The sequence below is a fragment of the Rhinoraja longicauda genome, chromosome 3, assembly GCF_053455715.1.
Source record: "Rhinoraja longicauda isolate Sanriku21f chromosome 3, sRhiLon1.1, whole genome shotgun sequence".
NCBI lineage: Eukaryota > Metazoa > Chordata > Chondrichthyes > Rajiformes > Arhynchobatidae > Rhinoraja > Rhinoraja longicauda.
In genome coordinates, this window is record NC_135955.1 from 20,765,401 (window position 1) to 21,018,293 (window position 252,893).

A 252,893-nucleotide genomic window follows, 5' to 3' on the forward strand; every position below is an offset into this window, starting at 1 on the left:
GCAGCTCGTCCCCTTCAGTTTTATCTTCAGCATATAAAAGGCATGCTCAATTGGGTTCAGATCGGGTGATTGACTTGGCCACTCAAGAAATGACCATTTTTTAGCTTTGAAAGACTCCTTTGTTGTTTTAGCAATATGTTTGGGATCATTATCTTGCTGTAGAATGAACCGCTAGCCAATGCGTTTTGAGGCATTTGTTTGAACTTGAGCAGATAGGATATGTCTATACACTTCAGAATTCATTATGCTACTACCATCAGCAGTTGTATCATCAATGAAGATCAGTGAGCCAGTACCTTCAGCAGCCATACATGCCCAGGCCATAACTCCCCCACCACCGTGTTTCACAGATGAGGTGGTATGCTTTGGATCTTAAACAGTTCCTTCTCTCCTCCATACTTTTCTCTTGCCATCACTCTGATATACAGTAAGTCAACCTTTGTCTCATCTGTCCACAAGACCCTTTTCCAGAACTGTGGTTGCTCTTTTAAGTACTTGGCAAACTATAACCCAGCCATCCTATTTTTGCGGCTAACCAGTGGTTTGCATCTTGCAGTGCAGCCTCTGTACTCCTGTTCATCGTCTTCTGCAGACAGTGGTCATTGACAAATCCACACCAGACTCCTGAAGGGTGTTTCTGATCTGTCAGACAGGTGTTTGGGCATTTTTCTTTATGAAAAGAGAGAAGTCTTCTGTCATCAGCTGTGGAGGTCTTCCTTGGCCTGCCAGTCCTTTTGCAATTATTAAGCTCACCAGTGCTCTCTTTCTTCTTCATGATGTTCCAAACAGTTGATTTTGGTTTGGCTGATGTCTCTAACAGTTTTATTCATGTTTCTCACTCATAACGGCTTCTTTGACTTTCATTGGCCCAACTTTGGTCCTCGTGTTGATAAACAGCAATAAAAGTTTCCAAAGCTGATGGAAAGACTGGAGGAAAGACTAGGTGCTGAAAGCTCTCTTACACCTGCATTAAGAAGGCAATTAAACACACCTGAGCAATTACAAATGCCTGTGAAGCCATGTGTCCCAAACATTATGGTGCCCTGAAATGGGGGGACTATGTAAAAACACAGCTGTAATTTCTACATGGTGAAACCAAAATGTATAAAAATACCCTTTAATAAAATCTGACAATGTACACTTTAACCACATTTTTTTTTCTATTACAAATCTCAAATTGTGGAGTAGAGCAGCAAATAAATAAATTATGGCATATGAAGGTAGATAAATCTGGGCCTGGTCAGATCTATCCGAGGATACTGTGGGAACCCAGAGAAGAGATTTCAGGCACTCTGCCTGATATACATGAATCATCATTAGATATGAGTGAGGTGCCAGAAGACTGGAGGGTGGTTAACGTGTCTCTATTTAAAAAAGGCTGCAAGGAAAAGCCTGGGAACTATAGATCAGTGAGCCTGACATATGTGGTAGGCAAGGTACTGGAGAGGGATAAAGTATATATGCATTTTGACAGATAGGGGTGGATTAGGAATAGTCAGCATGGTTTTGTACGCGGGAGATTATGTCTTAGGAATCTATCTCTACAAATAAGGTTCCCTAAACCTCCCAGCCTTACCCTTCCGAAAAAGAACGTGCTACTTGTTGCAGGGTGAAAAAGATACTGTACTCTTGCTTTCTCACTTTTGAAAGTCGCCGATCTGCCTCTCATCCCCTTACCTGCAAAACAGAATCTCCCAGTTGACCTCTGCTAGTTCCCACCTCATGCCTCTAAAATAGGCCTTGCCCCATTTTAGAATCTAACATGGGTCAGTCACATCTTTCTCCATAATTACTTTAATGCGAAAAGAATTATGGTCACTTCTCGCAAAGTGCTCTCCACTGACACCTCGGTTACTTGTCCAACCTTGATCCCCAAGAGGAGATTCGGTGTTGCACCCTCTCTAGTTATATATTGATTTATGAAGCTTTCTTGGGCACATTTGTCAAATTCCATCATTTTCAAGCCCTTTACACTACGGGAGACCCCCATAGTGTATCTAGTATTTTATATAATATTTTTCTTGTATTTTTCCAGACATAAATGTCTAGCTTTTTCCACATTCACATTAATAAATCGGCAATAGAAGAAGTTCACACAACAATGATAGATTTTCATTATGGCTTGTGTTTCTCAATTCTTAAACTATGTTTGTAAAATAATTTGTCGTACATTTCACACAATGTCACTTCTATATTTGATAAATCATTTTTACTTTTACTATCTTGTTAAATATGAATTCTGCAGACAATCAATTCTTCCAGAAAATGTACACAGCCTGGGATTAAGCAAGCAACACTTTGTCCGCTTGGAGGAATTGGCTTGAAATATATCGTTAATTAAATTAATGAAGCATAATTTTACCATTGTAAAATCATAACCACTGGGTGGCGCCTGCAATGGTTGCCTTGTCAACAGTCTGTCTGTCCCTTCCTTCTTTGTTGTTTCATAGTATGTGTTAAATGTATGTTTTTGGTGTTCTTTAGCTTGTTTTATGTGGAGGTTGTGAGGGAGGGGTTGGGGGAATTTTTTTTACCTCGACGGAGATGCGATTCTTTTCCATATCGTATCTCCGTCCGCACTGCGACCTAATATCGGGGAGTTGGCAGCCTTTGCCGGAGACCGACTTCGGGAGTTCCAACCGCAGGAGCTTGCAGGACTTATCAATAGACAATAGGTGCAGGAGTAGGCCATTCGGCCCTTCGAGCCAGAACCGCCATTCAATGTGATCATGGCTGATCATTCTCAATCAATACCCCGTTCCTGCTTTCTCCCCATACCCCCTGACTCCGCTATCCTTAAGAGCTCTATCTAACTCTCTCTTGAATGTATTCAGAGAATTGGCCTCCACTGCCCTCTGAGGCAGAGAATTCCACAGATTCACAACTCTCTGACTAAAAAAGTTTTTCCTCATCTCTGTTCTAAATGGCCTACCCCTTATTCTTAAACTGTGGCCCCTGGTTCTGGACTCCCCCAACATTGGGAACATGTTTCCTGCCTCTAACATGTCCAACCCCTTAATAATCTTATACGTTTCGATAAGATCCCCTCTCATCCTTCTAAATTCCAGTGTATACAAACCTAGTCGCTCCAGTCTTTCAACATATGACAGTCCCGCCATTCCGGGAATTAACCTAGTAAACCTACGCTGCATGCCCTCAATAGCAAGAATATCCTTCCTCAAATTTGGAGACCAAAACTGCACACAGTACTCCAGGTGCGGTCTCACTAGGGCCCTGTACAACTGCAGAAGGACCTCTTTGCTCCTATACTGAACTCCTCTTGTTATGAATGCCAACATTCCATTGGCTTTCTTCACTGCCCGCTGTACCTGCATGCTTCCTTTCAGTGACTGATGCACGTCCCCTTTTCCTAACTTGACACCATTCAAATAATAATCTGCCTTCCTATTCTTACCACCAAAGTGGATAACCTCACACTTATCCACATTAAACTGCATCTGCTATGCATCCGCCCACCCACACAACCTGTCCAAGTCACCCTGCAACCTCAAAGCATCTTCCTCACAGTTCACACTGCCACCTAGCTTTGTATCATCAGCAAATTTGCTAAAGGTACTTTTAATCCCTTCATCCAAGTCATTGATGTGTATTGTAAATAGCTGCGGTCCCAACACCGAGCCTTGCGGTACCCCACTAGTCACTGCCTGCCATTCTGAAAGGGACCCATTTATCCCCACTCTTTGCTTTCTGTTTGTCAACCAACTTTCTATCCATGTCAGTACCCTACCTCCAATACCATGTGCTCTAATTTTGCCCACCAATCTCCTATGTGGGACCTTGTCGTGGAGCTTGCGATTCCTGTCAGGGGATTGACTTTGGAGCTCCAACCGCGGGAGCCTGCGGACTTTAACATCGTGGAGCTCGTGGTCCCTGGTTAGAGACCGACTTGGGGAGCTCCAAGCTGCAGGGGCTTCGACCGCCCTCGACGCAGGAGCTTCGATCACCCCGACTGTGGATGGTTCGACTGCCCCCGACTGCGGGAGAATAAAGAGGAAGATTAGACTTTATTGCGTTCCATCACAGTGAGGAACGTGAGGAATCCGCTGTGGTGGATGTTTATGTTTACCTTTATGTAGTTGTGTGTCTTGGTGCTTTCTTTTTAGTATGGCTGTATGGTAATTCGAATTTCACTGTACCTTAATTGGTACATGTGACAATAAACTGACCTTGAAACCTTGAAAAGCTGTGGGATATTACATGCACCGATGAACTAATTTATTATGGGTTCCTAGAACTCTCAGAATTCATGTCCAATGAGATTCCCAATGGCTGTGTCCTGCATCCTAATACCGACCTAAACTTTTATTTGATGCCTGGACATTAAGCAACTAAAGTGGATTATTATTTGGTTTTTATTTGCAAAGAAACTCCAAGCAGGCTATGAGTGCATACTCTTGCAAACTTTAATTAAATATTGAAACAATGACATACTAGATACAAATGAAATTTACAACTACTTTTAGCTTTTACTTGATGGATGAGGCACTCATCAAATATTGGAAATCCCTTGTCAGACACAACAGCCAGTCTTTTTTAAAAGTCTACCTGAGACTTAGTGAAAACTTTAAGTGTATTTTTAATTATAATACCAGCATAATGCATGAACGTACATTTTTAAAGCCAAGTAATATGGATAGAAACAAAGACCAACAAGCATTAATTATGCACATATTTACAGTCAGCTAGTTTATCAAATATAACCTTTGCATATACGGTCATGTTAATTGATAAGGTGGACAGAAGGACATCTCCAAGTACATGTAAACTCCAGTAAATTACCAGAACTTCAAACAACACCAACGATTATGCAGTTCATTTTGAGTTAATCAACGGTATAGAAGATAAGCATTAAAGAAAGTGAAATCTCACTTCTGGGTTAGGCTGGGGCGATGGACACAATGAGTAAAAATTTCTAAAGATAAGGAACAGTAGATGACAACACAATTTCAGAAGCTACTTTGTGCTAAAGTCATTCTTAGTTCCAGTGCAAGATTTACTACGAAATGAATGAACACTAAAGGATTCCTAGTGCATTGTTTCTTTGGGCCATTTCATGGAATCAATGCACTTTACAGGAGAACCCCATTTTAATACTTTGTAACAGAATGGATTGTGACAGGTGTGAGACTAAGCTAGATGAATTACTGAAGTAATAACAGGTTGATTGATCAGTGGCCTGAACAGGGAACTTGTTTCGTGTATTCTTTCATGAAAACATCAAAATGTTAATTCATTCTTATGGAAGCATCATGGTTGCAGAATTCCCCAAATTGGTGTCATTGCACCACAAATTAGCTTCAAGATCAGTTGCTATTAATCAGGGTTGGAAAAAAAATTCTGCAACCAGAAAGGGGCTAGCTGTAAGAACTAATATAATGTGCCTTTATAGTCCCTTACATGTGCCCATTTATTTCATTCATCTGTAACGAAGGCACGTTCTTTTCTTTTAATAAGTTGCAGTGTCTTAGAAAGACACAAAAGAACCAATTTGTAGGTTCAATGCAGAAATTGAAAAAGGAGAATAGGTGCATATAATTGTTCAAATTAAGCAGTATAACGTTTTATGCAGAAGATGTGTAGAATGTGGAATTTGCTATGCATGCACTTGTTAAGATGAATAACAGATACCCTGAGCATGAGGGAAAAGTGAGATATGCAATTAGAGATAAATGGAGGAAAGTCTCATGTCGAGCAGAAACACCAACAAGGAGTAGTTAAGACAAATGCTCTGTTTCCATGCTATAAATTCTACTTAATGATAAAAAGAGGAGGATGAATACTTTCATTTATATGGAGCCTCTCAGGATGCATTAGTCAAAAAGCTACCACTGCTGGAAATCTGAAATTAAAACAAAAACAAAGCTGGAGACATTCACCCAGTTTATTCACCCAGAACACTTACTTTCCACAGATACTGCCTGGCCCTGTGTAAATTGCCAATACGTTCTGTTTTTATTTCCTGATTTATTAACATTTGCTACAACAAAAGTAGTTTTTTGTTTAAATGCAGCCTTTCCTGCAACGTTGGAAGCATATATACAGTATATGAACAGCTTTAAAATAGATTATCAGCTAATGTTTTTGTGATTTGGCAATTTATTCCTCGTTGAAAACTGTTGTAATACAGCTTGGGGTGGACATCTCACGATATGTACATGAATTGAATGGATGTCCAAATTGCATTTCTATTCGATCATCAATTGATTTGACCTTTTACAGATTATTTGCCAGTGCTTATAGATTCTTTCTCTGTAAGATTATTCTAATCTAGTCACTCATTTCAATAGCAACATTCTTAACAGTCACATTAACCTAACAGTAGCTGAAACAGATCTGCAACTTTGTTACACAGCTGATCCATATGCATGTATTTAAAATAAATATTAAACAATGGATTAGGAAAAGTATAATCTGTGAATGATTGATCATTTACAAAGGAAAGATATCTTGGGAATTTGTAACTATATATTAGAGAGTGCCATGTGCAATTATTGTACATCATAAGTGCTGACTTTAAAAAGAAATGCAAAATATTTTGGTGATCATATTAAAAAACAATATGACAGGTAAAAAAGCAATATATGTTCAATAAAAAAGCAATACACTGGAATTTAGAAGGATGAGGGGGGATCTTATTGAAACATATAAGATAATTAGGGGATTGGACACATTAGAGGCAGGAAACATGTTCCCAATGTTGGGGGAGTCCAGAACAAGGGGCCACAGTTTAAGAATAAGGGGTAGGCCATTTAGAACGGAGATGAGGAAGAACTTTTTCAGTCAGAGAGTGGTGAAGGTGTGGAATTCTCTGCCTCAGAAGGCAGTGGAGGCCAGTTCGTTGGATGCTTTCAAGAGAGAGCTGGATAGAGCTCTTAAGGATAGCGGAGTGAGGGGGTATGGGGAGAAGGCAGGAACGGGGTACTGATTGAGAATGATCAGCCATGATCGCATTGAATGGCGGTGCTGGCTCGAAGGGCTGAATGGCCTACTCCTGCACCTATTGTCTATTGTCTATGTTGGGTTTTGTGTTGAATGACTTTCCTTTGCATCCATTGATCAGTAAGGGTTACCCAGCTTTACATTTTTGTAAGTTTCACCTTAGCTGACCTGTGATAATTTGCTGAGAAACGCTCACTGATACAAATCAAGTTTCATGCAAAATCTTTAGAAATAGCTTCTATGAAATTGGGAGCAGACATCAAAATGGCAAATGTACAAACTATAGAAAAGACAGTGAAGGCTACCAGGCAGAGTCTGTCAACCACCGCGGCAGCAAACTTCCATTCACTGCAGATGGCTTCACCCTCATCATGGTCCCTGAAGCGCCTGGTGATGAACTGCAGCTCCTCCAGAATCTTGCTCATCTCAGGGGGGCTGCCAACCAGGAGCCCATTCTGTGCATTGTCCTCAGTGGGCGAGCAAGTGATCCGACCACACATTACGCCCGAGTCATTGCATGGAGGGCAGCAGGGGTTCTCCACGGTGTGATAGCCAAGGTAGATCATGCTACCATTGCTGGAACGCTGCCTGGGTATTCTGTTCATCTCCACACTGCTGATGATGTCCTGCCGCTGTTGATTGTACCTGTAAGGTATGCCGGTCTTTCCGTCCCCGGGCTTCTTCATTCGGAGAAACCATGCACACCAGTTCAACAGTACCACTCGCACCTGTCAGAAAGTTGGGAGAAATATATTTCAGAAGGAGAAACAAATTTACATTTAGATAGAGCCTTTCACAACCACACTAGAGGAAAACTCTGATTATCTGACACACTCAGTGCCTTGGTAGGCCAACATATGTTCTGTTGGATATTACTTCTTTTAATAACTCACCCCACTTTTAATTCATTTTTTGAACTTGTTACACAGTGGTCTGAACAAGGGTCTCGACCCGAAACGTCACCCATTCCTTCTCTCAGCTGCCTGTACCCGCTGAGTTACTCCAGCATTTTGTGTCTAATATTTTTTTCAGTGAACCAAACAAATTTAAAGAGAACACAGGATACAAGACCCAGTGAGTGTGAAGGGAGCAGGGGAAATGGGGGCCTAGTGAGCTCTTAAGGAGTGCAACCGACGGTGTGCATATTACAGCACCAAAGTACCTACCCATTGGCACCTCCTTCAAGAACAGAAATGGATGTTGTTGATAACTCTGTAAATTCTCAATAATAAAATTTATGACTTGATGCAATGAAGGATATCTTTGTATTTACCATAATTCATTTACTATATCTCAAAACAGGAACCCAGCAGTGTTTCATAAGTTACAATATCTAGGCATATGGATGTCATCGTTCCAGAAACTCTTTTCTTTTCTCCACAGCTGCTGCCTGGCCTTTTGAGTACTCACAACATTCCCTTTGTTCATTTAGTTTGATCAAGGGGGGCAACTGACATAGATGGGCCTAAGACACAATGCCAGCTCTCCATCATCAGTTGTTGGAAGTATCCAGAGGAAAGAAGAAGCCGAAGGTTTCCAAAACTCTGCATCATTCAAGATTCGTCAACAGCATTCATTTCTGTTCATGAAAAATGTGACAATAGGTGCTGTGATACACACACCGTTGGTTCATCTGCTGCATTGATGTGACAACATTATGAAAAAGATGAGACATGTTGCTGCAGAATTGATATAAATATTTCTAAAGTTCTCGTCCAAGGATTTCGGATGGAAGTGAAGCTTGGATTTAGAATTTATGCTTGTGGAGTCTCGGGAATGCTGACAGTTGAATCGACTGTTTACCAATCCATGCCGAGCCTTACAAATGGACTTAGCAAATCCTATTGGTCACTGAAAAAGCTGCATTGATGAGGATGGGATCACAATAAACAATGCCTATTGGCAATTTCCAAGTTCCTGGATGCAGAGTAGGGCTACTTTCTGATTAACTGATGAATTAACTCATTTTGAAAAAGTAATGAATTATTAATTAATTGCTTTGTCCCTGATTAAAATGATTACATTTCAAAAAACTGATTTTTGTGATTTTTAAATTAAAACTCATTCTTTCACAGCAAATTTACCTTTATTTCACAAACGTAAACTTACTTTGGACTGTCATTAGGTGAGATCTTAAAAAAATATGAGGTATCAATGGTCTCATCACTCAATGAGGTGTGCAATTTTGTGACAAAGAGGCCAGCAGCACTAAAACATCTTTCAAGTTCAACTGTGCGAGGAGGAATTGTCCCGAGAGCTGTGTACACTTCTTCCAGTGTGTTTGGCCATTTCAACATGCTTTCCAGGAATAATATCTTCAAAATGTCTTGCTGGTTTGAATATGACTCCATTGGCTTTGGCTTCTTGCCATTCTTTGTCGAGAGAATGGCATCGAGCTCTTCTGATTTATTTTGCTTCGCAGTGGGCTCAAATTAATCATTTTCTTCTTGACCATTGTCAACAAATAATTCATCGTTGTGGTTTGAGAAAAGTCGCATGCAAACCTCTCTCACAATTTTGGCAAGATCATTTGTCGGTCGGAATGCAAGTCGGGAGTTCCAGTCAAAGTCATAATCTATTGGATCATCCAAGTACCTGAGGAGTCCTGAAATGTGCAGGAAAGAACTGCAGATGCTGGTTTAAATCGAAGGAAGACACAAAATGCTGGAGTAACTCAGCGGGACAGGCAGCGTGTCTGGAGAGAAGGAATGGTGATGTTTCCGATCGAGTCTGAAGAAGGGTCTCGACCCGAAAGTCACCCATTCCTTCTCCCCAGAGATGCTGCCTGTCCCACTGAGTCCTGAAATGCCTGGTTTCTTCTCAGCTCAATCCTGGCGCAGCTTCATACAGTTTTCTGCCGATATCACCAGGTTGCTGCTCCAGATAGGTCAGCATGACAAAATGTCTGGATGAAAGCCCACTATGACATCTTTCAGTTCCAAAAACCACCTCGGTATAGGCAGCATTAAATTCCAATGTGTTTTGCAGTCAAGGATTGATGCCATTGCATTTTCTGTTTCACGTTTGTGTCGAATTTGCAGTATATCATTTCTCACCGGTGATTTGTGGAAAAACTCAACACTTTTTAGGATTTTTCAAACCAATTCAGCAATGTTGATAGAATAGTGAAAGGCTTGAATAGAGTGGATGTGGAAAGGATGTTTCCACTAGAGGGAGAGTCGAAGACTAAAGGTCATAGCCTCAGAATTAAAGGACGTTCTTTTAGGAAGGAGATGAGGAGGAATTTCTTTAGTCAGATGGTGGTGAATCTGTGGAATTCTTTGCCACGGAAGACATTGGAAGCAAAATCAGTGGATATAGTCTGGGGTGATGGGGAGAAGGCAGGAGAATGGGGTTAGGAGGGAGAGATAGATCAGCCATTACTGAATGGTGGAGTAGACTTGATGGACCAAATGGCCTAATTCTGCTCCTATCAGGTGCTCTTATGATCTTATGTTGTCTGCAAGTTTAACATCAGCGTCCATGGACTGATCTTCAACGCCTTCGCCTGAGTCATCATCACCTTTGTCCTCATCATCGGACTCTTCAATCTTCTTTTCATAGAAATTGCCCTCTTCATTTCCATCTTCATCACCATCATCAGACATGTTACGCAGTCACTAGTACTACACATGAGCCACGGCTAAGTGAATGCCATGCAAATTACACAATTGCTGGAAAATGCCTGGTTTTTGAACAAGCTTCTTCGTGACACAGGCTCCATCAGTGGTCATCCTGATTACGTTTCTTCAAATCAATGTCAAAAGTTTCAAGTTTATCAATGATCAGTTTTAGTCCTTTTTCGGCAGGTGTTTTGGCATGGTTTGGCATCGAACCATTGATTCGTATCATCCCGAGGCCAAAGAGCTTGTCAGCGTGATGTAAACTGAGACACATGTAGCGTTGATTTCTCTTTGAGGTCCACTTGTTTAAACTGAGTGAAAAGCAGTCACCAGATTCCAGTATTTCCTTCAGTTCTTGCTTCACTTCCTCCTGCATTTTTGATCCAAACTTCGTGACCATATCACAAATTCCCTTTCAAACTGAAATTTGAAACTCCAAACCTTGGGCACTCCAGCCATTTTTGATGCAACACTTTTGGTGAAAGTTGCAAATGAAATTCTGTCTAAAGCTGTCAAACGTGCAATAACAAACTCAGGTACTTCTGAGGATTTCTTCTTGAAATGTGAAAGAATTGTCCCTGGAATGGAATGCCAACTGACTTGTTTGAAGACACTGGGTCAAATTTGAAGCTATGTTTGTGTTCCAGATGATATTTGAATGACAACAAGGATGGCTGATATTTGAACGTTTTTTTCACAATGCTTGCACTTCACTAAATTCCTATTGTTTTTGATGATAAGAAAGTTGTGCCAAACATCCGACTTCTTGGCTTGAAAATCAATCCAGTTATTCAACATGTTGCTGATCGATATTTTCTGTATGCATTTAACTGCATGATAATGTTTACATTTTTGCTTAGCTTTACTGGATCGACTGGCTGAAAAGTTACCATTTATTTACAAAACAAGGCACTCTCGTACCATCCTATTCTACCATTAGCTTTCGAGAAGAGAGAGTTTAGAAATTTAATCACTTTAATCGATTAATCATGATTAATCATGGGTGATTAATTGTTCATCTTTTTTTTCCAAAAACTGCTTAATCAGAGCAGCATTAGTGCAGAGCAGAAGAGCTTTGAGTTGACTCCCAGGAGATCTGCCTCTGCCATCTATCATTGCACTGCACCTGTATTAGATTCCCCTCAAATATGCTTCCTGCTTCAAGTGCAGTTTTTTAAAAATTTATGAATAAAACACTGCACAGTGGTGTATTGGGGAACTATGGTTGGCGTGAAATATTAATGCTCTGGTCAGGAAAAAAAGGGGCAGATATCAAACACAGCCAGCTGGGATAAGGCAAATTTGACAGAATCCTTAGAGAAAATCTTTAGAGTTTTTAGAAGTATATTAAGAGCAAATGTGGTCATCTACATGTAGAGCCATGGTTCTTAAATTAATGTTGAGTTTGAGTTTAGTTTATTATCACGTGTACCCTAGGTACAGTGAAAGGCTTTTGTTGTGTGTTAACCAGTCAGTAGAAAGACAATACATGATTACAATCTAGCCATCCACAGTGTACAGATACATGATAAAGGGAATAACGTGAATAACATTTAGTGCAAGAAAAAGTCCAGTAAAGTCTGATCAAAGGTAGTCTGAGGGTCTCCACTGAGGTAGATAGTAGCTCAGGACTGCTCTCTAGTTGGTGGTAGGATGGTTCAGTTACCTGATAACAGCTGGGAAGTAACAGTCCCTGAACCTGGATGTGTGCGTTTTCACACTTCTATATCTCTTACCTTATGGGAAAGAGGAGGAGGAAGTGGCCGAGGTGCGACTTGTCCTTGATTATGCTGGGGTATCAAGCTAGCATGAGGTTTAAATGGAGTCTCATCTGTATTTACCACAGAGGAGATCATGGAAGCTGGGGGTTCACGGAAGAGAACAGTGAAATACTGAAACTTACCAACATTGTGAAACAGGTTGATGGTGGTTTTAAACTGTCTAACAATAGATACATTCACAGGGCCTGATCAAGTGTATCCTCGAATGTTGGGGGAAGCTGGGGAAAAAAGTGCTGGAGCTCTGGTGGAGATTTTTATATCTCCTTAGCTATGGGTAGTGTATCTGAAGACTGGAGAATGTCTCATGTTGTGCCTTTATTTAATAAGAGCTGTGAGGACCAGCCAGTAATCTACAGGCCAGTGAGCATAAGATCAGTGGTGGGAAAGTTATTGGAGAGGATTCAATGGGACAGGATTTATCTGCATTTGGAAAGGCAAAGAGTGAATAGAGATAATTAGCATGTTTGTGAATGGTATGTTGGCATTCATAGCAAGAGGATTTGAGTTTAGGAGCAGGGAGGTTCTGCTGCAGTTGTACAGGGCCTTGGTGAGACCGCACCTGGAGTATTGTGTGCAGTTTTGGTCTCCTAACCTGAGGAAAGACGTTCTTGCCTTAGAGGGAGTACAGAGAAGGTTCACCAGATTGATCCCTGGGATGGAGGGACTTTCATATGAGGAAAGACTGGATAGACTGGGCTTGTACTCGCTGGAATTTAGAAGACAGGGGGGATCTTATAGAAACATATAAAATTCTTAAGGGGTTGGAGAGGCTAGATGCGGGAAGATTGTTCCCGATGTTGGGGGAGTCCAGAACCAGGGGTCACAGCTTAAGGATAAGGGGGAAGTCTTTTAGGACCGAGATGAGAAAACATTTCTTCACACAGAGAGTGGTGAGTCTGTGGAATTCTCTGCCACAGAAGGTAGTTGAGGCCAGTTAATTGGCTATATTTAAGAGGGAGTTAGATGTGGCCCTTTTTGCTAAAGGGATCAGGGGGTATGGAGAGAAGGCAGGTACAGGCTACTGAGCTGGATGATCAGCCATGATCATATTGAATGGCGGTGCAGGCTCGAAGGGCCGAATGGCCTACTCCTGCACCTATTTTCTATGTTTCTATGTTTGTGCTTGGGAATCTTATCTCACTAAATTGATTGAGTCTAAGTGAACTTTACAATGTCTTTGACAAGTTCGCAGGTAGTAGGCTGGTCCATAAGTTTAGATTACAGAGGATCCAGGGTGAGCTGGCTAATTTGATTCAAAATTGGCTGGGTGGAAACAGTTAGAATGGGGTGGTGGAGTGTTGGTCTTCTGACCATTGGTATTCCACATGGATCAGTGCTGGGTACGCTATTGATTGCCATAGAGTTGTAGAATCATACTGCATGCAAACAAGTCCTTCAGCCCAACTTGTCGATGCCACTGTGATGCCCCATCTAATCTAATCCCATTTGTTCACATTTGGCACATAACCTTCTAAACCTTTCCAATCCATGTTCCTATCCATGGGATAGGATATCATATCCATATATTAATATATATTAATGATGTAGATGAGCATGTAGATGGCACGATTAGTAACTTTGTGGATGACACCAAAATTGGTGGTGTGAAGGACAGTGAAGGTTGACTAAGGTTATAATATGATCTAGAACAAACGGAGAAATTGGGCAAAGGAATGGCAGATGTAATTTAACTTTGGCAATTGCGAGGTATTGCATATTGGTAGATTAAACCAGGGCAGGACTTAGACAGTAAATAGAAAGGACCTTGTTGTGTGTTGTAGAACAGAGGGACATAGGGGTACAAGTATCTGGTTTTCTAAACGTAACCACATAGGTAGACAGTTTGATGAAGAAGACTTGTGGCATGCTTATCTTCGTTGGTCAGGGCACTGAGTACAAGAATTGTGCAATCATGTTGCATTTGTACAAGAGACTGGTGACACCACCTGGAGTATTGTGTGCACTTCTGGTCATCGCACCACAGGAAAGATATGATTAAACTGGAGAGACTGCAGAAAAGATCCACAAGGATGTTGCCAGGATTGCGGGGACATGAGTAGTAAGGTGGGACTAGATAGGCTCGGAATGTTTTGCCTGCAGTGAAGGAGGCTGAGGAGTGAACTTATAGAGGGATATAATATCACGAGGGGCATAGGTAAGAATGGATGGTCATAGGCTTTCCTCGACATTCTCAGTACATACAGGGACTCAGCCTGAAACATCATCCCTTTGCCTCCACAGATACTGCTTGAACCATTGAGTTCCTCCAGCAGTTTATTTCCACTGAGTTACTCCAGCATTTTGTGTCCATCTTCGGTTTAAACCAGCAACTGCAGTTCCTTCCTACACAGTTATAATTGTTTGCTCCAGGTTCCAGCACATGCAATCACTTATGCTTCTTTATTGAAGGGCTTATTATTTTCTTGTGAGCAAACTCTCTGGTGCCTTTCTTTTGACAAGAGCTGTCAAAGTGATATCAGCGTCCATTGCAAAAACTGAACAACTTAAAATGAAAACCTATGAGAATCACCTTGAAGAATCAATCATTCATGTTGGTCCACTAAGTTTGGTTTTGGTAATTTATGGTTCAGTAATAGGGAATGAACTGGCTGGATTAGCTACAATTTATGAACATTTACCCTTAGGTAAAGCAGCTGCAGGAAAATTTCATAGCCCACTGAACAATTCAATATTTAAGGCTGAAAATAGTTTGAAGCACATTATTTTATGAAAATAACGCAAACTACATTATACCTGTATGTGTGTAATCCGATTTAATGTACTGTATAATAATTTCCATGGTATTTTACAGGGAGAATAATTTTTTCGTGTTGCTTTTTTCCCTGTGGGAAATTTCTACACATAGTATTTTCTGGTACAAATCCAGCTTTAATCTGTTGGCTTGCAAGTGTTCCATTATCTTCCCCACCTACATTTGTGCTATTGAAAATATTGAAAATATTGAAAAAGAACAAAACATAACCTTCATATCTGATGAGCTGTGTTCAAATGTGTTACCGATGCATTGAAATAGAAACATTACGTTGTTTTTCAATTCAGGTCAGTTAACCCACGGCAGAATAATTAGTAATGAAATATCTCACCAGACAAATGTTAAATAAGGAAATGAGAAAACAATGACAGATCATTTCTGTGAAATTCTATGATACATAGACTTGAAATGACATTGCAATGAAAATACCTCAAATTGAAGATGATGGAACTACTGCTCTGATAATATATAGAAAGGGCTAACTACAATTATATATTCAAATTACTATGTAAAATTATATCGTTACAAGCCTAAATGATGAGAAAGCCCTGGCAGCTAAACCCCAAAACTAAATACACAATCTAAATGCAAAAGACCGATTGAGCACTGATGGCAAAAACCTGTATTGATACAAATCAGGAACAGTATCAAGCTATTTTGCCGGTTTTGTCTGTTCTGCCATTCAGTAAGATAATGGAGATTGTGATTGTAACCTCAATACTACATTCCACCTTATTCTCACTAAGCAATCACCCTCTTTCTGATAAACTATTTATTTCTGCTTTATAAATATTTATTTATTTATATATATATATATTATAAATATATATCTCGACCCTCCATTTGAGGAGGAGGAAGTAAGGCCTTGAGGTGTTAATGACATTAGCAGCTCCTAGTGGTGGCGAGTTATAAAAGGAGTGCCAGTGAGAGTGGGAGTGGCCATCTTGGGAGCTGCCATTTTGAGAGGGGCTGTAAGGTTGAAATGCTGCCCTTGAAAGTGCTTTGAGGAGCATCAGGTTCCCACGAGGAGGGTGAATAGTGACCAGATAAGTTACCGATAGAGTCAAACAGTGAGGAAAAAGGCCCATTGGCCCAACTTGCACACACCAACCACCATGTCTTATCGACACTAGTCCCACCTGCCTGCGTTTGGCCCATATCCCTCTAAACCCATCCTATCCATATACCTATCTAAATGTTTCTTAAACATTGCGATAGTACTGCCTCAACTACCTCCTCCGGCAGCTTGTTCCATTTGCCCACCATCCTTTGTTTAAAAAAAGTTACCCCTCAGATTCATATTAAATCTTTTCCTCCTGAAACTTAAACCTCTGGTTCTTGATTCCCCTGCTCTGCGCAAAAGACTTTGTATTTAACTGATCTATTCCTCTCATGGTTTTGTACACTTCTATAAGACCATCCTCATCCTCCTGCGCTCCAAGGAATAGAGTTCTAGCCTGCTCAACCGCTCCCTATAGCTCAGGCCCTTGAGACCTGGCAACATTCTCGTAAATCTCTGTACCCTTTTCAGCTTGACAACATCTTTCTCACAACAAAACTTAACACAATGCTCTAAATGAGGCCTTACCAACATCTTTATTAATAATAATAATAATAATAATAATAATAATAATGCATTACATTTATATAGCGCTTTTCTAAACACTCAAAGACGCTTTACAGGGTTTACTAAAACATAGAAAATAAAATAAATAGATAAATAAGTAAACGAACAGAAAAGGAGACAGAAGGTGAGGTGACGGTCAGTGGTTGAAGGCAGTGCTGAACAGATGAGACTTCAGTGATGTTTTGAATGTGGTGAGTGAGGAGGAGTCTCTGACGGTTTGGGATAGTGAGTTCAAGAGTGTGGGAGCAGCGATGGAGAAAGCCCTGTCCCCCAGGATCTGAGTTTGGTCTGGATTGGGGGGGACAGGAGGTTAGCAGCAGCAGAGCGGAGGGTACAGGTTGGAGTGTGTCTGTGGAGGAGGTCGTCAGGTAGTCAAGTCAAGTCAAGTCAATTTATTTGCATAGCACATTTAAAAACAACCCACGTTGACCAAAGTGCTGCACATCTGACTAGGAAAAAAAAAGAAACATACAGTGGCAGGCAGCCAAACACAACGGCGCGGCCATCTTGAACAAAATGTTAATTCAATCACCCACAGTCCAAGAACAAAAGCATTAAATAAGCATCAAAATTACACCCCCAAAAAACCCCCAAAAACACAGTCCAACAATAAAAGCACTAAACAGGCACCCAAATTACCCAACCCCAAAAACCCCCAAAACACAGTCCAACAATAAAAGCATTAAATAGGCATTCAAATCACACAACCCCAAAACCCCCAAAAACACAGTCCAACAATAAAAGCGCTAAACAGGCATTCAAATTACACAACCCCAAAACCCCCAAAAACACAGTCCAACAATAAAAGCATCAAACAGGCACTCAAACCACCCAACCCCAAAAACACACAAAAAAAGAAACATCCATCAAAGAAACATCCATCACAGTGAATCTCCTCCAGTCCTCTCCTCACTGTGATGGAAGGCCACAATGTCTTTCCCTTCTCCCGCTGTCCGGGCTTTGTAGGTCATGAGGAGGATTTTGTACTGGATTCTCTGGGGGATGGGGAGCCAGTGGAGCTTGTAAAGGACGGGGGTGATATGGTCACGGATCGGGGAGTGGGTGAGTAGACGGGCAGCGGAGTTCTGGATGTATTGGAGTTTATTGATGATTTTTGAGGGTGATCCATAGAGGAGGCTGTTGCAGTAGTCCAGACGGGAGGTGATGAAGGCATGGATGAGGGTTTCTGCAGCTGTGGAGGAGAGGGATGGACGGAGACGGGCGATGTTTTTGAGGTGGAAGAAGGCTGTCTTGGTGATGTGTTTGATGTGTTTGTCGAAGGAGAGGGTTTGATCAAAGATGATTCCAAGATTCCGGATGTGAGGGGAGGTGGATACTGGGAAACCATCAATATTGAGGGTGAAGTTGTGGGTGGATTTGGTGAGCGTTTTTGGACCAATGATGATGATTTCAGATTTGTCACAGTTGAGTTTGAGGAAATTGAATTGAAGCCAAGATTTTATTTCAGTGATGCAGTTTGTCAGGGTAGAGTGTGTGGTGGTGGAGATTGACTTGGTGGAGATGAGGAGCTGGATATCATCGGCGAAGCAGTGGAACTTGAGACCATGACGGCGGATTAATTGACCAAGGGGGAACAGGTAGAGGATGAAGAGGAGGGGGCCGAGAACTGAACCTTGGGGGACACCTTGGGGGAGGGGAGCGGTGGGGGATTTGCAGTTATTAATGGAGATGAACTGGTGCCTGTCGGAGAGGTATGATTTGATCCAGGATAGGGCTGTGCCGGTGATGTTAAAGGTGGTTTCAAGTCGGGTAAGGAGGATGGAGTGATTTATGGTGTCAAAGGCGGCGCTGAGGTCGAGTAGGATGAGAATGTTGAGGTTGCCAGCGTCAGAGGAGAGGAAAAAGTCGTTGGTGATTTTGAGGAGTGCAGTTTCAGTACAGTGGTTGGAGCGGAATCCGGATTGGAATGTTTCATACAGGTTATTTGTAGAGAGATGATATTTGAGTTGAGAAGCTACAGCACGTTCCAAAACTTTGGACAGAAAGGGTAGGTTGGAGATTGGTCTGAAGTTGTTTGGGGTGTCAGGGTTGAGTCCAGGTTTTTTCAGAATAGGAGTGACAGCAATATAATCCCCCTCCTCCCTCTCCCCAACTTCTATACTCAATATGCTGACTGATGAAGGCCATAGTGCCAAAAGCCTTTTTGACCACCCTATCTACCTGAGATGCCACTTTCAAAGACCTATGTACCTGCACTCCTAGATCCCTCTCCTCTCTAATGCTCTCCTGAGCCCCACCATTCACTGCATAGGCCCTGCCCAAGTTGGACTTTCTAAAATGAAACACCTGACATTTCTCTGTATTAAATCCCATCAGCCATTCCTCAGCCCACCTGTCCAACAGATCAAGATCCTGCTGCAATTGTTGACAATCATCTTCACTAGTGTATCTACAATACCACCCATTTTGTGTCAAGTTTTTTTTCTCTTCTTAGCAGTGGGAACTGGGGAAAATGGATATGGAAGCTTACGCAATGATATGGCTTTCCTTCAAGATGTTGGAGGTCAGAGATTATACCTGTGGGAAGTGTGCCAAGCTGAAGCTCCTGGCAGGCTGCACATGGCAGATGGATGGACTCACTATGGAGAACTTTGGATGTAGAATTCGGCTTGTCACAGTTAGGAGAATGTGGGTGAACATCAGAAAAGGCACTAAGGGCAGCTAGGTAATGCCCAGAGGAGTCTATCAGTGAGGTGCTGTGTGAGGAGGGCTTCATTTTGCAGGCTCCTTTAAATCTTCAGTGTTGATTTTTACATGGTATAGTTTCTGTAATTGTTGTTTTGGGGACAGGTAACTGAAGATAATATATTATAGTATATATACACTGAAGTGAAAACAATCAAGAATGTTTAATTGCCATATATACTGTCAACAGAACAATGAAATTCTTACTTGCCAGTAAACATGGTATTTTTTGTAAACACTTTTTGTAATCTCCCTCACTCCTGGGCATTCAAGTCGCCAAACCAGGCTACAATGTAACCAACAATCTGCTCTCCACCGTACATCTTTTGAAGTTCAAGAGAGTATTCGAACTTTCCAAACCAATCCATTTGTTCAAGCAAACTCATTATACCTAATATTCTCCAATTCAGACAAAATCTTGGTGAACCTCTTCTGCGCTGTCTCAAAGACACCTATGGTGTGGTGAACAGAATTGCATTCAATACCCCAAATGTGGCCAAACTAAAGTTTTATACACCTGCATCATAACTTCATGACTTTTATACACAATCAACGTAAGCAAGAATGGTATACGCCTTCTTTACCACCCTATCCATTTGTGTTGCCCTTGTCATTAGACTTGCACCCCAAGATTCACCTGTACAATACTGTACTGTAATATAGTATACAATACAATAGCCATCTGGAAATTTCTCAATCTACTGGACCAGTTGGGGGGAACTGTGGCGCAGTGGTAGAGTTGCTGCCTTACCCGCGTTCAATCCTGACTACGGGTGCTGTCAGTACAGAGTTTGTACATTCTCCCCTTGACCTGCATGGGTTTTCTGTGGGAGCTCCGGTTTCCTCCCACACTCCAAAGGCGTACAGATTTGTGGGTTTGTTGGTTTGGTAAAATTGTAAATTCCCCCTCGTGTGTGTAGGGTAGTGTTGGTGTGTGGGGATTGCTGGTTGGCACGGACACGGTGGTCCGAAGGGCCTGTTGCCACGCTGTATCTCTGAACTAAACTAAACAGTCAGATAAAAACAAACTATCCTTAAAAAAAAAGCCATTGTGACACCCAGCTGCGATGATTAGTTTCAAGCCTGGAGGTGGAGTAGCGCAGCAGCGGGAAGGTTTAAGAAAGAGCCATTAGGTTGGTTCATTGAGAGGTACAGCAGCCAATAAGAAGTGATGGTGTAGTAACGCCGCTGTGTATTGAAGGTGAGTGGCTTCGGCAAGGAGGCTGAGGGTAAAATAACCTGAGGTATTTTATTTTTGCTGAACATGATATCAAGTTAAAATAAAATAAAATATATTTCTTTTTGAAAAATACCAAGTTAAATTATTCTCCTCTTCCTACATGTGATCCACATCCTGCATTCACAACATGTCCATATCCCAATCTAAAAACACCTTATATGCCACTATTGCATCTGCCTCCACCACCTACTCTGCAAGGTCATTCCAGGCACCCACCAGTCTAAAAATAAAGTGCCCCCACAGCTCTTTTAAACTTTGTCCCTCTCACCTTCAAGTCAAGTCAAGTCAAGTCAAGTCAAGTCAAGTTTATTTGTCACATACACATGCAAGATGTGCAGTGAAATGAAACGTCACCCACAGTCCAGCAATAGAGCAATAAAAATAAACAATTTCACACACAATGACGAACCAACACAAAACAAAACAAAAAGAAACATCCATCACAGTGAGTCTCCTCCAGTCACCTCCTCACGGTGATGGAAGGCCAGAATGTCTTTTCTCTTCCCCTGCCGTCTTCTCCTGCGGTCAGGCTGTTGAAGTTGCCACGTTCCAGGCCTGCCCTCTAGTCTTTGACAATTTCTTCCTGGGAAAAACGTTATGACTGTCTATCTATGCCTTTCATAGTTGTATCTACATCTATCAGAGCTCTCCCTATGTTCCAGAGAAAACAATCCAACTTTGTCCAACCTCTCCTTACAGCTAATACCCTCTATTCCAGGCATTATTCTGGTAAAACTCCTACACCTTTTCCAAAGCCTCCATATCCTTCCTGTAAATGGGTAACCAGAACTGCATACAATAACTGCTCTGTCTAAATATTTAGTTTAAGTTAGTGTTAAGTGACTTAGGGAATAGAAATGTATTCAAGGTTTTAGCTGAATAGTTTGGTCCAGTGGTGGCATATGAGTTACCTGATTTGAAGATGATTCTCCAGCATTATGGGCCAAAGATTTTGTTTCTGTGCTGCATTGTTCTTTGCACTATGCGCATCGGTGCAGACCCAGTTTAAGAGAAAATTAGAAAAAGGATTCTAAACCTGAATATGCAACTGCCTTGAAGGGTTTAAAGCAAAACAAGATTCAAATAACCCAGAGCTGCAAGGGTAAGTTCAAGACTTCAGAAAACTGTGTCCTTGCCTACACCCCATCCTAACATTTGCCCAGCTCTTGCCATGAACAATTGTCCAATTGACTTAGCAGGTCTGGCAGCATCTATTGAAGGAGAAACAGAGTTCTTGTTTAATATCTAATACCTGAAATATTAGCTGTCTGTTTATCTGCAGAGTCTGCCTGACCTACTAAGTATTTCCAGCATTTGATAATAACGATAATGAATAATAATGAATGATAATGATAATGATAATGAATATGTTTATTGGCCAAGTATGTGCATATAAAAGGAATGTGCCTTGATGCTCCGCTCACAAATGACAACACAAACACAGTTAACATTTAAGAATAAAGCATAAGCACATCATGCTTTATTCTTAATTGTTAACTATATGTTTGTGTTTACTGTTACTATATTTACTGTTTTGATTTAAGTCTTTCAGCATCTTCCTTTTTAAAAATTTAAGATATAATTAATGTATGCATGTAGGAGCTAAGTTTCTTCTTTTGGTGCCATAGTTCAAGTCACCACATGTATTTAAGTTGATGCCTGTATTAAACTGGGTTGCACTATTATTACAGGAGTGAGACAGCTGATCTTGGCTTGAAGCAGTTTGCTCATAATCCCACAGATGGTGGTTTTGAACCATGTCTCCTCAGCAAAACACATACATCTGCTGTTTACTGGTGCAAAATGTAAAATGCCAGGACCATAATAAGTACTCTCTAAGTTCACTTTCATGGAGAATGAAAAACATCTGAGGTTGATAAAATACCTGACTCATGATAAGTATAGAAGGCAAGAGTCAGGTAGAAAAGGTGCTGGAGCTGGAGAATCAGCATCAAATCAGCTACCTCATGATATCATTGGACCAGACTATTATGTATTAGCTGAAACCTTCTTGAATACATTTCTGTGCCCCAACTTACCAAACACTAACTTATACTAAACTTTCAAACAGACCTGTTCCAACTGAGTGAATCAACATATTTCTATGATTGGTAACAAATTGTGCTTTAGGTTAAATTAGATTCTATGGTCAGTGTAGAATTGATATACCATTATACTATGGCATGGACGTCTCTCTAGTAGATTGCTAATAAATGTTAGTTCAGAGGGCCTCTGGTACCCGTTCACGATGAACTCACCATGCAGGCAAAGCATGAATCAAACTATATCGATCTCATATTAAGTAGGCTACTGAGTAAAAAGCACAAGATTTAAAAACAATAACAAAAACATGTAAGGAGAGACTTTAAATGTACACATATAGTAATACACATTGTTGATTTTTTGTATAAGGTACATGGTTTCTCACCCCACAACAGTTAACCATAGTGGGGTGGGGGGTTGAATTAAATAATCTGGTTACTCAGGATTAATTATTTGACAGAATGACTTGCCTTTTCATGAGGTACTTATCGCTGTCAAAATACCAAGACAACCTTCTATTCTTTGTGATTGCATTGCGAATGAATGTAGATATTCCTTTTGATTGATTAAATCCTCAACAAATTCCAGCTGCTACCTGCTTATCTGCAGAGAAGCATTATGATGCAGATGGAATTGTGGTTGCTTATTATCAGAATTCTCTCTTCACTACAGCCAAGAGATTTAGAAATATTGGAAACCAAGGTAATAGGCAGCAGTTTTAGATTTAACATAAATAAGAATGTTCATAGTAATCTCGGTGGCTCTCCCATATTCTGTATCATTGCCATACAACCAGAATCCCAACACCAAATCTATTACTGAGCTCAAACATAATACAAATCTTTGAAGCTACTAATCAATGATCAATTAATCTACCTTCAAATCAGAGACCCGGTGGCCATTTTAGCAATCCAAATGCAGCAAAAGTATTGAAATTAGATTTTTTTTTCTCTGGTAATCAATGATCACTTTTATCCGAAAGTCTAGAATTTCACCATATATCATAGAGTGCAGAAGGCGGATTACTGATATGTCTTAACATAGATTATAGAACAGCGCAGGACCGGAGCAGGCCCTTGGCCCACAATATTTGTGCCGAACATGATGCCAAATTAAACTAATCTCATTGGCCTCCACATATCCCTCTATTCCCTGCACTTCTATCTATCTATCTAAAAGCCTCATGTCAGCCATTATCATATTGGCCTCCACCACCACCCTGGGCAATGTGATCCAGCCCCACTACTTTCTGTGTAAAAAAAAGATTTGTCCCACACATCTCCATTAAACTTTCTCCCTCTCACCTTAGAGCTATGCCCTCTAGTGTTGGACATTCCCATCCTGGGAAAAAGTTTCTAATTGTCTACCATATCTATCTCTCATAATTTTATATATTTCTATCATTTCCCCTCAACCTCTGATATTCCAGTGGAAACAACCCATATCTATCCAATCTCTCCCTGTAGCAGAAACTCTCTAATCCAGGCAGCTTTCTGACAAGCCTCTTCTGCACCCACTCCAAAGCCTTCACATCTTTCCTGTAATGGGGTGACCAGAACTGCACACAATAGTCCAAATGAAGCCTAACCAAAGTCTAAAGAGCTGCATCATGACTTCCTGACACTTATATTCGATCTCCCTGGCAAAGAAGGCAAGCATACCTTCCGTCAGATCCCCCAATGTGAATATAATTTTATAATTTTAAACAAATAATTTTCTTTAAATAGTATGAATTGTGCAAAGTATTGTAATGTGCACCTAGTTGTACTAAGACAGTTCCATGTTGGTTGCATGCTCCACCACCCAGTTACAATTTATCTTGTTAACTCAGAAAATGAGGATTGTGTAAATGGCATAGGACTGAGGTGTCTATTTGTTGCTGGGTAGTCATCTGAAATTTGCACAGTTGTGTCTGGTCCAACTTAACAATGTGTACAGGCTCACAGGAAAATCGTCACTAGTGCAACATTGAGCAAATTAAATTGATACTTGTAAATGTTGGAATAAATAATTGATCCGATTTCGAGGTTAATAGATTTGAAAAATATAATCCTGAAGACAAGAGTCTGCCGAAACAGGGACGTTTTCCTGGAACAAAAACAGAACGCTGGAAAAATCCATGGGTCAGACAGCATTTGTGAAGATAACAGGTGTGAGTTGATGCTTCAGGTTGCAACCCTGCGCCAGGACTCTTCCCACACACACTCCCTGTCCACCTAGTTTATTCCTTCCTTTATTCATCCCACCCATCCCCTCCTCCCACCTGATTACATCAACCTACCATCTCATCCCCATCTGGCTTCACCTATCACCTACCAGTCTCTGTCCCAACACTCCCCCTCCCCATTAGGCTCTTACCCACCCCCTTTCATATGGAGGTATCACAAAATGCTGGAGTAACCCAGCGGGTCAGGCAGCATCTCTGGAGAGAAGGAATGCCCTCCCTTTCATATGGATATTTACTGGCAATTTCCCTCAGTCCTCATGAATATCCAAAACGTTGACTTGAATGTTTTGCCTGCACAGGTGCTGCTTGACCCATTGAGTTCTTAGAGTTTTCTGTTTCTGAAAATAGTACTGCTTTGACTTTTCAACGGATTTTACATCGTATCCCTATGTTCTGATCTTCAGTACAAATGTGTTAGCTAAAATGTTTAAAACAGTAGCTGCTTCTACAGTAGAAACACTAGCTTTCTTCAAGGTCAGAGAAGAGTGCCCTCACTTCATCACTGACAGTAAAATTTAGGCCTCTGTAATTATTTTGAAGACGATAGTAGAAACCAAAGGGACGCTGATAAGAATGAAAGAGACTAAAATGGTTTCAAATGGAATTTATTGCCTGTGAATGCCATTGTCTCTTGCATGGAAGCAAGTACTTATGGGATTTGCGATGAAGGGTTTACAGCCCATTAAAAGTAATTCTTCTAATCGATAAAGTTGTAAAATAAAGCTGATGGAATTCTAGGTTTTATTACAACAGTTATAGAATCTAAATCCAATTGCAATGGTAATCCCACAATTGCAGGGTGTTCTTAGTGCTTTGCAACCAAATAAGTATTTCAAGGCTAGACGTTTAACGGGGAAAAAAACAGATGGACTGGGCATAGATTTTTGCAGAGAACTTGGATGTTGTAGCCATAACTGAAATACAGATGAGAGAACGACAGCACCGGCAGCTCAGTGTTCCATGGCGAACAGGCGTCATGGAAATGCATGTAAGAGAGGTGGGGGATTGTCTTTTTGATCAGGGCGACAGTGCTCAAAGAGGCTATTCTTGGGGAATCATTGAGTGAGGCTTAAAAACAGGAAAGGAATGATAAAAGATCACAAAGACCCGGTTTCGATCCCGACTATGGGTGCTATCTGTACGGGGTTTATACGTTCTCCCCATGACTGCGTGGGTTTTCTCCGAGATCTTTGGTTTCCTCCCACACTCTAAAGACATACAGGTTTGTAAGTTAATCGGCTTGATATAAGTGTAAATTGTCCCTAGTGTGTGTAAGATGGTGTTAACGTGCGGAGATCGCTGGTCAGTGCGGACGCGGTGGGCCGAAGGACCTGTTTCCTGCACTGTATCTCTAAACTAAACAACAGATAATGCAATACTCATTCGTTTTTACCATGAATTTAAGCATTGAAGTGGGGAATGGACCCATATATTCCAGTCCCAGAGTCCAGAGCTGACACTGAGGGTGATTAAAACAAAGGAGTTGACTTTGGAAGTTGTTATGTCAGCACAATGGAGTTTATTCTAAGGATGTTGCCGACAGTGCTCGAAGCAATATTTAACAGGGAAAGTACACTAAAATAGATTATCTGGTCATTATCAATCTTCTATTTCTGGCCGCGTCATTGAGTGCGTCATGAAGGGATCTCTGATCATTAATATGCAGTTGACTGGCAGAAGATTTATGAGACCTCTGGTTTAAGCAGTCAATATTGTAATGGAGCTTAATGATTTTTATCAAGTCTCACCTCACTTGTTGTGCCTCTAAAGTTACATCAGGAGATTAAGAAATTCATAAACGTTTCAACCTCCACTTCATTAAATTTAAGAGCCTAGGAATGTTCCCATGACAGGTCACGCGTATTAAACACACAATGAATGTCACCCAACATATGTTTTGGGCAATGACCTCTTACTACAAAACATGCAGAGAGATCTGGAATCTAAAGCATGGTTAGCTGAAAGTGGGTCAGATGGACAGGATGGTGAAGTAGGCTTTTGGCACGTTTGTCTTCATTGGGATGGGAATTGAGTATTAAAGTTGGGACATCATGCCACAGCTACACAAATCATTGGTGAGATCACACTTGCGGTACTGTGTGCAGTTTTGGTTGCCCTGCTCTCTGGAAGGATGCCATTAATTTGGAACGGATTTAGAAGAATTAAACAGATAGGCTGGGGCGTAGGAGGTTCTGGGGTGACTATTGTGTAGAAAATCCGAGAGGCATAGAAAAAGTGAATGCTCCTAAACTTCTTCACAGGGTAGAGGATTCAAAAATTAGAAGACATGGGCTTAAGGGCAGAGGGGAGAGACTTAAGAGAGAACTCAGTGCCAACTTTATCCCTTGGAGAGTAGTCTGTATCTGTAATGAGTGCCAGACAAAGCTATTGGATACAATTACCATTTGCAAAAGACATTTGGACAGATATATGGACAGGCAGGGTTTAGAACGATATGGGCCAAATGCAAATGACATGACTTGCCCAGAATGCCAAATTAGTCGGCATGGACCAGTGGGCCGAAAGGCCTGTTTCTGCGCCAAGAGGAAGCTAGTAGTCAATTTGAAAAGTTCGGGAGCAGAGCAAGGACGCCCGTTGGCTGAGCAGAAAAGTAAGTGCTAGTTTAAGTGAGAAGTCAGGTAAATTGGACAATCAGGCAATTTAATTGGTGATATAAGCAAGGCTTACAAAAGGGTGCAGCCCTGTTCAGGTGCAGCCCAGTGAGAAAAGTGCGAGTCTTTGGCTGCGAGTCTTCAGCGAGGAGGCTGAGGTGAGGAGGCTGAGGTGAGGAGGCTGAGGTGAGGAGGATACAATTGTTTTAAGCCAGAGCTGGTTATAGGCACAAGGTGATGGTGGAAAAGTTGGTGCAGTGTGTTTCCTGCAGGATGTGGGAAGACAGGGACGTCGCTAGAGCTTCTGGGAGCTACACCTGCAAGAACTGTGTCCAGGTGCAGCTCCTGAAGGGACGTGTGGTGAAGTTGGAGAGGCAGTTGGATGACCTCAGGGCCATCCGGGAATGCGAGAGTTTCCTCGACAGGACCTATTGTGAGGCTGTCACGCCAAGGGTCCAGGTCGAGCGAAGGTGGGAGACTGTTTCAGGGGGGAGTGGACGAGGACTACAGGAGACCCCAGTGGCTGTGCCTATTGCAAATAGGTATACCCTCTTGGGAACTGTCGGGGCAGAAGACGTTTCCAGTCCGAGTGGCGAACCTGTTGGCAAGGATACTCGACAGGGGAGACCGAAGTCTGGAAGAGCCGTAGTGGTCGGTGACTCCATAGTCCGAGGGACGGACAGAAGATTCTGTGGCAGCAGGAGGGACTTGAGGATGGTCTGTTGCCTCCCTGGTGCCAGGGTTCAACACATCACAGACCGGCTTCAGAAAATCCTAGTGAGGGAAGGCGATCAACCTGAAGTCGTTGTGCACGTGGGCACGAATGACGTCGGGCGGAAGAGGAAGGAGGTGCTACAGCGGGAGTTTAGAGAGTTGGGAAAAACACTGAGAAGTAGGACGTCGAAGGTGGTTATCTCTGGACTGCTACCGGTACCTCGTGCTGGTGAGACCAGGAACAGAGAGATAGAGGGTATGAATTTATGGCTGAGGGACTGGTGCAGAGAGCAGGGATTTAGATTTCTGGACCACTGGGATCTCTTCTGGGCTAGGGGTGACTTGTACAAAAGGGACGGGTTGCATCTTAACAGCAGGGGGACAAACATTCTGGCAGGCAGGTTTGCTAGTGTGACACCTGTGGCTTTAAACTAAGTAGTGGGGGGGAGGGGTTAACAAATTGTGAATATGAAGATGAGGTAAAAGGGAATACAGGAGATATTGCAAAAGACTCTCGGAAGAATGGGAACAGAAGTTCTAGAGGGGAAAAGAAATTAAGGGCAGGGCCAATTGTGACTGATGTGAGAGGGGAGGTAAATACAGAAGTTAAAGTGTTGTACTTAAATGCGCGTAGTATAAAAAATAAAGTGGATGAGCTTGAGGCTCAGTTAGTCATGGGCAAGTATGATGTTGTAGGGATCACTGAGGCATGGCTACAAGAGGACCAGGGCTGGGAACTGAATATTCAGGGGTGCACAACGTATAGAAAAGACAGACAGGTGGGCAGAGGAGGTGGGGTTGCTCTGATGGTAAGGAATGATATTCATTCCCTTGCAAGGGGTGACATAGAATCAGGAGATGTTGAATCAGTATGGATAGAAATGAGGAATTGTAAGGGTAAAAAGACCCTAATGGGAGTTATCTACAGGCCCCCAAACAGTAGCCTCGACATAGGGTGCAAGTTGAATCAGGAGATAAAATTGGCGTGTCAAAAATGTAATGCTACGGTTGTTATGGGAGATTTCAACATGCAGGTAGACTGGGAAAATCAGGTTGGAAATGGATCCCAGGAAAGAGAGTTTGTAGAGTGCCTTCGAGATGGATTCTTAGAACAGCTTGTACTGGAGCCTACCAGGGAGAAGGCAATTCTGGATTTAGTGTTGTGTAATGATCCTGATCTGATAAGGGGACTAGAGGTAAAGGAGCCATTAGGAGGCAGTGATCACAACATGATAAGTTTTACTCTGCAAATGGAAAGGCAGAAGGGAAAATCGGAAGTGTCAGTATTACAGTATAGCAAAGGGGATTACAGAGGCATGAGGCAGGAGCTGGCCAAAATTGACTGGAAGGAGGCCCTAGCAGGGAAGACGGTAGAACAGCAATGGCAGGTATTCCTGGGAATAATGCAGAGGTTGCAGGATCAATTTATTCCAAAGAGGTGGAAAGACTCTAAGGGGAGTAAGAGACACCTGTGGCTGACAAGGGAAGTCAGGGACAGCATAAAAATTAAGGAGAGGAAGTATAACATAGCAAAGAAGAGTGGGAAGACAGAGGATTGGGACTCTTTTAAAGAGCAACAAAAGTTAACTAAAAAGGCAATACGGGGAGGAAAGATGAGGTGCGAGGGTAAACTAGCCAATAATATAAAGGAGGATAGCAAAAGTTTTTTTAGGTACGTGAAGAGGAAAAAGATAGTCAAGGCAAATGAGGGTCCCTTGAAGACAGAAGCAGGGGAATTTATTATGGGGAACAAAGAAATGGCAGACGAGTTAAACCGTTACTTTGGATCTGTCTTCACTGAGGAAGATACACACAATCTCCCAAATGTTCTAGGGGCCGGAGAACCTAGGGTGATGGAGGAACTGAAGGAAATCCACATTAGGCAGGAAATGGTTTTGGGTAGACTGATGGGACTGAAGGCTGATAAATCCCCAGGGCCTGATGGTCTGCATCCCAGAGTACTTAAGGAGGTGGCTCTAGAAATAGTGGAGCATTGGAGATCATTTTTCAATGTTTTATAGATTCAGGATCAGTTACTGTGGATTGGAGGATAGCAAATGTTATCCCACTTTTTAAGAAAGGAGGGAGAGAGAAAACGGGTAATTATAGACCAGTTAGTCTGACATCAGTGGTGGGGAAGATGCTGGAGTCAATTATAAAAGACAAAATTGCTGAGCATTTGGATAGCAGTAACGGGATCATTCCGAGTCAGCATGGATTTACGAAGGGGAAATCATGCTTGACAAATCTACTGGAATTGTTTGAGGATGTAACTAGGAAAATTGACAAGGGAGAGTCAGTGGATGTGGTGTACCTCGACTTTCAGAAAGCCTTCGACAAGGTCCCACATAGGAGATTAGTGGGCAAAATTAGGGCACATGGTATTGGGGGTAGGGTACTGACATGGATAGAAAATTGGTTGACAGACAGAAAGCAAAGAGTGGGGATAAATGGGTCCCTTTCGGAATGGCAGGCAGTGACCAGTGGGGTACCGCAAGGTTCGGTGCTGGGACCCCAGCTATTTACGATATACATTAATGACTTAGACGAAGGGATTAAAAGTACCATTAGCAAATTTGCAGATGATACTAAGTTGGGGGATAGTGTGAATTGTGAGGAAGATGCAATAAGGCTGCAGGGTGACTTGGACAGGTTGTGTGAGTGGGCGGATACATGGCAGATGCAGTTTAATGTAGATAAGTGTGAGGTTATTCACTTTGGAAGTAAGAATAGAAAGGCAGATTATTATCTGAATGGTGTCAAGTTAGGAGGAGGGGGAGTTCAACGAGATCTGGGTGTCCTAGTGCATCAGTCAATGAAAGGAAGCATGCAGGTACAGCAGGCAGTGAAGAAAGCCAATGGAATGTTGGCCTTCGTAACAAGAGGAGTTGAGTATAGGAGCAAAGAGGTCCTTCTACAGTTGTACCGGGCCCTGGTGAGACCGCACCTGGAGTACTGTGTGCAGTTTTGGTCTCCAAATTTGAGGAAGGATATTCTTGCTATGGAGGGCGTGCAGCGTAGGTTCACTAGGTTAATTCCCGGAATGGCGGGACTGTCGTATGTTGAAAGGCTGGAGCGATTGGGCTTGTATACACTGGAATTTAGAAGGATGAGGGGGGATCTTATTGAAACATATAAGATAATTAGGGGATTGGACACATTAGAGGCAGATAACATGTTCCCAATGTTGGGGGAGTCCAGAACAAGGGGCCACAGTTTAAGAATAAGGGGTAGGCCATTTAGAACGGAGATGAGGAAGAACTTTTTCAGTCAGAGAGTGGTGAAGGTGTGGAATTCTCTGCCTCAGAAGGCAGTGGAGGCCAGTTCGTTGGATGCTTTCAAGAGAGAGCTGGATAGAGCTCTTAAGGATAGCGGAGTGAGGGGGTATGGGGAGAAGGCAGGAACGGGGTACTGATTGAGAGTGATCAGCCATGATCGCATTGAATGGCGGTGCTGGCTCGAAGGGCTGAATGGCCTACTCCTGCACCTATTGTCTATTGTCTATTGTCATGACTATGCATCTTGCATGATCAATCATGATTTGCATATTTAACATCCTTGCACCATTCTATTGCAGGAAATAGGTTGCAAGTCAGTGGGCTGATCGTTGAAGATCTGGACAACTGTGTACAATTGTGCAGAATGCAAGAGTGCTGGAGTAACCCATCGGGTCAGGCAGAGTCCCGAAAGGACATGGATAGGTGTGAATAGAGGCATTTGCAGTTAGGTGAACAGGACTCCGAGGGTTGGGTTGAGACAATGTTGCAGAGGGGGAATGAGGAGAGGAATATTGGGGTTAGGTGGTAGGGTGAAGTGGAAATTGGGATCTCATGGCAGGGGGTGGGTGGGGGGGGGGGAGATTGTTGGGGTCACAGTCAAAAGGAGAAGGATAGGTACTCAAGGATGAGCAACAGTAGGTGTAACCTCTTATACAATCTTTAAACACTAAAAGATAAACCACATGCAGTGAGTTTCCAGTGCTGGGCTACTGCCAATGAAGCTCAGCCTCTGGGTGAGTGACCCAGGTTGCCTGCAGGTCAGTCATCTGTTATAAGATAGGCAGAAGCACCACCCAGCCTTGGCACAGCACACATGTGGACAAACCGTGTACAATGGTGTAGAACGCAAGAGTGCTGGAATAACTCATCGGGTCAGGCAGGGTCCCCAAAGGACATGGATAGGTGACATTATAAGTCGGACCCTTCTTCAGACTGTATAATTGTGTGTTTGGAATACACAGCAGGAAAATCACAAACCGAGATAAATTATGTAATCATTCAACAATTGGTTTACAATAAATGTCTATCATCTAACACAAGAACATTAATAACGGTTGTAGTAGGAGGCCATTCATGCCTTGAACCTGCTCTGCCATTCACTGGAATCATAGCTCATCATTCCACCACAAACATTTTCCTGTCTTATACCCATGTTCTTTGATTCATCCAATCTACAATAATTTACTGCCCTCTGGGAGGAAGGATTATGAAGATTCGCCATCATCTGCATGAAGAAATGTCTCCTCAGCTCAATCCTACAGGAGTTGCCCCATATTTTGAGACCATAACTGTGGGCTCCTCAGCAAGGGAAATTTCCTCCTTTTATCCACCCTCACTGAACCCACTGAGAATTTTGTGAATTTATATGAGATCACCTCTCATTCTTCTATTCACGAGAGGACAAATACCTAACATATATGGGAGTTGTGAAATGTAGACGCATTTCTTGGTAATGGAGTGGGCGGATGCATGGCAGATGCAGTTTAATGTGGATAAATGTGAGGTTATCCACTTTGGTCGTAAGAATAGGAAGGCAGATTATTAGCTGAATGGTGTCAACTTAGGAAAAGGGGACGTACAAGGTGATCTGGGTGTCCTAGTGCATCAGTCACTGAAAGGAAGCAGCAGGTACTGCAGGCAGTGAAGAAAGCCAATGGAATGTTGGCCTTCATAAAAAAAGGAGTTGAGTATAGGAGCAAAGAGGTCCTTCTGCAGTTGTACAGGGCCCTAGTGAGACTGCATCTGGAGTATTGGGTGCAGTTTTGGTCTCCAAATTTGAGGAAGGATATTCTTTGGTATTGAGGGCATGCAGCGTAGGTTCACTAGGTTAATTCCAGGAATAGCAGGACTGTCGTATGTTGAAAGACTGGAGCGACTGGGCTTGTATACAATGGAATTTAGAAGGATGAGAGGGGATCTTATTGAAACATATAAGATTATTAAGGGATTAGAGACGTTAGACGCAGGAAACATGTTCCCGATGTTGGGGGAGTCCAGAACCAGGGGCCACAGTTTAAGAAGAAGGGCTAGGCCATTTAGAACGGAGATGAGGAAAAAAAAATTCAGTCAGAGAGTTGTGAATCTGTGGAATTCTCTGCCTCAGAAGGTAGTGGAGGCCAATTCTCTGGATGCTTTAAAGAGAGAGCTAGATAGAGCTCTTAAAGATAGCGGAGTCAGGGGGTATGGGGAGAAGGCAGGAACGGGGTACTGATTGTGAATGATCAGCCATGATGACATTGAATGGCGGTGCTGGCTCGAAGGGCCGAATGGCCTACTTCTGCACCTATTGTCTATTGTCTATTGTAACATTTTTTTGTCACATCGTTTTTGTGGAAGAATAGTTAGAACATTCTGCCGACTGACAGTGGGCAGTGTTGTTCATCGCCTTTCACTTCTGCACCTCACTTTATTGGAGGAAGATCATCCTTGAGAAGGAGCTATTACGCATTAAGGTTCCTTTGCACAATAAAATACCACGCACGTTTTAAAGGTAATCAAGCAGCCTTTAATAACTGCAGGTGTTCAGGATGAGGTTCTCTGGGACCCTGCCAACTGATCATGAATTATTGACTGATGTCAACTATTTGGCACAATAATAAATCAAAGTTACTGACTCCACTGTAGCAAACAGAAAACAATACACATGCAGACAGGAGCTTTTCAGATTACATACAAAGTGCGACAATTTAGCAATGATTTTTACTTAAGACATATTTATTTTTACAATTTGATTACTTAGTCTCAGTTTTGAACAAGTTAACACTCATGAGAACTATTAATACTTCTGCATCTTCCATTTCCTTCTTATTTCCCAAAGCTGAATGCATCAACATATTTGCTCTTGTGGTAGTAAACAGACCACAGCACTGATCCTAGAAGAATATCAGCGTAGATATTCACAAAGCCACAATCTGCTGTTTTGCACGTCATTATATTAAATATTATGGTATCAATACTGTCTATCTTGTGAGCCACAAAGCAGATAGCATATGTGCAATAGTGATAAATTGTATCATTTTATTACTGTGTATATACTATCCATTGGTATAAGACCCTCGATGTATATGACAACAAAATAATCCACATCTAAAAAAACCTTCACAGAGACGTACAACATGGAAACAAGCCTGACTTGCCCACTGTATCCACTCCAACCTCGAACTACCCATGTACAAATGCACATCCCATTTTATTCTTCGTCCATCCCCTCAGCTTGCCTCCCATCCCTCCAGGTATAGCACTTACTCAAACATGAGGGGCAATTTACATTGGCCAATTAACCTACCAACCTTTCCCACTTTCCCAATTCTGACATTAGCAAGATGCTAAGTTATCTGTAAACTAATCTCCTCTGCCTGAAAACAACCCATATCCCTCCATTCCCTGCCTGTCCATGTGGCCATCTAAAAGCCCCCAAAATGCCACTATCGTATCTGTCTCCATCACTACCCCAAGCAGCATGGTTAAAGCACCCGCAGTCTTTGTGTGAATAACTTTTCCTTGGCCCTTTGCCTTAAAGCTATGCCCTCAAACGCAGGAATGTAGGACTAAAGTTTATGAGGCATCTTGTTTAGCATGGGCAAGTTTGGGTGAACAGCTTCCTTCCACGCTGTTTGGCTCTATGACTCTATTTCCACTCAGGGAAAAAGGTTCTGACTATCAACCCTATCTATGCCTCGACCCAAAACGTCACCCATTCCTTCTCTCCTGAGATGCAGCCTGACCTGCTGAGTTACTCCAGCATGTTGTGAAATAAATACCTTCAGATCTGTACCAACATCTGCAGTTATTTTCTTACACTATCTATGCCTCAAATCATTTTATATACTCCAATCAAGTGTCCCCTCAGCCTCCAATGCTCCAGACAAAGTGATCCAAGTTTGTCCACCCTCTCCTTATAGATAATTCACTCTAATCCAGGCAACAATCTGGTGAACCTCTTCTGCACTCTCTCCAAACCCCACACATCCATCCTGTAATGAGGCAACAAGAATACCATGATACTGCACAAAATATTCCAAATGCGGCCTAACCAAAGCTGCAACCTTACTTTTATACTCAATGCTTGACTGATGACGGCAAGGTTACCATATGCCTTCTTTACCATACTATGAACTGCCATTTCTCCGCCCATCTCTACAGCTGATCTATACACCGCTGTATACTTTGACAGCCTTGCTCGCTGTTTGAAACTCCTCCAATTTAAGTGTCATCTGCAAACTTACTAACCAACCCATCTACATTTAAGTACAAGTTGTCATATATCACAAACAAAACAGTTTGTACCACAGAACCCTGCAGAATTTCACTAGTCACAGATCTCTTGTGAGTATAGTAACCTTCCACCACAACTACCTGTTGTCTTTGAATAAGCCAGTTCTGAATCCAACTAGCCAAATTCAAACAAGTCACCAAGGATCCTAGGTACCTCATCTTCTGGATCAGCTACCATGAAGGATTTTGTCATTTGTCTCTATAAAAATCCATGTAGACAATATCCACTGCCCGACCCTCATCATTCACCCTCTTCATCTCCTCAAATAACTCTGTCAAGTTCGTAAGGCATGATCTGCCATGGACAAAGCAATGCTGAATGTCCCTAATTAGCCCATTCTCTTCCATTTATTATATTAATTTGAGTTTAGGAGCAGGGAGGTTCTGCTGCAGTTGTACAGGGCCTTGGTGAGACCGCACCTGGAGTATTGTGAGCAGTTTTGGTCTCCTAACCTGAGGAAAGACGTTCTTGCCTTAGAGGGAGTACAGACAAGGTTCACCAGATTTATTCCTGGGATGGCGGGACTTTCATATGAGGAAAGACTGGATAGACTGGGCTTGTACTCGCTGGAATTTAGAAGACTGAGGGGGGATCTTATAGAAACATATAAAATTCTTAAGGGGTTGGAGAGGCTAGATGCAGGAAGATTGTTCCCGATGTTGGGGGAGTCCAGAACCAGGGGTCACAGCTTAAGGATATGGGGGAAGTCTTTTAGGATCGAGATGAGAAAACATTTCTTCACACAGAGAGTGGTGAGTCTGTGGAATTCTCTGCCACAGAAGGTAGTTGAGGCCAGTTCATTGGCTATATTTAAGAGGGAGTTAGATGTGGCCCTTTTTGCTAAAGGGATCAGGGGGTATGGAGAGAAGGCAGGTACAGGCTACTGAGCTGGATGATCAGCCATGATCATATTGAATGGCGGTGCAGGCTCGAAGGGCCGAATGGCCTACTCCTGCACCTATTTTCTATGTTTCTATGTAATTGGCTGGGCTAGGATGGTGTTGTTGGGGAGTGCAGGAAGGCTAATCAAGCTGGTCTCCTTTAATGCATCGGTCTTGCCATCTCAGAAACCTTTGCTGTACTTTCTCCATAACAAGACCATCTTTCCTCAGGTGATGTGGCAGAAACTGCTCACAGTACTCAAGGTGTGGTCTCACCAAGGCCTTGTCAGATTTCTGGACCTACATTTTTTTTTAATACTTTTTAATTTCCTGAATAAAAACCACAGGACATTGCTGCTCCTCAACATGAATCCTCTCATTACAAAGGTTAACATGTGACTTCTCTTCTTAGCTGCCTGCTGCATTTCTATGCTTACTTTCAGTGAATGGTTGGTTTTCCCTCTTTCCCAATCTATCATCATTCAGAAAATAATTTGTCTTCCTCTTGTTGCCTCTGAATTGGATAACCACATTTATCCACATTGTACTGCATCTGCCATGCTTTTTTTTCCAACGCACTAACCTGTGCAAATCATAGTGGAGTTCATATCATATATATACAGCGCGGAAACAGGCCTTTTCAGCCCACCAAGTCCGCGCCGCCCAGCGATCCCCGCACACTAACACTATTAACACTATCCTACACACACTAGGGACAATTTTTACATTTACCCGGCCAATTAACCTACATACCTGTACGTCTTTGGAGTGTGGGAGGAAACCGAAGATCTCGGAGAAAACCCACGCAGGTTACGGGGAGAACATACAAACTCCTTACAGTACAGCACCCGTAGTCAGGATCGAACCTGAGTCTCCGGCGCTGCATTCGCTGTAAAGCAGCAACTCTACCGCTGCGCTACCGTGCCGCCCCTGTGTTCGTCTGTATTCTCCACAAGGCTCACACCACCACCCAGTCACGTGTCATGTGCAAACCTGAAAATTTTACATCTAATTCTCCCATCCAAATCATTAGTATTGCGAGTGACTCACTATCGTTGATCTTTGTGATGATGCTGTTAACTTACCCACTTGGGCATTTTTCCTGCATGAGGGTCATGGTGATGAAACTGAAGAACCAGCACAGTGATGACCACAGACAGACCCACGATGAACATTGTGCTTGCAAAGTACTGAGCTGAAACAATAACACAATGTACATCAGCGTCATACTAATTTTATTGCTTCAATTGTTCATTCCCCAACTCCTTCCTCCCTCCCCTCCTGAAAGGTTTGCCTTGCCTTGCAGTGCAGGGCGGTCAAGGCTCTAATTACAACATCGATTCACTCAGTGGTATCATGTGAGATCTTATAGAAACTTACAAAATTCTTAAGGGGTTGGAGAGGCTAGATGCAGGAAGATTGTTCCCGATGTTGGGGAAGTCCAGAACAAGGGGTCACAGTTTAAGGATAAGGGGGAAGTCTTTTAGGACCGAGATGAGAACGTTTTTTTTCACACAGAGTGGTGAGTCTGTGGAATTCTCTGCCACAGAAGGTAGTTGAGGCCAGTTCATTGGCTATATTTAAGAGGGAGTTAGATGTGGCCCTTGTGGCTAAAGGGATCAGGGGGTATGGAGAGAAGGCAGGTACAGGATACTGAGTTGGATGATTAGCCATGATCATATTGAATGGCGGTGCAGGCTCAAAGGGCCGAATGGCCTACTCCTGCACCTATTTTCTATGTTTCTATGAGATGCTGAACAGATCATTCAACATATAAACGAAATTACAGCCAAGCCCAGGCCTATTCTTGCTGAATCAGGATTTCCAAAAGGAGTCATGAGATATTGATCCATGGACTGAGCTCCAAAGGATGGTTTCATTTAATTTAGTTTATTATTGTCACATGCACTGAGGTACAGTGAAAAGCTTTTTTGTTGTGTGCTTTCCAGTCAGCAAAATGACTATACATGTTTACAATCAAATTGTCCACAGTGTACAGATTGAGGATAAAGGGAATAATGTTTAGTGCAAGATAAAGTCCAGTAAAGTCCCATTAAACATAGTTTAAAGTCTCCAACGAGGGAGGTGGTAGGTCAAAACTGCTGTCTAGTAGTTGATTGGATTGCTCAGTTGCCTGATAGCAGCTGGGAAGAAACTGGCCCTCAATCTGGAGATATGGGTTTTCAATCTTCTATAACTTGTGCCTGATGGGAGAGGGGAGAAGAGGGAGTGACCGTGGTGAGGTGTCCTTTATTATGCTGCTGGCCTTCCCCTGGAGAGTGAAGTGTAGATGGAGTCAAAGGAGGGAAGGTTGGTTTGTGTGATGGTCTGGGCTACGTCCACACACTCTGCAATTTCTTGTGGTCTTGAATGGAGCTGTTCCCAAACCATGCTGTGATGCATCCTCCTAAAATGCTTTCTATGGCGCATCTGTAGAAGTTATTGAGGGTTGCTGTCAGTTACTTGTCAGAAAACATAAACCTCAATTTAATACATGTTTACATCCTACTGCACTTATATTGCTTAACATTTGCTAAACTTATTACATGTTACACCCGACCGCACCTTATATTTAATTACATTATTTCTTTTATTTAAAAAAAGAAAGGGCACTACCGATGCATTTGCAATATGTTAGCTCTCTTGCTGTGCAATAACTTGCTGTCTTGATTGCACTGTACACTGCCTTGACCGTATTGTAATTGTTTTGTCTATATTGTATTAGAGGTCAGTTTGTTTAATTTAGTAGATTAGGTTTAGCTTGTTATGGATAAAGGTTTATCCTTTGTACTGTCTGCTGTGTGTGATTGCATCATCTGGACTGCTTTAATTTCGCTGCACTTTATGTAGTGACAATAAAGGGTTTTTACATTTTACATTTGTTGAGGACATGCTAAACTTCCTAAGCCTTCTAAGGAAGTTGAGGTGTTGGTGTGCTTTCTTGGCCATTGCTTTGATATGACTGGTCCAGGAAAAAATTCTGGTGATATTTACTCCCATGAACTTGAAGCTTTCAATCATTTCCACTTCAGCCTGTCAATCTATATAAGGATATATGTACCGTATCACTTCATGAAGTCTCATTCTTAAGCCTTGGGTGTTTATTGCCTTACCATCCAATCAATCTACTAACTAAAGGCCAGCAACTGAATTGAAAGTGTTCTAGTTTGTATGTCTGAATATTATTCTATGTGAAGCCATTACCAACTCAGCAACATGAGGTGAAGTTAGTCATTCTGGTCTTTGCTAAAAAGTACTTGTATCTCACTGAACTACCATGCAAGCATGATCTTGATTATTAACCAGTGAGCATTGTACATTTATTCATTTCCAAAGCAATGATAATGAAAAACATGTTTCCCCATTCCCCTTTAACAGCGCTGCAGTGGAGAAAGGAGTACTTAAGGACCTGTCCCACTTAGGCGATTTTTTAGGCAACTGCCAGCGACTGTCATAGTCATAGCAGGTTGCCGAAAAACCGGCGACTGGACCCACCCCTACGACAATGTCTATGACAAGCTACAACAATCTACCACCTAGTCGACATCAAGCTATGGCAAGCTACCGACAACCGATGACCCAATCATCGCGAGTAGGACGTCCACCTACCACCGCACCTACGACCACACAGCCGACAACTTACGACAACCGAAGTCCACCTACATCCACCCGCGACGAGCTACGACAAGGTACCACCCTGTCAACGAAAAAAGAAGACAATTCATGTCATGTTGGCCTCCGGTTTTGATGCCGGTCGGTACCTGTCGCCGGTTGATGTAGGTAGTCGCCAATGGAATTCACTGAAGTCAGCTCCGACGACAACCTACGTCACCTGGCGACAACCTGGCGACCACCTATGACAGCACCTACGTCAGGATACGTCAAGCTACGCTCATTACCTTCAAACCCACTGTCGCCGAAATTTTTTCAACATTCTGAAAATCCAGCAGCGACCAGAAAGACTCTATGACTCTTTGGAGACTACTCACGACCATACAGGTGATGCACCGGTGACCATGAGGCGACAGCCTAGTCACCTGTAGTCGCCTAAAAAATCGCCTAAGTGGGACAGGCCCTTTAGTAAGAAGCAGCATGGGCACATTCAGCCAAGAACTGGGAGGACTTACTGTTCCCATAGCATTTATTTAGTGGGTGTGTTCATTGCCTGATGCTTGGGTCTTATGTAGACTAATTGGATAATCAGTAGACAACAGCTGCATCCAGGCAGTTCCTTTCCATTGCCTTCAGATTTGTAATGCAGCAGAAAATACAAGCTTTTGTGTTTTGGATTACATGATCAAAGAGTCCTCGATCATCTTGAGCTCCACTCCTGTGTAAATGCCATAAATATAGTTGAAAATATTTATGTATATGGCACCAGAGCATGGTGACTCTTAGTGTGCTGGTCCCAGAGGATGTTAAACTATCATCCAATACAACTGCCTTCTTTTTAAAATCTCTTTTCTAGCTGTAAATCTATACAGTGTTGAGACCTATATTCTGCACTCTGTATCTTTCCCTTCACTCTATTTACTACACTTGAGTTCAGTCTGATTGTATTTTATTGTATTATTTGATTTGATTCAATAGCATGCAAAACAAAGGTTTTCACTGTATCTTGGTGCAAATGACAATAATAAACCTAAACCTAAAATCCAGGTTAGCTTCAAGCATAATAGCTACTTAGTTCCACTCAATTAAGCATTGACTTTGATCAGGCCAAATCTACAAGTGGTTCTCAATTTTTTTGCCATAATGGACCATGCTTGTAGATCTCTTCATGCTGTGTGGGTCAGATCGATGTAACTCACTGCCCACCCATCCATTTAAAATACATTTTGTGGAGATGTTCCATGGGCTGCAGCAGTGTGCTTCCCAGAGGCTATGATTTCAAGGTCGTTGTTCTACATTATGCAGTTTTTCCATTAACATAGTTAACACCCCATACAAATGCATCCTCGTATAATTTGCTTATTCAAAAAATGGTTAATTTATATTGGTCAATAATTTTTTTCCATGGATTTGCATAAGTATGAAAGTGAAATTATTATTAATGCAAACGTTAATAAAATATGCGATTTTGCAATTATTTCAGGAAGTATGTTCTTTCAAGGCTCTTGTTATCACAGCAGCTGAACAAACATGGACTCTATAGTGAGGGGGTCAGATAGGCGATTCTGTGGACGCAGTCGGGAGACCCGGATGGTGGTTTGCCTCCCTGGTGCCAGTGTCCGGGATGTGTCTGAGCGTGTCCAGGATATCCTGAAAGGGGAGGGAGAGGAGCCAGAGGTCGTGGTACATATAGGTATCAACAATATAGGTAGGATAAGGGAAGAGGTCCTGAAAGGAGAATTTAGGGGGCTAGGAAGAGAGTTAAAAAAGGACTAGGTAGAGGATTGAAGTGTAGGACATCTAAGGTTGTAATCTCTGGATTACTCCCTGTGCCACGAGCTAGTGAGTATAAAAATAGGAGGATAGAGCAGTTTAATGTGTGGTTCAGGAGTTGGAGCAGGGGGGAGGGATTCGTTTTTCTGGATAATTGGGCCTGTTTCTGGGAAAGGTGGGAACTGTATAGGCCGGACGGTCTCCACCTTAACCAGAGGGGGACCAATATCCTGGCGGGGAGGTTTGCTAGCACTGTTGGGGAGGGTTTAAACTAATTTGGCAGGGGGTTGGGATACAGCATGGAGCTAGTATAAGGGGTGAGGAGAAGGAAAATATAGAGGAAAAAACTGGTCAGATTGGGAGGCAGAACAAGAATGCCCCAGCACAATGGGGTAGGGCAAGTCTGAACGGCATTTATTTTAATGCAAGGAGTATTGGAAGCAAGGGGGATAAATTGAAGGTGTTACTGAACACATGGGAGTACGACATTGTTGCCATTACGGAAACATGGTTGAAGGAAGGGCAGGACTGGCAGCTCAATATTCCAGGATATAGAATCTTCAGGAGAGACAGAGAGCAGGGAAAAAGGGGAGGGGGTGTTGCAGTATTAATCAAAGAATCTATTTCTGCTGTAAGAAGGGATGACATATTAGCGGGTTCCTCAAATGAGGCTATTTGGGTGGAATTGAGAAATAGAAAAGGGGCATGCACCTTACTGGGTGTATACTACAGACCCCCAAACAGTCAGAGGGAAATAGAAGAACATATTTGTAGGCAAATCTCGGGGGTGTGTGAAAACAACAGGGTAGTAATAGTAGGGGATTTCAACTTCCCGAATATTGATTGGGATAGCCAAAGTGTCAAGGGCCCTGAAGGTGCAGAGTTCCTAAGGGTCATCCAGGAGGGCTTTTTGAGCCAATATGTTGAAAGTCCAACAAGGGAGGGGGCAGTATTGGACTTAATCTTGGGAAATGAGGCCGGACAGGTGGCTGAAGTGTCAGTGGCAGAGCATTTTGGTGACAGTGATCACAATTCAGTGATATTTAAGGTGGTAATGGAAAAGGATAAAGAGGGACCAGAGGAAAGAGGAAATTTTCTAAATTGGGGCAAGGCCGATTTTAATCTGATAAGGCAGAAATTGGCCCTGGTGGACTGGGATCAGCTTCTCGTGGGGAGGACCGCATCAGAACAGTGGGAGTCATTCAAAGGAATAATTGAAAAAGTACAGAGGAAGCATGTTCCCCTAAAGTTCAAGGGTGGGACAAACAAGTCCAAAGAACCTTGGATGTCGAACGATATAGTAGGATTGATTCAAAAAAAAAGGGGGGCTTTTGGAAGGCATAAAGAACTTAAAGCACAGGCATCATTAGAGGAATACAGAAGGTGTAGGGCGGTTCTTAAAAAGAAATTAGGAGAGCAAAAAGGGGCCATGAGATAGCACTAGCGGGCAAAATAAAAGAAAACCCCAAAGTGTTCTATAAGTATATCAAGGGTAAGAGGATAACGAGGGAAAGAGTGGGGCCCATCAGGGACCATAGTGGAAAGCTGTGTGTGGAGCCAGAGGATGTAGGAGATGTTTAAAATGATTTTTTTGCATCTGTTTTTACGAGGGAGGAGGGCGATGCGGACTTAGAAATGGAGCAGGAGGGTTGTGATGTTCTTGAGCATATTGCTATTGACAGGGAGGCGGTCGGTGCTGGAGGCTCTGGCAGGCTTAAAAGTGGAGAAGTCTCCGGGCCCTGACGAGATGTATCCCAGGATGCTGAGAGAGGCAAGGGAGGAGATTGCGGGGGCTCTGGCACAAATTTTCAGAGCCTCTCTTGCAACAGGGGATGTACCGGAGGACTGGAGGATAGCTAATGTGGTGCCATTATTTAAAAAGGGCAGTAGGGATAAACCTGGGAACTACAGGCCGGTGAGTCTGACATCGGTGGTGGGGAAGCTGCTAGAAAAGATTCTGAGGGACAGAATCAGTCTTCACTTGGAGGAGCGAGGGTTAATTAAGGATAGTCAACATGGCTTTGTTAAGGGAAGGTCGTGTCTGACTAACTTGATTGAATTTTTTGAAGGGGTGACCAAGGAGGTAGATGGGGGTAGTGCAGTGGATGTGGTATACATGGATTTCAGTAAGGCTTTTGACAAGGTCCCACACAGGAGACTAGTCAAGAAGGTAAGAGCCCATGGGATCCAGGGCACCTTGGCAAAATGGATAAAAAACTGGCTTAGTGACAGAAGGCAGAGGGTGATGGTAGAAGGGTGCTTCTGTGACTGGAGGCCGGTGTCCAGTGGGGTGCCGCAGGGATCGGTGTTGGGTCCCTTACTGTTTGTAATCTACATAAATGATCTGGATGTCAATGTACAGGGCATGATCAGCAAGTTTGCAGATGACACAAAGGTAGGGGGGGTGGTGAATAGCGAGGAAGGAGTCTGCAAGCTGCAGGAAGATATAGATGAGATGGTCAGATGGGCGGAGCAGTGGCAGATGGAATTTAATCCTGAAAAGGGCGAGGTGATGCACTTTGGCAGAAATAACTTGGAGAGGGAGTACACCATGAATGGAAGGACCCTAGGGAAGACAGGGGTACAGAGGGACCTTGGAGTACAGGTACACAAGTCCTTGAAGGCAGCAGGACAGGTGGACAGGGTGGTCAAAAAGGCATATGGGTTACTGGCCTTCATTAGCCGGGGCATCGAATATAAAAGTAGGGGGGTAATGATGGAATTGTACAGAACACTGGTGAGGCCACAGCTGGAGTATTGTGTACAGTTCTGGTCACCACATTATAGAAAGGATGTGATAGCTTTGGAGAGGGTGTAGAGGAGATTCACCAGGATGCTGCCAGGGATGAAGGGCCTCGGCTATGAGGAGAGATTGAGCAGACTGGGGTTGTTTTCCCTGGAGCAGAGAAGGCTGAGAGGGGACATGATCGAGGTGTACAAGATCATGAGGGGCATGGATAAGGTAGATGGCGGGGAACTTCTTCCACTGGTGGAAGGTTCAACAACGAGGGGACATAGATACAGGGTAAGGGGAAGGAGGTTTCGGGGGGATGTGAGAAATAACTTTTTCACCCAGAGGGTGGTTGGAGTCTGGAACTCGCTGCCTGGGGTGGTGGTGGAGGCGGGAACACTCACAACGTTTAAGAGGCATTTGGATGGGCACTTGAAATGCTACAACATTCAGGGCTATGGTCCAAATGCGGGAAAATGGGATTAAAATTAGACTGTGTTTGGTAATGGGTGGCACGGACACGATGGGCCGAAGGGCCTCTTTCTGTGCTGTGGGACTCTATGACTCTATGACTCTATGAGAAGACTGTTCAAAATTTATTACAATGTACCTTTTTCAGAGGCAACAGGACAAATTCTTCAATTAATGCTCTGATAAAAAAAATCATTTAAACATTGAATTAGGATTAAAATAGACACTTAGCAGGGCAATTTACTATAAAATATGATGCAGTGAAATAAGTTGTTAGCCAATCCACAGAAGAAAAATATGACTGTCCTTTGTTAAAGAGAGATCACTGCTGTTTTGGACTTTTGTAAATAACCATAGGATTCAATGGGATTGTATATCAATTTGAACCCAAGTTATATTGCTTTTCAGATTAAATAATCATGGTCGCTTTTTGTATTCTCTCATGGGATGAGGAGTCCTTGACAAAACCAGCATTTACTTCCCTGCTCTAGTTCCCCTTGAGATTGGCACAGATTGTGACAGGAATCGCCTACCAGGGAATGTCTGTTGACAGTCGCTGTTGCAAAAGTGGTTGCAGCCACATTTGGTGACGAGAATGGAGGCAGCAACAGAGAGCAACATATATGCTACTGATATATAACAAATACATTAAGCGTGAGCTACATCATTGTCAACATAAAATAAATTTGGCAATTGAGCTTCCTAGTAGAAAGAAATCTCTTCATATTTAGAATATGAATTTATACTGAGCAGCAATAGTTCATCACCATGGAAACAGAACAACTCAAATGTAAATGTTCTATTTATTTAGCATAGTGGAAACACATGGACAATTAAAACAAGGCACTTCGTATCCAAATATTCTCAAGGCACACATTTATGGAAAGGCTTTGAGTAAACTCTTAGTGTAAGAAAATAACTGCAGATGCTGGTTCAAATCGAAGGTATTTATTTCACAAAATGCTGGAGTAACTCAGCAGGTCAGACAGCATCTCAGGAGAGAAGGAACAGGTGACGTTTCGGGTCGAGACCCTGGTCTGAAGAAGGGTCTCGACCCGAAACGTCACCCGTCCCTTCTCTCCTGAGATGCTGTCTGACCTGCTGAGTTACTCTAGCATTTTGTGAAATAAATACCTTTGAGTAAACTCTTATTTGTTTTCTAGCATTGCTTATGTGTAACTGCCTGCAGCTGGAGAAACAATGTGTTCAGAAGAAATAAAGTGTTCAGCTTTACTTATGTGGAACAATAGCCTCTCTCTCTCTTACATACAGTAACTGTAAGAGAACTTTAAGGGCAGCATGGTGGTATGGGGTTGCCAACAGTTGCTAACTTACAGCGCTAGACACCTGGGTTCGATCCTGACTATGGGTGCTTGTCCGCAAGGAGTTTGTGTGTCCTCCCCATGACCAGCTTTGGTTTTCTCCGGGATCTCCAGTTTCCTCCCACACCACCAAAGATGCACATTTTTTTAATGCTAATTGGCTTGGTATAATTGTAATTTGTCCCTACTGTGCGGGGATTACTCATCAGCGTGGACTTGGTGGGCCAAAAGACCTGTTTCCGCGCTGTATCTCTAAATATAAAACATAACTAAACTGCCAAGAAATTGGAGATGCTTTATAAATGGCCTGGACATTTCCTTCCATCTCTTTACATGCAGCCTCCAGGAGAGGCTTCTTTGCATTCTACAGTCTCACAAACAGCTTCACAATACAAGCAAACAAGCAGCAATGATTGCTCCGATGTTGTACTGTGATGCCGTATTCGATCACGGGCTGAAGATTATTTGTAGTATTTAATTACTTATCGTGATGATTACTTTTCTTTTATATATCTAATAAAAATTATATATCCAATAAAATTTGATGAATCATTTTAGGCTCTTTTAATAAATTTGTCATAAAGTCAAAGCAAACCATTGCAGGTGAAATTCCAGGAAATGCGGAATGGGTCAGGTAGCACCTGTGGACAAGATTAACTTTGCAGATCAACGTCCTTACATCATAAATATTGCAGCCACTTTACCAGTTCTGATGAAAAATCTACTAAATTGAAGCATTAATTGTTGTTCTCATCTCTGTCTACTCTGCTGAGAACTATTGTAAATATCCATTTTCATGTATTTTTTAGGACTGATAATAAAAGCTCTGGTCAAAGGATAAATTTTAAGAGAGAGCTATATCAAAAAGAAGGGAGGTTTAAGAACGGAATTCTTGAGCTCAGGGCACTGGCCTCACAAGACAACAACCTGGTGACTGTTTTCTAATTGGTTGTCTAATATTGCTCAGCTAGTTATTACAGGAATAATCTAGGCTGCCCTATCATCGACACACACACACACACACACACACACACACACACACACACACACACACATATATGTATACATGTATGTATATATATATATATATATATATATATATATATATATATATGTGTGTATATATGTATATATGTGTATATATAATATATATATATATGTGTGTGTGTGGAAGGACCAGTTTTAGTGTATAAGACAATTGAATTAAGAAAGTAGGTAACACCACATTCAGGTATTAAACATTTAGAGATTTTTGGATGGAAGGATTGACTAAGAGAAATTCTGCTCTGCTTGATAGCACTAAACATTTGTGAGAGGACAGACTGTTGATTATTCTCGCCTCTGTGCAGTCAGTTCAACTGAGTGAATTTAAATTTTCATATTCCTTCCTGACCTCTTCTGTCCTAATGTATGGTGTAGCACGTCACCAGATAGTGTTAGTAGGTTGACTGAGGGCATCTGTGCATTACAGCCAGACTAATCCAACCAACTCAGTCTCCTCACACTTTGGATTAGTGAAAGGAGTCAATCTTATTTTTTCTCTCGTCTAGTCCAAGAGAGGTCAGTCAGAAGTTCCATGGATTTAGTTATTTTATGGACCTCCAAATCACGTGGGACTGCAGTGGAAGCGGCTGGGGAAACTGGGAAGGGAAGCCCACTGCTAGATTCCCACCCAGCTTAAACAGGATGACAGCAGCATGCATTCCTTCATTTCACTGGCATACTTCAATGATGCTTGCAATCTGCACGGTTGCCAGCACTAAAGTGTTCAGCCTCAAAGACCATCACGTGAAAGGTAGTAGTATCTTAGTAACAAAGACAATGGTAGTTATGCAATCATGCCCCAGGACAATGCTAGGCAGCAACAATCGACCCAATTTTAACCAGAGTATTAGCTGCCCCCACCTCCACCCACCCCCACCCCCCTCCCCTCCACCATATACTCAAGCCCTAGTCAGTTACCTCTGAGGGACTATGATTTAGTTTGTGATGTTTAGTGAAGAGAATGATTTACTCTTCTGTGTGTTTCTCTTCCTTTCAATTGATCCTCCTCTCCTGCCACTTCATAAGTCAAGTCCAAGGAGTGGACATCATAGTGAAGCTAAACTGACTTCACCATCTTATATTAGAGTCCTGCTCTCTGCACCAGCTCAATCCATTTGACAACTTTGGAACGATCGACACATCATGAGAGGTTCCATTCATCGTCTCCACTTGCTACACTGCACTTTTAGGACAGATTCTAACTGAATTGTAGCCAAGACACATAACAAATAAGTCAATATACTTTCATTAGTACATTAGTTTCTCATTTACATGGCACCATGGGAAGTAACGAGCAGACTGCTGAAAGCAGAGAAGTATTCACTGGATTACTAGGCAATATGATCTATGGAAAATCACCCACAATAGAAATTGAGAGTCTTTGCAATGTGATGTCCATCATATATTCTTTTTCATAAGTTCCATGTAGCTTCAACTGTTAGAGCCTTTATATATTATATATATCAATCCCATGAAGTTGGATTTGGTTCATTACTGGCATATCTTCAGCATTATGGGCACCTAAGCAACATATTGCTTTTCACTGTATTGACATTCCAAGATCTTTTTAGCTGGAATAGCATTTTAATGCAGTAGTTTCATAAGAACTTCCAATTAAATAAAGTTTATATCCAGCTGCACTGCATCAAAACATAAGTGAACTATTCCCATCAATTGATTTAATTTAATAATATTAACAATAATAATAATAATCATCACAATCATGTTAATCATATTAGCTATTGACTAATAATAATAACAATAATAATAACTATGATGATGACGATGATGATTATTATTAGTAGTAGTACTAGTAGTAGTAGTAGTAATAGTAGTAATAGTAGTATACTAACATCCAGGTGAATAATGTAGTCATTGGAACAAATATGTCTGGAATAGAAGCAGGAGTAAGACACTCATATTTTAATTTATTTAAGTTGAAGATTTAATAGGAACCTGAGGGGGGGGAACCTTTTCACACAAAGGGTAGTAGGTATATGGAATGAGCTACTGGAGAAGGTAGTTGAGACAGGTACTATCACAATGTTTAAAAAACATTTAGACAAGTACGTGGTTAGGATAGGTTTAGAGGGATATGGGCCAAACACAGGCAAGTGGGATGAATGTGAATGGGCCATATTGGTCTGCATGGGCAAGTTGGGCTGAAGGGCCTGTTTCCATGCAATATGACTCTATGATTCTATATACCTGCTGCCCTTAAAACCATTATTTTTATGCCAGTTCTCAGAGCAATCCTATGAATCACATTTCCCACTAATTTCTCTGTAACCTATTCTCTCACACATGCCCATTAACACGCCACTCATTCTGCTATCATCCATTTAGGGTTAAACTTGGCAAAACTTTTACCTCTATCATTCACTAATCCTATATTGCCTCACTCACTTGATACTTAATCACAAAATGCTGGAGTAACTCAGCAGGTCAGGCAGCATCTCGGGAGAGAAGGAATGGGTGACGTTTCAGGTCGAGACCCTTCTTCAGACTGATGTCAGAGGGGCGGGACAAAGGAAGGATATAGGTGGAGACAGGAATATAGAGGGAGATCTGGGAAGGAGGGACAGAGGAACTATCTAAAGTTGGAGAAGTCGATGTTCATACCACTGGGCTGCAAGCTGCCCAGGCGAAATATGAGCTGCTGTTCCTCTAATTTCCGGTGGGCCTCACTATGGCACTGGAGGAGGCCCATGACAGAAAGGTCAGACTGGGAATGGGAGGGGGAGTTGAAGTGCTCGGCCACCGGGAGATCAGTTTGGTCAATGTGGACCGAGCGCAGGTGTTGAGCGAAACGATTGCCGAGCCTGCACTTGGTTTCACCAATGTAAATAAGTTGACATCTAGAGCAGCGGATGCAATAGATGAGGTTGGAGGAGGTGCAGGTGAACCTTTGTCTCACCTGGAAAGACTGTTTAGGTCCTTGGATGGAGCTGAGGGGGGAGGTAAAGGGACAGGTGTTGCATCTCGTGCGGTTGCAGGGGAAAGTGCCCGGGGATGGGGTGGTTTTGGTAGAAAGGGACGAGTGGACCAGGGAGTTACGGAGGGAACGGTCTCTGCGGAACGCAGAGATGGGAGGGGATGGGAAGATATGGCCAGTGGTGGGGTCCCGTTGTTGGTGACGGAAATGTTGGCGGATGATTTGTTGGATCCGCTGGCTGGTGGGGTGGAAGGTGAGAACGAGGGGAATTTTGTCCTTGTTGCGAGTGGGGGGAGGGGGAGCAAGAGCGGAGCTGCGGGATGTAGAAGAGACCCTAGTGAGTGCCTCATCTATAATGGAGGAGGGGAAGCCCCGTTTCCTGAAGAATGAGGACATCTCTGACGCCCTAGTGTGAAACACCTCATCCTGGGCGCAGATGCGGCGTAGACGGAGGAATTGGGAGTAGGGGGATAGACGTTTTGCAGGGGACCGGGTGGGAAGAAGTGTAGTCCAGATAGCTGTGCAAGTCAGTGGGTTTATAGTAAATGTCCGTCACTAGTCTGTCTCCTGTGATGAAGATGGTGAGGTCCAGAAACGGGAGGGAGATGTCAGAGATAGTCCAGGTATATTTAAGGGCAGGATGGAAATTGGAAGTGAAGTGTATGAAGTCAGTGAGTTCTGCATGGGTACAAGAGGTAGCACCAATGCAGTCGTCGATGTAGCGGAGGTAGAGTTCGGGGATGGGGCCGGTGTATGTCCGGAACAGGTACTTGATACCTAAGAACCTATCAAGCCCTTTCTCGAACATGCTCAGTGACTGAGACTCCACAACCTATGTAGGTTCACGAGGTTAATTCCCGGAATGGCGGGACTGTCATATGTTGAAAGACTGGAGAGACAGGGCTTGTATACACTGGAATTTAGAAGGATGAGAGGGGATCTTATTGAAACATAAGATTATTAAGGGATTAGACACGTTGGGGGAGTCCAGAACCAGGGGCCACAGTTTAAGAATAAGTGGTAGGCCATTTAGAATGCAGATGAGAAAAAACTTTTTCACTCAGTAAATCTGTGGAATTCTCTGCCTCAGAAGGCAGTGGAGGCCAATTCTCTGAATGCTTTCAAGAGAGAGTTGGAGAGTGCTCTTAATGATAGCGGAGACAAGGGGTAGGGGGAGAGGGCAGGAACAGGATATTAATTGTGAATGATCAGTCATGATCACATTGAATGGCAGTTCTGGCTCGAAGGGCCGAATGGCCTACTCCTGCACCAATTGTCTATTGTCTATTGTTTATAATCCTTTAGGTTGAATTCCCAGGATTCACTACCCTCATTGAAATATGCCAGTGAAATGAAGGAATGCGTTTAAGCTGGGTGGGAAAACTTGCAGTGGGCTTCATTTCCCACTTATCTCAGTCCTGAAAGGCCAATCTCTTACTTTGAATCAGTGACTCTTTCCTCTATAATCACCAGCCATACGAAACACCAACTTAATACTGACCCTACCAACTTCATAAGAATATTGTAAATTGTAATGTGATCACCCATATTCCTCTTCCCTTCCAGGTTAACTATTTATTCTCACATTGTAATGGACCTGTGATTACTAATCCTCTTATTCCAGTTCATTAAGAACATTGGATAAATCGATTAACAGTCCTCCAAATTCTCTTTCTCTTGGCAGAAAAGAGACTGAATTAGACTTATATATCTACTTCCCACTGTGTCCTTCAATTGCCTCTCCTGAAATTTATCGAATTACCATGAAACCAATTACATTAAATACCTCAGTGGTTTTTTGCTGTTACCTTATTCTGCCAGTGAAAGGTTCCATCAAATCTCTAAGGCCAATAGAAAAAGATTAATCAAGAAATGGGAAACTGTTCAACCCCTTGCAGCTCTTTTGAACAGAAACATGGTAGCTCTCATCCTCACTTTTTTTCTTTAATTGCATTTCTTTCCTACAATTATTTACTCGGGTCCTATGGAATGTAATTGTCATTTATGTGATCTTACTGTTTGTAAAAATGCTCTTGTGTTTCTGCAAGTGACAAGGAAAAATGTGATTTGCTTCAAATGGTTTCAAGTGCGTTCCTTAATTATCTTTTAGCATATGAATTGGTCAAAATAGTGTACCTTCGTTGTTCTTTATCTGTTATCACTTACTAAATGGAAATTCCTGAAAATCCCTTCTTAAATAATTTAATATCACCAGATCCAGTGTTACCTGCAGATGACATTTGTAAGAAGGGGTAATTTTGTACTGTCAAATTTTTTAAAGTACAATTCATCGATGGTAAATCTTTACAGATAAATATGCACATGATCGATGTTTGGCATTTTAATACATACTTCCTTCCCCCCCCCCCCCCCCTCTCCTGTAGCCAACTGTCCACAGACTGGCACTTCCAAAGGAAACTCCAGGAAGGATTCAACTAAAGCAGCCCATTTTATTCCATGAGGGAAAATCCCCTGGTCCCATCTTCTCTATGGAAACAGTGCTTAAAGCTGGTGGGATGATACCAGAGGTGGGATGATGTGAACATGGAACTTATTCTTCAGTTCATTCTAGTGCATTCTAGTACATTCTCTTATTATTTTTCATACAAACCACTCCTTAGAAGTCTGGGATTGGGAGATTTACTCTTACAGTTTCAATTTATTTCTCCATCTCCATCTACCCTCTGATCAAAGAAAATTGGAGTTTGAATATTTGTTTTTGTTTTAAAGGCTTTGGTGGCAATATTAGACCAAGCTGCCTCTTGGGAACTGAAGCTTCATGACAATGCATGCATGCTACATTTCCGATGTAAATTATACCACGTTCCCTGGTAAATAGCAAGCAAAGGGTGCCCTTTATCCAAGTCTTAAACCAATATTCATTATGTTAGCAACCTGCTAATGTTTCACTTTGAATGGCCCTAGGATGTTTATCACCAATGCTCATACCCTCCGAGGAAACCCAAATCCCACTTTCATAAAATTGGGAAGTATTTACTGTAAAAAAACTGCTTCGATTCTTGAAACCACCAAGTGCACTCCCAACCTTTATCCAAACCCACACCTACTAGCCTGGCTCCTAAACAGCCTGGCAGTGCTTCTGACCTGGCAATAATACTCATGAGAACTGAGATTCTCCTGCCCGACCTCTCAATCAAATTTCCGAATCTTGTGACTTTTCTATTTGCCGATAATTCTCTCAGGCCTGTAATATTCCTATCTAGGCTCAGCAATCCTGAGGACCCGAGCCACATGATTTTTCTACCCTTTTCCCCTCTTCCACCCTCACAATTTGGTCCTATGATCTTCCTACTTGTGCTCACACCAGTGGCAATTTCTTCTCTGACCTTTAAACATGTCACAAGACCTAGTTAACCCCCTTAAAATATTTCTGAAGCCCACAATCTTCTTACCTGTGTCCGCAATATGCTTAGAATTAGATAAAATAAACAGAAATGGTGTTACTGGACCCTGAATATGAAGTGCATATGACTATATTTTAATTGCCATTATTTCATGTGCTGGGCAAATATACTGCAGGAGAATCTTTTCAAGTTTCAGAAATCTGTTCCAAATGCTGTAAAGACTATGCAACAGCTGAACTGAAGATGAAAATTGACTGTGCAGGAAAATAGCTGCAGATGCTGGTACAAATCACAAAATGCTGGAGTAACTCAGCAGGTCAGGCAGCATCTAGGAGAGAAGGAATGGGTGACGTTTCAGGTTGACTGATTGTATAATCATTGTATGACTGTGTCATCAATCAGTGCATAAACAGACCCCAACTAATGGTTGGATTAGGTGTTCTGAGCTGTGTGCATATTTCATCTGTGATACGTGTTTTCTAGCTCAGTGAACATTTTAAACTTTCTTGTTCAATGAATGTAAAAAATATCAACACATCACTTTAATGCTCACAGAGAGACTATGGGGGTTGAGGTTAAGGGCTATATGGACTACAAGGGCTCTGCACAATATCCAACCATTTTATCTATTACATTTTATAAGGATGTACAGAAAGTAATTGAATAGAACCACTGCTGCTCATGCCCTGCTTAACTCATGCCAAGTCATGCACACGCACTATTGCTGTGCCCTCTTGACCTACACTGAATTCTGGAGCAGCACTGCCTCGATTTTAAATTTCTCATCAGTGCTCTCAATCTTCCATCACCTCATACCCCCACCCCCAGCTTTGCAATCTTCTTATAAACTGAGAATTATGCACTCTTTCAATTCCTACTTCTTCCTTAATTATCATTGGACTACCATCAACAGCTGGTTGTTTCCCAACTCATGCTCTTTTCCAGTGCAAACAAATCTTTAGTGTCAAATATTGATTAAATAAATGCTCCTCTTAAATGCCTTGTCATATTTTTGGCACATTGAAGGCACTATGTAAATGCAAGTTTTTATTGTCTTGGTCAACATAATTGGGTTAATCCTGAATTCAATTAAATGCTGAAACAATTTCAAAAGGTACACTGATAAAAGGATTCAAATATAGCCTAACAACCTCTCGATATTACTGAAAACAATTGTAAACTGAGTTTAATTGAGTTTCTTAAAAACTGTCTGATGCTCTTATCCCCTCTCAGCTTCAGTTCCTGGAAGCTTCCCTCAATAAATTCCAGTTGTTTTTACTTAATTGGGGAGCTTGTGTGCCAAGTTTTGAAATTATATTACACATTTCAAGCATAGGCCAAGTTTTCACGCTGAATCTTTCGTGTTATTTTATTAATTAATAGATCTCCCATTCCACAAATCATATTGGCAACTGTGCCTCAATTGAAAGTTGTGGGTTTAAATTCCAAGATAGGGACTTAAACAAAGAATTGGGGCTAACAAACCAGTGCCGTGCCAATGGAGCATTTTGCTTTTAGTGGTATCAGCTTTTGGATGGCATCTATCTTTTGAATGCCACCTGACCTTTCAAATGAATGTAAAAGATCCTGTGATCCTGTGAATTTATTTTGAAATGGAGACAGAATAGATTGTTAACCCCAGTGCTGTAGAATTCCATTAATCAAACAGCCTGCTATTCAATCAATGTCGCAAACAGACTATCTAGGCATAATCATAAGTGTTTTATGGCTGTCTGCCACATTTCCCACATTATGAAATTGACTATGCTTCAAGAAGTGGATTGATCTGTGCATATAAAAAAGTCATAGCATGGCCTGACCAGACAGGCATTTTATCCAACACAGCATTTCACTACCTTTATATTCCCCTCTAGAGGGATAATTGGAACTGACAGTTGAGGCCAACATAGATTGACTGTGATCATACCGAATGGTGGATCAGGCTTGAGGGGTCTGATGGCCTACTCCTGCTCCAATTTTCTTGTGATTTCTTCTTGTATAGATTCTCTCTCCATCTGAGTAGTTCTCTGGACTCAATGTTGAATTCAATGGCTTCAAATAACACACTTTTGCTATTTACGTATGAAATGGCCAGTTCTGCTGAAGGTCATTCATCTGTAATATTGACTCACTTTCTCTTTCCACTAGCATAGCCTGACCTGCTGAGCATTTTCCTGAGCTCTGTATGTTTTAGCTTGTTCATCTTTACTCTCTCCAATCTCCCTCATTAATCCCTCAAGCAAATCACTTCATTAAAAACATATTACCATAGCAACACAGATCTCACCTGATCAGAAATATTCCCTTTTCCCCAGCCATCTCTTCCCCCACCCTATCTGCAAGTTAAAATAAACGTGTTTTCTTATTCCCAGTTATCAATGTAATCTTTGATCTGAAATGTTAATTCTTTTTGCTTCCAGTGTTTTCGAACAACGATTCATGAAAAAAAACGAAACAATTGTAAATCCTTTTTCCCCTAACATAGATTGAATCAAACTTCAAATTCATTGAAGTTTGATTTCAAATCCTGCTGCAGACGAAACACACGAGTAGTTTGCTCATTGTTAAAATGCAGTAATTTAATTGAAATAAATGTATCTGGCAATGAACAGAAATTAAGTGCAGTCTCGCAAAACACAGATTTCACAAATGACATTTGAAATAATAATGTCCAAAAGATAATAGCTCAGTTACAATAGACAATAGACAATAGACAATAGGTGCAGGAGTAGGCCATTCAGCCCTTCGAGCCAGCACCGCCATTCAATGCGATCATGGCTGATCACTCTCAATCAGTACCCCGTTCCTGCCTTCTCCCCATACCCCCTCACTCCGCTATCCTTAAGAGCTCTATCCAGCTCTCTCTTGAAAGCATCCAACGAACTGGCCTCCACTGCCTTCTGAGGCAGAGAATTCCACACCTTCACCACTCTCTGACTGAAAAAGTTCTTCCTCATCTCCGTTCTAAATGGCCTACCCCTTATTCTTAAACTGTGGCCCCTTGTTCTGGACTCCCCCAACATTGGGAACATGTTTCCTGCCTCTAATGTGTCCAATCCCCTAATTATCTTATATGTTTCAATAAGATCCCCCCTCATCCTTCTAAATTCCAGTGTATACAAGCCCAATCGCTCCAGCCTTTCAACATACGACAGTCCCGCCATTCCGGGAATCAACCTAGTGAACCTACGCTGCACGCCCTCCATAGCAAGAATATCCTTCCTCAAATTTGGAGACCAAAACTGCACACAGTACTCCAGGTGCGGTCTCACCAGGGCCCGGTACAACTGTAGAAGGACCTCTTTGCTCCTTACGACTCAGTTCATGTCCATCTTGCTTTCGATCAGATGTTTCACCCCAGAGGCTTAAGTACAAATTCTGCAGTCACCATCCCTTACGATTTTCAAGGGACACAATCGTGTCAGTGTTGGTGGCCTGGGAGCTGTAGCCTGCCCACAAAAATGCAGGAAAGCAGGACTAAATGGCACACTTTTTAATTTCCAAAATGTTCAATCGTACAGTTCACCCAAACATTGGGAAAGAAATAGCTTTTGGAGAGGATGCGATTGTTGGGAATTGAAGTAAAGGTATGAGGAGGCCACATGGTTGATCACATCTATGTTGGTTAAAGAGGAGCTTTACAGGTCAGGTCCACCTTAACCCTAAAGATCATAGCTCTGCAAATATCTTTTATCTGGGATTGGTGAAATTGTCATTACCACAGGCAATGAGTTCCAGAACCAATACAACTCTCAGGTGAAAATAAATTCCTTGATGTTCGGACTCTGGATTGGATAAAATTTGAACAAGTGGGGGTATTAGAAAGATTAAGATGGAATGCATCCCATGTGGCCGAGAGAAGCAAGGGAGACAATTACAGTGGCCTTGAATGCAATCTTTCAAAATCTGTAGATTACAGGCAATGTTGCACTCTTGTTTTAAAAATCACATTGATTTAAATCCAATAAGTTAGTTTAACCCTGGTTGTGGGGAAAGTTCAAGAAGCAATTATCAGAGTCAGAATTATCAGTCAATTGAATGACTGTGGATAGATTATAGACACCAATGTGGATTTGTTAAAGGCATCATTTCCATCCAAACTGATAGTGGTTTTGATGTATAACAGAGGAAGTTGATAAGGAAATATGGTTAACACTATAAATGTGGATTTAGAAAGACGTACAGTAAGACATACATGTAATAACGTTGATGTTGTGATTAAAAGCATGGAACAAAAGATGCTGCAGCAAAATGAGCTACTGGCGGGACATCTACAGTGGAGTTCCGGGCATCAATGCTAGGTCATAAGAAATAGTAGAATTAGGCCATTCAGCCCATCAAGTCTACTCCGACATTCAATCATGACTGATCTATTTCTCCCTCCTAACCCCAATCTTCTGCCTTCTCCCCATAACCTCCTGTACTAATCAAGAATCTATCTATCCATCTCTGCCTTAAACATATCCACTGACGGACTCTACAGCCTTCTGTGGCAAAGAATCCCACAGATTCACCATCCTCTGACTAAAGAATTTCTCCTCAGCTCCTTTCTAAACAAATATCCTTTAATTCTTAGGCTATGACCTCTAGTTCTAGATTCTCCCATTAATGGAAACATCCTCTTCACATCTGCTTTATCCAAGCCTTTCACTATTCTGTATGTTTCAATGTGGTCCCTCCTCATTCATCTAAATGCCAGCGAGTACAGGCCCAGTGCCAATGGACACTCATCATAGGTTAACCTACTCATCCCTGGGATCATTCTTGTAAACCTTCTATGGACCAGCACATCCTTCCTCAGATATGGTGACCAAAATTGATCACAATATTTCAAATGCGGCTTTACCAGCGCCTTAGAGCCTCAACATTACATCTCTATTTTTGTATACAGGCCCTCTTGAAATAAATGCTAGGACCTCCACCTTTCTTCATATATAACCATGATTTCGGTTTCAGTTTAGTTTATTGCAGGTGCAGTGAAAGGTTTTTGTTGCGTGCTATCCAGTCAGTGGAAAGACAATACATGATACAATCAAGCCATTTATAGTGTCTAGATATATGATAAGGGAATAATGTTTAGTGCAAGGTAAAGCCAGCAGAGTCCGATCAAGGATAGTCTGAGGGTCACCAATGAGGTAGATGGACGTTCAGGACTGTTCTCTGGTTGTGGTAGGAAAATAACTGCAGGTGCTGGCACTGATCAAAGGTACCACAAAATGCTGGAGCAACTCAGCAAGTCAGGCAGCATCCAGGAGAGAGGGAATGGGTGACCCTCCTGGATGCTGCCTGACCTGCTGAGTTGATCCAGCATTTTGTGGTGCCTTCTGGTGCATTCTTCAGACTGATGTCAGGGGGGCGGGACAAAGGAAGGATATAGGTGGAGACAGGAAGATAGAGGGAGATCTGGGAAGGAGGAGGGGAAGAGAGGGACAGTTTAAGAATAAGAGGTAGGCCATTTAGAACTGAGATGAGGAAAAACTTTTTCAGTCAGAGAGTGGTGAATCTGTGGAATTCTCTGCCTCAGAAGGAAGTGGAGGCCAATTATCTTAATGCATTCAAGAGAGAGCTAGATAGAGCTCTTAAGGATAGCAGAGTCAGGGGGTATGGGGAGAAGGCAGGAACGGGGTACTGATTGAGAATGATCAGCCATGATCTCATTGAATGGCGGTGCTGGCTCGAAGGGCCAAATGGCCTACTCCTGCACCTATTGTCTATTGTCTATTGTGACCTGTTTCTATGTTTTACGACTGACTTTTTGATCAACAATGATCCTATTGAATAGCGCAGGCTCAAAGGACAATTATCTGCGTATTTAATGAATTAATCAGTATATTTTAAATTCTTTTCCACACTGCCTGAACTATGTACATTTTATCTGCTCATATGTGACAAGATGTACCCTGGGAATTGTAGTTTCATATCAGCAAATTTAAAACTCTCAGATGCTATGATGCATCTCCCTACCTACGTCCTTGTTCTGTCACCCGCTCACTCACAAGTACCCAGACATACATGTAAACACACACACACACACAAACACACACAGATCTATTTTTACCATTGATGAGATATGCAACGAAAATAATCATTACAAGTTTCTTAGGAACCGCTCTTTTGTGTATCTGTTTTGGAACGCTTTTACATTCACTGCGATTTGATTTCTAATCCAACCTCAGATTATTTTCATGTTATTTATTTTAAACTTCCACTACTTATTGTGATGATTTGTTTTATGGGTAACTCTGGCTTTCAAAATGCTGGCAATCTTGACAGATGAACATTAGCTTCAGAAGACAAAGATCCTGCTCAAACATTTTCCCATGGGCGCACAATCCCTGGAATTTCACGCATGCTCTTTATTTAGCCATAAATTATGTACAGGGACTATCTTCCTTTATCAGGGCATTGGTGAGTCACAATTTTCAACTACACATGCAGTCTATTATATCAAATGCACAAATTCCACTAGACATAAGTGAGGGCCCACTTACCAATCAATGGGACTGAGTCAGAAGTTGCTGGCATTATCTCAGCCACTAGCAGCATGAATACAGTTAGGGACAACAGCACAGTGATCCCTGTAAGAGATTGAAAGAGATAAAATAGCACAAGGTACGAAAGTTACACATTACACTCCAAAACCTAGCATTAGCAGTGTTTGATTAAAATAACAACTGAACCAAAAACTTATTTGGTTATACTTTTATGCCAAATCGACTCGGGTCAATGTAATCTGAGAACTTTTCAACGGGGCACAGGACTTCAGTACTTCCAGGCTACTAGTGTTTTGTATGTGATATTTCTGGACTGGCGTTGGTCTTCTCTGGGAGAACCAAGTTAGGCCAACTCTCTACCAAATGATACAAACCAGGTTTTGCCTCAACTGCCATAATGTAATCTCAATGTGCATCCATGAACTGATCCTGGAACCATGTTTATACTCCATACACATTCAATTTCACTCCTTGAACTGTGTAGACTCCAGCTCAAAAGTCAACATTGAAAACTGTAGGACAGAGTGGATAAGGGAAGAGAAGTCTGCTGTTCAGTTCAAGGTAATTCTTTGGCGAGAATTATCATTCTGGCCACTGAATAGGAAATAATTAAGATTGGATTAGCAGTTACACATCACCGGAATTCCATTTCCATTGTCAAGTCAAGTCAAGTCAATTTTATTTGTATAGCACATTTAAAAACAACCCACGTTGACCAAAGTGCTGCACATCTGATTAGGAAAAAAAAAAAGAAACATACAGTGGCAGGCAGCCAAACACAACGGCGCGGCCATCTTGAACAAAATGTTTAACTAAAGCAGAATGGTGTGTTCTGACTTTTCCTGATAGTTCTCTGAGGAAAGGTTGAGCAAGGTTGGGAGTTTGGAAGATTGAAATGTGATCTTCCTGAAACATATAAGACATTAAAAGGTTTAATAGGGTATGGAGAATGTTTTGTTTTCCCTTGAGAAGGAATCTAGAACCTAGGGTGTAGTTTCAGGATAAGAGGTGACCCACTTTGGACTGGGATGAGGCAGATTTTCTTCACACGGAGTGCTTTGAATCAGTAATCTTGGTAATTTTCTGTCACAGAGAGCTATGGAAGTAGAATAATTAGTATATTGAAGACAGAAACAGATAGTATTTTGGTCCAAAGGTGGTTAAAATTGGTTGGATTCAGGCAGGAAGTTGAGCCTCAACTCCTCAGTGAAGTTTAGTCTTATAAATGGTAGTCCAAACATCAAATGGTTTACTCTGATCCTTTTATTTTTAAATATTCTAGTGTGTTGGACCGTTTAGAACGAGAGAATGATAGAGCAGAAAATAAAGCTATTTTGTCCATTATATCTTTATAATAATAATAATAATAAACATTTATTTTAAATAGCGCTTTTCAAAATACTCAGACGCTTTACAAAACAGTCAGGACATAAAAACAAACAAACAAACAAAAGATTTGTCCTAACGGAGAAGCGGCGAACAAATAGCACCAGCGTCCTCTCACGTCAGGGTCCGGCAGTAAACAATAAAGAACACAAGACACACAATTACAATTTAACACAAACAGCCATCACAGTGATTGCTCCAGGCACACCCTCACTGTGATGGAAGGCAAAGGAAAGTCTTATCTCCTTTAAACTAGTTAGCCCAAGGTCCCTGATCTTTCCCCACTACCCTGCTATTTTCTTCCCCACAAATATTTATGCTGTTTGAAATGTGGCAACAGGCAGCCAGGGCAACACTTGTTGCTCAGTTCCAATATAATCTGCACAGTTGGTGGTGTTCCTATGTGTCTACTGTCTATGGAAAGTTTGTCTTGAATCTGATTCCACTGCATGTTCATATAATGCAACCAGCTCAAAGCCTGCTGTGTAATTGTTTTATTATTTTCTATCTATTTGTTTAGTCCATTAGTTCTAATTGCCTACCTCCTGTGCAGGAGATGGTTTCACTCTGCTTATTATCACCTCTCATAATTTTCAACCTTCATGACCTTCTTCTGCTCCAAGGAGCATAATCTCACTTGCCCTCGAGTCACTGCATTGCGTTGTGAAGTTACTTACAGCAATTCATACAAGGGCACTGCTGTACATTCCCAATGTACATCATATTATACGTAAGCAGGAACTGCAGATACTGGTTTACACCGAACATAGGCACAAAATGCTGGAGTAACTCAGCGGGTTAGGCAGCTTCTCTGGAGAAAAGGAATAGGTAATGCTTTGGATCGAGCCACTAGGACACCATATTAACAAAGTGCAAGGGGCAGGAGTTACAGGAAGCACACACCAAGTAATTGCAGGAAGTTTGTACATTGAGTAGACTTCCTGAATGTTAGTAATGCCGTAAAACATAAGAGCAGAATTACATCATTGAGTCTACTGTGCACAAAAGCTACAACACAAATACTGCTCTACTGAATTAAATCATAAAATAGTTGGAATCCCAAACAGAACAACTAATATAATCTACCTTTGTTTAATATGTGAATTGAATACAGAAAGGATTGAACAAGTACGAAGTATACACTGGAATTTAGAAGGATGAGAGGAGATCTTATCGAAATGTATAAGTTTATTAAGGGGTTGGACATGTTAGAGGCAGGAAACATGTTCCCAATGTTGGGGGAGTCCAGAACAAGGGGCCACAGTTTAAGAATAAGGGGTAGGCCATTTAGAACTGAGATGAGGAAAAACTTTTTCAGTCAGAGAGTTGTGAATCTGTGGAATTCTCTGCCTCAGAAGGCAGTGGAGGCCAATTCTCTGAATGCATTCAAGAGAGAGCTGGATAGAGCTCTTAAGGATAGCGGAGTCAGGGGGTATGGGGAGAAGGCAGGAATGGGGTACTGATTGAGAATGATCAGCCATGATCACATTGAATGGCGGTGCTGGCTCGAAGGGCCGAATGGCCTCCTCCTGCACCTATTGTCTATTGTCTATTGTCTATTGCGTGTTGCTCGATCAATAGTGCATGACCCATTTGATCATAGTCTCCCAATCCAAAATGAAGAAAGGTCTCAACCCAAATCATCTCTTATCCATGTTCTCCAGAGATGCTGGCTGCCCTGCTGATTTACGCCAACACTTTGTGTCCTTTTGCGTATAAACCAGCATCTGCAGTTCTTTGTTTCTACTGTTTCTTTTTTGGGGAAGGTATTAAGTATAAAGGCTAGGACATAATGATGCAGCTGTACACATCATTGATGAGATTATACTTGAAGCATAGTGTGCATGTTTAGTTGCCCAGCGACAGGAAGAATGTCATTCAGTTGGAATGGGTGAAGAAGAGATTCATTAGGACAGATATATGGGTAGGAAGGGTTGAGAGGTTATGTGTCAAATGGAACTAACCCAGCATGGATAAGGTGAATCAAAGGGCCTGTTTCCGTACTGTGTCACTTTATGACGCTGACTTACCAGAATTTCAAAGGTATCTGATGTAGTAGGGCCACTAGTTTTATTCTCCAGATCTCATTAAGGTGGAGAAGAACAATGGGGGGTAATAAATTAAAATTCTAAAACAATGTTGCACATAAAAACCTGAGCCTATGCAATCCTCTTCAGCAATTTCTTTGTACATTAAACTTGTATAGTATAAAAAGAATAAGTTATGCACAAAAGGAGATCTGAGACAATACACAGGAGCGCTGAAACAGTGAAAAAATTATTTCAAGTCATTCTCCCCTTTATTCTGCATTTGGCTGCAATATTCTTTTGATTTGAATAAAACTCTGATTCCTTGCTTCCATTGTCTCTTCTTCTTGAAGACTGTTCCCACTGATCAGATACACCCCTCGAGAGCTAAAGTTAACCCTCCAGTCTATGACTTAACTATTGAAATTGCCCTTATTGATGCTGTGTTCAAGTCCACGCGAAGAGCTGCACAGGAATACCTATTTTAAATAATGTTTTTTTTTTCTTTTTAGCATCTTAGAGATATGCTAGAAACAGAGCGGCTTTTACTGATATCATGCAGTGTAATCATTTGATTTGAAGATGATATATCTGCAATGACTAAATGCCCCTGGAGAAACTGATGTGCTCATTAAAATCTCGTCTGGTGTCTTTGCCTGAACATACGAAACATTACTCCTGAAGGCCTGCTGTAATTTATTTTTAATGTGGTAATATTTCAGAAAAGTTAAGGCAAAGCTTTTCCCTTTCGAGAGCCAAAAAGGATGAGATCTATTTAATTGCAAAATGAGCATTTGTGAACCAGTGTATCTTTTGATGTGTGTATTTTGCCCATTTAAACAACATTACTTATCAGCAAGCTGAATGTTACTATTGCTTTGGTAAAGCTGCACTGATGAGCAGGAAAGGTAGTGAAGAAGTATTGAAGATTTTTGCTCATGAATAGCATGTGGCAGCCACACAAGCAACCATGTCACTGGCTGAAGGAATGTGGTGAATTTACAGTGGAAAATAACAGTCAAATTAACTGAACGGATATGATTTTTTCAAAAAGAGAAATCGTGCCAAAAAAATGGAGTGTTAATGATGCCAAGCAATAGTAATGTGCAAATTAGCGAGTGGGTTTTGAATAGTAAAAGAACCATTTTCAAGTTCTGAATCTCCAAATCCTTATGCAATAAGTGACTGTGTCACTTGTGCAATACCCTACAGTTGTAGCCTCCCTGTTTCTTCAAAAATAATCTGAATTTTTAATCAAATTAAAAATCCATAAATTATGGAGAGGACAATTATGAATCAAGTCTGTTTTTGTAGACCTACAAAAATAGACTTGATTCATATGTCACATTCAATAAAATCCACAAACTTGCCATTAAAATAAATCCATGTTATATTAAATAGAGAATTAGGAATAACTCATTTCATATTTAAGTACCTTATGAGTCAAGATCAACTGGACTTTATTTCAGATTACATCCAGTAAAACGTTGAAATAAACTGAAATACTATTTATCAGTGTATGACATGATCATCCTTGGTGCACTTTATGCTTTAGAGCATTTATGATCATCCTTTTAGGTATGGAATTGCATTTCATAATTCTGTTGAAGTTGTATTCGTGAGTTGTTGTCATTAAATAGCACATATCTATTCAAGGCTATGATGTAGGAACATTTGCCTAAATCTATGTTTTCTTGGGTCCCAGTGTGATATGATATACATTGAATGATTTACACAATATGGGGGAGGGATTATTTTATTTATTGTATTTATTGATCATTCTCAATTGCTTTTAAAATGGGAGGGCAATGATAAATTAAGTCTATTGTTGTAAATCCAAAGTCACATGTTGATAATATTCCATAAGGATGGCTAAGCATGGGTTTCATGTGAAAGTCAGAATTAGTAAATGAATTGTGTAGGAAGAAACTGCAGATGCTGGTTTACACCAAAAATAGACACAAAGTGCTGGAACAATTCAACGGGTCAGGCAACATCTCTGGAGTAAAGGAACAAGTGGCATTTTGGGTCGGAACCCTTCTTCGAATTGAAAGTAGAATTGAGGAAACTGGAGGTCGGAAAAGGTCAGAACAAATCAGGGCTGACAACAGATGACCAAGGAAGGGTGGAGCTCATAATTGCCCATGGAAGGGTGGAGCCCATAATTGCCCATTGTTGACTGGGGAAGAGGTAAATACGAAGGGATACAGGGATGTGAACAGGGAAACTGGTAGGGCAACTCGGGTGAGGGTTGGGGATGGGGGTGGGTGGGGGGGGTGGGGGGGGTGGGTGGGGGGGGTGGGGGGGGTGGGGGGGGTGGGGGGGGTGGGGGGGGTGGGGGGGATGGGGGGGATGGGGGGGATGGGGATGGGGGATGGGGGTGGGGGGAGGGGGGGTGGGGGTATGGGGGTGGGGGGGAGGGGGGTGGGGGGGAGGGGGGTGGGGGGGAGGGGGGATGGGGGTGGGGGGGAGGGGGGATGGGGGTGGGGGGGAGGGGGGATGGGGGTGGGGGGGAGGGGGGATGGGGGTGGGGGGGAGGGGGGATGGGGGAGGGGGGATGGGGGTGGGGGGGGATGGGGGTGGGGGGGGATGGGGGTGGGGGGGGATGGGGGAGGGGGGAGGAGAGAGGGAATGCAGTGGTTACTTGAAATTATATAAATCAATGTTCATACAGCTGGGTTGTAAGCTGCCAAAGCAAAATATGAGGTGCTGTTCCTCCAATTTGTGTGTGGCCTCACTCTGACAGTGGAGGAGGCCCAGGACAGAAATGCCAGTGTGGGAATGGGAAGGGGAATTAAAATGTTTGGGAACCAGGATATTGCAGAGGCCAAGGCCGACTGAGCATAAGTGTTCAGTGAAACGATCTCCCAGTCTGTGCTTGGACTTGCCTATATATATAGGAGCCCACACCCAGAACAACGGATACAGTAGATGAGGTTGGAGGAGGTGCAAGTGATCCTCTGCCTCACCTGAAAGGACTGTCGGGATCCCTGGATGGAGTCAAGGGAGGAGATATAAAGTTCCTGGGGCGGGGGTGGTTTGTGTGGGAAGGGATGAGTGCCAGGGAGTTGAATAGAGGAAAGGGAACTGGAGTCCCAGTGAGTAGAAATGGTGCACATGAACCTGGGTTCTGGTAAGTCAGAAAGGAGCCCAGGAACTGGGGTCCCAGGCAGTCAGAAGGATGTGTGTGAAACAGTAGCCTAATGAGCCAAATGCTGAACCATTGAGATTTCAGAACAGTCAGGTTGCAAATTATCAGTTTTACATTAGGTCTCCTCCTGTAGAAACCTGCTCAGGTCATTCTGTAAAACACATTCTCCCACTGTCTTCACCTATATCCTTCCTTTGTCCCGCCCCCCCTGACATCAGTCTGAAGAAGGATCTCGACCCGAAACGTCGCCCATTCCTTCTCTCCTGAGATGCAGCCTGACCTGCTGAGTTACCCCAGCATTTTGTGAATAAATACCTTCATTCTGTAAAAAATGGTCAGCAATATGAGAAATATACAAGGTGGAATTGGGAAGTGAGTGAATGTCCCTGAGGATAGGACCAGAGTAAATTACTTGGTTGGAATATAGTCAGCCTCTTTCTGCATTGATCAGTGTTGTGACTGATACGGTATAGTTTAATTTAGACCGTTGTATTAGAAATGGAAAGTATCGATATGCCAATACGAATACAATTGCTTCGTGAAGTGCAAAAGTTCACAAGAAAATGAAAAAGAGTGCACTGCACATAGAATATCACCACTGCTATTTATAAAGGGCTTCTGTTAAGCCTTTTAATTACTCTCACTGGTTTATGTCCAAATGCCTCAAAATATCAACAAATAACAGCAGAATAGAACACATAAAATAATAAATATTAATTCACACTCTACCTAATGAAATTTTCTCTCCTGAATCCGCTGGCAATATGAATACCAGAAGTGCCAGCCCAGAGATTAGGACACATGGAACCAGAAGATTTAGTCCGTAATAGAGTGTACGTCTGCGCATCATCACAGTGTAGGTGACGTCAGGATAGGGTTCATCACAGCACTCATAGTGGAGCTCGTTCCTTTTCCCTGGTACTCCTGCAATAAAATAATAACAGGCATTTTGTTAAGGTGCAATACTTGATCAAGGAAATTATCATTGCTACAAATGATTTCTTCAGATCAAATTCAACTCATGTAGAATCGAAGAATCATAGACTTGTTACAATGCAGTTTGCCATTGAGCCTATGCCAGCTCCTAATAATCAATCTCATTAATCCTGATCTCCCACTTTTTCACCAGAGTGGCCTTGATGTTGAAATCTCTTGCCCGTGCAGCCATTCTAGTAAATCTCTCTAGAACCTTTGCATCATTCTTGAAGTGTGGTGACCAGAATTGGATTTAATATTCCAGTTGCAAACAGGTTCAACTTAATTTTCCTGTTTTTGAACATAGTGCCTTTATGAATCCTGGTTTCCCAAATATTTTCATCACTGCTTTCCTAATATGTGCGTCCACTTTCAAGGATTTATGAACATTGGCATTTGGGTCCCACTTTAGGAAAATGCTACTTAGTCCATATGGTCTTTTATTCTTTCTGCCAAAGTGCATCACTTCAGTGTTCTCTGCGTTAAATTTCAATTGTTGTGATGATCCACTCACCCAGCTTTTCATATCTTCTTCCAGTTTATTAACATCCTCTTCACAAAATGCTGGAGTAACTCAGCAGGTCAGGCGGCATCTCAGGAGAGAAGGAATGGGTGACGTTTTGGGTCGAGACCCTTCTTCAGACTTTTGCACCGGCATCTGCAGTTATTTCCTTACACCATCCTCTTCACTGTCATCACACTTCCTATCCCTCTAAACCTATCCTATCCATGTACCTGTCTAACGTTGCGATAGTTCCTGATTCAACTACCTCCTCCAGTAGCTTGTTCCATACACCCACCACCCTTTCTGTAAAAAAAGTTACCACTCAGGTTTCCATTCAATCTTTCCCCCCCTCACATTAAACGTATGTCCTCCGGTTCTTGATCCCCCTGCTCTGGGCTAAGGACTCTGTGCGTTTATCCGATCTATTCCTCTCGTGATTTTGTACACCTCTATAAGATCATCCATTATCCACTTGTCCACCAAGGAATAAAGCCCTAGTCTTCTCAGCCCCTCCCTATAGCTCAGTCCCTCAAGTCCTGACAATATTCAGGTAAATCTTCTGAACCGTTTCAAGCTTGACAACATCTCTCTTATAACATGGTGACCAAAACTGAACACAATATTCTAAATATGGCCTCACCAACATCTTATATAACTGTAACATGAATTTCCAACTTCTATACTTATCTATCTATCTATCTATCTATCTATCTATCTATCTATCTATCTATCTATCTATCTATCTATCTATCTATCTATCTATCTATCTATCTATCTATCTATCTATCTATCTATCTATCTATCTATCTATCTATCTATCTATCTATCTATCTATCTATCTATCTATCTATCTATCTATCTATCTATCTATCTATCTATCTATCTATCTATCTATCTATCTATCTATCTATCTATCTATCTATCTATCTATCTATCTATCTATCTATCTATCTATCTATCTATCTATCTATCTATCTATCTATCTATCTATCTATCTATCTATCTATCTATCTATCTATCTATCTATCTATCTATCTATCTATCTATCTATCTATCTATCTATCTATCTATCTATCTATCTATCTATCTATCTATCTATCTATCTATCTATCTATCTATCTATCTATCTATCTATCTATCTATCTATCTATCTATCTATCTATCTATCTATCTATCTATCTATCTATCTATCTATCTATCTATCTATCTATCTATCTATCTATCTATCTATCTATCTATCTATCTATCTATCTATCTATCTATCTATCTATCTATCTATCTATCTATCTATCTATCTATCTATCTATCTATCTATCTATCTATCTATCTATCTATCTATCTATCTATCTATCTATCTATCTATCTATCTATCTATCTATCTATCTATCTATCTATCTATCTATCTATCTATCTATCTATCTATCTATCTATCTATCTATCTATCTATCTATCTATCTATCTATCTATCTATCTATCTATCTATCTATCTATCTATCTATCTATCTATCTATCTATCTATCTATCTATCTATCTATCTATCTATCTATCTATCTATCTATCTATCTATCTATCTATCTATCTATCTATCTATCTATCTATCTATCTATCTATCTATCTATCTATCTATCTATCTATCTATCTATCTATCTATCTATCTATCTATCTATCTATCTATCTATCTATCTATCTATCTATCTATCTATCTATCTATCTATCTATCTATCTATCTATCTATCTATCTATCTATCTATCTATCTATCTATCTATCTATCTATCTATCTATCTATCTATCTATCTATCTATCTATCTATCTATCTATCTATCTATCTATCTATCTATCTATCTATCTATCTATCTATCTATCTATCTATCTATCTATCTATCTATCTATCTATCTATCTATCTATCTATCTATCTATCTATCTATCTATCTATCTATTATATCTATTATATTTATTCTATCTATTCTATCTGTCTGTCTGTTTATGATACTTCATTCAGTTATTCATGTAAAACTTGGTCCCAGTTCTGATTTTGTGGTAACATCACTTTACTTCCTCCACTCTAAAAAACAACAGGCTACCACTGTTCTCTGCCATCAAGCTTTTTCCCCATCTCTGCTGCAACTGATGCTTTGAGTCCATGACCTCAGTTTTATTGGCAACTCTTTTGCAAGAGATTTTATCAAATGTGTTCTGGGAATCCAGATAGATGGCATCTACTGCATTCCATTCAACAATCTTCTCTGTGATCTCATCAAGAATTTCCAACAGGTTTGTCAATTTTGATTTGCCGTTAACAAATGCCTACTTGGGTCTCTTTTATAAATTCAAAGGTTGCCATATGCCCATCAGCTTTTCACTGTTTGTGACTTCAAGAACCTGCTCCATATCTGAGGTTAAACAAATTCCTCTGTAGTTGCCAGGCATGTTCTTATGATGACAACCGTTGAACTAAGATAGTAACCTTTGTTATCTTCCAGTCTTCTTGTATCTTCACCATTTATGGAAGACAGGAAGAGTATTGAAGCTTGCCTGCAACCTCCACGCTTCCTCCCTAATAAACTGAGGATATATTCATACTACGCTACGTGATTTGTTTATCTGAAGCATAGTCCGTCTTTCCTGTACCTCCTGTTTATCAATTTTCACCACTCATTATCACTCCTATCATTCCTTTCACTGAGATTAAGGTAACGTCCATCCTCTTACCATATGCCAATACTAAGTACTCATTTAGTATTCCAGCCCACCTTCTGCCTTTACACAGACATCACCTTTATCCTAATCTGCTCCACATCTCCACACTTGCTTACTATTGAGAGCCTTTCTAAAACTTTTAGGTTATTTCTTATGTTAAAAATCATTCTTTCTCATTCTCTTTCTCTCTTCTGGTCTGAATTTTCATAGAATCATAGAATTATAATGCAGCAAAATGAGTCCTTTCAATCCACCTTATCTCTACTGACTCTGATGCCAATCTATGCTGAACGCATTTTCCCACAATAGGTCCTTATCCTTCTACACCTTTCTTGTCTAAGTTCCTGTCCAGAAATCTTTTAAATATAATTGTATCTGCAGTCCAAATGCAATTTACACATTGCAATTGTTTTCTTCTTACTTCTCAGCTCAGTTTACTATATTCAGAATGGTTCTCCCTGAAATTATTAACTGGTGCCTTGCACCATTATACTACTCTCATTGTCTTGGTATTGATTTATTATTCTCATCTGTACCGAGATACAGTGAGAAATGTCGTTTGCATGCTATCCAGTCAAATCAAATTATATGTATACATAAGTACAATCAAGTCGTACACAGGTGCAATAGGTAATACAAAGAAAAATACTAGTGTAGAATGTTGTCTTCAGCGTTACAGCCTTACATTTGGAGAGAAAAAGTCCAACAGCTGCATGAGGTAGGTTGGAAGATTGGGACTATACCCTAGCTTATGGCTAGGGAAGAGAGAGCCATTCAGTAGTCTAATAACTAAAGGGAAGGAGCTGTTCCTGAATCTTGTGGTATGTGCTTTCAAGATTTTGTATCTTCTGCCCGACAAAAGTGGGGAGAAGAGGGAATGAGTGGGGTGAGGCAACGATCAGACTACATGTACAACTCTATGCAATTTATTGCGGTCTTGGGCAGGGCTGTTCCCAAACTAAATTTTGATGCAACCCGATAGTATGCTTTTATATAAATTGGCAAGAGTTGTATGAAATTTGGTGAAAGTTCTTAATCTCCTGCGGGTGTAGAGGCATTTGTGTGCTTTTTGGCTGTAACTTTAACACGGTTGGTCCAGGACAAATATTTACACCACAGAACTTGAAACTCTCAAGCACTTCCACTTTGGCACCATTGACACTGATTGGGGCATGTACTCCATCATGCTTTCTGAAGTGAATAATTAGCCCCTTCAGCTTGCTGACATTGAAATAGAGGTTGGTGTCTTGACATCATGTTACTAAGTTCTCCATATCCTTCCTGTACTCTGTTACATCATTGTTTGTGATCCAGCCCACTACATTGATATAATCTGGAAACTTGTTGATGGAGTTAGCCTAAAGTTTACACACAGTTTTGAGACTCGTGTCTTCCAGGATACTGTTGTAGATTCCTTACCTTTTCACTTGTGGAATGTACCTGGACTGTATCTGAAACAACTAGCCCTCAGAGATGACTCATGTCTCATAGAAGGTAGAGGTAGCAGGTAGAACTGCTGCCTCTTAGCTCCAGTGACTCAATTCTAACCTCCAGTGCTCCCTGTGTAGAGTTTGCATGTTCTTCTTGTGACTCTATGGGCTCCTACCATCTCATCACCTGGGGGCTTCAGTTTCTTTCAACATCCTGGAGGTATATTTCTTGGTAATCCTTAACTATCTTTTCTATTACTGAACACTCATGTGCATCCACCTGATCATTCAGCTAAACACTGCCCAACACATATTTTTGAAGTAAAAAGAAGCCTTGAGTTTATATAGCACTTGCCGCAGCCTCAGGGCATCCCAAACATCTTTTCTCTCAATGAAGTGCTTTTGAATTGTAGCCGCTATAATGCAGTGAACAGAACAGCCAATCTGCCCAGAGCAAGCTCCATGAAAAACATTGCAACAATGGCCTGAAAAACTGTTTCTGTTTACCTAGGATACCTAGGATACCTAGGAGTAAATATTAGCCAGGACACTAGCCGAGATTTGTAGAATATTTTACATCCGAACAACAAGGTAAATTGGGCCTCGTTAACATCTTATGCCAAAAAAGTCACCTCTGGTAATATAGTATACCCTAGTGACGTACTAACATGTCAGCCTGGAGTCTTGTGTGCAAGTCCTTGGAGTTGGATAGGAAGCTTTAGTACCCTGAGTCAACGATCAACTGAGCAATGGTTGGTATCTAAATATATAAATCAAATGAAATTTTGTACGGGTCAGAAAACTGAATTTGCAGCCATTAGAAGAAAGTAATTAAAATCAAAACCTCAGTGATTTTTAACATTAAGCCAAGTGGTCTTTTTGGATGATTGTTTAAGCAGCCTGGGATACTAAGATCAGTTCATTACTGCAGGAGATGTTTAAAAATACATTAGGGGTACAAGTCTTTAAACACAATGATTGAGACGGAAATCAAAATATATTCAAATTAGTTGTTGCGGTTGAAATATTGAAGTACATTTTTAACTTGCTACATAGCTGTGAAACTGCTGCTGCAAACTGGCCACATTACAAAACCTACTGTAAACTCCTTACACTAAATTCTGCTGAATGACTCCTACTCCATGCTAAGTCCCATTCACCCATGTGGTTGCTGATTGACACCAACTCCCTTTTGGCAATGCCTCGAATATGAAACTTTCATTGTTCTCTTTGAAATACATCCTGACCTCCCTATCTCACAGAGACTCATCTACTCTTAAAATCCACAGAATTCTCTACTCTAATTCTAGTCTTTGGTGCAATGCCTATTTTATTCATTTCACTAATGCCGGCTGTGGAAATTTCCAATGCCCATTCTCTACCTGACCTTTTAGTCTTTCTTCTTCATCGTCTAATATGATAACCTAAAAATTCACTTTAACCTGGTTTTTGTCCTCCTATTTTCTCCTTGGGTCAGATTTTGTCACAGCCCACTTTTAAATTACTTCTGATATGTTGCCATGAGCCAAATGCCATATCAATATTGTAGCCGAGATTAATTCTTTAAGCTTTGTTCTCCCTTTTTCTTATTTTTGGGGTTGTTTAATTTAGGAAGGCAGACAAGGCTATGGAGACTTTCACACACTCTCAGCTCTTGGGACAGAATAAATATTGTGATGTGACTTTAATCCTTATATTTACAGTATGAAGGGTTAAAGATTACTTCGACTAATGTGCACAGTGTTAAAAGCACAACCTCGTGTTGCCACCATATGATACCGATTTCTGCAGGAGCGCAACTCAGTGTACCTCTGCAATGATTGCATTGGTTACAAAACTGATCTCACACCCAATCAATGTGATCAGGATTTCTGTTCTCCAAGCCAGGGTATTTAGCTTGATAAGGCAACTTCACCACCACTGTAGTAAACCATTTCCGTGCCGTGTTTGGAAGCAAAACAAATGAATACTTTTTGCATATCTTTTTTTCATATCTTTCATTCATTGTTCTTTATCTCTCTACAACAGTGTCGAAATCTCTTATTTCCCCTTTCCCTGACTAGTCTGAAGTAGGGTCTCGACCCAAAATGTCACCTGTCTCTTCTCTCCATAGATGCTGCCTGTCCTGCTGAGTTATTCCAGATTTTATGTGTCTATCTCTAATTTATATTTACTTGGGATCAAGCAATTAGCATGTGGCAGCTTCCACTCAGCATTAAAGTTCTGTGACTGGGATAACAGTGTGACTGAGATACCAACATCTGTTGATGTAGCTGCCATTATGGATTAGAATAAAGAAAAGTGCAGCACAGAAACAGGCACGTCAGGCTGCAATGTCTGTGCTAAGCATAATGCCAAATTAAACTAATCTCTTCTACATCCATATGTTTCTTATCCCTCCAATTCTTGGGTCTATCAAAAAGCCACTTGAACAGTCCCACCCACTGTATCTGCTTCCACCACCACCCCTGGCTGCATGTTCCACGTAGCTATCACTCTCAGTGTAAACAACGTGGTCCGAACATCAGATTGTGGAGGAATTCAAAATAAAAACTGAAATTCCTACCAAAAACGAGCCCTTTCTCTAAATGATTTTGGGGAACATTTTCTTCTCTGTTAGCTGCTGGAATGGAAAAGCGATATATAATGGCATTATCTATCACCAACACCATCGTCCAATGCACAGCTTCATGCTTGTTGAAATAGCCATTTTTTCTTACTTGGGTGTGTATGATGAGCATGATTAATGTGGTTTTTGTTATTTTCAGGTAACCTTCAAAAGTAGTAAGTCATTTTCTGATTAATCCTGACCTCCCCAATTTCCAGTTACTTTCAAATTAAAGATAAGAAAGCAAGAGGGTCTCAAATGAATTGTAAATTGCAATTAAATTAAACTGTAATTGGAATTTGCTGGACTTGCACAAATTTCCTTTATCACGTATCTGTACACTATGGATGGCTCGAATGTAATCATGCATTGTCTTTCCGCTGACTGGTTAGCACGCAACAAAAGCTTTTCACTGTACCTCAGTACACGTAACAATAAACTAAAGTAAACTAAACCTCCTGACTGAATACATCAACAAAGGCAAAAATCAGCAACCTCATCAACATTACAGGAAAGGACCTCAAGTTAGATATACTTCTCAGTCCAGGTGAATGCTTGGAACCCATGGAAATGCTGTTGTGCATGAACAGAAGTCTTTAGTTTTCTGGAGATAACAAGAACAGAATCCACTGCAGCTCCATCCATTTGAGAGCTTGTGATGGATTTCAACAATAAAATGAATCTCTTTCATGATGTATAGTCTTGCAATTCCACAAGCTGCGAGATGCCGTACAAGATTGCTTTTCTATCAGTCTGACTATACTTGCCTGTTAATTTGCAAGTAAGGAAGGATTGATGGACAGAATGGCCTAATTCGGCTCCTATGACATAAACTTATGCATCATCAGGGACCCACACCACTCTGGCCACACTCTCATTCCACTCCTGCCGCTGGGAAGAAGGTGTAAGAGCCTGAAAACTGTAATGGCCAGGTTCAGGAGTAGCTTCTTCCCAATAACTATCAGGCTATTGAATACTACGAACTCCAACTAAACTCCGAACTGCAAACTGCTTTGATTGCATAAGGGACTTGAGGGGCATTGGTTTTGTCTTTGGACTAATTTTTTGTTTGTATTTTTATACATTTTATTGTTTATTATGGTGTCTACTGAGAACTATGTCTATTGTGCTGCTGCAAGTAAGAATTTCATTGTTCCATTTCACGACATATGACAATAAAGCACTCTTGACTCTTGAGACAGAAGGGTGTAAGATGAGGAGAGAAAAGGAGTGAAATGTGAAGCCAGATGAAGAGATATAGTGGAAGGGAATGGGGAGAAGGGGAAAGGAGGGAGGGATAATGGGAAAAATGGGTTTGCACCTAGGTGGGGCACAGGGAAGAGAGGGGGTGGTTTGTTACCTAAAATTGAAAAATTCAATGTTCATACCGTTGGATTGTAAGCTAGCCAAGCGGAATATGAGTGTAAGAAAATAACTGCAGATGCTGGTACAAATCGAAGGTATTTATTTCACAAAATACTGGAGTAACTCAGCAGGTCAGGCAGCATCTCAGGAGAGAAGGAATGGGTGACATTTCAGGTCGAGACCCTTCTTCAGACTGAGGTGCTGTTGCTCCAGTTTGCATGTGGCCTCACTCCGGCAATGGAGGAGACCCAGGACAGTAAGATCAGTGTGGGCATGGGAAGGGGAATTAAAATGGTTAGCAAGCTGGGAGATCCGGTAGGCCTAGGCTGACTGAACACGTGCTCCACGCAACGGTCTCCGAGTCTACGCTTGGTCTCGCCGATGTACAGGAGGCCACATCGGATGCAGTAGGTGAGGTTGGTGGAGGCGCACGTGAACCTCTATCTCATCTGGAAAGACTGCTGGCGTCACTGAAAGGATGTGAGGGAGGAGGAATAGGGACAGGTGTTACATCTCCTTTAATTACGGGGCTGTAGTTTAGTTTAGTTCATCACCGACCAGCAATCCCTAGACAGTGACATGATCCTACACTAGGGACAATTTACATTTATACCATGCCAATTAACCTACAAACCTGTACATCTTTGGAATGTGGGAGGAAACAGTCGATCTCGGAGAAAACCCATGTAGGTCAGGGGAAGAACGTACAAACTCCATACAGACAGCACCCGTAGTAAGGATCAAACCAGAGCTGTGGCAAAGTCAAACCTGCCTGCCCAGATTCAAAGGGACATGGGAGCCAATAAAATCCAACGTCAGTTAAAAAATCTTTTGGATTTTGGCAAGTGGAGAAGTAGTTGTACATTTAAAATTTTTTTCTTTCCTCCTCATTGTAGCTATTTTCACGAACGTAAGCTTACCAATGAGGTCCCATTCTCCATTGGGTATATAAGTGGAAATATCAGCTTCCATCATCTGCAGATCTAACAGCCAGCCGTCATGTGTCCAGGAGCCAAACTTTAAATCACATCTCTGGACATCAAAGGGGAACCAGCGGACATCAATGTAGCATGTGCTCTTCAGGATACCTACAGAGTCCAAAGATATTAAAATTCATTATTGTAATTGTTTTTTTTTGCATAGCTCAGTTTTATTTTAAATTCTTAACATTGATTTGTTTGGAAAGGTAAGTCACTAATTGAGGCTCTGTTCGTCTCACTGGTCTGTAGTTCCGTTTTTTCCTTGCAGTCTTTCTTAAAAAGAGGCACAACTTTAGATGGCCTCCAATTTTTCTGCCTCATGACTATCGGTGAGACAAATATCTCTGCTGCGGTCCCTGGATTTTCTTCCCTCGCTTCTCACAAGGTCTTGGGAAGATGGTGCATGTTTGCATGTGACCTAACTCTGGTATAGGAGGAGGCCGAGCCTACAGATAGGAATAGGCATGGGAAGGGAAATTACAGTGGTTAGTAACCAGAGGCTTCAGTTGTTCCTGGTGGGCTGAGCGACGTGCTGTGTGTGCTTGGTCTTTGGTTAATTGCAACCAAAGGCGTGAACATCGAATTCTCCAATTTCAGGGACCCCCCCCCCCCCCCCCCCCCTTCCTCCACCATTCCCCTGATCTATCTGGGTTGCCTCATGCACACCTTTCTTTCCATTAGCCTGCCCCTCCCCCATCACCCAGATCCTTTCCCCTCAACCTCCTCATCCACTCCTCTTTCTTCAAAACTAACCAACATCACTCCCTCTGGTTCTGCATTTCAATCCTCACTTTAACCTTCTTGTCAGATTCCACCACCTGGAGCACTTTGTCTTCTCCAACCTGTGTGACTATCTCCACACTACTCTCCCCCACTTGTCTCATCTCCCAATCCACACTTTATTATCTGTTCACCTATCACTTACCGGCTCTTGCCCACCCCTTCCACCCACTTCTTTCTACCAATTATCTCATCCCCCCTCTACTTCATCAGTTTGGAGAACCCATTTTCATTTTATTTTCCATTTTTCTCCACAGATACTGCTTGACCCACTGAGTTCCTCCAGTAGTTATTTTCTTTTGTGCTCAAAATTAATTTTTCAGCTTAATTACTTCATTGTTATTGAAGGTATCACAAAATACTGGAGTAACTCAGCGGGTCAGGCAGCATCTCAGGAGAGGGAATGGGTGACGTTTCGGGTCGAGACCCTTCTTCAGAGCTATTAGATCAAAATTAGCTATTTGTTATTGAGAAAGGTTGGGGAAACAACAGGACTTAAGTTGCAGATGAGGGGTAGGTTGAACAGAGGGATTGGCTGTGACAAAGTGGAGATCAAGAGAAACACCAGAATATAGATGATGTAGATGCTGCCTGAGGGAAAGTAGTGAAGGTTAGTTAATCAAAAATGATCGGTCGGAAAAAGTAACAAATAGGAGATGAAGGAAGGTGTGGGGGAGGAAGATACTGGTGATTCCAATTAGAGATTGATACTTTGCTTCATAGAAATCTTCATGTATGGTTACTTCACACCATCTATTATGAATTCCACCAGACAGCCTTATCTGATCTTCATTCCTTTATCTTTCAGTCAGAATAGACAAAAAATCCCAAGTGTGCATTACATGCTTATATCTTATTGCGAATGCTCTTTGAAACTAAGCATTTGATTATTCAAGTTCCTTCTTTCATGGGTTGGTGTCAAGCTGTGCTTCATAACACCTAGTGAGTAATCTTGGGACATTTTACTACAATAGCTATTATTTGTATATGGATGATGGGTCCCAACCCTTAATATCACCTCTCCACGTTCCCCAGAGACGCTGCCTGACCCTCTGAGTTATAGGTCTTTTTCTGACCTATAATTGCAATAGTCAGCAAAAGATTGGGCAGCTGCCTCATTCAGCGGTTAATTTTTTTTAAGGAACAGTTGGCATGTGGAATAGCATGTTCTGGGTTTTTGTTTATATTTGATGAAATAAAACTCCAGCGATTCACAAACTGGAAGGAACAAGACACATCTTAAAACTCTTTCCAAACTGAACTGAACGAGGTTTACGTTATTGAAGGAATTACATTTCTCACTTTAATTTCTCTTTATTCTGGGGTTCCCTCAGCGTTGCTGAAGCCATCAGGTGACTGACAGAGACCAGAGGTTATTAGTCGTATGTTTATTTTTTATTATCTGCTCCCCCTCCGCACCCACCTGAACATCGTTGCTCATGTACTAACATTGTCCACGGTCCTAGACTGACATGTGCTAATCTGATTCCAGCAGTTCATGCCTCAATGAGTTGAAAAATCAACCCCTTGCATGACAACACCACTGGAGAAAGCTATATTATGGAGAAATTACAGAGCAGGCCCCTGCAGGCGATGGGCTGACATAAAATTAGCTATAAATAGGGAAGGTAAATTAACTAACGTGGATCCATTGGAAACTCTTACACAACAGTGTTCAAAAAAGATAATTGAGAGGAGACAATTTCAGAAGAGAGCAGGAAACAGGTGAGTGAAAGATCCCAAGGTCTACATTAGTCAATTTCATTGAGATGGGTCCATTACTGGTTACAGCATCAATCACGAGGAATGATTCCATAAGAGATACTGTTATCATGTCCTTCAATTCGTGCCTGCAAGTGCAATGCTATTTATGGCAAATGATGCTCGGGACATTATTAGTTTTTATGATGATTACATTTTTCGAAGGGGACTACAATAAAGAGTTTGTTTCAAAGCTGCTGTGGCAGCTGCACAGTGCTGTGAATATGTGCATCAAGGAATGAGGAACAAGTACAACAAAACAAAGGTCAGATCAGCCCATAAAGGAAACACGTGTGACAAGATTCAATTTCTAATGACGGAAACAAACAAGATGCCATTTGCTTAGTGAGTTGATTAGTGTCTGGAATGGGAGGGAGGAATGGTTGACATTTTTGGTCGAATCCGTACATCAGGACTGAAAGTGGAGAGGGAAGACAACCAATATAAAGGCCAGGGATGATAAGAGAAAAAGTGCAAGATAAGGACTTAAGAATAGAAGAGGCATGAAATGTGAAGCCAGAAGAAGGAATGTAGGTGGAAGTGGACAGGAGGGAGTGGAAAGGGAGAAATGGATGCACATCCAGCTGGAGCACAAGAATGTGAGGGAGAAACAGAGGGGGAGAGGGTGTGTTTGTAGGTTAGTTACCTAAAATTGGATAATTGGAAGAATTGAATATTCGTACAATTGGGTTATACGCTACCCAAGCAGAATATGAGGTGCTGTTCCCTCAGTTTGCGTGTGGCTCCACTCTGGCAATGGAGAAGGCCCAGGGCAGAAAGGTCAATATCAGTCTGAAAATGGGTCTCGATCCGAAACGTCACCCATTCCTTCTATCCTGAGATGCTGCCTGACCCGCTGAGTTACTCCAGAACTTTGTGCCTTTTTTTGTAAAATAACATCAGCAGTTCCTTGTTCCTAAATAACTTAATTATTTGGTAGCTTACAACCCAATCATATGCACAATGAATTCTCCAATTGTAGACAACTACATAATCCTCGCCCTCTCCTTTCTTCCCCATATAACCCCACCTCTTACCCCTCCCCTTCCTCTGTGCCCATCCCATACATGCATCTATTTATCCCCTCTCCCTGCCCTTCCACCTACATTCATACATCCCTCCCTCGAGTTTCACAGTTTGCAACCCATCAACCCTTTTGTCTCACACCTTTTGTCTTTTCATCTCTGTCCAACCATCTGCCTATAAAATAACTCTCCTCACCTTTGATGGCCTATCACCTGTCAGGTTTGTTCTGCCTCTCCTCTCTTCCAGGTTTCTCCCCCGCACCCCCCGAACCCAAAAATGTCATCTATCCATATTCTCCAGAGATACTGCCTAACCCATTGAGTTACTCCAGCACTTTGTGTTGTCTTCTACTGCCACTCTGGATGGAAGTCAATTTTAAACACGCTGTTTGAGAAGTGTTGTCTACTGGTTGTTTTTTGGGAAATCAATAATTCTCCTATTCCTGCTGATTTCCGCAATGCTATGTGACATTCCTCAAATGTGATGTTCATTTCGCAAGCACTGATGAATTGCATAATAAGTTATTCCAAATTCACCTGAAGAAGTATAATCAGGGAAGTGAAGATATTAAGGATTACAATATATTGAAAAAATAATTGGAACCTCCTACTATTAAATCCGGACCAAATTTGAAAATAGAAGCAGATGTATTGAAATTACATGAACTAGGCATATTAAAGATGCATATAGATGAATGAGAGTACCTACCGTACATTAGGTTTTAAACTTACTTTATTAAGCAGTCTGGTACTGATCCCAAAAATGAGGTAATGGTTATTTAATAATGAATGCCTTTGTTATAATAAATTGGACAAGGGATGGGAGGAAATTAAGTTAATCCACCACCACACAATTTGCCGCATGCATTATTATTTTAAACCTAAATTATTTAAATGGAGATGGGGGCAAGTTGTTCCAGTGTGTTGGCCAGTTCTCCCCCTCAATAAGCATCATCAAATCAATAACAGTGGTCACTTCCATTGATGAAGCATCCTTGATGTTATGACATATCCCACTTCATTGAACAAGGGTAATATAGAACAAAAAATAGTTCGTATCACAGGGAGAGTTATTAAGACAGATGACCAAAAGCCTGTTGTTGAGATACAGTGCCCTCCATAATGTTTGGGACAAAGACCCATCATTTATTTATTTGCCTCTGTACTCCACAATTTGAGATTTGTAATAGAAAAAAATCACGTGTGGTTAAAGCACACATTGTCAGAATTTAATAAAGCCCATTTTTATACATTTTGGTTTCACCATGTAGAAATTATAGCTGTGTTTATACATAGTCCCCCCCCATTTCAGAGCACCATAATGTTTGGGACACAGCAATGTCATGTAAATGAGAGTAGTCATGTTTAGTATTTTATTGCATATCCTTTGCATGCAATGACTGCTTGAAGTCTACGATTCATGGACATCACCAGTTGCTGGGTGTCTTCTCGATGCTCTGCCAGGCCTGTATTGCAGCCATCTTTAGCTTATGCTTGATTGGGGGCTAGTCCCCTTCAATCTTCTCTTCAGCATATAAAAGGCATTATGGCGAGTCTGGAGGCTTGTACTTTGTTAAAGAAGTTTATTGCGGCAACAATATTCAATTACAAAGGATAACAAACGAGATTACAGACAACCATTAACTCAAACTGTTCACATCGAAGTTCTCTTCCCACTGCCTGGTTTTGGGCCCCAAAACCACCACCTGACCTAGCTGGCCAATCAGCGGGTTCGACTCTCAGGACCAATCCCTATGGTCGCACCACCATGTGACCTTGCTGGCCAATCCGAGGGTTCGACTCTCAGGACCAATTCCTATGGTCGCTACATGGCCCCCCCCAGAACCCGAGGTACGGAACCTAGCAGGGAGCTGGATTTCGCGACCAGAATGAGTAAGGAGAGGGGCTGCAGGAACCACAGGAGCAGGGGGTCCCGGATCAGGTGGAATTGCAGGAGGACGGCCCTGCCGAGGCGGTTGGCCGACCAGGACAGGGCGGTCCTGATCCAAGTGCGCAGGTTTGAGCCTGGACACACAGACGAGCTCACTCCTGCCGCCCACATCCAAGGTGAAGGTGACCGTCCCTTTATGCAACATGCGGAACGGTCCTTCATAGACCCTCTGCAACGGGGAACGATGGGCATCTCTACGCAGAAACACAAATTCACAGTCCTTCAAGGCAGGCGGTTCGTGCACCATGGAACACCCGTGACGTGAAGTAGGAACCGGAGCCAGAGAACCCACTTGTGCCCGGAGGGATGCTAAAACCGACGGAACCGAGGGCTGCTGACCAGAGGACTCCGGAAGGAAATCCCCGGGCACTGTGAGTGGCGAGCCATATACCAGTTCCGTGGACGAAGTTCCGAGATCCTGCTTAGGAGCAGTACGGATGCCCAAAAGGACCCAGGGGAGCTGGTCTACCCAGTCAGGGCCGTCCAGCCACGCACTGAGGGCCGCCTTAAGTTGCCTGTGAAACCTCTCCACGAGCCCATTAGCCTGTGGGTGGTACACCGTGGTCTGCTGCAACCGGGAACCGTACAGTTCCGCAAGCATAGCCCAAAGGGCAGAGGTGAACTGGGACCCCCGGTCGGTGGTAATGACGGACGGAACACCAAAATGGCCCACCCAATGGAGGGCCAGGGCCAGGGCCCGGGCACAAGAGGCGGCGGAGGTGTCGGACAACGGGAAGGCCTCCGGCCAACGGGTAAATCGGTCAACCACCATGTGACCTTGCTGGCCAATCCGAGCGTTCGACTCTCAGGACCAATCCCTATGGTCACTACAGCATGCTCAATTGGGTCAGATCGGGTGATTGACTTGGCCACTCAAGAATTGACCATTTTTTAACTTTAAAAACTCCTTTGTTGCTTTAACAGTATGTTTGGGATCATTGTCTTGCTGTAGAATGAGTTTTGAGGCATTTGTTTGAACTTAAGGAGATGGGATGTGTCCATACACTTCAGAATTCATTATGCTACTACCATCAGCAGTTGTATCATCAATGAAGATAAGTGAGCCAGTACCTTCAGCAGCCATACATGCCCAGGCTGTAACACCCCACCACCGTGTTTCACAGATGAGGTGGTATGCTTTGGATCTTGGGCAGTTCCTTCTCTCCTCCATACCTTGCCCTTGCCATCACTCTGATACAAGTTAATCTTCGTCTCATCTGTCCACAAGACCTTTTTCCAGAACTGTGATTGCTCTTTTAAGTACTTCTTGGCAAACTGTCACCCGGCCATCCTATTTTTGCAGCTAACCAGTGGTTTGCATCTTGCAGTGTAGCCTCTATATTTCTGTTCATGAAGTCTTCTGCAGACAGTGGTCATTGACAAATCCATACCTGACTCCAGAAGAATGTTTCTGATCTGTCAGACAGGTGTTTGGGGATCTTTCCTTTATTATAGAGATAATTCTTCTGTCATCAGCTGTGAAGGTCTTCCTTGGCCTGCCAGTCCCTTTGTGATTAGTAAGCTCACCAGTGCTCTCTTTCTTCGTAATGAAGTTCCAAATAGTTGATTTTGGTAAGCCTGTTTGGCTGATGTCTCTAACAGTTTTATTCTTGTTTCTCAGTCTCGTAATGGCTTCTTTGACTTTCATTGGCACAACTTTGGTCCTCATGTTGATAAACAGCAATAAATGTTTCCAAAGGTGATGGAAAGACTGGAGGAAAGACTAGGTGCTAAGAGCTCTCTTATATCTGCATTAAACACACCTGAGCAATTACAAACACCCGTGAGGCCATGTGTCAAACATTATGGTGCCCTGAAATGGGGGGACTATGTAATTTCTGTAATAATGCTGTAATTTCTACATGGTGAAACCAAAATGTATACAAATGGCCTTTATTAAAATCTTACAATGTGCACTTTAACCATATGTGATTTTTTCTATTACAAATCTCAAATTGTGGAGTGCAGAGGCAAATAAATAAATGATGGGTCTTTGTCCCAAACATTATGGAGGGCACTCTCTCTTAAAGGAATGGAGAGAGGTGGATGCTGAAAAGATAAACAGGAAATTTTAATGGCACGGCTATTAAATCCATGGACACCAATGGTGGAATGATTAATGCTAAAATAGTGCAAGAATCAAAGTTGGAGGAACAGAGTGACCGAGAAGCTAGAATTACAAGTGGAGATGGGCTGGGTGCAATTGGCAGTGGTGTAGCGTATGCCTTTCAGTGCATTCTTAAAAATAGGATGAGGAATTTGAAATTAAGGCATGAGAGAGTCATAGCCTGAATGGGGTAAACAGCACAAGCAAAGTTGATGATTGTAATGGGCAAGCTGAGATATAAACAAAATGAGCTATTTGTTTATCCTTATGCTGTCCTGTGGATCAGTAAATCAGCTGTCACATTGCCTGCTGATTGTATTTTTGATGTTATTTATGCACTACATTGGGAGTTTTGGAGATAAATTGAAAACCAGTCAGTTGTATTTATTGAGTGCCATTAGGTTTAGCTCTGGCCTAAATTTAATGTTTATAACATATTTTAAGTGATGCCAATGAGGTAGCACACAAGTGTCTCATGTACTATATTATTAACAAAGCAAGTACCAGAACTTCCTTAAGTATCTTTTCCCTCAGACATCTTTTTCTCTCCCTTTATATCTCGCCTTCTCACCCTCCCTCTCATTCCCTTTTCTCTCTTTCTTGTATATTCCCGTCTTCCCCTCCCTCTTCCCTCTCCCTCCACATTTCAGGCATGCATCGAGAAAATAAACAAATAAGATTTAAAACAATTAAAATTGGCAAGAGCTTTACACTTCAGTTTACACAGCTTGATGAGATTTGTTATTAAGAACATTAAATTACACATCCTGACAGTGTTCCAACAATATGAGCACACTTGAATAATTTGCTAATCTTTATTAAAAAAAATGGTAGTGCTGAAAACAACTTTAATTCTCCACAGAAAATATTGACAGCAAAAATAATCTAACACAAGGTACAGATGTTTTTTCACTACTTCATGGAGATCTAAATGAAATATGTAACTGAACAGTTACTGATGTACGAAGATGCATAATTTTGCTGAAATTCCTTTCTTATTACCAGAGATTCTGTAACTTTAATCATTAAGCTTCACACATTCTATTTTTTTTTAATCAAAGTTTTGATTAGCACTATTAACCTCATCTATTAGGAGGAACAGTCCTCTGGAATAGGATTTTAATGACAACTTTCTGAGGCAGAAGCAAAAAAGCCAAAAACTGAGCCATGTCTTAATAGTAACAAACTCCGTACAGAGACAATGCAGTTTGGGGGCATAGATAGCTTCTGGCACAGCAATGATTTGGGCAGTAAAGGTGTTCAGAAATGATCAATGTGTTGAGGATGACCTCACTCTAATTTCATACGTATTGAATGCTTTGATGATCAATTAACAGCACTCACCTGGTGGGATGTATTGACTATATCCATTTGATTTTACAAGAACATTGGTATGAAACGTTGCATCAAATCTTTCATCAGCACTGCAAAATAAATGGGGTGAAAACATTATAACATTTGAATAACATCTCAACATCAGATTGTTCAAATTAAGTGGTAACAAGTTTTAAATAGTCACTAATAAATCTAATGATGAGTTCATCAGAAACATCTTTGCAGGTATAAGCCACTTCAGGGATGTGTTGTCTTATTTACAAATAAACAATTTTGCAAAGAAGGAAGTTGGAGAGGGTACAGCACTGAATATAGCCCGGTCATAGCAATGAAATCATGAAGCTAATCAGTTGATAACTTGAAAATAACCATTTCTTAAATTGAATGCCAATTATCCGCACCTCCAAATCTGTCCCTTAAGAATGATCAAGTTGAATGTGGTGTTAGGTCCTTCACTTTGATTTTGGTTCATTGTCATCCCATTTCTCAGCTTCTTTCATGTCCGATTTGGGAACATGAAATCCTCATAATGTGTTGACAATCCTATCACATTTCCTCAATCCCAAGACAGCTTTCCCGACCATGTCTTGTAAAATGCAAGTGCACCCACATATTTCTGGGTAGCGTGGCACAGACAGACCCTTGCAAAACACTGAAATAAATCCAGGTTAATTGTGCTTAGACATGGGATATTAATTAGCCTGAACATCTCATCAAGAGGCAGACTGCACTGGATTCCCAGTCAGCTGCACAGCAATGTCAGCATAATTCCTGACTGAAATATTCTGAGAGCCACATATGCTATAACCCCCACCCCTCCCTCCATCCCCGGATGAAACATCTCAAAAATATATATCTTCCTTAACATTCAAAAACATCTAAAAATTAAAAATATATATAATTTTTAAGATTAAAAATTGAGGAAGTATTTAAGATAATAAAAGCATATTTGAATTTACACAATTAAATCATAAATATTTAACTTTTGTACTTAACCTCATGCTGACAAGTGGAAGGGCCAGCTTTCATTTTAATTGCCAGTGTTAACCTGGCTAAGTCGGCAGCTTTCCCAGCATATGTTCAGAGGTGCCAAACTTTGGAGTGCAGTTGGGTGCACCCTGGCAATCAGCTGCATCTAGATTTGACACTTCCACATCTGCACAGAATGCCTGAACTCCCTCGCTAAATGCCACTACCTCCATGCTGAACCATGGTATTCAGCAGAAATGTGGGCCCCTGTCACCTTTATGGTGCTCCTGATAATAGTAACTTATGTATTCTCCTGTAACACCATTAGGAATGGATTGTCAAATAGCTTGTGACACAATCCATTTGGTGGCATTTGTCATCAATCGATAGAGACGTGGGTGAAAGCAGCTGTTCGGTAATACAAAGCAGTATGTTCAACATGCACACTTACAGTGTGTAAGCACTGGTGGGTTTCGTTATGAACAATGCAAAGCATAGATACATCTTGGGCCAATTACAAAGAGCTCAGATGAAGTTCCATCTGTAGTAGCATCTCTGGAAGGATAGACGAGTGGTGGTGGAAGTACCCCACAGGAATGATGGGTTTGTTGTATGAAGGGACATTAAGCAAACTGAGCCTATACTCCTTTGCAAAATTTCGAAAGGGTTTACAGAGTTCATGTTGAGCTAATGCTTCCTTTGGCTGGGTTGTTTAGAATTAGGGGTCACAGTCTCAAAATAAGAGGCAGCCATTCAAGATGGAAAATAAATTTGTAACTGGGGAATAAATCTTTTGAAATTTCTGCCCTAGTGGGCTGTGAATGCACAGACAACAATGCTATTTAAGCCAGTGATCGACAGATTGTTGGTTATTCAGAAAATAGTGAAGGAGAGTGGTGTTGAAGTACAGGTTAGTCATGGTCTTAATGGATGGCAGAGCAGGCACAGGGACCAAGTGCCCTATGGCAGCTTGTATTTCTTATCTTCTTGTAAAATGCTGGTGACCAAATGTATACCAGTAGTAAGAGAGAAGCAGAAGATGCTCTCGAGATGCCCTCTAGATGCAAAGTCACGGATTCATGGAGTGGTTAATTTATCAGTATTAAACAGGTATACAATTGTCCGTATTTTCTTAATTTAACACTGCATGAAATTCGGTGTGCACTCGTGGTGAATCTATAACAATTTCCCTACGGGCAAAGAAACTATCAGCTATTCTCAAATTCTTACACTCTGCGTGACTGACAGGATTGAAGAAAACAATTTATTCACAGTCTCCAGGCTATAAGCTTTAGAGAAGGCCAGGATAAGTCCCAAGGCAGGTTTGCAACACCTGATTACAGTGTTCATTTCCAATCTGTCAGACCAACAACCAAGTTCATTTTTCAACTCCTGAAACCAAGCCCCTATTGGAGCACAGCTCAGAGTCATCAGTCGAAAAATGAAGCCAAACTATTGACAAAAGTCAAAGTGTTACACATAGACCAAGTTGCTGCACTTGTTATTGGACACAGATTTCATATTTCACTTTCTTGTATTTGGCAAGGATTAGAAATCGGCAAATAATGAGAAATAGCAGCTTAGGAAAGTGAAGCAGCCCAGTTGAAGCCTTGTATTCCTCGGCAGTGATAAGAATTCACCATCACATTCCTGGTACAGAAAGGCTGAAGAAACCAGTGGAAGTCACTAAAAGGTCAGAGAAACTTTTGAAAGATCTGGAAGGTTTGACAGTGGAAAAATTGAACAAAATTTTATATTTATCTACTGTATTTGGTTAGATTACCATGTTTTCTTTTCAATTAACTTTAGGTGTGTGTTAGAATAATGATTTCACAAAATTACGAACTAGGTGAGAAATGAAACAATTGGTTCAGCTGGTTAGTACAGTTGTTTATGCTCACTTAAATCTGAAGAGGGGTCCCAGCCTGAAATGTCACCTATCCATGTTCTCCAGAGATGCTGCCTGACCCGCTAAGTTACTCTAGCACTTTGAATCTTTTTTTCATCTACATCTATCAATTTGCTTCTGTACTTTTTTACTCGCATGGTTATCTTGAGTTCCCAGAAATGCTATTGACTATTTGCTCCAATTACTCTTGGTAGAACAACAAGTTCTGCATTTTAACTATCTTCTGGGTAAAATTATTTCTCCTGAATTCATTACTAGATTCACCAGTGACAAAATTATTGTCCTGTTCCTCTCTTCCCATAATTAAAGACATCTTCTCTCAGTGTAGCCTGTCAGTCATGAATCCCTAAAAAACTCTGAGTTTCTCTCTGAGAAAGTCACTACCCTGTTAAACCCTATGCTGATGGATATTGTCATCAAGTGATGTAAAACCTCGAGTTGGTTAGGAAAAACAAAGAAGCTGAAACTATTCCAAGGATTTAAGGGTTAATAGTTGAAAGTTATTCTGAGTTGGTCAGCTCAAAGAGGTAGGGAATGTTTTTGATGCAGTGAGTGATTGGTTGGTTTCACTCACTGTGAAAGGGATAGGGTGATGGATATTGCTCAGGGGAGCTTAGGAGAGCAAAATATTCTCAGCAGGAAGCTTGATGAAGGATTTATTATTGCCTCTTGTAGGGATAGATAAAGATACAGATGTGACCACTTAGGGCAACTTGATAAATCTACCCAAATAGCCCAAGATTGCACATCATGATGTACACAGGCTAACTACTCTGAAATTCACAATTGTTGCGTACTCAGAAGATTAACCTTTTGCTTGCAATGCTTCTCATGGATGATGACGTTACTGGCAGTTCTGCAATAGTATTGGAAATTGGCAAATGTCAGCTCTTCTACAGGTCCACCGATGATCCTCAGCAGGCAGAAAGAACTGCAGAACTGTGTTTTGTGTAAAATTGCCAATGTTTGCAGATGGTTTTAGAGATATAATATGGTTGCACATAATTTATCTATCCACTGAATAATTTTAATCTATTTTGATTTAATTGTGTATTTTGCCAATGAGATGCATATTACAATCAGGCTTCTTCATTAATGTTGCCCACTCTCATAAGATATTTGCATTCAAGTGCCATGTCATTTTCTGATGCTCTGACCGACCTCTGGTAATATCTGTACTAGAATAATATGTTTTACTGTCTCTATCTTCCATGCTGGTCATGACTGTTCAACAACTCGGGTCCATTTTACCTCACTGTATTTTATGGCATGATAACTTTCCCAAGGACATTCTCATATATTTTTAGATTTCTATGGCTGTACATTACATTTCCTCACTTATTTTCAATTTTCAGGCAACTCAGAGAAAATAACTGATTATATCTACTGCAACAGCACCAATGCCTCAGAAATTAACTTTAGGTTTTTGTGAAGTCACAAAAATAAAAATTGGGACATCCTTGCTTTAAGAAATGTTTGTTGTATTCTGTTCCCCTTTAAAATCATTATGGCTGTGAGAAGCCCAGGTCCCCAAGATTAGCAGCAGCATTTTGTTTTCCATGATCCAGACTACTGTGACCTATTTACCTGTTCAAAGTGGTTTCGCTTTCACAGAGGCCCATTAGCGCTCACTATTTTTGTACTATGATTGTCCCAAGAGCCTTTTATACTGAAGCATTATGGGAAAAGAGACATAGTGAAGGTGATTTTTATGGTCCTGTAAATAGATTTTGGAAATGTTTAGAATGCAAGGCATAGGTAGCTGGAGCAACGATAAACATAAGTTGTTTATAAACCAGAGTGATGGCAATGAAACGGACCAGAGATGAAAGGAGTTACTTTATGACAAGCATTTACAGGGCAAGTGGGAGAATGGTTTTCTAAGCACAGGAAGAAAAGTCCTGACTGTCAGCCAGTTAGAAACAACTCCGGCATAGATAAAACAAGCATCAAAGGCGTCAAAGCAAAGTGGATTATTGATGATTTATTGCACAAATGTAATATCTGCACCTAACCATTGTAACGCTAAATGTATGAAATGCTGTACGTGTTTAGAGACTGTGAAGCACTTTGGGTCCTCTCAAGGTGCTTCTCAGTATATACTGCCAAGGCCTGAATAAACCAAGTTGTTTGAGAAACTCACCACTGTTCTGTGAGATTTTCTTTGTGCATTGTCACAATTGGAGCTGTAGTTAAGAGGGCAATGAGCCCCATATCAAAACCAGATCCAGGGTGCAGGTCAAATGCATAATTCCCTCCAAGATAGGCCAACAAGGGGATATAGAGTTAGGTTATAACCAGGAGAAACAATAGGGAAATCAGATGGAGAAGTAAAATAATTATCCATAATTGATGAATGAAGTCTGTTCTGTGCATTTCATTGTTAAGTGGCTCTTGCTTCCTTGTGAAAGTGGAGTTGAAAAGCAGGGTGCCATTCTAATAAACCTAATGTTTTAATTTCTCTGCCCGAACTTCTCAATTAGTTCTGCAGATAGAAGTCTCTATATTGGTTTATTACAAATGGCTACTATGGAATTCTCTGCCACGGAAGGCAGTGAAGGCCAATGAACTGGATGTATTCAAAAGAGAATTGGATATAGCTCTTAGGGCTTACGGAATCAAGGGACATGGGGAATTTCTCATGAAAGGAGACTATCACCTTCAGGGAATTAAAAAAATATTTAAATTGCAACAAAGAATTTTGACTATGATTTGCATTTTTCCTGCATCCGAGTTATTTCTTTTCTCTGGCTTATTATTTATCTTGTTGATGGCAGTCTGATTTTTCTAATTTTCTTTTTGCTAATATTATTTTTCTTCTCTGATGGGGTAAAGGTTTATACTGCACAGTTCCTCTAGCCAGATGTCTTTAAACACTGATGTTCCCTTGACATTTACACATTTTAATGGAGGGTTTGTTTTGGAAGTGCTTGGAATGCTGTCAATATCCTCTTCAATGCCAACCACTAGTCGTGCTGAGAAAATGGAGCCGGTTTAAGATACTGTCATGAATATTATCAGCAGATCGTTTAATATAGAGCTATATTCACATACAGATAAGACTGAAAAGGGATGGGAGGTTCCTTTCCCTGCATGATATTGCAGGACCAAGAATGGGGGAAAAACTTTTTCCGTCAGAGAGTTGTGAATCTGTGGAATTCTCTGCCTCAGAAGGCAGTGGAGGCCAATTCTCTGAATGCATTCAAGAGAGAGCTAGATAGAGCTCTTAAGGATAGCGGAGTCAGGGGGTATGGGGAGAAGGCAGGAATGGGGTACTGATTGAGAATGATCAGCCGTGATCACATTGAATGGCGGTGCTGGCTCGAAGGGCCGAATGGCCTCCTCCTGCACCTATTGTCTATTGTCTATTGTCTATTGACCAAGTAAATTTTTGTAATAAAATATAAGCATTCAAAGATCATGCAGGCCTTTGTGTCACTACCAACTACAGTATATGATCAAGCATCAAGATGGTCTAGCTGCCTATCTTTTCCCTCCAGTTAAACTATATATCCAACATTGAAGGAATCTATCAGCACCTAAGGCAAGAGAACGTTATGTTTCAGGTCAATGACCCTTCAAATATCCTATGCTATAATATCCTATTCAAATATCCTATGCTATAATATTGTCATTGCCACATTTTTTAATCACAACAGCAACAAAGGTCTCCCTATCTCAGAGATATTCCATTTGTCTTACCCATCTCTCCCCCGCCATCTCTGCAATTTAAATTAGCCAATAATAGGTTTGATGTTGAAGGTATCAAACTTGTCATCACCCAGTTTATACTATTAATTATATTGTTGGTTTGGTCAAATCTACCATTTGTTCAACGGATATAAATATATCTTGTGGAATTGTTTAGATACAGTGCTTCATTTGTGCAGTCTGCAGAGCAAAGCATTGGCACTGGGTTGCTCATTAACATGGCTGCAAAATATTGCAATATTGCTTGTCTCTGCACTGATGTGTCAACATTTCCATGGGCTCCAAGAATTCACCTGGACTGAGAAGTATGCCTAACGTGGTATTTTCCGATAATGTTGCTGAGGTTGCTAATTATTGCCTTTGTGATTCAGTATATTGTCAGGAAGTTTAGTTTAGTTTAATTTATTGTTAAGTGTACTGAGGTATAGTGAAAAGCTTTTGTTGCAGTCAGCGGAAAGACAATGCACGATTACAATCGGCCCATCCACAGTGTACAGATACATGATAAAGGGAATAATGTGTAGTGCACTACAATGTCCAGTAAAGTCCGATTAAAGATAGTCCGAGGGTCTCCAATGAGGTAGATAACAGCTCAGGACTGTTCTCTAGTTGTTGGTAGGATGGTTAAGTTGCCTGATAATAGCTGGGAAGAACCTTTCTCTAAATCTGGAGGTGTGCATTTTCACACTTCTATCCTCTTGCCTGATGGGAGAAGGGAGAAGAGGGAATGGCTGGGGTGTTCCTGTCCCTGGGTTTAAAGAGCATTGTTTGATCACTGTTTGAGAAAAATCCTGACACCTAGTGAGTATATTTAATACCAGCAAGCAGTCTTTACACAGAGTAGAATTAATGCACTTGTCAATTCTGTTCTTTAAAATGGCCAAAATTCATACTGATATCTCCCGAAAGGCATTCTCATCCAGCCCAATGGGGGTCACTGATATAGTTCTGCTCCAAGTTCAGTACTTGGGAAGTATTGCTCTGGGGCCAAATTCAGATGAGGCAGTAAACAATCCATTGTCTATTCTCTCAGTTAGACTTTAAATGCACCTTGATGTTATTTCAGATTCCCTAGTGAAAATCAATGAAAACTGCAGATGCTACAGATCTCAAATAAAAACAGAAGGTTCTGGAAACACTCAGCGGGGCAAAATGCCTGACTTACTGTGTGTTTCTAACAACTTCCGTTCATAGTTGAGATTTCATCAATTTTGAGTTATCACCTACTAAAGAAAATCAGATTTGTGTGACAGGATCTCCCCTGGTCAAAACAATGCCATCTCCTCCTAATCAATCCCTTTCATCCCAAGTGAACAGAAATCCTATCTCTATGAACCTTCTCCAACAACTTCCCTACCACTAATGTAAGGTCCAAGAGTCTATAGTTTTGAGGTTGTTTTTACCATTCTTTTTGAACGGATGACAATATTAGCCATGCCCCCATGTTCTGGTACCTCACGCACAGCGCAGAAACAAGCCCTTCGGTCCACGGAGCCCGCGTCGACCAGCGATCCCGGAACATCAACACTACCCTACGCACACTAGGACAATTTACAATTTTACCAAGCCAATTAACCTACAAACCTGCACGTCTTCGGAGTGTGGGAGGAAACCAAAGTTCTCGGAGAAAACCCAAGCAGGGCATGGGGAGACTGTACAAACTCTGTAGAGACAAGCATCCATAGTCAGGATCGAATCCGGGTCCCTGGCGCTGTAAGGCAGCAACTCTATCACTGCGCCAGGTATAAAGTCATCAATAATGATGAGATGTATTCATATTCCCCGGCTCTCCACACAGATTTCCCTTTTTATACCTGAGAGCCCTGCTGTTTTCTTTGCTTTCTTCTTGCTTTTCACATACTTATGATAGGTTTAAGGATCCTCCAATGTAATTTCTTGCCCCCTTTTACCGTCTTAATAAGTTCTCTCATATTTCCCCTTCAACCTCAAATAACGTGCCTGTAAAGGCCATGGAGGTATCACCACCAGCAAATTCTCTTGCAAGCTGCAGATCAGTGGACATGATCTGCAGATCAGTGGATGAGTGGACATTTATCATCACTGCGTCTAAACCTTCGAAACTTCCTCCCCAATAGCACTAAGGCAACCCTTTCACCAGAAGTACTAATATCATTCAAGAAGACAGCTCACCACTGCCTTTACAAGGGCAAGTATAAATGCACAATAAATGCCAGCCCTGTTGGCAATGCCAAGCTCTTGAGAAATGAATAACAAACTTGTAAATGTTGTAAATCTTTTGGGGAGAAGTTTCGTGTAGCTGAATTTCACACATCTGACTTTAATATTGTTTTGTTTTATTTAAAAACAGGAATTTGAGAGAGTCCGATAGATGGCAAAATGCCAACATTACAGGAGTTCTGAAATTGCACATAAATGGGACTAATTTTGAAAATAATGTAAATGCATCAAGCTCTGTGTAACCTTTGTTTTATTTATCTTTGGAAACAGGTTATAGATGATCCGGTCTTTAAAAAGTATTCTGGGGAAACTGTGGCAGAGCATATATTGAACTCTGAGACTGTAAAAGAGTGATAGAGTGAGGTAGCATGGAAACAGGCCCTTCAGCCCACCATTCCCACAGTAATCATCAGGTTTGGGGGATGCTGTCCGTGTAGATGCGGTGAATCGATTGAACACATTTTTAGTTTAGAGATACAGCACGGAAAGAGGTCCTTTGGTCCACTGGGTCCGCACCGACCAGCGATCACCGCACATCAACACTATCCTTCACACACTAGGGACAATTTGCACTTATACCAAGCCATTTATCCTACAAACCTGTATGTCTTTGGAGTGTGGAAGGAAACCGAAGATCTTAGTTCACGGGGAGAACATACAAACTCTGTACAGACAGCACCAGTAGTCAGGATCGAACCCGGGTATCCCGCGCTGCAAGGCAGCAACTCTACCACTGCACCACCATGGAATTCACATTAGGCAGGAAATGGTGTTGTGTAGACTAATGGGACTGAAGGCTGATAAATCCCCAGGGCCTGATGGCCTGCATCCCAGGGTACTTAAGGAAATGGCTCTAGAAATCGTGGACACATTCGTGATCATTTTCCAATGTTCTATAGATTCAGGATCAGTTCCTGTGGATTGGAGGGTAGCTAATGTTATCCCATTTTTTAAGAAAGGAGGGAGAGAGAAAATGAGAAATTATAGACCAGTTAGCCTGATATCAGTGGTGGGGAAGATGCTGGAGTCAATTATAAAAGAAGAAATTGCGGAACATTTGGATAGCAGTAACAGGATCGTTCTGAGTCAGCATGGATTTATGAAGGGGCAATCATGCTTGGCTAATCATCTGGAATTTTTTGAGGATGTAACTAGGAAAATGGACAAGGGAGAGCCAGCGGATGTAGTGTACCTGGACTTTCAGAAAGCCTTTGATAAGGTCCCACATAGGAGATTAGTGGGCAAAATTAGAGCACATGGAATTGGGGTTGGGTGCTGACATGGATAGAAAATTGGTTGGCAGACAGGAAACAAAGAGTAGGGATTAACGGGTCCCTTTCAGAATGGCAGGCCGTAACTAGTGGGGTACCGCAAGGCTCAGTGCTGGGACCGCAGCTATTTACCATGTACATTAATGACTTCGATGAAGGGATTAAAAGTAACATTAGCAAATTTGCAGATGACACAAAGCTGGGTGGCAGTGTGAACTATGAGGAGGATGCAGGGTGACTTGGACAGGTTGTGTGAGTGGGCAGATGCATGACAGATGCAGTTTAATGTGGATAAATGTGAGGTTATCCACTTTGGTGGTAAGAACAGGAAGGCAGATTATTATCTGAATGATGTCAAGTTAGGAAATGGGGAAGTACAAAGAGATTTGGGTGTCCTTGTTCATCAGTCACTTAAAGTTAGCATGCAGGTACAGCAGGCAGTGAAGAAAGCTAATGGCATGTTGTCCTTTATGATAAGAGGAGTTGAGTACAGGAGCAAAGAGATCCTTCTGCAGTTATACAGGACTCTAGTGAGACTGCACCTGGAGTACTGTGTGCAGTTTTGGTCTCCAAATATGAAGAAGGGCATTCTTGCTATTGAGGGAATGCAGCGTATGTTCACTATGTTAATTCCCGGAATGGCGGGACTGTCGTATGTTGAAAGATTGGAGTGACTGGGCTTGTATACACTGGAATTTAGTAGGATGAGAGGGGATCTTATTGAACCATATAAGATTAAGGGATTGGACACGCTAGAGGCAGTAAACATGTTCCCGATGTTGGGGGAGTCCAGAACCAGGGGCCACAGTTTAAGAATAAGGGGTAGGCCATTTAGAACGGAGACGAGGAAAAACTTTTTCACTCAGAGAGTTGTAAATCTGTGGAATTCTCTGCCTCAGAAGGCAGTGGAGGCCAATTTGGATACTCTCAAGAGAGAGCTAGATAGAGCTCAATGATAGTGGAGTCAGGAGGGATGGGGAGAGGGCAGGAAATGGGTACTGATTGTGAATGATCAGCCATGATCCCATTGAATGGCGGTGCTGGCTCAAAGGGCCGAATGGCCTACTCCTGCACCTATTGTCTATTGTCCATTGTCTATTGTCAGAGCATAGATTTGTCTAACTTCAGAGACTCGGTCAAGGAAAAGACGCTTTCTCAAAGACACTGAACAGGGCATGAAATGAGAGCAAAAAGAATTGAATAAATTGAATAAGCCATTATTTTCTGTCGTTAGCAAACTGCAAATTGGGGTAAATTATTGCAATATGTATTTGATTCAGAATAGAAGTAACAACAAACATCGGAAAACATCTCGCTATATTTTTACGATGCAAAAAATGTTTACAATTTACGACTAAGTGTCACCTAGTGACCATATATCATAAGACAGTGTGTCCCAGAAAAAGGCCATGTGGCACAAAAGTAAAATACTGCAGATGTTGAATTCTGCAATAAAAATAGTAGAAATACCCTTTAGTTCAGCAACTATCAGTGAACAGAGTAACAAAGCAAATATTTCAGAAGGATGACAGTTTAGAAGATCAACAGTCCTGAAATGTTAACCCTGCTTCGCTCTCCATAGATGCTGCACCTTCAGTATTTTCTGTTCTTAATCTTACCAAACACATTCATTGCCATGTTACCCTACATATTAACAATGAATAATGTGTTTTGTATTTTAAGAAAATCTTGTCATGGATCAATGCAAATAGCCAATATTTTTACAATGGGAGCAAAGGTCTGCAGAGGCTGAAAATCTGAAATAAAATCAACAAATGACAGAAACATTCAGCAGCTGAATTAGAAACAGAATCAATGTTTCAGATGAATGACACTTCGGCAGTGACTGATAAAAGGTCATTGACGTAAAGCACTATTTCTATTTTTCTCTCCATAGATGCTATTTGACTTGCTGAGTGTTTCTGGCATTTTCACTTTTTCATAATAGGTTTTAGGTCATAAGGTCATAAGGTCATAAGTGATACGAGCGGAATTAGGCCTTTTGGCCCATCAAGTCTATTCCACCAATCAATCATGGCTGATCTATCTCTCCCTCCTAACCCCATGCTTCTGCCTTCTCCCCATAACCCCTGACACCCATGCTAATCAAAAAATTATCAACCTCGGCTTTAAATATATCCATTGGCTTGGCCTCCACAGCCTTCTGTGGCAAAGAATTCCACAGATTCACCTCCCTCTGACTGAAGAAATTTCTCCTCATCTCCTTCCTAAAGGAACGTCCTTTAATTCTAAAGTTATGACCTCTAGTCCTAGACTCTCCCACTGGTGGAAACATCCTCTCCACACCCACTCTATCCAAGCCTTTCACTATTCGGTAAGTATCAATGAGGTCCCACCTCATCCTTCTAAACTCCAGCGAGTACAGGCCCAGTGTCGACAAACGCCCATCATATGTTATCCCACTCATTCCCATTTTCCCCCATCAACAGTACCGTGCATTGGTTACGCTCTGCAACAATTTCTCTGTATTAATAGTGAATACATTTTTACAGATGAGTACAACATACACGATGCAGGATTTATTTTTTAGAATGAAATGCCCTGGATTTGTTAAGAACAACTGCTTCGAGACCATCCTCAATAAACACCACATAGTAACAGGTCAAATGTCCGCACTGTTGCCATTGGGGATGGATTCCCAGGCAATAGGCTGTTGAACATCCAGAGAGGGGTCATTATTACACTGGGCAAAGGTAAATCATCTCACCTGTTGTACAGGAGGATATCCGGGACCCAGACATGATCTGAAGGAAAGCGTACTGTCCGAATGCCGCCATATTCAGTTACATTCCACCTCAAATACCAGTCTGTCCAATGCTGTATAAAGTAATATACATGTTATAATATCTGTACAGATAACTAAATAACATCTCGTAAAAACAGCTGTGCAAATGCAATATTGCCATTTGTTATTCCTTTCCTTTCCCCCTTTTTCTCCTTTCTTTCCATCTCACCTCTCTCTCTTCTAACACAGTGGCCAGGCAACTTGCTTGGTGTTGTCATGTAATGAGATATTGCATTTGAAAGCCTTGCCCTTCTTTAATGAGGCTGCGTGGGCCTCCACTGAGTATTCCACTCCAAAACATGAATGAGGATGATCGTCCTTGCTGTGGGACATTGTTGTAGCAACTCACTATGGCAGGTCCAATGTGCATCATCCCATCATGGAGAACGGCATTGGCATTTTCAATGCTTCCTTGTAATAGAATGTTCTCCAATTCATGAAAATATCCAATGGATGATTTATAATAATGGAAGAAATACATCACAATGTTTTTGAAAAATTAGATTTCAGAAGGGTTTCTTCCAGGTAGCAATTGGAGCCATTTTAACTCCCCTACCCAAAAGGCTGCAAGGGTTTAAAGGGGCTGGTGCCATTCCCCCCCTCCTTTCTCAACCTGCCAATTTCTTTTGTAAGGAAAAACATTCACCCAAAATGGCCAAGAGTTAAGTTTAGTTTAGTTTAGTTTAGATATACAGTGCGGAAACAGGCCCTTCGGCCCACCGTGTCCGCACCAACCAGCAGTCCCCGCACATTAACACTATCTTACAAACTAGGGCCAATTTACCCTTATACCAAGTCAATTAACCTACAAACCTGTACGTCTTTGGAATGTGGGAGGAAACTGAAAATGGTGGAGAAAATCCATGCGGACACGGGGAGAATGTACAAACTCCGTACACACAGCATCCTTGGTCGGGATCGAACTCGGGTCACCGGTGCTGCAAACACTGTAAGGCAACAATTCTACCGCTGTGCCACCCTGCAATGTTTGTGCAGGTTGCAGTCACATACTGTATATTGGAGGTTAATAGTACTTAATCTGCTACTAAATTTGCAAGCTAATTTCCATTGACTGCCTGCCTGCAGAAAAAAGGCAAAACAAAAGGCTTGGACCTTCTTGGGATGCACCAAATGTGAGGTGCAGCCAGTTATTTCAGAAATGCAGTTGCAATCCCCACAAACTGCAATGAGACAATGGGCACATAATCTACTTTAAAGATAACCATTGTGGAAGTCGAACACTGGAGATAAATGCTTTATCATTGAGTCATAAGGAATGGAAACAAGCTCCGGCCCAACTTGTCCATGGTGAAAAAGTTGTAATTCTGGACGTCCCATTTGGCTGCTTTATGAAAATGGTGACATGGGATTTTTCCCCTCTGCCAGTAAAAGCAGATATGGCCTCATGTTTAACATTCTATCCAATACAAGGTGTCTTCTTCGTGTTATACTCAAGTCACTGGATAGGGACTTGAACCATCAGACTGAGGCCTTAGAGCCACCAGTGTTACGATGCATTACTTCATGGGTTGAGGGAAAGTGAGACTCCACGAGGCAGTCCTTGGTCTCTGTTGCTGAGGTGGTTACAATTGCCTAGACTAGGTGTTGTCAAGCAAGCCATCCATATCTTGGCAGAGTTAAAATTTCACCAAAATGTTCTGAATCAGTGGTAGGAGCCATGATGACAATGCAGTGCTTTGGTTCAAGTCCTCTATTCAGTGACCAGCAGGATAACGTGACTCTCATATTTTGTGCCTTTGAAATGCAGCCAATAATTCTGTTTTTGTATATACAGTGAAACAGTCAAACAGCATGGAAACAGACATGTCAGTCCAACTTGTCCATGCTGACCAAGATGCCTATCCAAACTGGCCCCATTTGCCCATGTTTATCCCATATCCCTTACTTCAATAAGGCACAGAATGTGTATCTGAATGCTACATAAGATTTGAATTTTCACCAAAAGGATTTGATTTAGTTTTCATGAAGGTATTTAACTGCACAGAGAACACCAAGTACAATGTTTCCTATTTAGCCCAGCAGGTTTGATATGAAGAAGGATTCTTGTCACCTTCCTTATCTGGGATATCAATAGCACACTGCAATTTAGTTTCCTATGTTTAGAAAGATACCATAAGGTGTATCAATATTTAACCCACTGATAGCTTTGCATTGAAAATAGATCATGCCTCTTAATTCCCAATCTGTAAAATAATGGCAAAATATTTATTGCTTACATACAGGAGGCCTCTCAGCCCATCATGTCCATCCTGGCCCTTGACAGAGCAATCCCATCAGCCCCATCCACCCTCTCCTTATTTCCTATGTTTTCCTGCAACTTATCCCCTCTGTCAGGTGGTGCAGCGGTGCAGCTAGAAGAGCTATTGCTTCACAGCTCCAGTGACCTGCATGCAATCCTGATCTCTGGTACTGTCTGTGTGGAGTTTGCATACATATACTCCCTGTGACTCTGTAAAATCCCCAGGTGCTCCAATATTCTCCCACATATCAAAGCGTTGTGAGCTGGTACATTGATTTCCAACTGTAAATAGGTGTGGGGTTGATTTTGGAGGGAGTCGATCGGATTGTGGGAAGAATAAAATTGGATTAGTGTGGAATCAATGTAAATGGATGCTTGACAGTTGGAACAGTTGGTGGATAGAAGGGGCTGTTTCCATGCTATAAGGAACCCCTCAGATTCCTATTTAATCTTTTCCCCTTCACCATAAACCTATGTCCTCTAGTCCTTGATGTACCTACTCTGGGCAAGAGATTCTGTGCATCTAGCCGATCTATTCCTCTCATGATTTTAGACACCTCAATAAGATCACCCCTCATCCTCCTGTATTCGAAGGAATAGTGTCCCATCCTACTCAACGTCTCCCATTAGCTCAGACCTTCTAGTCCGGACATCCTTGTAAACCTACTCTGTACCCTCTCCAGCTTGACAACATCCTTTGATTCTTTTGCCAGTTGCCTCCTTATAGTGGTTATTTTATCTACCTGCCTTTGAGATATGCAAGAACCTAAAACCCCTACAATAAAGGGGCAGCATGGTGGCACAGTGGTAGAGTTGCTGCCTTACAATGCTTTCAGTGCCAGAGACGTGGGTTCGATTCCGACTACTGGTGCTGTCTGTATGGAGTTTGTACGTTCTCCCGTGACCGGGTGGGTTTTTCTCCGAGATCTTCGGTTTCCTCCCACTCGTCCAAAGACGGACAGGTTTGCAGGTTAATTGGTTTAACTAACTAGTGTGAGCATGGTAGGTGTTAATGTAGGGTGTGTAGGGATCGCTGGTCGGTGCAGACTTGGTGGGCCGCAGGGCCTGTTTCAGCGCGGTATCTCTAAACTAAATTAAACTAAACCAATCTAAATCTGGGGGAAACACACACAGTCATGATCAAATGCCACACAAAGAGTGTCTAAGATCATGATAAACCCAGTGTGCCTATGAGACTATGGCACCAACTGCTACACCGCCACACCTGGTTCAAGGATGGTGACCTTTCAGCATAATAGGCCGAAGCACCAATGGGGGTTACTAAAGCACTATGTACATCATTGAACACATGCAGATTAATACTAAGTTGCACAGGCAAACTAGAAGCTGGAGTCTTAGAGTTATCTAGACCCTCTGTCCAACTTGCCCATGATGACCAAGTTGCCCCATCTACAATAGTCCTTCCTGCCTGCATTTGACCCATATCCCTTTAAACCTTTCCCATTCATGTGCCTGTTCAAATTTCTTTAAAATTTTATTATAGTTCCTGCTTCAACTACCTCCTCTGACAGCTCATTCCATATACCCATACCCTAGGTGCGAAAAAGTTGATCCTCAGGTTTCTATTAAATCTTTCCCCTCTCACCTTAAACCTATGTACCCTGGTTCTTGATTCCCCTATTCTGGGTAAAAGACTCTGCACATTTACACTATCTGTTCCCCTCTTGTGATCTTATACATCATTCCTCATCCTCCTGTGCTCCAAGGAATATAGTCCTAGCCAGCTCAATCTCTCCCTGTAGCTCAGGCCCTCAAGCCCTGGCAACATCCTCGTAAATCTTCCTTGCACTCTTTCCAACTTAACATCATCCTTCCTATAGTAGGGTGACCAAAACTGAACACAATACACCAAATGTGGCCTCAACAACGTCTTGCACAATTGTAACATAACATCGTAACTTTTTTACTCAGCCTGGCTTCTTCTCCACAACATATTTTTGCATCCTTAAATGACATCTGAAATGCAGGTGAGGAAAATTAGTTGAAATACAATCTGAATCCACAAACCCAAAGGGATTTATATTTGTCTGCAGACCTGTTCAAGCAAGCAGTTTATTATGACAGCACTGAACCTATTCCACCTGGGACTTGTATTCACTGCAATATGCAAAGTATGTTTTCAAATATGTAAATATATTTATTGTTTACAATTAATCAAAAGTGAAAGACCATTTATTCTGCTGGCAAGGTTAGCAAACGTGAACATTTTTAAATCTTAAAATTTTCAAGCTGAAGTCCTAGTTATGTTATGGAGAAATGTATCAGTTCATAGGTCTTCTGCTCCATTGAGGAACTGGCTCTCAAAGCTCTACTGATGTACACAATAATTAAAGAGACAGCACGAATGAATTAGCTCCCATTCTGCCATTACATGATATGATGATGACTCTGCCATTGCCTCTGGCACTTTGATTCTTGCAGTACCAAATCTGGTAGCACTTCTACTAGGGCTCTGGCAAATGCTTATGTAAAGTGTGATTTTGATGATCTCTTCTCAAGGGGATATTCAAAGATAGAACCTCTCTTGGACTTGAGGGGCTCCTGATGAACTTGCATATGACTTGCCCCAATTCATCCTTGTCTACCAAGTCCATCTAATCCATTTGCTTGTGTTTGACCCATATCCCTTGAAAATGTTCCTATCTGTGTACCTGTTCAACATGGAGCCCAACAATTAGTTTATTAAAATGTTGATCAGATTGTGGGGTATGTCTGGTAACATCTACAATTGTAGCTTTACATAAAGCATGTTCAATTTAGACTCAACAATTTTGGGTAACTTACCTTTTCTGCTTTATCAGATTTGGCTAGAGCTGTTGCAAGGCTATCCATCTGTTATATTAGCTATTTTTTTCTCTCCCCAGATCTGCTGGGGACTTCCAACATGCTCCTTTTAGTTTCAATTTCCATCAGTGTCTCTAATCCACATTTCACAACTTTAACCTGTCCTCCTGTTTGGTTTCTCTCCCTGGAATCTCACTCATTAATCTATTAACCAGATGGCTCTAAAAACATTGGGATCACCTGTCTAATCCTGGCCACTCCCTGTCCATTATCATATCCATCCCTCCTCCTTCTCCTAATGCAATGCACAACTTCTCTTCCCACCTTCGCAGTTTTGATGAAGGATCGTCAACCTCAAATGTTAACTCAAGCTTCCTCTGTTCGCATGTGCTGTCGAACCAAAATGTTTCCAGCACATTCTCTTTTTATTTCATGTATTTTTGCGTGCCTGCACCTGTGTAGTTTTAGTTCCTAAAGTAACACACGGGAAACCTACTGGAACTGCAACCCTTTGAGTACATTGCGAAGGAGCGACCTTATTGCGTGTTATTTACCTGAGTGGAATTGTTTAGTGATGGCATGTGACTCCTGTATACAAGATGATAATGATTGAGGAAATTGATAAAGGCAGGATGAGGTAGACATGGACTTTAACAAAACTTCTAATAACGCCATGCATGGTAGACTGGTCCTGAAGGCTACAGCACATGGGGCTTGACATGTGTGAGCAAACTGAATCGAAAATTAATGGTGATAGAAGGCAGGAAATTGCTGTGGGGGGTTGTTTACTGACTGTAAGTCTATAGTTAATGGTATACTGCAAGGATTGGTGCAAGGACATTTGTTGTTTGTCATGTATATAAATGATTTGAATGAGAGTGCAAGTGGTCTGATGAGTAAATTTGCTGATATCACAAAAAATGGTGGAGTCGTAAATAGTTAAGAAGATTGCCTAATTTACAAAGGGACATAAATCAGTTGGATAGCTGGGCGGAGCAGTGGCAATTAATCCAGCCAACTGCATTTGGCGATATTGAAGGTAGGTTTGGCAGCATCTCAGAAAAGGAATAGGGTCTAGACCCTTCTTCCGACAGAGAGTCAGGGGAGAGGGAGTTGAGAGATATGAAAAGGTACATAGAACAAATTAATGAAAGATATACAAAAAGACGGATCAAAACCAGCAATGATGATCTAGGAAAGGTGGAGCCCACAATGGTTCATTGTTGGCTGTGGGAAAGGTGACAACGAATAATACAAATAGTCAAACTCAGCAGGATGACAGTGGAACTAGTATGACGGCTAGGGTGGGGGAGGGCTGGAGAGAGAGGGGATGCAAGGGTTAATTGAAGTTAGGGAAATCAATATTCCTATCGCTGGGTTGTAAGCTGCCCAAGCGAAATATTGAAATTTCCTCCAATTTGCATGTGACATCACTCTGACTGTGGAGGAGGCCCAGGACAGAAAGGTCAACATGGGAATGGGAAGGCAAGTTAAAATCTTTGGCAGCTGGGAGATTGCGCAGGCCAAGGTGGACTGAGTGAAGGTGTTCAGCGAAACGATCGCCCAGTCTGCGCTTGGCCTCGCCGATATATAGGAGTCCACACCTGGAGCAGCGGAAACAGTAGATGAGGTTGGAGGAGGTGTAAGTGAACCTGTGCCTCACCTGAAAGGACTGTCAGCGTCCCTGGACAGAGTTGCAGGAGGAGGTAGTGAGACGGGTATTGAATGCTCACAGGATATATACAGCAAATGGCAGGGACCTTAGGAATGCTGATATTCAGAGAGATCTTCACTGAAGATCTTCATGTCATCTTCATAGTCCACTGAAAAATACTGACATAGGTAGATAGGGTAGTTGTAAAGGCATTTGGCATGCTTGCCTTCATAAATTGAGGCACCGCATATCGTAATTGGGTACCACGTTTCAGCTGTACAAAACGTTCATAAGGCCGCATTTGGAGCACTTATGTACAGTTTTGGTCACAGCACAACAGGAAGGATATAGTCTCAATTGAAAGAGTGAAGAACAGATCCACCAGGATTTTGAACAAGGAGAGATTGGATAGGCTGGATCTGTAGGAGGCTGATGTGTGACCTTATTAAGGTCTATAAATTCTGAGAGGCACATATAAGGTAGATCGTCAGTTTTCTTCCTGGGGTGGGGGGAGGGGCGTAAGGAGGGTGGGAGAGTCTAAAACTAAAGACCATGGGTTTAAGTTGAAAGGGGAGAAATGTGAAGGAGATCTGAAGGGGTCGTGTTTCACAATGAGGTTGTTGATTATATGGAGCAAACTGCCGGAGGAGATGGGAGAGGCAAAAACAATTGCAAAATTCAAGAGGCATTTGGATGGGTACATGGATGTGAAAGAAGTAGAGGTGTTTAAGCCTAATGTGGGCAATGGGATTAGTATAGATAGGCATTGTGGATGTATTGGCCAGAAGAGGCTATTTCTGTGTTGTGCACCTCTATGGCTCTATGACTATTTTCTATTTATCTATCCAGAGAGATTCAAATCTTTACTTTCTCTTCTATTGCAAAATCCAATTGTTTCTTTGAGAGTTCAAAGAGTTTCTCACTCTACTGTTTTTAAGTTTATACCACAGATTGATTACTTTCCATGTTAAACAACACTTGTTGTTTATTCCATACGTACCTTCAGGTAGCTTTGAAACACTGTCTGATAGATTCTCCACCGTTGAGTTATTTTAAGCAATAATTTTAATTAGTTATGTTAGCACCTTGAGCAATAACGTACCATTGTAAGAATATTTCCCAGAGGGCTTGTTTATTGGACTTTGGGTATCACTGGGGTTTACTCCATACAGATAGGTTTATGTTGGTAATTATCTTCACAACTTCAGACCATAGTCAGCACTGGAATGGGGTACAGTTTAGTAAAACTAGATGTAGGTTCATATAAATGTAGTTTGATCTATACTTTCTCTCAGATCGATACTCTCTGATTTACTGCTTCAGTGATTGTATGTAGTTCAATATCCTGCCGGTAATGTTGATTGCTTCTGCGCCTTGCTGATTATTTAGGTATCCACTGTTTAAGCAGACTTTAACTCTTTTAGATTCACCCTTAACCATTTAGTTCAGTTTAGTTTAGTTGAGAGAAACAACGCGGAAACAGGCCCTTCAGCCCACCGAGTCCGCAGCAACCAGCGATCCCCGCACATGTTAACACTATCCTACACACACTAGGGACAATTTTACACTTATACCAAGCCAATTTACCTACACGTCTCTGGAGAGGGGGAGGAAACTGAAGATCTCAGAGAAAACCCACGCGGTCACAGGGAGAACGTACAAACTCTGTACAGAAAGCACCTGTAGTTGGGATTGAACCCGGGTCTCCAGCGCTGCAAGCACTGTAAGGCAGCAACTCTACCGCTGAGCCACCGTGCTGCCCGAACACGGTGGCATAGCGGTCAACAGTGTTTCAACACCATCTTTGCGCTTACGTGATATTCATTTATTCTTCCTACAAGCTTTCTCAAAGAGTTAAAGATCTTCATCATAACATTATTTTCAAGTAATACAGTGGCAATTTAGCCACACGCGATCTATTAGTTTTATTCGTCCTCTCTTTAGTAAAACATCTGCAGCAACCTCCATGGGGCAATAAAATGAAATGGATAAAATGCTTACCATTTGCAGCCACACATTTGAGATGAACACCTGATTTTTCTCATCCTAAAAAGAAAGAGAGAATAATAATTAACAATAAACAAAAATGTTTTTGTCTCTGCAGTCACAAGGTGAGGAGATAACTCAGTTTTTAAAGATATGCTTCACAGCTGGAAGTCTACATTTACGTGGCAGCATGTGGGGAGAACAAGGGAACAAGAGTCACTACAATGTAACGGATGACACAGAAAGATAGCTGAGCAGACAACCATAAACATAATATAAAGGGCTAGTGCGTCACCAAAGGCAGTTCAGGCACTGGCGTGAAATAAAAAATGGATGATTAATTAAGCATATTAATGGGGCACTGTGCATAAGTAAAATAGGCAGCATCAAAGATATTTATTATACATTTTTTTAAAGCAAATCATGTAGTAATATGATGAAAAGTGACAATGTTTCCAACCAATGCAAAATGGAACAGATGTCCAACCCTGTGACTTTCCCTTACCCGATCATACTTTTGCTGTCTTACAAACACTTAGAGGACCACATTTGCAGAAATATCAATATTCCAAATCAATTGATTTCATTAATGTTCTTATGTTTAGTTTAGTTTATTATTGTCAGGTGTACCAAGGCACAGTGGAAAGATTTTTTGTTGCATCCAGTCAAAGAAAAGACTATAATGTGATTCCAATCGAGCAGTCCACAGTGTACAGATACAAGATAAAGGGTATATTATTTAGTGCAAGATAAAGTCAGATTAAAGATAGTTCAAATGTCTCCAAGGGAGGTAGATGGGAGGTCAGGGCCGCACTCTAGCTGGTGAGAGGAAGGTTCAATTGCCTGATAACAGCTGGGAGGAAATTGTCCCTGAATCTGAAGGTATACATTTTCAATCTTCTGTACCTCTAGCCTTATGGGAGAGGGGAGAAGAGGGAATGACTGGGGTTTAGACTGGCCCTTGATTATGCTGGTGGCCTTGCCAATGCAGAGTGAAGTGTCGATAAAAAGTCCATGGTAGCAAGTTTGGTTTGCATGATGGTCTGGGCTACTTCCACAACTCTCTGCAACTTCATGCGGTCTTGGATGAAGCTGTTCCCAAACCATGCTGTGAGGCATCCTGATAAACATGCTTTCCATAGCACCTCTGTAGAGGTTGTTGACATGCTGAACTTCTAAGGAAATAGAGGCATTGGTGTGTTTCTTGGCCATTTCTTCGATAAGGTTGGTCCAGGAACAATTGCGGTTGAGATTTACTCCTAAGAACTTGAAGCTGTCAACCATTTCTACTTCGCGCCATCAGTATGTGTCCTGCTTCACATTCTGAAATAAATCACAGTCTCCTTTGTCTTGCTAAGGGGAAGGCTGTTGTTTAGGCACCAGGTTGCAAAGTTCTTAATCTCCTTCCTGTACTCCGTCTCGTCATTATTTGACATCCGAACCACTTCGGTGGTGTTGTCTGCGAACTTGTAAATTGAGTTGGGTTGGTATTTGGCCACAGGATTCTGAGTGTATAGGCACTCTAGTAGGAGGCTGAGGGCGGCACGGTGGCGCAGCGGTAGAGTTGCTGCCTTGCAGCGAATGCAGCGCCGGAGACTCAGGTTCGATCCTGACTACGGGCGCCATCTGTACAGAGTTTGTACGTTCTCCCCGTGACCTGCGTGGGTTTTCTCCGAGATCTTCGGTTTCCTCCCACACTCCAAAGACGTACAGGTATGTAGGTTAATTGACTGGGTAAATGTAAAAATTGTCCCTAGTGTGTGTAGGATAGTGTTAATGTGCGGGGATCGCTGGGCGGCGTGAACTCGGTGGGCCGAAGGGCCTGTTTCCACGCTGTATCTCTAACACATCCTTGTGGAGCACCAGTGTTGAGAATTTTCATGGAGGATGATAATGGTAATGTGAAAACATTTGCTTTTCCAAATTTGAATTTGCAGAATATTAAGTGCATTGGAATTTTACTTACACCAGATCATTCCCACCCCATTTAAATAGTTTGCAGTTTTAGATATTTAGAACTCGTCCTTTTCCAGTTCAAAAGACCTTTGTCAGATCTATAGCACATGTGAGGGAAGTAACTGACTCTTCAAATACCATCCAAAAACAGAAGGAGAAAAATCTTTACTCTTTCAAAAGGTTTTTGAGATCAAACTGGGGAATCTTTGCTCTGAGCTCCCTGCTGTCACATTTTAGGCCAAGCTCTGTAAAAGGGGACACATGCCAGCACTCTGCTGCTGGCTCATTAAAACCACCCACTAGCTAAGTGAAACAGCTGCCATCTCCTCCTGCACATTTCCACTGGATTGATTTATTCTGAAAGAATACTGTTTCTGGATAAAATAAGGATTGTGACAAAAAAATTGTGTCAAGTCAACCTCGCCAATGGGAATCCCCATTATTTTGAGCTGTGTTTTGTGATAAAAAAAACCTGAAACCTGTATTGTTTTCTGCTAAAGGGAACCAACTTGATGTGGAGAATGTGGGTCCAGTTTTTTCTCAGTGAATGTCTTGTATCTTATCACCATATCTGCTATTGAACATAGTATACTTGGAAACGATTTGAATGTGGATCTTAGAAACATTTTTTAAAAAGGCAGGTAAGTAGACTCACTGAATTAAGATTGGTTCTGGAAGTTTAAAATAAATCATAGCAGATCTATTAGTTTGGTATTGAGTTATGGAGTCATGAAGAGATATAACTAAAAAAATTATGACCTTGAGCCCACAGAGTCCTATGTCACCCATTCACACTAATCATACATGGATCCCACATTTATTTCCCCTAACTACTCATTGACTTATCCCCGATTCTACCTCTTACCCGCACACTAGAAACAATTTGCAGTGGTCAATTAATCTAACAGCCCACTCGTTTTAATATGTGGGAGGAAATTGGAGTACTCCAGGAAAACCCAGAAAAGGTGCATATTCCACACAGAAGCACCCAAGGTCAGAATTTAACCCGGGTCTTTGTGTTGTGCAGCAGCAGCTCTACTAGCTGTGTCACTGAGCCGCCAACTGCTGAGCTGAAATCTACTGAATTCGCATCGCAACAGATATCTTTTACATAATTTAAAAAAATGAATGGTATTTTGTTTACTCACTGTTCATCAAGTGTGGGAATGGACATAATCTAAGTGCCAGGTCACGGGGAGCACGTACAAACTCCGTGCGGAGAGCACCCGTAGTCAGGATCAAACCCAGGTCTCTGGCGCTGTAAGGCAGTAGCTCTACCGCTACATCACCGCGCCGCCCAAATGGGTAGAAAGACCTTCTACAAAGTCATAAGGAATTGCAGCAGTGATATATCTGAACCTAACTACTGCCTCAAATACACTTTGACTATTTGATTCTAAAACAGTTTCTTCACTCATATGGTTATAAAATCTGAACTTTACTTCCAGTCAATACAGATACTGTCTAAATGTAACAATTATCCTGTGGTTTGGTTTTGTGCTTTCCCTCTGATGTAACATGGGGCTTTCTCAAGAGTCTATGTGGATAAACATCTACAAAATCCTCTTGCTGGAGGCCAATAGCCTGCAGTTAACCAGTAGTTAGATGTATGCCAATTCTTCATGTTACCCGTGGACAATGAATGATCCACATATAGTATCTACATAAAGGGTTTCATGTTTTATTTTACATATAAGCCACCAAATGAGCCTGTGTGGCTCAGTTGTGATCATTCTGCATTACTCACAGTTTTATTCATCTCCTCCTCACGTCTTATTGCTAACAGATGTGTACTTGAAGTTAAATTCTGTTCTCGGCCGAAGATGGCAAATGGAATATATATGAGTTGAAGACAAAAATTGACTTACAGCTGAAACTGATTGTTATGTAAAATTAATGTTATTGGTGTCTAAGAACAAGAAGTTGTGTTACTATCATTAATTTCCATTTATCTTATTCTGGTATTTTTCTGTTGACAGACAATAGAACAATTGGCAGAGCTGCTGCCTTCATGGCCACAAGGATCCAGGTATGATCCTGAGCTGAGATGTTATTTGTACGTAGTTGGCATATTCTGCTTGTGACCATGTGAGGTTTCCCCTGGGAGCTCTGGCTTCCTCCTACATCACAAAGACAGGCTGATTGGTAGGTTAATGGAATATTGTAATTTACACAAAGAATACACAGGTTCACAAATTCACAAGTGAAAGGAGTAGAATTAGGCCATTCGGCCCATCAAGTTTACTCCACCATTCAATCATGGCTGATCTCTGCCTCCCAATCCCATTTTCCTGCCTTCTCCCCATAACCCTTGACACCCATTCTAATCAAGAATTTATCTATCTCCACTGATATCTACTGACTTGGCCTCCACAACCCTCTGTGGCAATGAGTTCCACAGATGAACTAACCTCTGACTAAAGAAGTTCCTCCTCACCTCCTTTCTAAAAGAGCACCCTTAAGTTCTGAGGATATGACGTCTGGTCCGAGACTCTTCCACCAGTGGAAACATCCTTTCCACATCTACTATATCTATGCCTTTCATTATTCTGTAAGTTTTAATGAGTTCCACAGTATATAGGTAAGTGGCAGGAGAATTAGCGGGTAGCTAATGAACAAGTGAGAAAGAATACATTACAGGGAAATAAATGTGAGAATGGGACTTACTCTGCAACCTAACATGGACTCATGGGCCTAAAGACTTCCTTTATGTTGTGGTGAAAATGTGAAAAACGAGAATCGGTTTTGTTTTGTAAATAGCCAAAAGTTCCTGTGAACTATCAGTATGCAACTTATTTTTCTGATGTACCATTATATACTATTTCTCCTTACACTTTTTATAAGCAAAACTGCATGTCATTTTGTAATTGTCAACACAAATAAGTAAACACATTTTAACAGGTACCTTTTAAAAAAAAATCTCTGCGTGAATATCATCTTCACATTAATTATGAATACTGCTGCTATCTTGTGGAAACAAAGAAGTTTGGATTTATGTTGCCATGTGTTAACATAAATGAATAATCATCCCTAAAATCAAAGCGGTTACAGAAAAATTTGATTCTGGAATACAGACATACATATTTAAAGCAAGATTTATCTAATGTAAATCGTAACTATTTATTGAAGGCCAAGGCTGCTTTCAATGACAAGAATAGAAGGTTTCAGCCATTACTAATATACACCTGTGTTTGGCAATGGAGCAAACAGTAGTGCCATTGTCAGGGATACTTTGTGCAAAGTGATAACCAAAATATTACCTGGAATTTGGGCTGCATAGCAATTTTCTTCTAATCAACTAACTTAAACTTCAGCTGAGCTAAATATAAAAAGGCAGGTGCAGCTGTACTGTATGTTCCGCTATCAACTATGAAACCATCAGAGAGACAGATTTGGTCCTTCATTGTTTGTTATCCAGCATAGTTCATTGCTTAGTATCAGGGTGGCATTGATGAGCGGGGATAGAAATGGCTGGGTGTCATAGTGCTTCACAGCAGTGTTCGAACACAGTAAATGAACATTGTAAAGCCAAACATTTTTTCTACCTGAGTACATAAATGCTCATTCACTGTGCATCCATGGTTTGTGTTACTCTATTCTATCTAGTTCACCTTCCACTTATTCCTTATTAATTCTAATTCAGGTCCTCTGAGTTTCATTCCTTGAGGCTTGTGAAGTTCATTATGATCCAATAGGTACGACAAAACTGTTTGATTCCAGGAACAACTATTGAAGATGGTTGTTGAAAAGAACTAACAGAGTGAAGATCAGATCGTGCATTATACATCAAGTTGTTATGATCTGAAATCTGTACCAGAAAGGAGTGCCTGAAGTGAATTCACAGATAATCTCACAGCAAATTTTGCAGAACAGGAAACATTTGCAGGATTATAGGGGAAAAGCAGAGCAGAGAAATAAGTTCACTCTTTCAATGAGCTGGCACTAGCACAAGAGGTTGTGGGCCCCCTGTCAGAGTCTGCAGTGTGTAGACCACCTCGAAATGGTGTCTTAGGAATCACTCAGCCATTTGAGTGTTGCATCCATTTTGAACATATCTCAAGTTGCTGACAGATGCTTCAAACCTCCACATCATCACTGAAGGCTGAAGAATACACCCTGCTAGGAATGAGAAGAGCAACAATTTATCACTTATCAATTATTTGTCAGGCATCCTGAATTATATTATTTTAATCCAGGAATGATTGAAAGTCAATGGCAGGAGGGCATGTCATTGTATTTCTATTTATTTCATTATATAGAATATCACCATTTAGTTATCAGTCATTTAGTATTAGTTCAGATATCAATGGAAAATAATTGGAAATAAGGTAGCCTGGGAGCAAAATATATACATTTCAGAGCTGATGAGTTGTTTTACATGGATTTTTGAATATTTTGGTTATTTCAATAAACTGAATTTTGTTTTTGAAGTGTAGTTGAAAGATTTCTGCAGATCCCATTTGCACCTTGTCACTCATGGAGAAGTATTCCTAATTATTTCTGAAACCTAGTTTAAGAATGCCACTGGCAGAAAACTGGAAAGTCTATCAAAGGTGGGTGAATTGCAGAACAGCCCAGCAATGGAAGAGAGTGAAGCATCACAGAGAGACAGAGAGAGGGAAACTACAATCTCTGACGAATTCAGTATTTAAGGCCAAGCTAAGCTAAGTTTAATTTCTTAGCTTTATTAAATTCTAATGAATGAATGAATGAATGAATGAATGAATGAATGTTTATTGGCCAAATATGTACACATACAAGGAATATGCCTTGGTGCTCCGCTCGCAAGTAACAACACGAACATACCACGAACAACACGAGCCAATTATAGTCATTGTTCTATTCAAAAGAGTAAAAGAGGAAAAATATTAAAGCGTAATTGCAGTTTGCAAGGCCATTTATTTCCAAATTTGCAGAAAGGATCATTAAACGAGGGATAATAGGAAATTGCGATGAGACTGAAGGTAGCACAGGCACCACAGGTGTTTGCACTGGTACTTGTGGCCAGCATGGTTGGACAGGCAGTAAGGAGAATGGCAGAATACATGACTGGATGAAATCTGCTACAATGTTCTGAGAGTGGGGATAACCAATAGCTTGAAAAGGACTTGGTCTCAAAAAAGGTAACAACGAGCATGTGAGGATGAATGCGGACAAGCAGCAAAAGGAACCCCACCTGCAAGTCAATGTAATTTTCAAACCAACTTTAATAACTAGTGTCAAAATACTGGCATTCATAAAACCTTAATTGTATCAAATAGTGACAACGATGAACAACTTGAAAAAAAAACCCCAAAAGACAAATGCCAGAGATTAAAGACATGAAAACTGGGAGAATTTTTTGAAAGTCAGAAGCATTTCAGAGTAGGTGCAAAATCTGCATTTAAGAAGAAAGTCAAAATTTTGAGACTTGTTTTGGTGTGGTAGTGGAGAGTTTTCACTGCGGGGTGTTCTGAATACTCATTCATATAAGGCTAACATGGATTGAGGAAATATTGCGTTTCAATTCTACAAGGAGGACAAGGGCCAAATACCTCTCCGATATTGATATCCCATCTTGTGTTCTCCAAAGCCACGTAACACATTCTGAGACGTCTGAATTCAAAGACCTCCAACAACATTGCAGGTTTTGTGGGGGAAAAATGACATTGGATGTCATTGATCGAGTTGCTACAGGTTGCTTTACTTTCAGCGTGTCCCAATGTGCATTGCATGTCTGATCACATCGACCACCTGGTGCGGAAGACAAGGATGAAAGAAGCATTCTTCCATGGGCAGAGGCAGAGCAGAAATGAAACGGCTCTTTAAGCCCTGCTGTTCCTATACACAACTCATGAACTTAGCATTAAAGTTATGTTACTCTTGCACAGAACATTGACTATATTACATATGGAGTGCACTGGCAGTTTTGATCGTATTTTCATGAAAATTATGAGGCTTTAGAGAAGGAACAGTAAAGTTCACTGGTACTACCAGAACTGAAAAGTTCTACCTACTCAGAAAGGATTGAATAAAAGTGAACCTTTTTGGAAAAAGTGATCCATTTTGATATATCTTTAGGTACTGTAAGTGATATATTGTTTGATAGGATAAAATGTTTCTGTCTTCAGGGTAGATCAGAACTAGTCACCATACATGAAAGAAAGTGATTAATAATTTCAGAAGAATGTGTTGATGATGTTGTATAGAGACAGCGAGGAGGTGTGCTGTCTGAAGAACTGACATGAACCCAGAGGCACCAAGTGACCTGTTTTTGCACCATAATCTTATGCATCTATGTGTCAGATAGCCAACTTAATTTCATTTGCACCACAGAAATCCTGACTATCAGCAAAACTGTTAAGTCTTGCTCGCTGGAGCTGAAAAGGAACAGGAATATTAAAAAAATTATGTTGATTAAGTTTTAATAAAATGATGACAAGAGAGTTTTTTACTTCTATGCCTGCCAAATCATTGTTATAGTAGACAGGTAAGATAATGAAAAATAATTGTTTTCTTTATTGCCACTGACTGGATTCCAACACTGGCTGAAGTTATTGCCAGTTATTATGATCCTGAAAAATCAGCAACATTTCCTGACCATTTTACACAACTTCCTACGAGTCTTGTCACAGTGCAACTCTTGTCAGCCTGCTCACCGGTCTGAAATCCTAAAATGAAGCTATCTTTTCAAAACTTTATTTAGGAAATATCAGTTCAAAGTCATGAATGCACCTCAACCCCTTTCTTTTCCAAGATAACTGCCATTATTTAAACTTCATTTGAGTTGAACATGAATTAAGTGAGCCCTTCAATTTTCCTTTGCTTTTAATTTCCTTCCTAACCATAAATAAAGTATAACCTATCTATCAATGCAAGAGGTGAAGATATATCTGTAAAGACCCAATGGTTCCGTTAACTTCATCTACTTACATAATTTCACTTGCACTGGTAATTTTAAACAATGATTGGATTGAATAGAGTTCCACCCAATCATCTCCTGACCTTCCTCTTTATGGTAAATTGAAACGTCTCTGGGCTATGTTCAAATTAAATGAGCAGATTTCTGAAGTCAAGTTCAAACAATATAAACTGTTGCCTTACATAAAGGACTATTTTGCCTGCTATATGAAAATGTATGTGAAGATGTAAAATTAATGTACCCAAAGTTTCCTGTGCCTAATACATAGATTCATAAGCACAGAAACATGCCCTTTACCGCACCAAGTCTTCACCAACCTTCAAACAATCGTGATTCCTTCTAGGCACAAAGTAACTCATATGTCCAGTTATTCTTCTCCACTAAGAAATGAAAGTGGCAAATAAAAATGGTAACTCCCCCCCCCATTTTTATTGCATCGTTCAATGCTTTTATTTGGCCTGTAATGGGACTTCACTGAAAGGTCAATTGCTAACTATGTTTCGCAATTGATTAGTGTTGCTTGGAAAATCATAGGGATGTTCTAGCTGTAGTGCTTATGAATATTAGCTACCAGGTGTGCACAGTGACATCAACTGATGTCCATTGCACAACTCGGTGGCAGGGTGGAGTAGCGGTAGAGCTACTGCCTTACAGTGCCAGAGACCCGGGTTCGATCCTGACTAGGGTGCTTATCCGTATGGAATTTATACGTTCTCCCTGTGACCTGTGTGGGTTTTCTCCAAGATCTTCAGTTTCCTCCCACACTTTTTAAAAACCTTTTTAATTTTATTTATTTATTCCGGTCAATACAATACAACAGATTGACCATACAGTTTTGAAAGTTAAATAGTGCAAAAAAAACCCATTGTATCAAAAAAAAAAAAACATATATCACACATATTTTCTGAGCGAAAAAAAAATAAAGGTGTAGGCAGAAGCCAAAGCTTATTATGCCTACCCATAATACTTAACAAAATATAATTTAAAAAAAATCTGCATCATAGGTCAGAAGCAGATAAACAAAACATAGAAAGAAACACACATATAGTCAAGAACCATCATTTCTATCATGTCAGTCATTTCTCAGTGCTGATCACATATTTTGTATCTTTCAAATATAATATTTTTGAACATTTTCTTGAATTTACACATATTACTACACTCTTTTAATTCATTGGTGCAACTATTCCATAAATTTACCCCTTTAACAGTCGTACATCTATTTTTTCACATTTGTTCTTACCCTCATTTTGTCAAATATATAATTACCCTTGAGTGGATACCTGCTCTCCCTCACTGAAAACAAACCTTGGATACAATCAGGAAGTGTTCTTAGTTTTGCTCGAAACATTATTTGTAGAGTTTTAAAGTCTACTAGGTCCATAAATTTTAGGGCATATGATTTCATAAATAATGGGTTGGTTGGGTCATTATAACCAGCCTTATTGACAATTCTTATAGCTCTTTTTTGCAATATAAAGATTGAATTAGTGCTAGTTTTGTAGGTGTTTCTCCATACTTCTACACAGTATGTAATATATGGAATAATGAGTGAGCAATATAACGTAAATAGTGAATTTTGATTCAAGATGGCCTTAGTTTTGTGCAGTATTGCAATGGATTTAAACAGTTTTGATTTGATATGTTTTATGTGAGGTTTCCAACAGAGTTTATGATCTGTTATCACTCCCAAGAATTTATTTTCATACACTCTTTCAATTTCTACATCATTAATCATAAGTGTTACATCCAAATTTATTTTTCGATTTCCAAACACAATAAATTTTGTTTTACTTAGATTTAATAACAATTTATTAGTATTAAACCACTTCTTTAGGGTTTCCAATTCTCCTTTAACTGTGTCCAAAAGTTGCTTCATGTTTTTCCCTGAACAAAATAAATTAGTGTAATCTGCAAATGTAACAATTTTGACACCAATACAATTTATATAGAATATAAAGAGCTTTGGACCCAGCACCGAGCCTTGCGGAACCCCACAGGTCACCTTCATGTTCTGAATCAAAATTATTTACTTGAACATACCGATATCTGTTTCCAAGGTAGCTTCTTAACCAGGAGTATGTTACTCCTCTAATACCATATTTTTCTAGCTTATTCATCAGTAAACCATGATCTATGGTATCAAACATTTTTTTAAGATCTGTAAATACTCCCACAGTATATTCTTTATTATCAATTGCAGTTTAAATATTCTCTACTAGTTCCATTAGTGCTAGTGAGGTAGACCTTTTAGCTCCAAATCCATACTGGTATTCACTTAGTATGTTATATTTATCAATAAAGATTTCAAGTCTTTGTACAAATAATGTTTCTAATATTTTTGAGAATTGAGGAAGCAGAGATATCGGCCTGTAATTTGAAAATAAATATCTGTCTCCATTCTTGTAGACAGGAATGACTTTCGCTATTTTCATTTTGTTTGGAAATGTGCCTGTGAAGGAGGATTGATTACATATATGTGTCAACGGTTTTGCTATACATTCAATAATATTTTTGACTAGTGTCATATCAATGGAATTGTAATCAGTAGACTTTTTGTTACTGAATTTTTTAATAATATCAATGACTTCATTTTCGTGTACTCCACTGAGGAACATGGAGTGAGCATTTCTATCAGAGCTCTCATGTTCTGGACCTTCCTTGCTACTCGGTTTAGTAATCTCATTTGCTAAGGTAGGCCCAACTTTTACAAAGTAGTCATTAAATTCATCAGCAACCTCTTTTATGTTATTTATAGTTATATTATGATTTTTAACAAAGTAGCTAGGGTAATCTGCTTTACCAATACCTGTTTTAATTATGTTATTAATCACTTTCCATGTTCCCTGAATATTACTTCTATTTTTTTCCAACAATTTGCTATACTACTTCTTGTTACATCTCATAATGCTTATCGATTTACTTTAGTATCTCATATATTTATTTTCATTTTCTTTTGTTCTACATTTTAAGAATTTCCTGTAGAATACATTTTTCTGCAGCCCCCTTGTGATCCATGGTTTATCTACATATTTATGCTTCCCACTGGATTTTTTTAATGGGCAATTTTTTTCATAGAGTTCTGTTAATATAGCCAGGGACGCATTGTACTCTTTGTCTGGTTCATCAATATAAACGTCTTTCCAGTCGTGTTTCGTTAAGTCTTCCTTAAATGCATTGATGGTTTCCTGTGTTCTGTGTCATACCAGTTTGCATGCATTAGTATCAACTTTGAATCTAAGGTCCTTCTGCAGACTGGTAGGTGGTCACTTATATATGATATATGATATATGATATATGATATATGATATATGGTAGGTGGTCACTTATATCATTGATAAGCAATCCACCCACCAGTACTCTATCAATCACATTTGTAAATATGTTATCTATCAATGTTGCACTGTCTGTTGTTATTCTATTTGGTTTTATAATCATGGGATATAGCCTAATGCTGAACACTGTGTTAATAAAATCTAGTGTCTTTGTGTGACCTTTTGGGTTTAACAAATCGATATTGAAATCACCACATATAAATACCACCTTATTATCATTTATCTTATCATACATTTCAGCTATCTTATCCTTAAGTTGATCAATGTCTGATCCTGGTGTTCTATATACACAACTTAAGATTATATTTTTGGCTTTTTCCACATCAATTTCAATAGTTACACATTCCATTATATTGTCTATGGTTGTTGTCATGCTACCTACAACTTTGCATTTGAGGTCTGTATCAATATACAGGGCAACTCCCTCTCCTCTTTTGTTTGTCCTATTTACACAGAATATCTCATATCCCTCCAGTTCAACATCAACATCTTGGTCTCCACTAAGCCAAGTCTCAGATATCGCAATTACATTGAACCTCATCAATTTGTCTCAAATATTCTTTGATATTTTCAAAATTGGTGTAGAGGCTTCTGCTGTTGAGTTGTATTAAAGATAATACTCCTTGCAGTTTCACATTACAGTTGAACTGATCTTCAGTGTAGTACTCACAGTTGTTGTTGATGTTGTTGTAGAAATGGTTCTCTGGGTCTATGCCATTCTCAATGTCATACAATTTATGCTCTGTATAGTCGAAAGTCTTAAAGTTTAATTGTTCACATTTATGTACGTTGTGCAGACTTTCCACATCGTTTGAATTATTGTCTATAAACTCCTCATCCTCAGTGTTCCCAAACGGAAATAAATAATCACTGTCCAGTCCTTCCATCCATTCGTTGGTAAAATTCCTTTAGTGTTAATCCACTTGACACGGTAGCAATGACAAAGACATACAGGTGCGTAGGTTAATTGGCTTGGTATAAATGTAATTTGTCCCTAGTGTGTATAGGATAGTGTAATTGTGCGTGGATCGCTGGTTGGTACGGACTGGATGGGCTGAAGGGCCTGTTTCCGCGCTGCATCTCTAAACTAAACTAAACTAAAAACTAAAGTATTGTCAGCATTGTAAAGGTCAACTGCTCATTTTCTAAGGGCAGATGACATGGATCTCAACCCTGGAGCTGACTTCTCCACAGCCAGAAGCTGATGCTCAGCCAGTCCAATGGAGCACTGATTGAATAACAGATTGTATCTTCTTGATTCATGTGGAAGTCCCAATCTGCCTGGCAGCTTGGAGAAATGACAGCAGTCCATGCAGAGATACTCCCAGGAAAAACAAACATGCAAACATACACCATATCTTTCAAAAAGATATGAAATCTTTTGAAATTACAAACAGGAACAATTTGGGGGGTTTTCACATTGCGGATGATGAAAGATGAATATGGATGAATCTCTGAAAGTCACAATATTGTTTTCCTGGCTCTGCAGAATTTTAATCAGTGCTCTCTCTTTTATGTTCCATAATTAGAGATAAAAAATGAAAGGCGAAAAGTTCATTTTATGACCTAAAGCAATTATCCTATTCTACTAATAGATCAAAAAACCATAAGTCAGTTACGTGCTTATATTACTGCATTAAAATATTCAACGAGGAATATTTTTGATTATTTATGTAGAATATATAAATATTTTCCATATTCAATTTTGAATGATTAACACTAAATGTTAAACAAGTCAGTAATTCGTTTCTCCATGAATAAATTAAAAGATAAATATCCAACTTTGCATTTGACTATTTAAGAATTTGTATTCAGTTTAGCAGGTCTTGGAATACATAATGGTATTGTTAAAGGTGACCGTGAAGCTGTGCAATGGTGAATAACTTTCAGGAAAGAAGTCATGCAGATTTGCAGGTGGTGGCTGTTTATGCATGTGTCCAGCCCTTGTTTACTCCATCTTACCGAGCAGAGGCTTGGGAGTTGTTAGAGAAGCCCGTGTGAGTTTCTGCATTGTTTCTTGATAATATTTATAATACAATTCCATTTGCTGATGTGCTACTCTGGTCTATAACCCCTGCCACTCTTGTTTACACCATCGGAAGTAGTGCTAACAAACCTTCCTGTAAAAATACTGGTCTCCCTCCCGTTCAACCCGTCCTTCTTGGACAGATCACCTCTGCCACAGAAGAGAACCCAACGGTCTAAAAATCTGAAATCCTCAGATTTCAACCAGCCCCTGAGCCACGCATTCATCAGTACTATCCTCCTACTCCTACCCTCAGTAGCACGGCACTGGCAGTAATCTGGAGATTACTACCCTTGCGGTCTGGCATTTTAATCTTTTATCTATCTCCATATATTCACTCCTGAGGACCTCAACACAATGCCATTTGTGCCAAGCTGCACAATAAGGTTCGGATGCTCACCCTCCTCCTTTATAATGTTCTGCAACTGCTCCGAGACATTCAGGATCCTGGTATCAAGGAAGCAACGCACCATCCTGGAGTCTCATTTGTTGCCACAGAATCCTCTGAATCTGTAGCACTTCACTCCCTAAAGAAATGAAAGAAACATGATCTCTCTCTCTCTCTCTCTCTCTCTCTCTCTCTCTCTCTCTCTCTCTCTCTCTCTCTCTCTCTCTCTCTCTCTCTCTCTCTCTCTCTCTCTCTCTCTCTCTCTCTCTCTCTCTCTCTCTCTCTCTCTCTCTCTCTCTCCCCCCCCCCCCTCTCTCCCCCTCTCCCTCTCTCCCTCCCCCTCTCCCTCTCTCTTTCCACAGATACACACTGATTTATTGAGAATTTCCAGTACTTTCAAATTATTTAAATGATTTTATGCATGGTTTTCTGCGTTACTGTGCTTTTGTCCTGAATAATGTTGGATTTCTTTTGTGATGATATAATTGCATAAGTTTCAGCAAGTGAAATCTATTCAATCATTTGTTCATAAGTGTAACACAAAGGCAGAGATGAAATAACTGTGATCCCGTAACGATGTTATTTTGATTATGTCACTGAATTCCACACAGTACATGCACGCAATCCAAAGACTCAGACCGCTGCTATTTAAAACTAATCTCAATTTTCTGCCTTGAAAACGGAGGCTTGCATTCTGTGCATTCTGAGCCAAAAGCTCCTTTGTGAGAAATAGATGAAGCTAAGAAACACTCAGGAGATTTCCAGATTAGTTATCAACCTGAAGATTTTGGCCTTCACTGATGCTGCCAGACCTGCAAGGTGTATCCATAATATTTTGTTCAGACCCAGTTTGATCAATTCACTGACTCTTTGCTTCCTAGTTCTCCTTCCCAATTCTTGCTATACTGAAACTATGACCCGCAGCTCTGAATTTTTGATCCAGAAGAGAAAGCTCTCTCCCCTGTATATCGTTATCAGATTCTTACATATATTGGTGCTATGATTTAATAGTCTTCAGCTCTGGAGCCCACTTTGAGAAGCTACAAATGTTGAGATACAATGCACTGGATGAAAATTCAAATCCTATTTTTTATCCTGTTCTCATCTGTTATTATGAACAAGTACATGAAATATATTGATATAATTTGAAGAAAGTCATACTATGACATAAACACAGATTCTTTAATCCTTGAAAGAGTAATGTATTTTATATAAAAGTAACAATTTTTAACTTACTAATTAGTGTAAATTGGTATAATAATTTAACAATATATGACAATACTCATTACAGTTCAAAAATGTCTGGAGAACATTATATTTATTGTAGCAATTTAGTGTTCAGTAGGAGCAAAAATAATGAATCTAAAGTCTTTTGATCATAACAATAATCACTATGCTTGTTAAAAAAAATGCATCTGAAAGTAAAAATCTTGCACCGTGAAACCACTAAGTCATCATGACATTCATCTGAATCACCAGTAACCTAATAAATAATTTTGAACATGGATTGGTAATTCTTTGGGAAACAAATATTTCCGTCCTGGTATCCAAAAGATCCTGCTTCATTTTTTAACTCTAGAATGCAATTTTGGAGGAGCTTGCAGCAAAGCTGAATCCACCCTGATTCCATAGGAGGCTTGGTCACTCCTATGGAAAGCTGCAGGGTCAAGTGCAATGTTCTTGAGGTCTGCACAAAAGATCATGGAGATTCAAGTTGCAATTTATTAAAAACAATACTCCAAATCTTTTGTGCTAGTTTCATGACATCATGGGAAACATAGAAACATAGAAAATAGGTGCAGGAGTAGGCCATTCGGCCCTTTGAGCCAGCACCGCCATTCATTATGATCATGGCTGATCATCCAAAATCAGTACCCCGTTCCTGCTTTCTCCCCATATCCCTTGATTCCATTAGCACTAAGCGCTATATCTAACTCTCTCTTAAAACCATCCAGTGAATTGGCCTCCACTGTTGAAAAACGACTATTGAAAAAAACAAATGCAATCAAGTCCAAAGGCCAAGAAATAACTGTTATTGAAATTAGCATGTGTGAATAAATCAGTGACACGTATTTACTATGCAGCAATTTATTGACCAACTGTCAGCCATGAGAACAAGTTATGAAACTCGGTGCCTTTGCTGTTGTTTTCTTATTGGAACTTCTACCAACAAAAACATTCATCAATCATTATGCTTTTAGAAATGTCAAAATCACTCTCTGGCCTAAAACATCAAATCAAATCCTAACGTGCTTTATGTTTTGGCAGTGATAGCTTGGGTTTTCCTCCTACCTTCCAATGATGTGTGGGCTGGTAGGTTAATTGACCATTTAAAATTGTCCCTAGGGTGGAGGTGAAAGGGAGAATCTCAGGGAAATGATGGGACTGTGGGTTGAATAGAATAGGATTAGTGTAGATCAGTGAAATTGGGTGCTTGATGGTTCGTGTGGGCTTGGTGGACCAAAGGGCTTTATCTGTGCCTTGTGACTCTATTTTCTGTCAGTGCAAATTACAACAGTAATGATTGTTCAGTCATGGTGAATGACATTTAAACTGAGAAATCCTATTCTGACATATGACATCTTATTTGCTCAATTTAATGTCTGACTCTTTGTTGAAATGAAACATTGCACAGAACTCACTGCACAGAAACAAATCATTTGGCCGACTGGTCAATGTGGCATTTTCTGCTCCTCGTTACCTTCCAAGTTCTGTAAGTGTATCCTTCTCTTCTCTTACCTATGTTTATCCAGCTTCTCCACAAATGTTTTCATGCTATTTACTTCACGTACCCCTGTGGTAGTTAATTCCACATTCATGTCACACTTTGGATACAGAAATGTCTTCACAATTAAAAAAAAGACAGGTGATGAGGGGTGTGGGTTGATTGGCAGATGATTAGGCAAAGGCCAGAGATGAAAAGACAAAAAGTTAGAGATAAGGAGAAAAGGATAGAAGTTGCATGACATGTGAAGACTTTGGAAGAGATATAGGTGGAAGGTGATGGGGGAAGGGAGGATAGAAATGGGTGCACATTGAGGTAGGGCACAAGGAAGTGAAGGATAAAAGGTGATGGAAGATGTGGCATTGGAGAATTCAATGTTCATACCATTCACACCAACTTTAGGTAATTACCCTATGAACAACTCCCCCCCTCCCCCTCCTTTCCCCTTCTCTTCCCTGTGCCCTATTTGGTTGCACACCAATTTCTCCGTTTCCTCCTCCCTCTAACCCCTTCTACCCATATTCTTTCCTCTGGCTTTACAATTCATGTCTCTTCTGTCCTGATCTTTCTCACACCCAGTCTTTTCATCTCTGGCCTTTGACCAGAAAACCTGCCAATCAAAAGCCTCCCTTGCCTGTATCCTCCTGTCACTTGCCAAACAATGTCCTGCTCCCATTCTCTTCCAGCTTTCTGCCACCCCCTCCCTCCCCACCACAATCAGTCTGAAGAAGGGTCCTGACCCGAAACGTCGCCTGCTCATGTTCTCAAGAGATGCTGCATAACTTGCTGTTAATTTCAAACACTTCTTGATTTTTTTTCTGTAATTGAGTATCTGTAGTTTCTTGTGTCTATTTTCTTCACAATTCCAGGGTTATACTCATGCTTTCTGATTTTGGTCACACCCATGCACCCTAACAATGCTCTTCATAATTTTAGAGACCCGTATCAATTCACCTTTCAATCATCACTTTTCTAAAGCAATGAGTTTAAGCCTACTCAAGCATTTCTGATAAATTCTGGCAGAGCTGACTAAAGTTAAAGATCAGTTTTCTTATATCATTAGATCACAGCACTGTTTGCCACTATAATTTAATTCCTCTCCCAACAATCTGCCTGACACTACAATTTTACATGATTAAATATAATGTTTTAGAGTACGCAAGGAACAAACAGGGCAAAACACTGCATCAAATCAATATCATTCAGCCTCAGTTTTTAAGCCCCACTTCATTAGTTCTAAGTTAAGGATTGCCTCAGAAACCTACGTTAATGTGAATCCGTGATAGATTTTCACATGACATTGCCGCTAAGGAATTTTTTTTCATGTGTAATGGAATTAAATCTCAGAGGAATTATTCAAAGAATTTTTGGAATTAGTTCAATATATTGATGGATTGCCAGTTCACATTGTCCAGTGGGACTGGGAAGGCTATCAAATGGCTAGCCTTCATAGAAGGAACATAAATGATGTCCTGAATGTATGAGTGTGCTGCCAGCCTATTGTGCTGAAGTTCACCAAATGTTTCCGGATGTGGCCAAGATAATGTGAACCTCAGTGACCTTCACTGATGGAGAATATATTGCTTTCCTGATGGAAGCAGGAGTCATGCCATGACTTCAAGGAAATTGGTAGAAATTAATTCTCAATCAATTGTGCTAAATATACAATGTAGTATTGGCTGTATGTTGTACTCCTCTCTTGAAATTGGTAGAGGTCTTTAGAAAGTCTAGTAGGCTGGTACTAATATTTTATACATTTAGTACAAGTGGCCAAAGATGAACTTAAGTACAGGCAGTTACAAAAGTTTATTGGTCGTACTGCTCCAGTGAGGAACATTTTCAATGAAATCTTACTCAAGAGTTTCTTACCTAGAAATCTGATGTTCAATGCCAAAGACAGGGACAGCCATTTAATATTTGAAACCTATTCTAATATTCAAACACATGTTTATTTATTCTGCTGCTCCTCCACGTCATTGGCTTTCCACATGTAATAAAAAATTACGGATTGCAATCTTATGAATAATAATTCATCACTGTTCACAGCCCTCTTGGAGTTTATCATTGTCCACTTTCCCTTGGTACAGATATATACCTTGCAGCAATTACTTACCTTCTGATTTGCCCCTGAACTTGCATTATATTTCATCATATTGCATACTAGCAGCGTATCACCAATAACTCACTTCTGTGTGTCATGCTTGTTTAAAGGTCTTAACTCTTTCACTTTCTCATATTGCTCGTACTGCTTCTCTTTGCCTCTTCCCAATAAATTGTCAAGCCGTGACTCATGATTTTTGCTTTTCTTTCAAAGACCACGAGGCATAGCTTTGTCAGAGGGAGAAAGTTTAAAGAAGATGTGCGGGACAAAAACGAGTGGGTGCCTGGAATGCACTGTCAGGGGTGCTGGTGGAAGTACATACGATAGTGGCATTTTAGAGGTGTTTAGATAGGCACATATGCAGGAAATGGAGAGATATGGATCATATGCAGATAGAAGAGATTAGTTTAAATTGCCATCATGTTCAGCATGGACACAATAGACCGAAGGGGCTGTTCCTGTGCTGTACTGTTCTTTGTTCTATGTTATGTTTGTTCTATTGTTCTGCTATCCTTCACCTTTCCTTCAGTGGGCTGTGGTAAATGTATGTATATTTGAAGTTTACAATACAATACCAGCATTGCTGCTGTAATTCGTGGCATTGTAAATTACATGAATAAAAGACAGCTAAACAATAATTTGTGAGACTCAAATTACTTTGGAAAGTCTGCCTCTTCATGACCTCCTTCAAAATATAAACAGATATTTTAGTTGCCTCATCAGAAGCCGCATAGTCTAGAGGAATTAATGAATGCCTGATACTGCTCGTGAAGCATTCAGAGATAACGTGATATCTGTGGTTTGACATCAACTCTTCAGGCATGTCACTGAATGCAAAAATTAATCTCAGCTTCATGATCGTAAGTTCTCCTGCTTTGTAAAATCCCACATGTTGTTGCACTTCAATCGGTTGCTAATGAATGTCGGCAAGGATTTTGAAAGATGTCACAGGCTTTCTGAAATGGTCACTTTGCCACCTATAAAATTGTATGGGAGTCTTTACTGAATTCCTTCTGCACTATTGATGGATTTTACATGTCAATACTAAATCTTCTTGATTTTGTCAATACTCAGACAGTACAGGAAGCTTCTGCAAATAGCTTTCATATTTACAATGCTCTATATCCCGAGTGCAATTCATTTAATATTCAATTTCTTGGGCCATTGGGGCTTCAGTCCCACTTGAGACAACCTTGAATTGTGAACTATTCAAGCTTTCTGTTGTGAAATGTTTTGCATGTGGACACCTGGAAACATACCTGATTTGCAACAACCTTTGAAAATTTGGTCACAAATCATTTCAAAAGCATAGCTTTCTGTTGGTTCTGCATGGTGTCATTGGAAATCTTCACTCTCCAGTTGTATTATACGTGTTGTGTTCATACCGCCAGCATCAAAATCAGCATTCCTAATAAAGTATCTGTGTGAACACCTCTGCCCAGTTGATTTTATTAACCTATCTTATTCCAATAATGACAATTAGTTTGTGTAGCCAACTGTACCTGTTACTGATCATCGTAACACATGATGTATTATGTTTGACCGTGTACCTTTACAAAGTTACAAGAGAGTATGTCTTGAAACTCTCTGTGCATTCTGTCAAATGTAGGTCACTGAATTTCCTGCAATAGGTAACACTACTCCTGATAGAACAATCTGATGCAGCATAGATATTCATTTCTACACTGGGGCCCTTTATTCGTATTTATCTTGAAATCTCACTGCTTTCTGCTATCTGCACTAGTTGCGCAGATGCTGTACGTTAGGTTTTCCTCAAACTGACTCAGCTTCTGCATTATGCTGACTCCTTCCCTTTAGTTTCTTGCTCGGCAAATTTCCTCTCAGTGCAGTGGGTAATGTTGGCAGAGATGTTCTGGTTGGTTGTCCTTGGTTTCGATTTGCATTATGTGGGAAATGTCTCATTTTCTAACACACTCTTATTCTCAAAAGGGACGAATTCATAGTGAATGGCTGCCACTTCAAAAATCTGCAGCTCTCGCAATTACATGGTGCTGACCTAATTTCCTGCATAGTTTTCACCTACAGTCATTATTGTCTTGATTTGGGATAGAATCCTTTGATCTATTTCACTGCCGATTCCATTGAGGTTAGAATTTGTCATGGCACTGCAGCGGTCGAGTTGCTGCCTTACAGGCTTGCAGCGCCAGAGACCCGGGTTCGATCCCGACTACGGATGCTGTCTGTACGGAGTTTGTACGTTCTCCCCATGACTGCGTCGGTTTTCTCCGAGATCTTCGGTTTCCTCCCACACTCTAAAGATGTACAGGTTTGTAGGTTAATTGACTTGCTATAAATATAAATTGTCCCTAGTGTGTGTAGGGTAGTGTTAGTGTGTGGGGATCGCTGGTCGGTGCGGACTCGGAGGGCTGAAGGGTCTGTTTCCGCGCTGTATCTCTAAACTAAACTAAAGTAATAAAACTTTATGTGCTCAACAATTTGGATGGAATCCGTTGATCATTTAATCCATACATAAATCTGTCCCAGATTACACATTCTAAGAATTCATCAAATGTCGGCATAAATCCCTTAATGCCATATAGTGACTAACTATTTATCTTGTTCTTTGATCTGTCATGCCATGCTGTCTATTTCAAATGGCTGTGGATTGAAATAATCCTCCAATTTCTGCCTTTCTTCAGCGAATGAGTCATTTTCATTTTCTGTGGGGCTGCCTAATCAGTGAGCATATGAATGGCCTCTAAACCAACCCTCTTTCAGTAGAAAACCTTTCTCACACTCTCAGTATTCATTGCTAATGCATTTCAAAGTGATTAACTCTGAGAAAAAAGTACATCCTTTTGCCAACATAATGAGCGATTTCCAAATTATCCGGTCTTCACTGGAGCTGCAGTTTAGTCCATTTCTTGCCTAATTAGTAATATCGCTACATTTGAGGTCTTGTTACACTCTGGTCTGAGTGTTTAATTCTCCATGATCGGGTCCATGTTAAGGACTATGATGGTGTTTTTTCCACTGGCTGCTGCCTATGCAGGTTTACGGTTAGCTGTGCACCAAGAACACTTTGATGCTTGAGCCCTTTTCTCTATCTGACAGAAAGCTGCGAGGTCCTGCTCAATAGATTTCAAAACCTTTCCTTCACTGTTCTCTCTGCAGGCAATACTTAGCTGTGTGATGACTAACCTCATGATGCATTCTGTAAATTAGTCTTGCGGTGCTGGGAAGTTCTAACTATAATGATTTCTAGAAGACGGCAGCCACATCAAAATATTACTTGTATTTTATTGAAGATTAACAACAACTAAAATGTTAATTATCTGGTTTTGTTCCACATCCCAAAGACATGCTCAATTGCAAATTACTTGGTAGCAATAGCAGCACTCAAAATGGCCCCTAGGTGATTACTTAGTGATCACTCTTGGCTCACTTATAATGTGACAAAACATTTTTTTTTGCTTTCTTTTGGGGGGAATGTAATGTCAGCCGTATTGTATCTTTCCTTCAATAAAAATTTAAATATAAAAAACATTTTTAGGGGACTATTGCAATGGAACTTCTTTTGAAGGAGTCATCTCAAACCCTCATTTATTCCAATTTACAAATGAAATGTACCTAATTCATGTTTGCTAAATACAGACCATGTGAGGGACTTCTATGTCAGGAGAGATGTGAATGTAATGGGAGAAACTAAAGAAGATGCAGTAGGGAAGAGTGGTAGTCTGCACCATTTCAATGGAGGCCAATAGAACTCAGGAGAACAGAACTTATCAAAATGGCAGGGAACAGAGAATGAGAAGACATAAGGCAGCTCGATGGTGCATTAGATAGCATTGCTGCCTCACAGCACCAGTGACACGGGTACGATGCTGATCGCTGGTGCTTCCATGTGGAGTTTGCATGTTCTTCCTTTCATTGTTTATTTTCCATTAGGTGCACCAGTTTCCTCCCATGTCATAAAGATGACCTGTTAATTTAATTATCTACTGTAAATTACCCAGTCGTGTAGGCAAGTGCCAAATGAATCTGTGCAATTGATAGACCTGTGAGACTACGTTGCAGGGAAATGAGACTATGTTGCAGGGAAATGAGAGGTGAATGTGACAAATTAGATTTCTCTGCTCAGGGGAAATGATGGGCTTCTGTGGCGTAATGTATTAAGGGTACGATGGACTCATTTAGTATGAGAAACAGTGGCGAATGAAGGGATCAGCACAAGAGATGGTCACAGCAGTGTCCTGGGTTAGATAGGAAGGTCTGAAATCTACACCAAAATAGACAGCTTTTAAAGGACGGTTTAACCCAGTATTGAGCAAAAGGATTTAAGATTTTGGGGATGAAGAAGTAATGACCACAAGTGCAAGGTGGAAGGGACTTCTGGAAACTAGGGAATGTAGAGGCCCATAACAAAACAGGGCTCAGTTTAAGTAAATGATGCCGAAGTCCATTCCAAAATCCATTTGAGTTCTTTTTGTTGGATGGTGAGCGGGAAATGGAATTTGGGAATGGCAATAGCCCTTGGAAGCCAATGGGTTTAAGAGGTTCTTGGGGAGCAGCGAAGAGGCAATAGGCAAGAAAGGTGGCAGGGCTGGTGACAAAGGTAGACACAAGTTGAAACTGGAAAGAGGCTGGAGGTTAGGGTGGGATAAAAATTGGCTGAAAATCCTGAAGAAAATGGGCCTGCGTGTAAAAATTCATGCATTGCATCACGCTAATGGTTTATAAATTTAGTATTAAAAATATCTACCCACATGCAAAAAAAAGTGCAGCCGGAGCAACTCAATGGGTCAGGCAGCATTTGTGGAGTGAAATGGGCAGTCAACATTTCAGGACAAGACCCTTCATCCAGTCTCGAGGACTCGACTCGACACGTCAATGGTCCATTTCCCTCCACAGATGACGTCTGACCAGTTGTGTTACTCCAGCTGCTCTGCTTTTTCTGCTACAGTTTCGAGCACATGCAATCTCTTGTGCCTCTATCTGTCCACATGCATGTTGTGGGAATCTCTTTGAAGGCATGAACCACCACTGTTAATATAGTTGTCGACATGACAGCAGTGCATGAGGGGCAAGTGACCTAAATCTCACACCTGACCCTCACCAACAGTCAGGTTTACAAAATGGTTGGAAGATTAGGAGGTGTGGAGCAGTAGAGGAGAACTTCAAAATGAGCGCCGTCTTGGAAAAGAAGCAGAGGAATAAGCTACTAATTAGTTTGGTGGTGTCAATTTCTTTGTTGCTTTATTTGATTATGCAAATCAAAAGAACATTTCTTCCACGGATTATTTATAGTCAGCAATTTAAACAATCAAAGTCTGTCATTAAAGGGAGAGGCATTAGGAGTAATATCTCTTTGCTGAACTGTTGGAGCATGGAATTGCATCTAAAGGGAGTTGTTGGAGGCCATTAGACCTTTTTAAAGGAAAAGGGCTTTAGTATTCAAAGCAGATAAAGATTAGGAAGAGCAAGGACTAGTTTATGATTGCTCTGGTAATGAGGCAGCACAGGGACCACTTCATACTGAAAGCTTCTATGGATCATTAGAAGTGTTCTTGGCAGGAAGATGCTTCCATAATTTATCTGTTCAGAACCAACAATAATGTCTGGTCTGAGATTTAAAAACAAACAGCTGACAAGACAACATTGGTTTGAACGTTTGTGCAATGTAGCTAAAATGATATTGTTGCTGCTTCTCGGAAGATGATTTAAAAAATTTTGTTAGTAAAGACAATTGAGCTCAAATGCAAAATTGGCTTTAATAATTTGATTCTATACATCAAATGATGAGGGAAGGAGTCGCTGTTCAAGGTTAGCAGTCAAGGGATTGCCAATAATGTAATGCAATAATGTAAAGTAATGCCAATAAATCTCAGACGTGGATGTTCGGTATGAGGATGTTCTGACTTGGTTGGCCCCAATCACAATTTGGATTCCTCGTCTCCCCTGCCATCTCCTCAACTGGTTGTATGGTGGCAAGGTTTTTCTGGAGAGGTTAAAGCCTCGGTTTCAAAAGCGGTGATACAAAAGTTGTTTGAGATGTGGTGCTGTCAATGGGTTGTGGGATTTACAGTTTTCCAGATGGGACTCTGGAATTTCTGGTATCTGTGTGGAGGCATTTGAAGGTCCTTTGCAGTTTGAGTTCTTGATTGACTATCGGCTCCTGATGTTCAAGAAGGATATTTTGCCATGAATTTCAGGAACTTTAATGCGGACCAGCACAGGAAGAAGCCACAGTAGTTGTGTTGATCTCGGTGCTCCAGAAGTGACCCATGAGTCAGGTTGAACTGCAGGGTAGTGCTGCTGGTTAGACAGGGATTAGATAAGTGAAGCATTGTGGGATGTGCAGCCCCAGGAGGCAGTTGTAAAGCTCTGTGGGAGATTTAATATTGTCTTGACCTTATGGCAAATGTCTGGAGGTGTTGTCAGGGAACATGCATTCACCCAATAGGTTCAGATGGCTGCTATTCCATCTCCATCAAAAATAGCAAGTTGGTCATGACAGATGACTACAGGCCATTAAATGACTGTGGCCTAACATGGTTTTACAGCTTCCAAACCCCTTGGCTTCTGCATAGGCCACTGGCCATGCCAGTTTCACACATGGCAGTACCAGAACAACTGCCCTCCTTCAAGCAGATTGGCTCACCATACATACATCCTGAGATGCTTCAAGTGAGATATCAATAACAGTCCCATGAAGGTAATACTCTTAATGTTCAGTTGTAATAAAAGCCTATGGTGAATGATATGGATGTAATCATCTTCTCATATATTTTATGTCAGGTGGTGGATAGAGGATGTCCTGTAATCACAGGGATCAGGAAGTCCCCAAGACACATGAACAAAAGCTAGCTAGGATGGATAGTTGGGTAGGCCAAAGTCAAGAGTTAAGCCCCCAAGACTTGGATGTTGCATCAAAAGAAGTTCAGTGATACTGAAGAAATGGTCAAAGTCAATGAAGGATGAGAGACGAAACATATTCCACAATAATTCTCAATACTGATGCCCTGCAAGGATCGTTCTCTATCCATCACCTATCCATGTTCTCCAGAGATGCAACCTGACCTGCTGAGCTACTCCAGCACTTTGTGTCTTCTTTTGTAAATTAGCATCCGCAGTTCCTTGTTTTTTACTCCTCCTTCTCATGGACCTATTCCCAGCAAACATTGGGGAGACAACATCTGCCATTTTATCTTACAAAGTACTGGAGTAACTCAGCAAATCAGGCAGCATCTCTGGAGAACATTGAAAGGCAACATTTCAGCTCTCAACCTCAAACATCACCTATCCATGTTCTCCAGAGATGCTGCCTGACTTGCTGACGTCACTTCAGTACGTTGTATGCTTGTGTGTATTAATCAGCATCTGCAGTTCTGTTTCTACCTGCCATTTTATCTCTTCTCACCATCAAGAGACTCAGACAATGCTTCGACTGAATCAGCATTAACTTGCACTTCTTTCCATTTCATGTACTGTATCTTGGTGCTCACAATGTGTTCTCTTCTACATCAGCAAAATCAACTGCGGATTAGGTGACCACCTTGTAGAACCCCTCCATTTAATATGCTAGGTTTGCACTGAATTTTCCTAAACCTATCATTTTTACATTTCAAAGGGCTTTGGCCTTTTGCGTTATTTCAACAAAACCCAATGCAAGCTTAAGTTACAGCACCTTTGCTTTCATCTAAACATTTTGCATGCCTGAAGACTCAATATTAAATTCAGCTGTTTCAGATAAACATCCTTTCCAAGCCAGTTGTAATCGATGTTCATCCATCTCAACCCGTTTCTCTCTCTTCACAAAAGCTGCCTGATGTACTGAGCATTTCCAGCACTCCTTTCTTGCTTCAGATTCCCAGCAATTGTCAAGCTCTACCTCGCAAATCTCCAGCACGTTATTTTTGTTCTTTCTTCTTTCACTAACTGACATTATTCACCGACCGACTAGCAAATAAACACAGAGGCACAGAGGCGCAGCGATAGAATTGCTGCCATACAGCGCTTGCAGCACCCTTCGATCCCGACTATGGGTGCTGCCTGTATGGAGTTTGTACATTCTCCCCATGACCGCTTGGGTTTTCTCTGAGATCTTCACTTTCCTCCCACACTCCAAAGATGTACAGGTTTGTAGGTTAATTGGATTGGGCTTGTATACTTGGTATGTGTAAATGATCCCTAGTCTGTGTAGGCTTGAGTTAATGTGTGGGGATCGCTGGTCCATGCGGATTCAGTGGGCCGAAGGGCCTGTTTCTGCGCTGTATCTTTAAACTAAACTAAACAAATGAGCAGCTGCAAGGAGGAGCAGTAGGGAGGATTTTAAAAGCAGCCATTGTTGGGATTGTACTATAAGCCCCAAAGTAATCAACGGGAATTCAATAATCAAGTTGGATGGAAGATTGCAGGCAGCTGCAAGATTAATAGGATTGTCATTGTAGTAATAGCAGTAGATTTTAACTTTCCCAATGTGTACTAGGGCTACCATTCTGTCAAGTGCTTAGATGGGATGAAATTGTTCATAAAAGTTTCCTCGGGTGATATGTAGAAGGCACAAAAAGGGAGAGTGCAAAGTTTAACTTAATCTTAAAGAACAGTACAGTACAACAGAGGAACGGGCACTTCAGTCCACAATGTGTGTACCAAACATGGTGCCTAGCTGAACTGATCTCTTCTGCCTGCGCATGATCAATATCCCTCTATTCCCTGCACTCTATGTGCCTAATCAGAAGACTCTTAAATGCCACTATTGTATCTGCATCTACCACCAACCTGGCAATGCGTTCCAGGCCCCCACCACTCTCTGTATAAAAAAAACATGCTCTGCACATCTCCATTAAACTTGCCCCCACTCACCTTACATGCCCTCATGTGTTGGACATTTTCATCCTGGTAAAAAGGTTATGACTGTCTAGCCTATGTCTGCCTCTCATAATTTTATACACATCCATCAAGTCTCCCCTCAACCTTGAGTGTTCCACAGAATACAATCCATGTCTATCCAACCTGTCCCTGTAGCTGAAACAGTCTAATTCAGGCAACATTCTGGTAAGCCTCCCTTGCACTCTCTCTAAAGTTACACATCTTTTTAAGACCGAGATGAGAAAACATTTCTTCACACAAAGAGTGGTTAGTCTGTGGAATTCTCTGCCACAGAAGGAAGTTGAGGCCAGTTCATTGGCTATATTTAAGAGGGAGTTAGATGTGGCCCTTGTGGCTAAAGGGATCGGGGGTATGGAGAGAAGGCAGGTACAGGTTACTGAGCTGGATGATCAGCCATGATCATATTCAATGGGCTCGAAGGGCCGAATGGCCTACTCCTGCACCTATTTTCTATGTTTCTATGTTTCTATGTTTCTATATTTTCCTGTAACGGGGCAACTAGAACTGCACACAACACTCCAAATGCAGTGTAAACAAAGTCCTATAGAGCTGTATCATGAATCCCTGATTCTTATATTCAATGCCCCAGGCAATGAAGGACGGCATGCCAAATGCCTTCTTTACCATGATATCTAATTGTGTTGCCACAATACAATACAATACAATACAATACAATATATCTTTATTGTCAATGTACAGGGGTACAACGAGATTGGGAATGCGCCTCCCATAGGATGCAATAATTTAATTAATTTAAACAACAACAACCCAACGAAACAAATTGTAACAGTTTTAAGATAGAATAAAGTGCAAGTAGATCTGTGCCGGTTCACTGTGCGATGTGACCATCCGGCTCAGCAGGACCGGTTCATAGCAGCTATGGCCCTGGGGATGAAGCTGTTCCTGAGTCTGGAGGTGCGGGCGTAGAAGGCCTTGTATCGTCTGCCCGATGGAAGGAGTTCGAACAGACTGTTCAGGGGTGTGAAGAGTCTTTGTGGATGCTGGTGGCTTTTCTGAGGCATCATGTGTTGCAGATGCCCTTCAAGGCTGGTAGCTGTGTTCCGATGGTCCTCTGAGCTCTATGGACTCCTTGAGTGACCTTAAGGTCACCTTGAGTGACCTTAAGGTCACCTTGAGTGACCTTAAATTCCAAGATCCCTCTGTGCATCAATGGTGTTAAGGGTCTTAGCATTAACTATATAGCTTAGGGAATTGGGCAGAGCAAGTGACTAACGTGTCTTTGGATGGTTCCTTTGTGACCAACAATGACAATTCTATTGTTTTCAAGATATTTTAGTTTAAGAATTCCTCCATTTTGCTCAACTAATTATGCCAGTCTAATTGTGTAGAAAATTAACTCCATTCCTTTAAATCTGAAGAAAGATCTCAACTCACTTTGGTGAGAGTTTCCAGTTAATTTGAAGCTTGTCAACAAGACGAATATAAAGGCAAGCAAAATTGGATAGAATTAAAAATCTATCGGTAAAATCTCCAAGGGTGTTCACTGCTACAACGTTAACGTCAAGTTTTATTGAAAATGTAGTTTAACAGCATAAATAACTTTATTCTGAATGTACGACATTGGAAAATGGCAACGGATGCACAAGAACGATTCAAGGGATGAAATGCTTTAAATAGTTATGTGGATAGACTAATAAAGCAGAATGGTTTTCCATGGAATAGAGGGATTTTGAGGGAATCTAATGGAGATTTTTTTTAATCAAGAGAGATTAAAAAGTATACATTTAAAAACTAACTTCTTCCTGGTGTTTGGGTCAAGAACTGGAAAACTTAGGATAAACGTGATTAGCAACAGAGTCAAAAGTAAGGTGAGGATAAATATTTTCACGCAACAGATATTTATTATTGGGAATGAACTGCCAAAGGCAGTGGAGGCAGATTCAATTATAGTGTTCAAAAGGAAACTACATTAGTAAGTCAAAGGGAGCAGAAATACAAGGGTATGGAGAGCAGGGAAACAACAACACCATTCAATATGATCATGGCTGATCATCTAAAATCAGTACCCCGTTCCTGCTTTTTCCCCATATCCCTAGATTCCTTTAGCCCTAAGAGCTAAATCTAACTCTAACTCCCTCTCAAATCTAACTCAAGCCTCCCAGACAGCTTTGATCCCCCGCAATTTGCCTACGGCAGTAATAAGTCCAAGCAGAGGCTACCTCCCTGGCCCTGCGCTCATCCCTGGATCATTTGAATAACAAGGACATCTAGATTAGACTTCAGTTTATTGCCGATAGCTCCAAGTTCAAAACCCTAATTCCAACCAAACGCATCCCCCTATTCCTGAATTTAGGACTCTGCACCACCCTGAATCCTTGACTTCCTGACCCTTAGAGCACAATCAGTAAGGATAGGTGACAAAACATCCTCCATGATATTTCTTAATTCCAATGAGCGGAAAGGCTGCATTCTCAGCCCTTCACTATACTCCTTATGCACTCATGACTGTGTGGCCAAATTCTGCTTAAACTCCATTTACAAATTCACAGAGACCATAAGACATAGGAGTAGAATTAGGCCATTTAGTCCATCAAGTCTCCTCCGCCATTCAATCATGGCTGATCTATTTTCCCTCTCAACCCCATTCTACTGCCTTATTCCTTTAACCTTTGACGCCATTCCTAATGAAGAACCTATGTATCTCTGCTTTAAAAATACCCAATGTCTTGGCTTTCACAGCCATCTGTGGCAATGAATTCCACAGATTCACCACTCTCTGGCGAAATAAATTCCTCCTCAACTCCATTATAAAGGAATGTCCTTTTATTTTTAGGCCTTCCTTTGGTTCTAGACTCTCCCGTTAAAGGAAACATCCTTGCCATGTCTACTCTAGCTAGGTTTTTCATTATCCTGATGATAGGTTTCAATTAGATTTCCCTTAATCCTTCTACAACTGACAGAAGTGAGTTTTGTTCCTTTTGTTTCATTGCTGGTTTATGATAAATGCAAGGAAACGTACAAAATATATATCCAATTTGGCCATTTGGTTCTAATCTCCTTTGCAATTCAATATGATCATAGCTGATGCTCTATCTAATAATATATTCACACTGTTGTGCTGCTGCGTCAAGTAAGAAGTTCATTGTTCTATTTATGACAATAAAAATTGTCAATAAAAAACTCTTGAGGTGTTGCTTTCTCTCTCCCAACCCTCTGTTCAGCATGCACTTCGATGGGATGTCATGAAAGGTCTTCTGTAAATCCAAATGCACCAGAAGCGCTGGTATTCCCTTATCAATTCGACCAATTACATCCTGAAAATTGAGTTTTGTTAATGATAGCTCTCGCCTTTATATGTACTGATGTATCTATTGTATGCTACGTAATTTGGTTTTGCAGACATTTCAAATTGTTTTGGACTGACAGGAAGGAAATTAAATTTAGTGGTGTTCATATTAGCAGCTATGAGCCTTTCAGGTTATTTTCCCTGCCTGTTGTAATCAAACAAGAAATGCCAGAGCCAGTAGTGTTCTCTGTTTCGGAGATGCTATGGTTACTGGTATTGGTGCATAATCATCACATGTACCGAGATGATAAACTTTGTTTTGCTTGTTATCCAGGCAAATGATACTACACCGAGTACCTCAGGTAGTACAACAGAGAGAATGCACAGCATGCTGAATATAGAGGTACAGCTACAGAGAAAGTACAGTTTAAAAAAGCGCCAGGATTGCAATGAGGTAGATCGGATAATCGGGAAGTCCATCGCTAGCATATGGGAGGTCTGCTGAAGAGTCTGATAACTGCACGCAAGAAACTGTTCTTGAATCTGGTGGTCATGTGCATTCCAGGTTTTGTATCGTCTGCCTGATGGGAGAAGGGAGAATGACCAGAATGTGAGTGGTCTTTCATTCTGGATCTGGAGAAGGGTTTTGACCTGAAACATTGTTTGGCTATTTCCTTCCACTGAGAGGAGAGAATGACTGCTGTGTACGTGGCCCCTGTTTACATTGGCTGCTTTCCTGAGGTAGTGTGGGGTGTAGACGGAGTCGATGTGGGGATGTCTGTTTGTATGATGGACTTTCTGCGATTTCCTGCTGTCTTGGATAGAGCAGTTGCTGTACCAAGCTGTGATGCCAGCTAGATGGAATGCTTTTGAGTGTGCATCTATATAAATCAGTAAGTCATAAGAGACATGCCAAATTTCCTTAGCCTACTGAGAAAGCTAAGGCGTTAGTGTGCTTTCTTGGCACATGTATTGAGAGACTAGGACAAATGTTTGGTAATATTTACACTTAGAAACATGAAGCTCTCAATGCTGAGCATGGCATCCAGTTGGACACTCAATTGGACAAATATATAATGCTTACTAATACAAAGTTATTTGTTAAGACAAACATTTATTTTGGTTAAACGGTTGTTGCACTCATGGTGACTGGAACTAGCAGATAACTATTTTTCGTGAAGAAAATGCACACCTAATAAGGAACTATTAAAGGGCAGGTAGTTGTTATTGAGGGTGGGGGGGGGGGAGAGATAAGCACCTTGTCAGATGGTCCATTCCTTCTGCCACCTAAGCAGGGCTGCTATGCGCTCCCAATGCAAGGATTTTTAGTTAGAATGCTGCTTCTCTACCTTGAATGGGCAAGGGCCAGAGGTTCCCAGGGGGCAGTGAGTATGCGGCATACATTCCAGGAGGCTTTGAGCCCATCCTTGAATCTTCTCTGTCCAGCTGATCATCTCTTCCTGAGATGAGCGCAGGATAGAGTATCGAGCTCTGCAGATTTGTGGGGACTGCAGCTTGTCAGTGGTTAATTATCCCTGGCTCCTGGGCTCGGTGGTGCCTTTGTTCACAGAGCACACTTGCTTGCCCTGTTGTACCATTAGCAGCATCCCTTATGGCAATGATTGCCCTCTTATTAAGGCTTGCATTAACTTCCATATTACTGTCTAAATATTGAATTAATGCTGCAATATAGATTTTTTTCCTCACCGGATAAAATCCAATGAAGAAAAGCAGCTCATAATTCTGTGGATGTAATATTATAATGTAGAAATTTCAGTGGGGCACTAAGATTGGGGGTTTGGTTTCAGCAGCCTTACCACATTGCACGGATTTATTCCTTTGACTCCGAGCTTGAATGCATTGCTATTGGAGCATGACTAAAGAACACATCAGAGCGCAGCTGGAAAATTGCCAATGAGCCACTGGTGAAATGGCTAATGAGCTGAGCTCCACAAAACATGAACCATTGCTGCTGCATCTACAATGTCTTTGGGGCAAAATGTTTCTTGCTGTGGTTATTATAGAACTAATAAAACTGTAGCACAGGAGAGTCTCGAAGCAATTTTGCCTACACTGATGTGAATGAAGTGATGAACTGCACTTCCTGATGAGATTTAGCCTGACCAGTTTTAAATTTCTAAGAACAGTGGACATGCATTCCGGGTACAAAAAGAATATTGCCTCAGAATCCTCCAAGATCATCTTTCAGTGCAGAGCTCACTCTGAGACTCTGAGGAGTGGGATGAGACGTGCTCTTGCTTCTGCTTCCAAAAGGTTCACGGGGAGACCTCCGTGATCCACAGCCCTAAGGAATAGGATGGCTCGCTGACATGTTCGCAGACGGACATATTGAGGATCTGCAGATCTCTTTATACTGATCTGTATGACAAAAAGTCCACAGACAGTGCAGCCTCCCAGAACTTCCCGCCCTCTATCAGGGAGATTTTGGAGGACAGCAAGCGAGAGAGTCTGCATCAACCACTGTCCTTGGAGAAGCTGACTGACTCTACCCGTTCCTTTGACTTGAATAAAACTCCGAGAAGTGACTGCTTACCAGCTGAGTTGTGCTCAACTCTGTGGGACAATGCCCGGACCTGTTGGAAATGTACAATGCTATACCTCTGGCTGGCAGCATGTCAGACTCCACAAGGAAGGGCGTCATCACCCTCATCCACAGGCAAAACGGAGAAAAAGATGATATCAGAAATTAGAGACCCATCTCATTGCTAAATGGGGACTATAAGATCCTGTCCAATGCTGCAAACCAGGTCAAGTCTCCCCTGGGACAAGTGATCCACCAGGACCAAACCTGTGCTGTACCTGGCAAGAAAAGCTTGGGCAGCCTCGTTCTGCACAGTAATACCATTGCCTAAATGCAGTACAGAGGCGTGGACTCCTGCCTGGTGAGCTTGGACCGGGAGGAGGTCTTCAACAGGATTTTCTCCATGTACATTGATGGGCATGCTCTCCAAAATGGCCTTTTGGGAGGGAATCAGGAAATGGTTACAACTGCTCTACGCAAATATCTGTCGAAAACAATGGGTGGGAAATGGATAGCTTCCCCATCAGGTCAGGCAGCGTTGCCCATTCTCCCCTGTCTTGTTTTTTCTGTGTGTAGGGTCGATTGCTGAATCCATCTGATCCTCCATTCCCTTCACCATTAGGTCTGACCACCTGAAAGTACTGGGGATCTGGTTCTAAGGGGCTGAGGGGTGCAATGTGAATTGGGTGGAGTGGAAAGATAAGGACAAACAAAAATTGAGACAGTAGAAGCAGCAGTCCCTCTCGATAACCGGAAAACAATTGGTCATCAGGTATGAGGTACTCTCGGAGCTGCTGTAATTGGAGCAGGTGTGGCCCATCCCCCACTACTCTGCCTTGGCGATCACTCACGCAGTTTACAGGTTCACCTGGGGATCAAAGATGGAGCAGGTCCGACAGATCACGATGCACAAGTCAAAGTGTGCCCAATGTCACCCTCATCCTATGGCTACCATCGTGTGTGGCTGCATCAGGCTGTGCTTAGAGCCAAACCACATGGGCGCCAAATGTTATTACTTGCTGGGATTCTACCTGTACCTGGTTTTGTGAAGGATGTGCCTGGCACCAATGTCACACAATGTGCCATCCAGCTGCACCACCCGTCATTTATGGAAAAGTTCTTCTAGACCAATAACTTTGACCATGTCCATCATGTAGTGGTCAGCAGGGAATATCCTGCAGGCTCTGCAGGGCAAGGTGCCAATGGATCTTGTGGTGTGGTTTCCAAATACAAATAGCACCAATTGGAAATAATAACTAAATAACCAATTTATTAGGAATCCCTATATTATAATGTTTCCTGATGGTATTTGGATTTATGACATAAAAGCTTTAAAACTGCTACTTTGGCATAACTGAACATTTTAATTTCAATTGAGACGTCTAATTTTTCGACAAGCATTCATCATTGTTTCATCGAAGCCTATAAAAACACAGAAACAACTTTCCCTGAAAGAGACAGCAGTGTCCTTCCAAAAAGCTGGCTTTAATGACTATTCAGCAGAAACATTGTATGTTTTTCTATCTTTTAATCAAAACTGATGAGCAACTTTAAAACCTTGGAACAGGTTATTTTCCAGACCAGCGTTAGCTATTCCAATCTCACCTCATGATGCATATCCCTCAACCACTGGGAAACATACTAGACAATATTTTTATAAACTTTCTCTGAATCTTCCGTAAACCATTATTTCTTCCCAGAATTAGAGGCAGGAAACATGTTCCCAATGTTGGGGGAGTCCAGAACAAGGGGCCACAGTTTAAGAATAAGGGGTAGGCCATTTAGAACGGAGATGAGGAAGAACTTTTTCAGTCAGAGAGTGGTGAAGGTGTGGAATTCTCTGCCTCAGAAGGCAGTGGAGGCCAGTTCGTTGGATGCTTTCAAGAGAGAGCTGGATAGAGCTCTTAAGGATAGCGGAGTGAGGGGGTATGGGGAGAAGGCAGGAACGGGGTACTGATTGAGAGTGATCAGCCATGATCGCATTGAATGGCGGTGCTGGCTCGAAGGGCTGAATGGCCTACTCCTGCACCTATTGTCTATTGTCTATTGTCCATTGTCTAATTGTCCAAGTTCTGCAGCCAAGGACAAATCAAAAATTCACACTGTTTGAGCACGATCACTTTCATTTAAAAAAAAACCAAATCACCTGTTGACAAGGCCACCAAGGAATAGCACCTCTGTTCTTTCTCAAAATAGGGCAAGATAATTTTTTAATATGTTTTTTTCATAAGAGCAAATAGTCTAATGGCTGTTTTGAGAGATGGTATCTTCGCTGAAATCAGTAAATTGGAAAAATCTCAATGCAAAACAGGTCCTGAATATCTAAGAACGCAGCAGAAACACACAATAAATGGATTCTGGAGTTAGCCTTTTGGCCCCTCATGCCTGTTCTACAAATAACGCCAATCTGGAATAATAAACAATGACTAATTGCAATAAGATCATGACCTAGTGCCAGTTTCCTATCCTAACCCCAGATCAATTGATTAGCTTAACATCTAAAAATCTATTTATCCCTTTCTTGAATCTACCCAATGGCCGATCCTCTCTGCCCTTTTTGTGTAGAGAATTCCAAAGAATCACCACCTCCTGGATGAAGATTTGTTTCCTTGTCTCCTGAATGGGCCAAACTTTGAGACTGGGAGTTTAATTTTGAGATTGTGAGTCCAGATTATGGATACTTCAGCCATCAATCCTATCAAAGCCTCTTAGGAGAAGGGCAAACACTCAGGAATCAATCTGGTGAACCTTTTTTGCACTCTCTCTATCATAATCATATCATACTTTAGATAGGTAAACAAGATTTGTATAAGATATTACAGATGCAACTTCATCAGGAATATTTTGGAGCATGACATCTCTATCCTTGTATTCAAATCTTCTTGAAATTAAAGTCAACATATCACTGTTCTCCACTGACCAATTTACCCGGGTCACTTTTTAACCCTAGTACTTTTCAATCTTTAACATTTGAACAAACCTTACCTTTCCATTTTTTCTACTATAACTTGTTCCTTCTTGATCTCTGAGATATTACCTGTCTTTGGGCTTGCTGCTATTTTATCATAGCCATTTTCTTTGATCTAATACTGTCTTTAAATTGATTAAAAAAAAACTATTACATGTTGGAAACACAAAATGAAAAGTGCTGGAAGTACTCAATATCTGTCGAAAACGAAGCATAAATAATATGGCTTTTTTTCCCCAGATACTGCTTGAAATGCTGACTATCTTTAACAGCAGATCCACACTGGGACACTTTGCCCTCAGTTTTTTATGTCATATGAGAATATTTAGTTGTGTTTAAGAGTTTCAGATTAAACCAACACACTTTCAATTTCACATAAAGTTTTATCATATTATATTCACTTTTCCTTAGAGCCCTCTTAACAACCAAATCATTAATTAAAGACACAAAGTACTGGTGTAACTCAACGGGCCAGGCAGCATCTCTGGAGAACATTTGGGTCAGGACTTCCTCAGTTCCTCCCTCCCTTCCTCAGACTTATTAATTAACATTTTTTCATTATATAATAGAAAATCTTGAATAAATGTTCCCATAGTGGTTCATCAATATACTGATCTAGAAAATCATCTTCCATGAATTCATTATCCACATTGTTACTTTTATTTGTAGATTAAGGTACCCCATGATTAATGCATTACCTTATCACATGTACCTCTAATATCCTAATTTATACTGTGCTCTGTGTTACCGTTACTTCTGAGGAGTCTGTGGAAAATTCCCACCAAATATTTCAGGCCCATGTTATTGTTTAACTCCATCCAAGCTGATTCCTCTTCAGTTCCTACGCTTCTCCCCCAGAACAGGGGACTCAAGAACCAGAGGACATAGGTTTAAGGTGAGAGGGGAAAGAATTAATATGAACCTGAAGGGCAACTTTTTCACACAAAGGGTGGTGGATATATGGAATGAGCAACCAGATGCCAGCTGCCAGTGGTTGAGGCAGGTACCATAATAACATTTAAAAGACATTTGGACAGGTACATGGATAGGAAATGTTTAGTGGGATATGGGCCAAATGCAGGCAGGTGGGACTAGTGTAGATAGGGCATCTAGGTTGGCATGAACAAGTTGGGATGGAGGGCCTGTTTCTGCTGTATAACTCTTTTCAGGCATCACAAATCTGCTTGACTTTCTGATTTCCTCTGGCAATTTGCTTTTTGCTCCAGATCCCAGATCTGCAGTCTCGTGTGTCCCCTTCCCCTTCTTGGTTTTTGGAGTTATTATCCTTCTTCTTTACTGTTTACATTCCATTATTTAATATCAGGGTTATCTCATTGCTTTTTTTTTCCATTTTGTCAATCTCTTTTAAATATTAAGTGTGCTGGAATATTTAATTCTCAACTTCAATCTCGTAGCAATCATGCCTCTGTAATAGTTATTAGATGGCACACATTCATTTTCATTTGTACCTTCATTTACCAACCTTGTCATGAATGCACTGCATTCAGACTACCGACCTTCAATTTAGGCACTGTACCATTTTTCCAATTCAAGGGATTATGGCTCTACACTGTTCCTTAGTGATAGACCCTGGTTATCATTGTTCATCTCGCTATCCCCACTACTGGTTTATTTTTACTCAATTGACAAGCTTATCAGGAAGGCTGGCTCCATCCTGGGGACGGAGTTGGATTCATGGGAGGTGGTCTTGGAAGGGAGGATGCTGCTGAAACTGCGGAACATCTTGGACAATACAGCTCACCCTCTCCATGGCACACTGGTCAACCTGGGGAGTACCTTCAGCAAACAGACTGGTTCCACCAAGATGCAGTACAGAACTCCACAGGAGATCCTTTTTCCCTGTAGCTATCAAATTGTAAAACTCCTCTCCCTTCTGTCATGGGGTAGACTGACTTACCTTCCCCCTCCCCCCCCCTCCCCAATCTTTGCACATCTCAAATCCTGGACTTTCCACTCGTCACTTTAATTTCATGTTTCATGTATCTTATTGTGTTTTATGACTGCTGGCAGACCAATTTCCCTTCTGGGATAAATAAAGTTCCATCATATTGTTTCGTATCGTATTATCTTTAAGAATTGCCCCTCACCAGAACATGCCTCACTCCACCACTCACCCCCACAATGTAGTTTAAAATCTTTATCTATAGCCATAGTTATTCAAGTCTCTAGGACACTGGTCACAGCCGGATCCAAATGGTGTCGATCTGAGTGGAACAGATACTACTTTTCCCAACACTGGTGCCAGTGCCCCATGAGTAACAGCCCACTCACCCCACACTAGTCTTTAAACCATTTATTCAATTCTCTGATTTTATTTACTCTGTGTCAATTTACATGTGGTTCAGATGGCAATCCAGTGATTATAATATATGTGATTTTGCTTTTTAGCTTGGACCTGAGCTTCAGTGGAACTTCCTTCTGCATCCTATCTATGTCATTGGTTCCAATATAGACCATTACCACTGTGGACCACAACCGTTTGACCACTCTCCTCCCTCTCTGAGTTTCTCTCCAATCCTGAGAAGATGTTTTTAACTCTGACCATGGGCAGGCAACACAGCTTTCAAGTCTCATTCTCATGTCTAAAGGGAACAATATCTATCCCCCTAATACAACAGTGACCAAATAGAATTACACTACTTATCACTCCCCCAACTTGAACAGCCCCTGTACCACCAATGTTGGTTCACTCACTTTGTTCATTCACCCTGCAACCTCTGCTCTGATCCACACAGATTGCAAGAACTTTATAGCTCTTGGAGTAATATTAGCAATATCACCAGTATTACCTTTTGGATTCCCGTGTCTGCCTCCACTTGTAATCACACAGTATTTAATCTCGAAGGAGTGACTGCTACAGAGTATCCAGGCAACTTAGTCCTCCTTGACGCACCGTACAGCACTGCAGTGGATATGATAATGCTTAAATCCTCCAACCATCAATTGTAAGGACTGTTTCAATGCATGTCTTAGCTTAGCCTTTAGAAACCTTGAGAAAATATTAAAAATGCTGTATTTAAGTGACTGTTTTTTGTAAGTAATGAGGCACTAAAGTAAATCTAATAATATTCAATGCTATATTGGTCAGTTGCCAAAAGTTCTATTACAGTCAAAGTGAGATAAATGTATTACTGCCGAGGACAATTTATAATATCACCAGACCACAGAGTAAGGGCCAAGAATTCCGTTGAAAGAATGACATTTGAAGGACATGTTAGAGTATAAATTATCCAGCAACTTGTGTCTAGGATAAGATGCCATAAATTCTGAAGAGCCACAAGTTCCCAGACATGTTGTGCCAACCCACCACGAGAATCACAGAACCAGCAAATCACCTTCACCTACCAGCCCTTTCATAACGTTGAAGCAGTTACATGTTAATTGGATATTAATCTTGAAATAAAAATTAAGTCTAGCAATTAATTATCCAAGTAACCCTTTAATTATCTAATGTAAATGATGATCATTTATTTGCCTTAGCACAAAAAAAATTACCATAATTTAGTTGAGTCATATTCCTTTGGGAAAATAGTTAAGATGTTATTTTTTTCCATTCACTTTCCCATTGTTCTTTTCTGTGCATTTTGTTTTTGCATAATCCAAGCTGTCTTTTAAAATCTTTCCTTTCCTTTTTGTATTGAATTTGTGTGGTTTTGTTAATCTTCCCCTAATCACGACGATATGATATGATAGAACTTTATTCATCCCCGAGGGAAATTGATCTGACCATCCCTACCCCTAGCTTCTGTCCTGTGTAAAACATGTTAAGAGACTCATTGTTTGTTCTGTTATTCACCAAGATACTAAACACTCTTCTTGTGCAATTATCACCTTGGACATGAACCTATGAACAAAACAATTAGAGCTAGCAGCAGCAATAGTCTTACCAGGGCACAGGACAAGATACATTGCAAATTCTGACCCATTGCAGTATGCTCATCGTGAATATTTAACACTATGCTTCAATGGGTCCAGCTCTGGATAATGCCATTGCCAGCACCCGAGGATGTTTCTTAAATATCACCAAACACTAAAAGGGATTCCACATTCACCCTGCAAGACGTAAACACACATCTGCCCTACTTTTCTGCTTGTGTGCTTGGCAGATGTTGTTTTAGTCTGAATAAATGTTTTTAAAAAACTGTGTTCTTTCAGTTCACAGACTGACAACAATGGTCCAGTATTCCACACTGGCAGCACCAGCCTCGTTTACCACTGCTTCATCTGGTGGGTGTGAACTTGCTTTGTACAGAGACACTGTTCATTTTGGTCGCTTTAGCCAGATTACCCTCAAAGGCAGCAATTCATTCCAAGGATGATGATTGTCACTGGGGTGCCAGAGGGCGAAAACACTGGAAAAGAATCTTTCTCAGCCATTGAAACCACTTTTCAACATGAAAACAGCTTTGAACGCTTCTAAAGTCTCTAGAATCCAGAGATATTCAAAACAATTGAACTACTAAGAACCAAACAATTTAATTATTGATTTTTAAAGAAGTGAATTCAAGCAATTAAAATATGTAACTAAACACAATTTAGTTACGGTCGGCACGGTGGCGCAGCGGTAGAGTTGCTGCATTAGAGTGCTCGCAGCACCGGAGACCCGTGTCCAATCGTGGCTATGGATGTTGTCTGTATAGGGTTTGTACGTTCGCCCTAGGTACGTGACCGTGTAGGTTTTCTCCGAGATCTTCGGTTTCCTCCCACATTCCAAAGACGTACAGGTATGTAGGTTAAATAGCTTGGTGCAAGGATAAATTGTTCCTAGTGTGTGTAGGATAGTGTTAGTGTGCGGGGATCGCAGGTCGGTGCGGACTCGGTGGACCGAAGGGCCTGTTTCCGTGCTGTATCTCTCAACTAAACTAAACCATAAATTCCTCAACTATCTAACATTAACATTGCTCTTTTGTAGTGGGCCCACTCCATTCGATTGCATTGGCCAACAGTACTCAGCCAATGTGAGCATTGTAAATGCCTAGGGAGCATTTGCAGCTTCATTCGCCAAAGGGAAGGCGCTGGCACAAAGCGAAGGAGGAAAAGCGGGAAGGAAGGGAACAGGAATGGTAAGAAGGTGGGGCTTTTTCCTCCAATTTTTTGACATACATCCCCCAACATACATCACAATCAGCGTGACATCACAATGGAATGATGTCAATGGAATAAACCAGAGGCAAACTGTGGTGGTTGATTGCCTTAATAAAGTGCATTTAGTGCCACCAATCGTGGATAAATTTCTGGGTGGACAGCTCTGTCCCATATTTTCTAGTGCTATCTGATTTATTTATTTCTTTATATTCCTCTAACATTGCCCATAATGCATCTCCATTACTGCTATAGTGGTTTCATCTCCAACAATCTCGGTCTTAATCCATTAATTCCATCACTAACTTCTTTCATCCTACATCTCTACTCGTCCTTTAGCCTTCCTATTTGAATCTTCACCTCACCCACTTATTTTAAACCTTCCTTTTTGACAATAGAGGTTTAAGAAATACAAATTATTAAATAAGAACAAATTATGTGGCACTTACAAAAGCAGCAAACAGGTGAATGGCACAGGCAGCATCTCTGGAGAGAAGGAATGGGTGACGTTTCAGGTCGGGACCCTTCTTCAGACACGTCGCCCATTCCTTCCCTCCAGTGATGCTGCCTGTCCCGCTGAGTTACTCCAGCATGTTCTGTCTATCTTCGGTGTAAATCAGCATTTGCAGTTCCTTCCTACACAACAAGTAAATGGGCTGGTTCTGCAGGGAAGTGAGATAATCAGAAACCGCAAACATTTCCCAAAGAAGGTGTTATCAAGTTCCCAAGTTCAGGATCCCTGCACAAGCATGATTACCCCAAATTCACCAGCCACCCTCTGTCATGCTCAGACTGCACCCTGATGCAGCAAATAGATAGATTTACTTGAAGGTAATATTTTGAATATGACATTATACAAACACAAATCAGTTGCCAGTAGAAGAATGTGAACGTTTAAAATGGTTGAGGTCCAAAATGCAAACATTTTATTTTTACTTCAGCCTCTTTCTCCTTGGTACTTTTATGTTTTACATTTTCCAGTCCTGGCTGTTTTTCTTCCTACTAATGAAAGAGTGTCGCTGCAGTCAATAGTACAGAGACTCTTCTGATAGTTCATGACAGAATCAAAGATGTGACAGGCATTATAATTGAAAAGAATCACCTTCACTGGGTTGAAAGGTTCAAACACATTGCACAGACCTTAGTTGTCACTTGGCATCATTCCGATTTTGACCTGCATTTCTAGTAGACTTCTTTTCTTTATTTGGAACTTATATAAAACAAAATAAATGAATGGGCTGGTTTCTACAAGGAGGTGAAGCAATCATTATTTGTTGTTGTATGTAACGGCTCCTTGGAATGGTAATCACGCTATCAGATTCATTTCATGCACCACTGACAAAATATTGCACAATTAGGGGAAATTTTTCCTGGAACCATATTCTAAGCTTCTCAAAAGTCAGCTTTGAAAATCCATCACAAACCTGCACAAGGCAACCCCTCCATTCACACACAATAGAATTTATGTCTCAAATCATTAAGATATAACTAAGTAGAAATTTAAAAATTGTCTACAGAAATTTTAAGTCAAATTGCCATCAAGTCTGAAAATTATTAACTGATTTAAGCCAGAGTGTGGACCTCATCTTATTTTCTGGTTGGAGTGTTCTGGCTTTTATTTTTATTTAAGTACTTAAATTATGGCTCACATTATTCAGGTTTGAACAGTGAACATCCAGAAATAAAACTTCGTTCCAGCTGAAAAATATTTTGCTAAAGTGAAAAAGCCAGCTTGAGTGCAGAAATATGCTCTTTGGGAGAATGCAGCAGCACTTAAAACAAGGCCATAGGTGTTCATGGGTGACTTCATTCAATAAGAAGGGGATTGACTGGTTGGAAGTAAAACACTTTTCCACCTTTGATAAACCAATGTTTCAGAACCAAGGTTAAAGAAAACACTAGTTAGATGTGGAGTGAACTCCCTACTACTCTGCAGAAGCAACATTCATTAACCCAAAACTTTCAGTCAGCACAATTTGTGGAAAAAATGTGAACTTTCCATGACTTGCACATCAACCTGCCTGACTTTTCTACCAGTGAATAACACAGGGCTGTTTGCATGAAATCTTAACAAAGCAATTGTTTATCTTCTCTCCATTGCTTAATACAGCAAAAACACGAGTCATACAAACGTGAAATGCCTCGAGTATAAACATAGAACATAGAATATAATCAAGTAACCCTTGCATTCCTTCTCCCTCCGTGCCTCCCCCACCCTAGTCATCCGGCTAGTTTCACTGTTTGTATCCCCTCTTTATCACCTCTTCCACAGCCAACAATGGATCATTGTGGGCTCCAACTTTCCTGGGTGAACAGTGTTCTGTACCTTTTCATAGCTCTAGTTTCCCTCTCCCCGACTCTCAGTCTGAAGAAGAGTCTCAACCCGAAACATCACCTATTCCTTTTCTCCAGAGATGCTACCTGATCCATCCAGTTACTCCAGCATTTTGTGGCTATTAGAACTGAGACGAGGAAAAACATTTTCACACAGAGTTGCGAATTTGTGGAATTCTCTGCCTCAGAAGGCAGTGGAGGCCGATTCACTGGATGCATTCAGAAGAGAGTTAGATAGAGCTCTTAGGGCTAGCGGAAGCAAGGGGTATGGGGTGAAGGCAGGAATGGGGTACTGATTGTGGATGATCAGCCATGATCACATTGAATGGCTGTGCTGGCTCGAAGGGCTGAATGGCCTACTCCTGCACCTATTGTCTATGTGACTATGTAACCCAGCATTCTGCAGTTCCTTCCTACACATAGAACTGTACATCACGGGAACAGGCTCTTCGGCCCACAATGAATGTGCTGAATATGATGCCAAGATAAACTAATCTCCTCTGCCTGCATGTGATCCATATCCCTTAATCTCCTGCATAACCATGTGCCTATATGAAAGGCTCTTAAATACCACTATCATGTCTTCCTTCACCTTAAAGCAATACACTCCAGTCTTTGACATTTCTACACCGAGGAAAAGGTTCTGAATGTCTATCCTATCTATGCCTCTCATAACCTTACATACTTCTACCAGGTCTCCCTTAGCCTCCGATACTCCAGAAAAATAAAATAAGTTTGTCCAACCTCTCCTTAAGGCTAATAACCTCTAATCCAGGCAGCATTCCGACTTTTTAAGTAAACTGACTACATCTGAACACAGACACGCTTCAGTGCTCAGAATACTCTACCCCAACCCCTCATCTCTGTTCTCAGTCAGAGGGGATTCAGCCAGAGTTCACACATCTGATTGTGGAAATCTTTGATCTTCAGGAGTCTGCACGCTAAAAGGCACATGGGTGTTGACCAGCTGTTCCCTTGGCAATGTATGCACAGTGGAAAAGAAAGGAAATATTTCTAGACAAAGTCAGACAATATTACTAGAATTATATGATTGCACTATGTTGAAACTCAAAATTCCCCATATTAGAGCTTGAACACAATGTCCAATAGTTCTTTATTGTCACATGCACACAGTGCAGTGAAATTATCAGTGGCACAACCCACAAACGCACAGTTGCCATATTTTGGCACTGTTTACAAACAGAAAGTCCAAAGTCCAGTCCACATGTTGGGGAAGTACTGGAGCGGCCCCGATACAGGTACGCCCAGGTAAGCCCCGGGCTGCTGCACCTTTGGCAGCGATTACAGCCTCAAGTCTTCTTGGGTATGACGCTCCAAGCTTGGCACACCTGTATTTAGGTAATTTCTCCCATTCTTCTCTGCAGATCCTCTCAAGCTCTGTCATGTTGGATGGGGAGCGTCGATGCACAGCTATTTTCAGGTCCCTCCAGGGATGTTCAGTCGGGTTCAAGTCCAGGCTCTGGCTCGGCCATTCAAGGACATTCACAGACTCTTAAGGATAGTGGAATCAGGGGGTATGGGGAGAAGGCAGGAACGGGGTACTGATTGGGAATGATCAGCCATGATCACATTGAATGGTGGTGCTGGCTCGAAGGGCCGGATGGCCTGCTCCTGCACCTATTGTCTATTGTCTATTGACTTGCTATGAAGTCACTCCTACGTTGTCTTGGCTGTGTGCTTACGGTTGTTGTCCTGTTGGAAGGTGAACCTCTGCCCCAGTCTGAGTTCTAGAACGCTCTGGATCAGGTTTTCATCAAGGATCTCTTTGTACTTTGCCCCGTTCATCTTTCCCTCGATCCTGGCTAGTTTCCCAGTTTCTGCTGCTGAAAAACATCCCCACAGCATGATGCTGCCACCACCATGCTTCACCGTAGCTATGGTATTGGCCAGGTGATGAGCGGTGCCTGGTTTCCTCCAGACGTGACACTTGGCATTCAGGCCAAAGAGTTCAATCTTGGTTTCATCAGACCAGAGAATCTTATTTCTCATGGTCTGAGAGTCTTTTAGGTGCCTTTTGGCAAACTACAAGCGGGGTGTCATATGTCTTTTACCGAGGAGTGCTTCCGTCTGGCCACTCTACCATAAAGGCCTGATTTGTGGAGTGCTGCAGATATAGTTGTCCTTCTGGAAGGTTCTCCCACCTTCACAGAGGAACACTGGAGCTCTGTCAGAGTGACCATCAGGTTCTTGGTCACCTCCCTACCAAGGCCCTTCTCCCCTGATTGCTCAATTTGACCGGGCGGCCAGCTCTATGAAAAGTCCTGGTGGTTCTAAAGTTTTTCTATTTAAGAATGACGGAGGCCACTGTGCTCTTCAGGACCTGCAACGCTGCAGAAATTGTTTTATACCCTTCCCAGGATCTGTGTCTCGACACAATGCTGTCTCGGAGGTCTACGGACAATTCCTTCATCTTCATGGCTTGGTTTTTGCTCTGACATGCACTGTTAACTGTGGGACCTTATATAGACGGGTGTGTACCTTTCCAAATCATGTCCAATCAATTCAATTTACCACTGGTGGACTCCAATCAAGTTGTAGAAACATCTCAAGGATAATCAATGGAAATAGGATGAACCTAAGCACAATTTTGAGTGTCATAGCAAAGGGTCTGAATACTTACATAAATGTGATATTTCAGTTATTTATTTTTCATTACTTTGCAAAAATTTCTAAACACCTGTTTTCGCTTCTTCATTCTGGGGTATGGTGTGTAGATTGTTGATAAAAAATAAATGTAATCCATTTTAAAATAAGGCCGTAATATAACAAAATGTGGAAAAAGTGAAGGGGTCTCAATACTTTCTGAAAGCACCGTAATTGTATTGAACATAAGAACCAAGGGAGCAGTAGCATGGGTATGCCATCTAGCCATTCAAGTCTGCCCTACATTCATCAAGATCATGGCTGATATTTGCCCTCATCACCATATCCTGCATTATCCATCTTAATGGATTGCCATAATGTCCAGAATTCTATCAATCTCTATTTTGAAAGAACTCAGTGACTGTACCTCTACAGTCCTCCTTTGGTAGAGAATTGCAAAGATTCACTGCTCTTTGAATTAAGGAATTTCTCATTTTCTTGGCCTGACAATCTACCTCTTATTCTATGTCCATCGGCCTATAGACTCTCCATAAGTAGAAATATCCTCTTGATATGACAGCCTATCAATCCCTGTAAAAATAATTGTAAATTTTGATGAGTTCTCCTTATCTCCAGAGAAACCAAGTCATACGTTCATGTCATCAGGTCATAAGCAACAGGAACAGAATTAGGCCCTTCGGCCCATCGTCTACTCTGCCATTCAATTATGGCTGATCTACCTCTCCCTCCTAACCCCATTCTCCTGCCTTCTCCCCATAACCCTTGATATCCGTACTAATCACGAATCTACCTATCACTGCCTTAAAAATATCCATTGACTTGGCCTCCACAGCCTCCTGTGGCAAAAATTCCACAGATTCACCATCCTCTGACTAAAGAAATTCCTCCTCATCTCCTTCCTAAAGGAATGTCCATTAATTCTGAGGCTATGACTTCTGGTCCTAGACTCTCCCACTAGTGGAAACATCCTCTCCACATCCACTCTATACAAGCCTTTCACTATTTGGTAAGTTTCAATGAGATCCACCCTCATCCCTCTAAACTCCAGCAAGTACAGGCTAGCCTACTCAACCTCTCTCTTATGGCAAACAATATCCAATGCTAAATCATGTTACAGACATGGAATTTCTGCCTTTTTATCTGCTCATATAGCCATGGTAAACAAAAATTCAAAATGACACTATTTACTCTCAGAATGTCAATGTAAATGTTTCTTTGCTCTGTGGCTCAATGAATTCATAAGATAGATAATGCAAGCGACATGTTGCATATTGTCATATTTATCGGATGTGAATGAATGTCTGGACTAAATAGAAGTTAACTTCACCATCACATCTCAATGCAATGTGAAAAACGACAATCCTGATGAACTTTAGTTGTTGTTGCCTGAGGGTAGAACCCAGCCAATGATAAAAGAAGACATTGCTGCCGTTCCTCAGCAGGCAGTGCTCAACGATGTACAACTCATGAACTAGACATGATATGACCCATGTATTTTAGAGCACACTAAGTACTTGAGAAAAGAAGTGGAATATGATAACCAGACATGATGTACAGCCAAACTGAAATAGGAAGAAGGGAGACATAATCAGTTTGAAATAGCAAACAAACAAGGGGCAAAGGCGAAACAATGATAAAAACCAAGCCGCATTGAAGTTACAAAGAGCTGCAGATGATGGTTTTTAAAAATTTTTAAACACATAATGCTGAACTAATTCAGCAAGTCAGGCAGCATCTGTGGAGAGAACGGATAGGTGATGCTTTGGGCTGTGACCCTTCACTAGACTGATTGCAGTAAGGGGGAGAAAGCTGGAAGAGGTGGGGATGGAACTAAGCCTGGCAAGTAATAGATGGATACAGGTGAGGGGGGGGGGGGTTGATTGGCAGATGGTTGGACAAAGGCCAGAGATGAAAAGACAAAAAAGTATGAGATAAGGAGATATGAAAAGAAAAGACATGAGGAGGGAAAAATGGGTGCACACCCATGTGGTAAACAGGGAAGAGAGGGAGGAACATATGGAAAAGGGGGCATAACGAGCGGTGGTATTAGTAGGTTAGTTACCGAAAGATGGAGAATTCAATGTTCACACAGTTGGGTTGTAAGCTCCCCAATAGGAATATGAGGTGCTGTTCCTCAAGTTTGCATGTGGCCTCACTTTGGAGATGGAGGAGACCCAGGACAGAAAGGTCAGCATGGGAATGGGAAGGCGAGTTAAATTGGTTAACATCAAGGAAATCCTGCAGGCCTTGATGAACCAAATGCAAGTGTTTTTGCAAAATAGTTGCTTAGTCTATGCTTGGTGTTGCAGATGTAAAGGAGACCACATCGGGAGCACTGAAAGCAGCACATAAGGTAAGAGGAGGTACATGTGTACCTCTGTGGAAGAGCTGCTGAGGTTGATATGATGGATGGATGGATACGATGGAAGAAAAATAGGGATAGGTGTTACAGTCTTCTGCAATTGCAGGAGACTGTACTTGGGGTGGGGCTATTTAGGTGGGAAGGAATGAGTGAACCAAGGAGTTGCAGAAGGAGTGGTCTCTGTGAAAAGCAAAAAAGGGTGGGGAATTGGAAAATGTGACTGCTGGCGGGATCATGTTGAAGATGGCAGAAATGCCTGAGAATGATTTGTTGGATGTGGAGGCAAAGACATTAGTATATCATGGATTGGTTGCTTGGGGATTTGAGGACCAACACGATGAGCTACTATTGACTCACCTTCCTGAGAGAACCAGTGAACAATCAACAATATGTGGTCAAAACTGAGAGATATGCCTCTCGAAAAAACAAATATGCAGGTTGGCGAAATATTGACGGGCTGTGGTAGATGCAACATATTTATGACCGGTCATTGGTCAGCTGACCAATCACTGAGAGCTGTACTGTATGTTGAGTGTCAAGGACTATCCCTTAGGCTGTCTGCTCAAAGTGGAGTACAAGGAAAGATTGCCCAAAGTTGGTCGTTAGCTATCTTGGGAATTAAGTGGTCTAAAAAAACTACTTGGAGGTTGGAACAGAGAGAACGGATTGTTTCATCCCATCTGATCCTCGGATTGATCCAAGCAACCAGGAACCCCAGCCTTTGTGCAATCATGAGTATAATGCTTGTGCTGCATCGTGATAGAGTTCTTATTAAATTCGATAAATGTGTTTGGTTTGGACAAAATTTGTGATTTTGAGTTATTGATACTAAAAGTAACCTGTAGAATGGGGTAACTTATATGGTATTCAATGGCTTTGCATTGCTCCACAAAAGTAGTTAAGTCCCTACTCAAATCCTCAAGCCAGGCTTGAACTCAATAGTCAATAGTCAATAGTCAATTTATTTGTCACATACACATAAATGTGCAGTGAAATGAAAGATTACCCACAGTCCAACAATAAGACCAATAAAAATAAGCAATAAAAACAAGCAATAACACACACAATCATATATCATATATCATATCATATATCTACAGCCGGAAACAGGCCTTTTCGGCCCTCCAAGTCCGTGCCGCCCAGTGATCCCCGTACATTAACACTATCCTACACCCACTAGGGACAATTTTTACATTTACCCAGCCAATTAACCTACATACCTGTACGTCTTTGGAGTGTGGGAGGAAACCGAAGATCTCGGAGAAAACCCACGCAGGTCACGGGGAGAACGTACAAACTCCTTACAGTGCAGCACCCGTAGTCAGGATCGAACCTGTGTCTCCGGCGCTGCATTCGCTGTAAAGCAGCAACTCTACCGCTGCGCTACCGTGCCGCCAACACCAAACAAAAAAGAACTCATCCAGTATTCTTCTGATTTAGAAGTACAATGTGTACCAGGTAAGGCTAGTGACGCCCACAATTATTCATGGTATATTCAGTGCAACAACCAAGATGTGTTGACAGGTGATTGAAACAATAATGTAAGGAAAAACCTTTGTTAATTTATGACTCACCACATCAATTATCTGTATAAACGTTATTCCAAGTTCAACAACCAAAGACTGTGAGTCGTTCAGTACAGGACGCTCCAAATGATTGTAGCCTTTCATCAAATCCCTGTAGAGTTTTCTTTGGTATTCGCTCTGCTGTGAATCTCAACATTAAAGAGAGTACTGTTAATTTCCGTTCGTTCCTGAACACAACGCACAGTAATGACTGCTGTCTCGGTACATTCAAAATTATTGGCCGAGATATCTTAGCAACTTCTGTCTTTTTAACAATGTGTTGTGAGAAAGGCTTAACTGATTGTAACATGGCTACTAAATTTTTAAAAAGGCAAATATTGTTCAGTTTCAAATACTTATTACAGACTTGGGATCATAACAATTCTAAGAAATCAATATCATGTATAATAAATCTCACAAGAGCTTTGTTAATTAATAAGAGATCATCGATTTAATCTAAAGGAATTTCTGCTTTCTGAGTTCAACTTTCATAATGGTAATATTCGACAGGATGTGTAGGAAGAAACTGCAGATGCTGATTTAAACCGAAGATAGACATAAAAAACTGGAGAAACTCAGCAAGACTGACAGCATCTCTGGAGAGAAGGAATGGGTGAGGAAGGACCTTTTTTCAGGATCTCGACCTGGATTCCTTCTCTCCAGAGATGCTGTCTGTCCTGCTGAGCTACTCCAGCTTTTTGTGTCTATGTTTGGCAGGATTTTGGTGCATAGGTTTATGATTTATCATATCACAATGGCAGAACTACTGTAGAGGAAATGCTTTCCTGGCAGAGACCTCTCATGAAAGCATTAAGCTTACTGCAGTCTCCATCACCCAACTCTCCTTATTCAGTTTGGGTTTCAAGTACAGGAGGAATTCATCCAGCAATCACAAGGGTCAAGTTTCTCCCACATTGTGTCCATCTGTTTCTTTGGTCACACTCTGATACCACATCCTTCCAATAAAGACAGGTTCAATAAAGACACCATTGCTACTATTTACCCAGATCATCAGAGGAAATACTCTGCAACAAAATCTCACTTGTTACCTGTGAATGCGGTCGGGGTATTAGTGAATCAATTATGGAAATGTGATCCTACCAATGAGGTCAGCTGGATCTCCATATGCACAGGTCTCCGGCTTCTCTGTCACTTTAGTATTCTCATGTAATGTGCTTGATCTTTGCTTAAAATCAGTGAAAGGTTAGAGAATGGACCACAGACTTTCCAGGTTGGACAAACTCAGTCTGGGTTTACGAGAGACCGATCATGCTTAACAAATCCAATGGAGTTTTTTTAAAGGATCTAACTAGTAAAATAGACAAGGAAATCCATAAATATAGTGTATTAAGACTTTCACAAGGCTTTTGATCAAATCTTGCTCTTAACATTAGCAAGACCAAAGACCTGATTGTTGACGTGGAAAATGGAAAGCTAAGGGTCCATAAACCTGTCTTTATTGGAAGGATGGCAGTGGAGAGTACAAATGGTCCTCACACAAAGAATGGTGGGTGTATGAAACAAGCTGCCAGAGGAGGTAGTCAAGGCTGGGACTATCCCAACGTTTAAGAAACAGTTAGACACGTACATGGATAGGACAGGTTTGGAGGGATATGGACAAAACAGGTGGGACTAGTGTAACTGAGACATGTTGACTGGTGTGGGCAAGTTGGGCCAAAAGGCCTGTTTCCACGCTGTATCACTCTCTAACTCTATGAGAGAGTCAACAGCTTCAAATTCCTGGCCATGCACATCTCTTATGATCTGCCCAAGGCCCAGCACGGTAATGCAATCACAAAGAAAGCTCATCAATAATTCTACTTCTGGAATGCTTCATTGAACCTCTATAGGTGTACATTGGAGAGCACACTGACTGGTTATATCACATCTTAGTTTGTTGACTCAAACAACTAAGAAAAAAAGGAGGCTGCAGAAAATGATAGACATTGCCGAGTCTATCACAGATAGTGACCTCGCCCACCATCAAAAGGACTTACAGGAACCTCTGCCACAGGAAAGCAGCTAAAATCATCAAAGACTCACACCACCCTGACCACGCGTTAACCTCGGGGCTGCCATCGGGAAGAAAATATAGGAGCCTGAGAACTGGTACCTCCAGATTCAAGAATAGTTTCTTCTCACCATCCATCATGCTCTTGAATCACACTGCATTACCTACCCCAGTACTGAACTACCATGGATTTTGTATAAGATTACAATACCTACTTTGGCTTGCACTATCATGGTCTGGCTACCTAGTAGAACTGATTGTATTATTTTGGATTGTATATTTATTTGATGTGTTGATATGTTAATGGTTGCCTGTAAGGTTGCGGCAAGTAAGAATTTTTCATTGTTCCTGGGGCCGAATCATGCTGGGCTGAATGGAAATGCCTCAACAGACTGACAGCTGGTACTGGTCATTGTAAAGCGACTCTCAAGAAGTGGGATTATATAGACACTGAAGATGTCATCTGCATATATGGCCCTGAACCACAAATTATGGGGCACCTATTGAGATGTCCCCTATTGGAGCACAAATGCAAAGCTGAGGATCTCACAGAGAACAATGATATTGCTAAGAGTTGTGTTCAGTTTTAACTGAAACACAATATCTAGCATGTGTGGACACGATAAAAAGAATTGTTCCAGTTGCGATGCATATGATAATTAAACTTTCTTCACTCTCAACTCTCTTGAGACTAGTGTGCAAAATTAGAGGACATGGGATTTTACGGTATTATAATGGCATGGATTGAGAATTGGTTGGCCAAGAAGAAGAGTAGGAATAAATATGTGATTCTCAGTTAGGCACGAAGAGACGAGTGGGGTGATGCAGGGATTAGTGCTTGGTGCCCAGATATTTATGATATGCATTCATGATTTGGAGCCGGGAGCTGGATTTAACATCTCTTAGGATCTTTGAGGATGACATAAATCTGGAAAAGGAGTTGGATGGGTAACCAGGCCAATTCCTGGCAGGAGAGGCTTCACCCATCAAGAGAGGCTGGGCAATTTGTATTTGTAATCCATAGAGTATATAAGGGGTGACCTTATTCAAAGATTGACAGGGTAGATATTAAAATCTTTCCAGTATTAGGTGACTTGCAAACAAGCCAAAATATCTGTAAAATAAGGGGCCAGTCATTTAGAGCCTAGGTGGGTGCAGATTTCTTCTCTCAAAGGATAGTGATTCTCCTCAAATCTCTTCCCACTGAGGGTTGTGAAGGCTAGATCATTAGATATATATTTATTTATGCTTGATATATATTTGGACATAAGTATTTGAAAGATCAATGAATTCAGGGTTATGGGGAAATGGCGTGGATGATCAGTTGAGTCCTGTAAGGATCAGCCGTGATCATACTACGTGGTGGGGTAGGCTTGAGGAGCCATGTGGCCAACTACTGCTCCTATATTCTTGTGTTCTTGTACTTGGGGAATTGTGAACTGTGAAGAGATTACAGAGAGACTGCAATGTGACTGAGGCAAGTTAAGTGAGTGGGCGAATGTAAGGCAGGTGCAGTTGTGTGTGAATAAATGTGAAATTATCCACTTTGGTTCAGAAAACAGAAAAAAAAGATAATTATCTAAATGGTGATTGATTAGGAAAAGGGGAAGTTCGAATCATGTGTATACTCATCCCATTTACCTGTATTCAGGCTCTTGTATTTTTCAATCATGAGATTGCTAGCACTTGTAAACGCCAGTGGACACAACCTAATCTGTCCAACCTTTCCTAATGAGACAATTAAGAGGTCCACTCTCTCACATACTCTCTCGTAAACCTGCCACTCTAAAAATTCAAACTATGTATCTTTTTTTGCTATTATTTCCCTGGATACACCATTTTTAACTTCTGCCTATCTTTCTCCGTTAATCCTAATGGTGATAGAGGTTGAGGTTTTTTTTTCTGTTGGAACTCAGGAGTTTCACACCAATGACTCGATGATCAGAAGAAATAAAAAGGACCTTGAAGCAAGTCCTGGGGCTGCTGCTGAAGATCATAGCTACACATCAAAGCTGACGGAGGTGCTTCTATTCACAGCCACAAAAAGTCTCAGATCAGCTGTAAACAGCATGTTAAAGAAATGACTTTATTTTTAAGCTATTTATATAACGTTATTAATTTACTAATCTCAAAAAAAGGATATCAAAGATTTCTTGCCTCAATTAAAATAAAGTGAAAAGTGATATCAGGTTACACACCACTGCATCTCATGGTTTGCCTGTTAGAACCCAATCAATGAATTGGTTAAAGGTGAAGATAATTCTGTATATGATGTTTGCTTGACTTAAATGTTGGTCATCAGGTTTCATTAAATGGGATAACCATTTTGTTTATGAAGAGCTGTCAGTTCAGATTTCCACTAATATCCCAAGTTGTTCTACAGCTTTAATGAGTGAGGTTATATGCCCATGAATGACACATCAAACTCTCCTTAAATAGAAAGTCTCGCTAACTCATGCATGTTGTATTCTTTGATAAGATTCTGCATGGTATTTTGCTCTGGAAGGTTAGATCTCATGGGATCCAAGAAAGACTATCTAACTGGATACAGAATTGGCTTAATGGTTGAAGCAAGGGTGCTGGTGGAAAATGGTTTTTCAGACTGGAGGCCGGTGACTAGTGGCGTTTCCCACACTGGGCCCATTGCTGTTTGTTATCTACACCAGAGATTTTGAGGAGTATGTCCAAGGCATGATAAGTAAATTACAGCAGGATCTTGATTAGCTTGGCAAGTATGGTGATGAAAGGCAAAAAGAGTTTGATTCAAACGGGAAGTATTAGGTGAACCACTTCATATTTTCCAGCCAAAAAAATTATTTACTCAAAACCAAATATAGTAGACAAAGTCTGTGGAATTTCAAAACCATTAGACCCAGATAAGAAATGCAAAAGCTATCAGCCATGTCAAGGTACTGTTTTTTCAGTTATTAAATATTTAATATTATTTTGATTCACTTTTTTGATTAATTAATGTTTTAATCATTTTTGCAGGATCCTAATTCCCTTTAAAGGTAATAAATCAGATATTAGGATGTTGATGTTAGGTTGCATTTTCTTTGAGAAGAAGAGGTTGAGGAGATGTGAGAGAAGTTTATCAAAGACTGGGAGATCCAGACAGAGAGTGATAGTTTGTGCCAGAGGAAGGGTTACGGACTAGATGCCGTGGGTGCAAAATAAAATGAATTAGGACTGATATATGAAAAACTTACTTGTTCCTGCAGTTTGTGGATTGAATCTGAAACGTGCTGCCTGCAGATCAGATCGAGATGCCATTAAGACCTTCTTGAGGGAATTAGATAAATATATTGTATGGAAAAACATTTGCAGAACTAAAGAGAGAGGCCAGGGATCAGAACCAATGACACAGACCGGCACCTACATGACAGTGGTATGATCTCCTTCAGTGCTGTTATCATTCTCTGATTCCTTAACTCTAAAATAAGTTAAGAATTAGGAGCAGGAGCAGGCCATTTGACCTTTGAGCCAAATGTACTGCTGTTGATCAAGGTCATGACTGATCCACGTATGTTTCCATTTAAAAAAAAAACAGAGCTATGAACTACAGAACTTACTCCGTAAGCTACAGTTTTACTGCAAGCACTCTTGCTCAGCGTCAAAAGCTTGTGGATTCATGATGTCAAAACTATATAGTAAAACTCTAGTGTGCAATAAAATGATCTCTAATGTTAGCAAATTGAAAATGACTCACGAGCAAGACATTGGCCAATTTAATAAGCATGCATACGCTCATAATTCTTTTTTGAATTATTTTTCACAAGGTGCTTCTCTGTGTTTATGTGCAAGTTGATGAGCCTTCCAAACGTGGATACTCAGCATGTTTGAAATTCCCTAAACTGGGAATGCATCATCTAAATGCATTCAGATTTTGATGGAAACTGGATGAAATCCTAATGGAACCATCTCAAAAGAGTTTAGAGTTTAGAAATACAGGGCGGAAACAGGCCCTTCGGCCCACCGAGTCCGCACCAACCAGCGATCCCCACACACTGACACTATCCTACACACACTGGAGACAATTTACATTTATACCAAGCCAATTAACGTACAAACCTGTACATCTTTGGTGTGTGGGAGGAAACCAAAGATCTCGGAGAAAACCCATGTGGTCACAGGGAGAATGTACATACTCCATACAGACAGCACCCGTAGTTGGGATCAAACCCAGGTCTCTGGCACTGCAAGCGCTGTATGGCAGCAACTCTACCGCTGCACCACTGTGCCACAGAAACAACAATGTATTACATTTTTAATCCAATATCTATGGGGACATTAGCACACCCCCAATAACACCACAGTTGTTAGCTGGATCACCAGTGGTGATGAGTAAGGCACAGGAGAGAGATTGAATACCTGGTTGAGTGGTGCCACAACAAGAACCTCTCACTCAATGTTACAAGACCAAGGAGTTAATGGTTAATGGATCTTATTGAAACATATAAGATAATTAGGGGATTGGACACATTAGAGGCAGGAAACATGTTCCCAATGTTGGGGGAGTCCAGAACAAGGGGCCACAGTTTAAGAATAAGGGGTAGGCCATTTAGAACGGAGATGAGGAAGAACTTTTTCAGTCAGAGAGTGGTGAAGGTGTGGAATTCTCTGCCTCAGAAGGCAGTGGAGGCCAGTTCGTTGGATGCTTTCAAGAGAGAGCTGGATAGAGCTCTTAAGGATAGCGGAGTGAGGGGGTATGGGGAGAAGGCAGGAACGGGGTACTGATTGAGAGTGATCAGCCATGATTGCATTGAATGGCGGTGCTGGCTCGAAGAGCTGAATGGCCTACTCCTGCACCTATTGTCTATTGTCTATTGACTTCAGGAACGGCAAGTTTTGAGTCCAAGTGCAAGTTTTTAATGCTCGGTTGTGGAGAGAGTTAGTAGCAACAAATTCCTGGGTGTTAACCTCTCCGATGACCTTTCCTCTGCTGGGCCCAGCCCATAGATATAATCATGAAGAAGGCACACCAGTGCCTCTACTATCCTAAAGATTTAAAGAGATGTAGCAGTTTAACAAATGCTCAAATAAACGTATACAGCGGTATTGTTGAAGGTATCCTGACTGGTTGCATTGTGGTTTTCTAATGCGCCTGAAAGAAAGAGGATGCAGAATGTAGTAGACTCTGGCTCATTTATTCACAAAATGCTGGAGTAACTCAGCAGGTCAGGCAGCATCTCGGGAGAGAAGGAATGGGTGACGTTTCGGGTCGAGACCCTTCTTCAGACTGATGTCGGGGGTGGGACAAAGGAAGGATATAGGTGGAGACAGGAAGATAGAGGGAGATCTGGGAAGGAGGAGGGGAAGGGAGGGACAGAGGAGCTATCTGAAGTTGGAGAAGTCGACGTTCATACCACCGGGCTGCAAACTGCCCAGGCGAAATATGAGGTGCTGCTCCTCCAATTTCCGGCGGGCCTCACTATGGCACTGGAGGAGGCCCATGACAGAGAGGTCAGACTGGGAATGGGAGGGGGAGTTAAAGTGCTGGGCCACTGGGAGGCCAAGAGGTACAGAAGCCAGAATTTACACAGCACCAGGTTGAGGAACAAATACTTTCCTCTAACTATCAGGATCTTGAACCAACCCTAATCCTATCTCGACAACAAAACACTACCTCGTTCATTAATGTCTTGTTTTGTTGCAGTCTTTTTTCGCTTTACACCGTGGCAGAATTTTATATTTATATTTATTTTATGTATAAATTATGTCTGATGTGTTTGTCTGAGTTTATGAGGATGTGATGTATGTGATGCTGTTGCAAGCAGAATTTGCTGCAAGCACCTCACCACACTGGTGCATATGGCAATAAACTCCATCTTTAAAGTTCTGTTCTTTGCAAACCCTGATTGCTTTGCTCTTTCCCACTTTGAAGAATCTAAGATGATACTTACTCTCATTGATACATTTTTATGCCTCTGTGAATTGAGCTGTATGCAGCATCGATCATCACACTCCACCTACATTAACCTGCATCTCTGCCTTCCCTCTCAAATGCCTGAGATGTCCTCTGATTTAATTTCATCAGCAAATATTGCACCATTTCTCCTGTGCTTAAGCTTAAATCATTTTATATAAATGGAAAACAGCAGAGGCCCCTGAGGCCCAACACTACTCTCAGTCTGAAATACATCCATTTAATGAGGGCTGTCTTTTTATGGCTCACAGCAGATTAATAGTTAGCAAAGTGAAAGGTGATCAGTGCTGTACAATGAGAAGCAGTAAACCCAGTGTTAAGTGTGATTGTTTTCAACACAATTTTAACTCTCTGATGCTCGAAAATGTGGATTGCTTTGACCTTCCTTTGTCAAAAAGGTTGGCATACACACATTATCTAGGGTGACAACCTAGCATAGAACGGTATTCCTATTGGAGTCCACATTAAGAGAGGATGTGAAAGTGAGATCCAGCAAACTACTAGAGTGGTGTGAATCAAATGATCCATGCAATGATTGATAAAGTTCACCCATTGCCCTGCTTGACATTTCTTCTTCAAAGATCCAGGCCAAACGTAGATTAGTTTAGTTTAGTTTAGTTTAGTTTAGAGATACAGCGCGGAAACAGGCCCTTTCGGCCCACCGGGTCCGCGCCGACCAGAACACATTAACACTATCCTATACCCACTAGGGACAATTGTCACATTTACCAAGCCAATTAACCTACATACCTGTATGTCTTTGGAGTGTGGAAGGAAACCGAAGATCTCAGAGAAAACCCACGCAGGTCATGGGGAGAACGTACAAACTCCATACAGACAGCACCCGTAGTCAGGATCGAACCCAGGTCTCCAGCACTGCATTCGCTGTAAGGCAGCAACTCTACCGCTGCGCCACTGTGCCGCCCAATTACCTACTTATTCATCTCTTATATGGCATCTAGAGCTGGGCTGTCTGCAGAATGAATCCTATGTTTGCCGACAAGCCATAAGGGAAAGGACTGGATTTCATTATTTCTGAAGGTCATTGAATTTTTCACTTTTACAGTGTTATGGATTCACAGCGGTGATCGCTGGTCGGTGCAGACTCGATGGGCTGAAGGGCCTGTTTCCACGTTGTTTCTCTAAACTAAAGTAAACTAAAGTAAAGTAAAGTAAACTAAACTAAACTAAACACATTTCTATTTACACTCTGATTACTTTAACGTATCTTTTGATGCAAAATAGTTGGCGGTAAATTGGTAGCCATTCTATCACTGTAGATCGCTGTCATAGAGGCCTAGAGTTTTAGAGCTATATAGCACAGATAACAGCAATTCAGCTCAGATGTTCATACCAACTAAGTCAGCATGCTAGGCTATTTCTCGGCATTTGGAACCTGTCCCTCTAACCCAGTGTTTCTCAACCGGCGTTCCCCGGAACACTAGGGTTCCGCTAGAGGTCGCTAGGGGTTCTGCGAGAAATCCCCCGCGCTCTGGAAGTCTCCCCGAAAATGTGGCACATCGGCTGGGCAAGGCAGCCAATCTCGACCTCATCGGGACTTCCATGGGTGGGTTGAATTTGTAACCTGTGGCCGGGGCTCTGGACCTCCAGCCCAGCTGCAGCCAACACATCTATCCCCATAGCCGACTTCCTTGGCCGGCTTTGCAGGCTGGTATCTCGGCCCCCCCAGCAGCCTAGGTGGACCGTTCCGGTACCATTGTACCCCTCTCGGAGGCCGTGACCTCCTTTGGTCAGGTAAAATTAATAAACCATTTTCTGAGTTTCTGGAACCAAGAGTGCCAGAAAATCAGTGTTGGAACTGTAATGAGTAAATATTAAATGTAATTGCAAGATTATATAACTATATTAATTAATTAAGATGTGGTTAAAATATAAAACACAGCAGAAAAGCCAATTGCCACCTTTTTTGGGCTGATTATGAATTTATGTGCAAATTTACTTCAACAAATATTTCAATATGTTCTTCAATAAGCAAGATGACATAATACTCTAAATTACTGCAATTAGTGGTCATATGTGGGTTTGTTTTCCCCAGGACTAGAACCAATGTAGAGCAGAAATACACATCCTTACTAATCATATGTAAATGCATTTTTGAGTAATTTTTGTGTTTAATTTCATATTCGTAATTTTATTATAGACGTACGGCATATTCTTGGAAAATTCTTGGGTATTATAATAAAGTCTTCAACCTGTTATGTCATTTAAAAGTATAATAATCATAGGGAATATATTTAGCGACGTCTATACGGTACCAGTGTGAAACGGCCTTCAGTGGTCAGTGGACAGGAGCTGTACGTGATGAAATTTTATGTAGGGGTTCCCTGAGACATGAAAATTATTTCAAGGGTTCCGCAAGGGTAAAAAGGTTGAGAAACACTACTCTAACCCTTCCTACACATTTATCTTTTAAATCCTTTAGAAGAATGAGAGGTGATCGCAAGGGCCTGCCCCAGTTACGTGATTTTTAAGGCGACTGCCGGCGATTGTCAAAGTCGTAGCAGATCGCCAAAATTTTCTTTTACCCCACGATAATGACCACGACAATGCCGAGTCAGGTCGATACAAGTTACTTTTTTTGTGAAACTAGCATCTGGCTAAGAGATGACACCGTCTTCGGAAACATCGCGAAATTCCCACGCTTACCTGACCGTCAAACTGTCGCCTCCAATCTACCTGTCAAATGTCCTGACGGTAAATAAATTGGTTAAACAAAACTATCTTCTGGTGTCTTCAAATGCCTTTTCTTAATTTAATATTACGTGCTTCTAAATGCATCTGCGACAACCTAGCAAACCTGGGGACAGCATGCGACAGCGTCCTCAATAAGCTACGATACCTGGCAACAAGGCAGTTGTTGCCGAGAAATTTATATCTGGAAATTTTTTCTGTGACGCGCCGAGATCTGCTACAATTCATTAAAGACTCCTCACGATCATGCCCGCGACACCCCGGCGAAAGTTCGGCGACAGCCTAGTCGCCGGCAGTCGCCTTAAAATCGCCTAAGTGGACAGGCCCTTTACTTAAACATGTAAGATCCTAAGGGGGATTTGACAGAGTAGATATTGAGATGTTTCCACAAGTGGGAGAATCTTGAAGAAGGGAATCAAAATCATAAAGTGGTGGGGATTATTTAAAAATTAGATACCTTGAAATTTCTTCTGACAAATGTTGGTGAATCTCTGGCCTTGTCTTCTCCACATGGTTGTGGGGGCTGGAGAATCAGAAAAAAAAATGGCCAACAAAATAACTGCCCGAAAGTACCATCCCAAGACCAACCTCGAAGAGATTGAAGAAGGGTCTCGACCCGAAACGTCACCCATTCCTTCTCTCCCGAGATGCTGCCTGACCTGCTGAGTTACTCCAGCATTTTGTGAATATCCCAAGACCAACATCTGGTTGCTCAGGAACTGAAAAATAGAAATTACTTTATAACGACGCATTTATCTTTACATTTTTATAAGTTATATGAGTTTGTATAATGCACCAACCTTTGAAAGATTGTGCAGAAAAGTTGAGAGCTGGAGCAGATTAGCTACAATCATACTGAGCAGCAGGGCAGATTTGAGAGGCCAGTTTGTCTATTTCTGCTCCTATGTTCTTGTGTTCATTGCTTCCAGTGAAGAAAGTAGAATCACATGCCTTTGTAAACATAAACTTGAGGTCTCTGCTAAATTAGAGAAATTACCAATGTTGTTCTGAAGCTGGAGACTCTTGCGACTAAAGTTAATAGCAAGGGATCACAACATCAACTTTTAAATATCTATCACCATTAATAGAGTAGGCAAATAATTGGGTACATTTGACATGGTAAAGAAGATCATGGGTAAGCTGACACTTGATCTGAGATAGGTGTTAAGTAAAATCTTAAAGGAAAGTGATGTGGCAAGGGAAAGTATTCATGCAGAACGTAGATTTTTTTCACAGCCTAAGGCTGTACCCCCAAAGCACCTCTTCATCACATCATGGAATAATTGTCACTGTTGCAATGTAATCGCCAATTTGCACAAAGCTAGGTCCAGCAAGCAACAATGTGATAATGACCAGATATTATTTGAATTGTAAATATTGGTCACCATGTTTATGATACTTCTCATGCTCTTCTTTAAAATAATATCTCTGGATCTTTTTCATCTACCTGAGAAACTAGTCAGAGACTGGAGTGTCAAGAATATTTAATTGTCAAATGTACCAACAAAAGAACAATTTTTTTTAACTTGCAGCTGCTTAATAGGCCCATAAACAAAATAACCACAGATAATATATAATAACCCAAAACTCAATAAATCAATAATCCTAATATTAGGTAATCATGGAGTGTAAAAACTGAAGCAGCGCCTCTTGTAGATCTCTTTAATGGTGGTGAGGTCAGTGCTTGTGATGGATCGGGCAGTATCTACCACTCTCTTTAATCTCCATTTCTGGGCATTCGAGTTACTGAACCAGGCGATTGATGTCAGTGTGCTCTCTATCATACACCAGCAGAAGTTCAATGGAGTATTCAATGACTTATCGAATCTCCTCAATCTTTCCCATTGCTCTACCTGTTGTACTCGAGTTTGGCATGCAAAACAAAGCCTTTCACTGTACCTCAGTATAGGTAACAATAATAAACCTAAATCTATCACAAATTCATTCATCAACTCCTTCATTCCAGTAATCAAACAAGTGAACTTTTTCTGCACTACATCCAGTGCAACCTTATTCTTCCTTAAATAAGGTGATCAAAACAGTACATAACATTCCAGTTTTTGTCTGACCAGCACCCCATAGCATCGCGTAAAACTTTATAAAGGAATATCTTTGCACTCCATATACCTCACAATAAAGGCTGGCATTCCAGTAGCATTCTTTATGTTCTACACCCCTTACAATAATGTTCAGATGCGAGACCATTAAGACTTTGGAACAATTGGATGCCATGTTCTGAAATGTTTGCAGTAAACTCCATCTATCAATATTTTGTCCATACAATTAATCTACCTGTAATTCTTGGAAGTCTCCATGTCTTATCGCACTTCCTAGCCACCTGTCTTTGTATCATCAGCAAATTCATCCAAGTCATTAGTGTGTTAGTTGAGACCCACCACTCATCTCTGTGTCATTGCATAGTTATCGATTGCAAATCCAAAAAATGACGCATTTCTCTCTGATTTCTGTTAGTTAGCCAATCCCCTATACACACATTGCAATATATTGCCTCAACCTCAGGCTAGCTTATCTTGTACAGTAAGTAAGGAAATAAGTTATTTGCTGAGGATCTGGGAAACTGCAATAGCAGAAGAAGCATGTATATGCTACAATATCATGGCACTTCAGCCCTCCATCCATTTCTGAACTTGCTAGTTATCATCGGGTCAATTAAGTTAGCATAAAAAATTGTACCTTTTACCATAAATTATACTTTTTATACTGTTTTCAGGAACAAATGTTCTCAAATCCAAATGGCAGGGCAAGATAAGAAAATAGTTCATAAGTTATTCACAATTCAGGGCTTTATGAATAGAGGCATAGAGCATAAAACCAATGTAGAAACATGGAACTGCTGAAGTTGGTTTACAACATAATATACAAAGTGCTGGAGTAACTCATCGGGCCAGGCAGCATCTCTGGAGAACCTGGATAGGTAACATTTCAGGTCAGGATTCTTCTTCAGACTAATTGTGATGGTGGGGTGGGGGTGTATGAAAAAAGCTGGGAGAGAGGGGGGGCAGGACAAAGCTTGGCAAGTGATAGCTAGATGCAGGTAAGGGGAGCTTTTGATGAACAATGGTTAGACAAAGGGCAGAGATGAAAAGACAAACGGTGATAAGGATAGACTTATGAATTATGAAGTCAGAGAAAGGAATGGAGGTGGAAGGGGAGGTGCAGGGGAGAAATGGGTGAGTTCAGATGGACACAGGGCAGAGTTGGGGGGGGGGGGGGGGGGAGGGATCAAAAAGGGGCGGATATAAGGTGGAGTTAATTAGTTACCTAAAATGGGAGCTTTAGAGATACAGCACAGAAACAGGCCCTCAGAACAAAGGGTGAGCTTCAGTCTCCTGCAGCCACTTTCTGACCCGAAAGGAGACCATGAAGAGAACCCACTGCAAAGAAAGCCAGCTTGATGGGCCGAATGGCCTAAATCTGGTCCTATAACTTATGAACACATCAGTAAACCCTACTTGATTCATTGAGCCGTCTGCTATTTCACTCCACTCCCATCACATGTATTCAGCAGAAGATGGGCTTGTAATCATCCTCCTGCAATTTATCAGTTCACATCTCTGTGAAGAACTATTTAAGTTTTGATTATTTTTCAGTGGAAATAGGTTTTCAACTACCAAACCTCCGAGGAAGATCTTCATGACAGCTTTGTTATTCATTGACTGATAGATGTACCTTCAGGAAGGCAAATGAAAGTTACGCTCCAGATTCTCAAAGAAGCATCTGGATGTCTTCTTGGCTAGTGAGTTAATAATATTCTCGCACAGCTGATTTGGATAGCCTGGAGAGGACTCTGACAAAAGACCGGGTGTAGATGGACGACCGGTATCTTAATGGATCTAGCCATGCATGACGTGAGAATGAAAAACAGTTGAAAAATCAACCCAATGCTTAGTTAGGGGGGAATATGTTCATATATTTATGTTCCAGTTTTATGGAAAAGGGTTCCTGTGCTTTTCACTGGTCTTACAGCTTTGTATCTTCAACAATATGATGTCCATAGCTGCCCAAGACAGTGATTTCAGTGCTGTTGAAGAACCACTCTCAAATGCCCTCAACAAACTAACACCTTACTACGAAGAGAACCACCTCCATGCAAATCCATCAAAGACACAGGTGTGTGCATTCCATCTGCGCAACCGAGAAGCCAAACGCTGACTGAACATCACCTGGTCTGGTACCCCTCTTGAAAACTGCGATCACCCAGTATATCTAGCTGTCACCTTAGATCGTTGTCTCTCCTTCAACACCCATGTTGAGAAGACAAAAGCTAAAATCTGTGCAAGAAACAACAAGTCAGCAAACTTACTGGAACAAGATGGAGCACAATTCCTGACACTCTACGATCAACTGCCTTGGCCCTTTGCTACTCAACAGCAGAGTATGCAGAGTATGCAGAGTATGGGAAGAGAGACTAGCCATCTCCCATCAACGACATCCATGTCCATAAGTGCCAAAGAAGAACTTCCTCCTGGTGCCGAATCAAGCTGGGCTGAATGGAAATGCCTCAACAGACTGAGAGCTGGTACTGGTCGTTGTAAAGCGACTCTCAAGAAGTGGGGTTATATAGACACTGAAGACGTCATCTGCATATGTGGCCCTGAACCACAAACTATGGAGCACCTATTGAGATGTCCTCTATTGGAGCATGAATGCAAAGCTAAGGACCTCGCAGAGAACAATGATATTGCTAAGAGTTGTGTTCAGTTTTGGCTGAAACACAAGATCTAGCATGTTGAGGACAGGATAAGAAGAAGAATCTCCATAGATTCTGTGTGGGATTTTTATACATGTTCAGAAGTTCACAAGTTATAGGAGTAGAATAAGGTCCATCGAGACTACGCCGCCATTCAATCATGGCCGATCCCTGCCTCCTAATCCCATTTTCCTGCCTTCTCCCCACCCCATGTCCCGCCAGCCCCTCCACCCCAGCAGATCCCTCACCCCTCACTCCTCAGTCCTACTACAACCAGATGAAAGGCTCAATCCCTCCCTCTTGAATCATAGCACAAAGGGTGGTGGGTGAATGGAACAAGCTGCCAGAGGAGGTAGTTGAGGCTGGGACAATCCCATCATTTAAGCAACAGTTAGACTTGTACATGAATAGGACAGGTTTGGAGGGATATGCACCAAGCGCAGGCAAGTGGGACTAATGTAGCTGGGACATTGTTGGCTGGTGTGGATGAATTGGGCCAAAGGGCCAGTTTCCACACTGTATCACTCTCTATGACCGCTCACACTTTCAGACCATCCATCCTCGGCTCCCTTATTCACTGGTCTGAAATATCCTGGACCTAATCACCAAACCCTCATCCTTCCGATTCTCTGCACTAACAACCCTGCACTAATTGATCACTGCAGTCACTGTGCCACGTAATCCCTGCACAACACCATCAATGCCTCTTATTTTGCAGTTTTCTGGTTAGGTTGGAATTAATGCTTTGAAGCCAATTCCGAGGGGAAACGGTGCACATAATCTGCACAGTTTCTAGGTCCAAAGTAGAAAAATGAGGGATGCCCTCTAATTGAAGCTGCAGAGTGAAAAAGTCGCTGGAAGTTCTGTATTCATGACAGTTACATGTCAGTGCTGGGTATGGATCGAGATTAACAGCTAACAATCCAGGAACAATTTCCTAACAATCCAGTCGCTGATGATTCAACCTATACAATACAAAAGTGTATGAAAGCACTTGGCTATCTTAGACAGTTGGGAGAAATATACTGAGGAAGGAATTGAATGTCACCTCCAAGGTGGCCCACAAAGCGGATTTTTTCTTCTATGAGATGGAACTAAAAATACTTTAATGACTTTAAAAATTGTACTATTGCCATTCACTTATCCAGCTCTGTCTCGGTGGTATGGACCTAGTTAATGCCTAATGAGGCTATTTCACATAATGTATGGCCATGAGAAAGCTATCTTAAGTGTTAGCAATCAGACACAAAGCTCTGTTTAATATATTGAATTTTACAATTCATTATGTTTGACTGCTTTGGCTGCCTTAGTGCTGGCAAGGGCAAAATGGCCATGAACAGCACAAGTCCTCCTCTCTATTATTGTAACGACAGTTATTATATTGCAGGCAGATAATACTTCATTCCATTCTCAACAGCATCTGAAGACAAATGCCAGGGTCACAATGGAGATAATGTGCAAATAGATTTGAGGCATGGTGATGCAGTAGACACTGCTGATGCCTCATAGTCCCAGCTATTCATGATGATCATGACCTGGGTGCAGTCTGTGAGGTTTACATGTTTTCCCCGCACTGTGGAAGTTTACATTGGGAGCTCCTCCAGTTTCTTTCTAACGATGGGCTGGTAGGTCAATTGGCTGTTGTAGGTATAAGCATAAGGGGGGTCTTAGTTTAGAGATACAGCACGGAAACAGGCCCTTTTGGTCCACCGGGTCCGCGCCAACCAAAGATCCCCGCACATTAACACTATCCTATACCCACCAGAGACAATTTTTACATTTACCAAGCCAATTAACCTTCACTTGGTCTTGAGGAACAGAGAAATAAAGAGAGAGGGGCATTGTGTAGGAAGAACTGCAAATGCTGGTTTACACCAAAGAAAGACACAAAATGCTGGAGTAACTCAGCAGGACAGGCAGCATCTCTGGAGAGAAGGAATGGATGACATTTCAGGTCGAGACTCTTTAGTCTGAAGAAGGGTCTCGACCTGAAACGTCACCCATTCCTTCCCTGCAGGGATGCTGCCTGACCCGCTGAGTTACTCCAGCATTTTGTGCCTATGTAAAGAGAGGGGGGATTGGGTTGGTGGCATTGTTCTGCATGGGTCTGATAAGCTGAATGGTCTCTTTCTGTGTCATGGCAAATAAGTGAGTCAGGAAGCTCTGAACATAGACTTCCTCCTCAGCACTGTGCACGTATAATCTGACTGTCCATATCTACACTTTCCTTCTAAGGTCCTTTCTGTAGGCACGTGTGGTGTAAAAACATGAGCCTTCTTGAAAGCAGTTAGAGAAATCGAGTTTGTACCCTCTTGAGCCTTAGTTCTTCATCACAGCACAGGGAACTTTCCCAGACATACAATCCCACTACCTCTCCACCTTTTGCCTCAGCTACCATTCCACACACTGCCACGTACATTCCCCAGTCACTTGCCTATTATTTAACACCACTTGTTAAAGTTAAGATGACCCATAGCTGGCACGGGCATCCCCAGATGATTGACTTGAGATAATGCTGTCACCCCATCTTTGACATGGTGATATAAATACAATCACAGAATGACACACTTAATGTTTGTGAAAATGCGGAGCTCCTTTTAATTCTCAGATATGGATGTGAGTGACAAGGTCAACACATATCTCTAATTGTCCTTGAGAAGGTGGTGTTGAAGAGATGGCAGCTTGCAGTGGCAGCTCGCCCTGAATTTGAAATAAGATCCAGGGACTAATTGTGATCATTAACATTCTGCTCCCGAGTCCTGAGTTTATTCCTGTTACGAGTCAGTTCCAATTGTTTCAGGCAACATCTTTTATTTAACAAAACAATGCCTTTACTTGATTTATAAATCATTGTCTGATGGCATACTTCAAGATACCACTGAATGGTTGCCTCGTTGTGGTTTGGTAAATAAACATTGAAATTCTACCCTACTTGTTCCTCTCCCACTTGTATGAATTTATCCTGAAACTGAGCCTGATTCTAAATGTCAAAAGCAATTGAAATGCTAGCTGTTTAAAACAAGAGCAGGATAGTGTAAGCATATTTCATCCCCAGTTCTTGTGACCGACAAGCAAAAGGGATGATTTAGGTGACATCAGGTGGTTTATTCTGGCATGTTATCCAGTTCTGGTATCCCTAGAGCTCAACAGGGAGATTCAATCATGTGTTGCATTCTCTTCTCATCCATCTATTTACACGATACTTCCACACTATCCACTGGGTAAATCATGCCTCATGAATTACAGCTAAGTAGCAACATTATTGTCCTCATTGATTATTATTAGTTCCAGTAATTTGGCCACCATCAACTGAGACAGATTGCTGACCACACTTATTCCACTGTGAATAAGCACTGCAACTTCCTGAACATGTGTTCATGAACGGAAGGTGGAGATTCATCTCTGGGCTTATCAATGGAATAAACATGCCACCGGCAATCCAAAAGGCAGCCAATGGATACCGTCTCTGGAAAGCACAGTTCAATGGAGGAGGTATCACAAAATGCTGGAGTAACTCAGCAGGTCAGGCAGCATCTAGGAGAGAGGGAATGGGTGGCGTTTCGAGTCGAGACCCTTCTTCAGACTGAATTCAGTCCAGTCTGAAGAAGGGTCTCGACCCGAAACGTCACCCATTCCCTCTCTCCTAGATGCTGCCTGACCTGCTGAGTTACTCCAACATTTTGTGATACCTTCGATTTGTACCAGCATCTGCAGTTATTTTCCTACAGTTCAATGGAGGAGGATGTTGCCGTCCATCTCAACACGAGAAAAAGGGATGCACGTAGCAAAAGTAATTGTAATTATTGCAGAGGAAATGTTTGCTAGCTATGTGAAAAATTGAACATGACATAAATATTAATATTACATTAGTTACTACATAAAAGGTAGCCATTCGTTTGTTCTTGATCTTGAAAGAGATGGAAAGTTACAAAGCAACAAAAAAAAAACACTCTTCTATTTTCTCTCCGAGATCATGTTGGGAATGCACTTCTCTGAGCAGCAGAATCTTCCTAAAGTGGTAATTAAAATAGAATATTAGAATAACAGAATTCCTAGGAGTACTATACTGAACAAGTCCCACCTGTACAAAGGCCTTGTTGACATCCATGTAAGGTCAGGTTCAATTGGCAGCATTCCTTCCTATGAGTTGGAAGGTTTACTGTCAGGGGTGCCATCGTTTTAATGAATATTGCTACTCATATGTGAAGAAGAGAAAGGAAGACTTTTCCCCCACAACTGTAAGCCATTCGGTCTTTTGACACTGTTCTGTCATTCACTAAAAGATGACTGATTTTCTATCTCAATACAGTACTTGATTCCATGACCACATAACCTTGAAGTATTTTGTGTGCAGAAGGGAATGGAAGGGAAAATCAATCTGTGCAGGTTTCACATAATCAACATTTCCAACAGCTGTTAATTTTGACTTAATTACATTGTAAATGGAATATAATGTGGATCAAATTGAAAGAGCTAAATATATTTTTTATTTCGCACCACTGCAATACAACCTTGGGACTCCCCAAGGTGCTTCACAATAATCTGAAGTATTTTATCTTGTAATATCAGAAATATGGGGAACTAACACAACAGCAAACCTGACCAGAGAGTATAGTTGGATTTTCTTGGGGAACTCCTCGACATCCTGACCATTAGTCCCTAACATTGACAGAACTTCTATTGAATTGATGGAGATGGTTATTACCAGGCACCTAAGTGACATGAATGTTATTTGTCAAATATCAGTATGTGAATGAATGCTTATATGCATTTGGATTTCTATGCATTGCGTTTTATTATCTGGGGAGTTGCAAATTGGATTAACTATTGAATAAAATTGTCATATTTGATTATAACATAGAAAGAGGCAATTTGGCCAAATGAGTCCATGGCAGAACATTCCCATTAATCACATCCTCCCACGTATTTTGTTGCAATTTACCCTGTCTTCCTACACAAAGGTTAATTTATAGTAGCCAATGAATTTACCAACCAGTTCTGTTTAAGAGACTGCTTTACTGTCAGGGGTGCCATCATTTTAATGAATATTGGTACTCATATGTGAAAAAGAGAATGGAAGACTTTTCCCCCACAACTCAGCAACTTTCTTTGGCATAAATACTGATCAGGACATTACAAATAATTCTTCTTAATCTTAATCTTTTACATTCACCCAAGAAACCTTTGTCTAACATTTCATTGGAAATATGGTAACTCCAGGAGTGCAAATCTGCTTCAGGCACCCTCCAGTTGCATCAGCCTAGATTATTTTGCAAACATCTCAGCAACTGGAGTTGATGTCTCGGTTCATAGGGCTTTGAGCCCAGAACCTTCCAACTCATAGGAAGGAATGTTGCCAATTGAACCTGACCTTACATGGATGTCAACAAGGCCTGTGTACAGGTGGGACTTGTTCTGTATAGTACTCCAGGAAAGACCTACAATTCAAATGCCATATTGGCTCAAGAAGCAGTACACCAGCTACATTCAGGTAATAGATTTATGAATGGGCTGAGGTTTATGGAGTACGAGGAAGGAAGCCATTCAGGAACCAATGGCTAGGAAGGAGAATGAAGCTAGTAGTGAAGGAATAGAATACATAGAGTCGGCAGTGGGATGCCATTGAATATTCTCAATACCAAAGCATGCACAATAAGGAATCATAGCACTGATGATGTATTGACATGGTAGGAGGAAGAGATTTGTTTTGAAGGCCATTCAGACAAATTCATATGATTAATTCCTGAATTGAAGGGATTATCCTGAAGAACCAACAAGAAAAAGAAATTCACATTTGAAAGCTGCATATCTTTGGAGCTACTGTGTCATTGAAAGTATTCAAGCCTAGGATTTGCAGACTTTTGATCTACAAAAGGATTCAAGATTTTGGGAGTTCTGATGAAGGGTCACTCTCCAAAGGTGCTGCTGACTATCTGATGAAGGGTCATTGAATGGAAACGTTGGATCTGTTTCTCTTCCAACAGATTGAACTGCTGAATACTTCCAATGTTTTCTGTTTTTTAGTCTTAACAAGGCTCTGTGCAATTGCAACAAGACTACATGACAATAAACTAAACTGTAACTGTAATCTTGTATTCTAGTAACGGCCTCCAAACCATGTGCCATATCGTCTCATGAAGCAGCACAGCAACTACATCTGTGCACTACCATCTCATTGGTTGGAGTAATCTGTTTTCCTACATTTCTTATGGAATGGGTTGTATAGTGGCATAGATCCAGCAGTTGAGCTGCTATCTCACAGTGCCAGAGACCCAAGTTAAAACTGGAGTTTGGGTCCTGTCCGTGTGAAGTTTGTATGTTTTCCCTGTGATTGCCTAGTTCTCTTCCAGGTGCTCTGGTTTTCTCCCACATCCCAAAGACATGCAGGTTGGTAGGTTAATTGATCTAAGTTAATTGCACTTAGTCTTTAGGGAATGGATGCAAAAATGGGGTAACATAGAACTAGTGTGAACAGGTGATTGATGGTCGACGTGGACTCAGTGGGCCGTAGGATCTATTTCCATAGTGTATCTTTCAATGAAAAACATAAAACTTTCTCACATTTTCATCCACAATCTACTTGCCAACCCGTCAATTTACACACCTCTCTTTATAAGCTCTTTGCATCCGCACAGTTCACTTCTTTGTATTGCGACCAATCTTGTCACCTTGTCATTCAGCAGTCTTTAATGAGCAATAACTGCAATCCGTCAAGTTTGGAGATACCAGCTTCTGCTCCAAATAATAATTATGATAGACGGTCTTATTTCAAATGAACTTTGTTACCATGTTTATTGCATCAATAAACATCCTGCTGTTGATATGTTGTGCTTGGCTGTAAAATGAAATATGTGGTAAGCAATTGACAATTGCAGCTGAATAATAAATAATATGTTTTACTGGGTCAAAAATGCATTTGAATTATTTATTGGCCGTGTTTAATTGAGTGGATGTTTCAATCCATCACCCTGTCTAATTCCATTCACATGTCTGGGCTTCATAATGAATTTCCATTCATTATTCCTGTTTTAGAACATAAAACAGTACAGCACAGGAACAGGCCCATTGTTTGAAAATATCTGTGCAGAACATGATGACAAGTTAAAATAATCTCCTCTGCAAGCACACGATCCATATCCCTCATTCCCTGCATGTCCATGTATGTAAAAACATCATAAATGCCACTATCTGCATTCACCACTATCCACGGCAGAGCATTCCAGACACCCACCACATTCTGTGTAAGAAACTTGCCCTGCACATCTCCTTTAAACTTTGCTCCTTTCACCTTGAAGTAATGCCCTCGGTCTCTGACATTTCACCTTAGGCAAAATGTTCTGAGTGTCTACCATGTCTATGCCTCATAATTTTATATACTTCTATCAGATCTCCTCTCAGCCTCCAATGCTCCAGAGAAAACAATCCGTTTGTTTAATCTCTCCTGGTAGCTAATACCCTCTCATCCAGGCATCATTTTTCTAAACCTCTTCTGCAACAAAGTCTCTCCAAAGCCTCCACATCCTTCCTGTGATAGGGGAGACAATACTTCCCTCTTCATTCGACCACCTAAAGTGCAGCACCTCACACTTGTGCAGATTAATCTCCGTCTGCCATTTCTCCACACATTTCTGTAGCTGAACTATAGCCTTCTATATTCCTGACAACCATTCTCACTGTCCTTAATTCCACCAATCTTAGTGTCATCCGCAAACTTAGTGACCAACCCATTTACATCAAATCATTTATATATATCACAAACAACAGAAGTCCCAGCATAGATTCTGTGGAAAGGAACACAAAGTGCTGGAGTAACTCAATTGGGGAGGGGGGGGGGGGGAGGGGGCAGGCAGAATCTCTGGAGAAAATAGATCGGTGACGTTTCGAGTCAAGACCCTTCTTCATTTCATATCTTCATATCAGTCTGAAAAAGGGTCCCGACCCAAAACATCACTTATCCATTTTCTCCAGAGTTGCTACCTGACCCGCTGAGTTACTCCAGCATTTTATGTCTACCTTTGGTATATTTATTATAATGTATCTGAGAACTGTTAGCCTCTTCCTGCTATTTGTTCTTGGACAAAATCCACTGTTGTATTCCACTTGAATGGGATTGTCAGATAGCAGTGTCAGTATTTTCTGGACGTGCATGTCTGCAAAGTCCATGGAGCACGCTGGGAATCAGATGGTGCCACATCTGACTGGTTGCATCATGGCTTGCTTCAGCAATTCCAATGCACGGCATTGCAAGAGGCAGCAAAGAATAGTCGACTCAGCCGGGTCCAACACAAACAACCTTCCTCACCATCGAAAGCATCCACATGAGGCGCCGTCTCAAAAAGATGACATCTATCATCAAGGATCCCCACCATCCCGGTCATTCTCTATTCTTGATGATACTATTGGGCAGGAGGTACAGAAGTCTGAAGTCCCATACCACCAGGTCAGGAACAACACCTTTCCTGCAACTATCAGATCCCTGAACTATTTGCACAGTACTAACCATACCATGGCAATGGAACACTATGGACTACCTCTTGCACTATCTTGCATTTGGTTATTAATTGTGTATTTTTGCCCTAATGCCTTGTTTAGTTTTGCGTTGCGTAATCTTATTCTTTTCATTATCTTGTGGAATTTATGTATAATTTAGGTATATTTTATGTATAATTTGTTTTGTGTGTTGTCTGAGTCAATATGCCTGACATGCTGCTGCAAGCTATTTTTTAAATTTTACCTCTACCTCACCATACTTGTACACCTATACACTAAAACTTTTGTTTGTTTGTTTGTTTGTTCCTGAACTACAGCCAAAACGGTACACGATAGCGCGACAATTTTAGGCCCACCCTACTCACCGTCGTCCCATGATCCTATGGCAGAAGTTTAATTGAAATCGGTGTTATATTTTTAGTTATTCACATTTTAAATTTTGAAAAGCCGCGCATGCGCAGTTGGGGCACCATTGATCTGATACGTGAGATGGGTGGGACACAAGAGTCTCACGCACAGAGATTGTGGGTGGATGGGTTTGTTATTTGGAGCTTTGGTTGTCAATCATGTAAAAGTTTAAAGGGAATCGGGAAGTGAGCGAGCACCACTGTGAGTTGAACTGCTGGCTGTATCGATTAACGCATGCTAGCCAGAAGTGGAATGGATGGGGGATGGAGGAGGGGGGTGCTGTGTTGGTGAGATATGATTTAAGAGCGTGGGTGAGCCAGGAAGCTGTGTGCGCAGAGCGGGGAATGCCACCAGGTTGTCGCTCTGTGTCAGCGCTCAGTCAGTCACACCCCGCTGTCTGTGGGTGTGGGGACGGTGAAGTGCGGGTGGGCAGCACCCAGAGCCAAGCCGTGGGGAACCGTGCCCACCCGTGGTGTGTGTCCGCCGGCTGCTCTTCCACTCTGCGGTGTGGGGTGGGGGTAACCTCCCGCTGAAACTGGGGCAGAAGCAGACCCGGGCTGAGAGTGGGGCTGTCTGCAACCCAGGGGAGGGGTGGGAGGAGGGGGGAGGGGAGAGAGGTAGGGGGAAAGGGGGGAGGGAGGGGAAGGAGGGGAGGGGGAGGGAGGGGAGGGGGGGAGGGAGGGAGGGGAGGGGGTGAGGGAGGGAGGGGGGAGAGAGGGGAGGGGGAAAGCGAGGGAGGGGGGAGAGAGGAGAGGGGGAAGTGAGGGAGGAGAGGGTGCTGCACCAATGCAGGAGAGGTTTGTGCCCAACTTGGTCTAGTTTAACAATAAAATTGACAATATCAATGATAATGACCCCGCCTCCTACCCCCACCTCACCCCATTCCACCTCTAAACCTAGTGTAGACTTCAGCAGTGGTCTGTTCCTGAGATTCACTTACATTCACCAACTTAACTTTGCTGAAGATATAAAGCACTGATCATTCATGAAGTGCAATGCAGTTGGATGATCTGTTGAACTCAAATTATGCCAATAAAGCCCATTCCAAAATTACTTAAAATAACACAAAAAATCTAGTTGAAATTTTGGATAATAAGTGGATAGAATATTATCTGTATTAGACCTAGCAGGAATATTTTTAAAAAAAAGTTTTCTTCTCATGTAATGGTTAACAGCAATATGCAGAATATAAAATCAAAATTGCTTTCTCACTCTATAAATTATTGTCTCTACACAATAAAGTGAAAGGAATCCCTGCAATAGGCAGAAAAGAGCTTTATAATTAATACCAGGGCAACCTCCAATTAAAAGTCAACGCAATGAAAAACCTTGCTCCGAAATACATCTTGCTTCCTTAACTAAAGGAGGTACAAATAAAAATGAATAGTCATCATGGAAACTTACATAGACAAACATTAACAAGATGGAGCAGTGGATGAAAATAAATCGAAGGGCAAGAATGAATCAAGGAGATTTATATATCTGCGATGAGCCACATTGAAATAATGAGGCATTAAACCTGTGGGAGGTGATGAAACACTCTCCCTCCAAATGCAAGTGGACAGCGCAATGTAATTTTAAATAGTGGTGAGCAACTATGATCTGACCACTGAGCCAAGCTGGAACATAGCCATTGTAAAACACATTAAAAGCTTGTGCTGTCACCGAAGACAACAATGTTTCGTGAAAGCCTGCATGCTGATCAAACAGCTGCCTTGAAACTGTGCCAAAAGAAATCTGCATAAAGGCAGCACAAGTTCCATTTTTTTCCCTCCTGGCTTCAGACCAGTGAGGGAAGAATATCCCCAATAATACACTGCTGTATTGCGAAAAAGTTTGTCATTATTTCGTGAAAGTTGAAAGTCTTGTGAGTCTGACAAGATCAAATGGTATTATTGGTTATTTTTAGATTTAGATTTAAGTTTAGGTTTATTATTGCCACATGTACTGATGAGGTACAGTGAAAAGCTGTTTTGCATGCTATCCAAAAGATTCAGATATACCACACACAGATGCAATCAATTTAAACTTAAGTACACTAGGTAGAGCAAAGGGGAAGATACAGAGTGCAGAATATAGTTCTCTTTACATGAGTAGAGCGATTGTATCAGATGGTAGTAGATCCTTCTTTGGGAGAAGTTGCCACACTCCACCGCCATCTTGACTGCTATGAAGGATACCAAAGCACTTCAAAATTAACAACAAAATGATATTTCCTTTCAATGTATGATGTTTCTGATGGGGATAATATTGCATAACTTTAAGAGTAGAAGTTCAACTTTAAGGCAATATTTAGCACTGAATCTCCAAATCCATTCCCAGACAATGACAGGCAATAAGCAGGTTGGTATTTGAACTAATTGATGTGCAGATATATATAATATTTTGGAATTAAAAAGCAATGGTGCGCATTGCCTCTTCCAAAAATCTCTCTGGAAGTGCTGGGCGATGTTGAACACATTTTCCCAAATTTGGGCAAATATCTTCAGTCTAGGGACTATTGGTACAAAGTGCAATATGACGATTTTGCATCATTGTGTAAATCATCAGCAAAGTTTGCTGTTCCTAAAATTTATTCTTAGGAACAAAGAAGGGATCTCAATATTGTTGAAATTCAATCAATTTAAGTCGAAGACTATTTGACTGAACAGGTGAATTTTAAAATAAACATCTAAGCTTAAATCTTCTATTTCCTCTGCCAGAGTCATTCCCCTGCAGTGTGCTGACAGATTACAGGCCAACACCATGCCAATGGAGGCTTCTCTTAGTAAAAGTTAGGCACCAATAAATCCCTCACAGTAGTACTGTGATATCTGGTGTTGGAGCAGCGACAGAGGACACCATGACCATGCATGGCCAGGCCGACCCTGCAACTCCGCCTGGACAACACACCTTCATGGTCAGATCAAGATCCCTGCAACAACTGGGATTTGAAAATGGCGCCAAACAGGCGACGCTGTATACTGTATTAGTGTACTACTACATTTGAACTGTATCTTGAGATGCTTACCTTATATGTATCTAAGTGCTTATGCATATTGATACCTATACTGAACTGTATATAGAAATGAATGTCACTGTACCTCAGTAAGTGACAAATAAAGTACCATACCATACCAACTGACTGAATATTACCTTTAATGCACAGAAACATGATTATTTGTAGCTTGGCATTCATTCTAAGTGTTCAAGTTCTCATTCAATATGTTGTGTAAAATTTCTGCTCAGTCAGTAGATTTAAATGCACTGTTAGAATTGATAGAATCCTACTCTCTTTATCAGCACCTTCACCTGTATCTTTCCAACTTCAGTCGCTGTTACTGCGATGAAGAAAGAGGATGGTGTTGCGCTACCTGCTCTTGTGGGGAAGGGATGGGGGAGGAAGTTACTCTGAGAATGGTCCTTTCAGAAGCGAGAAACATGATTGATGCTCGGACCATCCAGGAGACGATGGGAATGTTAGAGGTTGACGTGTTAAAAGCAGGGGCTAGTAGGGAGAATAGAGCAAGTCATTTCTTGGTTAGAAGAGAAAGAATAAATGAGAAGGACAGAAGCTTGTGGATTGGAATGAGCACAACAAATAGTCCTGTCAACCATGATGAAGAATTGTCCACTGAATGAAAAGGAAGATATACGGAGGGATGTGTAGTATTCTCTCAATGAACACGACAGAGAAACTAGCAGGTAGAATAGAATACTTACAGGATTCAGAATGGAAAATGTTATTAAGATAGCGGTGGGTGTCCATAATCATCCATCCCCGTAATTAAAAAACTAGAAACAGAAACATTGAAAATAGGTGCAGGAGGAGGCCATTTGGCCCTTCGAGCCAGCACCACCATTCATTGTGATCATGGCTGATCATCCACAATCAGTAACCTGTGCCTGCCTTCTCCCTATTTCCCTTGATTCCGCTAGCCCCTAGAGCTCTATCTAACTCTCTTTTAAATTCACCCAGTGAATTGGCCTCCACTGCCTTCTATGGCGGAGAACTCCACAAATTCACAACTCTCTGGGTGAAAAAGTTTCTTCTCACCTCAGTTTTAAATGGCCTCCCCTTTATTCTTAGACTGCGGCCCCTGGTTCTGGACTCCCCCAACATTGGGAACATTTTTCTTGCATCTAGCTTGACCTTTTATAATTTGATATGTCTCTATAAGATCCCCTCTCATCCTGCTGAACAGTGTATACAAGCCCAGTCTTTCCTCATATGACAGTCTTGCCATCCCAGGGATTAACCTTGGGAACCTACACTGCACTGCCTCAATAGCAAGGATGTCCTTCCTCAAATTAGGAGACCAAAACTGCACACAATACTCCAGATGTGGTCTCACCAGGGCCCTGTACAACTGCAGAAGGACCTCTTTGCTCCTATATTCAAATCCTCTCGTTATGAAGGCCAACATGCCATTAGCTTTCTTTAATGACTGCTGTACCTGCACGCTTACTTTCAGTGACTGATGTACAAGGACACCCAGGTCTCATTGCACTTCCCCTTTACTTAATCTGACACAATTGAGATAATAATCTGCCTCCTTGTTTTTGCCACCAAAGTGAATAACCTCACATTTATCTACATTCTACTGCATCTGCCATGCATCAGCCCACTCACTCAACCTGTCCAAGTCAACCTCCTAACATTCTCTTCACATTTCACACTGCCACCCAGCTTTGTGTCATCTGCAAACTTGCTAGTGTTACCTAATTCCATCATCCAAATCATTAATATATATTGTAAATAGTTGCAGCCCCAGCACCGAGCATTGCGGCATTCCACTCGCCACTGCCTGCCATTCTGAAAAGGACCCGTTTATTCCTACACTTTGCTTCCTGTCTGCCAACCAATTCTCTATCCATGTTAATACCCTAACCCCAACACACTGTGCTCTAAATTTGCTCACCAATCTCCCGTGTGGGACCTTATCAAATGTTTTCTGAAAGTCTAGATACACTACATCCACTGGCTCCCCTTCATCCATTTAAAAAAATGGAAGAAACTGAGGATGGAAAGGATTTGTGAAGGCAATGTTGCTAAAATAAAAAGCAGAGTTGATGAGGTTTTCCGGTTCAGCAAAGAAAAACAGGTGGCACCGATTTAGTCAGGAATGTGCTGTAAATGGAGGTGAGGAAGCAACTGTGTGGACGTATGGCAGTGAATTGTCATATGGATCATCAAAATGAGCAGCCAAGTTTTGCAGCGGGGCAATTGTTCCCTCAAATATGTTGACAAACGTGGTGTTCAAAGCCCCTGATGAAACCTCACTTTTATCTCTCCCAATGGTGTTTATTTCAATATCAGACCTGGTTATGGTTTCTTAAATAATAATGTTGATTTTCTACTGCAGAATACAAAAGAGCAACACTGTGGCTCAGCGGTAGAGTTGCTGCCTTGCAGCGAATGCAGTGCCAGAGACCCGGGTTCGATCCCGACTACGGGTACAGTCTGTACGGAGTTTGTACGTTCTCCCCATGACCTGTGTGGATTTTCTCCGAGATCTTCGGTTTCCTCCCACACTCCAAAGACGTACAGGTTAATTGGCTTGGTAAATGTAAGAATTGTCCCTAGTGGGTGTAGGATAGTGGGAATATGAGTGGATCGCTGGTCGGCGCGGACCCCAAAGGGCCTGTTTCCTCACTGTAACTCTAAACTAAAAAAAAGGCAGTAACATAGAGAACATTAACTTATGGGGAGAGGGCATGAACGGGGTACTGATTGTGCATGGTTAGCCATGATCACAGTGATCAAAGGGCCGTATGGCCTACTCCTGCACCTATTGTCTATAACATTCAGAGAATGTGTCTGTAATGGAGGAATAACTGAAGAGAACACAGAGTTAACTCGTGCAGCAATTGAAGGGAGTGAATGAAAATAGGGGTGGGGAGAGTTGATTAGTGAACCTGAAGATGTAAACTGCGAGCAATGGAGCATTGTCTGATGAGCTCATGAAATTTCTTCCAGCAGTACTGCTTGTTTCTTTGCATTGAGCTCTTGGCATTCATCAGGTCATGCGTCTCTTTCTGTGGACTGTGCTGGTGTTGGTCTTATTGCTTTCTGCCCCCTCTAGGGACATAGAATCACATTCTGGTAAAGCACAGAAACAGGCCCTTTGGCCACCATGTACATGCTGACTTCTTTGCCAATCTTCATGAATCCAATTTGTCCACATTAGGACCACATCCTTCAGTGCTTTACTCATTTAAGTGTATGTAAAAATGCCTCTTAAACATAGTAACTGTAATTGATTTCACCAGCTCCTCTGGCAACAGGTTCCAGATACCAACCACAACTTGTGTAAAAAAATCACCACCAGCAATTTCCTAAATCTCTTACCTGTCACTTTAAAATTATGTCCTCTTGATTTTAATAACCCTACCAGCGGAAAACGAATTTGATGCTCTCCCCTTTGTATGGCTCTAACCATAGGCTGTGGTTACACCCACCTACTGTCCATTGCCTGTAGCGGCGCAGACATGATGGAGGGTCTCATTCAGAGCTTAACTCAGCCTGTTCTTTTTTCTAAACCATTCCATCCTCTCTGGAAGGAGAGTACAGTTGCACAGGGCGGCACAGTAGCGCCATAGTAGAGTTGCTGCCTTACAGCTCCAGAGACCCGGATTCGACTCTGACTACAGGTGCTGTCCGTACGGAGTTTATACGTTCTCCCTGTGACCGTGTGGGTTTTCCTCGGGTGCTCCGGTTTCTGGTTTCCTCCCACACTCCAAAGACTTGTAATCCTACAGATTTGTAGGCAAATTGGCTTTGGAAAAGACTGTAAATTGTTCCCAGTGTAGGATAGTGCTAGTGTACGGTGATCACTGATCGGTGCGGACTTGGTGGCCAGAAGGGCCTGTTTCTGCGCTGTATCTCTAAACTAAACTAAACTTAAAGTTCCTTGCAAAGAGATGAAGTACAAGTATCTATTCTGCAATATAATTTATTCAAATCCTCAATAACTAGATTCTATGTTTCTTTCTATGTTTCTATGACTCTCACAACCTCCTCCCGTAAACCTCAAGATGTTTTGACAACTTCATGTTACTGCATATATATTTATAAATGTGACTGAAAATGGAGCTCAGGTCCAGGCAAACAAGTGTTGTCATGTAACAGGGTTTTCCTTTGTTAATTCACAGGGTTGGTTGAATACATAACTGCCATAGTCACTGAAAGAACAACTCTTTGCAGCGGATTTAAAATTATTGTGCAGTTAGCTCTCGTGCTCTGAACATATGACAGGATGGTCAGACAATGCATTTATTCTGCATTAGCTGATCTCATCTTGAAGGCCATATATTACTCTCCAAGGTTATCATCAATATCTGAGCTCGCACAAATAATGATGTCACAGAAATGCAATGCATTTTTAATATCTTTAACGTGATTTCATTGCATTACTGCAAAAAGCACTGATGCCAAAGCAGCATTTGCGACATATTTAAAGACTGTTTTAGCTTTGTGTTTCTTTGCTGTCCTTTCGGACTCTTAATGTTACAAACAAGATATACTATTTGTTCATTTCTCATTTTGATGAGGTGACAAGAGTACCGTTAGATTTATAACTAGCCCGAGTGGATCCGTTGGGCCCAAATGAGAGATTCCTGCATTGTTCTAGCACCCTCTCCTCCCCCACTCCCCCCCCCCCCCCCCACTCACCCACTTCATACCTGCCGTTTGCACCATTGCTAAGTCGAAATATCACAAGTCGAAGCATGATAAGTCGGGGAGCATCAGTATTAGATCATGTCGTTGCCATTTGCACCATCGTAAAGTCGAAATATGGTCAATCGAAGTATGGTAAGTAGGGAAGCATTTGTATTAGATCAAGGGGCCCCAACTGCACACATGCGGACCTTCTCCATTTGTGACGTCGAAAACGCAGCTCGGCAGCGACAGCCATCTTGTTTGACCCTCTGCGCCAGTCCATCTGGCGGGGGAGGGCATTTATTAAAGTTAGCAGTAGCTCGTCAGCTCAGCAACATTTTGTTCAAGATGGCCGCGCCATTGTGTTTGGCTGCCTGCCACTGTATGTTTCTTTTTTTTTTCCTAATCAGATGTGCAGGACTTTGGTCAACGTGAGTTGTTTTTAAATGTGCTATACAAATAAAATTGACTTGACTTGACTTGACCCTATTGACCACCACTCCCATCACTCTGGCAGGTCCCATTCCCGGTGACCATCGTGCCCCCCCCCCCCCCATTGGCCGCCACTTCCGTCACTCGGGCGGATCCCATTGTGATGTTGAATGCAGTTGACGGCCATGGTAAGTTGAAAAGTGATTTTTTTTCAACTTTAAAATGGCAATAACAAAAAATATAAGACCAATTTTAATGAAAGTTCCTCCAGCCCACCCCAGGACAATGGTGAGTAAGGTGGGCCTAAAATTGTCATGCTGTCGTGTACCATTTTGGCTGTATTCCGGATCAACAGGAACAAACATATGGCACAAACATATGGCCACGACGTTTAGTAATATATACTAGACCAAGTGGACCCATTGGGCCCAAACCTCTCCTGCATTGGTGCAGCACCCTCTCCTCCCCCCTTCCCCCTCCTCCCTCCCCCTCTGCCCCTCTTCTCCACCCGCCCTCACCCCCCTCCCCCTCCCATCTCCCCCAGTCACCCTCCCCCTCCCCTCCTCCCCTACACTCAGGCCCAGCAACCCTACCGATCCGTGCACCCGTTAGTGAGTGGGGAGCGTCCACCAGGGCATATAGGCAAAAGCCACTTACCTGTGCCCCGTGCATGCAGCTCTGATCGGCGGTGAGCGGTGGGGAATGGCGACGGCGGGGACGGCGAATGGCAGCAAAGGCGAACGGCGGCAATGGCAAACGGCAATGGAGAACGGCAATGATGGAGTCGGCAACGGCGAAAGGCGGCGCGACGGGAGAGCTGGTCCGTGGGTGGGAGCCAGTGGTGGGCAGGTCGTTGGGCAAAGCACGGGAATAGCGGTTGCGGTGCCCCTCGCCTCCCCCCATCCCCCCACGTGGGGCACGGACCAATCCAGCGGCGCTCTTGATCTAATTCCTTTTTTTAAAATGGGCGGCGCTCCCCCCACATGGGACGTCACTCTGCCGGGTCCCATCCCCGGCTGTCATCGTGAGCTCCCCTCCACTCCCTCATTGGCCAGCACATGTGCGGGTCGCATTGTGACATCACATGCTGAAGATGGTAAGAAACCGGTTTGAAAGGGGATTTTTAAACTTTCAAATGTCTCTAACTTAAAAAATATAAGACCAATTTGAATGAAACTTGGATGAAAGGGTCCCCACGACAAAGGTGAGTAAGGCGGTCCTAAAATTGTAGCACTTGTCGTGTGACGGGGCACAAAAACATGGCTGATAACAAACATCCTAAGATATATATATCAACCCTCGTAACAAATAACAAACAGACAGAGAGTTTGATGGATGGATGGATGGATGGATGGATGGATGGATGGATGGATGGATGGATGGATGGATGGATGGATGGATGGATGGATGGATGGATGGATGGATGGATGGATGGATGGATGGATGATGGACGGATGGATGGATGGATGGATGGATGGATAGATGCAAAAGTGAGGAAACATTCAACAGATCAAGCAGCTTCTGTGAAGAAGGAAATAGAGATATTGTTTCTGCTTGAAGACCTTTCTTCTGAGTTAAAAACATGGAAATATGTTTTTGTTGTAGTAAAAAGGAAGCAGAGGGGAGAACTAAAAGGTCACCCATTTCTTAGATTTAGAGATACAGTGCGGAAACAGGCCCTTCGGCCCACCGAGTCCGCGCCGCCCAGCGATCCCCGCACATTAACACTATCCTACACACACTAGGGACAATTTTTACATTTACCCAGTCAATTAACCTACATACCTGTACGTCTTTGGAGTGTGGGAGGAAACCGAAGATGTCGGAGAAAATCCACGCAGGTCACGGGGAGAAAGTACAAACTCCGTACAGACGGCGCCCGTAGTCAGGATCGAACCTGAGTCTCCGGCGCTGCATTCGCTGTAAGGCTGCAACTTTACCGCTGCGCCACCGTTCTTCTCTCCAGAGATGCTGCCTGTCTTGCTGAGTTACTCCAGCTTTTAATGTCTATCTTCAGTTTAAACCAGCATCTGCAGTTCCTCCCTACACAGAACAAAGGGAATGTCTAAGGTGTTTGGGGATCAACTGAATGACATAAGTGGTGGTGTGCTCCCAAGAGAGGGTGTTTAAGGCTTATTAATTGCAAATCAACTGTTTATTTGGTGTAAATAGGAATTGATTTTTTTTCTTGGAGATAACGAAGGACATTAAAATGAAGCCAACGTTAAGCCTGCATAGAATAATAATTATGTTTCCAGTAAATTGTTGAATAAGATTAATTAATTGGCAGGTTTTAAAACATAGCAAACAATAGGCATGATGCAGAATTGTTTACAGAAGTAAGTTTTGGGAGATAATTTTAGAAATTAACTGCGGCACGGTAGCGCAGCGGTAGAGTTGCTGCTTTACAGCGAATGCAGCGCCGGAGACTCAGGTTCGATCCTGACTACGGGTGCTGCACTGTAAGGAGTTTGTACGTTCTCCCCGTGACCTGCGTGGGTTTTCTCCGAGACCTTCGGTTTCCTCCCACACTCCAAAGACGTACAGGTATGTAGGTTAATTGGCTGGGTAAATGTAAAAATTGTCCCTAGTGGGTGTAGGATAGTGTTAATGTGCGGGGATCGCTGGGCGGCACGGACTTGGAGGGCCGAAAAGGCCTGTTTCCGGCTGTATATATATATGATATGATATATATATATATATATAGGTTTCATTAGCAAGCCCGTGATCTTTGATAAATGGAGAGATTATAACCTGTCCAGCAGTTAACCAGATACTAATGCTGCACTCACAACAAAACTGTTAATGTATTCCCACCTTCAGGTATCTCCAGACATGTGCTGTTGTCTGGTGGAGGTGGCAAACAAGTTAACTTCTACGAGAATATTCCATATTAGTCTTTACATCTTCCCTTCCTTCTTGGGTAAATGAATGGCAGTCCTTGGGAACTTTTTTTGTTCTTTCGAGTGATACAGAAGGAAAAAGCTTACAGTTAAGTGGTGCCATTCATAAACTCTGGTCATAAACTCTAGGTTGGCCGTGACTGGAGTAAAGACCAGATTTGTTGGAATAATATCGGGACTCCAAGGGGGCATGGTAGCGCAGCGGTAGAGTTGCTGCTTTACAGCGAATGCAGCGCCGGAGACTCAGGTTCGATCCTGACTACGGGTGCTGCACTGTACGGAGTTTGTACGTTCTCCCCGTGACCTGCGTGGGTTTTCTCCGAGATCTTCGGTTTCCTCCCACACTCCAAAGACGTACAGGTATGTAGGTTAATTGGCTGGGTAAATGTAAAAATTGTCCCTAGTGGGTGTAGGATAGTGTTAATGTATGGGGATCGCTGGGCGGCACGGACTTGGAGGGCCGAAAAGGCCTGTTTCCGGCTGTATATATATGATATGATATATGATATGATGATATAAATAAAAAGAAGATTGCATTCTTTGAGATGTAGCAGGTTATGGGATTATTTCATTAAAGTTTTCAAAATATTCCCTGCAACTGAAGGTGAAATATTCCATGCACTGGTTGAGCAATCGAGAACTTGGGGGAAGAGTCAATGAATTAGAGACAGCATTTTAGGAATTAAGTGAAGAAACAAGCAGATAGTTGTGGAAAGTTGAAACTCTCACATGTGGTCACTTTGCCCTTTAACAAACGTTATCAGTCTGAGATTAAAAATGACCAATTTTCAGGGCAATGTGTTCATTTTAAATCTGAGACTGATGAACCTTTGTTAAATAAATGCATTACGGTTATCGGCAAGGGTAAAGAGCCTGTGGATATATCCTGGATTGGAAGACAACTGCTCCACTAGCTGTGCCTTTGTTAAGTTTTATTATATTAGAACATAGGACAGTGCAGCATAGGTACAGGCTCTTTGCTGCACAATGTCTGTGCCAAACATGATGCCAAGACCAACTCTTATATGACTGCACATAATCCGTATTCTTCCAAAACTCTACTACTCAAGATCCCAACGTCCACACTCAATTGTAACTCCACCTTAAACATAAAACATAGAAGAGTATGATGCCAAGTTAAATTAATCTCTTCTGCCTAGGTGTGATTTCATTCCCTGCATATATCCATGTGCTCATAAAAACGTCTCTTACACCCTACGTGTAAAAAAATGCCACACACTTTTAACTTTGCTCCTCTCACCTTAAATCTAGGCCCTCTAACATTTGTCATTTCCATCCTGAGAAAAAGATCTGACTGACTATCCTATCTATGACTTTCATAATTTTACACACCTATCAAATCTCCCCTCAACCTCTGATGCACCTTCTTTACCATTCTATCTACGTGTGTTGCCACTTTCAGGGAGTTATGAACTTGGACCCCATGTTCTCAGGAACCATGTGCTTTATGCTTTAGTACAAAGTCTCTCCCGTGACTTATTTTTCAACTTATTTTATTATTTCATTCTCCCCTATGCTATAATAGCAGATGCAAAAAAAAACTTATTTCCCTTGGACCAAATTTAATTTCCTTACTGTACATTATTACCTCACCTTTCATGGTTGAGTAAAAAAACATCTGCGGTCTCTTGTGTCTCCTGGTGTTTAATGGTTCGACATTTCCCTTCCACTTTCTTTTTCAGTATATTTATGAAATGCTTACATTGATAATCTTTATAAGCTTTTCTTTCCTTATTTCGTTGACCCTCATTAATTATTCCCTCTCTGCTTGGGCTGCAGTATTTGGCTCCTCAGACCATGAAATTACATATTTTTGTGCATTTCAGCTGGAGCTTTCGCACAAGTCACCCATCACAGTTATTTACCACGGGTAAACAAGGACATATGTGAAACATTTCCCTTTTAGAATTAATACTGACTTCACAGTGAAGGTAATAGTTCTCACATTTTTCGTTAGTAGCCCTGCACAGTTTACTGTGAGAATTCGCAGCTCCCACCATTGACACAATCCTTGCTGGTTTGTGTTTCTTCCTTTTGTCGCCCAAACCTCACGTCATACTTAATCATATTACTAATTGTAATATGTTACCTTGCTGTCATATTGTTGAATAATTCTCATTCATTACTCATCACTGTCTGTATTGTTGTTCTAAGAGAGAATAAAAATATCTCATTACATTGGTTCTGCCACATGCCTCGCTGATTACTATATTTATACATGGTCCCACCACACTTCTATGTCCGGAGGTCCTTTGGCAGTCTCTGCTAAGTTATTGCATCTGTTGTGTAACCTATGTTGTTCCTACTGCAAAAGTTATTAGCATTATTAATTCTGTTTATCTCCAATTTATGTCCATTCTAAAAAATCTGTAGTTTGGGATAATTGGTTGTGCATCTAGTTGTAACTACATCATATTTTTTAAATAATTCATTATATTTGTGATTCTCCATCTGTTTTGTTTTTTCCTCTGCGTTTATACATAGCTCCAATATTGTGATTAATTCTTCCCACATTGTCCATTAACTAGAATTGTGTTTTTCTTTCGTGTTTTGAATCGGTATTAGTATTTTTTCAAGTGTTAAGTAGGCAGTTTAATATGTTCTCTACTGGTATTACATTTTTTAACAGCATTCTCATAATCATCACTAAATCATCCTACCACAACCAGAGAGCAGTCCTGAACTACTATCTACCTCATTGGTGATCCTCCGACTATCCGTGTAGGAAAATAACTGCAGATGCTGGTACAAATCGAAGGTATCACAAAATGCTGGAGTAACTTAGCGGGTCAGGCAGCATCTCAGGAGAGAAGGAATGGGTGACATTTCGGGTCGAGATCCTTCTTTATCGGGACTCTCCGACTATCTGTGATCGTACTTTGCTGACTTTACTTTGCACTAAACGTTATTCCCTTATCATGTATCTGTACAGTGTGAATGGCTCGATTGTAATCATGTATTGCCTTTCCACTGACTGGTTAGCACGCAACAAAAGCTTTTCACTATACCTCAGTACATGTGACAGTAAACAAATGAAACAAAACTGAATTATCACTGCATATAATCTTTCTGATTCCTGGAGTACTTATGTTATCGTTATCATTTATGATCACTCAGCTCATTTTTCTTTTGGTATCTTTAAATGCACATCAATGTGGACCTCCCCATTCCACATTTCATGCTTTGATCCTTTTTGAAATCAATAATAGATGCAGTTGTGAGCTCAAAATAACAAACCAACATTTTAGTACCAATGTCCCTAACTGCGAAGCTTCTTTGAGCAGTAATGACTACTGTCATTTTTCTTTCCCGAGTTTTGAATTTAAACTTAGTGCCAAATTCTCCTTGTATGTTTACACATTCATCATTGTAGTTTCTAAAGTCTTAATTTATTCCAAAATATAATTGTATTGCTGGATTAATTATTCATCAATGGAACTGCTCAGAATGCAGTTGACCCAACAGTGATCTAAAAATAAATGCGGCAAATAATAGCAAGCCTTTCAGAGGGGAAAGGTGTGTTGAGTTAATAGTTTAGGCAGTTTGCGAATAATATAATGAAAATTAGAACAGAAATGCATGTATTAATCTGCCTAATTGCCCATAACCTCCCCCCAAAAAATAATTTTTTAAAGCAATTATTTACCAAGGACATGGCTGGCTAAGCTCAGTGCAGACTTCCACGTACAGAACCAGTGACATTTTAGTTTAGTTTAGTTTAGATATACAGCGAGGAAACAGGCCCTTTGGCGCACTGAGTCCGCACCGAGCAGCGACCCCCACACACTATCCGACACACTCTAGGGACAATTTACACTTATACCAAGCCAATTAACCTACAAACATGTACATATTTGGAGTGTGGGAGGAAACCGAAGATCTCGGAGAAAACCCACGCAGCAAGCTTTTCCACCCTGCTGGGAACTCGGAAGCCTTCTGGTACCAAGGGGAATCATCCCTTTTCCCCAATTCTCAACCAATCCCTATTTTCCCATGAGATACTTTCTTGCAGCATCTTACAGTATATTTAATAGAAGCAGCAATATTTCAAAAGAAGTCAAGTGCTTCGAGACGCTCCAGAGGACATCTGCACCCTTTCAGTTCCTGCCTCTCGTTCTAATTTTAATTCCTCTCACTACTTAGCAATCATCACTTCCATTCTAAATGGTCATTGTTCAAAATCTCAGTCTTCCACTATTAGCATTCGTGCGGATTACCATCCCGCTGAGTTACTCCAGCATTTTGTGTCTATCTTTGGCATCTGCAGTTCCTTCCTACATGACCCAAGAAACATCTTCTGTTTAATCTACATCAGAACTGCTGAACTTTCCTGAACTGCTGGTGAGACGTTTATTGTTAGACCGATGAGCCGACAGACATAATTTATAGTGACAGAGTCCAGTCAGTTCCCTTCTTGTGAATCAGGGGCATTGCGAAAGCTAAAGTATAGCATTCTGACCAGAGCTTCTCGAGGACAATAATAAAGTACCAACTCATTGATTTATTATAAACTCATTGATGGATTATAAAATCAGTTTAAAAACAAAAGGAAAAATATTGATTAGTACCAACCAAGAGGAAACTCACCAATGTGAAAGAAGTCAAATTGCAAATAGAATCTGTAAAGCAATCATTGCTACAGTGGGTTGCACATGCGTCATCTTGTGGCAACTGACTTATCCCCTGATGCACATTTACAAGGCACAAGTTGACAGAGTGAAGCAATACTCTGTAATCCCTGGGTAAATAAATGTAGCTGCAAAAACTCTGAAGAATCATTTTGCAGTTGTACAAATCAATAGTAGACAAACTATGCTCCCATGAGGGACATCACAGAAAGTGCATGGAAATACCACCACCTTCAACTTCCCCTTCGAGTTGCACACCAGTTGTTTACTTGTCAATTTCAATGGCCACTGGAGATTAAATATATAGCTGTTTTCTTAAAAGACAGTGATATCTGATTACTGTATAGTGGATGCATGGAAACGAGTTTTTATTCCCCTCATTTGATTTGGAAATGAATTGTGGTCTTTCATTGTCATTGGGTGTAAATGAGAGAATCCTCTACCCAGCAGTAATGTGGGAGCATTGTTTCCAGAAGGACTGTGTTGGTTCACAAATGTGTTTCCCATCAGATTTTCCAGGACTTGTATGGCTGTGTTGTAATTGCTGGCCTTGCCAGCAACATCCACATCCTGAAAAATGTATAACGATAGATGTTATACCAGTGTATAATGGTCGGGATGATCTGAGGCTATGACTGTCGGAGTTTGGAGAAAGCTACAATAGACAATAGGTGCAGGAGTAGGCCATTTGGTCCTTCGAGCCAGCACCGCCATTCAATGTGATCACGGCTGATCATGCACAACCAGTACCCCATTCCTGCTCTCTCCCCATATCCCTTGACTCCGCTATCATTAAGAACTCTCTCTTGAAAGCATCCAGAGAATTGGCCTCCGCTCCCTTCTGAGGCAGAGAATTCCACAGATTCACAACTCTCTGAGTGAAATTTTTTTCCTCATCTCCGTTCTAAATGGCCTACCCCTTATTCTTAAACTGTGGCCCCTGGTTCGGGACTCCCCCAATATTGGGAAGATGTTTCCAGCCTCTAACGTGTCCAATCCCTTAATAATCATATATGTTTTAATAAGATCCTCCTCATCCTTTTAAATTCCAGTGTATACAAGCCCAGTCACTCCATTCTTTCAACATATGACAGTCCCGCCATTCCGGGAATTAACCTAATGAACCTACTGTAGTGAGTCCAGACGAGTGGTATTATCTAAATCCTTTATTAGTATAAAACCCGTAACAAACGCGACAGACTTCTTTCTGGACAAACACTAACTTCACTCACTAATCTAATCTCTAATCTAACGTTTGGCGCCAAGCATTTAAATACCCCACGCTTCCTCACCCCGTGACCGTAACCCAATCCGAGGGTTCTATTACCTGGCCAATCCCTATGTCCCTACATGACCCCCCCCAGAACCCTCGAAACAATACCTCACGGGCGGCCGAACCTCCCGCCCAGAACGTGTACGGATGGGGGAAACCGATACCCCCAGCGTGACAGGAGGCGGGGGGGACGCCGCCGTTGGAGGCGATGGGGGGTCCACTGGAGCGGAGGGTGCAGGTGACGTGGGGCACTTGATGAACAACGGCAGCCCGGGACCAACCATAGGCGGCGGAGGCCCAAGAGGTGGTAAACTGGGCGCCGCTGACGGGACCAGTCGAGCAGCCACAGGCCGGCCCCGGCGCGGCGGCTGAGCTACCGCCACGGGGAGGTCCTGGTCTAAATGGGCCGGCTTGAGACGGGACACTGAAACCAGCTCCTGACGATTTCCTACCTGCAAGGTGAAGGTTACAGTCCCTCTTTTGAGCACCTGGAACGGGCCCTGGTAAACCGGCTGAAGAGGGGGACGGTGGCAATCTTTCCGAAGAAACACGAAATCACAGCTCCGCAATTCCGAAGGAACGTGAACTGCTGTGCTTCCGTGACTAGAGGTGGGGACTGGAGCCAGAGAACCCACCCATTCCCGGAGGGAGCCCAAGACTGACGTGACGGATGGCGGCAAGGCGGGAATGGAAGGGAGAATATCGCCCGGCACCCGCAGGGGCGAACCGTAGACGAGCTCGGCCGAAGATGTGCCCAGCTCAGCCCGCGGGGCCGTACGGATGCCGAGGAGGACCCAAGGCAGCTGGTCAGCCCAATCGTAGCCAGTCAGGCGAGCACAGAGGGACGCCTTCAGCTGCCGATGGAAACGCTCAACCATCCCGTTGGCTTGGGGATGATAGGCGGTGGTCTGCTGTAATCGAGCACCATAAAGCTGCGCCAGCGCGGCCCAGAGAGACGAGGTGAACTGGGCTCCCCGATCTGTAGTGATGATAGCCGGGACCCCGAAACGAGCCACCCAATGCAACGCCAGGGCACGTGCACAGGAGGCCGCCGAGGTGTCCGACAACGGGAGCGCCTCCGGCCAACGAGTGAACCGATCAACCACCGTCAGTAGATGAGTGTAACCCCTAGAATAGGGCAATGGACCCACCAAATCCACATGGATGTGGAAAAAACGGGCGGGGGGAACCTCGAATGTCTGGTGCGGGGGCTGGACATGACGATGGACTTTGGAGGTCTGGCACGGAATACAGGCGCGTGCCCAGGCTGCCACCTGCTTTCGCAGGCCATGCCAGACAAACCGGTCGGCCACCATGGCTGAAGTCGCCCTGATGGACGGATGTGCCAGGCCATGAATGGCCTCAAAAACCTTACGCCACAGAGCGGCAGGCACCACCGGGCGAGGGCGTGGGAGAGTAACGTCGCACCACAACTTGGTACCTGTGGGGCCACACGCCACCTGCTCTAAACGCAGTCCCGAGGTTGTGGAGGCGTACACCGCGGCAGTTCCTTCCAGGCGCTGAGCCTCCGCTAGCTCCTGGAAATCCACATGTTTACCAACCACGGCTACGGAGGGAATGGCCGGCCGGGACAGGGCATCAGCAACGGCATTCAGCCTACCCGCAATATGACGGACATCGGTCGTAAACTCCGAAATGAGGGTTAGGTGCCGCTGCTGGCGAGCCGACCACGGATCAGAAACCTTAGCAAAAGCGAATGTCAAAGGTTTGTGATCCGTGTAGGCCACCAAAGAACGGCCTTCTAAAAAGTAACGGAAGTGCCGGACTGCTAAATAAAGGGCCAGGAGCTCCCTATCGAACGCACTGTACTTGAGCTCCGCTCGAGAGAGCTGCCTGCTGAAAAACGCAAGAGGCTGCCATTCACCGTCAACCTGCTGCTCCAAAACCCCACCCACCGCCACGTCTGAGGCATCCACCGTCAGAGCTGTGGGGGCAGAGGAGTGCGGGTGCACCAGCATGGTGGCATTGGCGAGGGCCTGTTTGACCGCCACAAAAGCCGTCTCCGCAGCTACGGACCATACCAACTCCGCGGGGTTACCTGCGAGACATTGAAAAAGGGGACGCATAACCCGAGCTGCTGCAGGCACGAACCGATGATAAAAATTGACCATGCCCACAAATTCCTGCAAGCCCTTGATGGTAGTCGGGCGGGGGAAAGAGCGGACCGCGTCCACCTTAGCTGGTAAGGGAGTGGCACCGGCCGGAGTAACCCGGTGACCCAAAAAATCCACCGCGGACAGGCCGAATTGGCACTTGTCCGGATGGAGAATCAGGCCATGGTCTTGCAGCCTCTGGAACACCGTGCGGAGGTGGACCAAGTGCTCCTGGACCGAACGGCTGGCAATCAAAATATCGTCAAGGTAAATAAAGACAAACGGCAACCCTCGACCCACCCGGTCCATCAGACGCTGGAATGCCTGAGCTGCATTTTTAAGGCCGAAAGGCATACGCAACCACTCAAACAGTCCGAACGGGGTGATGGTCGCTGTTTTCGGAATATCCGGCGGGTGGACCGGGATCTGATGGTATCCCCGCACCAAATCAATTTTTGAAAATATTGTCGCCCCCTCCAGGCTAGCTGAAAAGTCCTGAATGTGTGGAATCGGGTAGCGGTCCGGCCGTGTTGCCGCGTTGAGTCGACGGAAGTCACCACATGGTCTCCACCCCCCAGATGCTTTGGAAACCATGTGCAAGGGGGAGGCCCACGGACTACTCGAAGGCCGAATAATTCCCAACCTCTCCAAGTTTAGGAACTCCTCTCGCGCCCTGGCCAGCTTGTCGGGTGGGAGGCGCCGTGCCCGGGCAAAAACCGGCGGCCCTTCGGTTGGAATGAAATGGACGACCCCGTGCTTCTCCGAAGGTGAATCAAAACGCTGGACGAGGAGCTGCGGGAAGTCGGCCAGGACCGCATCGAACTGACCGGGAGCCGTGGTAATGGACTGGATGACTAGGCTGGTTGGGCGGCGCTTGTAGAAGCCTCTGGCCCAGTATCCCGAGGCCGTACATCAGCCGAGGGTTGTAGGCCCCTCCCTCGGACGTCTGCGACCAAGGAAAACGCCCATAGGAAATCTGCCCCCAATATGGCCTGGCCCACATCCGCAACGATGAATTCCCAACGGTAAGTCCTGGACTCGAAGGACAGGGACATGGTCCTTTTACCGTATGTACGGATGGTACTACCATTCACTGCAATTAGGGGCGGGCCCTTTTCCCCCACTCGAACTTCACAGTCATAGGGGGGCACAATACTTACGACCGCTCCCGTATCCACTAGGAAAACGATCCCGGTACTCTGATCCGTAGCGTAGAGGCGGTGGTTACGGCCAACCGAGACTGCCTCTACAGTCGATCGGCCCAGGCGTTTCCCGGAAACGAACACGGGGATCTACAGCTTCGGGCCTCGCTGCCCCACCGCCGATGGAAAGAGCACCAGCCACGCCTATCCGGCTCTGTTGGTCGAGCCCGCTGCCAATGAACAGGCGCCGCCGCCCTCTCTTGGCGGGCCGGCTGCGCAATAGCGGCCGATGCGTCGCTCTCCCGGCCGCACCCCCGACTGCCGCTGGGCCTCGAGACCCGGTTAACGGAGCCGTCTCGGGCGTTGCGTTCCCTCACGAGCGTGTCTGCCTTCTCGGCGAACGCTACCGGGTCTTCAAAAGGGACGTCTGCCAACATCAACCTGACATCCCCAGGTAGCTTCTCCCAGAAGGCCGCTTCGAATATCATGCACGGCTGATGGTCGCCCGCCAAAGCCAGCATCTCGGACATCAGCTCCGACGGCAGCCGCTGCCCCAGGTCTGGCAAATGGAGGAGCTTCAGAGCCTGCTGGCTCTGGGCCCAGCCGAAGGTCCGCAGCAGGAGCTTCTTGAGCCCCACGTACTGGTTCGTTTGGGGTGGACTGGTCAGGTATCGGCTGACCCGCGCAGCCACCTCCGCCTGCAGACAGCTCACCACGTGGTGGTACTTCTCCTGGTCTTCCTCCACCTTTTTGAGATGGAACTGTGATTCTGCCTGCACAAACCACAGGTGCGGCTGATGGGCCCAGAATGGCGGTAGATGGATTTCGCCCGCGCTCGCTCCCGCCTGCGACATGCTGCTGCTTTCTTCCTACGTTCGAGGTCACCAATGTAGTGAGTCCAGACGAGTGGTATTATCTAAATCCTTTATTAGTATAAAACCCGTAACAAACGCGACAGACTTCTTTCTGGACAAACACTAACTTCACTCACTAATCTAATCTCTAATCTAACGTTTGGCGCCAAGCATTTAAATACCCCGCGCTTCCTCACCCCGTGACCGTAACCCAATCCGAGGGTTCTATTACCTGGCCAATCCCTATGTCCCTACACTACACTGCACTCCCTCAATAGCAAGAATGTCCTTCCTCAAATTTGGAGACCAAAACTGCACACAGTACTCCAGGTGCGGTCTCACCAGGGCCCTATACAACTGCAGAAGGACCTCTTTACTCCTATACTCAACTCCTCTTGTCATAACGGCCAACATGCCATTAGCTTTCCTCACTCCATGTTGTACCTGCATGCTTACTTTTAGTGACTGATGAGCAAGGACACCCAAATCTCTTTGTACTTCCCCATTTCCTAACTTGACACCATTCAGATAATAATCTGCCTTCCTATTCTTACCACCAAAGTGGATAACCTCACATTTATCCACATTAAACTGCATCTGCCATGCATCTGCCCACTCACACAACCTGTCCAAGTCACCCTGCATGTGTGTGCTGTGTGTTGTGTGTGCTGTGTGTTGTGTGTGTTGTGTGTGTGTGTTGTGTGCTGTGTGTGTGTGTTGTGTGTGGTGCTCTGTGTTGTGTGTGGTACTCTGCGTTGCATTGGTGAGCAAAATCACATTGAAAGAATTGAATCTGGAGGTGGCAATGCCATGGAAAGGTGCTTCAGATGCTTGGGTTAGGCTTTATGTAGGCAGAAATTGAAACCGTGATGAAAGGTGAAATTGCAATTTGTGATGAAGGTGATCGGAAAATTTCAGAAGAGTTGCACAATAATGCCATTACCAAATATCAAGTACAGCTCAGTCAACTGAGAATGAATTCCTGGGCAAAACTGTATTGCTTTCGAAGATGGTTCAGATGAGTGAGGAAAGGCAGAAGCAAATGTTCAGCAACATTTGTATACGTGCAGACAAAACAGTGAAACAGTCATCTGACACGCATGCATTGGACTCCATTTATGTCACCTTGGTGCATCTTCAAATTGATTAAAATGTTTAATAAAAACATTATTATAATTTAAATAGATCAGCATGAAATTGCTTTGACAGATGATTCAGGCTCAATGCACTCTCATCTTACATTAAGAATAATTTCAAGCCTCCACATGATGGTTAAATTATGCTCCTTCATTATGTCAGGAGTGCCAGCAGGGATTTCAATGAACTACAAAGTACAAATACCCTCCAGATCTGTTCTCAATTTGTTTAAACAAATGGAGAATTACTTGTTTATTCAAATATATCACCATTTAAATCTATAAAATGAATACTTTTACAGCTTTTAAATGTTTGCATGTATTTTGTAACTAGATTGAGAGCTATCTTGAGATTTAAATGATGTTTTAACACTTAACTTTCATTGTATGAATATACAGCTTACATCTATCCATTAAATTAAATCAGGTTTTTAGATTAGTTCAGAGATACATAGCAGAAACAGGCCCCTCGGCCCACCGAGTCCGCACCGACCAGCGATCTGCACACATTAACACTACCCTACACACGCTAGGAACAATTTTTACATTTATACAACCTACAAACCTGTGGGTCTTTGGAATGTGGGAGGAAACCAAAGTTCTCGGAGAAAACCCATGCAGATCACAGGGAGAACGTACAAACTCTGTACAGACAAGAACCCGTAGCCAGGATCGAACCCAGGTCTCTGGCGCCTTCATCACAAAGCCTAGACTGGATAGACTGAGCTTATACTCGCTGGAATTTAGAAGACTGAGGGGGGATCTTATTGAAACATATAAAATTCTTAAGGGGTTGGAGAGGCTAGATGCGGGAAGATTGTTCCCGATGTTGGGGAAGTCCAGAACCAGGGGTCACAGCTTAAGGATAAGGGGGAAGTCTTTTAGGACCGAGATGAGAAAACATTTTTTCACACAGAGAGTGGTGAGTCTGTGGAATTCTCTGCCACAGAAGGTAGTTGAGGCCAGTTCATTGGCTATATTTATGAGGGAGTTAGATGTGGCCCTTGTGGCTAAAGGGATCAGGGGGTATGGAGAGAAGGCAGGTACAGGTTACTGAGCTGGATGATCAGCCATGATCATATTGAATGGCGGTGCAGGCTCGAAGGGCCGAATGGCCTACTCCTGCACCTATTTTCTATGTTTCTATGTAAGGCAGCAACTCTACTGCTGTGCCACCATGCTGCCCCGTCTAAACCATTTTGAACCAGCTAGACATTCCGAAGAAGGGTTCCAACACGAAATGTCAACTATTCCTTTTCTCCAGAGATGCTGCCTGACTCGCTGGGTTACTCCAGCATTTTGTGTCTGTCTTCGGTGTAAACTCACACCTGCAATTCCTTTCTACACATTTAGAAGTAGCTGGTAGTTTAAATGCATACAGCAGACACATTTGCCTTTTGCACCATTATTTATTCTTAGGTGGGATCAGAGGATCCCGCTCCAGTTCTGCGATTTTTGAGTACGCTGATGAGACCAATGTGAGACACACAGACCCTCCCACATAAGGGACAGGAGGAATGGTGTATAGTGCAAGTTAGGATACAAACAGTGGCATTTGTGTTTCTGGAGGGTAAAACTTGTAAAGATAGCCAGAGGAACACTGAAGCTGAAGGTGACAAGCCCAAAGAAAATGGTTTCTTACTGTTGGGGATACCTTATCACATTTAACACCCTGCTGGAACCAGTCTTTGCAATGGAGCAATGAAGTAACATTAAAGTGACAGAATATTAAGCACTTGTTCTCTCATCTGTACCATTGCAACATTCAGCTGGAAAGGTCCTATTAATTTCAAATAGGCTTCAAGTGAATGCACCAATGGTTAACACATTCAAAATTATTTACCATTGTTAATATTTTTCCAGATTGATGAGTTGTAGAGACAGAAAAATCAATTAAAGTGACAAGTGTTTTATGCACTTACTCTATCAAAAATGCTCGCAACACTTAAGGGTCAAACTATTCTTAAATAAAGGCATTTCCCCTATAAAAGGTTCAAAAGAAATAATTGTAAATTCTATTATATTGACAAATTCAACAGATTAATGGTTTAGATGAGTAGATAATGGAAAGTATTCTCCAGCAGCCGGCATTGCTGCCTATCTATCAATAATTGGTCAAATGCAAAGCAAAGGGCATTGCTGAGAGACACAGCTGTTGTGTGCATTCTTTTATAAATTGGGAACACTGTTGCTTATTTCAACTGCTGCCAACCTAGAAAGGTGCATCCAATTTGTTTAGGGATGGCAGCTCTGCCTGACCCAGTCAATATTCGATGCACAGCATACCTTATGAGTATTCAATCTAAAGGAATGATTTCAACCTCTACTCTTGGTGGATTTTCAAAAGCACTGTAATTCACCATGGGAATATTTCAATGCTTGAACAACAAACAGGAACGTTTCTGTATATATCGCTATATTGCTTTCAAACACAGCGAGATCAAAATGGAAGATCATAAGGTCATAAGGAATAGGAGTAGAATCAGGCCATTTGGCCCATCAAGTTTGCTCTGTCATTCAATCATGACTGATCTCTCTCACCCTCCTAACCCCATTCTCCTGCCTTCCCTCCCCATAACCTCTGACACCTGTACTATTCGTGAATCTATCTATTTCTGCCTCTGTCGGCCTCCACAGTCTTTTTGTGGCAAAGAATTCCACAGATTCACCACCCTCTGACTAAAGAAATTTATCCGCATCTCCTTCCTAAAAGAACGTCCTTTAATTCTGAGGCAATGACCTCTAGTCCTAGACTTTCCCACTTATGTAAACATCCTCTCCACATCCACTCAATCCAAGCCTTTCACTATTCTGTATGTTTCAATGAGGTCCTCCCTAATTCTTCTAAACTCCAGCGAGTACAGGCCCATTGCCAACAAACGCTCTGAAGCAGATGCGGCAGAGATGGAGGAATTGCAAGTAGGGGATTAGCAAGAGAGGGTGGGAAGAAGTGTACTTCAGATAAATGTGGGAGTCAGTGGGTTAGAAGTATGGAAGTACTCCCTGCTATCCTGATCAATACTCATTCATCAGTAAACACCACTAAAAAAGCAGATTATTTGATCAATAATACATTTCTGTTTATAGGAATTTGATGTGTTTTCATTGACTTTTGCTTTTCTGCAGTTACAACCGCCGCAATACTTTAAGAGTACTTTAAAAGCACTTGGATGTAAAGTGGCAGGGCATGGAAAGAACTGCAGATGCTGGTTTAAATCAAAGGTAGACACAAAATGCTGGACTAACTCAGCAGGTCAGGCGGCATCTTGGGAGAGAAGGAATGGGTGATGTTTCGGGTCGAGACCCTTCTTCATACATGTCAGGGGAGGGGGCGAGACAAAGATAGGATGTAGTTGGAGACAGGAAGACTACTGGGAGAACTGGGAAGGGGGAGGGGAAAGAGAGGGACAGAGGAACTGTCTGAAGTTAGAGAAGTCAATGTTCATACCACTGGGGTGTAAACTACCCAAGCAAAATATGAGATGCTGTTCCTCCAATTTGCGCTGGGCCTCATTATGACAATGGAAGAGGCCCAGGACAGAAAGGTCAGATTGGGAATGAGAGGGGGAGTTGAAGTGCGGAGCCACTGGGAGATCAGGTTGGTTAAGGCGGACTGAGCGAAGGTGTTGTGCGAAATGATCGCCGAGCCTACGCTTGATCTCGCCGATGGGACTTGCAAAACCGCGAGAGGGCGCTGCGCGTTTCGCTGACAGAAAACCAGGTATGTTTTTTTTTTACAAGAACATCTGATTGACACCGCTGTGAACTTTAGCCGGTAGGTTCGTCCATTGTTGTTAATTTGTATCAGTTTTCAAAGCTGACAGCCGTAGCTAACTAACGACACCCGACTCGACTGCAGGCGACCTGAATTTTTTGTTCAAAAAGCCCGGGTAAGTTTATGGTATGTATTTTTTTGAGTATATGAATCTTATCTGATTTTAATTAATGCTTATTTAGACGTAGATATTAATTGTTTTTAAGAATATAACCATAATTTTTGTGGTAGTTTAGCGGAAAAAATGATATTTGATGCAAAAAAAAAACTTTGCGCGGGACTGCATTTTGGCGGCGTCCTGGGAGTTGCCCCCTAGCAACCAAGCAGGCAAACTCCCATAGGCAGGCAGAGCTCCAGAGCTAGTGGCTCGTCACTACACTGAGTTACTGAAAGATGACAGACTACATTGGTGAACACTGCAGCCAGGTTGTCATTACTCTGACGACTTTACAATCAGATGAGCCTCTTCTACTTCAGGAATCTTCACAATCTATTTCTAAAGGAAGTGTTATTGAAATCTTAGAAAAAGGTGACTCTCAGGCAACTGTTTTTAAATGGATGCAAATAATTTACAGCAATAATGCCAAATGGACAGATCCATTACCTGGTAGTTTGGTATCTGCGATGCATTCCAGTAAAAAGACATATCAACAGTTGAAGGAAAACAAAACAAAAACACAAGTAACAAAACTTGAGAACTTCTTGAAAGAAAAATTCAGCCTGCCAGAAAGGAAATGTTGCTATCAATCAGCAAGAACACCCTTTAATTCTGCAAGATCATCTAAACCGAAGCAGTGCACAGATTGTGAGAGTTTGAAACATACTATTAACAGTTTGTCAGTAGAACTGAAGACTGTTTCGTGCAATTTAATGAAAGCAGAACAAGAATCAGACTCAAACTTAAAAAAGCAGAGGTCAACAAGAAAGATAGGTTAAAAAAAAACGTTGGTTAAAAAAAAATGTAAGCAATTAAAAAATGAATTTAGATGCTTAAGAAAGAAAGCAGAACCAAGTGCATCAATTAAGCATTTGAATGCAATGGTTACAAAGCTAAAGAATAGAGTAAGAAAAGCAGTCTAATGTATACTTATAAAAAAGCAAGATTATTTCAGCAAACAAAGCAGTCTCCTGTTTCAGTATCGGATACAAGTACATCTCAGCATTCATCAGTGTCAAGTCGAATTCAGCATCTAGAAAATGAGAATGAGATCTTAAAGGAAAAACTTGAAAGGCAAGAAGGAAATGTTATTAATACCCTGAAAGATGGAAAAACATTTAATTCTGCTGTGAGAGAATATGTCTATTTTTGCAGTAGTCATCATGTTTCAGTGGAAAATACTTCACCTTTGATTAAATATGTTGTAGAAAAAATGACAAACAAAACATTCGGAAAACTACCCGATGCCAATACATGCTCAAGGATGGAACCGGAGATGAGGAAGTTGTCAAGAATTCAGGTTGGAAGTGAGCTGTTAACAGAAGATGATACAACAATAAAATATGATGGAACAAATAAAAAGCGAAGGCATTTTGGGGAAGGACAAATTGAAACTAAATCTAAAACATACACAATTGGGATAAACGAGATGGCCTCCAGGAATGCAGATTCATATGTAAAAACCATTGAGCACTCAATTCAAAATCTGGAAGAATCCTGTCGTATCCCTGGTATGAAGGAGAAAATATTTGAACATGTATCAAATACAATGACAGACAGACATGTGGTAAACAAATGTGTAAATACAAAACTGAATGAAAAGCGTGGACAGGCAAATAATGATTATTGTGCCATGCACCCACTGCAGATAGGGAATCTCTGATGCCCTAGTGTGAAACACCTCATCCTGGGCGCAGTTGCGGCATAGACGGAGGAATTGGGAGTAGGGGATAGTTTTTACTGGAAACAGGGTGGGAAGAAGTGTAGTCAAGATAGTTATGGGAGTCATTAGGTTTGTAGTAGATATCGGGCACTCGTCTGTCTCCTGTGATGGAGATGGTGAGATCCAGAAACGGTAGGGAGATGTCGGAGATGGTCCAAGAATATTTAAGAGCAGGATGGAAATTACTGGTAACATTTATGAAGTCAGTGAGTTCTGCATGGGTACAAGAAGTGGCACCAATGCAGTCGCCAATGTAGCGGAGGTAGAGTTCGGGGATGGGGCAAGTGTACACCTGGAACAGGGATTGTTCGATGTACCCTACAAAGAGGCAGGCATAGCTGGGGCCCATGCGAGTGCCCATAGCTACGCCTCGGATTTGGAGGAAGTGGGAGGAGTCAAAGGAGAAGTTGGTGAGGGTAAGAATCAGCTCTGCTAGGCGAAGATAATGGTAGATGGAGATTGGCTGGTTCTGCAGTCAAGGAAGAAACGGAGGGCTTCATGACCATCCTGGTGGGGGATGGAGGTGTAGAGATGAGAGAGTGGGGGCCTAGAAACCGGATGTTTTTGAAGAGACGGAGAGCATGTGAGGTGTCTTGGACATAGGTAGGGAGGGATTGGACCAAGGGGGATAGGATGGAGTCAAGGTAGGTGGAAATTAATTTGGTGGGATATTTACAGGCAGAAACAATGGGCCTGCCAGGACAGTTCTGTTTGTGGATTTTAGGGAGGAGGTAAAATCGGGCCGTGCGGGGCTGGGGAATGGTAAGGTTGGAGGCGTTAGAGGGCAGCAAGCCGGAATTGGTGAGATCAGTGATAGTGTTAGAGATTAAGGTCTGGTGCTCATCAGTGGGGTCATTCTTAACCAAAACCTTGTCTTCTTGCCAAGGTTTTGTAATATAGTAGAACAGGGTGGACCCTTTGGGCCCAAAGCTCTCCTGCATTGGTGTAGCACCCTCCCCTCCCCCACTCCCCCCTCCTCCCCACTCACCCACTCCATCCCCCCTCAATCCCCCTATTCCCCCCCTCCTTCCCTCCCCCCCCTCACCCACTCCATGCTGGTTTATACCGACGATTGGCATAAAATGCTGGAGTAACTCAGCGGGTCAGGCAGAAATTGGTCACATTTGCAATCAGTCTTTGTATGCAAAACATGCATATTAATCAGTTTGCATGTATTTTTGTATGTTTGCAACGTTCCTGATTGAAGTTGGGAAATTGACTCCGTCAGTACAAATAAGTCACAGCTGAGAATGCAGGAATGAGGCAATTGAAGAGCAAAGGTTGCAATGACCTCTTAAAGGTAAATTTCACTAATTTTGTAATGTTTTGCAGGTTCCCAGATTGGATTATGGATCTAAACAGCACCCATTTTGCACACCACCCATTTTCTAGGCTTTACATTCTATCATCACTGTCCCTTGTTTAGAACATAAGAAATAGGAGCTGGAGGACATCAAATGCTTCCTTCTACCACAATTGTAGTTCCCTGTCCTATTGCCACATCGTTTGATACCTACCCTAGTCCCAACATTCAAACAATTGAGGTGGCAGGGTGGTAGAGTTGCTGCCTTACAGGTCCAGGGACCCGGGTTCGATCCTGACCGTGGGTGCTGTCTGTATGGAGTTTGTACATTTTCCCTATGACCACATGGGTTTTCTCCGGGTGTTCCAATTTCCTGCCACATTCCAAAGCAGTGCATGTTTATAGGCTAATTGGCCTCTGCAAGTTGACCTCAGTGTGTAGGATAGAACTAGTGTTTGGGTGATCGTTGTCTGGCGTGGGCCCGATGGGCAGAAGGGCCTGTTTCCACGTCGTGTCTCTAAACTAAACTAAACTAATCTGTAACAGTGTCAGAGAAAATAGGTCACAATGAGGCTCATTGCTCAGAGTCCAACATCACAGCGTCATGTCAGGGGTGATTCATTACAAATCACAATCACAACGTCTCCAACTGAAGGTTGGAGGATATAAAATCTTGCCAGAAGAATCAACTGAGATTATGCTCCAATTCCACCCGGCATTCTTTACAGTAAAAGTAAATATTACAATATTAAAAATGTTACAATTGGGAGGCAAGAAATGACCGGGTTTCTGCACTGCTTTCGGTGAAGCAGAATGCTGTAACATTCCACCATCCAGGCCACGTATAGAAGCGACCTCAGCTGCCTATTCCAGCTAATTGTACTTAAAAGGCTGAGCTTCAGGCCCTTCAAGCAATCTGCAGGTTAACATCAATAGATATTTTGCTTGAACCACCATCTGCCACCCTTATAGTAGTGGGAGTAAGGCATCCCACACACACATTTGAAGCCTTAATGCCAAGAATCTCACTTAAAATGGGTCAGCAATGTACGAGACGTGATCCAGACAGCCTTTGTTCAATTTGGTCTCATTTATTTTTAATGCTTGATATCCTTCATGTCTTCCTCTCAGACGTTAAATTGCAGCCACTTTTTTTCATCAATAACAGCCATGCATTTGAGGGGAGGGAGGAATGTGCTCCATTTTATACACCTTGAGCATTTAATACACAAATTCCAAATAGGATGCACACTTTAGTAATATCTGTAAAGTAAAATTATAAAATGTTTACATTTTCTTTCTAAGCATTTTAACACGCCGATCATCTACGTACAAATAACCACTTGGCAATAGTCCACAGCGGGATTAATAAAAATGGGTGACAATAGGGAGTAAATGGTAATCACTCAACACCATACATCAAGTTGAAATCAACTAAATAAAAAAACAGTGGGAATGTAGCATCTCTGGAGAACATGGATAGGTGACATTTTGGTTCAGGGGCCTTCATCAGACTGATTGCAAAGGTGAATGGGAAAGAAAGCTGGAAGAGAGAAGGGGCCGGACAAATCACAACCGGCAGCAGATGTCCTTAGGTAAGGAGGTTCCTTGATAGGCAGATTGTTGGACAGAGGCAAGAGATAGAAACAGGTACGAGTCCAAAAGGGATACATAGATGTGAACTGTGAAGCTAGTTGATGGACCTTAGGTGGAAGGGGTGGGGATGGGAGTGGAGAGGGGGGGCGGGGTGGGCGAAGCAAGGTCAGCCAGGGTTCAGAGGAAGGGAGTCTGCAAAGTAAGGGGGATGGGGTTGGTGGGGGAGGGGGGGGGGGAGAGGTGGGGGAAGGGAGGTGTTTGTAGAAATGACCTAAAATTGGAAAATTCTATGTTCATACCATTGGGTTGTAAGCTACCCAAGCAGAATATGAGGTGTTGTTCCTCCAGTTTGCATGTGACCTCACTCGGGCAATGGAGGAGGTCCAGGACAGAAGTGTCAGTATGGGAACGGGAAGGGGAGTTTTAAAAAAGTGGAATGGTTTCCAATGTATATAGTTACTTGCAATCCCATCAGCAGCGAAAGCTGTCCATACAGTTTAGCTCAATGTCCACAAAACAATTGTTTGTATTGTCATTCATTTTGAGATCTGGAATTGACTGGCAAAGGCAAGTCTTTTCCCACTCCTAATTGTCCTGAAAAGGTGGTGATAGTGACTCACCTTTTAAAGCCACTGCAATCTTGCTATTGAGGGCGTGCAGCATAGGTTTACTAGGGTAATTCCCAGAAAGGCGGGACTGTCGTATGTTGAAAGACTGGATCGACTAGGCTTGTATACACTAGAATTTAGAAGGATGAGAGGAGATCTTATCAAAACGTATAAGATTATTAAGGGGTTGGACACGTTAGAGGCAGGAAACATGTTCCCAATGTTGGGGGAGTCCAGAACAAGGGGCCACAGTTTAAGAATAAGGGGTAGGCCATTTAGAACTGAGATGAGGAAAAACTTTTTCAGTCAGAGAGTTGTGAATCTGTGTAATTCTCTGCCTCAGAAGGCAGTGGAGACCAATTCTCTGAATGCATTCAAGAGAGAGCTAGATAGAGCTCTGAAGGATAGCGGAGTCAGGGGGTATGGGGAGAAGGCAGGAACGGGGTACTGATTGAGAATGATCAGCCATGATCACATTAAATGGCGGTGCTGGCTCGAAGGGCCGAATGGCCTCCTCCTGCACCTATTGTCTATTGTAATCCAAACACAACATTTAAGGTGACTTTTTTGTGAATTCATTTTCAGTTTACAGATGCAGTGAGTTCAGAACAGACACTTCCGCCCACCGTGTCCACCGACCAGTGATCGTTGACTAGTTCTATGTCCTACATATTAGGGGCAATTTTTATAGAAGGCAATTAGACAAACCTGCACGTCTTTGGAGTGTGGAAGGGCGGGGCAACCGGAGTAAACCCACGCAGCCACGGAAAAAACTTAGAAACTCCGTACAGAGCCCTCCTAGTTGGGATCGAGCCTGGAACTCTGACACTGTGAGGCAGCAGCTCTACCACTGAGCCACTGTGCCGCCACTTGCTAGGCCATTTTAGTCAAGGACAGAGATGGGTCAGATATAAGCCATCATAAGGATGATAGATTTCCTCTGAAGGATAATAATAGATCAGATGAGCTTTAACAACAATTCAACAATTTTGTAAGTCATTATTTCGAATACCTAATTTGTTTTTAACTGATTATTGACAAAATTTGAATTTCATACCAGCTATGATGTGAATTGAACTCAGGACTCTGGATTGTTTGCCAATGTACCTGGGTTACAACTTTCACTGGGGCTCTGTCACCACCACTATGCCATCACATGTTTAAAGTTTAATTCAACACAAGGATTCAACGGCAGATTTTCTTGTTGCACAACGCACAAGAGGGCTGCAAGTTCATGCTTTGGTGGAATCCTGAAACAACTCGACCTTGAGGCCTAGTCTAACACTCTTCAATGTTCTACAGGCAGGACTCGGACAAGTGATAATGCGGATGACAAGGAATGGAGTTTGACAATCCGGTGACGGGTTCTGATAAAAAGCCATTGGCCTGAAACATTTAATTGTTTTATTCTCTCCACTGAGTTACCTGATGCAGTCAATATTTTCAGCATTTTATATTAGTGTTCACATTGTAGATGTCAGATTTAACCCCAAAGCAAGACAATAAACAACCAGCAATTGCTTGTGTTTACATAACAGCCTGCACACAGAAAAATGATTCAGATTACTTCAAAATTGAACAAAAAGCTTATGGTGAATGACAAGCTATGCAAGCAACAACGAGCTTTGAAAGAGCATTGAAGAGCTGCGATAAAGAGTTGATTACAAAGTGAGGAGGATTTTGAGGTGATTTTGGAAAAAGGAAATATCAGGTAAAAGGAACCAGACAGAGTTTCAGAAGCAGGTTTGTGAGGGGTGTGTACTCACGATAATACTTTAGTAAAAGTGTGGGGTAAAACGTTAGAGGAGTGGAGTTTATTGCAATGCAAGGTCAAAGGGGATCACCAAGAGGGGTGTATCTTTGGAGGGAAAAAAAGCATTAAATTGAACGTGAGCAGTGGGAGTTGGTGCAACTGGGTCTCTATGGGGTGGAACTAGGATGGTGATGTGTTGCTAGGGCATGCTAAGAATGTTGAGATGACATGAGTTGCTAGAAAGAACAGAATAATATAAACCCGGAGGTGAGGAAGGTAAACAAGATAACTTCCTCCACAAAGGGTAAGAGCTAAAACAGGAGGGTAGCATATTTGGAAGAAGGAGATCTGGAGTAATGAAAATGCTATTGACGAAAAGAAAGCCAGCCCAATATTGCGCATAACGCATTTAGCCAATAAAACACCTGAATATGAGAAATGTGAATTCTTACAATCCCATAGGGCCATAGGATCGTAAGACATAGCAGCAGATTTAGGCCAGTCAGCCCATTGCGTCTACTCTGTCAGTCGATCATGGCTGACCTATTTTTCCTTCTCAACCCCTTTCTTCTGCCTTCTTCCCTGTAACCTTTGATGACCTTACTAATCAAGAATCCCTCAAATTCCACTTTAAAAATATACAATGTCCTGGCCTCCACAGCTATCTGTAGCATGAATTCCACAGATTCACCACCCTCTGGCTAAAGAAATTCCTCCTCATCTCTAATCTAAAGATATGTCCATTTATTCTGAGACTGTGCCCTATCGTTCTGGACTCTCCCACTAGTGGAAATATGCTCCCTACATCCATACTATAAAAGTATTTCAGTATTCGTTGTTTCAATGTGATCCCTCCTCAATCTTCTAAACTCCAGCAAGTACTCGCCCAGAGCTATCATACGCTCCTCATACATTAACCCAATCAACCCCGGGATCATTATTTTAAAAGTCCTCTCGACCCGCTCCAGCACCAACACATCCTGCCTTAGATACGGTGTCCAAAACTGCTCACTATATTCCAAATGTGCCTCACCAGCACCTTATAAAGCTTCAGCATTACATCCTTTCTTTTATATTCTAGTCCCCTCAAAATAATTGCTAACATTGCATTTGCCTTCCTTACCACAGACTTAACCTGTAAATTAACCTTTTGGGAATCCTACACCAGCACTCCCAAGTCCCTTTGCACCTCTGTTTTCTGAATCCTCTCTCCGTTTAGAAAGGAGTCTATGCCTTTATTCCTTCTACCATAGTGCATGACCGTACACTTTGCTATGCTATAGTCCATTTGACACTTCTTTGTCCACTCTTTCTGCAGACTCCCTGCTTCCTCAATACTACCTGCCTCTCCACCTATTTTTCATCTTTTCTCTCCTGATAGCTTTTTTGTTGCCTTCTGGTGATTTTTAAAAGCTTCCCAACCTCTAGTTTCCCACTAATTTTGCCATGTTATATACCTTCTCCTTTGTCAGCCACAGTGGCCTCATTCTCCCTTTGGTATGTTTTTTCCTCTTTGGGATGAAATGATCCTGCATTCTCTGAAGTACTCCCAAAAACTACTGTCACTGCCGGTTCAGCATCATTCCTGCCTGCCAGGATCCCCTTCCAATCAACTTTAGTCAGATCCTTCCTCATGTCTCTGTAGTTACCTTTACTCAACAGTAATAATGATACATCCGATTTCAGCTCCTCCGTCTCAAACTGCAGGTTGAATTCTATCGTTTTCCATCACTGCCTCCTTGGGATTTCTTCACCAGAGGCTCCCTAATCAAGTCTGGTTTATTAATCAACACCGTTCAGAATTGCTTTTTCTCCAGTGGGCTCGACTTCAAGTTGCTCTAAGGAATCATCTTGCAGGCCTTCTACAAATTCCTTCCCTTGGGATCCAGAATCAACCTGATTTTCCAAGTCCACTTGCCTATAGAAATCCCCCTTGACTACTGTAACATTGCCTTTCATACATGTCTTTTCTATTTCCTGATGTAATTTATGCCCTACACCTTGACCACTATTCGGAGGTCTGTAAATAACTCCCATCAAGACATTTTTACCCATGTAGTTTCTTAAATCTACCCACAAAAATACCACATCCTCTGATCCTATGATCTGCACTAAAGTATACTGTATATGCTGTAGTGTGCCTTTTACTTAAGTGTAGAAACCCTGATATACTGTATTACCTCCAGGTAAATTGATATCCTTCTCATTCGCTTTTTATGCTTCGCACCACCACATGTTGAAGCTTAATTACATTCGGCTTTAAGGGTACATATTTGTGCACTTACAATACCTAAGATAATACAAAATATAGACGTAAAAAGTTGGAGTAACTCAGTGGACTAGCGGAATCTCTGGAGAGAAGGAATGGGTGACGTTTTGGGTCGAGACCCTTCTTCAGTCTGAAGAAGGCTCTCGACACAAAACGTCACCCATTCCTTCTCTCCAGAGATGCTGCCTGTCCTGCTGAGTTACTCCAGCTTTTTATGTCTATCTTCAGTTTAAACCAGCATCTGCAGTTCCTTCTTACACATAATACAAAATATGCTGTGAAATAAAATCATACCATATAATCATTACATAGATTAGGGGTTACCTTTCTGATTATTCTCCTATAGGCAAAAAAAGTTGGTGGATTAAAAAAAATAATAATAGGAATGTATTGTGAAATGCACAAAAATCAGATTTCCACAGAAAAACTTAAATCTAAATACCAGAATCAACAGAGATATTATTGAATAAGAGGCAATTTGAAGTATATCCATTCTAGAGAAAACTGGTTGAATATCTTTACACTTTCTCAAGGGCATCAGGCCTTGCCGTTTATACAATAATGTTACTTGAAAACTCAGAATTCAAGCCTGAAGGATATTTGGAATTTAGATTAACAACCAGTGTAGACCAAATACCATTGCATTAGCATGCCCTGGGTTACTTCTCAATTTATCACATTACACCCTAGAGATAACACAATGGTTTCCCTCCAGAGTTGAGTATACAATACGTGGCATATGCACCCAAAACATGAATCTAAATGTTCCATGTATCTCATGCAAATCTTAAATTCTTCCAAGATAAACAAGTAGCAACTGTTAAATACTGTTCACTACAGGGAACATCTTCACAATCCAGGGTTAAATAAATTAAACTTTATTGCCAAGCTCAAACTAAATTAAAATTTTATCAGTTTTTTCAATAATTTCCAGCTTGAAATAAAATCAATTGTACCTTTATTTCCAAAGATTGATACGGTGACAGCTCCACCCTCCTTGCATACAGCTCTGATCCCTATCACTGGCTGACAGGCTAGGAGAGGCCAAATCCCCAGCATCATTGTTAACAGCAGGGTCCAATTAGCTAATAGACAATAGACAATAGACAATAGGTGAAGGAGGAGGCCATTCGGCCCTTCGAGCCAGCACCGCCATTCAATGTGATCATGGCTGATCATTCTCAATCAGTACCCCGTTCCTGCCTTCTCCCCATACCCCCTGACTCCGCTATCCTTAAGAGCTCTATCCAGCTCTCTCTTGAATGCATTCAGAAAATTGGCCTCCACTGCCTTCTGAGGCAGAGAATTCCACAGATTCACAACTCCCTGATTGAAAAAGTTTTTCCTCATCTCAGTTCTAAATGGCCTACCCCTTATTCTTAAACTGTGGCCCCTGGTTCTGGACTCCCCCAACATTGGGAACATGTTTCCTGCCTCTAACGTGTCCAACCCCTTAATAATATTATACATTTCGATAAGATCTCCTCTCATCCTTCTTGGTTGGTTTGGCCACCTGAACCTTGTCAGCCCACTCCCTCTGAACCCTAGACATTCGAGTCAGACGGAGAAGTACAAGAATAAAGAAGAAAGCGGGACGCCTCCCGACTAGCTACGTTGCCCTGTCGCAGTGTTGTGAAAGACTGAACCACGGGAACAAACCCAAGACCACCAGTGCCACTGTATGGTCAGGGCTGGGAAGAAGTCCTAGACAGCCAGCATTTCTACCTGAGGCTAAGACTGAGTGGTCCAGGCAAGCCTGAGATGCCAGTGCCTCATGGACAATGAGGACTATGCCCACACACCCATAGAGGCAAAGACTGAGCCGCCAGGATAATTCTGAGACACACAGTGTCGTCTCTTCATACCCAAAGATGAGCTGCCAGGATAAACCTGGGATCACCTGGATAAACCTGAGACTGCCAGTGCTTCCCCTCGAGGCAAGGGTGAGCTATGGGGATAAGCCTGAGATCGCCATACCTCCTCCTCCAAAGACCGGGACTGAGCTGCCAGGACAACCCCGAGATCACCAGCGCCACCACACATGCACCCTGATGGCGAGAGACTGTGCCCTCATGCAGTCCTGGACTTTCTTTCCATTGTAAATAAAATATATCAAGTGAGTTCACCCTACTGCGAGTGTCAGTGTGGTCACTGTCAAACCTGACATCGTTCCCCAACGTCACAATACAAAAAGATATACACTGATGTAAATATGCACATTTGATGCTACTTTCTATCCATTGTGGATATGTGGTTGATATACTTAATATCACAGTAAAGAGGGGAGATAAGCGGAAGTAGACAATGTATTTTTAATCATGTTCAGATTCTCATACTAATCTTTACTGAAAGAAAGAAAAAAATGCATTTCTATTGGACAGTTCATGACCTTGAGATAGCTCAAAGCTATTTACAGTCAATCTGTTTTGTAATAAAATTAGAAAATGCTTGAAATATTCAGTATCTGTGAAGAGAGAAATGTAGTTAGCATTTCAAGTCAATGACTGGGAAAGATAGGAGTAAATGCTTTAAGTGGCAGTGAAGGGAAGGGTGGCGAGCGGTAAAGGAATGCCTGTAATAGGAAGAAGAAGGAAAGACTGAATAATGTCAGTAGTGGTGCTGCCACCTGAGAGAGGGAGGTGAAGGCTTGTTAATCACAGCTGATCTGTCAGATGGATTGGCAAATTAGGAAAATAGTGAATTCAGAGGAGAGAGAAAAACTTTAATGTCGAAGTACTGCATTTTCTATGCAGCAAGGTGTACACAGCATGATAATAATATGTTCCTAAATTTACTTTCAGTGTAGTTGAGAGAGAATTAAGTATCAGCCAGAACACCCAAGCATGCATCAGTGAGAAAGTGCTACAGATCTTTTACTTTTCCTGGAAAGACCAGACACCAACTGCCTATTACATCTCATTTGAAAAATGGTTCCACCAGCCATGCAACACCTCGTTAGCCTTTATTTAGTGCTCAACTGCATAGCAATACTGTTGCCACTCCCCAACCTTAATAGATATTCTATTGTTCCATCCCGAGGCAGATTCTATTGTTCCATCCTATCTCTTGGACTGTCCTTCAGAATCAAAGATGACTTGCTTCAATTCTGATTCTTTAGTACTCTGGGCTCTTGAGGTGGCTGATGAGACCAAATAAGGAGCCATAGAACTCTGCATTGGTGAGGCAGGAGTTACCTGACCAGTTGGACGGATGGGTAGTTTATGAGGTAGTGAGCACCTTCCATCATTTACATTGGGGTTCTATGTGCTCCTAAGGCATGGCCTTGAGTTTCACGAAACCATCTCGAATGCTCCTTCTCTACTCTGAGTTGGCATAGATTTCTTCACAAAGGCTCTGAGCACATCTTTATATCTTTTCTTCTGTGCACCTGATAATCTCTTCCCATGCAGTGCTCAGAATAGATTCCCAAACCTCCAAGGTCCAACCAACTGAGCTGAGCTCATTAAAGACAGAAAGGCTGGCAAAGCCACTGGAAGGAAGTCTTCAAAGAACTCCTCTCCTGACATGCTCTCCTTGATGCGTGTGCCCTTGCCTCCATTTCACAGAAAACTATCTAGACTAGCCTCACTGTCACTACGAGCTGACGAAATGCCATTAAGGCTTTAAAAAAAAAAAGAAGACCTTGGGAGCAAACAGTATCTCTGCTGAAATCCTTAAGTCAGCACCAAAAAGAACTTCGGCCACAAATCTACAGGAACAGTTTTATTGGAAAGAGGAGCTGTAATCATGACCTTCTTCAAGAATGCAGACAATCCCGTGGAAGGTACTTGATTTCAGTGATTAAAATATGATTTATCAAATTTGTCAATGTTTGGATAATCTATTTCTGGACTTTTGAGAAAACTTTAAATCAAGTGGAGAAGCAGAGAACCCTGGTCATAAATGATGCCACTACAAGTGAATAAAGTCATAAAAAGATAATCAAAATTCATAGTCTGAGATAAAATATCTAAGTGTTTACTTCAGCTACACTTGCCATTATCTGTCCTGTTATAAATACACCATTGGGAATGATATGAAACCAGTGGGAAAAAGCTGTTGCATAACAGGAAGGATTATAATAGCTCTAGACAGGGATGAATTGTCTCTGATTTACAAAAAGGCAGATAATTAAAGAGGTTATAAAAATCAATAATACATAGAATTCATGGAATTCTTTACTATAAACCATTCAAAAATCAAACCATTTCAATTATTTTATTTAAAAAGTAGATGGTAGATTGAAAAAGAGTCTTGGAAGATTACCAACCTGCAATGTTAACTATATTTCTTTCTCCACAGATGCTATCCGACCTACTGACATTCTCCAACATTCTCTGTTTTTATTGCAGTGTTTTTGTCTCTCTCTGGTCGAGTTACAGTAAATGAGAAGAAAAGATTTAGAATTGATGGCACACATGGGGGAAAGGTTTGGTGGAATTCTATTTATTCACAAAGTGCTGGAGTAACTCAGCAGGTCGGGCAGCATCTCGGGTGAGAAGGAATTCTATATGTTTTTCCTGACGTTTTAGCTATTAAAATAGTTTTTTATATTTTTTGATTACATCCTTCAATGGCATCTCAATGCTCATTCTCATTTCCAGCTTTCCAGCTTCAGGCTGAACTGATAGTTTTAAACTGTAGGCGTGTCCATTGACAAACTGTCTTTGGTGCGAATTCATCAGGTAGAATTTGACAATTGAAATACTGACTGTACTTTATACATATTTTCTTGGCTGAAAAATCGCTTTTTCTGATGTGGGTCCATGAAAGCAACATCAAAATTGACCATACTTTATTTCCTTGGATGTCACCATAACGAAAAACATAGTTGTCTACTGCAGTGTGCAACACAAAAAAAAGCAGATTACTTTATAATTGGTGACTGATTGGATAGTTTTAATATTCATAGGGAGCTGGGTCCACAAATCACTGAATGACGATGTACATGTGTTGTAAGCAATTAGAAAGACGTGGATTATTGGCCTTGATTGTGAGGGGATTTGAGTGCACAACCACAAATCCTGCAACTGTGCTGGACTTTGGTGAGACCACACCTGGACTATTGTGTACAGTCTCCTTACATAAAAATGGGTATATTTGTCATGCGGTGAGTGTATCAAAGGTTTACTAGATTGGTTCCATTGGTAATACGTTTGCCAGATGAGGAGAGTGAGCAGACATTACCTGTATTCCATGCAGTCTCATAAAATGAAAGCCAATGGAGACACAAATAAACTGCAGATGCTGGAATCTTGAGAAAAACACAAAGTGCTGGAGGTGCTCAGCGGATCAGGTAGCTTCTGTGCAAGGAATGGACAAATTATGTTTTGGGTCAGTATCCTTCAGACTGATTAGAGTAGGGAAGGGAAAGGTAGAACAAGATAGGGACGAGGCCAGGCCTGGCAAGTGGTGTGTGGATGCAAGAGACCTCGATATTTAATTGGTAGAGGGGTGGAGTAAGGGGAAACGGTAGAGGTGAAAAGGAGACAAAAGAATGTTAGATAAAGAGTGAAGAGGAGTGAAATGCAAATCTGGAGGGAAGGATATAGGTGGAAAGGGATGAAGAGGGAAAATGGAGAGGGGGTCTTGGGAATAGGGAATAAGTGTACAAAGGAAGGGAAAGGAATAGGGTGACTGGGGGTTTGTTGGGAGATGGTGGGAGAAATGGGTGCACCATGGGGAAGGGGGTATTATTTTAAATTGGAGGATTCAGTGTTCATGCCATTGGTTTGCATGGTACCCAAGTGGAATATGAGGTTTTGTTCATCCAGTTTGCATGTAGACTCACTCTGGCAATGGTTGGCAACTGGCTCCAGCAGACCTTGGCGGATGGAGCGCAAGTGTTTGGCGAAATGGTCGCCTAGTCTATACTTGGTCTCGCGCGATGCAAAGTTCACATTAGGAGCACCAAATGCTGTAGATGAGGTATGAAGAGGTACATGTGAGCCTCTGTCTCACCTGGAACGGCTGCTGGGGTCCCTGGATGTAGGGCCAAGTGTTACATCTGCTGCGTTGCAAGAGAACATACCTAGGGACAGGGCGAGTTTGGTTATAATTGTTATGCGAACTAAGGAGATGTGGAGGAAGTGGTCTTTGCGGAAAGGGGTGAGGATGGGAAGATGTGACTAGTGACGGGAAAAAGGACGAAGATGGCTAGAATATCAGAAATTATGTGTTGATGTGGAGGGTGTTGAATGAAGGGTGAGGACCAGGGGAACTCTATTCTTGTTCCATCTGAGGGAGTGGAAGTGGGAGCAGAACTGCAGAATGAAAGGCAATCACATTGAAACTCACAATATTTTTATAGGCTCGAGACAGGAAGGATATTTTCCTTGTCTTTGGTGTCAAGAACTAGTGGACTGTCATAAAATAAGGGATAGGTCATTTAGGTTTTAGATGAAGAGGGAGTTTTTCACTCTTATATGGGCGATATATGGGCGATAACGTATTAGGAGGGTAGTGCTGGTAAATTATGTGATCAGGAGGAATGGGGAAACAGGCTTGAAGCGCCAATGGCTTATTCCAGCTCCTAATTAATGTGTTCTGAACTATCCTCAGTGACTGGAAGGCATGCACCTGAGCAGATGTACCCTTTGAACAAATCTGGCTCTGCACTCAATTCCCTGACCTGTCACTTCTTGCTCCATCTGTTAATAGGTTTCTGTTGTTACTTGTTTCCCCGGTGGATAGCAACTCACCGGAGACTTCTAGCCAACCCCATGTTAGAGTGTGTCCCCGTTACCCGCAAACCGCGCGGTGTCCTGCGAGCCGGTTACATTCCAGCCCGCATCTATTGTACCAGGGTGGCAACTTTGCTCAATGGGAATTGTTCCAGTTCTATTGTCCATAAAGGGCGGTTCTTCTGTCACGGAAGACACACAAATGCTGGAGCAACTCAGCGGGACAGGCAGCATCTCTGGAGAGAAGGACTGGGTCGAGACCCTTCTTCAGCGGACATCTGTTGGCTGGTTTGCCATAAGATCGTAAGTGATAGGAGCAGAATTAGGTCATTCAGCCCATCAAGTCTACCCCGCCATTCAATCATGGCTGATCTATCTCTCCCTCCTAACCCCCATTCTCCTGCCTAAGGGATCGAATGGCAAAACCAATCGCAGACCTTTGGTGTGATCACCCTGCACGCCTGTGTCTGGCGGAGAGAAGGTATCAGAGCTGAAGGCATTCATTCCGCAATGATAGATAAAGTGGTCCGGTTCTCTCTAGCCGGATACATTGGTCAAACACGCTGTGTTGTTTCATTGTCCACGCGGCTGAGGTTAACCAGAAAACTCCAAACGAAAATAGTATTGTGCTTATTTATTCACAAAATGCTGGAGTAACTCAGCAGGTCAGGCAGCATCTCGTGAGAGAAGGAATGGGTGACGTTTCGGGTGCTTCACCAATTGAGTTTAACCAATCCGCTGATTTTATTTTGTGATATTGATTTACACCGAAGGTAGACACAAAAATGCTGGAGTAACTCAGCGGGACAGGCAGCATCTCTGGAGAGAAGGAATGGGCGACCCTTCTTCAGGCTTCAGGTCTCGACCCGAAACGCCACCCATTCCTTGTCTCCAGAGATTGCTACCCGCCCCGCTGAGTTACTCCAGCATTTTTGTGTCGATCTTCGCTGATTTTTGTTCTCTTTACTTTTTGTTTTTTTTGCAGGATTTAAGACTCCCTTGATAAAACTGGGAGGGTACCCATTTCCCAAGCGGAAATAAAATACTTAAGTCAATAATGGTTATGAACCTGGATTTTGTTTTTCAGGAAATACTGGGAAATTCTGTGAAACATTGCAATGCATCTGCACTGATGCTGTGGGCTTTGGCGGTGATGTTGGCTGCAACGCTGCCTCTGTGGTTAGAGGTGAACTAGTTGCAAGCGCCACACTGCCTCTGCAGATCCGAGCGCGTCCGTTCTGGGTTTATCTTCCTGGATCCTTGTGCTTGTCCCCCCATCTTCGCATCTCTTGTTTAGTTACTTTTGGGAAACACTGAGTTGGGGGGGGGGGGGGGGGGGGGAGAGCTGGGAGAGCAGATTTGGTCAGAATCTGTCCGTCGTTTCAGAAGCTCCGGTACGGTACACAGCAGTTCCCCGTCCCCTCCGTCCCTAACCTCGCCAGTTACAGGTCCAGACTCGGAACAATGCAAGACCCAGCACAAACGTCTACAAGTGGGACAGTCAGTGTTTCAAACAACCTTGCCCCGCAAAAGTAAAGCTGATTTACTGACAATCGGGTAATACATAGACGCTGTCTGCATTTCACTTAGATATTCCAATCTGTACTTAGTCTTCACCCATTGGAGTAACCTGGAGTGCAATGTGTTAAGCGTGCCAGTGCGTGAGTGTATATAAACACATAGAAGGGCAGAGATAATCTCCGTAGGAATGCAAGCGAGTTTAAATCACAATTGCCTTGCGATAGGCAAGCAATGCGTAAAATGAATCCGTAAATGCATCTCCGAACAGAAGGAAGGGACTGGGAATAAATAGGTGCTTACCTTTCACGAAATACAAAGCGATAGTTATCCAAACACAATCCAGCCACTTTGGAGCCCGCATTTTTAACGCTGCTCTCGAAGCCAGCAGCCCTTTAAAGCATGGGACGAGATTGGCTGTGTACCCGCCTTCCTTCCGCCTGTTCAACTGGATCTGAAGATGCCAAACATGACTTTTGTGATTCGGCTCTGAACTGACCGAATGACTTCACCCGCCGAGGACAGTTTGTGATTCACACCCTTCTCACACCCAAACTGGCAACAACCCAGCGAAAGCTCGCTTATGGGGAGAGAGACTGCGGGTACGAAGCTCACGGCAAAGGGAGGACGTTCGGCCCATCGTGCCTCTGCCGCTTCCACCATAGCGCCACAACGCCCGTTTAATTCTCGCCCTCTATCCTAATATTTCTCTTTCCGACTCTTACTATCCCCTGTTTTAAGTTGTTGCAGTGAACCTTTTAGACAGTGCGTGGGGGGTCGTGCTGCACTCACTTAATGTCAAAAATACAGGAAATATATTTTGCTTATTTTGTGCAATCGTGTCCAGAAATGAAGTGGCGCCAATTAAACTGTTTAGATCGGGATCCTTCGCAAAGAGTGTGAATTTGCTGATATTGTCACCACTGCAACGGGCAAATAGATGGGCACAGTGTTTGTCCAAAGTCCAAGAGAACTTTTAAATCAATCGTCATTCTGATACCTGTGCACTGAGACTTTCATCACTCAGTTTGCATTGCAGCCTGATGATAGGTGTATTGATGTTAAGTGTCACTCTTCGCATTTGCAGGTAACTTGTGTTACAATAATCCACCCATTCGCCACAGGCAAATAAATGGCTTTAATGGGCGCTATTCTGGTCAGATGCTCCATGAGTCGGCCCACATCAGACCCTTTCCTCGCATCTTCCTCCGTCAGAATCACCATGGAGTTTAATATTCCCGAGAGCCCCCAAAATAATAACTATACACGGACTCAATAGAATGAAGTTCCTAGCTTCGTGTGTTTTCAGGTGTGTTTATTTGTCATTGGCTACCGGATACCAACCGGAACAGTCTGGCTGCAGCTTTACAGTCTTACTCTACCTTTTGTGGAGATGAGGAAGGTGATCAATGAGGATAGGGTGGTGGAAGTTGGCCACATGGATTTTTGTAAGTCATTTAATAAAGAAAATTAAGATGCATTGTATTCACTGTGATGTGTTGATATGAATTCAGAAATGGCTAACTCATAGAGGACAGGGGGTTGTGGCGGAAGGCCATTATTCTGGCTGCAGGTCTGTGACCAGTGGAGTTCCGCAGGGTAATGTGCTGAAACCTCTGTCATTTGTGATGTACATAAATTATTTGGATGATAATGTAGATAGGTGGGTTAGTTAGCAAGTTTGCAGATGACAACAAAATTGTTGGAGATGCAGAAGGTGAGGAAGACTGTCATAGTATGTCGCAGGACATAAGTCAACCGTAGAATTGTGTAGAACAATGAGAGATGGGGTTTAATCCATACAAATGTGGGGTACATAGAAACATAGAAAATAGGTGCAGGAGGAGGCCATTCGGCCCTTCGAGCCAGCACCGTCATTCATTGTGATCATGGCTGATCAGCCACGATCAGCAACCCGTGCCTGCCTTCTCCCCATATCCCTTGATTCCACTAGCCCCCAGAGCTCTATCTAAATCTCTCTTAAATTCATCCAGTGATTTGGCCTCCACTGCCCTCTGTGGCAGAGAATTCCACAAATTCACAACTCTCTGGGTGAAAAAGTTCCTTCTCACCTCAGTTTTAAATGGCCTCCCCTTTATTCTAAGACTGTGGCCCCTGGTTCTGGACTCCCCCAACATTGGGAACATTTTTCCTGCATCTAGCTTGTCCAGTTCTTTTATAATTTTATACGTCTCTATAAGATCCTCTCTCATCTTTCTAAACTCCAGTGAGTTTTGTGGGTGTTGTACATTGAGAGGTCGAATATTAGGAGAAGGTATATATTTTATGGCAATATCTTTAACAGCATTGATGTGCAGAGGGATCTTAGCATCAGGGTCCATATCTCCCTGAAAGTGGCAACATAATTCGATAAAGAAGGCATATGACATGCCTGTCTTCATAGATCAGGGCATTGAGTACAAGAGTCAGGAAGTCATGATACAGTTTTATAGGGTTTTGGTTAGGCTGCACATTTGGAGTACTACGTGCCAGTCTGATCACCCCATTAAAGGGAGGATGCACGGTCATTCGACAGGGTGCAGATATTTACTAGAATGATTCCTGGATTAGGGAGCATTAGCTACAGGGTGAGGTTCGGCAGACTTGAAATGCCAGAGATTGCTGGGAGACCTGATAGAAGTATATAAAATTATGAGAAGCATAGAAAGGATAAGACAATCAGAACCATTTTCCCAGGATAGAAAAATCAAATTCTAGAGAGCATAACTTTAAGGTAAGAGCAGCAAAGTTTAAAAAAGATATGCGAGGCAAGTTCTTTTACACAGAGATTGTTAGGTGCCTGGAACTCACTGCTCGCGGTAGTGTTGAGGCAGATAAGAGGTTTTTAGATCGGCATATGAATCCGCAGGGAATAGATACATATGGATCATGTGCAGGCAGAGGCAATTAATTCATCTTGGCATTAAATTTTGCATAGACTTTGTCAGTTGAAGGACCTGTTCCTGTGCTATACTTTTTTTTAATGTTCTATGTACAATTAATTACAAATTATTCGAAGTAAAAGATAGTGCAAAAAAAAACTAAAATACCTCGAGCAATCATAGTAGTGCAAAGTTCGTCATATTTCAGTGCTAAAGTAGGGTTGTGGTCAGAGTTGTAGAAGGTAGTTCAAGAATCTGGTAGTTGAAAGTAAGAAGCAATTCTTGATCATGGCATTAATGGTGGTGGGGAGATCAATACGTGTGCTGGGCCTGGGAACGTCCACCACTTTCTGCAGCCTCCTTTGTTCTTGAGCAGTCTCCTTACTGAACCATGTCAGCACGTTCTCCATCATATGCCTATGGAGGTTCAAGAGCGTATTCAATGAAAAAAACATTAGCTGCACCTTCTCTGTAACTGTAATGCTACAATGTTGCAATACGATATTCTTCACTCTAGTATTATTTTTTCTTTCCACTACTTGTTGTAGTAGCATGATAGCTTGATTGTACTCATGTAGCGTTTGATCTGGATAGAATGCAAATAAAGTTTATCCCTGTATGTGGTCAAAAAGTAAACCAATACCAATATTGATATGTTGAATCTCCTCAACATACTGAGGAAGTAGAAGCATTGTTATACTTTTGTTGTGATTGCATCAGTGTGCTGTGCCCAGCACAGATCATCAGAGATCATCAGACATGTATACAACAGGTTATTGATTCTTTTCTCTGATGGATATCTTGCTTTACAAAAATAAAATGCTGGAGAGTGAAAAATAATTAAAATACTGACCTGATTCACCCTCTCCTGTGCCTGGCATTCACTCTGTGTTTTCCATTGCTCCAGTAACACCTGGAGATCAGAACAGTGTTTTCTCAATGATAAAGTGATGTTTAAAAATGGGATGAAAAGATTTTGGGATTATGCTGATTTGCTACATTTGTATTGCAGAAGGCATTTCCAGCAGATTCTGTTGTTTGCATCTGGTGGCATCTTATATTTATTTTCTGACAACGAGAGAGGCTCTTTGGGTCCATTGAGTGCACATCGGCTTACTGAGAAAACTCGTCAATTCTTTTTCTCCATTTATACCCTTGTAATCTCCTTTCTCTCACACGACCATCAACTCCACCCTGATTCTCCTCCCACTGACCTACACTAAAGGTAAAGGACTTCTCCCACTTTAGATAGTTCCTCTGTCCCTCTCTTCCCCTCCCCCTTTCCCAGTTCTCCCTTTATCTTCCTGTCTCCACCTATATCCTTCCTTTGTCCCGCCCCCCTGACATCAGTCTGAAGAAGGGTCTCGACCCGAAACGTCACCCATTCCTTCTCTCCTGAGATGCTGCCTGACCTGCTGAGTTACTCCAGCATTTTGTGAATAAATACCTTTGATTTGTACCAGCATCTGCAGTTATTGTCTTATACACTAAAGGTAATCTACATTATCCAATTAACCTACTAACCAGCGCTTCTCTGGGATGTGGGTGGAAATCGAAGGATCCAAGGGAATTCACATGGTCTCAGCAAGGACATGCAAACTCCATGCAGAGTGCACCAGAGCTCAGGATTAAACCTGGGTCACTGCAAGCTGCTGCATCTCACTACCACCCTGAGGCTAGTGCAGACGTTGTACGCTGGGCAGCTGGAAGGTTTGTGCTGGCACTGTTTACTTAGTGAACTGCCTGGCTCTGCCTTACGTCACTGCTGCTGGGACACTCACTGATGGATGATGGGTCCCGTGACCTCCACCCCCTCTCAGTTGCTTCTGTTCACCTTCTGCTTCACCTGTCCCCACTTAGTTAGCCTGACTCAAATGTTAACCAGCAGTCCTTCAGACCAGAGTCAGACCTCCAGTGATAAGGAGTGGAAAATGGCTGAACCGATTCTGGGTAGGATGAGGCTTTTATTCAATACAAGGAGACTCCAGGCAATAGCAGATGAGCTCCGTGGCACAGATTAAACACATACATACACGTGGGTACACACTCAGATTAAGCACACTCAGATTAAGCACACTCAGATGCACTGTGACCACACAACAGGAGAATACAACCCCTCGATTGTGCCCAGACTTGGCCCTTTTCCCTCATGGTCTCTCACCTGCCCATTAGTATCCCAGCCTCTAAACTTTTTCATTGGTTTCCTCCCTCAGTCTCTCACATCCATTATCTGTCTGTTCAACTCCCTTCTTTTCACTTGTGAAATTCACTTTCACCCTTGTCCTCTTTCATTTCCCTCCGGATTTTGCAAATCTCCAACCTCTTCCCAACCCTGGTCTTACCACCCCTCCACATCAAACTCACCAACTTCCAGCAGATCACTCTCTGCAGAATGTGATACCTATTAATCTTTTCAGATGCTCTACAAAATTGGCATTTGCTGTTTGCCCCTGCCCCACATCCCCTTCTCAGGAACTTTACAGTCTGAAAGCTGTATCCTAGCCCAGAATCCCTGAACCCCTCCCAGCAAAGCTCAGGAGAAACTATCTGCATGTGCTGCCTGATGCTGGGAGATTGTGTTTTGCTGCAGGTTGGCTGATGGGCCCCAATGCTTTCTTTGACGATGGAGACAGATTCTCCCTCCTGAAGTAGAAATATTTCACCGGCCCCCATCATCACTCAGCGTGTGCAATGAGCCTAAATCTGACAGCACTCTATCTTCCTTATATTCCTCTTCAGATCACAGAGTATCTCTCCCCCTTTAGCCTTGTGCCACTTTTTTAAGGATGAAGAATCATTAATAGAATGTCTTTCAGGACTGTACCAAACCCTCTAAGGAAGACTGAACTCAAAATTGAAAATGTTGGAAACATTTGTGGAGAGAGAAGCAGAATCAATGTTTTCAGATTGATGACCTGTTGTTTGAACATTGTGAGGGACGGCATTACAGAGTTGTATGTTCTGGTGCAGACATTGTTCAAAGCTCAGCAGAAAATAATAATGCAAACTTAACTTTTATATCAAGGGGTGGGAGTACAAAACAGTGGCAATGAACCTTGGTTTAGTGCCTTGATCTGATGTCATCTGGTGAAATTTGTTCAGTTTGGAGCACAGCATCTCGGGAAGGTCATAATGGCTTTTGAGTGGATAGAGGGTGCATTTGATGGAATACATTATCAGGGCAGGTTGTGTAAATGTGACTTATGTCAATACATCCAGGGGAGCTGTTTAAAATGCTTCCATGATTCAATGGATTGGACACCCTAAACATATTTCTTCCGCTAGACTATCCAGTATAAGGGGAACTATCTATAAAATATAACTCAAACAATATCTATCACTCAAACATCACTGTTGATTCCTAAAACATTTCTTCAAGCAAACGATGAAAATATCTCCTGTAAAACTTTGGGCATTGTTGAATGAATTTACATTTTTTTTTAATAACTGAGATCAAAAGATTGCTTTCATTGGATCCAGTGGAAATTAAGCAAATGGAAATTAGGTCCCCATCACTGTGAAGTGACACAAAGCAGAGAATGCTGGAAACACTCAGCAGGACAGGTGAAATGTACAAAGAAAAATGCAACCTTTTTAAGTATAAATTCTTCAAAGAAATTGGAGGTGGTCAATTTATAAAATTTGAATGAGAGGAGAGCTTGAACTGTTGGCTGGTTTACGTGATAAAAGAAAATGAGTAATGATGAAATAAATTCAAGATTGAAAAAGGACTCCAAAGGCCTTGAAGATGCATCAATAATTAAAGTACAGCTGATAAAACAAAGCAAGCTTTGGTGATCCATAGATCAATTGCAGACCGCAACATCGGGAGTTCGCAGGTCCCTGGCTGGCGACTGGCTTTTGGGAGCTCCAGCCGTAGCAGCTTCAACCGCCCCGAAGCGCGAGGTACGATCGACCCGCTCGCAGGCCCTTCATCACCCTGCGTGGCCCGGCCGCAGCACTTTACATCGCCCGGTGGGGGCTCAGGACTTTCATCGGCCTGCTCGGCTCGGCCCTGGGACTTTCCATCGCCCGGTGGGGGCTTCAAGGGGTTGGGAGCCTCGATCGCCTCGTGGCGCCACGGGAGAAGAACGAGGAGGAAATAAGACTTTGCCTTCCATCACAGTGAGGGTATGCCTAGAGCAATCACTGTGATGGCTGTTTTATGTAAAAAATTGTATCTGTGTATCTTGTGCTCTTTAATGTCTACTGCCGGACCCTGACGTGAGAGGACGCTGGCGTTGAGTATTCGCCGCTTTTCCGTCAGGATAGTTTGTCTGTTTGTTTCTATGTTAATTGTATTTGTAAAGCGCTTTGAGCATGTGATAAGGCGCTATATAAAATAAATATATTATTATTATTATTATTATTAATTGGAAACAGATCAACGTCAAATATGGAGATCACCTTCATAAGGAGGTAGGAAAATAACTGCAGATGCTGGTACAAATCGAAGGTATCACAAAATGCTGGAGTAACTCAGCAGGTCAGGCAGCATCTAGGAGAGAAGGAATGGATGACATTTAACTTTAGATAGTTCCTCTGCCCCTCTCTTCCCCTCCCCCTTCCCAGTTCTCCCACTGTCTTCCTGTCTCCAACAATATCCTTTCTTTATATAAGAAAATAACTGCAGATGCTGGTACAAATCGATTTATTCACAAAATGCTGGAGTAACTCAGCAGGTCGGGCAGCATCTCGGGAGAGAAGGAATGGGTGACGTTTCGGGTCGAGACCCTTCTTCAGACTGAAGAAGGGTCTCGACCCGAAACGTCACCCATTCCTTCTCTCCCGAGATGCTGCCCGACCTGCTGAGTTACTCCAGCATTTTGTGAATAAATATCCTTTCTTTGTCCCGCCCCCCCCTGACGTCAGTCTGAAGAAGGGTCGCGACACAAAACGTCACCCATTCCTTCTCTCCTAGATGCTGCCTGACCTGCTGAGTTACTCCAGCATTTTGTGATACCATCATAAGGAGGAATCGTCACTTCATTCACAGTCCATTGTCCTTTGGCCTTTGTTCTACATCTATAGCACTTACTGCCAGAGAGAGTATAGAAGCAGTGGTTAAATTCTAAATGATCCCTGAAAGTTGCCTAGCCTCATGACCTCAAGAATGATTCCTCATTCTCTTGCCCTCAAAGCTATATGGTACCTTTTGGCAATGTATATTGTTTATCTGCTACTTCACTGTTTAGTATGGAGATTTTAGTTTAAAGATACAGTGCGGAAACAGGTTCTTCGGCCCACCGAGTCTGCACCAACCAGCAATCCCCACGCATTAACACTATCCTACACACGAAAGACAATTTAAATTTATACCAAGCTAATTAACTTACAAACCTGCATGTCTTTGGAGTGTGGAAAGAAACCGAAGATCTTGGACAAAACCCGCACAGGTCACAGGAAGAACGTACAAACTCCATACAGACAGCATCAGTAGTCAGGATCGAACCCGGATCTCTGGCGCTGTAAGGTCGTAGCTCTACCATTATGCCACTGTGCTGCCAATTGTGGATTATTTTTCTAGATTTCTTACTTCGTGGGCAATAAGACCACTCGTTATGCTGGCTTTTGGTTCTGACCGATGTTGGATAAATGCAGCAAAACCCGACTGCTCTTGACAGAAACCCTTCCAACACCACCACCTGAAAATCTGCTTGGAAATATTGGCCCACAGTATGTCCAGTCTGAAGGTTCAGATTGATTATCAAGCCTCCATTCTTTCATCACCATTAGAAAGAGTGTTGTCGGATGCTTAAGTATATTCAAGTATATTCTGTTTGTAGTTCAGCTTTCCAGCATTTAATGTATTTGTTTTACAATAATCCTCACACATTCCATGTTCATATTAAATTTCCTTATACCATAGAAGGAGGCCATTTGGTCCTTTGGGTCTTTGCTGGTTTATAAAGAAAATCTATCTTTTACTTATTTCTCTGTAACCTATTCTCTACTTCACTGACACAAATGTTCTTCGTGGTGCTCACCACACCCTTATAGCTGCATCAGTTAAATTGTCCCACAAAAAAACCTCTGCTTAATTATGGAAACATTGCCTAGAAACTGAATTTTATCCCTTAGTAATGTGTTAAATATGAGCTGCACAAATGCACACAGTCAGATCCCCATAAAGAATTGTGAAATGTAGTAAAAACATGTAAACTTTGATGGTTTACACCTGGAATTTTGTGAGCTGCATGAACAGTTTGAACTACTTCTGTACAAAGCATCAGATCTTGATTACCTGTGCAATACAGTCAAATCCCGACTTCAGGTTGGTCGGGGAAGAGAAATACAAAAACAATTCCTTCAAATCTTTCCTACACCAAATTACACATTCTTGCCCTCATAGAAGTATAGAATCCTAACAGCAGTATATAACCTGACTGAAGTATATAAAGCTAGGAGAAGCACATATAGGGTAGAGAGTCAGAACGTTTTCCCATGATGGAAAGGTCAAAGACTAGAGGGTGCGAGGGGCAAAGTTTAAAGAAGATGGTCATAAGTGGTAGGAGTAGAATGAGGCCATTCGGCCCGTCAAGTCTACGGCGCCATTCAATCATGGCTGATCTATCTCTCATTCCTAAATCAATTCTCCTGCCTTCTCCCCATAACATCTGACACATGTACAAATCAAAAATCTATCTATCTCTATCTAGAAGACGGTGGGTGCCTGGAACACACTTCCAGGAGTGATGGTGGATGCAGACACGATTGTGGGATTTAAGAGGCTTTTAGATAGGCACCTGAATATGCAGAGAAATACGGATCATGCGCAGACAGATGAGATTTGTTTGTCATGGCATCATGTTCAGCATAGGCATTGTGGGCTCAAGGGCCTGTTCTTGTGCAGTACTGTTCTATGTTTTATGTTCTATAATCATTCCAAGGAGCAGAAGAAAAGAAACTTAATTGTGATTAAAATATTGAAGCAAATTGATCTGTTTTCATTGTAGCAAAAACAAACAATGGAAATATCATTTCACTTGTCAGTACCCTTGGTTATTAGTTAATGGTTTGCAAATTTTTTTCCTCAGGAATAATTGACTTGCTTTGTAACAGTGGCAGTCGTGCCTTTATTGGTCAAGTGAGTTTCCCCAATTGTATTAGGTCACACTTAAGTAGGTTTGGATTTGTGCGAGGAACAAATCACTGCAGTTTTGGCAGAGGTAAAGTTCAAATCACAGAATACTGCAGCATCAGGTACAAAAGTGCAGCATAAATGGGAGAGTGCATGTTTTTTTTTGCTGATCAGAAATTTATGGGTATCTTACAAGCCATGTAAATCTACACTCATTAATCTGGAGACCATGGCACCCAAAGACACCCCTATTTCATATATTCACAAAATGCTGGAGTAACTCAGCAGGTCAGGCAGCATCTCGGGAGAGAAGGAATGGGTGACATTTCGGGTCGAGACCCTTCTTCATATATATTGTGCACGTGCGGAGACAATCATGCACTGGATTGCAGTGATGTACTGCAAATGAGCTGCAATTTTCAACACTCTTCTGACTGTTTTCCGTTCTTGGTGGAATACACATTCAAAGTCTGACACATCATTTAATCAATGGACTTTGTATAATTAGAAGACTACAAAGTCGAAAGACTTATTGGGATATTTGCAACAGTGAAGGTGTTATGTAAACACTAGAAATGAGTCACAAAATGTAGGAATAACTTAGTGGGTCAGACAACATCTCTGGAGAAAATGAATAGGTGACTTTCGGGTTCAGCCAAAACGTCTTGCTGCCTGACCAGCTGAGTTACTCCAGCTTTTTGTGTCTATCTTCAGTTTAGACCAGCATCTGCAGTTCCATGCAAATACATGATTGTTCCAAAAGAAAAATTATTAGTCCAGAAATTTGGGGAATTTAGGAAATTGGGAATGAACATTGCTTCAATTGTACTCAAAACCTTTTTGGCTTGCAAATGATATGAAGGTTCTGATGAAACAGGAGAATCGTCACTTGCCATAGGATATCCAATCTTTAAGGCTGTTCTTGTAGCCACAATATTTCAATTCAGCTTTCGGTTGATGTTGACACCAATGAAGTTGATAGTGGAGGATAGATACAAAATGTTGGAGTAACTCAGTAAGACAGGCAGCATCTCTGGATATTGCATTGAATTGAATTGAATACTTTATTGTCACATATGACAAATCACAGTGTAATTCTTTGCTTGCATACCCAAGGTATGCAAATAGTCACCCATAAAGGGCGCTTACAACGTTTCTAAGTCCCCCTTTGTTCTCCCCCCTCCCTCACGGCAGTCCCCCCAAGCTGGGTACTCCAAAGCCTATTGATGTTCCACTTTCCTTACGGCAGTCCCCCAGGCCGGGTCTTCCTTTGTTCCTTCCCCCGGCAGCGGTCCTCACTTCCACATGTCTGTCCTCGTCCGTCGGTCAGCGCCATCATCCACCGCCACATCGACCTCTCCACTATCACCACCGGGTCCTCTCCAGATGCCCCCTTGGCACCGACCCAGGACCCGGCCACAGGCTCCGCAGATCCAGGCACCGTTGGCTGCGGGCTTCATCGACTGGCGAGGCTCTTAGAAGGAATGGGTGATGTTTTGGGTTGAGACCCTTCTTCAGGGGATCTAGGAATGATAGCGCATTAAATGTCAAGTACATTAGATTAGATTTTCACTTGTTGGAGATGGTTGAGATGTCTTTTGTCTGGTTCTTGCAAATTTTTACTGTTTGATTACTGCACTTAATGTAAAATAGTCACTACAACTACTTGATTCATGGTACAATGAATGGGTTTCTTTGACAGAAATATTAACAATATTTATACAGGAATGGTATCAGTGCAAGTGTGACACTGAGCAATGCAACGAGACATTAAGATAAATGATCAAATGGTTGGACAAAGAAGTTGGTTTGAAGGAGTAACTTAGAAAAGATTTAGGGAGTGAGATCTAAAATCTAATGAAAAACAAAGCAAAGCTGTGCAGGGTTATGATTGATGGTGCAGAGCTCTCAGGCAATTGTAGAGTTAGAGATAAGGAGTGTCAACTACATGAACGGAATTAAACAACTGAAGAAGCATGTTTAAATTGAGGGACTTGGGACCAGGAAAAACACGGACCATTGATGGATTGTGATGGATGAGCTTGAATTGATTTGTAGATACAAGGAACTGCAGATACTAGTTTACAAAAAAAGATACAGTGCGGGATAACTCAGCAGGTCAGGCTGCATATCTGAAGATGGGTCCTAATCTGAAACGTCACCTATCCATGTTCTCCAGAGATGCTGCCTGACCCGCTGAGTTACTCCAACACTCTATGGGTTTTTTAAAAATTGATCTATGTTTGGATCGAGGTAGTGATTTTTTAATGAGCTATATCACTGTCACAAGGTAAGATTTTGTCTAGTTACTGCTTCTGTGAACCACCTCTGAATGTTTTGCTCAATTTTGTGTGCAATATTAAAACAGCATACAGACAGAGCTAAGCAATCTCACTCTCAGATCAAATCAGATCAGATCAGAACAAAGCTCTGCTGTTTTGCCACATAGAGTTGTGAATGCTGGTGGACAATTAAACAGGAGGTGGCTCGAGGAATATCTCTGCGTTCAACAATGAGAGAGCCAAGTATGCACATGCTGAAGATAAAGCTGAAGCAATTACAACATGTTTAGCTGAAGTACTGAGTGGATGATCCATCTTAGCTCCCTCCTGATGTCCTCACTAATGCAGAAGCCAGTCTACAACTATTTCAGTTCACTCTACGTGCAGTCAAACAACAGCTGAGAGCATTGGATACAGCAAAGACTATGGGGCCGGACACTTGGCTACAGTGCTGAAAGCGTGCGTGCCAGAGGTGGCTAAGCCCTCAACCAAGCTGTAGAAGATTGGCATCTACTCAATGATGTGGAAAATTGCCCAGTTGTGTCCCATTCTAAAAAATGAACAAGATAGGTCCAAACTGATGGCCTAATCTGTCTAATTTTAATTAAAGCGATGGAAGATATCATGGGTGGTGGTATCAAGTGCCACTCACTCACGAACAAATTCCTTACCCATTTAGTTTAGTTTAGTTAGTTTAGTTTATTTCCACGTATACAGAGGTACAGCGAAAAACATTTGTTGCATGTTAACCTGTCAGCAGAAAGACAATACATGATTACAATTGATCCATTTACAGTGTATAGATACATGACAAGGGAATAACGTTTAGTGCAAGATAAAGCCAGCAAAGTCCGATCAAGGACAGTCCAAGGGTCACCAATGAGGTAGATAGTAGTTCAGCACTGCTCTCTAGTTGTGGTAGGATGATTGATTTGCCTGATTAACCACCTCTGTCCCTGAATCTGGTGGTGTACGTTTTCAGACTTCTGTACCTTTTGCTTGATGGGAGAGGGGAGAAGAGGCAGTGGCCAGCTTGCGATTCATCCTTGATCATGCTGCTGGCCTTGCCAAGGCAGCGTGAGGTATAAATGTCCAGATGTACCAATGCCCAGTTCAAGTTCTACTGGCCCATTCTGCTCCAGACCCACTCATTGTCTTGGCTCATATATGAACAAGGAGGCATGTTGAGTGTGAGTCCTCTTGACATCAAAACAGCTTTTGACTGCATGTTACATCCTGGTAAAACTAAAGTTAATGGGGTGGTGAATGCGTGGCATTCATTGCTACAGGCGGCTGAAGAGACCAAGGCATTGGGTATTGCTAAAACGGAGTTTGACAAGTGCTTGATTAGTAAGGTTATTGGGAAGGTTATTAGCAAGGTTATTGGGAGAAGGCAGGAGAATGGGGTTGAAAGGGAAAGATAGATCAGTCATGATTGAATGGCCGAGCAGATTTGATAGGCCGAATGGCCTAATTCTGCTCCTATGACATGAACATCTTTACTGACATTTTCAACAGTAACTAAGAGCAGTGTTACAGTGTCAGAAATATTTCCTTTTGATGTAAAATATAACAAAAATTACATTGAGGACTGTTACGATAGTTACTCTGGGACCTGAGCACCATATGTTGATCACTCCCCATCAGTAAATTGTCATCCCGGTAATATCACATTACATTTGCTGTTTAAGGGAGTTCACCATGTTCAATTGGATTGTAATCACTGTTGTCTGCTCTGGCCCCCTCTCTGTCCTTTTCTGTTTTCTTTGGCAGTTCCTTAGTATCGAGGATGATCTGCTTCCACTGTGGGTTCTAATGTGGCTGATGAGGGCAATATTGGGCCTGACAATCCCTCCACCGATGGGGCAGGAGGGGAAGGTGGGTGTATAGTTTGTGAAATGATGCTCCGGTAGTGCATTTCATGCATTACTGGAATGGTAAATTTTAAAAGAAAGTTCCTTCACTGGCCATAAGAAACTTAGAAAGGACCCTGGAACATGGTGAGGACTTGAAATGCACTAGAGAAATACAAGTCTTGCTTTCTTTTTTGGAAATGCAACATACAATACAAAGGTGATTCAGGCTGGCTGGAATACAGAAATTGTCTGCTTTGCCACCTACAACTAAACATTTTTATCTTGTTTCTGTAACTTCTGAGATTGTAAACCAGAATCTTAGACGGAGAAGCTGCAGTTGGTGGGGGGTAGATTTCTTCCTGAATGATCACTCTATCATTGGCAGCACTATCAGTTAAATATGCCTGCTTCAATCAACAGTAAAATATTTGGCTATTGAATGTAATGTACTGCTTATACAACGGGGCCCATACCACTGCTCAAACAAACTCAACTGAGGACACTGGCAGCTAGGATTGCCAACTGTCCCATATTAGCCGGGACATCCCATATTTTGGGCTAAATTGGTTTGTCCCATACGGGACTGCCCTTGTCCCATATTAGGCCCGGGGGGGCGCTGTAGGCCCGGACACTGTAGGCCCGGATGCTGTAGGTCCGGATGCTGTAGGTCCGGATAGTGTAGGCCTGGGGGCCTCTGTAGGTCTGGACAGTGTAGGTCCGGAGGCCCAGGCACCACTTAACGGAGGTTGCATAGCAACCTACCTCCCAGCCCGGGCTACCACCATTGGTGGAGCGGGAGCACATGGCCGATGGCTGGGTGAGGTCACGTGGGTCGCGGGGCGATGACGTCACCTTGTCCCTTATTTGGGAGTGAAATAGTTGGCACCCCTACTGGCAGCATAAGGAAAACAAAATGATTTGTTAATCAAAGTACACTAGTCGTGCAATGAGACTCATGCTGATCTTGGTGAAAACCTTGGCCAATACATTCCTGGCCGATACAATTATATTATCAGAACAAAGTGGCTGGTCGACCATTTAGATTCAGTTTTCTGCTGTACGTAAGTTAATCTTGCACGTTTTCCACAATAAGTGACCATCCCGGTGGTTAACATAAAATTAATATATACCTCCAAATGACTTCATGACTGTTGTACATCCTCCTGATAACTTCTCCAGAAAGAACACACTCACCAGTGCTATACTGCCACCTACTGCCTCTTGATAGTTTGAAATCATTGGTACAAACTATGAAGAAAATATGCCCAGAGCTGCTAATGCATTTCAATCAACTGCATTATATCGGGAAGATCAACTGTATAGTCAGGTCAAAATTCCAAAAATGATTATAGTGATATATTGCATTGATATGCCAATAATGCTCTTCCCTTTAAAAGTGTATATATTAAGTCTATTATTCTTAAGAGCCTATTCGTACCTTTCAATATTGACACTGCAATCAAATAAATATTTATGAGGCTGCTGATGATTTCAATGAACAGTATAGTATTAAGAAAATTGAATGAATAATCAGAACAAAATTACCGAAATAACTGCAGCAATAAAGATGTCAGTAGTGTGCCTATAAAATCTAAAATACTTCGGAAGTATAATCTAACCCTTTGGTGATGATGTGCGGTTTGCTACTAATGTTGTGCCGTAAAGGATGATTAAATATACCTCTTTCTGAAATTACATAGGATTACAATACAGTAACTGACTATTCAGATAAATGTCTCTGTTGGTGTTTATGCTGCACTTGAACCTCCTAATGCCCTCATGGCATAACCCTTTGATCCCTTCTTTCTCATAATCTGAACTGATTCTTCCCTTAAATATGTCCATACTATATACATCCTTGTCCATTCAAATTGAATCATGGGTTGATTTTCTATGAGTTTCTATGTCCACCATGTGTTCTTATATTTTAATGAAACCCTATAAACCTCTGTGAAAATATTCTTCCGGTCATATTTCATTCTCCATGTATTAATTTCCAGTGATTTTTGTGAAATTTGCCCACATTGGATGGAGATTCAGTTGCTTGCAGATTTACGCTTCATGAAAACACTCTTCGGCAGACCACATGGGTTGTTTGCTTTTGGAACCTGATACTGACCAAAGATACTAGAGGAGCAAGATGAACCACTCCATCGAAATCACCTATACTGAAGTGCAGTACGCAAAGGAGCGTAACGTCCACCATTTTAGTAGGCAAAACCCGCCGTTTGCTATGCCTCTTGCAGTGTAATCAATGTTGTGGAGGAACAGTATGTGTGATGATACCATTAAAATGCAGAATATATCTCATCTATCAATTCAAAGATTTTTGTTATTTTTCTTTTTAAATGTTTCTGCAAGTTTCTGCCTACTAAAATGGCGCCATGACATACTACAGTTTTTAGGGTCGAGTGGTCTATCTTGCTCTGCTCTATTATCTTTGATACTGACATCAGGAGCTGAATTGGAGCATGGTGAACATCTTCCCAATGTGGAGTACAAAAAGATTATGAGCGCTGTACAGCAACAAGTCAAAACACAGGGAATGGAAAAATCCAACAGAAATGGAAAAACATAAATAGAAAAAGTTGATCAGGGTGAGCCAAGGATGTATCTAGGATTGTCAAGCAAGGGTCTGAAACTGGATCACTATTGCCCAAGAGGTCAGGCAGGTACAGCTGCAAAAGGGAGATGACTCCGAAACCTGAGGTCTTGCTGTTTCAGTAATGTAAGAAGGATCTGAGAAAGACAAGCGATGCCCTGAAGAAACATTTGGAGGCAACAGGAGTCTCAATAAGCTCAAGCACCGTGTACTGATGCATCATTGAAGCCAGTCATATAGCTAGAAGACCTGTGAATAAGCAACTTATAACTGCTGCAAAGAAGAAGAAATGATATCAGTGGACCTTAAAATATAAAGATTGGACATGTGAGGACTGGAGAAAGGTGTTATTTAGTGACAAATGCCATTTCCTGGTTCAGGGCCAATACAGCCAACATATTCGGAGATCAGCCGGTGAGAGAAATGCCACATCGACTCGTTTGTCAAACATCCTGAAAAGATATTCAGGGGGGTGTTTCAGCGGCTATCATGTTGGCCAGCTGCACCCAATTGATGGAGTGATGAGATCGCCACAATACATCGATGCTTTGCAGTGAAGAAGGGTGCTCAAGATGGCGAAAACATTTCCAGATGGATCTGGGATATTCCATAAAGGCCTTGCATCATGTCACACATCAAAGATGGTGATCTAATTTTTCCAGCAGGAAGGGATACATGTCTTGAACTGGCCTGGTAACTCGCCTGACCTGATTTGAGAAATCATGGACAGTAATCAAGGAGTCAATGATGGAAAGGACTGTACCACAAGACAATAGCTCATCGAGTTCATAATTCAGCTGTGGTATCAAGATGATACCCCTGACAGACAGGAAGATGTGAGGCTGGGTAAGCACATCTTGGAACCACGGATCCTCAGCATAGGAGCACCGCAAGGCAGCGTACCCTCCCTTCTCCTTTACTCTCTCTACACCAACGACTGCACCTCCACAGACTCCTCTGTTAAGCTTCCCAAGTTTGCGGATGACACAATCCTGATTGGACTGATCCAGGATGGGGAGGAATCTGCCTACAGACAGGAAGTGATACAGCTGGAGTCCTGGTGCCTTCACAACAACCTGGAGCTCAATGCTCTTAAGACAGTGGAATTGATAGTAGACCTTAGGAGAGCTCCTCTTCCCCTCTCCCAATTCACCATCAACAACACCACAATCACATCTGTGGAGTCATTTAAGTTCCTTGGAACCATCATCTCCAGGGACCTAAATGGGAGGCCACCATCGACTCCACAGTCAAAAAGGCCCAACAGAGGCTGTACTTCCTGCGGCTGCTGACAAAACACAATCTCCCACAGGCAATGATGGTCCATTTTTATACTGCTGTGGCGGCGCCCGGGGACTAGGCCACTCCCTTGGTCATTCCACTCGGCACTCAGTGGACGGGAGGGATTAGGTCACTTCCTGGGTCAGTTCCCTTGGGTCAGGTGGTCTGGGACTATAAAAGGTTTTGGGTGTGTCGACTCACGAGTTCTTGAGTGCGGTGTTTGTGTGCCTTGCGAAATAAAGTATATCTACTACTCACATGGCGTCTGGCCTGATTTCCGCGGTGACCGCACCCACTACACTGGTGACCCCGATTTTCCTTCGCAAGTCGCGATGGACCCGAACGCTCTACTACCCGACTCTTCCAGTCAGCCGCCTCTGGACCCTGCCGCCCGCGTCGCTCTCCACGCCGTGTCGGTGTGGCTGCCTCCATAGTGGACCGAGGACCCCGACTTCTGGTTTGACCAGGCCGAGGCACAGTTCGCCCTGCGGGGCGTAACTGCCGACGCCACTAAGTACTTTCATGTGGTCAGCGCCCTCGACCCGGCCACCGCACGCCTGGTCCGACCCTTCCTCCGCGACCCCCCGGCGACCGATAAGTACGTGGCCCTTAAGGCCTTCCTCCTTCAGCAGCGGACTCAAGAACGCTGCACAAGTCTTTCAGCGGCTTATGGACTGTGTGTGCCGTGGCCTGGAATTCGTATTCGTGTACCTTGACGACATTTTGGTGGCGAGCCGCTCGAGACAGGAGCATTTTGCCCATCTCCGCCAGCTATGCCAACGCCTTAGCGATCATGGGCTTGCCATCAACATCACCAAATGCCGTTTCGGGGTGTCATCCATCGATTTCCTGGGCCACCACATGACCCCGCACGGGGCGCTGCCGCTCCCGAACAAGGTGGACGCGGTGCGCCAGTTTCCACGCCCGACCACTGTGCGGGGCCTCCAGGAGTTCGTGGGGATGGTGGCCTTTTACCACCGATTTGTGCCGTCTGCAGCCCGGATCATGCGCCCGCTGTTCCACCTCATGGCGGGCAAGCGCAGGGAGGTTGAGTGGACCGACGATGCGGTGGTGGTGTTCCAACACGCCAAGGAAGCCTTGGCTGCGGCCACGATGCTCGTGCATCCACGGGCTGATGCACCAACCAGCCTGACGGTCGACGCTTCGGAAGTAGCGGTTGGGGCGGTGCTCGAACAGCACACGGATGGGTGTTGGAAGCCTCTCGCTTTTTTCAGTAGGCACCTCAGCGGCGCACAGCGGAACTACAGTGCTTTTGACTGCGAGCTCCTTGCCCTTTACCTTGCGGTCCGCCACTTCCGCTATTTTCTCGAGGGGCGGACTATCACCGCGTACACTGACCACATCCATGTGGACATCGTGGGGCCGCTGCCGCCTTCTCGGGGTTTCACCTACCTCCTGACAATGGTGGACCGTTTCACGCGGTGGCCGGAGGCAGTTCCACTGCCGGACACGTGTGCCTCTACTTGTGCCCGTGCCTTGGCGGCAAATTGGATTGCCAGGTTTGGGGTTCCGCTCGACATTACGTCCGACAGGGGGCCGCAATTCACCTCCGAGCTGTGGTCATCCATGGCCCAACTGCTGGGGGTTAACCTGCACCGCACCACAGCGTACCATCCGCAGGCGAACGGCCTCGTGGAGCGTTTCCACCGCCAGCTCAAGGCCGCTCTGAAGGCCCGGCTCGTTGGCCCGGACTGGGTTGATGCGTTGCCGTGGGTTTTACTGGGTGACCGCACTGCCCCCAAGGAGGACTTGGCCACCTCCTCGGCGGAATTAGTGTACGGGGCTCCGCTGACGGTGCCCGGGGAGTTCGTTCCCTCCGCCCAGGGTCAGGCAGAACAGCCCTCGGCCGCCCTGCACGCCTTCGGGAGACGGTGGGCTCGCTGGCGCCAGTGCCGACGTCTCGCCACGGTTCGGTGCGGTCACATGTCCCTTCCGCCCTGCAGGACTGTCCTTTTGTTTTCCTGCGTCGGGATGCCCACCGGACACCCCTTCAGCGGCCTTATGAGGGACTGTTCAAAGTGCTTGAGCGGGGCTCTGCCACCTTCGTGTTGGACATGGGGTTCGTCCTGAGACGGTCTCTCTTTCGCGGCTGAAGCCGGCGCACGTGGACGTTAGCCAGCCGGTTCTACTGGCGCAGCCTCGCCCTCGGGGTCGTCCCGCGTCCCGGCTCTTAACCCTGGAGTTCCCGCGGGTGCCTTCCCCTGGCGGGGTGGTTCCGGTTCCTGCGCCCGCCGTGGCGCGCACGCGGGCTGGCCGTTTCGTCCGTCCCCCTGTCCGTTTCGTGCCTTCGGTTCTTGGGGGGGGGGGTCCTGTGGCGGCGCCCGGGGGCTAGGCCACTCCCTTGGTCATTCCACTCGGCACTCAGTGGACGGGAGGGATTAGGTCACTTCCTGGGTCAGTTCCCTTGGGTCAGATGGTCTGGGACTATAAAAGGTTTTGGGTTTGTCGACTCACGAGTTCTTGAGTGCCGTGTTTGTGTGCCTTGCGAAATAAAGTATATCTACTACTCACCTGGCGTCTGGCCTGATTTCCGCGGTGACCGCACCCACTACACTGCCATCATAGAGTCTGTCCTCACCTTCTCCATCATGGTCTGGTTTGGCTCAGCAACCAAGCATGACATCCGGAGGCTGCAACGCATCGTTCGATCAGCCGAGAACGTTGTTGGCTGCAAACATCCCCCCATTGACGAACTGTACACTTCAAGGGCCAGGAAGCGAGCAGGTAAAATCAGCTCCGATCCCTCTCACCCTGGCCACAAACTCTTTGAAGCACTTCCCTCTGGAAGGCGAGTGTCAAAGCCGCCACTGCCAGACATAAAAACAGCTTTTTTCCATGAGCAGCAGCTCTACCTAACAACCAAAAGTCTGTAGCCTCCTTTTGCTCTGGTATTTTATTTCATTCTTCACATGTTTAAACTATAATGTTTTAGTCTTAACGTTTTAATGTTTTATGTTTTATTCTTAATTGTTTACTGTATGTCGTGTTGTTACTTGCAAGCAAAGCACCAAGGAAAAATCCTTGTATGTATACATACTTGGCTAATTAAATTCATTCAATACAATTCAATTGACTTCAATTAAATGCAATGCAAAAATTGCTTGGAAATTGGCAGAATATGATCGGTTCCATGCCAAATCATGTCAAAGACCTGATAAAGAATCATGGCGGATGCATAATGTACCAAAGACAAGATGGTATGATGATAATGAATAAAAGGTAGCCCTGTGTCATGTATATTGACTTTTATATCCAAGCATATGATTAATTCAATTAATGTGCACAAGGATGTATCTTAATCAATCCCTTTGGTAGTGATATCTATATTCTCTCCAAACATTGGATTTCCTAGACACTACTCTATATTGACAGATTATGCTCCTTCCCACTTGTGGAAATATTCTCTCTAGATCCACTCTATTAAAATATTCATCAATTAATCACCCCTCAGCATTCTGTTCATGCTCTTGAATTTAATGTGGAATATCATAAAAGAGGAAAAAAAGACCGATGTGGTAAATACTTCATCTGCACCATGAACAAATTCATTAGTTTGGTCTTTTGAAGGTTCATAGAATTATTAAACAATTATCAAATGGCATCTGCTAAAGAAGGGCTTTGAAACTGCTGCAAAGTGTATAAATCCACTTCAAAGGGAAGTCTTCAGCATTTTATTATGCAAATTGCAGTAGTAACACTCCCCTTGGAGAATGGATAGCACTTTCCTGATGGATGCTTATGTAATCAGAAGAGACACTTGCGCTGGATGGCTGCTTTGTGAAGGGCAGCTCAGCTGAAACCATTGCTTGGTCACAAATCGATTTCCATGTTGTGACTCAGGAATCACTGTATAATTACAACTGAGTTGGTGGCAGTCTGTCATTGTGATTGAGACTCACTTCTGGCTGGTCTGACCTGAAACTAACCTAATAAATTATAAAGTTAATCCAGGACTCACATCAGTCTATAATTAGGAATGGATGTCATATTAGTAACTGGGGAACAGAATGAATTCAGTCTATTTCACATATCATATCATATCATATATATACAGCCGGAAACAGGCCTTTTCGGCCCACCAAGTCCGTGCCGCCCAGTGATCCCCGTACATTAACACTATCCTACACCCACTAGGGATAATTTTTACATTTACCCAGCCAATTAACCTACATACCTGTACATCTTTGGAGTGTGGGAGGAAACCGAAGATCTCGGAGAAAACCCACGCAGGTCACAGGGAGAACGTACAAACTCCTTACAGTGCAGCACCCGTAGTCAGGATCGAACCTGAGTCTCCGGCGCTGCATTCGCTGTAAAGCAGCAACTCTACCGCTGTGCTACCATGAGAAGAATTTTTAGTTTGCATTATAATGCTAAATGGATGTCAACAATTGACTTCAATTGGAGAAAGGTTAGGGTACCTGATAACAGACAATTCATTCCATGTTGCTTAAAACTAAACTTGCCCCTAATAGCAGAATAGAAGAACAGTTTTAAATCACTCTTGTATCATAGGCCTGCATAGAATGAATGTGAAGAGGATGTTTCCACGAGTGAGAGTCTAGGACCAGAGGTCATGGCCTCAGAATAAAAGGATGTATCTTTAGAAAGGAGATGAGGAGGAATTTATTTAATCAGAGGGTGGTGAATCTGTGGAATTCATTGCCACGGAAGTTTATGGAGGCCAAGTCAATTGATATTTTTCAGGCAGAGATTGGCAGATTCTTGATTAGGAAGGGTATCAGCGGTCACGGGGCAAAGGCAGGAGAATGGGGTTGAGAGGAAAAGATAGATCAGCCATGATTGAATGGCAGAGTAGTCCTGATGGGCTGAATGGCCTAATTCCGCTCCTAGAACTTATAAACTTATGAACTATGAGATACAGATGTGAGTTCATTTTTTGTTTCTATGCTCAAATGATAAAGGGCAGTAGCAATAACAAATGATAGCATAGCAGGACATACCCACACCTGATATGACCACTGCAATTTCCAATCTGCACTCATCTGATCCAGGGGGTTGCATCAGTGAACTGGTGCCCCACAAGGATGTGTTCTTAGTCCCCTACTATACTCCCTCTCCACTCACAATTGTGCGGCCAAACCTGGCTCTCATTCAATCTACAGGTTTGCAGGTGATGCTACTGTGGTGGGGCAAATCACAAATAAAGACGAGACAGAATACAGGAAGGAGATAGGGAACTTATTAAAATGGTGTCACAAAAACAATGTCTCCCTCAATGTCACCAACATGAAGAAGATAATTATTCACTTCAGGAAGCATGGTGGAATACATGCCCCCATCAGCATCATAGGTGCCAAAGTGGAAATGATTGAGAACTTCAAATTACTGGGCATTAATATTACCAACGATATGTCATAGACCAACATATTGATGTGACAGCAAGAAGGCACACCAACGCATCTACATATTTAGGAGACTGAGGAGATTTGGCAGAGTTTTGGCATGGTGCAGAGGAAGTTTACCAGAATGATGCCTGGATTAGGGGGTAGTAGCTACAGGGAGAGGTTGGACAGACTTGGGTTGTTCTCTCTGGAATGCCGGAGGTTGCTGGGTAACCTGATAGAAGTGTATAAAATTATGAGAGCCATAGGCAGGGTAGACAGTCAGAACCTTTTTCCCAGGATGGAAAATCAAATACTAGAGGGCATAGCTGTAAGGTGAGAGGGGCAATGTCTAAAGGAGATGAGCGCTGCAAAGTTTTTACGCAGAGCGTGCTGCCTGGGGTTAAAGCATATACGATAGTGGCATCTAAGAGACCTTTGGATAGGCAAATGCAAGGAATGAAGGGATATTGAATGTGTGCAAATAGGTAAAAGATGGTCTCAGCATCATGTTCAGCACAGATGTTATGGGCCGAAGGGGCTGTTCTTGTGCTGTATTGTTCAATGTTCCAGGTTCTACGTCTCCAATGACTCTTACGAATGTCTACAGGTGCACAATAGAAAGCATACTGTTGGGTCGCGTCACAACTTGGTTTGGGAAGAAGCTCTGCCCAAGACCGCAAGAAATTGCAGAGAGTTGTAGATGTGGCCCAGTCCATCACACGGACCAAACTCCCCATCATCGACTCCATCTACACTTCATGCTGCCATGGAACAGCAACCAACATAATCAAAGACTTCTCCCACCCTGGTCATTCCTTTTCCTCTCTGCTCCCATCGGGCACAGGTACAGAAGCTTGAAAGTGTGCACTATCAGACTCAGGGACTTCTAACCCACCCAAAGGGGGAACAGTAATCCGCTTGAAGTTTCGATGGTCGGCGGGGCCAGGAACCCTTCTGAAGGCTTGTCGGTCGGGAGGAGCAAGGGTCAGTAGGAGGGTGAGTCGGCATAATGCCTCCAGCACTTTCAAGTTAAACTGTAGGAGGTGCCCCCAGGATACAAAGATGGCTGGACGAGGAGTGGAGAGGGACGTAGGTTGATGAGAACCGCTCCGGTGCAACACTTGCGCTGGCCGATTGGACTTTGGACCTTGAATAACCGCGCCAATAATGGCGGCGCCTGCATGTGTAAAATATGCAAAACTAAATTTCATTGTGCAGTTGCATTTGAGACAAATCAAGCTGTATTGAACTATTGAACTCAGGGACAGTTTCTTCCCCTGTTGTTAGGCTTTTGAATGGTCCTTCCTGTAAGCTAGGTTATGTCCGATTGGCCACTATCCCACTACGGACATTTCCACTTTGTCGATGGAACAGTTGCGCTACAATGCTGAGATCTGTACTCTGCACACTGTGTCTTCACTTTAATCTATCCATTGTGCCTGGATTTGAGTTGCTTGTATTTATTTATTATATTATCTGATCTGATTAGATAGCTTGCCAAACAAAGCTTTTCACTGTCGCAGCACATGTGACAATAATATACCTCAGCCTAAACCTAAGCCTTTTACTTTAACTGCATTTGGTTCTCTTTCTTATCTTTGTTGAAATGGAGCCTTCAATATAATCCGACCTGAGATGATCCCATCTGGCAATTGGTGGCATCCAACCCCAGCCAATCAAATGGACGTCTTTGAAATTTACCCTTGGCATCATTGAACATATTTGCCTGAGATGATCTATCTCTGATTTTATATATAAATTTAGTATAAGAAAATAACTACAAATGCTGGTACAAATCGAAGGTATTCACAAAGTGCTGTAGTAACTCAGCAGGTCGGGCAGCATCTCGGGAGAGAGGGAATGGGTGACGTTTCGGGTCGAGACCCTTCTTCAAACTCTGATTTTAATCGAGACAGTGACCCGCACACATTAAATACTCTGAAGTGGGAGACGTGAGAAGTTTCAGGGTTTTTCAGTTAGCAAAGGCTTCCTTTGCAACACTAATTTCTTATGTGTTGTGCAGGTGTCTCTTGGAGACTTCTTATGAATAATGCAGTTCTGCTTTCAGCTTGCACGTCAAGAGTGATTTGCTTATGTTTATGCAGGCATTGACTATTATTTGTTCAACACGGAATATTCTTATTTCATTAAGGGAAGGATGGAGTAAATTGCTTGACTTACAGAATAATGTTTTAAGATAGTGTTGAAAAAAATCTTTTAGTTGAAAAACATCCATGTCAGTCATTTCATTTCAGTAACAGAAGTTAATTTTATTTCTCTTTTATTTATTCATGGGATGTCAGAATCGTGAGTAAGTCTAGCATTTATTGCTCGGCCCTAATTGCCTCTGACAAAGCTATAGTGAGCCAACTTCTTGGTGCACTGTGGATTGTTGAAGATAATCCCACTGTGCTTTTTGGCAGAAAGGCTCAATTAAGGTTGGCAATATATTTCAAAGTCACCTGCATGCTTGCTTTCAATGACTGGTGCACCATGACACCCAGGTCCCGTTGCATCTCCCCTTCTCCCAATCGGTCACCATTCAGGTAATACTCTGCTTTCCTGTTCTTGCCGCCAA

At 42.1% G+C, this 252,893-nt stretch overlaps 1 protein-coding gene across 1 annotated transcript; it reads right to left on the reverse strand.

Annotated features, from left to right (window-relative positions):
• Nucleotides 1–6,830: 6,830 nt before the first annotated feature.
• On the reverse strand, nucleotides 6,831–227,500 carry chrna8 (cholinergic receptor, nicotinic, alpha 8). Its single transcript, XM_078394919.1, has 10 exons — nucleotides 227,266–227,500; nucleotides 159,184–159,323; nucleotides 108,159–108,203; nucleotides 99,361–99,470; nucleotides 86,583–86,662; nucleotides 77,555–77,722; nucleotides 67,782–67,976; nucleotides 60,486–60,572; nucleotides 37,827–37,936; nucleotides 6,831–7,688 (listed from the first exon to the last, which is right to left on the reverse strand). The coding sequence occupies exons 1-10, from the start codon at nucleotides 227,324–227,326 to the stop codon at nucleotides 7,173–7,175; spliced, it is 1,512 nt and encodes a 503-aa protein (XP_078251045.1). The 5' UTR covers nucleotides 227,327–227,500; the 3' UTR covers nucleotides 6,831–7,172.
• Nucleotides 227,501–252,893: the final 25,393 nt, after the last annotated feature.

Excerpts from the sequence above, each read along its gene's own strand:
- chrna8 (XM_078394919.1), bottom strand. The coding sequence starts at position 227,326 with ATGCGGGCTCCAAAGTGGCTGGATTGTGTTTGGATAACTATCGCTTTG. Across the intron at positions 37,937-60,485 it reads TGACTCAGTCCCATTGATTG|CTCAGTACTTTGCAAGCACA; the intron begins GTAAGTGGGCCC and ends TTATTGTTTCAG. Across the intron at positions 7,689-37,826 it reads CAGGAAAAATGCCCAAGTGG|GTGCGAGTGGTACTGTTGAA; the intron begins GTAAGTTAACAG and ends ACTTTCTGACAG.